A 288,358-nucleotide genomic window follows, 5' to 3' on the forward strand; every position below is an offset into this window, starting at 1 on the left:
TAGAAAAATGCAAAATTATCTTCCATATGGCAATTGCTTCTCAGTTTACTGTTTTCTAATCTATATAATTCCTCAGGACATAACTAGTATAAAGAACTCCATTTGATGTCATGTAATACGAGTATAGTAAACAGGGCAAGAAGCAAATGAACTTGAATAATTATGGATGCCATATGGCAAACTCAGTTTCATTTTAATAAGTACAAGGAAACAAGTAAAATATTCAATCTAATAATGAACAGCTTTCTAAGCAACGCACACTCATCGTTGACAAATGCCGCTTAAAAAGTTAATGTCTAACAATTATGGTGAAAAGCTAAAGTGCTCTAATTCTGTTCCACTTTACTTTTCTGAAAATGTTTTGAGCAGGTTTGGTGAGCATGTGCCAGGAGAAAAAAAAACAGGATTAACACCATAATTACAGTGGTATTTCAGGGCTGCTGTAGTTTGTGTCAGATTATTAGAAATAACCTTTTCTGAAAGTTTATAACTCAGCTATCACTTGCCTTGAACAGAGTTTTGGCATATGAAATCTGTCCAGAACTAACTATCACACTTTTTTTTTTTTTTTTTTAAATTGCAAGATACTCCCTGAAAACCATTGTGGCTTCCATTCTGGACATGGTGCTTCATACATGATTTGCACTTGGGCAAATTCAGGAGAACACAATCAAAACCTATGTGTAGTTTTTGTCAATCTTACTAATGCCTTTGATTTTGTAAATCAAGATGGCCTGTGACAGTCCTCTGCAAGTTTGGTTGTCCCGATAAGTTTGTGAACATTATTAAATCTTTTCAGGCAAGAATGGAGGTTCATGTCCTTGACCAAGGCTGCTTCTCAAGTCCCTTTGTCACCAGTGGAGTAAAACAAGGCTGAGTTTTTGCTCCAACATTATTTAGCATCATGTTTGCAGCTGTTCTAATAGATGCATTCAGAGGTATGGTTTATGCCATTTATATTCAGTACTGTATGGATAGTGGTGTGTTGAATCAACATTGTGTGAGAAGACAAAAGTATTATAAACAATTCATGAATTACTTTTCATTGATGATGATACTTCTTTGACCTATATACTCAGGGACATTCACCTTGACATTGCTTATAGATTGTTTTGCAGGTTAAGCCAAAACATTTTGGTGCATGATCAGCTTAAAGAAGACAGAAGTCATGGTGCATCCTCAATCAGGAAGTGGTGCAATTCTCTAGTTTTGTCCATCCACAATGTACCACTCAAGGTAGTGACAAATTGTGCTATGTAGGCAGTGTCATTTCATGAGATGCATGGTTTGATGCCAACATTACGAAGCACATTGGTGCAGCCAGTGATGTCTTTGGAAAACTTCAGCATCATCTCTGGGACAAATATACTATCGGTCTGCAAACAAACGGATGTTTACTGTGATGTCAACAGCATCATGCTCCTCTACAGCTGCAAATCATGAATTACTTATTAATGCCACCTAAAATTCTTAGACCAGTTCCACTATGATGTCTATAGTGGATAAGGAGAATTAAATGACCATATTTGATTCCAAATACCAAGGTTCTCAAGTGCTGCAGTACCACAGACATTGAATCTTTTACAGTGAAAGTGCAGCTCAGATGGTGTGGTAGTGTGGTCTGTATGTCTGATGATAGAATACTGAAAGCTGTCTTCTACAGAGAATTGCAGGCTGGAACTTGTTTTAGGGACAGACTAAGGAAACATTCCAAAGACTCAAAGCTAACCTCCAGTCTTGCAAAGTTGATGTCAACACCTAGGAGTCTAAGACCATGACAAGATACGATGGCGGCAACTCTGCCATCTCTAACTGAAAGACTTTGAGAGCTCATGGATTGCTGCAATCAAGGAGAGTTGTGCAGGGCACAAAACTAAAAGCAGCGCACACTTATCTGCAATTATTTGTTTTTACCTGAGGCACTTGTGGATAGGGCTGAAATTGGTCTTGGGTCTCATCTCATGACCCACAATAGGGATTGACTAGCTCATCCATTGAACTCAATAGGAAACTCCATCATCATCATTAATTGTGTACTGGCTTCATCCTTATTCACGCTTCTATAACTCAGAAGCTGCTTTAAGTGAAATCAATTGTATTTAATCATATGCAAGTGTGAATGCTTTGAGTCTCTTAAAAAAGCACAAACATTCACATTAAATATCTAAAGACGGATTAAATATGCAAGAGCTAAAGCAAAGAAATAATTTTAGGTACGGTTTATTTTGTCCGGCAAGTTGGCAATATATATGGCGTTAGTCCTTTTTTCTTCTAGAAGAGTGTTGGAAAATATTTTCCACTAAAATTTTAAATTTTTTTTTCTAAAGCCTGATTTTTTTTTTTTTAACACTAAAGTTTCACCAAGCTAAGAGAAGAACATCAGCCACAGCCTCAACAAATGTCTCTAGTTGGGAAATGAGACACCAGGACCTTGGAAATACTAAAGTTAAAAGTGTAGGTCTGATGTAAGACTAGATTACTTCCAGGAATCTATTATGGCAGCGGTTCTCAAACTGGGGTCTGCAAGGGTACTCCAGGGGGTCCGTGAGTCATGTCTGGCTCCAGGGGGTCCATGAGTCATGTCCGGGGCTGCTAGCCCCTCTGATCAACTCCTCTCCCACCCTCCCAGTGCCTCCTGCATGTCACGGAACAGCTGTTCCACTGTGTGCAGGAGGCACTGGAAGGGAAGGGGAGAGCAGGGACGGGGCATGCTTGGGGGAGGAGATGGAAAGAGGCAAGGAAGAGGAGGAGCAGGTAGAGGGCAGGAAGGGGTGGGGCCTTGAGGGGAAAGGGTGGAGTCGGGGCGGTCCTGGGGCCGAGCAGGGGTTGAGCACCCCTTGGGAAAATTAAAGTTGGTTTAGGGGTCCATGAAAAATTTTAAATCAAAATGGGGATTCTAGGGTTGCTAAAGTTTGAAAACTGCTGTATTCTGGCACTTAACAATGGAATCATTCCTGAAGCTCAAGATGCTGGCTACCTGTATTACTAAAGAAATTCTCCAATCTCCACTTTGCTTTTCTAATCTCTATTCTAAATAAGCAAAAGTCACTCCACCTTGAGTTAAACGCTGTGGACCCTGAGCATGCTCAGGGAGAACCCAGGATTTCTAAAATGGTGCCGCGGCAAAGAGCCAAGTATGTGTGGATCAGCAGAATCATAGCTCTGAGGCAAATGACAACAGTGAGCATGTGAAAATAAAAACATGTATTAGAAGGGAGCGACAATGTAGCTTAAAAGGCCAGCTGCCAACAGGCAGTTTCTGAGTATGACCCTGAGTCAGCAAGAGAAAGAGCGTTGAATGATTGGGAGAAGATTGAAAACCAACAAGAGGAGCCAAAGAAAGCTGGTGGAAAGAAGTCAGAAAAGCTGTGCCAGAGAGCTAGAAAGAAGACCAAAGCTGACGAAACTGAACAGCAACAGGGACTAGAGAAAAAATTCTAAAGAATTTATAAAGCAATACCAACAGATTTATAAAGTAAACCTGTTCTTTTAATTATATCATATATCGCGTTAGCGTGTGTGTGTATTTATAAAAATGCATAAAATTCAGCTTTTAATTGCAACAATCTATGTAAACTTTAAAGCAATTTTAGAACTGCTGTCAGCAATTTGTTACAAACTGACAACTTGTAACAAATCCCTTTGCTTAGAATCATTTGAATGATATGCTATTGTAGTTTTGAATGCTCTTTAACTTGCAATAAGGGATTGTGTCTCCAGGGCTTTGGGGTTTTTTGGGGTTTTTTTTTAAAGGCTGTCAAGCTATTAAAAAAATTATTCATACTGTTAATACCTTTTTAAATATTTTTTGATTTCTACATTTTAAAATACATTGAACACATTCAATTACAACACAATACAAAGTGTACAGTGCTCACTTTATATTTTTGATTACAAGTATTTACACTGTAAAAAAAAAAACCCAAAAGAAATAGTATTTTTCCATTCACTTAATACAAGTACTGTAGTGAAATTTTTATCATGAAAGTTGAACTTACAAAGGTAGAATTATGGAAAAAAAACAAACCAATCCCTGCATTCAAAAATAAAACAATGTAAAATTTTAGAGCTTGCAAGTCCACTCCGTCTACTTCTTGTTCAGACAAACAAGCTTGTTTACATTTGCAGGAGATAATGCTGCCCACTTCCTGTTTACAATGCCACTTGAAAGTGAGAACAGGCATTCTCATGGCACTGTTGTAGCTGGCGTCACAAGATATTTACGTGCCAGATGCACTAAAGATTCATATGTCCCTTCAGGCTTCAATCACCATTCCAGGGTACGCACGTCCATGCTGATGACAGGTTCTGCTCGATCACTATAGAAAGCGGTGTGGACCGATGCATGTTCATTTTCGTTATCTGAGTCAGATGCCATCAGCAGAAGGCTGATTTTCTTTTTTGGTGGTTTGGGTTCTGTAGTTTCCACATCACAGGATTGCTCTTCTAAGACTTCTGAAAGCATGCTCCACACCTTGTCCCTCTCAGATTTTGGAAGGCACTTCAGATTCTTAAACCTTGGGTCGAGTGATGTAGCTCTCTTTAGAAATTTCACATTGGTACATTCTTTGCATTTTATCAAATCTGCAGTGAAAGTGTTCTTAAAATGAACAACGTGTGCTGGGTCATCAGAATAGGTAATCATCAAGTGATCTGTTCCCTGGTCTGGCACCCCCAACCCTTAGAAAGTGAAGAGAACTATACCAGGTTACCACAATTCGCAGAAACAAGAAGATACAAATGTGGGTTCCCATTTAGACTGTCCTTTAAAGCAGTGGTTTTCAACCTGTGGTTTGTGGACCCCTTATCAGCAGACTACATCTAAGGGGTCCACAAAAGATTTTTGTTATCATAGAACAGTGGTTTTCAACCTGTGGTCTGTAGACTTGGGTGGGTCCTGTAGACTATGTCTAAGATTTCCAAAGGGGACTGCACCGCCCATTTGAAATATTTTAGGGGTCCATAAATGAAAAAAGGTTGAAAAATCACTGCTTTAACTGGAAGGGCAGATAGATATCTATCTTAAACAAAAAGAAGTGAAATGGGTACTTGTGGACATGTGAACAGGCAAAACAGGTCAAGAACAATCTGAATGGGATCAAAGGCATTGGTCCTATAAGTCATCAACAAATCAGTGAGATCAAAGAGCCAGAACAGCACAAAAAGATGCAACATCAAGGCAACAGGACAAATAGGAGAGCAGAAGAAACAGTCCAGGTCCAGGAAAAACAAGACATTACAATAAATGGATAATAAATCCATGTGATTATAATGATAAAAGAATATAGTTAAATGGAAGCTGGGCTGTATACCATCCAGGATATTTCACTCTATGTGGATACAGTATACTTAGACTTGAAAGAATTTTTTTTGTATAATTTTGACATACTATCAATCTTTATTTTTAAGCATTGTTTTCAATTTTTATCAATTTTCAATTGCACAAAATTATGGGTGATTAATCATTTTGATTTTTAAATATTGAAAAAATGCACGAGTTTCAGGAAATTATGAGGAAAGGTCTCAGTAATTTAATAACAGTAGGTTATGAAATTCAAGAAGTTAAACTTTATAAACTGTTAAAGCTCAAATTGTCAGCATTGCATGTCAAAATATACAGAGTAAAGGTATGTCTACACTGCCCATGTTACAGTGCTGTGATGTGGGCAGTGTAATCACACTGTGGGGGTGGGGGAGAGCTCTCATAGATACTAAGGTCAGAAGGGACCATTCTGATCATCTAGTCCGACCTCCTGCACAATGCAGGCCACAGAATCTCACCCACCCACTCCTATGAAAAATCTCACCTATGTCTGAGCTATTGAAGTCCTCAGATCATGGTTTAAAGACTTCAAGGAGCAGAGAATCCTTCTTCAAGTGACCGTGCTCCATGCTACAGAGGAAGGCGAAAAACCTCCAGGGCCTCTTCCAATCTGCCTTGGAGGAAAATTCCTTCCCAACCCCAAATATGGCAATCGGCTAAACCCTGAGCATATGGGCAAGATTCACCAGCCAGATAGTACAGAAAATTCTTTCCTGGGTAACTCAGATCCCAACCATCTAATATCCCATCTCAGGGGATTAGGCCTATTTACCCTGAATATTTAAAGATCAATTAATTACCAAAATCACATTATCCCATCATACCATCTCCTCCATAAACTTATCGAGTAGAATCTCTTCTGGGGATTTAAAAAAAAAAAAAACCACCCTGACTGAGGGGTGGTAGCTTTATCACCAAGGATAAAGTGCTGTCTATACTGGCGTTTTCAGTACTAAAGTTTTGTTGCTCAGGGTTGTGGTTTTTTCACACCCCTGAACAACTAAAGTGTTAGCACTGAAGTGGCAGTATAGACACAGCCTAAGTATCCTTAAATCAAATTCTAATAAGTTCTCAAGCAGCATTTTTCTTACTTTGCCTATCTGGCAATTTCAATTATTTATGATGGAAATATTTTTTGTCAGTTTGTGTACTGTGAAATCAACATTTATCAACATTTACCAATCAAAAACCTAATCCTTCCAAGTCTAAGTATACTTAATAGGTATAACATTACATTTAATTTATTGTGATTTGTATTATAAACATAAACAAAGTTAATAGCAAGAGACCTAGGTCTCCCCTATTGAGGTAAATTTGATTTTAGAATTATAACAAATATTCCAAAATTTATATTAAATGAAGAAAGGTCACCTATCATGGAAAATTTTAAGAATAAGTGAACTCAGATATGGTATAATAGTCTCATAATTTCCAATGTAATGAAGATGTTTGATAAGATGAGGTAAGGTTTAGTTCTTAAGAATATATACATATTACAAACAAACAAACAAAAACAAAACCCACCAACAGGGAACTAACATGCCCATGGGGGAAGTAAGGAGAGTCTGGGCTCCCACAGCTAGAGGGGATCAAGTGTCAATGGGGGAATGCACAAGGAAGGAGGGAAATAGGGATCAGAGAACAGTATTGACAAATAGAAAATAAATGTATTGCTTGATCTTATCAATGATGAGCAATTAGACAAATGGTATTGTCCTCGGTGCATAATATAAGTTACGGTTGTGAATTGGCAATGCATTAAATGTTGTAGATAAATTCCACTTTAGTACCATTTGTAATCTGGGGTCAGTGACATTGCATTCTAGTTGAGGCACATGTTGTTCAAAATAATCTTGCTCTGCATCTGGTTCTATGTAGATTTCTTTTATGGTACTGTTACCAATATTGGAACCTCACACAGCGATATTTAATACATTAACTACAGTCCATTCAGTAGGTTACCAGGAAAGTGGCATCTAACAGTAATGACTGAATCTATCTCAACTACAGGTGTATAACACAGCAACAAAAACACTATAAAAATGCTTATCCCAGATTTTCTAAATGAATCTATGATTCAAAGTGAACCCCAGTATCAGAGATAAGGTCGAAAAGTATCTACCACTTTTTAATGTGCACATTGACCCACTTCCTTTAAATTTAGTAACATTATCAGATCAAAAAGACACACACATGATTCAGATTAGCAATGACATGCACAAGGCAAAGCAAGCCTCAAAAGACCTTATCTGTGATGGGAATCTTAAAATGCTGATTTCCCACACTTGGATAAAAGTTGCATTTAAAGCTTTGCTTGTATTACAAGTATTAGTTTTAGTTGTGTGAATTATGTATTGCCGCTTATGCAGTTTGTTGAGATGGTATAAATCACATATAAATGCCTTCATCACTGCTTCATATATTAATTTGACAAAACAGTTGCCTTGTTAATAACAATTGTCAAAGCAACAAGCAGGGGACCTGTGGACCAATATATATGCTGGGCTAACATATATATAGCACATTATCAATATGTATTATTTATACCCATATATTAATATATATTCAGCACACTATCAATATACCATTATTTATTTCTAGCAGTTATAAGCCAGTTCAGGCCATATGTCTTTTCATAATCCTGTTCTCTTATGCTAAGTATCCCACAACAGTTTTAAAAGCTGAAATTAGCATTGGCATTAGAAAATAGAAAATTTGTCAAAGGATAAATTAATGTTTTGCCCTGGTACAAGCTAGGGAGATACCTTAACAGATCAGTACATGGAATGCTAGAATCCAATCCAAAGCTAAGGAAAGTACAGAACAACAAGATAAGGCCTGGGAGAAACTGAAGGGTTGGATTTTAGTGATATGCAAAAAGTTTTGTAGCTTGTAAAATTATCCTATAAATACTCTTAGCTGAAATGTGTAACTCTGGAAGAATGCCTTCTGTGTAAGTGTATTGAACAATGCTCCATGAGATGGTTTCCTGAACACTGGTATGGTACAGAACCTTTTCCCTTGTACTATAATATTATAGACTTTTAGCAATAAAGGTGATTGTTATTGGTTATTTGGTTTCTTGAGTATATTTCATAATGAACCAAAGTGTGGTCAAACAATTGACTGTACAAATTTACCAACACCAAAAACAGATGTTAAATATCCTTTTATGTTTTAATAGAATGATTATATTAATAAAAATGAATTAAAATATATGGCAAATCAGACTCAGGATGAGGGTACAATAATATAGGTGTTAAAAAAGAAAAGCAATATATGTGGGAGTTTTAAAATTACTGTGTGTATGATGGGAACTCTACCAAAAAAGTCTTATTTAAAGAAGGGGGTGCAAATGAAATGGGGACCTTTTTAACAAAGGGTGTTATACTGGGCCAGAGTAGCCTTGGTACTCAAGGATGAGTTTAATAATATCATGATTGATTATGTTAAGGGAATGAACAATCCAACAAAATAGAGAAGGGTATTCTGCTCACTGAAAGAATATAATCTTAGTATAATCTATTTAGAGTAAATACACCGGGAGAAAAATGTTGATAAATACCGGAATGCTTCTTGGATACAGCTACCATATGTCTCTCCAGGGCAATATAATAGAAGAGGGATGGCAGTACTCTTTGTTAAACACTTCCCTTTTCTTGTTTCAGCACAATTTACAGTTACAGAGGGCAGATATATTTTAGTTCAGGGTTCCTTGAAAGGTAAATTTCTCATCATAGCTAATTATATACTCTCAATCAAGGGCAAACTTCCTTTTTTAAAAGCAGTTTCTAGTTTAGGAAATTTTAGGGAAGGTGATATTACTCCGGGGTGGGGGGAAGTGGCAGGTGTTAATGAGGTGCTTAATCCCCTTTTGAATTCATTGACTGTGCCCAGAGGGCATCCAGGGGTAGCAAGTGCAAATGTGTTGCATCACTTAGAAAATGATGATCTGGCAGATGTCTAGCTGGAGATAAATCTGGATGTCATGGATTATACCTGTTATTCTGCTACTAATAAATCTTATTCCAGTGTTGACATGATTTTCTTTTCTAGGCTAATTTGGTCAAAAAAAGCTGATCTGGGAATCATAACTTGGTCTGATCATGCCCCTGAATATATTATGTTAAAAATTGGGATTCAGTGGAAAAACAAAGTGCCTGGTCGTTGAATAGAGCTTTGCTGTATGACACTATCTTAGAATTCAAGAGCTGGAAGAAAATTTTCAGAAACACATAGAAGAAAATGATAAGGAAGGGATCAATAACTGTTCTCTGGGACACTGGAAAGGCAGTAATGAGGGGATCCTTATAAAGCATCATACCTAATAAGATGAGAGCTCTTGAAGAAGAGTGTTTGGTTAAAGAACTTTCTAATTTGGAAAAAAGAAAAGGAGTACTGGTGGCACCTTAGAGACTAACAAATTTATTAGAGCATAAGCTTTCGTGAGCTACAGCTCACTTCGATGCATCCGATGAAGTGAGCTGTAGCTCACGAAAGCTTATGCTCTAATAAATTTGTTAGTCTCTAAGGTGCCACCAGTACTCCTTTTCTTTTTGCGAATACAGACTAACACGGCTGCTACTCTGAAACCTCTAATTTGGAAGGTAGACATAAATCTCCAGGATCTAAAAGGGTGTATAAGAAAAAAATCAGATAAGAAGGAAGATTAACTTATTACAAACAAGAAAGGCTGAGCAAACACTTAGATATATTAAACAAAAATATTATGAAAAGGGTAATTAAGTTGATAGGTTTTTAGCCAGAAAGTTAAAAAAAAATAGAAACAGGATAAATCTCTCATCTCTCTGAATAGAAATAAAAAGGGAGATTTATTCATTGGCATCAAACAAATCTCTGAAGCATTTGCTAACTTTTTCTATATTTTGTATGCTTTACAACACCCCAATCTTTTATTTATTTTATTTAATTTATTAATTGATATTTTAGAAGTGTGAGACTACCTTACCTTTCAGAGGATGATGTGGCAGCTCTAGATAGGCAAATTGCTGCAGAGGAAATTGAAGGTGTAATTAAGAATTTAAAATCCAGTAAAGCTCCAGGTCCCGATGGGTTTTCTGGGAGTATTATAGAACTCTAAAGCAGGAGTTGGACCTTTTTTTAACTGAATTGTTTAATGCTATATTGCAGGGGAATGAGATTCCAAATTCCTAAAGTGACAACAATTTTTGCCTCTATCTAAAAAAGGAAAAGATCTTAGCAATTGTACATCATGTGGACCTATTTCTTTAATTAATGTGGACGCTAAAATTTATGCTAACATGCTGGCAAACAGATTGAGTGTCAACTTGTCCAAATATGTTCACACTGACCAATCTGGGTTTGTTGCTGGCAAGGATCTATCTGATAATATAAAAAAAAATTCTGAATTTGATATATAATGTTAATTCTAGTAATTCTTCTTGTGTGCTACTTTCTTTGGATGCCAAGAAAGCTTTGAGTGGCTGGAGTGGGAGAACTTCAGACTGATTTTGATAAGGTTTGGTTTTGGAAATCAGTTTTATAGGGGCATATCCGCCCTATATACTCATCCTTGGGAATGTACTTTGGTAATCAAATTCCCTCCTTTTAATTCATCTAGGTGGTATGAGACAGGTTTTCCTGTCATTCCCCCTGTTGTTCACTCTGGCAATAAAGCCATTTGCAATAAATGTGTTTGTGACAGAGTGCTATCGGCAGCACCCTGATCACTGATGTTGCGGCAGCATAAAGAAGACTGCAGGCTCAGCTGTGACCAATAAACACATGATTTTGGGTATCGTGCACCTGTGTGGTAATTACTGGGATAATGATATAATTGGAGGATATAAGTAGAAGGAACAGGAAGCAAGCAGAGGCACCAAAGGTAAGATGTGTTGAGGAGGAAAGCTGTATGGAAAGTGCCTTTCATAAGGTGTGTGTTATGTTCTGTGAATAGATGAGAAGAGGAATAAAAGGTACATGTGATGAAAGGAAAACAGTCCAGCATATTTGCAACCATGAGGTGGCAGAAACAGGCTAGACAGTGCAGCACACTGAGTAGCTGAAAGAATACCCTGAGTCATGTGGGGGCTTGTCTGTCAGTTTAACACACTTGATTGAGAGAAGGTGACTGAAGAGGTAACCGGTGTGAGGACAGAGGGATCTGGACTCAATGAAGGAGATGCAGGGCTGCCTAGTGAGCAACAGACAGAAATACAGAAAACCCAGCAGGCAGAGTGGCAAGTGCTCTTGGGCTGGCTGGCAGGCAGAGCAGGGGAGGATGCTATAGAAGTTTATTAAGAAACAGTCCCAAATAAAGCAACAGCTCCTACAGGGGTTAGTAAATTCCAGTGAGGGAACTGGAAATCTGGTGGCAGGCTTGGAACTATGTAGGATGCCTTGAAGCCTTTTTGGTGATGTTTGAGTGCGTGGCTACCAGTGCCAGAGGGGACAAGGATACTTGGGCATTGTGGCTGTCTCCCTATCTCATGGCCACGCCATTCCCTGGATGAGCATAGATGAGTGGGGGCATGCTAGTAAATAAAGGAAACACTGAATCTGGAACAGAAACTTGTTTCTCTTTTGTTAAATGTGGACAAACTTTGTCAGGGTATAAAACTACTCATTAAAGTGAAATTAAACAGCTACTATTTTTTTTTTCTTTTTAAGTGTAGTCATCACCTCTGCCCCCAATACCAAAAAAAAAAGTGGTCTGCTTGGGTGTGCAAGTTTTTAGCCTTGAGGCTGTAAGCGCTTCAGGACCTGGGTGCTGTTGATGTGTAACTGTGCAGTGCCCCGGCTGTTTGTGGTTGTGACCTATTGTAACCCACATATTCACCACTGTTATGATAAGTTTTGTACAAAGTATGCCTTGTGAGATAGTTTGAAAAGTCAGGCTGTTGCGGATTAATATCCTGTTGAAAGGTATGTATAGCTTCACTGTAGATGAAGTTATGAGAGTTTTGCTACGTGTTTGTGAGTCTGGCGATGCGCCACAGCCCAGCTCCTCAGAGATAACAAAAGAGCGACCAACACCCAGCCAGGTGTTAACTGACCAGCAGGGGAGTACGGCCCGCCGACCGCAATTGCGGGCCCAGGGGCTAATGGGGCACTGCGGGTTGCAGCCCGGGGCATGACCGAGGGGTGGGCTGCTGTTGCCAGCAGGGCCGGGTGGATTTCGCACGGGTGGCTCCCGAGGCCCGGGCTCGAACACGTGGGGCTGTGCAGGGAGTAGGGGCTGAGGGCTCAGGCTGGTTCTTTGGCGTTCACCAGCGCGGGGGCGCTGAGGGACACGGAGCGCGGACGCCGGAGCGCGCAAACCCCAGCCCCGGGCTCCCGGCTGCTTCGGCCCTCGCCGCCGCCCCGCATCTCGAGCCCGGAGGGGCGTGGCCATGGGAGGGGGGAGAGAGACAAACACCTACAAGATCTCTATCATGCATTCCTACAACTACAATACCCACCTGCTGAAGTGAAGAAACAGATTGACAGAGCCAGAAGAGTACCCAGAAGTCACCTACTACAGGACAGGCCCAACAAAGAAAACAACAGAACGCCACTAGCCATCACCTTCAGCCCCCAACTAAAACCTCTCCAACGCATCATCAAGGATCTACAACCTGTCCTGAAGGACGAGCCATCGCTCTCTCAGATCTTGGGAGACAGGCCAGTCCTTGCTTACAGACAGCCCCCCAATCTGAAGCAAATACTCACCAGCAACCACACCCCACCCAACAGAACCACTAACCCAGGAACCTATCCTTGCAACAAAGCCCGTTGCCAACTCTGTCCACATATCTATTCAGGGGATACCATCATAGGGCCTAATCACATCAGCCACACTATCAGAGGCTCGTTCACCTGCGCATCTACCAATGTGATATATGCCATCATGTGCCAGCAATGCCCCTCTGCCATGTACATTGGCCAAACTGGACAGTCTCTATGTAAAAGAATGAATGGACACAAATCAGACGTCAAGAATTAGAACATTCAAAAACCAGTTGGAGAACACTTCAATCTCTCTGGTCACTCGATCACAGACCTAAGAGTGGCTATACTTCAACAAAAAAGCTTCAAAAACAGACTCCAAGGAGAGACTGCTGAATTGGAATTAATTTGCAAACTGGATACAATTAACTTAGGCTTGAATAGAGACTGGGAATGGATGAGTCATTACACAAAGTAAAACTATTTCCCCATGGTATTTCTCCCTCCCACCCCACCCCCCACTGTTCCTCTGATATTCTTGTTAACTGCTGGAATTAGCCTACCTGCTTGTCACCATGAAAGGTTTTCCTCCTTCCCCCCCCTGCTGTTGGTGATGGCTTATCTTAAGTGATCACTCTCCTTACAGTGTGTATGATAAACCCATTGTTTCATGTTCTCTGTGTGTGTATATAAATCTCTCCTCTGTTTTTTCCACCAAATGCATCCGATGAAGTGAGCTGTAGCTCACGAAAGCTTATGCTCTAATAAATGTGTTAGTCTCTAAGGTGCCACAAGTCCTCCTTTTCTTTTTGCGAAGACAGACTAACGCGGCTGCTCCTCTGGAAACAGGGTGGGAGGAGCCTGACTGGGCCGGGCGAAGGAGCGCGGACGCCCCCACGCCGGCGCGCGTCCCCGCCCCTCGAGTGCACGCGCAGCAGAGCCGGCGGGTGCGCGCACAGGGACGCTGCAAGAGTTGGGAAAAGGGGCGGCGGCCGCAGAGGTGAGCGGGTGGCGAGTGCGCGCCTGGGGAGGGGGCGAGGGGCTCCGGGGCCTTCAGGGCCGGGGGCAGCCGCCGGCCCCCCCTAGCCCGAGAGCGGGGGGCGCTCGGCGGCCCGCCGCGTCCGGGCTTGTTTACGGGAAACCTAGGCAACGGGCGGGACAAGGCGCGCCCTCGTGCGCGCGGCGCTGCCCCTTCAGGAGGCCCCGGAGGCCCAATTGCGGGGTCCCCTTTCCCCGGCTGCGGGCATCGCCGGGAGAGACACCCCGCTGCCGAGCCCAGCGGCTGCCGGCGGGCCCGGGCTTAGCCAGGACAGTCCTCACCCCCCCCTTTCCCTGCCCCAAAACTCGGGAGTGGAACACAACACGGGTGTGTGTTGTGTTTCCGTCTGCTGTCTGAGCCGGTAGGGCGCTCTTGCTTCAGGTGTCCGAGCGTTTCTCTGCGGCCACAGGGGTTAGAAACGTATAAAACAAAACCAAAAATGGAGCTGCTCATGTAATTGCTTGGCTGCCGGAGCTTTAAGAAAAAAACACCGCACCCTGAGATTTGTGATGAAACCACACTCGCTGGCAGTCCTGCGAACAGTATGGATCACTGGAGAGGGCTGTCCCATGAAGTCCACAGCCAGAGAGCTTCAATATCCCTTTTATAATGACAGGTTTCAGAGTAGCAGCCGTGTTAGTCTGTATTCGCAAAAAGAAAAGGAGGACTTGTGGCACCTTAGAGACGAACAAATTTATTAGAGCATAAGCTTTCGTGAGCTACATCCGATGAAGTGAGCTGCAGCTCACGAAAGCTTATGCTCTAATAAATTTGTTCGTCTCTAAGGTGCCACAAGTACTCCTTTTCTTTTTGCGAATATCCCTTTTGCACTTCTAACAACCTGTTCCAGAGAGATCTAAACTAAGGGTGAGAGGATTTCAGTCCCTAACCCTATTTATCCTGTTACCTTTCATTTAAGACTACTGACAAAGTGGGCAAGGTAATATCTTTTATTGGACCAGCTTCTGTTCGTGAGGGAGACAAGCTTTGGAGCCACACCAGAGCTTTTCTTCAGGTCTGGGAAAGGTACCCTGAGCATCAAATGCAAGGTGGATCAGATTATGTAGCATAAGTACAGGTTTCAGAGTAGCAGCCGTGTTAGTCTGTATTCGCAAAAAGAAAAGGAGTACTTGTGGCACCTTAGAGACTAACAAATTTATTAGAGCATAAGCTTTCGTGAGCTACAGCTCACTTCATCGGATGCATTTGGTGGAAAAAACAGAGGAGAGATTTATATACACACACACAGAGAACATGAAACAATGGGTTTATCATACACACTGTAAGGAGAGTGATCACTTAAGATAAGCCATCACCAACAGCAGGGGGGGGGGAAAGGAGGAAAACCTTTCATGGTGACAAGCAAGGTAAGCTAATTCCAGCAGTTAACAAGAATATCAGAGGGACAGTGGGGGGTGGGGTGGGAGGGAGAAATACCATGGGGAAATAGTTTTACTTTGTGTAATGACTCATCCATTCCCAGTCTCTATTCAAGCCTAAGTTAATTGTATCCAGTTTGCAAATTAATTCCAATTCAGCAGTCTCTCGTTGGAGTCTGTTTTTGAAGCTTTTTTGTTGAAGTATAGCCACTCTTAGGTCTGTGATCGAGTGACCAGAGAGATTGAAGTGTTCTCCAACTGGTTTTTGAATGTTATAATTCTTGACGTCTGATTTGTGTCCATTCATTCTTTTACGTAGAGACTGTCCAGTTTGGCCAATGTACATGGCAGAGGGGCATTGCTGGCACATGATGGCATATATCACATTGGTAGATGCGCAGGTGAACGAGCCTCTGATCGTGTGGCTGATGTGATTAGGCCCTATGATGGTATCCCCTGAATAGATATGTGGACAGAGTTGGCAACGGGCTTTGTTGCAAGGATAGGTTCCTGGGTTAGTGGTTCTGTTGTGTGGTGTGTGGTTGCTGGTGAGTATTTGCTTCAGATTGGGGGGCTGTCTGTAAGCAAGGACTGGCCTGTCTCCCAAGATCTGAGAGAGCGATGGCTCGTCCTTCAGAATAGGTTGTAGATCCTTGATGATGCGTTGGAGGGGTTTTAGTTGGGGGCTGAAGGTGATGGCTAGTGGCGTTCTGTTGTTTTCTTTGTTGGGCCTGTCCTGTAGTAGGTGACTTCTGGGTACTCTTCTGGCTCTGTCAATCTGTTTCTTCACTTCAGCAGGTGGGTATTGTAGTTGTAGGAATGCATAATAGAGATCTTGTAGGTGTTTGTCTCTGTCTGAGGGGTTGGAGCAAATGCGGTTATATCGTAGCGCTTGGCTGTAGACAATGGATCGAGTGGTATGATCTGGATGAAAGCTAGAGGCATGTAGGTAGGAATAGCGGTCAGTAGGTTTCCGATATAGGGTGGTGTTTATGTGACCATCGCTTATTAGCACCGTAGTGTCCAGGAAGTGGATCTCTTGTGTGGACTGGTCCAGGCTGAGGTTGATGGTGGGATGGAAATTGTTGAAATCGTGGTGGAATTCCTCAAGAGCTTCTTTTCCATGGGTCCAGATGATGAAGATGTCATCAATGTAGCGCAAGTAGAGTAGGGGCATTAGGGGACGAGAGCTGAGGAAGCGTTGTTCTAAGTCAGCCATAAAAATGTTGGCATACTGTGGGGCCATGCGGGTACCCATCGCAGTGCCGCTGATTTGAAGGTATACATTGTCACCAAATGTGAAATAGTTATGGGTCAGGACAAAGTCACAAAGTTCTGCCACCAGGTTAGCCGTGACAGTATCGGGGATACTGTTCCTGACAGCTTGTAGTCCATCTTTGCTGAAGCAAATACTCACCAGCAACCACACACCACATAACAGAACCACTAACCCAGGAATCTATCTTTGCAACAAAGCCCGTTGCTAACTCTGTCCACATATCTATCTATTCAGGGGATACCATCATAGGGCCTAATCACATCAGCCACACTATCAGAGGCTCGTTCACCTGCGCATCTACCAATGTGATATATGCCATCATGTGCCAGCAATGCCCCTCTGCCATGTACATTGGCCAAACTGGACAGTCTCTACGCAAAAGAATGAATGGACACAAATCAGACGTCAAGAATTATAACATTCAAAAACCAGTTGGAGAACACTTCAATCTCTCTGGTCACTCGATCACAGACCTAAGAGTGGCTATACTTCAACAAAAAAGCTTCAAAAACAGACTCCAACGAGAGACTGCTGAATTGGAATTAATTTGAAAACTGGATACAATTAACTTAGGCTTGAATAGAGACTGGGAATGGATGAGTCATTACACAAAGTAAAACTATTTCCCCATGGTATTTCTCCCTCACCCCCCACCCCCCACTGTTCCTCTGATATTCTTGTTAACTGCTGGAATTAGCCTACCTTGCTTGTCACCATGAAAGGTTTTCCTCCTTTCCCCCCCACTGCTGCTGGTGATGGCTTATCTTAAGTGATCACTCTCCTTACAGTGTGTATGATAAACCCATTGTTTCATGTTCTCTGTCTGTGTATATAAATCTCTCCTCTGTTTTTTCCACCAAATGCATCCGATGAAGTGAGCTGTAGCTCACGAAAGCTTATGCTCTAATAAATTTGTTAGTCTCTAAGGTGCCACAAGTACTCCTTTTCTTGTAGCATAAGTAGTTAGCACGTATTCTAAGGGACCACTAATGGACCACTCTTCCTTGAATGGTCCCTTAGAATATGTGCTAACTACTTATGCTAAACAGTTTGTTCTACCTTGTGGTGGTATTTCTGTGATGTGGACGCTTGTCCACAAGGAAGTGGGGATGGTAAACTTGTGAGCTTTCTACTTCCCAAGATTTTTTTTTCCTACTGTAAAAGTTTCTCTTATCTTTTCTGTGTGGTGGTTAAATCGTTGTAAACACATAGTATTTTTATATTGAGTCAAAATATTTAATACTATTTTAAAAATCTGATTACATTAATTTGTGAATCCTGATAATGAATATGCACTAGTTTTTCCCTGTTATGATCATGAAAATCTCCTTACATTTTAAATGAAATGTTTGAGGTTATGTGAAGATAGATGCATTTTCACTTTAAATAACAAATAGGCCCATCACCTCTGCTGGGGAGCAGCGAATGCTTGAAACTATCATCTGTAAGTAACTGAATATGAGGCTAACTTTTACCCCTGCATAATTTAGAACATACATCATGAGGCGTCAGGTTTCTGGGAATCTTGAAATTGGGAGGGAGCCTGCCTGTAGGTGCAGAACTATCCAGGGTAGGAGAGGAGACTTTGCAGAGGGGATGGTGTGTGGCATGAAGGGAGGGTTTGGAGCTATTAGGGATACCATAGCTGGGATCCAGAAGGATTCTTAGGGTATGGCAAAAGTTCTGGTCTGGCTAAAAATATGTAGGATGTAAGTCAGGAATCGGGAGGGTTGACGCATCTAGTACGAATTGGAAATGCTAGAGTTAAGAGGGGACAAACGGGAGCCTGAGGGGAAAAGAAAATCAGTGTTTCCAGGGAGTGAAGTTTGAAGCTAAGACAGAAGCCTGGAACTGCTTCCAGCAAAAGATAACACTGGCAAGGGAAGACTGAAGTCAGGAGTTACTGTGGAGATGGGCATCCAGTGCAACCTTGCCATAGATCATTGATAGGGCCCTACCAAATTCATGGTCCATTTTGATCAATTTCATGGCCAGATGGTTTTAAAATTGGTCAGTTTAACCTTTTCCAGTGTTTACATCTGAGATTTCACAGTGTTGGAAGGGACCTCAGGAAGTCATCTACTCCAACCCCCTGCTCAAAGGAGGACCAATCCCCAATTTTTGCCCCAGATCCCTAAATGGGCCCCCTCAAGGATTGAACTCAAAACCCTGGGTTTAGCAGGCCAATGCTCAAACCACCGAGCTATCCCTCCTCACAGGGCTGGGAAGGGACAGCACTCAGAACTTCCTCTTCACCAGCGCGTCTGGGGAGATGGAGGTGTGTGTGGATCAGACTCACCTCCAGGTACTTTTTGGGTTGGGATCCCCGTGGTCACAAATCATTGAATAAATACTCCCAAGTTGTAATTTAATTATTTTCTACATAAGTACTATTATAAATAAAAATATATGGTTTTCATATAGTCTCTCTTATTTACAGTTTATTGTGAAGTCCATCGTCAAATTTGCATGGATTTGGAGGTTAAAGGAGTTGCTGCATCTCCTAGAGGGCAAGCTGAGCGGTCATCAAGGGGGAAGAAACTTAGTCAGGTATGTTTAATGGAAAGATTAATGTTTCTGTTTTGATTTACAAATGTGTTTTTTATTTCACAGACCATTTAGTACCATCTTATGTTCAGGATTTTAAAATATTGTAGTTTATGAAACCCTATTAAGATTACTGCAATATAAAAGAAAACAAGTTGAACTTGCAGCGTAATTATTGAAAGTAAATAAATTATTGTCTTGGTGAGTATGAATACAGTCTTGGATAATGGTAACCATTAGTTTGACTGCGACTGACCTGAACATTAATACTTTCTGAAGTATGGACTGTAGATATTTTCTTTTTTGTTTTCATAAATATTGTGCTCTTTAGGTTTATAGATTTAAAAATAGTTAACCGATTATTGATTAGCATTTGCTTTTCTTCAGGCCCACATACTTCCATTTACCTTCCTTCTTGTTGCTAGGTGACCACATTAGGGGGTCCAGGACTTAGACCTGTCAACTATGGCAGACTGCCTTTCTCCTACCTGACAAGATGTCTTTCTCTATTCCACTATCAGATGTGTTCTGTAATAGCATCCTCCAGCCAGTACTCTTGTGAGAATGCTGTTTTGTACCCCAATCATTCAGTAGGGGCCTCTGTGGTGTATTGGAGAAAGGAGCATTCCTATTCTTTCCTGATCTCCCCCTGAGTTCAGAATGTAGCCATTATTGTAATACTTCTGCCTTCTGTAACAGAAAACAGTCATAAAACAAGATTCAAATTCTGTTCTCCAAGTCTACAGTGCAGTTAAGCACCTGTGGCTGGCCCATGTCAGCTGACTTGGGCTGTGGGGCTGTACAGTTGCAGTGCAGACATTCAGGCTCTCTGGGAATTTGTGAGGGAGGAATATCCCAGAGCTCAGGCTCCAGCCCAAGACCAAACGTCTATACCAGAATTTTACAACCCTCAAAAAACAGAACTGTGTCTTTAAATCATGACTTAATTATTATGCTGACATTTTTGTAGGGATGGAAACCAAATATACAAGCAACTCATGGCCTTCGTCCAGCTGAGTAAGTCTATTCTTCCTACTTATGAACTGTCTGTTTCATTCTGCATTAAGTAACTTTGGTAAATTTCCTTATTTCATTGTCTTTATGCTGATATAAAAATCAAGGAGTTAGGTGAAATTTATCACCATAGACTTGTTGGCTATGCTTTATACTTGAAGAAGAGTTTAATTGTTTTCTTTAAAATGATACTTTTAAAAGTCACACTTATTTTTTTAAATTTCATAAAGTAGGTTTTTTCTAAATGTACATTGACATAAATTGGAATCTGGTGGCATTATTAGTGATTACTCATTTAATATTTTTGCTTTCTTTCAAATATTTAAAAGTTGGATGGTTGAGCTTTACTTTTTTAGTTACTATCTAAGCTCATGGCAGTTATTTCTAATTGTAAACAAGCTATCTTTTATACTTTTTACCATTATGAAAGGGGATAGGAGAGAAGAATTGCTGTTCCTTAAAGATATTTCATTATAAAGACAGAGTTTTAAAAAGTGATTTGAAATCTGTTTTGTATAGTACTTCCAAAATGGGGGATTCTGAGACCTGGGAATAGGTATATTAATTACCTATTAAGTCATCTATTATCAATGCCATATTTGAGACTGAACTGCCTTATTTTAAATAATCTTTATGGTCATTTTAGCTCTCCGTACCATTCTACCAGGATGTATCAAACATGACCTTGGAATGTCTATGGCTGGATAAAGGGATAGTTCAATCTCTGTGTGTATTCAGTCATTCTCCACTGACTGAATGGGCCTGGAGGGTCAGCATGTCTTCCAGTCCTAGAAGGGACTCTGTAAGAACAGAGTTTGAAAAATGTTGGTAGCAAAGTGAGAGAAAGTATGTACTATTGATGCTCAGACTATACTTGGGTGGTTGCTGTTCGAAGGTTTACAGTGCTTGAAACTGAAATCTGGCATTTTTCACAAGTACTGTTTTTAAGTACACATTCCAAGTCTCGGTATGACTGGTAGTTTTGTAATGTATTGATTTAATAAAGGCTTGAGTAAATTGTCTATCTTTAGCCAACACTCATCTGTTTTGCTAAAATAGAGTTAAATACCAGCAGCCGTACACAGCGGAATTTAGGGTACGTCTAAGCTGCTCACTCTTTACGGTGGCCTGTAGGGTACATACATTGGCATGTCTTGCTAGTATGGGTGTAAATAGCAGTGTATGTGGTGAGGCACTACTTAGTTGAGTAAAGATACCCATGAACCCTTGGAGTATGTACTCTACACAGCTCAGAACATGACCCTCCCCCTCCCACTGTTTTTGACAGTGTAGTGTCTTGCTGCCTCCCTACTGCCAGTCTTTCCCTGCTGCAGGGACCTGTGGGGAAAGGCTCTGGCAGGGTGTGACAGCGGGAGCCTTTCCCCACTGATGCATGTGGCTATGCACCACAGTGTGAATGCAGCTCACTTTTTTCTGTGGCATTTAACTATCCATACTCTGAATGCCACCACCAATGGTGTGCAATATAGACATAGCCTTACGGTCTGATCCAGCTCCCACTGAAAGTTAGCAGGCATTGGATTGAACCCAAAGGGCACAATCCAGAAAGATGCTGAATGCATCTTCAATAGTGCTGGGTATCTTCAACTTCAGTTTATTTTAGAGGATGGTAAGGACACTCATTATCTAGTGGGATTAGGGCTAAAATGAAGTAAAAGTACAGAATTGCTTAATGCATTTCAATTGACTCTTTAATTTCTTTAAGCTGAATGAAGAGTCACTATTGGTATTTAATTGCAGTATAGTTGGGTTCCACTGTGCTAATTCCCTTCCAATTAGTTTTGAAGAGCTGCATTCAAAAAGGATTACTTCCCCATTGCCTCTCTTCTGGCTGATTATGGAGAAGAGAGAATTTGCCACAATACTATTGTGGCAGAGGCATAATGAGAAATCCCTGGCTTCTGATCTTGCTGCAGCTGCTCCTAGTGGGGAGTGAAGAGGAGCCAGGATGGCCTTGATAGAACTATTTGAGGCTGGAAGTGAAGATAGGGCCTTCCAGGGGCCCTTCACAGCTGCCAGTGTTCTCTGTAACTGGTGATGAAGAAAGGCTCTGTTGCCACTTCTGAGGTGAAGCGAAGGGGGTTGGTAGGGACTTTTGCCAGGTAGGCCCTCTCCAATTATAGTGAAACTGTTTATAGCGAAGATATTTTTGTGAATGGGAAAAGCACTTCATTATCAGAGTGTTCCCTTTACTACAATTGAAATCATGTATTGAGAATGTATTGAAGCATTACTAAGGCCATTTTTTAACTTCCTGCAGGGTGCCATGCCTTGATTTGGGCAAGCTGGGGTCTTCAGATGAAGAGGTTAGTGTTATCAGAAAAGTTTGCAGGAGTTGGTCAAAACCATTTATTTTGACTATGAAATAAGTACAAATAATCTTGTTCTCTTTGTATTTTAGGATGGAGATTCTTACATACCATACAGTAAGAGGTTTCCTTGCATTGGCCCTCCAGATTCATCTTCAACTGTTAGTTGGGGTACACCATTACAGACTCCTTATGCACAGCATCATCAGACACAACAGGTCAATTTGCCACTACTGATATCTTTAAAAATTCTGTCTTTCATGAGAATTGAAACAAATAAAGCACGTCTAATTTTATTACACAATTTAGTTCTTTCCATTTGTGTGATTAAATTAAAAGATAGGAGAGTATTATTGGTTGAAGTGCTTTCTAATAAGGGTTTTTGTTTTTTTTTTTCTTGGAAGCTCTTCAGAAATTTCAAACTCCATTTCTTCATCACAGTAACTATTTATTGTACACTATTGATTTATACTCTAATTCTTTTAATTTTGCCTACTAACAGTTTGTACACTAGTGGTCGCTATTGTTAGTAACAATTTGTGAAAGCATCTGAAAATTGTGGATTGAGGTAGAATATAACTTTGATTTCTACTTCTAAACAAATCTTAAGAAAATTGTGTAAATCAGAAAATAATAAAATAATTAACCAAAATAAGAAATAGTTCTTAAACATAAGGTATGAAAAATAACTTTTTGTTTACAAATAGAAAATATTTATTTTGTGGAAGAATGAGTTGATTTTGGCCACTCATAGACTATCGTAGCCGAGTGCAATAACTTCATTATTAGTGTTTTTCTTCCTTTCAAAGAGAATTTCAGAGTAATATCTAGTTTGGTTGACAACATAATAGTATATATTTTTAAATAAATCTAAATAGAACATCAGTATTTAATCTTCTCTTTCTGTGCTGAGTAAGAACCTAAAATTATAAAAAAGACCAGCTAAACCCAGTTGTCAGAGAAGGAAAATCAGTTATTCAGTTTTAATATACTGCTTTCTGGAAAATTACAGAGCTGTCCAAATTACTGAAATTAAGAATTCATTTGATAATGACTCTGCTGAACGTTTTTTCAGTTAGTCATTGTTACTTGAGAGTGAGGTGTCCTTTGAATTTTTCTGTTTTGTTTAACTTTGGAAAAATGTATTTGACAAATTTTCTTATGATTCATGCAGCATGGATGGTGTTAATTACTATTTAAAATAACATTTATTTTTCCTTTCTATTAAACAGCTGGCTAGAAAACATTGTTGGAAGAAAATGGAGGTAAAATAACTGGAAAAATACATCCTGACAAAATAATATTAGTAACTGAATAGCAGAGGATTGTGATGTATGATCTGAAAATTAAACAGGTTTTAATTTCTTTGGTATGATAATTAAATGGCTTAGTTGAGAGACTTTTAATCTCCTATTATTTTATATAGTTAGCTTTTGCATTTTGAAACTGTATCGGTTGTGATGATTTTTTGTCATTAGAAGAAGGAAAAGGTTCAGGGGTTGCAAAGGTTAATCTTCTGAGATTGATTTGTGCTCAAGAAGTGGTTTCCCAAAGTTCAAACCAATTCAGGCGCCTGTACAAATCTACAGGATTATTTTCTGTGGTAAGGGTGAGAGGTATATGCCAAATTTTAGTAAATTGCATTATATTTCTGTAGTTAAGGAATGGAAGGCATCCTAACCTCCCTATGTGTGTGTGTTCTGATGGAAAATTGGAAAACATCCTTTGGTAGTTCTTTTAAAAAAAAATAATTTTCTTTAACCCCAAAAACAATTAATAGAAAAAGTGAGTCCATAACAGCAGTCATACCATGTGAGGGCCTGATCATGAGAATATCTATGCACATATGCAGTCCTTAAGCAAATAATCCCTTGAAGTCAAATGGGACACTTCCATGAGTAGTGGTTTGCAGGACTGGATCCTTAGAAAGCAGCACTGTGCTGCCAGTGTAGGTTGGAACATTGTTTGGAACAATGTAAAACCTTTTATTACCTCTCAGCAATTGTTGTTAATACAGCAACTCACATTGATTAACTTAAAACATGGTCATTCTCTGTATGAAATGATCACCTATTAGGTCACTTTTTCCCCAATTAGGATACTGCAGACCACATTCTCTCTCCCTTTGTGTGTATGTCTGTGTCTGTCTCTCTCTCTCTCTCTCTCTCTCTCTCTCTGTGTGTGTCTTTCTTGGTTTGTTTACGCTACACTACGTGTTTTTTGCCTGTGTAGTTATGTTAGCAGAGCCTCCTGGTGCAGATACAGCAGGAGCCAACAGAATAAGTTCCGCTGGCATAGCTAAATCACTTCCCTGTTCGACATTAGCTAAGCCTACAGAAGCACTCTTCCTTTGTCATAGTGGCATTTACAACAGGTTTTGCTGTCATAGCTATGTCAGTTAGAGGGTGTGATATTTCCCCCGCCCCCCACTCCAAATCCTGTCCAACATAGCTATACCAACAAAACTTTGTAGTGTGGACTAAGCTTGTATATGTGTGTGTCTTTGTCTTGTACTCTCTAATAACATGCATATGGTCTTAAGTTAGTCAATGTGCGTTGCTGTGTTCTTATTAGCTGAATATTGATATATACTCTTTTGCTAGAAGGCATTTTTCAAATTGATAATCAGTGAACATAAATCTGTTTTACTACTGTAAAGTTGAAATAGCTTTGACTACCTCCCAGTTTCTTCTTTCACTTTATTTTACCTTCCCTCTCCCTCTTTATCCTCTTCATTGTTTCCCAGATACCACAGGGATGGATGTGATATAAGAACCTAAATAGAATAGATCTCCTGCTCATTCTCCCTCTTAGTTTCTATTCCATCTGAATCTACCTTGAGGAGAAAAGATAGTCAAGTGCCACTGATATATTTTAACATATTTTTCTGTGTGGCCATGATTTCTGCATTGCTTGCTTCAGATGCCTGATTGTAGCAATACTTCCACATGAAATAAAAAAAAATCATGCTTCCTCTGTAGGAAACTTCATAGGTGAATCTTCCCTAAGAGACTAGGTGGTAAAATAATTTAAATATAGATTTTTTTTTTCTTTATTTCTTGGTCATTCCCACTCAGTTCTACTGTCACTCCATGGCCTGGTCTACAATGAGATTGACCAAGCTACGTCACTGAGAGCTGTGAAAAATTTCATGCCTTGAGTGCCATAGTTAGGTTGACCTAGTTCCCACTGTAGGTGTGGCTAGGTCAGTGGGAGAATTCTTTCATTGACCTAGCTATCGCATCCCAGAGTTATGGATTTAACTACAGTGACAGAAAAACCTGTTTTGTTGATCTAGGAAGCAGTGCTATAGTGACTGTAGGGTAGGCATGCTCCAAGTCCTGTCTGTAGAACACTCATAAAATCATCAAGTGAGAGGGAAATAATTCCTCACTTTTGCATTTTGTATAGACTTTTCTTGAAAGAGATTCACATCTTCCAATGGAGGCTAGTTTCACAGTGTGAGAAACACTGTTCTAGAACAGGGCTTGGTCTACACTTGAAAGTTATATTGGCATAACTGTGTCAGTCGGGGAGAAAAAAACCACACCCCAAATGATGCAACTTTGCTGACACAATGCTCAGTGTGTTGGACGTATATAGACGGAAGAGTGTTCCGTCGACATGCTAATGTTGTTGTTCAGACAGGTAGTGTTCTCCCACCACCAGAAAAAGCCCTTCTGTCAATGTAGGCTGTGTCTACACTATAGGGCTATGCCAACATGGTACAGTCTCTGTGGTGTAGACATACCCCAGGATTGCTGAACTACTGGTGCAGGGCCCGCACATGGTTCATAAGGTGGCACTGCTGGATCCATTACTGATTGGAAGGTGGTGTTGAAAAATCAGCAGAATCCCATAGGTGTTAGGACCCAGTGAGAGACAGAGGAGAGGAGGAAAAAAAGCATTTTGGTTCCTCCCCCAACCCTGCTCTTACTGCTACTGTTTCTACGCAACCCAGCACAGCGCTTGACTTTAGGAGAAGGGAACTGGGATCTCAAGAAACTAGGTAGCTGGGTTCAACACCTTTTCAACTGATGTTGTCCTTGGAGTTGAGCAATGTATAGGGGAAGGTGTGGGAGCACTACCCCAACAATTAGTCAGTACCACTACAACCTCTGATCTAGATAACTGTTGGCCCCTTCATTCAGCATTCCAAACCAAATATGGGTTTCTGCTGTTGCTCCAGTCTCACAGTCCTTTGCATCTGCAAAGGCTGGCAAGAGACCACCGGTGGATTTTGGTTTCTGGTTATGACCGAGAGTCGCTTCATTCACAGAAAAAAAAATTCTCTAAGCAAAACAAGAAGAGTTTCACGAGAACAACCTAATGTTGTTATACAACAATATTTATGTTCTTCTAAATGTTAAGTGTGGTGTCAAGGAACATCAGTCCTTTAACTGCAAAAATGTACTGGAGGAGTATAATAATCCTGCTGTTGACATTGTGTATCACAGTAGGAGGCTGTTGTTTCTGATTATTCTTTGCTTTTTAGCTTTCTTTGGAGCAAAAGACAATACCAGAAAATCTGCCATCCCCAACAGACAAATACAAACTAAAATACCAGCAGTATGAAGCAGAAATGAAAGAGGGATATAAACAGTATTCTCAGAGAACTGCAGAAAAGAAAAAAAACAATGCCCAGTCTCAGGAATCTTCAAGAAAAACAGCACATAAAAAGGTAACCTCTTTTAAATTTGCAGATGTACTTTGGAACTCATCTTCATTAGTATCTGAGCATCTCTAATGTTGAATAGGCATTAAAATAGAGGAAGTCTATTTGAACTCTTTCCTCTTATGAACACTAGAAGCATAAGTCTCCAGTGGGAGAGCAAGAATATGCCCTGGGAAGGCACTTCTCCCAGCCAGATGAGCAAGATTTGCATGAGCTACAGATGAGATTTCTTGTTTGCACTTTTATTAGAAGGAAAATGCATAATTGGTGACTCCAAAAGAGGAAGGATGATTGTAAAAATGTTACATTAGAATGGTGAAGTGCTTTCAGTCCTTATTGAAATATGTATATAGAGCCATAACTTTGCATAGTTTACAAAGAACAGAAAAAAATATATTACTACTGCCCTATAGAACTTAGATAAATTGAAAATGAAAATTAGCAGAAAAAAGATGTTGTGGGGAAAAGAGGGAAAGGGGTTAAAATAAATAAAGATAATGTGAACTATTTAGGTTGTAAGTCCTTTGGGGGCAGGGATAGCTTATTCCATGTGTGTATGGTGCCCAGTACAAGAGAGTCCCAAATCCTGATTGGGACTTCTTGGTGCTACCACAATACAAATAATAAATAATAATTGTATTATATTACTAATGAATCTTATAAATTCTGCTACTTGTTAAAATAAGACTGGTGATGGTATAAAAGATGAGGAGTGGAGATCAACAACAGAAAAACAAAATAAAAAAAGTTACCTTTCATTTTGTTTTGAAGAAGAGGGAGAGGGTGAAGATGCTCAGAACACCGGAAGAGTTAGCATTCCAGGTATGAGGAGAAGCATGAAAAAGACATGGAGGTGGGAGTAGGAGGTGAGCAAGAGGTGTGAGAAGGGGAATGGTCATTGAAGAGAGAGAAACTGGATGAAGCCTTGATCAAAGATGATGAGTTTGAATACTATGGAAAGAAAGAGGAAGCCAATGAATGGACTAAAAAGCAGTGAAATGACAATGGTGAAGGATAATTTTAGCTGCTGAATATTAATAGAATGGAAAGGAAAAAGTTATGGAGGAGGGAGATTAGTATCCCAGGCAGAGATGGCTACTGTGTATATTGCTTGATTGTCTAAAAAGGACAATTTTAAATTTAACTTTAAATTTGCAAATGTACTTAGCCGTGTTCCAAGTAAAACCTAAGACAAACTATAACTGAAAGAATTGAGACAGGAAAAATTATCCTTTTTTTTTTTTCTAATTGTGTTTATTTTGTTCATGTTATAGCACTTGTTAGTGATAGTGTTTTGTTGATGGTGAGTTTCATTTCCTCTCTCCTGCACAAGCATAACACCACACTGTCCTGCATCTGGCTAAGAGTAACTCACTTGCATGCTCTACTTCTCCAGGCTCTGCAAGAGAGCATTTATGGGAGCAGCACAACTGAAATTGAAACTGAAAGGACACCAGATGGATGTTTTCAAAGAGGAGGGCAGAACAGAATTGGAGCCAAGTGTGTTTGGTGGAGTTGCTTTTGGGCCCACTCAAAAGATATTTCTAAACATGAGACGAGTAAAAAATTCTAATTTTTTTTAAAGTAAAATAAAAAATCAGGCTATACTATTTTTAATACCTTGATTTTATCCTCAAGTGTTTAATTACTTTTTTCTTCAATCTTCACTAAATTGTTAATTGTATTCAGATGTTTAACACAGTGAATATTAACAAGGGAGAAGGATCTCTTGTCAGAATAGGAAAAGAACAGGTTAAAGAAATATTAAATAAGCTAGATATATTCAAGTTGGCAAAGTCTGATGAAATTCACTGTAGAATACTTGAGCTATCAAAGCAATTTCTGAACGATTAATAATTATCTTCAACAATTATGGAGAGCAGCTGAGGTCCCAGAGGACTGGTGATGGACAAACTTAGTACATATTTTCCAAAAGGGGAAAAAGGAGGTTTTAGGGAATTACGATCTTCAACCTAGAAAGATAATGGAACAAATGATTAAACAATCAATTTGTTGAAACCTGAGGGATAACAAGGTGAGAAGTAATAGCCAACATGGATTTGTCAAGAACAAATCGTGTCAAACCACTCTAATTTCCTTCTTTGACAGGGTTACAGGCTTAGTGGAGGGAGGAAGCAGTACATGTGGTATCTTTGGATTTTAGTAAGGCTTTTGACACTCTCTCCCACATAAGTCTCATAAGTAAATCAGGGAAATATGGTCTAGATGAAATTACTATAAGGTGGTTGTATAGCTGATAACTAGTCTTTTAGTACAGTCTATTAGTGATTCATTGTGAAACTGAGAGGGCATATCAAGTCCTCCAGGGATAAGTCCTGAATTTGGTACTAATCACAATTTTAATTAACGACAGATAATGCAGAGTATGTTTATAAAATTTTGTGGATGACATCAAACTGGGAGGGGTTGCAAGTACTTTGGAAGACAGGATTAGAATTCAGAATGATCTCAATATATTGGAGATTTGATCTGAAATCAATCAGATGAAATTCAAGAAAGACAAGTGCAAAGTACTACACTTAAGAAGGAAAAATCAAATGCAAAATGGATAATATTTGGTGCTGCGGTAGTACTGTAGACACCGATCTTGTGGTTGCAGTTGATCACAAATTGAATATGAGCCAATGAGATGCAGTTGCAAAAAAGGCTAATATTCTGCCGTGTATTAATAGGATTATTGTATGTAAGATATGGGAAATAATTGTTCGGCTCTACCGGCCTCTGGCGAGGCCTCAGGTGGAGTACTGTTTCCAGTCCTGGGTGCCACACATTAAGAAAGATGTGGCCAAATTGGAGAGGGTGTAGTGCAAAGCAACAAACATGATAAAAGGTTTAGAAAACCTGACCGGTAGGGAAAGGGCATATTTAGTCTTGAGAAAAGAAGACTGAAGAGGATCTGATAACAACCTTAAGTTAAGGGTTGCTATAGAAGACTATGATCAATTGTTCTCTGTGTCCACTGAAGGTAGGACAAACAGTAATTGTCTTATTCTGCAGCAAGTGAGATTTAGGTTGGATACTAAGAAGATTTTTCTCACTAAAAGGAAAGGTAAACTCTGGAATGGTCTTCCAAGGGAGGTTGTGAAATCCCATCTTTTGGAGGTTTTTAAGGACAGAATGGACAAACACCTCTCAGGGATGGTAGGTATACTTGATCCTACCTCAGCACAGTGGGATGGACTGTATGACCTCTCTGAATCCCTTCCAGCCCTACATTTCTATGATTCAGTGAAATACAATATGTAAAATAGCTGGTGAGTCAGTATTACTCAGAAAAGGATTTAAGGGTTATAGTGGATCATAAACTGAATGAGTCAATGTAATACCATGGCAAAAACGGCAAATGTTGTGGGATATATTAACAAGAGGGTCTTATATAAGATATGGAAGATAATTGTTCCTTTCTACTCTGCACTGGTAAAGCCTCAGACGGATACTGTGTCCAGTTTTGGGCACCACATGTCAAGAAAGATGTGAACAAACTGGAGAGAGTCCAGAAGAGAGAACAAAACTGATAAGAGGTTTGGAAAACATAATATATGAGGAAAGGTTGAAAGAATTGGACGTTTTTAGTCCAAAGAAGAGAAGGCTGAGGAGGAGCATGATAACGGTTCTCAAATATGTAAAGAGGACAGTGATCAATTGTTCTCCACGTCCAACAAGGGTGGGACAAGAAGTAATTGGCTTAGTTTGTAGTAAGTGAGATTCAGGTTAGGTATTAGAAAAAACCTTTCTAACTGTAAGGATAATTGAGCACTAGATTAGGTTGTGGAATCCGCATTGTTGGAGGTTTTAAGAACAAGTTAGTCAACACCTGTCAGGGATGGTCTAAGCATACTTGGTCCTGTCTCAGTGCAGGGGGACGGACTAGATGACCTCTTAAGGTCCCTCCCAACCTTACATTTCTATTATTCTTTTTATAGAATTTATAAAACACTCAATTAGCTTTTTTTTATTCAGTCCCTGAGAACATAAATAATTGTTTTATGAGAACGTGATCTTTGCATTCAGCATAATTAATTAAAAAAACAAACAACAAACCCCGCTTCCAGTGAATTTTTCTGAAAAAAGTCTATTTCTTCCCCTTCATTTCTAAATATATTACATTTACCCTGTCCATCCATCTCCTCTTAAGAGCACTGTTAACTTCCGTAAAACTGCAGGAGGTGTCTGTTACAAGAGAAATCTAAACCAGCAGTTCTCAAACTGTGGGTCAGCACCCCAAGTGGGTCATGACATCATTTTAATGGGGTTGTCAGGGCTGGTGTTAGACTTGCTGGGGCTGAAGCCAAAGCCTGAGCCCCCACTGCCCAGGGCTGAAGCCAAAGCCTGAGGGCTTCAGTGCTGGGTAGTGAGGCTCAGGTTACAGGCCCCCCACCTGGGGCTTAAGCCCTTGGGCTTTGGCTTTGGTCCCCCTGCCTGGGTAGTGGGACTTGGGCTTTGGCAGAGCGTGGCTGGGCTCAGGCTTCGGTCCCCCCTCCTGGGGTCACGTAGTAACTTTTGTTGTCAGAAGGAGATTGTGGTGCAATGAAGTTTGAGAACCCCTGGTCTAAACCAAAGAAAAATATTTTTGTTTGCTACAACTGGTTGTCCATGATGATGTAAGTAAAATTCAGTGTATTTCTTTGTAGGATCCACAGCCTGAAGACAGGACTGATCATGATCTTACGGCTCTTGATGAGAGAGCCCTCTTGCAGCAATGCTATACAAGCAAGCCCTACACAATGCAGCACAGCATAAGGAAGTTAGAACCTGTAAGTTTCCTGGATGGTATTAAATTGTTATATAAATATCCCTATATATCAGTTCTTGTAGGTATAAATTTTGATATGCTGTGGAAATACAGAATGGGGTTTTCAAAAGCAGTCAGTGCCCAACTTCTTCCATTGAAGTAAAAAGAAATTTAACCATTGTTTTCAATGGGAACAGAGTTAGGCTAAGTGCTGAGCACTTTTGAAAATCTCACTGATAGCAGTTTGTATATATGTGTATTTTTACATAACATATTTATATTGATTAAATCATACATGTTCTAGCATTGACAAGAAATTAACTGCGTGACCTAATAGATCTCTCCTATTTCTTCTGTGATGTTTTGTCAGAACTGTACAGAAAAAGCACAAGAACTCTAAACACTGAGTTTAGGATTATTTTATAATGAAATTGAACTTTGGTGAGATCTGGTTTTGCGTGCTTTACTACTGAACATGAATGGTGGTTTTTTTTCATATTTGCTTTTTTAGGGACACAACTGTCTATTGAAATGGGTTAGTATAGTGACATTCTCACACAATATGTTAAGCCATTCAAATTTTTGTGAGACTATAAATGCAAGTAGAATAAATGGAAAGTATTAGTTGCCCATCTGTTTGAATTGAAGTTTGCATTATCATAAACACTTAAATTATTGTAATTTCCATTGAAATGAATGTAGATGGGGCACTACTGATAGCAGTAGTTCCTTGCATGATAAGAAAACTCTCATATTCATTACTATCATTAGATACTTTATCTGTTTGCTTCTTTAATTAAAAAAACAAAACAACAACCCTTAATATTAAGGGCTCAGTACTGCAGGGATGAGGATTGTGCAAGGGCAGTTCAGAGCCACCATTTTAAAATTGCTGAATGTCACCTTTTGTTAGTCACAGTCAGCTAAGGTGCAGAAAATGGAAAGGAGTGGGTGCTGCTGGCTGACTGGGCTGTCAAGAACACTGTAACCAACATACTTTGAGTCATTAAGTAGCTGTTTGAAAGATGTCAAGGGAACCTTTAGAAGCATTTCTGTCGGTGTTCGGCACTCATACCTATGCCCTCTCTCTTTCTAAGTGTCTCTTAAGCACAACTCCTGGTTGACAGTAGGAGTAATTGTTAGCGACTACATGTGCCATTTACATTCACTGGATTGCATTTAAGCACATATGCATTGGCCATGCTCAGTACCCACCCATTCCCTTACCAAGACTATGTAATTTCTCCACAGTATGAAAGGCTCTGCACAGTTGCTGAGCAAATGCTGAATGTTAAGAGGTAGTGCTTTGGCTCTCAGCACTACTTTCAGCAATGCTCAGCAGCCTCCTGGACTTGCCTTTTTGCTGGACTACACCAATAAAACAAAACAAAAAGACTTGATTTATGGATCATCTGATGTATTGAACTCACTGTATTGTGATTAAGGACTGTAGCACATTAGAATATTCTTTCAGAGGGTCTTGAAATAGTTGTTGAACTTGGATATCTCGTATACAAAAGTACATAGGCACAACGAGTGAAAGCTGCCAAGGCATCCTTAACTTAGAATTTCAATTTTGAGTTGATTTATGTCATATCCTTAGTGCTTTGAGAGAGATTTAATATGTTATATATATAATTTGAGTTGTCATCCATATGTTTTTTCTTTTCTGAAAATATCAGCCCTATTGTCAGTTGTGCATAGTTACTTTTAAAAAGCCTTAAAGATGGTCTTAAATATAATATATGTTAAGATTTCCTTTTAGTGTAACTATTATTAATACTACTTTTAAAGTGTAGTTTTTCTGTAATTTCCTTCTGTTCATTGTTTTGCAGTATCAAAAATAGTTTAGAGGTAAGCCGTTATATTTTGTATTTGTATTGAAGAGTATTTTGAGGCGATAGCAACCATGATGCAGACTTCTTTGATTGAAGGTTTGCATCCACAACTGGTCAGTTCAGTCTGTAGTCTAGGAGTACTCTTGGATTCCTTGCTGATGCTGAGCTCTCACATCACAATGGCTGTGAGATTCTGTCCCATCCTGGCAGGTGAAGGCCTGGCCTCAGTTGTATTGCATCCATTACCTCTCGGCTGGGCTACAGCAATGCAATATGCCTGGGCATGAAACCGTCAACACTTGGGAAATGCCAACAAGTACAAAACATTGCATCATGTCTCCTCAGCAACACAGGCAACTTTGAGCACATTGCACCTGCCCTATGCTTTCTACACTGACTTCCCATAGAATTTTGAATCAAGGACAAAGTCTTGGTCCTTATCTTCAAAGCTCTCCATGGCCGGGGCCCAGGAAACCTAAAAGACTGTTTAAAGCTCCTGGATGAAAACAACTTTGCTCCTCTGACACAGTGGAACTCTCAACAGTAGGAGTAAAGCTCATCTGTGTGGGAATCAGGACCTTCTCTGGGGGTTGTCACAGACTCTGGAAATAACTCCCCCAGTAACTAAGGACTATCACAAACCTCACCAGCTTCCACTCCAAGTGCAATGTGCGTTTCTTTGACCTTGCCTTCTCTAACATAAACACAGGTAGCAACAGGTATGTCTAAGAAAACAATAATATCCTACAAAATCAGGGCACACCATTCCACACTCTTCTTCCTCTGGGAAGTGAACGAGAGAGCAAACAATACATAACAGATGTATGGTCACCTGGCTTAACACACTGCTGGAAGGCACTTAGATACTATGGTCACAAGTGCAGTATGAAGGCTTGTATATATTTACTATGCAGAATATCTAAATGATCTATAAGAAGGAGTGAAATGAGAATTCTCCTGTTTTAGGAAGACCATGGTGACATCCTGGAGCAAATCACACAAACTGTACCAACTATTGTTAGAATTTTGCAGAACAAGCTGTATTCCTTTTAAATAAAAAGGCTATTTTGTTCACAGTAGAGTTCTTTCTTTTGTCCTATGTCCTCTATTGAAATCAAATACTTTGTCTCAATAGCTTTGTAACAACCCTACCATGAATTTTTCTAACAGCTGAATGAAGGATGCACTAAAAAAAAAAGTCTTCTGGCATTGAATTGAAATTCAGATGTTGAAGTTTCACTCTCTAAAATGGGATTCTCTCTTCTCAACATGCACACTGCTTGAGTCTTAGTGTGGAAATCTATGGGCATTTAGGAAATACTCCATAGACTACAGCTTACAGTGATTATCACTTTGTCCTCTAGTATATAATTACTTTTAACCTATCCCTTGGATCAAGTAATGGGAAAGGATGTATATGTTCAATAACTTAATATAATGCACTGATGATTGTGACTGCATCACGGATAAAAACCAAACATTTGTAATTCAGAAAGGAAAAAAGCCTGCTCAGAATTAACAGTTTGTGATGAATTTGAGTTAGTTATTTTGGCAAGCGGTAATTCATACTTACTGGATAGTGTTGGCATCCTTTCGTTTGCAAGAGATAGTGGGAATTGCAGTCTATGATGTAGATGGTTTGCAATGTCTCAGGTGACTGAATAATCCAATCTGAGATTTGCACGATCTTTGCCAGTTATTGGAAATATATGTATCTTGGTTGGGAGCTGCTTGCTTCCTACGAGCTCTTTTATCTTCCAGCTGTAGGAGCCAGCTTCTGTCATGGACTTCGATGCTCTGGTGGAGATGATGGCGCCTCTTGTTACGATCACTTGCCAGGATTTCCCATTGGTCAGAATCAATTCCAAATTCCTTCATATCTCACTTGCATGTGTCTTTATAGTGAAGCTTGGGAAATCCTGCTGTTGTTTCCTCTGATACCCAAGGACATGCTATACGGGGAGCTATCTGTCCATCTTCCAACCTACTCAGATGGACCAGCCAGCGCAGTCGTCTTTGCTTGAGCAGGGCTGTCACACTTGTTAAATTTGCCCTTTGAATAACCTCTGCGTTGGTGACTGTATTTTGCCATTTGGTATTGAGTATGCGGTGTAAACAATGTAGGTGGAAACTGTTTAATCTTTTCTCCTGATGAGCATATGTTGTCCGTGTTTCCCCACCATACATGAGAGTGCTGAGTACGCAAGCTTGGTACACTAGCATTTTGGTCTTGATGGTAAGCTTTGAGTTGTTCCATGCTCTTTTAGTTAGTCTGCTAAATGTGGTGGTAGCCTTTCCAATGCAAACATTTAGTTCTTCATCTAGTGAGAAGTTGGTGAGAACATTTAGTTCTTCATCCAGTGAGAAGTTGGTGTTAGGACAGAGGGTTCCACAAGATCCTTCAATTACCGTAGGTTTTACAGTAAAACCTACATAGCTGAACTTTTGGACTACTTCTAGCTGGTTTGCATTTAAGGTAATTGAAGGATCTTGTGGAACCCTCTGTCCTAACACAATCGTTATATTGATGCTGATGGTCAGAGCAAATGCCTGACAAGCAATTGAAAGGCGGTTCATGAGTTCTTGTAGTAGATTTCTATTATGGGCTATGAGAGCAGCATCATCAGCCAATAGAAGTTCCCTGGTTAGCACCTTTTTAACTTTGGTCTTTGACTTAAGTCGGGAGAGGTTGAAGAGTTTCCGATCTGATGTTGTGTGGAGATACACTCCATCTTTCATGTCCTTAAACGCACAATTCAAGAAGATTCGAAAGAGTGTAGGAGTAAGAACACATCCTTGCTTCACTCTCTGCTTTACATCTCAAAGCTGTCCAAAGTGGACTTGCCAAACTGTTGTGGAATGAATGTATAAGACTTAACAGGGTTGATGGGCATCCTATCTTTTCTAGTAATGCAAATAGACCGGCTCTGTTGACTGTGTCAAATGCTTTGATTAGGTCCACAAAGGTGATGTACAATGCTCTCTATGCAGAGAGCAAAACTGACTTACTAGGAGACTTGTGAATTATACCCTTTACAACTTAACCCTATAACAACTTTGGTAAAGTTAGTGATTATCCTTTAAAGTTATCTGGTGTTTGATTGGCAACCAGTTTTTCATCCTCTTCAACTATAGTAGGACTTGGTCTATATAGAATTTGGTTTGCCCAGGTAAAAATGCCTACCCGGGAAAGCTGCTCTCAGGCACAGATTGTCTCTGTATTTAGCACATTAGTGAAATAGAGTTGCACTAAGATAGAGGGAGCGACAGCAAAGACGGAGGTAGATAACTAATCACAGGTATACAGATTGGGTTGGGAACTTGCATTAAAAAACACTGAACAGTGTCTTAGTTTGTTTTATTGGGAAGACAACGTAAATAAGGGAAAACCTAAATTCAGTAGAGAAGTTCAGAAATCTGATATATTTTAAATGATAGGGTTTTGCCAGAGAGTAAAACCCACTGCCAGCAAGGAAGAATAGTTGGGATAATCTCTCCAATGAATAGGGTGAATCCTGTAAGACTCTTCCAGTTGTCATATATCCGAGAAGGAGAATATTCCAGCACATAGCTGACATGCTTTCAAATAAATAATTGAGTGAACAATCCATAAAAGAATCTTTCACAACACAAAATCAAATTGGTAGAGGTAAATCTTCATTGCTTCAAATCATAATTTGTATCTGCACTGATTCCTGTGATACATTGGATGGGGAGGGAAGTTTCTCTTATGCTTTGTCCCACTTAAATAATACACTGAAAGTAATGTGGGAGCAAATATAAAGAAATCTGGCCCTCCGCATAAATGTTAGAGAAAAAATCTGAAAATCATCTTATTTTCTGAAGTGTTTGTTGCATCTCATAGGCTCTTAATGGATTTTTCATTTCAGGAGGATGTAGCTGCAGAGAGGAGAAAGCAAACTGTAGTAGAGCAAGTGATGGTGGATCAGTTATCTAGGTAAGAGAATATACAAAGTATAATTAACACTGTAGAAGAATCAACTCTCTGAAAGTGTGCCCTACCTTGTGAAGGAAGTATTGTTTTGTTTTATTTTTTTTAAATTTGTGAACATTCTTTAAATTCTTTGATATTTTTGTAAAACTTGTGATGAAAATTATCAGCCTTCTAATTTTAAATGCCCGTCAGTATGATGTAAGTATCTCTCAGAAGAATTAAAATTTGTTAACACTTGCACCCTAATTTTAAGTAAAAAAAAAACAAAAAACAAAAAAACAAAAACAAAAACAAAACAAGGAGTCCTTATGGCACCTTAGAGACTAACCGATTTATTTGGGCATAAGCTTTTGTGGGCTAGAACCCATTTCATTGGATGCATGGAGTGAAATACAGGAGCAGGTATAAATACATGAAAGGTTGGAGGGTAGCTTTACCAAATGTGAGGTCAGTCTAACAAGTTAAATCAATTAACAGCAGGATACCAAGGGAGGAAAAATAACGTTTGAAGTGGTAAGAGTGTGGCCCATTACAGACAATTGACAAGAAGGTGTGACCGGTTTCAGAGTAGCAGCCGTGTTAGTCTGTATCCACAAAAAGAATGAATGAATTAATCAGCACAACACTCCTTTGAAGTAAGACAATATTGTTCCAGTTTTACAGAGTTGGCTCTGAGAGATTGAGTTGGCCAATGTCACACAACTAGGCAGTTAACACCCATGAGTTGGTAGGTCTTTGGAGCACTTTCGACAGCATTTTAGTGCCTTGAAGGAGGAAGGGTCTTGTGCTTTTGTTTGGTGACCCTCACCCAGCAGTATAAGTAACTGCACTGACTGTCTCTAGAAAGAACCAGAGGAAAGTGATAGAGCCTTTGCAAGGGGACAGAGGGAATGAAAATAACTTTGTGCTGCTTCAGATTGCAAAATACATTCTAATTTTTTTCTTATTTAAAAGTATATGTGATGAAATACAATAAGATGTGTACTAATGGACCATTCTTGCATTTCTTTGTGCTTGAAGTAACTGATTATCAGGCTTATTTTCCTTAATATACCTTAGGTAAGCACAAATAATGCCAGCCTGTGAAGTATGATTATATTACTCTAGCATTTACAAGAGTAAGAACAAAAGTGATCTACAAATTTATAAAAAGAAAAGGATACTTATGGCATCTTAGAGACTAACAAATTTATTTGAGCATAAGCTTTCATGAGCTACAGCTCACTTCATCGGGTGCATTCAGTGGAAAATACAGTGGGGAGATTTATATACACAGAGAATATGAAAAAATGGGTGTTATCATACACACTGTAAGGAGAGTGATCGGGTAAGGTGAGCTATTACCAGCATGAGAGCGGGGAGGGGGGCGGGAAACCTTTTGTAGTGATGATCAAGATGGGTCATTTCCAGCAGTTGACGAGAATGTCTGAGGAACGGGGGGGGGCGGGGGAGGGAATAGTTTTACTTTGTGTAATGACTCATCCATTCCCAGTCTCTATTCAAGCCTAAGTTAATTGTATCCAGTTTGCAAATTAATTCCAATTCAGCAGTCTCTCATTGGAGTCTGTTTTTGAAGTTTTTTTTGTTGAAGAATTGCCACTTTTAGGTCTGTAATCGAGTGACCAGAGAGATTGAAGTGTTCTCCAACTGGTTTTTGAATATTATAATTCTTGACGTCTGATTTGTGTCCATTTATTTATTTGTGTCGTCCCCCCCCACTCTCCTGCTGGTAATAGCTCACCTTACCTGATCACTCTCCTTACAGTGTGTATGATAACACCCATTGTTTCATATTGTCTGTGTATATAAATCTCCCCACGGTATTTTCCACAGAATGCATCCAATGAAGTGAGCTGTAGCTCACAAAAGCTTATGCTCAAATAAATTTGTTAGTCTCTAAGGTGCCACAAGTCCTCCTTTTCTTTTTGCGAATACAGACCAACACGGCTGCTACTCTGAAACCTACACATTTATATTTACCACAGAGCAATGGTTCTCAAACTTATGTGATTGTGCCCCATGTCTTTGTGTCTATAGTAGTTTACAGCCCCCTCCCCCACCCAAACACATACACCGACAAAAAATAATCAACATGCAACTCTCACTAAACATTTAAAACAGTAAGGTATTTAGTCAAACAGAGCCAGTGATCCATTGTAATAAGAGCAAAAGCAAAACTGTGATTGTGGTCGATGCTTATAATTAAATGTGCACACCGTGTTGTAGCAAACCGATTAATGTACAGATGGCAATGACTTTGTATAATACTATGCAAATTTAACAGAAATCTGTCAAAATGCACAGAACCATCTAGAGTCAAATGCACAGCACCACCTGAGGACCTGATATGTCTGGAGGAATCAGCTTTGCTAACTATTAATTGCTGTGGGTAAAATGTGCTCAGTAGCTTCCCCACCCTCCTAAAGCTTCTCATGCCCCCCAGAATACATTCTGCATACACACACCTGGGAGAGGTGCCCCTGAGTTTGAGAACCTCTGCCATAGAGTAATGTTGTTTTGTTTTTTTTTCGGTGAGGGCTGTAATAAGTGACCCAGAGCAAAGTACAAATATCAGTACTTACCAGAGAGATTGGACCTTTCCAGATCTTGGAACAGCACCGTTGCGCTTTAGAAAAAGAACGTTACATGAAACAAAGTAAGGGTTTTTTTGTTTTTTTTTGTGGTGGTGGTTTGGGATTTTTTGAGCTACAGGCTTATAGCCCTAATTTCAAGCCGTTGTAACTTTAACAAAACCTATTCCTTTCAGGCTGAAACTTTTCGTGCTTGGTCTTGTTTTCTTTCTCTTTTTTATTTCTTTTTCTTTTGCAGAATGTAGTAAAGTTTGTTCCATCCAGTTTTAGAGGTGCAAAAACAAGATCAGTGAGTTCTTTGAGTACTGCCTGTATGATCTTCATTATGGGCACTTTGTGTGCCTGGGATAAAACAGGTTGGAACTTTCTAGATAGCAGTGTCTGTGTTTCACATACATCTTGCATGTGTCCTTATGCTCCAAAGGGTGCACAGCTCCAACTTTTCATTTACTTCTGACTGCTGTAGGAAGTGAGCAGGAGCTCAATGCTAGCCCCATCAGCCCCACTTCATGAAAAAGTTGGGATTTTTACTTATATATGTAGTCTTGGAGGTATGATATTTAGTATTAGTTATTGCTACACTTTGCCAGTTTTTTTTTCTTTTTGGGTCTCTTTAGTTGTTTTTGGTTTTAGGCCTCCATTAAGCCTTCCTCATGCCATTTTATGTATTTTATCCATTACTATGGCTGAATCTAACAGCTTCAAGCCATGCCTTCCTGCAGTGGCACTATGGCTGTCTTAGATAAATGTGCTTTTTCTGCCTCAGGGAACGTTGTTTTCCTGATGATTCTTTGAGTGTAATGATTTACCAAAAGCACATGTAGAATGTGGAAGAACCATTTTAAACTTATGTGGGTATTGTCCCACAGTACAGATCTTCTAGAGCAGAGTTTCCAAAGCTTTTAAAAGCTTGTCAGCTGCCCTCTTGTCCTCCCAGGCAACTGTGCAGGCTTTTAAGAATCCATTGCACCTCTTAACTTACACATCTTTGTGTGTCCCCTCTCCCCTACACCCAACACACTTCAGCACTTCAGGAAATGCTGATGTACATCTTAATGTAATAGTTTCTCTCTATTCTTACATGTTTTGATGACCAGTGAAATAGTTGACATTTAAAATATTGTCACTACTATCTGAGTTAACACCAATTGAAATGGATGGGGCAGTCCACATTGCAGAGCTATTGTTTTTGCCTCTCTGCAAATGTAAGGCAGATATCTCTGCATCAGTTGCATTCAGGTACTCAATATAATTAAATTATAAGAGACTTACTTTCTTTTGAAAAAATGAAAGCTGTGATTTGGGGAGCAATTTTAAAGTTTTGCTCCAGTCCCCCTCGGAAAGTCTCTGTGCTCCCCACGGGGTATGCCTCTACTTTAGTAAAATTGATCTAGAGAAATGGAAACTGATGTTGACTGGACATTCTGCTACTGTGGTGATGAGAACCAAATAAGTTCCTAACTATATAGAGAGGTTCTGGAGTTGTTCTAAGTCAGGAATCAGCAGCCAAATGATTTCCATGCTGAAGAGTAGTTCAATAGTAAGGACTGATTAAGTCACTCTTTCTGATTCAGAGGCTGAGTGTTAAGCCATTCCCCAGGGGCTCTTCAATCTTACACTTGCATATCCTGAAATCCAGCATTGTAAATCCACATTCAGCTCCACTATTGAATGCCACTTCAGTGTTGAGATAAAGTAGAAGGTTTGTTAAGTTCTTAAGGGACTATTTTTCTGAGTATTGCTTTTCCAGCATTGGTTTTCCTCGAGAGAGCCAAGGAAAATGAATATAAAGAGTCAACAGATTTGTAACTCTTCTTAGCACATCTAAATAACCGTGATGGGATGTCTACCCACGTAGGTCTGACTGGGGTTAAGGTGGCCAGTTAACTGCCCAGGCTGCACCTTGAGGAGGAGCCAGGGTGCAGAGAATTAAGTAACTGCAAGCAGGCCCACTTGTGCAGGAACAGGTGGGCCTGTAAAGCCAGGTAGGGGGGGCTACAGATGACAGCTGCTGAGAAAGGGCAGTCACTCCATGGGAAGAGGGAGGAATGCTTGGGAGCTGCTGGGAAAGGCTTCAGGAAGACAGGCAGCAGTCACTTTCTGGGAAGGAGGAGGAAGCTTTTGAGCTGGTACACCCAGAGAAAGAAGGGGAACCAGGGTGTAGTAAGCAGTCCAGGAGCAGTGAGGCCAGAGAGAGGGAGCCAGAACTGCTGAGCTGACTGTCCCCAGATTGAAACCCGGAGAAGAGGGCAGACAGTGTGCAAATTGTGGACTGTGGTGTTGTCCTCCAGAGCTAATCACCAGAGTGACCAGGAGGAGGTGCCAGAACTGCAGTGAGTGAAGCACCCCGTGACAATAACATTGATCCCAAAGATATCCGAACTTGCTCTCCCTGCATTCCAGCTCTTTCATCTGCTTTGACTCAACTGGGAAGGGTAACCTGGATCAACTCATAACTAGGTTACAACAATCCAGGTTTATTGTTAGTTCTAGAAATGATTGATATTTAATGCAAAATTTTACATTTTTGGAATATATTTGTTGATAAATGTCTTGAATTCTTATAACAGAATAAGGACCAGATCAGCATTAACTGAAAATGTGCTTTCTAATAAGTTACGCTTTGATGGCAGAATTCTATCAAGGTAATCATAAATGTAATAGAACTCCTTTTTAAATCTGTGAGTAATGAATTATTTTCTTTTGCATATTGGAATAATTGCAATACATTACACATCTGTTTAGAAGTATGTGCTTATAATATGAACATTAGAGCCCTGCATGGGTCTAGTGTAGAGACTTGCAGTGAGACTGGGATCTCGCAGGTCCCAGAGGACCCGCTGCCATAATAGCAGCAGTGGGTGGGAGCGAGATTAAAAATAGTCCCATGCAGGGTTCTATTGTACATTACATAGATATGTGTAATTTTAATTTTCTTAAGGGGCTGCTATATGCTGACATAGTTTAGAACAGTCTTGAGGCTTATTTGACCCAAGAATCAGGGTTATATAAAGGTCCTTTCAGATGTCTTTTACTGCAGCCAGTGCTTTCTGGATGCAGCTGAGCATTCAGCCATTTGCTTCAGAGATCATGATGAACATAGCTGGTCCTAATATATGTAATCTGTCGGTTGAGTTGTGAAAATGCTTTCTGCATGTGCTGCACACCTGATTATGGAAGGCATTTTAAACAAATAGGCTAAAATTAAATTTAGATACGTGGCTGGAACCACACGCTAGATTGAACAATATTTCAAATTAAGCTAAAGCAATCAAAACCAGTAATAATCTTAAAATGATTATAATAATATTGCAGGGCATTTGCTATTGGACTGCTACTGAGGATGTATATTTCAAAATAGTGATATAGTCATCCCATTTCAGTTTGAAATAGATTACATTAAACACAAAACTCTAATGCTGCTTTTCAATTACCATTGTAGGAACGGGCGTGATGCTTGCAGAGAGCTGATTGGATTCTTTTTTATGTATGACAGATCTCTTACTGTATATGAGTATCGACAATTTGGAAAAAATAGGTAGGTTAAATAACTGTTAAAAATTCTCAAGAAAAAATTCTCCAGAATATATCCAGAAGAATTTACTTTCAAGTTTAATTATTTAAACTTATTTTAAATAATCTCACAGAACAAATGCCCTACCTTTCATTCAGAAAGGAGTTTATAGTCATCAGCATGGACAAAGAAAAGGACAACAATATGATCTTAGTGACTTTTATGTTGTAAGTATTTTTCTATTGAAAATATATCCACTCTGCTGCTGATTTGGAAATGCCACTTGAGTTGTTTGAATTCTGGCCTGAAGCAAAGACTCTAATCTAGCATTCAAGGGATTGATCCAAAGTATGCTGCAGTCAATTGAAGTCTTTCGGCTTGCTATGGTTGAGGCCCTAAGTCTTAAGGAGTCTGCACTAGAGGTGGTTGGGAATTTTCGACTAACTCATTTTTCGTTGGAAAATGCCAATTTGTCACAACCAAAACTTTTTGTGGAAACGTCAATTTCAATGAAAGTTTATTTGAAACTGATTTCTCAAGTTAGGATGGAATGTTCAGGGAGATTGAATCCCAGAATAGCCAGTAGCCCAATGGTTAGGGCACTCAGCTATGATGTGGGAGACTCAGGTTTAGGTCCCTGCTCCAAATCAGGCAGAGCAGGGACTTGAACCGGGGTTTCACATATCCCAGATGAGTGCTCTAACCATTTGAGCTACTATTCTGGGGTGGATGGTTTTTTTTTTTTTTTTGTTTTTTCTAAAATTGTGAAAGATTTTTGTTTTTCGTATTGTGAAATAGCAAATGCATTGAAATCTTTAGATTTTTAGAGGATGGGAAAACCCTTTCCTGCCCAGCTCTGGTTTGGACCATTGTGCTATATAAAAGCACCCACTCTCTGCCAAATACTAGAGATGTCAGTGGTAGTCTCAAAACACTACTGCGTGTTCTACTTTTTTCCACCAGCGGGCACAAAGCTGCAGCTGGGAAGGGGTTTGTAAACATATACTGTTGTTACAAAAGTGCGTAACTGTGAAAGGGGAGAGGGCCTGATGGCCAAGTAGAACAAAGTTGTGAGTTAGATCATTAGGTATGTGGCAGACATGCAGATTCTGATGGGAATTCATGTTCCTTCCATACAAGTACAGCTGCTAGCATAGAATTTGACTTACTGATTCTCTAACTTTTAAAATCTCATGTTTTGTGTTTTCAGTACTGAACTAGAAATGTGCCATATTCTAATTGTGTCCTAAAATAGCATTTTTTTCCTGTTAAAATTTTAAAAATTCTAGTTCTTCATGAATGTCTGGTGTAGTATGTTTTATAGAATATACAACTTGTTTATATATCATTCATTTGTTATCCCGTACAGGGTGCTAACCTGACTTTTCTGAGTTGCAATCTTAGCCTTCCAGAAAGTATTAAACAGAACCCAATACTTACCCTTCGTGTCACAAATATTGATGAAGCTGCAATGGATATTCTAAAGTAAGTGCAAAAGACTAGCTTTTCTGATTAATTTTTCTTTTTTGCAAATATCTTCCCAAATGAAGAATTTATATACAAGCTTTAAACAAATACATTTTATTGACTCTGCTAAAAGTTTCTGCATTTAGGCTCTTATTAGGAAGAACTAGACAGCTGAATGAAATGGTTTTGAAGTAATGTACAAAGGAGTCTTTAACTGTTGTAAAATAAAAGATTTACACTCCTTAAAGGTCTTATTCTTTGCATTTTGGTGCTGAACTTGAACTTAAAGACAAACTATCTAGATAGAAATCATATTTAAACCTTTCTGATGGTAACAGCTTAGATTACTTAATTTGAAAGAATAAGCCTTCTGCTTGGAACACATCCCTCGGCCCACACCGCTTCCCACAGCCCCCATTGGCCTGGAGTGGCGAACCGGGACCAGTGGGAGCTGCAATCGGCCGAATCTCCAGATGCGGCGGGTAAACAAACCAGCCCGGCCTGCCAGGGGGCTTACCCTGGTGGGCCGCATCCCAAAAGTTGCCGATCCCTGGAATAAATTGTAACTGGTGCACTTCCCTAACGATAAGACACCTCTTACAGTGCCAAGTTGAGAAACCTGAAAGCCAGAGAATGTAACCATGTAATCTCTCTCTAGTCCTTGCATCCGACGAAGTGGGTATTCACCCACGAAAGCTTATGCTCCAATACATCTGTTAGTCTATAAGGTGCCACAGGACTCTTTGCCGCTTTTACAGATCCAGAATAACACGGCTACCCCTCTGATACTCTCTAGTCCTTGTCATCTTAGTCAATGCAGACTAATAAAGGTTTGATTATCTTGGCTAGATTTGGCCCTTCGCTGACTTCACCAGCATGGCTGAATGTGGCAAAGAATGACTAAGAATATCACTTAGAGTATTTTATTTTTTTTTTTTGTCACTGACTTTGGAGTGTACCTAATGAGCGAGTGACTTTTCTGGTTTGGAAGATAACTTGAATAAACATCTGTAACTTTTTCATAATGAAATGTGAGTAGTCTTAATGCATTTCGCTAAGAACGTAGAGCCTGGTTGTGTCCCTAAGAGAAACTCTGTACATGGATCTTTCCCCTTCCGCACAGAAAGGAGATTCAGCCACCTGGGCAGCAGCATTTTCTCATCCCAAGGAGGTGCTGCTGCAGGAGGGCTGGCTGTGGATGTGTGGTAGGACTCCTCTTTTCTGTATTTGTTTCCTCTCTTCCCTATGCCCAGTGAAATCCAGGATGGAAGTGTGATATACTATATTTCTACAGTGGAAAACTTCTCTTGAAGGGGAATTCCTAAATTTATTGTTTCAAAATAGGCTTTGATAAATTCAATTGTTTCATGCATTAAAATAAGGGAACTTTTAAAAAAACTTATGTCACCTTTGTAACCACTAGATGAATGGCTAATCATTGAATGTACATTATTTTGTAAAGCAGACTCTCAGCTGAATCTCTCTGCAAAAGTAAACTGTCATGTATATTTAATGTCTTCCTCTGGATTTCTGGATTTCATTGTCAATACAGTAGTTCTTGCTACAAATAATTTTGTTTGAAGATTGATTCCATTACTGTGTGGTCTGAACCATTCTAATTCTATTAAGTGATTTTAAGATGTACTTTCATGGAATTTGTTGACTCAAATTATGGTGAGGAGTCGATGTTAGCTTATAATATATATTTAAAGATTTAAATCATCCTGTCCTATAAAAGCAATAACGATGCCACAATTAAGACAGTCATTCGGTATCTAAATACTTTATTAGAACAACTTAATTGACTATTGCTACAAATTTCATGTTGTCTATCGAAATGCCTAGCTATATAAAACCTGTTTTCAATTACAGTAATACACACTTTATGGCCCCATTGCTCTGCCATGGTGTAAAGGGGCCATACCATAAATGAGAAGCAGGCCCCTAAAATTTATAACTTATCTGCATATTGTAGTGTCCAGTAATATGTATCAATATGATATTTACAGCTATTTTTCCCTTCTAATTATGGCAAGGTTTTCACAAAATGCAGGACAAGAGTTTAATTGTTGATGATTCATGTAAGGCATTTTGCCCCTCATGAATATATTCTTTCTGCTGACAGCTTCTCTCCTCATTCATCACTAATAGTAATACTTCCCATCTTTTGGAATTCAGAAATGGTCTAGTGTTGTCCTGAAGACTTCAGGACTGAGTCTTGCCCTTCAGCTCAGGCCACTGAATTTTCTGCCTCAAGTGTCAAAGCAAGTTGGTGGTTCAGTTTCTCTCAACTGTTTTTGTTTTATAACTTTAAATTTTATTTGATTTTTGTGCAGTTACTTCATTTCAGTTTCTTTTTTTCCCTTCTCTGAGGTGAGGAATTACTGGAGTATTGAGGTTTTAACCCCCTTGACTTCTCTGGTACAACACCTCTTAAATGGTTTCCCTGTCTCTTCCATTGTGGCAGCAGAGTGCAAGCATTAAGCCAAGACCAAGAGGCGCTATAGGCAGTTTTTTAGGGGAGATATACCCTGCTGCCATAAGTCACTGATCCTGATACTGCCAGGACATGGGGGGGCTTTTTTGTTGGATAGATATGTAGGGCCTTGACTTCTGCCCAAAACGGTGAGGCCTTGTCTACACTACCAAGTTTTGTCACCAAAAGTGCCGTTTGTCGACCCAAACAGTGAGTGAGTACACACTGTGAGGTGACTTTTGTCGGGGAGAATGCCTGGTTTTGGTGACAGAATACAGCCATCCCCACAAGAGATTTACATCTTTCTGTCCACATTTTTGTCGAGAAAGTGCAAGTGTAGATACCACGCTTCATTGCATCGCTTTAATTGGCCTCGAAGAGATGACCCACAACGCCCATCCTGACCGCTCTGGTCAGCAATTTGAACTCCACTGCTCTGCAGCCAAATAAATAACCATCCTCCCCTCCCCCTTAAAAGCCCCAGGAATTTTTGAAATTCCATTTCCTGTTTGCTCGGTGTGGAGAGGTCTCATCACACATTCCCAGGTGACCATGGTGGGTTATTGCAGCAAATGCTCTCCCGCTTGGACCACTGCAGAGCTGTTGGATCTGATCAGTATATGGGGAGAGGAGGCTGTGCAGTCCCAGCTGTACCTGAGCTGCAGGAATTGGGATATCTACGGGCAGATTTCTTGAGGATTGTGTGAAAACGGCTATGATGGGGACACGCTGCAGTGCAGAGTGAAGATAAAGGGGCTGAGGCAGGCATACCATAAGGCAAGGGAGGCAAACCATTGCTCAGGTGTGTCACCTAAGATCTGGCGGTCCTATAAGGAATTGAATGCTATCCTCGGTGGCGACCCCACCTCCATTGCCAAGAGCCCCATGGATACTTCGGAGGGCATGGAGGCGGCAGAAAGAGGACCAAACCTGAAGGACGCAGTTATTGATGAAGAGGCGGCGTTAGATGAGGATGTGCAGCTCCCGGCAGGGTCGCCCAGTGGGGCAGGCAGCCAGGAACTGTTCTCCACTCCCGAGGTGTCTAGCTTGTCTCAGCAGTCACTCTCCAATTAGCAAGAAGCAGGAGATGAGACTCCTGGTAAGTGTCTGTGACTTGTGTAGTGCGGAGGTGGGTTCAGGGCATAGAAATGTGTGAGGCTGCCTGTGTTTCTATGAGCTGGACATTTCCCTGTATAGCTAATCAATGTGGCAGAACTGGTGTTGATGCACGCCAAGATCTCACAGGAATCCTCCAGAGAGATCTCCGGGAAACTTTCCTGGTGGTACTCAGCAATCCTCTGCCGAAGGTTCCATGGCAGAGCAGCTTTGTTCCTTCCCCCATTGAAGGAAACTTTCCCGTGCCATTCAGCAATCGCGTGTGGGGGACCAAAGCAGCACATAGGCAAGCAGCACAGGGAGCAGGGCGGAAGCCACAAGCGTGGAGTAGACATACCTTCGTTTCCCTGCTTACCCTTAACAGTGAGATTTCTGCTGGATTACCCCGCCTGTGGAAAAGTGTGGGAGAATTTTTAGAATTTGTTCCCTAGACCCTTGCAAAGAGTGTGCTCTTTTCCCCAGGTTGAGCGCCCTCCACTCCACCCCCCTCCCCCCCACCAAAACTCACTATGCTTTGGGTGTTCGCAGAGATGTGTGCCTGGCTAGGGTCAGTGAGAAAGTGATGGCAGTGTTGCAAAAGGTGTATTTAACTGAAATGTTTCAATGCTGAATTTAACAATCCCGCTTCTGTTCTTCACCAGATGTGGCCTTCAGAAACCCCCCACACACCCCGGCTGAGCATCTCTGCCAGATAAGAAAACCATCCAAGATGCAGCAAAGAAGACATGTTCTGGGAGGTCCTGCAGTGCTCCAACAGCTATGTCCTAAGCACCTTCAGAGCGGGTTATGCCATCCAGCTGCTCTCCAGCCTCCCTCTCCGTCCCTCTTCAATGACCCCTCACATGAGATACTGCTCCTCAAGCAGGTCTGCTCTGTGCTGGCAGTGGATGAGGGTCCGCCAGAATACCTGGTACTTCCCAATACCCAAATCCAAGGGAGGAGTAAGATCCATCTTCGGCCTTAGTGGAGTCAACAAATATATCCAGTACATGAGGTTCTGAATGGTCATTCCATCAATTATCCTCTCTGCGTTGTCTCAGAATGACTTGTTTGCTGCTGTGAACCTTCAGGACACCTACTTTCACCTGGTGATTTTACCAAGGCACAGAAAGTTCCTTTGGTTTGTCATGGCGGAATGCCACTTTTAGTACACAGTGCTTCTGTGATAAATAAAGTGTGTGTGTGGGAGGGGGATAGCTCCCTTTGATGGACACCCAGCCAGCCAGTTATCTGTAAAATCCCTCTTGGTAGCTGTTCTTTACTTGCTTTACCTGTAAAGGGTTAAAAAGACCCCCAGGAAAAGAAGGAAAAAAAAAAAGGCACCTGACCAAAAAAGCCAACGGGATGGTAGAATTTTTTAGAATTGGGAAAGAAACTTTCCCATTGTCTGTTCTCTGGGCTGGAGGGACAGAGCAGCCATGCTAAAAGCATCTTAAGCCAGGTATTTTCATAAATCATCCGATCATGTCTAGAACTATTTATCTGAACTCCAAATATGTAAGTAGATCAGAATGTTTAGCTAGATGCGATTAGGGTTATTTCTTTTATTTCTTATTGGCTTGTGGACTCTTCTGTGCTAATTCCAGATGCTTTTGTTTGCTTGTAACCTTTAAGCTAACCCCCCAAGAAAGCTATTTTTGGTGCTTGATTTTTGGAATTGCTCTTTTAAAATCTAACAAAAGCATAAGTTCCAGATGTATTTTCTTCCCATTTGTTTTTAATAAAATTTACCTTTTTTTAAGAACAGGATTGGATTTTTGATGTCCTAAGAGATTTGTGCATGTTGTTTGATTAGCTGGTAGCCACAGTTAATTTCCTTTGTTTTCTTTTTCAGCCCTTCCCCAGAGGGGTGGTGGTGAAAGGACTTGAGAGTACCCCACAGGGAGGAATTCCCAAGTGCTCCTTCCTGGTTTTAAAGGTGTTTTTTTGCATTTGGGTGGTGTCAGCGTTTACCAAGCCAAGGTCAGAGAAAAGCTGTAACCTTGGGAGTTTAATACAAGCCTGGATTGGCACGTATTAGTTTTTAAAATCCTTGTGGCCCCACTTCTGCACTCGGAGTGACAGAGTTGGGATTCAACCTTGAGAGCTTCCATTCGACCCCCTCTTCTAACCCTATGTTTTTACCAAATGCATAGTCATTGGTACAGCTTATCTCGGGAAGAAGGGGCTTTACATTTTCCTGTATCTGGCTGACTGGTTACTGAGAGGCAGATCCAGAGAGCAAGTTCTTGCTCAAATTAGCACCACACTGCACTTACTCGACCGTCTGGGTCTCATCTAAACACCGGAAAGTCAATCTTGGCTTCCACTCAAAAAATAGAGTTCATTGGGACTCTGTTAGATTCCATGCTGTCAAGAACATTCCTGCTGACTGACCATTTTCAGACAATTAGCCATCTTTGCCTTAGTCTGCAACTTCAGCCTTCCACGACAGTTTGAATGTGTCTGCAACTCTTGGGCCACATACAGGTGGTCCAGTTTGCAAAGTTGTGCCTTCATCCCCTTCCATTGCACCTGCAGAAAACACAGGTTTCTTGAAGCAAGGACTTCTCCTTCATATGGACCTGGACAACCTACATTAACAGCTTGGGCATCAGAAAAGATGTGTAGTTCAGTGGGATTTCTCGCATTAGTCTAATCAGTACTTTTTAGTATCCAGACAGAACTCAACCAGGAAATTTCATTAATTGATCTGGTCAAATTATGTTTCTGGTGTGAGGGGAAACAGAAAACTCTTTGGGGCAGGGATTGGCTCTTTATTTGTACAATGCCCAACACAATGGGGCCCTGGTGTCCTTATACTACCATAATATAAGTTATAATGATAATCACAAAATTCTGGTGATCTCAGCAACACTAGTCCTTCAACCATAGAAAAGAAGGTAACAGTTCTAGCATCATTCTTCAGGTGGGCTCCCCATTTGAGTATCATCAGGTGTTTAATCTGTCATTCTGACTAATCTTGACAAGTCTGTGGCAGGATTTTCTAGTTGCCATTAGGTCCAAAAGACTGAGTTTGGAATTGGTTTCTCTGTCCATTCAAGAACAACTCGACTATTGTTGTAGGAAAAAGTTGTTCTTTTAGCTCCGGAAGCCTTTCTGTTCAGAGTGAATTCTTCTTTCTACAATTTCTGTGAAATGATTCCTCCATCATTTTGTTGCAGTGCTTAGCACCTCTGAATGTTGAAGCCATAAATGGGCATTAGGGTTACAGGGCTAACTGCACTTCTGGTCCCTTGATTGTCTTCGTGAGCTCATCCTCTAGAGCCTTTACCCACCTCAGGGTGGAATTTTGCAATTCTCTTACTTTTAGTCAGGTTTGGGCTATGGTACCCTGTGTATCAACTGTTGTTACCCTGCAACTCTGACTGAGTTGGGAGACTGCAGCCAGAAATAAATAGTGACCACACAGACTTCTTAAAATAAATGTATTGTTTATTTAGCAGTAGAAACAAAGCACTGAAGGAAAAAAAGGTTTTAAAGCAGCGTACACACATCAATCTTGCCATTTGCTGATGGTAACCAAGGGAGACACAACTTTCAGACACCCCTGGCAGGTTCCTGTGTCTGCTAGATTCCCCTGAACAGCTGCCAGCTTTTTCTTGAGAGGCTGCTCCTTTAAATCCTGTCGGAGTTTTTTATTCTTCTGTGTTAGATGAGTCCTTTGGTTGTTCCTAGTCAGAACCAGTTTTGTAGGTTATCTGGAGACAGAGAGAATCAATTCTAATATAATCAAAACGAACAGTTCTGGCATTGGCCCTTAATGACTCTAACCTATCAGTTGATGGGTCAATTGCTGTCAGGAGCCATCTCCTCGTTCTAGACTGACCCCCAAATGCATTAAACCCATGTAGTCATACAGAAAACATATTTCAGTAACCAGGCCAACATATAGTATCAATAAGTTATTACAGGGCACTTCCAAATCAGTCAGATTACAGATCCCAGTTATTCCTTGTTCATTTCATTCTATCTAAGATAGAGGCCTAGGTCCTCAAAGTTGTTGCAGGCAAGATGTTAAAATCCTGCACCTGGGAAACTATGAAGGGGAGTCAGGACTCCCTCAACAAGGTCTATTGTGGCATTATGGAGAAAAGTGTATGAGAGTTGTCAGAGGAAAAATTGCAAAGTAGGATTCCATTCCGCTGCAGAATGGTAGGAAAATGTTGCTGGGTTTATTCCCAAATAATTCCTTAAATGACAAAACTCTTGCTCTGTTTGGAGGGTCTTCTATTTCTGCTAATTATTTGACTCTGATAATTAAAATTCTGCTTATCCTGTGGCTCCCTATTTCTGTGATTCATTGCTCACTGCTTCCCATTAGTGGTGAATGAGGAGAGAAGCTGTTCGGCAGAGTGAGAAATTTCTTGCCTGATAATTTTCTTTCTGTTAGCAGCTTCTCTTCTTATTCAATCCGCCCTACCAGTCTGGCAAATGACTGTAACACAATTTGTTGTAACAAATAGAAAATTTTCTCTAAATGGAGACCTAGATGTATAATTACCTTAAGGTTATTTATATATTCTATCAGTTTGTCATCTTAATGCTAATAATTGGTTGCTGGAGTATTTCTGCAGCTTTGGAAAAACTCATCTGGTGGCCTAAACTAAAGAGAGGGGCTTAGTACTGGAGCCTCCAGCAACACCATGGTTGCTGAATTCCACAGGTTAGAAGTGTTTCTTATTAGTGATGAATGAGAGAAACTGCTAACAGAAGATTATCAGGTAAGAAATTTCTCATTCCTACTGCTATCACACAAGAACATTTTGTATGCCAGTATATATTAAAGTTAAGGTACTCAGTGTGCTGATGAGTGATATAAGAATAATGGTATTTTTTTCTGTTCAGAATATTTTTGGTCACAATCTTTTTGTTAACTTTATTATTATGAACTGATTAATTTTAGAACTACTTCTGTGGGAATCAAGCAAGACATTACCCAGCAAGAGATTGATGAGAGCAGAGTTTTCAAGGTTGTTCAAGGTTTGTATACTTAACACAATTATGTTTAATTTTTTGTTAGTGTCATAGATTCATAGATAGTAAGGTCAGAAGGGACCATTCTGATCATCTAGTCCGACCTCCTGCACAGCGCAGGCCACAGAATCTCACCCACCCACTCCTATGAAAAACCTCACCCATGTCTGAGCTATTGAAGTCCTTAAATCATGGTTCAAAGACTTCAAGGAGCAGAGAAGCCTCCCTCAAGTCAACCATGCCCCATGCTACAGAGGAAGGCGAAAAACCTCCAGGACCTCTCCAATCTGCCCTGGAGGAAAATTCCTTCCCGACCCCAAATATGGCAATCGGCTAAACCCTGAGCATATGGGCAAGATTCACCAGCCACATACTACAGAAAATTCTTTCCTGGGTAACTCAGATCCCATCCATCTAATATCCCATCTCAGGGGATTTGGCCTATTTACCCTGAATATTTAAAGATCAATTACTTACCAAAATCCCATTATCCCATCATACCATCTCCTCCATAAACTTATCAAGTAGAATCTTAAAACCAGATAGATCTTTTGCCTCCACTGCTTCCCTTGGAAGGCTATTCCAAAACTTCACTCCTCTGATGGTTAAAAACCTTCGTCTGATTTCAAGTCTAAACTTCCTGGTGGCCAGTTTATACCCATTTGTTCTTGTATCCACATTGGTGCTGAGCTGAAATAATTCCTCTCCCTCTCCTGTATTTATCCCTCTGATATATTTATAGAGAGCAATCATATCTCCCCTCAACCTTCTTTTAGTTAGGCTAAACAAGCCAAGCTCCTTAAGTCTCCTTTCATAAGACAAGTTTTCCATTCCTCGGATCATCCTAGTAGCCCTTCTCTGTACCTGCTCCAGTTTGAATTCATCCTTTTTAAACATGGGAGACCAGAACTGCACACAGTATTCTAGGTGAGGTCTCACCAGTGCCTTGTATAACAGTACTAAAACCTCCTTATCCCTACTGGAAATGCCTCTCCTGATGCATCCCAAAACTGCATTAGTTTTTTTCACAGCCATATCACATTGGCAGTTCATAGTCATCCTATGATCAACCAATACTCCAAGGTCCTTCTCCTCTTCTGTTACTTCTAATTGATGCGTCTCCAACTTATAACTAAAATCTAAATGAGCACTAACAAAGTTTTAAATAATTTCTTTTTTAAAGGAAATAAACACATGCAAGATATTTGTTAGTACAATAATTATTACTACTGGCATTAGACAACATAGAAAAGGAATATATGTCTTTCACTTTCTGCTCTAATGTATATGTTCTTTGAGAATTTTCATTTTTTTGACAAAAGAAAAGCCCAGCACAAGCTATGTGTAGATTAGTTACAAATGTAATGTGTAAAATGTTGCTTTCAGTCATGACATTGCGTACGAAATAAAAGTTAAGAACCCCATTCATGTGACACTGAATTTTAATATATTTTGCCCATTTGTCACTGATACAGTATTGAGAAAATAGCTTTATGTTGGATAGCTCTTTTGGTAATTCTTAATACACTGAATGTGTTCTAGATTTCCATACATGATAAATATTTTGCTTACAAATAAAGATGTCAGTGCACATTTATTTGTGTTCACTGGAAGATTTAATTCATCTGTACACTGCAATTGATAGATTTTTGGAGAGAAGACTTTGCTGTTTCAAATTAACATAATTCTCTTCAAGCAGGACTACATTAATGCAAAGTAGGAACCTTTAAGTTCACGCTGATAGGGTCCACATGGGGGATTCACAGTGCAGCATTTTGGTGTATACTGCTATTCACATCTCGCATTCCAAACTGCAGGGCAGTGTTGAGAGCCCTTATACTTCAAAAACAAGAGAACTTGGATGCATGGATGTGCTGTTTAACAAGCAGTGTGGTAAGCGGGAGTTTTTTGGAAAAAGACCTTCAAAACATCTTCATGTAAACATTGTTTCCTTTATTTCTCCTGATGCTTAGGTATACTTAAAGACAAGCTAAGTAAAAGGGGAGTTCGTGTTGTAACAGGATTAGGAAAATACTTCCGAGAACTGGATCGGAAGAGAGATGGCGCTTTCTCTAAGGCAGTCTTTAAACAAGCTCTAACAGTATTTCATTTAGAAGTGCCTGAAAAGGTAAGTCTTGATGCAACTGTAATCAAGAGTGTGATCCCAAAGCGATTGTCTTCTAAAAGTTTATGGAGTTGCTACTTGCCTTCATTTAAATGTGCAGTTTGATAACTATATTTGCTGCTTTTTTGTGGTTTTCAGGACTTCTATTTCCAGTCCCATATGAAACCCTTTTTTTAAAAGGAACAGTCAGGCCTTCTTTAAATATCTTAAAGAAGCAGAAAGTGCACAACCCAATTTTTTTTCTTTTGCGGGTCTCCTTTAAAATACTAACAATAAAAAAAATTCCTGGGGCCTAATTGAGAGAGAGCTAATATACGTCCAGTTGATAGGTAGGGTGGGAGAAACTTGCTTAAAAAAAGGTTAGTGACTGATTGGTAGCTTACGATTTCTGTATCCTTAATTGATAGTCTAGACTGCAATAAAGAAACTATTCCATGTATTAGATTGGGTGGTAGAGTCCCATTGCCAAAATAGATTACTCCTGAGGGAATTCTGAGCTACTGTGCCTGTGCATAATTAATGAGTCCCACATATTTTTAATTGTGCAGAAAAAGGTCTGTGAAAATGTTGTTGCAGTTCTGCCTTTTGCCCACCAAAGGGAGATGTGGTGTAAGAATAGCAGCAGCTCCCAGCAGAAATAACTTCTGCAGTTCCGCCTTTTGTCCACAAGAGGGCCCTGTGGTGACAGAACAAAGCAGCAGCTCCTCACCAGTGAGAGATGAGAGTCCCACCTTCGTTGCAGCGGGCCAGGTCAGGAGACCGGCTATGGGGAGACAGACTGTGGGGTACTGCGGGGGTCAGACAGATGCTTATAAGGGATAGTGAGGGAGGACAGACTGAGGCAGGGGCTGAATGGAAGTGGAGGCACAGTAGGGAGAGAGGTGCAGGGGCCACATGGTGATAGGGGAGGGGTGCAGAGCTACATAGGGACAAGGTTTCAGAATAGCAGCCTTGTTAGACTGTATTTGCAAAAAAAAAAAAAAAAAGTACTTGTGACACCTTAGAGACTAACAAATTTATTTGAGCATAAGCTTTCGTGAGCTACAGCTCACTTCATCGGAATGCATCTGATGAATGAGCTATAGCTCACGAAAGCTTATGCTCAAATAAATTTTAGTCTCTAAGGTGCCACAAGTACTCCTTTTCTTTTTATAGGGACAAGGGGTGACTGGGTGGGGGACAGAGACACATGGGGACGGGGAAGGCAGACAGGGACACATAGGGACAGGGTGGCTGGGTGGGGGCACAGAGCTACATGGGGTTGGGGAGGGTGTGCAGGGCCACATGGGGATGGGCGGAGTTGGTGTCTGAGGGGGATGAGGGACACATGGACAGGGGGTGCATGGACACATGGGGACAAAGGCAGATGTACCTGACTGAATGGGAGAGGCTGGTGTCAGCCAGGGTCTTCATGGGGGAAACTCCCTAAGAATCCCTCCCATGCCCCTCCAACTTGTTCCATACTTTTTCCTACCCACACCCAACAACCCTTCAAGTTCACACCAAGGCTCCTTCCCAGCAATTTACTTCCCTCTCCCTCAGCTCCTCCATTACCCCGGACTCCCCCAAGCTTTGCACTGCTTCTGAGGGGTGCGGGAAATACAGTTTTGTATTATAGTTTAAATGAATTATTATTCAGAGTTCTGTATTAATATGCCCAGTAAGGAGTCTATTTGTCAAAAAAAACATTTTGTGAATCTTTTTTGTTGTCTGCATTGTTACAGATGTACTTGCTGACAGGTATTTTGAAATAAATGACCAAAAATAATTGAAACTGGTGCGATTATATTGTGTTGTTTTGACAAAATATGCAAATTTTTACAGAATTTTAAAATATTGTGCAGAGAATTTTTAATTTTTGTTGCATAATTTTTTTGGGGGGGAGCACAGAATTCCCCTGGGAGTAATAGATGTTGACAAGCTGTTAGTTAAGGATCTCAGGAATTCTCTACTCTCTTACCATCCAGGAAGGGCAGGGGTCAGTCATATGTGGTGTCTCCGATTGCCATTAGTGCTCCCATGACTGTTGCTTGTGTTACTGTCCTGAGTTCTTGGAAAGAGGTTTGCTTCAATTGCTGCTCTTGGCTGGTTTTGTTGATGTTGAGGGGAGATGGATTTAAATGATCTTCTCTGTCAAATAAGATAATTTCTTGCAGCAGGAGGTCCTGGGTTCTGAGATTGAGTAAAGACAGGCTGAGTTTATCAAGTGGTTATTTAGTCCTGAAAAATTCTGTGGGGTATGATTTTGCTGCATCTCTGCTACAGGAGAAGTGGGATTTATTTGCCTCCTAAATAGCAGTAGCATAGGTTTTAAAGCTTTTATTGGTTCTCAGTAAACTTTGGGAATTTCAGAGGGTTTCAGAGGGTATCCTCCTAGAGCAGGAGTGGGCAAACTTTTTGGCCCAAGGGCCACATCTGGGTGGGGAAATTGTACATGGGGCCATGAATGTAGGCAGGGCCAGTGCAAGGATACTTTGCTCCCTAGGTGAAACTTACACTGTGCACCTTCCCCCACCCCGCACATGGGATTTGCTTCTCAATGAACCAAAGGAGCCTTTATAGACCCCAGGGGCCAGCTGTGCCCAGCAGCAGCTCCCCAAACCAGGTTCCCCCACCACACCTCCTCAACTCCCCTGGAGGGTGCACAGCTCCCCCACGAGCCCACCCCACCCCGGTGGCCCCCTCCCCGAGTCCACTCATTGGCTTTGCCAGGCTTGGGCCACTGCAGCAGCTCGGCAGGGAGGAGCAGCCTTCCAGAGGCACCAGAGAGCCAGAGCGTCCCGCTTGCGGTGGTGGCGAGCCCCAGCCATGGAGGAGCTGGTGCGTCGCAGGGGGGCAGCAGCTCTGGAAAGGTGGCAGCACCACTAGTGGGGAGCAGCCGCGCCCCCCCACCTCTCCTGCCCAGGCTGCGGCCTAGCGGATGCATGCGCCCCCCTCATCTAGGATTACCATATTTCAACAATCCAAAAAAGAGGACGGGGGAGAGCCCTGCCCTCATCCACTCCCCCCCCCCATCCCCGCTCCTTGTCCCCTGACTGCCCCCTCCTGGGACCCCCAACCCTAACCCTAACCCTGCCCCCTAGGTCCCTAACCCCTACCTGTCCCCGACTGTCCCAACCCCATCCCCACCCCCAGACAGACCCCTGGGACTCCCACGCCCCTTCCAACCACTCCCCGTCCCCTGACAGGATCCCCAGAACTCCTGACCCATCCAATCCTCCCCCTGCTCCCTGACTGCCCCCCGGCCATGGGACTCCCCTTACCATGCCCATGCCGGTCAGACGCTGGCTCCACATGGAGGCAAAACACGCTGCTGGGCTGCCACACGCACAGCCCGTCCCCCGCAGAGTGCTGAGGCTCACACGCCTGGGAGCCGCAGAACCCAAGTGCGGAGAAGGGGGGAGGCAGGGGGCGCATGGGGCCAGTGCCCGCATGCATCCGCTGCAGGAGCTCCTGGGGGTGGGGGGATGCCAGGCTGTAGCCTGGGCAGGACGGGCCGGGGGGCGCGGCTGCACCCCGCTAGTGGCACGGCTGCACCCCGGTAGTGGCGCGGCTGCCTTTGCAGGGCTGCTGCCCTCCTGCGCCGCACTGGCTCCTCCATGGCTGGGGCTTGCCACACCTGCAAGCCAAAGCTCTAGCTCTCCGGTGCCTCTGGAAGGCGGCTTCTCCTTGCTGAGCCAGGGCACCGCTTTTTGGAGCCCCCAGCCACTTGGCGCCCTAGGCAACTGCCTAGTTCGCCTAGTGGTTGCACCAGCCCTGAATGTAGGGCTGGGGCAGGGGGTTGGGGTATGGGAGGTGGTGCGGTGTGCAGGAAGGGGCTCAGGGCAAGGGGTGCGGAGCGGGAGGGGGTTCGGGGCGGGGGTTGGGGTCCAGGGTGCAGGAGGGATTCAGGGGGCAGGCTCCAGCCCGGCGCTGCTTACTTTGAGTGGCTTTGGGGTGGTAGCAGTACACAGTGGGGCTAAGGCAGGCTCCCTGACTGCCCTGTCCCCGTGCCGCTCCCAGAAGTGGCCAGCACGTCTGGCAGTGGCTCCTGGGGTGGGGCAGGTGGCTCTGCTGCGCACGGCCCTCGCCTGCGGGTACCACCCCCGAAGCTCCCATTGGCCGCGGTTACCCATTCCCGGCCAATGGGAGCTGCGGGGAGCAGTGCCTGCAGGTGAGGGCAGCACACAAAGCCCTCTGCTTCTCCCTCCCTCAGGAGCTGCAGGGACGTGGGGCCAGGGCAGGCAGGGAGCCTGCGTTGGCCTCGCTGCGCCATGGGACTGGCAATCCCACAGGGTGGGATAGTTTGCCCTCCCTGTCCTAGAGGGTGGGATCAAGCCCTTAGTTCTTGCTTTAACTACCGGTGGTCAGTCTGTCTTACATAATTGTTTGTATTTTGGTGAATGCAATTGCAGTCTTTCCTTAATAATGTGATTCTCTTACTAATTTGTAATATAGTCTATTGTATATGGAGCTGACTAGCTTATGTTCAGACAGCTCTTGTAAGATGTAACTCTGGAAAGTCACTCTTTTCTTTAAATTGCAGGATTTTGAGTCTTTGTGGCTTATTCTTGATGACAACTGTAATGATAAAGTCGATTATGGGGAGTTCACTCGCGCCATTATTGGGGAAATGAATGAGTATCGAAAAGCATTTGTTAGAAAAGTAAGTTCATTTTAATTATTCTAAATATGGATATAACAATATAAATTAGAAAAATCTGAAATTGTTGAATGCCTGTTTTTGATCAATAATATATTAGTTTTTGATATTTTTTTTTTTTTGGTTAAGTTGTGTATCTGAAATTTAGGCATCTAAGAATGTCGTGCTGGTTTGTTAAACTAATCTAAATTTAGATTTAAAGGGCTGCGTCTGCTTTGCTTGTGTGGAACTACTCAGTTTTGATTTCTGCAACTGGCATCAAAAAATTTCCATTATTTCATGAGTTTAGTGTGCTGTCTATACTTACCCATTCTTACAGTGTGGTCTAGTGGATAGGTCACTAGACTGGGACGCAGAAGAGCTACCTTCCATTCCCGGTTCTGCCATAATCCTGTTGGTTGATTTTGGGCAAGTCACGTCAGCTGTGTGCCTCAATTTCCCCTTCCGTCTACATTTTAAGAAGGGGATAATGACACTGACCTCTTCTATAAACCATTTGAGATCTACAATTGAAAAGCACAGTGTGAGCGCAAGATATCACTTTTATTTATTTAAAGTACCATTTTGTGAGATGGTGCATGTATGAAAACTGGATAGATGAAGGGATTGGTAATGTAATTTGTGGAGCCTTTCATTTTCTAGGACCATTGTTAGAATCCACCCCATATTGTAGTGACTGGAAGTTGTTAAATACTGAGAACAGTGCCCTGCTTTTTGGTATCTTTATTCCTAGAGGACCTGGTTTTCCCAGTCTTGAGTCCCACACTCTGTGAGTAATACCACTGAAATAAAGATTATATTACTAGTGCTAGTAGTCAAGTATCAAGGGGTAGCCATGTTAGTCTGTATCCACAAAAACAACAAGGAGTCTGGTGGTACCTTAAAGACTAACAGATTTAGTTGGGCTTAAGCTTTCGTGGATAAAACACCACTTCTTCAGATGCTAGTAGTGTCAATGCAATACGGTTACTGGAAATTTAACTGAGTTCTTTTTCTGCCCCATATAACTAGTTGTCAATTAGTAAAAGATTCTGTAATCTGTTCTTGTTGTTGCAAAAGGCAGAGACAATACAGCTTGATTTCAGATCCTAGGTTGAATCTGTAGTATTAGTGGGGAAAAAAAGGTGTTTAAATTTTTATATAGAAGTCACCTGAGAAAAAATAACTATGGAATCCCACAATGTTTTGAGTCAGTTTTCTGACTAAATTGCAGGCTGAGATTGCTCATGTAAAATATGTAAGTATTTCAGTAAAAGTGCAAATCTATTATATTGGACCTAAAAATATCTGATGTAATTAAATACATTCATGTAATAATTTCTGCTAACTTCTGTACCGTATTTCCTTTTTATCTTTGCTTAGGCTTATATGAAACTTGATTTCAACAAAACTGGCAGTGTACCTATGGTAGATATCAGAAAGTGTTATTGTGCCAAGAAACACTCTCGAGTGTTGTCAGGTAATTCATGTAAAAAAGAAATATTTTAATTAGTAAACTGATTTTACTTGTTAGCAGAAATACAGTACCTGTGAATTGTTGCTGTTATTATAAACTAGTGGCTTGGACTTGAGGTTGTTAATTAGAATTATTTTGTCATCTGGTCAAAACACCTAGACAAACACCAGTTAGGAAAGCTCTAGTTACTACTTAGTCCTGCCTTGAATGCAGGGGAGGGGATTAGATAATCTATTGAGGTCCCTATCAGTCCTATGCTTCTATGATCCTGTGGTCACCTGTAATTTGTCTGTCTTATTAGATCTGACCAGGGAGTTATAGCCTAACTTCAATACCTGGATAGATACTGGACCAAATTGTTAAACAATCAGAGTATAAGCACCCACCAGGTTATAAGAAATAGCATGGATTTGTAAAAAATATCATGCCAAACCAACCTAATTTCCTTCTTTGACAGGATTATTGGCACAGGAGATAAGGAGGAAGTAGTAGGCGAAGTGTATCTTGATTTTAGTAAAGTTTTGATACAGTCCCACATGAATTCTCATAAGCAAACTAGGGAAATGTGGTCTATATGAAATTACTAAAAGTAGGTGCACAACTAGTTGAAAGACCGTACTCAAAGAATAGTTATCAATGGTTTACTGTCGAAAGGGGAAAGGTGTATCTAGTGGGATCCTGCAAGGGTCAGTCTTGGTTCCGATACTATTTGATATTTCCATTAATGACTTGGATAATGGAGTGGAGAGTATGCTTATAAAGTTTGTGGGTGACACTAAGCTGGGAGGTGTTGCAAGCACTTTGGAGAACAGAATTAGAATTCAAAATGACCTTGACAAATTGAAGAATTAGTCTGAAATCAGTAAGGTGAAATTCAGTACATTCAAGAAGGGAAAAATCAAATGCACAACTACAAAATGGGGAATAACTGGTAGGTGCTAATACTGCTGAAAATGATCTAATGGTTATAGTGGATCATAAATTAAGTGTTCATCAATGTGATGCAGTTGTGCAAAAGGCTTTTACATTCTGTGGTGTATTAACAGGAGTGTCCTATTGAGTTATGGGAGGTAATTGTCCTACTCTGCTTGGTACTAATGAGACCTCAACGGGAGTACTGTGTCCAGTTCTGGGTGTTGCAATTTAAGAAAGATGTGGACACATTGGAGAGAGTTTGAAGCCACGATAGATCAAAATGCACTATGGATAGTGCAAAGCAGCAGGGTCTACACGGGCACTTAGTGCATGGCAGGCTTGTGGGCAGTAGATTTATACCCTGGATTGCTGTGCACTGAATTGCCGCAGAGACCAGCTCTAAACGTATTCAGGATTGAAGCTACCTTCTGAATAAACAATTAATAATTTTCTGGGATATGGAGTTCACTAATCCCTTTATAATTTGAAGTATTTTTACAGTGTGTAGCCGATTTTCTTTTCAGGGCTATAAAACAGAATTTACAAGGTTTAAATCTCGTGTTGAAGAAAAAGGACTTTAAATCATAGAAAAAATCCAATTGCAAGAACACACTTCCATAGAACAAATTAATATTGGATTATTTTTATCAGTAATATTTCCTAATTCCTTGAAATATTTTGTGTAGTTTATAAGACTAGCATAGTCCATCTATCTCTAGATTGTATCTAAAAACTCAGAATAAACTCCAGCTCTTGCAAAAATCAGTGGGTTTTCTATTTGTTTTTTTAAATACCTGAGTTGTTTCCAAAATGCATAAAGCCTGAAGCATTCCCATATATTAAAGTTATTCTGTTGCCCTATCATAGCACTGTTGAGTAGAATCACTCTGTCCCCTTCATGGAAGAGACAGGAAATTTTCCAAGGGATTGCTTTAGGACTTCATAGAATAGAATACATTCAAGCTGCATGAAAAAAATATTTCAGCATTTGAGAAACTTCAAGCCTGTTATTTCCAAACAAAGTGTTCAAACAAGTTTGTTCAAATTACTTCATAGTTCTAAAAAACTGGATGTATTAAAAAGGGGACTATCTAATAGCAGTCAGGAAGTACACAGCATTGGTAAGATTGCTGCTGGGAAACTGTCCAGTTCAGATGTCCACACTTCAAGAAAGATGTAAAGATTCTGGAAAGAGTTCAAAAGAGGGCCACAAAAATGGACTGGAAAACAAGCTTTACAATGAAAGGCTTAAGGAGCTCAACATATTTATCTTATTGAGAAGACTGAGAAGTGACTTAATCACTGTGTATAAGAGAGACTATATGATAGTGGGGGCTTTTCAACCTTGCTGACAAAGGCATAGCAAGATCCAGTGTTTTGGAAGCTGAAGTTAAAAACCTTGACATATGAGGCAGTTTACTAGCAGTGAGGGTATTTATACATTGGAAGAGCTTACTTGGGTGGAAGGGTGAGTGATGGAATTCACTTGTTGGTGGAATTGTTTAAAACAAGTTTAGAGATCTTTCTAAAACTTATGCCTTAATCCATCTTTTGGGACAAATTCTGTGGCCTGTGTATGCACAGTTTGGATGATCATGTGGTGGTCCCTTCTGCCTCTGAAATCTGTGAATTTTCCTCTTTATCCACTTCCTTTATGGGCTGTGGGGAGAACAAGATTGCCTGCATTGCCCTCATCATGCTCATAACAGTGGCAGCTCTGCACTAAGATAATGACTAATCAAATCTTATGCTTCAGGGCTTCAGCTGGTGGCCGGCAGGGGTTCGGAAGCAATGCTTTTTTCTGAAGCACAATTGGCCAGATGTATTCTGGGTTTTTCTTTCACCTTCCTCTGAAGCAGTAGAGATTGGCCGCAGCTGGAGATGGGACAGCAGATGTGGTGGAACAGTGCTCTGAGGTGGCAGAAAGAATCCTCTTTCTTAAATGCCTGGCTGGTGTGTCTTGCTCGCATGCTCAGGATGAAACTCCTAACCAGATTTGGAAGTAATTTTCCTCCAAGTCAGATTGGCAGTGACCTTGGGTTTATTTTTTGTCTTCCTCTACATCAGTGGTTTTCAAAGCCGGTCCACCGCTTGTTCAGGGAAAGCCCCTGGCAGGCCGGACCAGTTTGTTTACTTGCCGTGTCTGCAGGTTCGGCCGATCGTGGCTCCCACTGGCCGTGGGTCGCTGCTCCAGGCCAATGGAGGCTGCGGGAAGTGTCGCGGGCCAAGGGACATGCTGGCTGCCCTTCCCGCAGCCCCCATTGGCCTGGAGCAGCGACCCACGGCCAGTGGGAGCCGCGATCGGCCGAACCTGCAGACGCGGCAGGTAAACAAACTGGTCCGGCCCGCCAGGGGCTTTCCCTGAAAAAGCGGTGGACCGGCTTTGAGAACCTCTACAGCAAGGGATGTGAATTGCCTAATAGGGTCATCTAGGCCTATCTCACCTAAGCAGTTCCTTTCCATTGCAGAAACCTTGGGTGGCTGCAGATTTGGGGATGGAAATAAATTTTTTTCTGCAGAAGCCTGTCGGTGGCTCCCTATGGGGAGGTTGTTAGGAACAGATCCTGCAAGGGGCTCTCCTAAGTTAGAAAGTGTCCTTGGGGAAAGTGAAGCATGCCAGAGTTTACAGTAATGGGGACAGATTCTGCACAAGTTAGGGGTCCAGGAGCCTGAAGTAGAAGGAGGGCCTGAGCCTCTCATATACATTCAGTTCGCCACCTGGTGTGGCAGGTTGATACACCTAAAACTAAGAGGAAAAGAACCACTCTGAAACACCTGCTGGAAGAGAAGGTGAGCCCCGCGTGAAGGCTAAAGGAATAACTGTCCAAGGAAGGAGGTGACATCTTTGGAGAGAGGACTATTACTTAAGTATAATTCTTAGTTTTTGAGATACACTTCAGTGGGCTGCCACCCATTTGCTCTCCTACAGAGTATTTTCTACTATTCAGCTTGCATACTGGAGTATTTTTCCATTTAACATGATTTATTGTTGGAGTATTTTTCCTTCCTGCTCCTAAAAGGAACTAACCAAGGAAAGCTATGGGACAGTATTGGCATTGAACAGGTATCATGGTAGATGTCTTATAAGATTCTCTAACTGCTAAGAACTCTGTAGTTAGGGGAATTACTGACTGGCCTCATGCTTAGACCAGGGACTCTCAGGGTGAAATTCTGGCTCCATTGAAACTTCACTTCGGAGGTGGTAATCCATTCAGACTGTATCTTCAGAATTACAAATATGTTACTTCTTTTCTATGCTAAAAGTAATTTGGGATGTAATCTTGATCAAGAAGAAATCACTTTGTGTGTTATAATCCAAAAACTCATTTAGAATGCAAACTTTATTTCCTAAGATGTTTCTAGAGCTCTGAATTTGTATTGCACTAAAACACATTCACTTAATCACAAAGATTAACCTTTCAGTAATTTAAAAGTGTGCTACATACTGCAGTCCTTTGAAGAAGCCTCTGATCTCTCTCCATTTAAATCTATTTTGGACTGATGTACTGAGGAGGTGGTGGTGGTGGTGGTGATGATAAATGTGATGAGATGTCCTATGTTATGAAGATGAGACAGTTCTAGTAGCCTAAATCAAGTGAAAACAAATCTCCACTATTCAGATTGCATTACCCATGTATAGTAAACTAAATTCTGGTTAAAAGTAAAGACAGCAGTCATTTCTTTTGACAAATACATTTTAAAATCAAAATTTTGTAGTTTGCTAAAGGAAAAAATCTACACAATTTAAAAAGTTTTTTTCTGTAACTATATCATATGCTTCATATTGAGTGTTCCTGAGAATGTGTTTAATGGCAAGTAATATTTTAACAGGTGATGCCACAGAGGAAGAAATTAAATCTTCATTTCTAGAAACACTAGAGGATGCCTGCAGCAATTCCGGTGAAGTGTCATATTATGAGTTTGAAGATTACTATGAAGGATTAAGTATTGGAATCATGAATGATGAAGATTTTGTTAATATTTTAAAGAATGCTTGGGGAATTTAGAACTGAAGAATATATAGAATGTCATAAAACCCCCACTCCAAAAGAGGAGTAAATTAAGTGAGGATTTATTTTTGATATGAGTTACTTTTTGAATGAATGTTTCAAATTTGTTTTAATAATCTGAAAATATTTGAGTAAATTTTCAGAATGATATACAAGTTGTACATAAATCTCCCTTTGAATATTTTTATGTACATTTTGTGTTTTATTAAACTGTAAAATTTATAATGGCTTTGTGCACTTCCATCTGGCAGCAAGATCACTTGTCTCATTAAATTTACTGTAGTTTATTTTAAAAACAGTAATCTAGAATATAAACATAGGTGAAAGGATACATGCAAGAGAAAACTTACTATGCATCATAAGTACCTGTTGTATGATGTATTGTTGAGAAGCTTTAGATTTGACTATCTATGTTATATATGAACACTGTGGGTTTTTTTTCTCTAAAATGTGTTGCTCATAAAAGAGGACATTTGTTTTATGAAATGCGTAGGGCCAGATTCTGCTTGGCTCTTACGTTGATGAGAAGGATGCAAGTCATCCCTCCCTCCAAGTTGGGGAGAGATGCACAATACTAAAAATGCATAGAAAATTAAGAACAGTGCATACCTTCTTTTAATGTTCTAATTTTCAGAGCAAAATAGAGCTTGTTCTGAATATATTTACTGATCTTCATCAGACATAGTAGATTGAACCACAGGTTCTCCAAAGATGTTAAAGAGATGCTTTTGACTAGAGTTTGGATATATTGTGCATATAGGTTGGAGAAATGTGTTCCAGGGCCTGTCATGTACTTCAGGCCTTACAACGTTTTGCTGAATTGTTTTTTCAAACAAATAATAGATTTACTCTTTCTAGATTGTGACTTGCATACAGTCTGCTGCTATGATAGTTATTTTTGGTGGAACCTTAATGGTAAACTCCTTAATTCAAACTGATAGGTTTTTCTTTTTTTAACCTTTCTAAGAAAGCAGCAATTACAACTAAAAAATTAAATTTCAAGTCCACACCCCGCTCAAATTTTTCTTACTACTGTAAATATTTAATCAGTTGTGCCTTTTAATAAAATATATCTTGTAAATCCTGAAAGATTCATTGTATTAAGAAATGGAAAATGCCTTATTGATTTTTTTTCTAATTATATTTCATAATAGTCTTGGTGAAATATCTTTAACACTAGGGCCAATTTGGAATCAGACTATATATGTTCAGTCTTGTGCTGTTAAAATGTAGTTTGCTTTGTACTTGTCTGATTGCATTTTGATTTATGATCTGTCATGTGTTCTGTGGACAACACAAGTTTCTTCTGTCAGACAAAACTTGTTGCTCACAGGAATTTGAGGACAACCTTGAGATTTGTTGGACTTTGGTCAATCTCTTTGTCAGGCTGGTTTATTCTATCTATGTAACCTTTTCCTTTGCTTATTTTTTTAACTCATGCCCACTTATTGTCTGATTGTTAGTTTCTTGTAGCCCCTGCTCATTTTGAATCCTTGCTCATTTTTAACATCTCTTCCTGCTGTATTTACTAGTTTTATGTTTAACTTTCCGTTTTTATATTTTTAATGTTCTGTTTCTGATTTTTGTTTGTTGTAACCATTTCCTATTTAACCATGTCTTACGTAGCTTATGTTTACCTCTTAACTCTTATGTAATTGTCCCTCACTCCCTTTATTTCCCCTCCCTAATAAAGATGTCCCTTTTCCTTTCACATTACCCATTGTCATTCTGTGATAATTTACCCATTAATTCAGCTCCAAGTGAAGGTTTATCTCTGTTCTTTTGGTCCACCATAAACCTGTATCCATGTCTGCTGTTAAAGAAAGAAAAGTTCCATGAATGCTTACCCTGGTGTAATTCCTCTGGGGGTTGATAAAATGTACACTTCTCCACTCCTGCTGGAATCTACCCTCCCTGGAGAGATTCTGTAGACAACGTGGGATGAAATTGTTGGTGCTGGGGAGAAGAGATGGACCTGATTCTCCTGCTGGGTGTCACGTATATCTGTCCTAGAGATTTTACAGGAAAGCACTTGTTTATGTGCTAAAAAACACATACATCAAAATGCCATTTTTACTGATCTTTTAAACGCATCATCAGTCCCACTAAACTCATTGACTTAATTAGAGTTAACAGCAGAGATGTGTTCAACCCACTGCTTATGTGTGTCAGTGATTTGGGAATTAAATATGGGTCTACAGCTTTAAGGTAGTAAGCTCAAAATGTTCTTCCTGGTAAACAGCAAAATGCTAGAAGGAAATATGGAAATTTAATATCAGCTAGCTCATAGAAGAAAGAAACTTTTTCTCGGACCGTGATTCCTATTTACCTAATTTCACCAAATTGCTAAAACATGTTTGGCCAGCCTTTGCATGTAGATTACAAAATACATTGGCAAAATTGTCTTCTCACGTTAAAAATATGGGGGAATATTTTGCGAGGAAATCTCCATGATGATGGCTTCTCTCATCATCCTGTGCCCACATGGGAAGGGCAGGAATAGCCCCCAGAAAGCTGCCCCGCTGCTTGGTGAATTTCTGGCATGACAACTATCTGTACAGAAGCCCTATGGCTCGTGTCCCTTGCAATTTATGTCTTTGTCTTGCTCTTGTCAGTGTCTGTTCTTTGTCACATAAATCTGACACTTTAAAGTTGAACATAAGTCCATAGTTATTTTGATCACTTTTTTTCTTTAGATTCTGAAGGTACATTCTCCTCGACCATCATCCACAATAAATACTAAGGGCTAGATTTTTAAAAAGTATTTAGGCATCTAAATATCCCAATAGGCACCTAGTAGAATTTTCAAAAGTGCCAAGGTCCTTGGGAGTTAGGTACTTTGGCACTTTTGAAAATCTCATTTGGTGTCAATTTGAATTTTTAGGTGCCTAAATACTTCTAAAATGTGGCTCCAAGACACTGGAGATTGACACTCCAATCAAATGATTAAGTTCTGAGGCTGAAAGACTCAAGTGTCTAATGTTTCATGCTAATGTGGTGTTTTCCAAAAATTCTATTTTGTACAACAAAGTTGGTATCCTCCAATTAAATGAGAACTCCAACTTGTGAATCTTTTTGTCCTTTTGCTTTTTTTAGTCTCTTCTCAAATGTCCCAATGTTTTACTTGGGTGTATCCTGACTTCTTCCGTTATTATTTACTTGAAAGGTAATGTGGTTAAACTGCATCTCTTGTTGCTACCAAAGTTTTGTACCATTAAAACGTCTTGGTGGTATACTTGTGAGAAATCTGGGATTCCCAATGTCTGCCTCAAAATACATTTCAAACATATCTAGTAGATCTATGTTTGACGTTCTTGGCATTGCCTAAATGTTCAAAAATAGCCAGTGCCCTCAGTACTGGTATTCCCATTCGGTAAAGCTATTTAGCTGTATCTGTAAGGCAAGTTCTTTGCTGCAACAAAGAGCTCAACAAAACAAATAATCTTCAAGGCTGTTCTTTATGCTGATTGCTAAAGGCCCTAGGAGCTGTTTATAGCTGAGGATATCCAGAGTGCAGTATGCTATGGACATGTCCTGTCTCTCTTCTTGCACTTGCCACCAGGAGGATGGTGTAGAGATAAGTGAATGAATCTGTTTGACTCAAATGACTATTTCACTTGTGGTGACTCTGAGCACTTGAATGAATGAATGTGCATTGATGAGTATGTTTCCCTCTAGTCTAAGGGCTGCACTGGTAACTGGAATCTTGTGTGGTATCTAATAAAAAACACACAAACACACGCAATATCCTCTCCTCCACCTCTGTCATTAAATGGAATGGTGGCATCCTGAACTGGAAATGAGAGCTCTGATAATGAAACCTTAGGGAGCACCAGTGGGATAGCTGTATCCATCTGTCAGATGCACAGATATGAAATAGCCCTTGTAAGAATTGATGCCAGGGATTCCATGTCAAAGCTTGATCGTGTCCTGAATTCTTTTTGTAGTTCAGGTCCAGGCCTATTCTTTTGGGACAAGAAAATGGGATAAGTGAAAATACACGTTTAAAAGAATTGTGCACCTTCAAACTCCCCCCCCCCAGTCTAAAGGAGGGGCACAGGACTGTTTACTATGCCATCATGTTTTAAGTTCCTGGGCAGAGGTGATAAACTTGGGGATGAGGGGTTGTACAAGAGGAGAGAACAGGAGGCCAAATCCTCTCCCAAGTGTATCCCTTCTTGAAGAGCTCAGTATCCAGCGATCTTTCTTCCAGGAAAAAATAAAGCCTGCCCTCAGTCTTGTTAACATGAATGCAGGCATGGGATTTTGTAGCTATGTGTTGGATGTTATGGAGGAGAAGGATTGGTTGGATTTTCTAATTCTATTTAAGTTCTTATGCCAGGCCAGTCACTGTGGTATCTGAATGTCCTGTTGTCAGCCTTTTTTTCCCTCTCTGTCTCGGCCAGAGCCCCTACCCATGGTAGAGGATGAATCTCTTTCCCTGTCTTTGGCTATAGGCTTGAAAGGAAAGTCTTGGCTTGTACATTTTTTTTTTCCTGTCCTTTCTGAGGTGGCAAGGACTTGTTACTTAATCTAATGAAAGGACAAACTTTGTCCAAAGGCTCAACAAGGTTTGTACCCCCATCACCCATTTTGCAACTTTAGAGATAGAGATAACTACCAGCTTTCCAAATTCTCAGAGTGAGAGACTGAATTCATAGGAATGATGTTGCTGTATCAAATGAGGCATGTGCCCTGAACAAAAAGGCCAGGAATCTTTTCCTCGGGCCTAGTTTGAATTGTTTATCCCTTGAATTTTCCAGACCATTTGCTCAGGTGGTGACTGCTTCAGAAGAAAGTGTGGCGAAAAGGTGCCTACATGTGTGGAGTGGTTATAGAGTTCCTGGTCCTCCACACTGAGAGGAGAGCTGTGAAAGCTGCAACAGAAACGTGCCAGAGCCCTGTCTCAGTGCAGTAATGGACCCCATAGCACAAATGGCTATGTTACAGAAGTTTAATTTTGGCACTTAGGAGCTGGCCTTAGTGGATCCATAAATTCAAGCAATTCTGGATTGCTTCCTCTTAAACAGAGAAAGCAGAAAAATAGCAGGGAAATGTCCTCATATTTGCCATGGCTGATGCTGATATCCTGTACCCTACCTGTCACTGATGAGGAAAAGAAAAAATACTCCAAAGTGAAAGAGGCTTTTAATGCCCCCATTTCAAAAGCAGACAATATTATATACGAAAGGGCCAAATTTAATAGGCAGTGCCAGGAACAAGGGGAAAATATCTGAGACTTTCATTACTGCACTTCATAGTCTTAATAAACATTGCAAATAAGAATGTTAAAAGAAGAAATAAAGATACCAGCACCTCTCCTATCTGAGACACAAGTTTATCAGCACAGTTTCGGTTAGACCCAGATCTCACACTAGCAAAAGCTATAGCTGAAGTGAGAATGCAAGAAACCATAAAGGAACAGCAATCTGACTATTTCACATTTGGGACAATGTATACCTTCAAATCAGTGCCACTGCGATGGGTACCCGCATGGCCCCACGGTATGCCAACATTTTTATGCCTGACTTAGAACAACGCTTCCTCAGCTCTCGTCTCCTAATGCCCTTACTCTACTTGCGCTACATTGATGACATCTTCATCATCTGGACCCATGGAAAAGAAGCCCTTGAGGAATTCCACCATGATTTCAACAATTTCCATGCCACCATCAACCTCAGCCTGGACCAGTCCACACAAGAGATCCACTTCCTGGACACTATGGTGCTAATAAGCGATGGTCACATAAACACCACCCTATATCGGAAACCTACTGACCGCTATTCCTACCTACATGCCTCTAGCTTTCATCCAGATCATACCACACGATCCATTGTCTACAGCCAAGCTCTGCGATATAACTGCATTTGCTCCAACCCCTCAGACAGAGACAAACACCTACAAGATCTCTATCATGCATTCCTACAACTACAATACCCACCTGCTGAAGTGAAGAAACAGATTGACAGAGCCAGAAGAGTACCCAGAAGTCACCTACTACAGGACAGGCCCAACAAAGAAAACAACAGAACGCCACTAGCCATCACCTTCAGCCCCCAACTAAAACCTCTCCAACGCATCATCAAGGATCTACAACCTATCCTGAAGGATGACCCATCACTCTCACAGATCTTGGGAGACAGGCCAGTCCTTGCTTACAGACAGCCCCCCAGTCTGAAGCAAATACTCACCAGCAACCACACCCCACACAACAGAACCACTAACCCAGGAACCTATCCTTGCAACAAAGCCCGTTGCCAACTCTGTCCACATATCTATTCAGGGGACACCATCATAGGGCCTAATCACATCAGCCACACTATCAGAGGCTTGTTCACCTGCGCATCTACCAATGTGATATATGCCATCATGTGCCAGCAATGCCCCTCTGCCATGTACATTGGTCAAACTGGACAGTCTCTACGTAAAAGAATAAATGGACACAAATCAGACGTCAAGAATTATAACATTCAAAAACCAGTCGGAGAACACTTCAATCTCTCCTGTCACTCGATTACAGACCTGAGGGTGGCTATCCTTCAACAAAAAAGCTTCAAAAACAGAACGAGAGACTGCTGAATTGGAATTAATTTGCAAACTGGATACAATTAACTTAGGCTTGAATAGAGACTGGGAATGGATGAGTCATTACACAAAGTAAAACTATTTCCCCATGTTATTTCTCTCCCCCACCCCACCCCCCACTGTTCCTCAGATATGCTTGTTAACTGCTGGAAATAGCCTACCTTGCTTGTCACCATGAAAGGTTTTCCTCCTTTCCCCCCCCTGCTGCTGGTGATGGCTTATCTTAAGTGATCACTCTCCTTACAGTGTGTATGATAAAACCCATTGTTTCATGTTCTCTGTGTGTATATATCAATCTCCCCTCTGTATTTTCCACCAAATGCATCCGATGAAGTGAGCTGTAGCTCACGAAAGCTTATGCTCTAATAAATTTGTTAGTCTCTAAGGTGCCACAAGTACTCCTTTTCTTTTTGCGAATACAGACTAACACAGCTGCTACTCTGAAACCAATCTGACTCGCATGCTAGCAGCATAGGGAAGACTGCATCAGACAATATTGATACAGTAAAGAGAAAAGACACAAATGTGAAAAGACCAGTGAGGCCAAATTTACAACATAAGAACAGTGCACAACTAGAGAATGGGAGAGCAAAGAACCTTAATAGGAGAGAAAAGCTCTGGAAAATATGGCAAGACACCACCACCACTGGCAACAATGCAAAAAGAGACCAGATGTAGAAGATGCCACAAAATGGGATATTTTGCAGCAGCATGCAGGTCAGCAAGAGAAGTTGAAACAATCCAAGAGGGAGTGTTATCCTATGACAGTGAGTCCCTAGGGACTATGTCCTCAATAGAACAGATAACACCTTGGTACACAAGCATGAATCTCAACAATTGAAATTGTAAATTTTAAATTGACATTGAGGCATCAGAACATTTCCAAAAGAGAATCTCTCAGATTGTGTCAGATTTGGCTAGCAGATTTGGTATATGGCAGAGAGAAAAATGAACATGATGAGAGACTACATGCAGTTTTAAGATGTTTTCAACAACCAGCCTCAACTCATTTTGGGAAATTCTTACCAAATTTAGCTCATGTAACAAAACGCTTAAGATATCTCCTTTAATGGTCAAAATATGTGCATCTGGGGTAGCCTGCAACAGAACACTTTTAATAAAATAAAAGAACTACTGACATCTCTACTGACCTCCACCTGTTTTGACACAAATATTTGGCACAATATTTGGTAAACCATTCAACCACAGTAACAACAGACGCATCTTCCTGTGAGTTAAGAGCAGTTCACACACAAGACTGGACAGAAGGCAACCACCGACCTATTGAATTCACACCAAGAAGCCTCACAGAATCCAAACAGCAGTCTGCTCAAGTGGAACAGGAAACTCTAGCAGTCACTTAAGCACAGATGAGCCATTCACAGGCCCATCTGTTTGGCTTGAATTTTAACATAGACAGACCACCTTAATGGCATTATTGAGTTAAAAACCACTGGATGACTTTCCACCTACGATGCAAAGATTTCAGCTGTGACTGATTCAGTTTACTTTCAATTTTGAACACATCCCAGGGAAAGCACTCATAGCCGCAGACATCCTATCTAAAGTCCCAGTTGAGCAGCCGCCAATGGAAGAAGAAAAGGCTTTAGAGACAAAGTCTATGTTGACCTTGTTCTGGTGGCAATTCGTATCTGCCAGCTAACTTCAGCAAGTTAGAGATAAACACTTTTGATGGGAGCTTATGCACCTGCTGCCTGATGGAGGCAGAACTCCTAAAGCCTTCCTCAGCCTGGTATTTCTCTGACTTCACCAGCTCTACATCTCTATAACTGTCCCCATTTTGGCACAGGGGACATGTTAGGATTGGCAGATACACTGAAAAGAGCTAACAGCAGTTTCACTTTTCAGGGGTTTGAGAGACTTGCTCCTCAACTTTTTCCCTCCAGTCTTGTTCAGTGATGTTTCTCACCTCTGTAGTTGGGCTTTGAGTTGGACTGAAACTGGTTAATTTAGGTTCAAAACCCGGGACATTTCCATTCTTCCCTGAAAAAGCTTGGGTTCACTCTCCTTACCTTTTTGCTGTTCTCTGTTTGGGGGAAAAACGCTAGCCAATCCCTCCATTCCCCTCAACCTCTGATATCCTTTTTGGGAGGAGAGGGGATTTGGCCTGTTCCCCATGTCCTCTGCCTTTGAGAATGTTGGCTAAGAGGCCAATTCCTCATAGGAAACTGACACTTCACTGTGATACCACAGACTGCACCACACACAGGCTATGGAAAGCCTAGGCCATTACAGAAGAATATGGATTAAAACAAGTGGAAGCAAGAAAAGCTGGCTGAGACACATATACAGTAGCAATATATCCTTTTGTTATGACCTCTGTTAATTACGTGAATTTTAATGCTTTCTATAACTCACTCTAATTTTGGGATCATATTATTTTTCTTGACACGAATTAAATCCTGCAATTAAGCTGATAAAATGATTTTTTTTTGCTTATAAAGTCATTTCCTTTGACAGTGTTTGCACTGGTGGTGACATTGACTGCAGGTGGCATTCATGAATTCTGCAATTGTTTCTGCTTTTTAGGCTAGTTAGAAATTACTGGATCCCACCTCTTCCTCCTCAGTCTTTCAGGACCAAATGGAATAGCAACTGAGATTTTGAAGCCTGAAGCTTAAAGTGCTGACCTAGCATTGCAAGACTTCATCCAGTGTTCTCAGGATAAGAGGATTTAAGGTACTTGAATGTCAAGCCAATGCTCCTATTTCACTCTTTTTATAATAGCATATTGGAAAGGGCTGATGAAGCAAGACAGTTTATACCAAATTATATTATGATACTGTGCTTTTCATGGGTTTAATAGACTTAAGGGACAGGGGACTATTAGTGTTACATAGTTTCAAAGTGACCTTAATGAAATAAGCACAGAGTGAAGTTTTGAATTTTAAAAGTAAAATAAAAACCACTGGAAACAGATCTTCCTATGCTGGCAATTGGCTTTCCACCCCTTTAGTGGATTCCACTTTCATCTCTCTGCCTTTTTTTTCATACTGCCTGTATTCCCAGTGACACCTCTTGGCCCATTCTGCTGTGCTTCCTCCCTCTCCTTCTCCAAAGCTAACTTCTTCCAAAAAAACTAGGAAGTCTAGGCCTTTCCTCAGAAAATGTTATCAATCATAAAAACACAGAACAAACAAAAATAACTTGTAGGGATGAGTGGGTGGGAGGCCTGATAACATCACTGCTCATTCACTTACTGATTGTTGCTTCCCATCGCTTGCCTCTGATCCATGTCCCATTGAAGTCAGTAGACTCATTGACTTCAGTGGGAGATGAATCAGGCCCTTTGTCTCTGTGCTTTGGGTTAGATTGGCCCCGGTAGTGCACAGGTTTACTGAGTGATGATAGAGGGAGATTGCAAAGAGTGCCCCATTGCACACACTTCACAAGGGTCAGGGACAACCCAAGACCTTGTGTTCCAGTTGCTTCTTGCTGTACCCTCTAGGAGCCAAAATCTCCCCTAATGGGGCAGGGAGGAAGTGTGAGAGAGCTTTATTCTTCTCCCGCTCAATAGCCAGTAGATCTGATCAGCGACGATGAAGGGAATACATAGCAGCAACGGTGCAGCATGCACACTCCCTGCACATCAGTTGGCACAGTTTCGCTCTCTTGGATGGTGTGGCTCTGCATTGCCACACAACACAGGGTAGTTTTCAAAGTACAAGTTTTGGCCTTTTGTGTTCAGGTTATAGGCTTTCTACTTGTTTGTAAAATACCTAGCACACTTTTAGAACTATATGAATGAATAATAATCTGGTTTTGGAAACCCCAAAAGAAGGCCCAGGAATACTCTACTCTAATCCACTTTAACTGTGATCAGGCATATTTTATTTATAGGGCAAAATATGGGACAGTAAGTTCAAAGAAACCCATATTGTTAATTTATTGTACTTTGTGTTATGGTAAAGTAGACCTAATTAAAAAAAAAGTGTTTAAAAAAGCTGCACCAAAATATAATTAACAGGCAGGTTGTTTTATGGGGAATTATATTTGAACATGTCTGTTTTCATGGAAGAAGTTAATTTGGTATATAATATATTTGTTTAACAGACTGGTTTTATCAGATTGATTTTTTTTTTATCATATTTTGGTACATTTGATGGCATATGAATGATATTTTCTCCTTCCCTCACTGAATCATATTTCTATGGAATTTTAAGGTGAGTATTATGTCCTATTACTCCATGATATGGTAAAAAGGCACAAAAGCTACCTCTACTTAAAAGTTACCTATAGTTCTCAAAGTATGGGGCATTCCATACTGTTGCAGAATCATGTCATTCTAATAAAAAAAAAAAACCCACCAAACATTGAGAAATCTGACTTCTCCTACTCTGCTTTCAAGATGTAGGATTTTTATTAATTCTTGCTGCTCTATTTTTTTCCTGCTTTGACTTTAATGAGGCTCTCTCTGTAGGATGGAGAGCTTCAAGAGTTCTTACTCAATAAGAGACAGCGAGAAAGCACTTGTTACAAGATGGAGATTTTCTTCCAACTCTTTGTTATACTTAAATCACTGATGGTTCCCATCCCCTACATATTTTTCCCCACAATGAATTAATATCCTATAATAATGCTCCAAATTACATAGCACCTTTCATCTAGTAGGAGCAGCATACAAAGTGCTTTACACACTAGTAAGGTTCATTAACTCATTAATATTTCTTTTTGGTTTAATTCCATTTCTCTCATCAAAATAAAAGGAATTTTAAAACAGGTCGTCTCATTCATTCCTAATAATTATGAACATGAACATTTCTGCATTCCTTTTTACTTTACAGTCTTTTGATAACTTATACTGACTTTCACTCTTAGATTGTACAGAATATTTGATTGCAATAGGTAATCTAGACCATGCATTCATAAGGCATACCTATGAACAGCTGACACATGAAAGTAAAAAGTTCAAAAAACAAACAAACCCCACAACTAATAACAGCATTGCCACTGACAGTTGATTCTAGGATTTCTAACCACCTAGAAGTATATAAATATAATGAGGGGGAAATATTGGGAATAATCTTGGCAGTAGAACAAAAAATTGACATGATAGGAAATAACTTATTCATCTAAAACCATAAAGACTCTGGTAAGGATGACGATAAAGTCTTTTTCTATTTTAATGGAAGCTGTATTATATTAACACCGTATTGTGAAATTGAACTCATTGCTGACAATGCAGGACACAGTTATGCTTTCCATCTAAGACAAGATTGTCATAAAGGACAAAAAACATTTCCCTGTGTATTTCAGAATATATTGGAGCTAGGGAAAGAACTTAAGTATTGAGTGTCCTAAACAATTTTTGAAAAGCCATATTAAGAGCCTAAATCAGTACATTTTAAAATTTGTTCATTAATGAGCTTGATAAATGGTTGCATTTTTTCAGAGTTTAATGTAGTATTACAATTCATTGTGGTAATGCTAAATTTTAAACTGAAGCTCTTTTCTGGGGGAGGGTCAATCATTTTTTGATAGCCTTTGCAGTAGTGAAAGCGATTGTTCAGGTTGCAACTCCACTTTCATGTAATCCCAGTTTTCACTCTGTCTTCCACAAATTTTCTTCTTTTAGTCACAACCCAATTATTTTTTTTATTTTCTTATGTCTTCTTGTAGGATCTAGGAACCTCAGTCAAAAATCAGGGTCCAGTTGTGCTAGGCCAGGGGTGGGCAATAACTTTTGCGGGGGGGGGGGCAACTCTACGAATTTTGGTAAATTGTCATGGGCTGCACATTTCTACTATATTAATGGAGCGGGTGTGAGGTCTGGGAGGGAATTTGGATGCAGGAGGGAGCTCTGGGCCTGTGCAGAGTGTTGGGGTGCAGGAGAGGGTGAGGGGTGTGGACTTTGGGAGGGAGTCTGGTGCAGGAGGGGGCTCCAGCCTGGGGCAAGAGATCGGAGTGCAGGAGGGGATGCAGGGGTCTGGGAGGGAATTGGGGTGCAGGAGGGAGCTCCGGCCTGGGGCAGGAGATCGGAGTGCAGGAGAGGATGCAGGGGCCTGGGAGGGAATTGGGGTGCAGGAGGGAGCTCCGGCCTGGGGCAGGAGATCGGAGTGCAGGAGAGGATGCAGGGGCCTGGGAGGGAATTGGGGTGCAGGAGGGAGCTCCGGCCTGGGGCAGGAGATCGGAGTGCAGGAGGGGATGCAGGGGCCTGGGAGGGAATTGGGGTGCAGGAGGGAGCTCCGGCCTGGGGCAGGAGATCGGAGTGCAGGAGGGGATGCAGGGGCCTGGGAGGGAATTGGGGTGCAGGAGGGAGCTCCGGCCTGGGGCAGGAGATCGGAGTGCAGGAGGGGATGCAGGGGCCTGGGAGGGAATTGGGGTGCAGGAGGGAGCTCCGGGCTGGTGCAGAGTGTTGGGGTGCAGGAGAGGGAGAGGGGTGTGGGCTCCGGCAGGGAATCTGGTGCAGGAGGGGGCTCCGGACAGAGGCAGGGGATTGGGGCACAGGAGGAGATGCAGGGTCTGGGAGGGAGTTTGAGTGCAGGAGTGGGTTTTGAGCTGGGGTAGGGGGCTGGGGTGCGGGAGGGGTGCAAGGTGCAGGCTGTGCCTCTGAGGCGCTTACCACAGGCGGGCTGGCCGGCTGTGCACCAGCACCCCGGGCCCCGGGCCCCTCCTGGAAGCGGCTGCGGCCGGCTGCTGCTGTCGCGTCTCTGCGCGCCCCTTGCGGGGGGGGGGCGGGGTCTCCGTGCGCCGCCAGCGCCCACAAGCTCCGCCTGCGCAGCTCCCATTGGCCGGTTTCTGGCCAATGAGAGCTGTGAGAATGGTGCTGGGGTTGGGGGCGGTGTGCGGAGCCGCTTCTTCTTCCCCCCGACCCCCTGCAGGGGGCGCACAGGGACATGCCAGGAGCGGCCTGGGGCCACGGCCGGCGGCCTGTGCGCTCCGCTGTGCCACGGGACGTTTAGCGGAGACCCTGAGTTGGTAACCAAAGAGCCCGGCTGGCCGGACAGACACGTTAGACGAGCCAGATCCAGCCCACAGGCCGTGTTTTGCCCACCCCTGTGCTAGGCATTCGACCAGCTGGTCCCGGGAGATAGTCCTTGCTTCAGAAGACTGCAAGCCCTGGCAAGCAGGGGTGGATCCCAGCGGAGGGGCTGGGAAAGGCACGCGGCTGCAGGCTGGGGGCAGCACGGTTTACCCCGGGCAGCAGCCGCCCCGGTGGCCGGGGCTCCCTGAGCAGCGGGCATTGTGGCCTTTAGGAAGTGCCTTCAGCCCCCTCCCTACCCATCCTGCTGCTCCCCGGCTGGCAGGAGCAGAGAGAGGAGCCGGCCCGGCTCCCCGGGGGCTGCATGCAGCCGGTGGAAGGGGAGGGGGACAGAGCGAGCCGCCACCGCCGGCTCCGGGGCATAGTAGCCTGTTGCACGGGGGCTGCTGCATCAGGTTCATCTCAGAACCATGTGACCAGCCCGTAAGGGGCTGTGGGCTGGTTAGTCTCCTCTCAGGGATGAATGGGCTGCACGGAAGCATGGGGCTAAAGTTGGGCTGCTCTCCCTGGGAACGGGTCCGAGCAGAGTCGGGCAGCAGCTGGGCGTGGAGGTTCCAGCCAGTGGCTAGCCTGGGGGGGATGAAGGAGAGGGGCCGGAGCGGGGGGGCGTGTCACTGCAAAAGGTGGGGAGAGAAGAAGGGGGCCTGCAGCAGTGCTCTCCCTACAACTGCTATGATTTGGGCTATGCTGGGGGTGCAGTGAGCTAGGGGCAGCAGTGGGGGTGGGTGTCACGGGGAATTCTCTTCTCTCCCTATTCCTTCCCGCATTCCAGAGAGCAGGAAAAACTTTTGTCCTCCGTGGGCTGGCCAAGCCATGTGTCCAGGATTCATGGCAGATAGAGCAGCCTCTGAAGCCCAGAAAATGCCAGGGCAGCACTGCTATTTAAGGGGCTGCCTGACTTCAGTACTTCCTGGAGCCCCTACAAACCGCCAGAGCCACCCGGAGCCTGCACTCCAAACCCCCTCCCGTGCCCCTGCCCCAGCTCAGAACCCCTCTCTTGCACCCCAATCCCCTCATCCCTGGCCTCACCCCAAAGCCCACACCCCCAGCCAGAGCCCTTACCCCCTCTTGCAACCCAACCCCCTGTCCCAACCCAGCAAGGGTGGGGGAGAGCAAGCGACAGAGGAACAGGGAATGGAATGAGTGAGGGCGGGGCGTTGGGGAAAGGGTGGATGAGGGTCTTTGGTTTTCTGAAATTAGAAAGTTGGGAACCCTTGTGAGAACACCCAGGGAATCATTTACTAACAATAGACAAGATACATTAGGAATGGGTAAAGAGTGCGTTGAGCATGGACAATGCATGGATGAAACATGCTGCACAGGGATTGGTTCCTGCAAAGTAACCAAGCCAATTCCAAAATGTGTGATGCAATGTATAGTGAATGCAATGAAATGAGTAAATATATATAAAGGAAGAGCTTTTCTATGTAATTTTGGATGTGTGGTATGCCCGGCCTAAACCCACCTGCTACTCTTGAGTCTGATCAACTTAGCATAGCTTTGCTGTATGCCAAATAAAGGAACCTGAGTGATGAAATCAGGAGTAGAACTGAGTTTTTTGGATCCCAGAGAATTGGATGAAATTTCTCCCAGCACTGGACAAGGTGTTCTGGATAGTGGAAGAGGTGGAAGAGGTCTCAGGTGGAATCCCAACATTTTGAAAATGTCAATTTGAAATGTTTTGACCTTTCTGACATTTTTTGTTTTTCAGCGAAAACTATTTGCCAGATTTGACTCCAAATCACAAATAGCTTCAGTGCCCTTGAAAAATGAATTTTTTAGCAAATGTACTATTCACTGAAAAAATTTCACCCAGCTCTAGTTGCAACCCATACTCCTCATTAGCCATCCCAGTGGCCTCCTAAATACATTGAACAGGTGACAGCATAGACCCCTATGACACCTTGCAGAAGAGAACTCTTGGGTCAGAAGAACAATTGCCCACAACTACCCCTCTGGGTTCTCTCAAAAAAGAAATGAAGTAACTCTATCCATCACTGCTAGGATTCACAAGCAAGTCAACAACAACAACAAATTTGACAGTATTGTCAAATGCTTCTGAAAGTTCTAAAAGAATTAGCATGGATATGATATTTTCATCCACTGCTAGGTGGAGATCAATTAATGCAACCAGTACAGTTTCAATCCTATACCCAAACCTATAATCTGATTTGACCAGAATCAAGGAAATCTGAGGACTCAAGAAAATAACTTGCCATGCCATAGCCATCGTGGGTCCTTTCTCCATAATTAGAGATGGGATACCAGTCAGTAGTTAGCCAGACTGTCAGGGTCAAGAGTTGGTTTCATGAACAGTGGCCTCATAACAGCTTCTTTAAGAATCATCGGAATCCTGCAATCACATGAGGAAATAGACAATTCCAACCAACAATGGAACCAGTACTTCCCCACTATCTTTCACCAGTCAGGAAGGACAAGGGTCCATGTTACAAGTTATTGTAGGAAGCCACCCTAGCATCTCTATCCCCTCATTGAGCAATACTGAAACGTAAGCAAAGACTCAGTATTTGTCTTCTTGAGAACATTGCTCTGTTTCCATGGCAGTAGACAGCTCAGTCAGAACTTGGGCAACTTTGCAAAGTAATGTGAAAAAGAAATCTGAAAAAAACACTTGACAGTAACTGAATGGAAGCAGCCAAGATTGATCAAGCTTAAATATACTCAGAACAATTCCATAATTTGAGACTTTAAAGACCCTATAAAGAAATTTTTCTTTGCTTCCTGCACTGCCTTGGCATGTGATCTTAAATCTGCATGTCTCAGTCAGTGAGGTTCTGCATGAGATTTCTGCCACCATACTCCATGTCTCCCCTTTTGCTTCATCTGTTGGAGGTCATCTGTAAACCATAGTTAATTGTGAGGTTGAGAGCAAAACTGGCATGAAGGTTGTTTAGTAGCCATTATATCAGTAGTAGAGAACAAAAGATTAGCGTAAAGTCTTACCTAAACATTGGTAGATTGCTCAATTCCCTCAGAGGGTGTTTGGAAGATCATTGACACAATCAACCTCAAAAGCCAGACCATTAAAGCAGATGCCTTACCCTGTTGGGATAGATGTACCCAATCCGCAAACCAATAGAGCCAATAGATGAAAAATCTATTGGAGGCCCGTAGAACTTCCTGAATCACAAAGAAGAGACAAGAAAGAGCCTGTCCTAATTATTTGCACCTGTCTTTATGAATTTTCACAACATATTTTTGTGGATTTATGGGGGGTTATAAATATGGTACAAATTGATCTTTATCCTGGAGATCCCACACCTCCTGTATTTGCCCCCTGATTCATGAGGACCGGAGAAAGTGGTCTAGCTCTTATGGTCTCATTGACTACCATTTCAACTTACAGTCTCTGTTTTTTGCAGTGGAATGGCCCTAGGATAGTGGGTAGCCTTAGGATAGTGAGTGGCATAATCTAGTAAAACGAAAATGTAATGGTGTCCCCATTGTGCTCTTCTCAAAGGACCAAATTATGTCTAACTCAGTTTATTCAAACGGGTGTTAACCTGGTCCTGGGAAACTAAAGGTTCCTTTAAGTTTCTTTTCAGGGCCAATCATTGACACTCCATGCAGAGGGCACAGAAATTGGCTGTCTCCTTCTACACCTCTTGCTAATAAAATGAAAATAGCAGATGGTGTAGGGTGTTGTTCATCCCCAGATATCCAGCATAGGACAATTCAGGAGTTAGTCTTAATATCTCTTTTTGAGGAGATCATGGTACTAGTAACTAATAATGGACCTCCACAGCTTGGATAATTTGATCCACCCAATAGAACACATCTTTTTGTAGCTCAAAATGATATGATGTGGCCTGACCATCTTGGGTAACAGTTGTATTTATTATGCTTTACATTGCAGTAGTGCTTAGAGGACCTACATGAGATGAAGTCCTTATTATGCTGGATGCTATACAAACACATAATAAAAGACAGTTCACACCCCAAAGAGCGTCAGCTAAAATGGACAAGAATGGACATGATGTGGAGGGGAAACATAGGCACAGGGAGAGTGCTGCTATTTGTAAATAGAGTTTCTTATATTTTCCATCCCCTTATTGTTCATGTGCCAGCTCCTGGCATCTGAGCAGGGCTGAGGGTTAGTGGAGTCTTGCTAGATTTCGGGCTAGCTAGACTTACAAGATTGTTCAGAGGTCATCTCTCAGGACATGACTGTCTGGTCCAGACCTTCCCTGCTTTCCATCTCTGATCTTCACATTTTCTGACTGTGAGAAGGTGAGTCAAATAATCAGTTTACATTAGGAGTTATGGAAGTCTGGCACACAAGTGCTGACTCTGTGTTGGAGACACTAATTAGCTGATTCTAAGTCCCTCAGGGTATCTCAGCATATTTGATTAGATCTAAGGCATATTTTTTTATAATTCCTGCTGTGGAAATATGTGGAGCTGATGCCAAGAACTGAGTCCATACATTTATAGAACAGTACTCTTGACCTGGCCTCAGGATTAGATACCTAATTCAGGAAACCAGTACTGTATTCATTGTTTAATTAGTCTTCACCTCCTTAGAGTTGTGATTGCTTGTCAGTGCCCCAGAAGTGGCACTCTGTACTGACATCACTTGAAGGAGAAAGAAATTACTGACCTTTAACTGGAGTTCAAGTAGATTGTCAGGACAGATCAAAGCTTCATTGCTACTTTTCAGAATCGGTATGGGATACTAAAAAGTGCCCAGTACTGAGGAAGCCTGGGGCTATGCCACCTTGAAATACTTATATATAATATTCCATAGCTCTAGACAAAGTCTGCATCCCACAGATGTAGATCTTTACTGATGAAACTACTTGAAAAGTTGCAGTTACAGGTGAGTAAACTTTCTTTCCCCCATCTTGGATTACTAATGCCCCTAGCATGGGTAATGTATGCAGGGGGCTACAAGGGGGTTCAATAGAGGTGCACGGCCATTCAGAGCATCGGTTCAGTTCAATGCTGCTTTTGAAGCATTAGTTAGCATCAATTAGGGTTTTTTGGGGGGTGGGGGTCAAAAGGTATAACAGGTGATCTGTCCCCTTTAAAGGCTAGTTTGTTCCAAGGAATAGCCTCTTTAAGAACATGCATTCTGGGACTGGTAGTTATGGTAAGGATCACCAGAGCAAGCTGGCAATGGGAGACAGGTGACTGAATGATATGACTACCTGCTGGGGTTTATACAGGAGTGCTCTTAGCTTGGTCAAAGGGAACCTGGAGAGAGACCTGGAGGGATGCTCCTCTGTGGTTGATACTGGATGGTGGGTTGGGAAGCCTGCCAGGATTCAAGCACAGTTTTAAGGAGGGGTGTGGAGACTGTCTAGTAAGGAGCTTGATCCCAAGAACATAGGCTACGAAAGAGTTTAGGGAGATATTTTCAGTAGCGCCCAAGATCTGGAGTGGGACTGAGCCCTCCCCTACTCAAAGGGAACTGGTGAGCCAAGAGAGCTGAAGCCCTAAATCAAGGGTAATTGGTAACCCCCAAGAAAGGAATGCCTTGAGCCTGAAATAACCAAAGGATGTATGTATTTATTCTGTGAAGGTTTAATAAATCAGTCTCCAAGAGGGGTAATAATTTAAATTTCCTTGGTGACTTGACTGGAGAGCCAAGTGGGAAAATGGGACGGGGTTGCTCTGGGCCTGCATCCTGAAACAGAGAGCTAGAATTTGACTGGTGGAGTTCTGGAAAAATACCAATGTGCAGCTCAGGAATCAAAGTTCAATAATCAGGCATTCTGTGCAAGTAAGTGCTGCATTTCAGAGTTTATGCAAAGCAAAACCGTACACCATACTGCTGAAGCTGTCATTTCTCACTCCCAACCTCCCAGCACATCTTTTTCTTCTGAAAAGATGAGAATTTAAATACAAAAACCTGCATTAATTTTACATAACACTATTAATTTTTAAAAAGGAAATGCAAAATGTAAGGTTTAACTAACCCATGTAGTGGAGTATTGTGGATGATTAGTTAGGTTAGTGTGAGTAGCAGGATGAGAACTAAGGGTTTCTGTATTCATTCTTCTGTGTCACATTACTTCTAACAAATATCTACCTTTGCTTCTTGAATTTTCCTTCTGAAAAAGTGTGTATTAATCTTTCTGGTCAAAATTTAATGTGAAAAGAGTTTCTACATAATTCACTGACAGAAATTTTACAATGAATTAAAAATTTAAGTTGGGGGGGAGGGAAATCAGATCCGATGAAGTGAGCTGTAGCTCATGAAAGCTTATGCTCTAATAAATTTGTTAGTCTCTAAGGTGCCACAAGTACTTCTTTTCTTTTTGCGAATACAGACTAACACGGCTGCTACTCTGAAACATGAATTGTAAAGTAATTTGTGCATTAATCAAACCCATTTTGCATTTGTCTTATTTTTAAAGTCCAAAAATATCCACTTTTTTATTTAATCATCAGAATTCCCTATTGTTTTCCCCTGTAACTTTGCACAATTAAATCACTTTATGACTCCTAGCAGTGCAATTTTGTACCTATTTGCTTAATTTTATTCTTCCTCTACTTTCTGTACATCAGTCACTCTAAGGAATGATTTTGGTCCTAAAGTTTAGCTCAAAATACCTTCTGATATAATGTTAATTGTTGTGAATCTCAGTCTACAATAATAACAATATTGATTTATGGTCTAATGAATTCTGCAAAATCTGTAAAAGATCAAAATCTGTAATTGTATATAGTTCACATATATTTTCACAGAAATGATCATGAGACTTATGGAGAGGAAGAAACATTTCAAAACTTGATTGAAACTCAATGATTAAACTTGTATTTAAAATCATTAATGGTATTCACTGCACTCTAGTTTAAATTGATTTAAGATTACATTTTTGATCACGTCATGCTGTTTTCAACTATTACTGTATTTTCTGTCATTCTTCCTGTTTGCTATAGCATCTGTGAAATTGGGCAAATGCTGCTTTGCATTAGAAAATTTAGTAAAAATAAGGGTTTGTGCCTCCATGTGAAACCTTTTCTTCTTTCCATAGATCATAATTTCAGATAAGGATACTTTTTTCTTTTCTCCTGTTTGCCCTTTCTTGTATTGATTTACAGTTGGTAGTTCTACTGAGTCTGCATCATGATACCTAAGTTTGCAATAGGAATCCTTTTCTGTTAAGTGGAACTCTCATTTGGCTTCCAATTTCCAGAAAGCAATCTCTTCAAGTACAGTTCTATGACTTTGTCAACTTTCTGTTTGATAATACACTATCTGCTTTCCTTTCAAAATATCTGTCCTAAGGGGAGGTTTTTTGTACTTTGCTGAGATTCATTCAGTTCCTGCAAGCTATCCTGAATTTTCAAATCTTCAACTACAGGAACGCCTTTCCAATGAATATTTAACATGAATCCATATTGCTGTTGGTATGAGTGGAAATATTTTTCTATTTTGACTATATTTTTGTTAAATGTAGGGAGCCAGAGTGGCTTCCCTCTGAATCAGAGGATAAAGAGCCACTCTCTCAGCCTAAGTAGGCAGGGCCAGACCAAGCTTACTCCAACCCCTGAAGGGGAGGGGTGGAACAGGAAGTACAAAGGGCCAGGCCCTTATCCCAGTCAGGGCAGCACCAGGGAGAGAGACAGACACAGACTGCTGGCTGTTCCCTTCAGACCTTGCTGCCGAGCCAGGGGAGGCCCTGGACCAGGAGAAACCTGACCTGGAAGAAGGACTGGGACTACCAGGAGTGCCAGCTGCCAAGGAGCCAGGCAGTAACCCAGGCCAACGTGAGCCTGATGCAGAGTGGGAGCTGGAGCTGCCAGCAGCTGAGTATCCTGATGAGCTGGAGGGACTGGAGGGACCTGCTCAAAAGACCGGGTAGGAGGTAGCCCAGTGGCAGATCTGCACAGTGCAGTGGGTCTATTTGATCAGTGTGGTGCGGACGAGAGGGACCCTCTCCTCCCGCCACTGTCAGGGCCCTGGGCTGGAACGCAGTGGAGTTGGGTGGGCCTGTGTTCCCCTACCCTGGCCAACCCGCCTTGGGTAGCAGAATCCCGACAGTGCTACAGATTCTGGCTGGCGCTCCTCCTGCCTGAGGGATGCACCACTGACTCCGGCTGGCGCACCTCCCTTCCCTAATTCCCTGACAGAAAGGTGTGTGACCCAGGCCTGCCAGTGAGGCAGTAGTTCCCCACCTTCCCCCAGCAGTTCAGTGGACCAACTGAAACCTGTCACATTAAGAATCACTTTGGTCCCAAACTTGAAGCTGTTGTATGCCTACTCCTTAAACCCTCCCACTTCCATGGGAATTTTAAGGGTACAAAAATGCAGGATTGGGCCTCTTTCACATTCTACAGAAGAAAGTAAAATGTGATCATTTGTGGGGAAGATTAAAATAGTGTTGCCAGTCAGGAAGAAGCTGATGGTAGAATATTGCTATATTTATTCCATTATTTTGTTAAAGTGTTCCCTTCTGGGCTTTGAAATCAAATCTCTGTTATGATTTCTTTCTGTATTTTGTTGTGAAATCTATCACTTGCTAAAAGTACAAGGAATGATACCAAAAGAAATTAATTGTATTATATTTAGTAACTGGTGCACTGTGCAATTTTTTTTTTAGACTTGACTAAAGCTTTACATTATAATGTAGACTGATCTTTTCACACTGTAAAATATTTTCTATTTCCCCCAAGCAATAAAACCAGTTTTTTTTTTAATAGACATATTACCCTATCTGGCAGCAAAGCCAATGGGAATGGACTTTAGGATTAGAAATCACCAGTTTGACTTGTTGGATACTGTCTCTGGTTTCTATTGGAGAGATGGTTGCCTCATGAATAGACCCTGCATATGAGATTGCACACATCCTAGTGGATCAGTAGAAGCCCTGTGACTCCATGCCTGGCTCCATCTTTGGTGCCCTAGCAGTTGGTCCCAGCTCAGTTTCCCACTATGAGAGAGGGGGGCCGGGAGCTGCAGAAATGTATTACATCTGCAAGCTGCATCCAGCAGATTAATGCAGTCTTTCTCATCTCTATTTACCATTTCAAACAAGAAAGGCTTTTTGCACTGCACTTGAGTCAATGTTTGTACATTCTACCACCTGCAGGTCTGTTTTCATATGCTGTGTTCAAGAAGCCATGCCTCTGAAAGGTCTACAATGTAAATCTCCACCCAAAAAAGATCAAGTATAAAACATATGGGGCTAAATTCTGTTTTGGGTTGCAACAACTAGTTTCCAGTAGCCTCACATCAGATTTACAACTATGTACAGAATGCAGATTTTGCCTTTTAGGAGTTGCAATCTCGTAGTTGTATCTGCTGTTGGCAAGGATGTGTGGGGTCTCAGTTACCGCTCCTCCAGTAGAGCCTTGATGGGGTGCCCAGGTGACGACCCCCAGGCCTCTGCTGAGGTGGAAGGGAAACCCTCTATTGAGGAGGCCTCACAAGCGACTTTTCTCACAATCCTCCGCTGGGGGCTGAGGTATCTCTGCCCTTTGGCCAGCCCCCAGCATGCTTGAAAACAAGAAGCACCAGTGGGCTAGGGAGGGAGGCAGGCCGTCGAAACCTGATGCCCTGTCACAGGGCTCTGCTGGGGTTGCCTGGCGGCGTTGGCGGGGGTGATCACTTTGCTGGGATGATTTGTGGGGCCTCTCCCTAGGCTCCCTGCTCCAAATCCTCCCTTCACCAGCCGCCTGAAAACAAGGCGCGGCTCTCCTTCCCCGGCTGCCCGAAGAGATGCAGCCGCCGCCTGCGCGCCTGAAGGGAAGCGGAGACGGCGGGCTCCGACAGCCACACGTGTCTGCTTGGGCCGATCTGGGAGGGCCTCCAGTGACGCGGACTGATCCAGCCCTGCTGCCGCCACTGCGCACCATGTGCCTGCCTCCTGCCGCCCATGGGGACAGGCTGCTGGCGCCCTGGGCCCAGTTGTGCCTGCTGGGTACCGCGGCCCCGCGAACTCCTCTCTGCTGTCACCTGTAGCTTGGTGCCGCTTTCCCCGGCCCATAAACCACCACTGCCAGCCCCGCTTCCTCCCTGCCGCTGTCCTTAAGGGAGCGATTAAGTGTCACCGGAGCGGGGGCGGGGTTGCCTTTTTCGGCCAAAGGCGGCGATTGTATTTGCGGCCGTCTCCCCCAGCCCCGCACCCGCGGAGAGGGCGGTGCGCGACGGAGTTTGCCGGAGAGGGGTGCTGAAGGGGCAGCTCCCACGCCACCCTCCTGCGGGGAGCGGCTGCGCTTGCCAGGCGAACCTGAGTTGCCTTTGCGCCTTCAGATGAGAGAGTCTCCCCAAGCAGCCGCTCGGATTACAGCAGCCCGCACCCAGTCCCTTAGGTGCTCTGACCAGCCACCCATGGTTTTGCTGTCTCTCTGTGGCGGTTGCTCTTCATTCCGATGTTGAAAGGTTGCGGGGATCGTGCAAAATGAGGGAAGCGAGAGCTACTAACAGGCGGTCGGGGCTGCTTTTATTCCTTTCGCAGTTCAGCACCAAGGGTGGTGGAATAGCCACCTGAACATGCGGAGAACAAGAAGAAGCAGTTCTCGCCTGACACATACACACGCAGGTCGGCGGAGGATCCGCCAACAGCGGCGAAGAAAACAGCGTCTGGCATATGAAGAGGAGCCTCTCTCTCTCTTCTCATTAAGGTATCTGAGAAGCCGGGGCTGGGGGGGGGGGGGACCGTGGAAAAATCCACGCCAGCCTGGCTGTGATGCCGTCTGGTCTTCCTAAATATGAATGTATAGGTAAAATCCGCGGGGAGGTTAGTGATTTGAGAAAGTAGCAGCCAGAGCTACACGCTAACAACTCCTATAAGGGTGTGCCTGCTGCCTGAGCTGTTTCGAGGTTTGGTTTTTCCGCCTAGAGACCAAACCTTCTCTCCTAAGCACCTAATACCATAAAAGATGGACAAATAGCAAATAATTGAACTGCTTGCTTTTATTCAGAGAGCTTGATCCAAAAAGCCCAGAAACAGAGAGGACAAAGGGGTGGCGAAGGTGACTGATCCGTATCCAGGAGAAGCAGGGCTGTTCGGTTTCTCTCTGTCTCTGTTGGGGGAAGGAAGAGGAGCAGGGGAAGAGTGCAGATCACCGAGGGGGGAAAAAGCCATCTGAAAGCAGGGGAGGCAAAGACTGGTTTGTAGAAGGGGGTGTGGGAGCGACAGTGCTTTGAATTCGTCAAGGATACAGCGAAAGGTCTACGAGGTTTGCTTCAGTGTCGCTTGCAAACCAACTTTCCAGCCGCTGGTGCGAAGAGAAGCTCCGGCAGCTACTGTTGTAGGAAAGCGAGGAGGGGCTAGTGGAAAACCCAGGCGGAGACCCTGGGATGCCAGCGGAAGGCAGGTCCTATTGGAGGGGGATTTTGGAAGCTAGAAAAGGCAGTCCTGGAGATCTGGCTCATAGTGGGGGAGGCAAAGGCGGCAAGTTGGGGAAGAGAGGAAGGGTCGACCCAGGTGGTGGGCGCAGGAGATGGGAGGAGGGGAAAGAGCAGGGAAGGTGTGGGCTGCAGTGGGGCATTTTCGTGGAAGGGGGTAGGAGGCAGAAAGTGATTTCGAGAGAATCAGGCTCCCGAGCCCCCCTCCCATTTCCCATCTTTCCTCCAGTCCCTGCTGGTCTCACGCTGACGGCTCTGCCTGTCTGTCCCCGCAGTCATGTCTGACCCAGAGAGATGGGAAAGCTCGAGGATAACGAGAGGGTGATCCTCAACGTGGGGGGCACCCGGCACGAGACCTACCGGAGCACGCTGAAGACCCTGCCGGGGACCCGGCTGGCCCTGCTCGCCTGCGAGCTCCAGAGCGAGCCCTCGGGCGGGGAAGAGCCGCCGCCGCCGCCGCCGCCGGCTCCCCGGCCCCCGCCTCCCCCCACCCCCGGCGGCCCCAGCGAGTTCTTCTTCGACCGGCACCCGGGGGTCTTCGCCTACGTGCTCAACTACTACCGCACGGGCAAGCTGCACTGCCCGGCCGACGTGTGCGGGCCGCTCTTCGAGGAGGAGCTCGCCTTCTGGGGCATCGACGAGACCGACGTGGAGCCCTGCTGCTGGATGACCTACCGCCAGCACCGCGACGCCGAGGAGGCGCTCGACATCTTCGAGAGCCCCGAGCTGCTCAGCGCGGAGCCGCCGCTCCACGGCGACGACGACGACCTGGCCGCCAAGAGGCTGGGCATCGAGGACGTGGGGGCGGCGGCGGCGGCGGCCGGGCCCCCCGACGGCGTGGGCGGCCGCTGGAGACGGCTGCGGCCCCGGGTGTGGGCGCTCTTCGAGGACCCCTACTCGTCCCGCGCCGCCAGGGTGAGAGAGCGAGCGCGGCGCCTGCCGCAGCCCCTGAGCCCGGGGGGGTGTGGGGGGGGCGTGACCCTTCCCCAGCCCCTGAGCCCGGGGGTGTGGGGGGGTGACCCTGTCCCAGGGCCTGAGCCCGGGGGTGTGGGGGGGCGTGACCCTTCCCCAGCCCCTGAGCCCGGGGGCGTGTGTGGGGGGCGTGACCCTTCCCCAGCCCCTGAGCCTGGGGGTGTGGGGGGGCGTGACCCTTCCCCAGCCCCTGAGCCCGGGGGCGTGTGTGGGGGGCGTGACCCTTCCCCAGCCCCTGAGCCTGGGGGTGTGGGGGGGCGTGACCCTTCCCCAGCCCCTGAGCCCGGGGGTGTGTGTGGGGGGCGTGACCCTGCCCCAGCCCCTGAGCCCGGGGGTGTGTGTGGGGGGGGGCGTGACCCTGCCCCAGCCCCTGAGCCCAGGGGTGTGTGTGGGGGGGGCGTGACCCTGCCCCAGCCCCTGAGCCCAGGGGTGTGTGTGGGGGGGCGTGACCCTGCCCCAGCCCCTGAGCCCGGGGGTGTGTGTGTGTGTGGGGGGTGTTACCCTGCTCCAGCCCCTGAGCCCGGAGGTGTGGGGGGGAGCGTGACCCTGCCCCAGCTCCTGAGCCCGGGGGTGCGTGTGTGTGGGGGGGGTGTGACCCTGCCCCAGCCCCTGAGTCCGGGGGTGTGTGTGTGGGGGGGCGTGACCCTGCCCCAGCCCCTGAGCCCGGGTGTGTGTGTGTGGGGGGGCGTGACCTGCCCCAGCCCCTGAGCCCGGGGGTGTGTGTGGGGGGGGGCGTGACCCTGCCCCAGCCCCTGAGCCCGGGGATATGTGTGGGGGGGGCGTGACCCAGCCCCAGCCCCAGATCCAGCCCCTGAGCCCTGAGGGGCATAACCCTGCCCAGCCCCTGAGCCCGGGTGTGTGTATGGGGGGGGCGTGACCCTGCCCCAGCCCCTGAGCCCTGGGAGTGTGTGTGTGGAGGGGTGCCCCTGCCCCAGCCCCTGAGCCCGGGTGTGTGTGGGGGGGCATGACCCTGCCCTAGCCCCTGAGCCCGGGTGTGTGTGTGGGGGGGGGGGGCGTGACCCTGCCCCCGCCCCAGCTCCAGCCCCTGAGCCCTGGGGGGCGTGATCCTGCCCCAGCCCCTGAGCCCCGGGAGTGTGTGTGTGGGGGGGTGACCCTGCCCCAGCCCCTGAGCCCGGGTGTGTGGGGGGCGGGCCTGACCCTGCCTTAGCCCTGAGCCCTGGGGGAGTGACCCTGCTTCAGCTCCTTCCCCCGTGGCGGTGACCTGACTTAGCCCTCCCCCCCCACTTGTGTATGTTGGGGAGGGTTGTCAATTTTGGTGGGATGGATTCCTGGAGGTTTCATCACATGACATAATCTTTAATTCAAGATTAATCTCTCATTCCTGGACACTGCGAGCCAATCCTGGAGGGTTGGCAACTCAGCCCTGGGTCCCCCAGGGTGTTTGTGTATGTGGAGGAAAGGTGACCCTTGCTCAGCTTCTGGCCGCCCTGTGTGTGTGGGGGGGGACTCTGGTTCAGGCCCTGGTCCCCTGGGGTGGGGTGTGAGTGTGTGGACCCTAACTCAGGGCCTGGTCCTCTGAGATGAAGGGGGCACCCTGCCTCAGTCGCTGGATTGCTGAGGTGTGTGTGTATGTGTGTGTGTGTGAGGGGTACTCCTGCCTCAGTTACTGGACCCCTGAGGGGTTTTGTGCAAGGGGGTACCACTGACTCCTGGTGCGTGTGTGTTGGGGTGTATGTGACCCTAAATCTGTCCCTGGTCCCCTGGAGAGATTGATGTGGGGATGAATTGACTAAAGGCTGTCTATAGATACTCACAAGAGTAGCAGGATCTGGACCCTGCTAGGGAGTGACTCTGACTCATTCTCCTCCACCCTGCTCAGGCTTTGATTTTGGGGGTGACATTGTGTTAATAGGGAAGTGAGGGTGACTTGATCCCTGTGATTTGTGAGGGTGTCCTTAGTTCTCTCCTTGCTTTGGTGCCTGGATTTGAGGGTGATCATAGTTTAACATGTGTGTGACAGAGGGGGATCCTGATTCACCCTAGTCTTTGGATTAGTCCGTGATTTCTGAGGGTGACCCTTATTTATTCTGTGATCCAGGACACAATTCTGAGGCAGTAAGTGATTTTACTAAGTTATCTTGATTTAGACTGGAGGTTAGGATTTTGCCACAGATTATTTTCTGTTTTTAAGTGAGACCCTGATTTTAGTCTCATATTTTTGTTTCTTATTCAATCACCATGTGGATTCACTGTCTGACCTGTGGCTGTGGGCCTAATTAAGCCTCTGGAGTTCCTTCTGGTAAAGAAATCTGGTGCAGTTTTTGAAGAAAAAGAAATGGAGGTTTTTCCAGGTTTAAACTTTTTAACCCCCACTTCCACAACATTCTCCCCCAAACAATTTCTTCATTTTGAGTTTGTTATAACTACAAGTGGTTTTGTTTTATGCAAGTGGAATAAGTGTTTTGCAACACATGTATCAGGATTTCTTCTGAAGGGTTCAAACTTGGGCCTCATTCTGCAAATACTTACAACTATGTTTAACTTAACTGTGGGAGTAGTCCCATTGACTTCAATAGGATTACTCACCTTTGTAAAATTAAGCATGTAGTTAAGTATGTTGCGGAATCATATTTTAGGGCCTGATTCAGCTCCCATTGAAGTTAATGGGTTAATGCCTACTGACTCAAATGCAGGTAGGATTGGGTCTTTAGTGAGAGGAGAAACTAACTAGGCAGGAGGTGCATTTCTCCCAGCTGCTCCGAGGCTCCCCAGTCACTCCTGTTCTTCACTGATTGGTAGCATTCTCCAAGGAATCAAAGCTTGTGTAGCAGCTCGCTTTTCCTGTGCCACTGGCTTTAGATAATACTGAAATAAAATATAATAGAGAATTAATGATAATGGAATAAATTTCTATTATTGCTTACTAATGGGACATACCCACACACATTTATAACATTTCAGCAATATTATTTTAAAAGTAGAATGTGTTCTAGATGTCAGACTAATACCCGTCTTCATCAAAATGCCATTGGAAAACATCTTCGAATATTCATTACCTACATTTTCCTTTTAACTATGTATTGATTCTGTAGTGGGGTTGTTTGGTTTTTTTGGAGACTTTCCAACATTCTTTGCCAGAGAACTTACAAATATGGAGTAAAGGTTAAATGTAAGACACCAAGAGAAACGTGGAAAGAGAAATGCTGGCTATAATTGAGCCATAGTACCAAGGTTCCTTCACATGTTTTTGATCTGCTTGCATTCCTCAATCCTATCTTTCAATGCTATGGACCAGAACACTTTATCATTAGTTGTTTGGTTGATATTAGTGGATTTGTTGAGTCTTAAAAATGAACTGTGCATTTATATTGTAACATAACATTGTAATCTGCTAATATGAATGTTATAGAAGAGACTGCATTTACTTTAGACTTAAAAACTAGTTTTGAATTTGATTTCTGACTGGCTGCTTAATACTGAAGTGAATAAGCCCATAGCTAGAGCTATAACTACATTCAAGGCTGCAACTGTTTATGGTAAACTTTCTGCTAAGAAGCTCACTCTGTGATTTGCTAGTGGCTTTCAGAGAAGAAAATAATTTTGTGTCTAAGTGCTAGTGAACACCTAATAAACACTTTCACTTAACCATCCCCCTGCCACTTTGGGCAACTCAGGCACTGGTACACCTCAGCCCTGTATATTCTCTGCCTGTGGTTCGTAATAGCCTGGTCTCCTGTGGGCTATAATATTTTGATCTCATTTCTGTTGCTGGGTTTAGTATGTGGGTGCTGAGTGGTATTGATGGCCTGTGATATACAGGAGGTCAGACGATGATCTATTGGTTCCTTCTGGTCTTAAATTATGATTCTCTAGGTACATCAAGATTGAAAACAAAACAACAACAAAACCCACAACACTCGTGGCAGTGAGTCTCAGAGCCTTGGTGAATTAAAGCTATTGTTCACAGGGCTAATGCTATGGGCTAAAAATAGTAATGTAGAGGTTCCCACTTGGGCTGGAGCCTGGGCTTTGAAACTCACTGAGGGGAGAAGGTATCAGAGTCCAAGCAGGATCATCTACCCTGCTATTTTTAGCCCCCATAATGTGAGTCCTATGAGCCTGAGTCAGTTGATCTGGGCTCAGAGATTGGCTGATGCATTTTTTTTGTGGCAATGTAGACATAGTGTAAGACTCTAGTGATGGCAATCTTATTGTGGAACTGAAATGCTATTGCCAATTTAGACGCTGTCTTTCCAGAAACAAAGATAGCTTTCTGATGCTTCTGATAAATGCAATAATAGTTTGTGTAAATTCAAATAAATGATGTATAAATCTATAAACATTTGGGGTGCAATCTTGGCTCCACTGAAGTCGGTTGCAAAACTCCCATTGACTTCAGTGGGGCCAGGATTTCATACTTTGCATTGTAGTCTATCTTATTGACTCATGAACCACTTATCTCAGATTATAGATAAACTTAGTGTTAAACGTTCATAATCACTAGTATTTTTTAGGATTATTGTCCTATTTAATTTGAGCAATTTCAATTTTCTGAAATATGACAAAGCTGGCATTTTCTTTATTTTGATTAACAGGATAGCACTTAATATTTATGATTTGTGATTTCTAAACTGTGATCTCTAAAAATAGAAATTTATAGAAATTCAAATATAAGTTGTCATGGTAACCTGTTGTGTGTGTGTGTGTGTGTGTGTGTGTGTGTGTGTGTGTGTGTGTGTGAGAGAGAGAGAGCGAGAGATATTCTAGCAAGACCATCAAATGATGTTATATAAATAGTGGAAGTAACTAGTTTGTTGATGAAAGATGCATTTGTTTCTATTTATGATTCTAAAAATCTTCAACTTTAATCATATTCAGATGGTAACTGAGATTTATTATCTATTTTTTCAATATTCTGTTAAATGGCGTAAGAATGAGAAACTATTGATATATTAGCTGATGTTCCTTAAGAACTCACGTGTCCAAAATGGTGGCGGTGGTGAGGTTTTGATTTTGTTTTGTTTTTTTAAAGAGATCCAGATATGTTGCAAGGTAGAGAATGATCAGTATCATTCCTGCCACTCTACAGATATAAAATGTGATAAACATGTGATATCTTTTAAATGGGCTACATAGAGTAACTTTTTTCAAAATTTCCATATCTGTGCAACATTTCCTATTGTGGTTCTCTTTTCGAACATTTTTCTTTCACTCCAGACAAAAGTAATAGAGAAATCATTCACAAAACAGCATTTTGCAAAATACTGTCATGTACATATAAGAAGACGCTATGCTAAGACACTAGCATAGAAGGGACTAGTCATTTAACACATCTGTGCCTTGGTTTCCCCGAGATAGTGGGGATAGGTATTATCCCTATCATGTGTATTATGAGGCCTAATTAATTCATGTTTGTAAATCACTTTATACTAATTCACATTTGTAAATAGGAGGCAATTGCTATAAAAGCTAAAGTATCAATTGCAGTCAAGAAGAGCAAATTGTAAAGATAAATCTGAAAAATTTATAAGGAAATATTTGAGTCAAAAATAAATGCTGGGTTTGAAGGAGTTCAAACAGAACCAGCCTTTGGGACCCAGGAAGCTTTTAGTTATCAGACACTCCCAGCTCCAACAGGGACTTACAAATGCCAGGTTTACTTTCAGATTTCATGTTTAAAACCAAGTAAATTTTCAAGTCCATTTTCTTTTGAAATATAATCTTGAATATGTGGTGCTATGTAAACAGATCATTAGGGTTTTTTACTTATTTTTCAGAAACATCCTGGTTATTCACAGTCCCCACTATGGGAATTTTCAAATCTGGCCTTAGGGTCTATAAAAACTGTGGCCACATACCCCTCATTTTTTGAGAAGACCATAAATTCATTCACAGTTGTGGGGAGAGTAGCTGCAAAATGGGGTAGTTGAATAATGCCTCAATCAGCATGGCCTATTTCACTAAATATGGTACTACATGTAAGGCCCTTTACATTCTAATCCTAACCTTCTGTAGCTGTAGTCAAGTCAGATAACCCTTAGTTTCCTTATCTCTAAAATAGAGACAATAATATTTGCCTGCTTCACAGTGGGGAGAGTTATGACAGCTATTTAGGTAACATTTATGAAGTGCTAATATTCACTGGTATGCAAAAACTTCTGAGGGTCCTTGCAACCTGTAAGTCCATCTGGACAACTACCCCTTGCAGAACTTTAGAAAAAAAATGGATATATCTGCTAGCACTCTTGCTGAAGTGGGATGGGAGTTGTGAAGATCCCACACTTTAATATAAAATTAGTCAGTTAAACTTCAAAGACTTATCTCACTAATCCTCAAGCATTGTGATGTGACTGTACTGGGTAGGAATTAGTTACATTGAGCAAGATGGGAGAGGAGACACGTTCAGGGGCAGCAGGTTTGTATAATTTTTGGTGGGGCCCAGAATGGGTCTAAGTCCCGCCTCCCCCACTGCCATGTAAGCTGATATATATATATATATAAAATAATGTAAAAATGGACTGGAAATAGTACAGTTTCCCTACATTGCACAATGTGTGGGGCATAAGGGGATGAGGGCTCTGGCTGGGGGTAAGGGCTCTGGGGTGGTGGTGGGGATGAGGGGTTTGGGGTGTGGGGGGATGAGGGCTCTGGCTGGGGATGAGTGGGTTTGGGGTGTGGAAGGGGCTCAGGGCTAAGGCAGAGGGTTGAGGTGCAGTGGTGAGGGCTGCAGAGTGGGGCCAGGGATGAGGGATTCATGGTGCGGGGGGGGGCTCAGGACTGGAGTAGAGGGTTGAGGTGCAGGGGGTGAGGGCTCTGGCTGAGAGTGCAGGCTCTGGGGTGAAGCGGGGCTGGGGATGAGGAGTTTGAGGTGCAGACAGGCTGCCCCAAGGATGGGGCCAGAGAGGACTCCACAGTCCCTCCAGCCCTCTCCCTGCTGGGAGCACACTCACCTGGCACCGTTGCTGCACGTGCTCCTAGGGGCTGGGCCCCTCTCAGGTCCAGGAAGCCTCCTCACTTCCCCCGTGGTCGGTACCAGAGGGTGGGGAGGGCTGCCATTATGCGTGTGTGCCTCCTGCTTCCACAAGTGGTGCCACTCCCTTTTGTAGCTGGCAGCGGCCGGCGAGGGAGTGCAGCGCGGAGTGGCAGAGCAGCCACCCGCTGCCCAGGGCGCAGGCAGGGACACTCCGGGGGAGGTGTATGGGGGCGGCAGGCGGGGCTGGGCGATGCTCCAGGGGAGGCACGCGGGGTGGCAGGCAGGGCAGGGGAGAGACCTGGCCCCAAACATTGGTGGAGCTGGGCGTCCGTGCCCTGAATTTGCTGGAGCACGGGCACCACGGGCCCATATAACTCGCTGCCCCTGGACACGTATTGTTTTGTAGACTCACTTCAAAATGCTAAAGTCCACTGGCTGTAAGGTATACGAGGGAGCCCTGTTATTGATGGCATCGCTGTAGGAGTATCTTGAATCTTTATTTGATGAATTGGTCTCACTTTTGCGAGGTGTCTAATCTATAATAAGGCAACTGAATACCCTTGGAAATTGTGCTAGTTATATCCTTAGGTTAGGCTGTTAATGATGTATGAAGCTTTTACAAATGTTGATTCTGGAAGTAAAATTGCTGGCCTAATCGGATTGAAACATGGTGAGAGGAGGAGTAAGGAAATATGATGGAGTAAAGAAGAAAATGTTCGACTCAGAATATTTACTCGGAAGGTCACAAAGGTTGAGGACTTATCTGTGTTCTTAAAAAGGCAGAAAAACCTTTCTAATCTCAAATTATTGATTTCTTCTGCAACTGAAACAAATATATTTTCAGACGTTACCTTCTGAGCTCTTATGTGTCATATAGCCCTCTTCCATCTGGAAATGATTACAGAAGAATTCTACGGAAATAAAAAGGATCATACAGAAATTGAGAGGGGTTTTTTTTGTCATTCTGGTAAGGAAAATGCTAGTTCTATTTGTTTAGTGGGAAACAATGCATTAGATTAAATTAGCTAGCTCTAACCATTCTATTTGAAATATTTAGTCTGTAGGGACAGTTGTTGCTTTTAAAGCAACAGGAAGAATTGTACTTTATGCAGCAGTATTATAGCAATTCATATCCAGCCAACAGATTACTGTACCCCCAAGGGCTGATTAAATCATGTTGTAGATGACTCTTACTAGTTATCTTCTGCAATACTATTAGAACACTACGGCAATAGCTTGAGAATGTCTGTTAGAACGCTTGGCTGACAATTGTTGCTTAATAAATGACCTAGCAACAGCTGATTTGGCCTACCCTAAATTTGGATGGTATCTGTTTGTTTGTACCATTATATCAATAAGGTAAAATAAGAGAGATTTCTGCCTGCCTAACTTCTGCCTTCTTTCTACAGCTGTTCTGCCTGCTGCTGCTCTTGTTGCCATGGAAACAAGCCAGCTCCTGACTTCCTGTTTCCACTGCAAATATTGTCTCTCTCCAACTTATTCATCTTAGAAAAGCATTTTGCCTTGGTTCTGACATAAATGCCACACAGATGACCTGTCCTGTCATTTCAGAAACAGAAGATTTTATATCTGCATGCATGTGGCCAAATTCAAGTCTCAGTTACTCTGGAATAATCTGAAGAAAATCCAGTGAGATCAATGGATTTGTGAATTTACATTGGTGTAACTGAAAGCAGAAGTTAGCTCAAAATATGTGCACTCACATACACAACTGATGATAGTACAGTGTGAGATTTATTTTCACTTGGGTAATTTATTAGACAAAATTGTGTTCTGTTTGGGTTTTTTTTTAGTTAATACATAATAGGCAATCTCTTGTATTTTGACCTTGGAAAATATTTAAATCACAGAATAATAGTTACTTTGAAGAAGAGGAATCATTTAGATGGAATGGTTGAAGTAGATTAAGACAGGAAGAAGACCTCCCCAGTTGTGGTGCCTGTTGTGATAGGTCTCAATACTATGTGCTGGCACAGTGTTGCATCTTCATATGGTCACAGGATGCAGCCAGGAAAAAAGAATGGGAACACAAGAAGAAATGTATCTGACAGGTGTTTGTGCCCTTAAGCTGCCCCATAGCCAGCTGAAAAGAAGGTTGTGTGAGTATGTGCGGGTGCAGAATGAGGAACTCAGCAGAGGCACCTCTCTGGTGCTACCTTTTCCAATTTCTACCAGCATGGAAAATCTGTATTGATGCATGACACAGAAAAGTGAGAGGTCAGACAATTCTGAAATCCCTAATGCAGTTTCCTGCATTTAGAATATCTTAAGATATTTTGCATAACATTTCTCTGTCCAGGGCTGCCTGTAAATTAAAACTTCTGGCGGGTGACTTTCAAGACCCACCCAGCCCTTGTACCTCTTTGTATTACTGAAACACACATGCAAAATTAAGGACCAACTCACCTCCTAATGTGTTATATAATTTATGGACAGCCCCAGATTCCCTTCCTCGCCCACTAAAGAGAGGAGAGGGAGCACGTGTGTGTGACCTCTTCTTCCTGCAACGTATTCCCAGTTACATTTTTACACCAGGAAAGGGGGTGGGGAGGAGGAGCGAGAGGTCTTTTAATAATAGATCTTTCTATATTCAAAGCACTGTACAGACATTTTAGAGAAGAGCGTTACACCAGTTCTTCCTAGCTATCAAGCACTGTTGCTGCTCTATCATTGGTGAAGTCGGTTGGGAGTCCCAGAGACACCAGGTCTTGCTGTTGCTCACACTTCACATTTCTCACCTCATGGAGTGGAGAAAAGGGAAAGCCCTGGGGCCAGGTCATCTTGAGGGAGGAGAGGGAACGCGCTCTCTCTCTGTTTAATAGATGATGGGGAGATGTGTTCCCTTGTCCTCCTCTGTATTTAACTCCTCTTCATAGCACGTGTCTGACAAGGAGATTTATATATGTGCTTTTATAGCCAATGCAGAAACTTGTTTTTTTTTCTTTCTGGCAATTTACTTTTCATTGGTAATGAAGATAGAAATAAACATGTATTTAGGTTATAATCTTTCATCTAATATAGAATTACAGTATACAATTCCAGTGTTGGGGATTTATATGGTAGCATAACTCCCCCACAAAATAGTGATCAAACAGGTACAAAAATGTTTTAAAAACAATGTTAAGTGGTTCTGTTAAGTGATTTTTATCCTAATAGCTTACAGCTCAACATACCATCCTTATTTGTATACAACACCTGTTGTCTTCAGTCAGAGTTTGACACGAGTAAGGACTGTAGCACTAAGTCCTTTCATATAGCAGATACAATTCTGAGTGATGAAAAAATAAAGCTGTGAAATATGTACAAATATGTTAATAATAATAAACTTAGTATCATGAATGTCAACAAAATAAAACAGAAATTTAAGTACAAAGGTGACTTGGGCTATTTACTTCATTACCATGAAATATGCCATAGAAGGTTGTAATAACTACATGCTAATTCTGTTGGAAATACCTATACAAAAAGGATAACATGAAGTCACTTTTGTTTCTTACCACCAATTTGTTTAATTTAAATGTATTGCTAGTACTTGATAACTAAAAACAATTTTAAAAGCAATATAGTACTTCACTTTGTTTCCTTCAGTTAAACTTCTGTAACAATGAAAATACATAAAACCAGTTTCTGCTATTTGCATCTTGTTTTGGAGAACCTTTGACCAAAAAGATGACATTATAAGTGATAATCAAATTATCCAGCTATATACCATTACTGCATGTTGTTTTCTTTTCTGCCTTTTAAGATGTCGGAATGCTCTGGGATGTCTCTGTGCATTTGGTTTTCATGCTGGCAGTTTAATTCAGTGTCTGTTCTTATCACAGCCTTCTACAGCCAGTAGGGATTCCAGTTCAATCATACATACACTCTACTTTGTTTCTGAGAATTTAACACTGGGATGTTTCTTATTTTCTAATTCTTTTTTTATGAAACCGTGTTCCCTGACAGAGGTAAGTTTTTCTTTCTGGGGGTGGGGGTGGGATATGCACATGTCACATATATAAATGTGTGAAGGGGTCAGTTTACCACTGGCACCTCCTTATGGCCAAGCGTGGCAGCTCTCTCTCTACTGAAGCCTTTCAGGGTGTATCAGGATCTGTCCCTCCTTTCCCTCGGGAGGGGCCTTCAGTCTGGTTGTCTGGGAAACTCGTGCCTTCAGTCATCCCTTTTCTCAGGTTCTCCTCCCTGGTCTGCCCACAAGGGAGCTGTTCTGCTCCATTTCTAAACTCCTCCTCCAGCCTGTGCATGTCTAGTAGGTGTTGCAGGGGAGTCCTGTCTGAGTCCAGAGCAGCTCCTTAACCTCTTGTTGTCCAGTGTGGGGTTTGTATACCCCAACACGTGTGTGTATATATGTATATGGCAAAATTGTTTTTTTTTAATTTAATGAGATCATGAGATTTGTTGCCTAATTTATAAGAGGTGATCTGAACAACCAGGGGTCAGACATTAAGTTTAAGCTCATTTGGAATTTTTTCTACATTTAGTTTAATAGAGCTGAGACTGTTGTCATTTTAGAGCATGGCATCATTAGTACAGGTCCTTCAGTACTGCTAGATGGATTGTACATAGTAGCATCTTGGCAGAGGGTTAGACTAGATGACCCTTGCGGTCTCTTCTAATCATATGGCTCTAGCTCATTGATATGCTACTGGAAAAGTTCTGTAGTCAGATGATTAGTCTCTCTTAGTATGGTGATGAATACTGTGTACTGAATAATAACGTGGTAATATACTTAATATTGTGTACATAACATATTTCACAATATAATTTTGCTTTAAATGAATGTAGTTTCTAAAGGGTATATTTGTGTAATTAGAGTAGTCTACAGCATATTATTTGGTGTGTCTGCTTGTTGAATGAGCTGTGGAGTGTGTCCCTTACACTTTGTGCTGCTGGTTCAGAACAGCACGAATATAACGAGGTACAGCATACTCACTGTATAAGAAATAACCTTTTCTTTTGCTATTTAGTTCATATCCTAAGGAAATAATTGTACTACAGAAACAAAATGGAATGATTGCACTGAACAATAGTACAAGGATACGCTAAGCCTGTGAACTGGAATAAGGTGTGGGATTTAAAAAAAACAGTAATGAGATACTGGGACTCAATGTACTGCTAAGAAAATTGTCCTTCAGAGAATTACTTTTGGGAATGTCTGATGTGGAAGTTAAGCATAGTGAGAAAAAAGAGGGTGAGAGAAACTCTAATCAGGCATGTGTTGTTACAATAGAAGAGGCATTGACAGGGCTCCTAATAGTTTTGTAACAGAGTCTCCATCTGTGGCCATCATTGCACTGATACAGAATTTGGAGACTGGAGAAAGCATCAGGGCAATAGGTGATCTAAAATAGATGGAAGAACAATTTCCTCTAATCACACTTTGATTAGGCTGTTTAATTTCTCGGAATATAAATGTCTACAAAATATATTAATCTCTTATGGGCTGTCTTGTGTAAGTTTAAGTGAAATCAAGTGTGCAATAACTAGTATTTAATATGTTTAATATAAACACCTGTTAATCACAAATTTCGCCTTTAAGGAGCGACGAAAATTCTTAAGGAATATATAAAGTGCATTGTTAAGTAAACAGGCATATTAGTATGAATTAGCTTAAACTTTGATTACTGCACAATTTAGGATAGAAGTAATTTTGAGCTTCTAGAGATTGCAAATAAAAGGCTGTGAGAAGACTTCACCATTAGACATTCTGAAGTAACATAAAAACACAATTATTTTTTTCAGAGTAGTCTTATATTTTTTGCAGAGAGATTGTGAAAGAGGTTTAGAGAGAGAGGTGCCGATACACTGGGACACTGGGAGAAAGATTTGGGAAAGACCCAGGACAGAGCAAGATAGGAAGTGGTGCAGGGAGGTAGCGAGAAGTCTGTGCAGTGAGGCTGGGGCTGCTGATTCAGGGTCCCTGGACCAGAACCCAGAGGAGAGGGAGGGTCTGGGTTCCCCTACCAGTCCACTGAGGGAGGTGAACTGGAAACTCCTTTGCAAGGGGTAAAGACTATTGAAACCCTCTGATAGGTTTAGGGATTAGTGAGTCTGGAGTTGGATTGAAGGCCAAATCTGAAGTTGATAGACTATTATTTGGTGGACTATTGGTTTACCCTGGAAGGGGTGGGGCTACATGTGACCCAGCTGGAGGGCCAAGTCACAAGATGCAGCAGACCACAGGCAGAGCAGCAGTCAGCAGGGAATGTAAAAAGAGAAGAGTCTGGTACACCACAAGCAGCCACAAGGGGGTGCACCAGCTAGTGAGTCATGCTCCAACAGGAGAGGCAAGGGTTTCTGTTTGATCTGCTATGCATATTTGGGAGGTGGATTTTCCCTTTGTTTTAAGTTCAAGGGAAAAGGTTGCCTTTTGATTTTCCATCCAAATTTCATGGCATGATAAATTTCAAAGGGAATTGGGGGTTCAATCCTGAGCACCCTGGCTCTGATCCGGAAAAACACTTATGCATGTGAGTAATTCCTTTGACTTCAACGGGGCTTCTCTTGTGCTTGAAATTAAACATATGCTTAAGTGCTTTGGTGGATCAGGGTCTGAATGTTCAGCTCCTTGCAAGAGCAAGTCCTGTAATTCCAACTAACTTTTTTCTTTTTTTAAAGTGGGAAGCTCAGTCCTCTCCTTAATGTTATGATAATCCTTCCCTATGTTTCACGCTGGACTTTTCAACTGAAGAGTGTGTATATAACAGATATATAACAGTATATAGCACGAAAGCTTATGCTCAAATAAATTTGTTAGTCTCTAAGGTGCCACAAATACTCCTTTTCTTTTTGCGAATACAGGCTAACACGGCTGCTACTCTGAAACATATATAACAGATGGACTTCAAAAGCTCTCAGTGGTGAAATCCTGACTTCAGTGGGGCCAGTATTTCATCCCTGGTCTTTAGATGCATATTCTACTAGGCACAAGCAAATGCTTAGGTTAAGTAGCTGACATTTCTGAGTGTATACATTTCAGACATCTCTCACCCTACATCAGTAAATTGATGGAGATCAGGCTTTGGGGAAACGCTATATATGTTGTGGATTTGTACTGGTCTTTTGACAGCAGGAAAAAAGGTTTTTTTCATATCAGCTTCTAAGGTGGCCACACATCTGTCCTGCTTGCAGAAGAAGAGATGCTGTTTAGCATTCATTTCAGGAAAAAGCAAATGAAGCTAAGGTTGTAGTGACCAACAAATATTCAACAAAGTAGGTTTGACGCATTGCAGCTACAGGACCTATTTGAGAAGTCATTGCATTTCTGTGTTGATGCCTATGTGATGGAACAAAGGTGGGGGAGAATGAGGAAAAAAATGATAAATGAGAAAATTATGCCTCAGATAGAAAATGGACAAGTCTGTGGCTTTATGGCTCTAGAATGAAGAGAAAACTATGGTCTAATAACTTTGGTTTGTCAAAATAAAGCTAAATCTAAAACCATTAAAAATAATGACAAGAGAAATCTTGTATTGTATTGTATGAGCCTTTATCTGGTGACATTCATAGCTTTAGGGAAGATGATGCATGCACTTTTTCAAATTTGCAGGCTCATCTCTATGGGGCTATAGCTTTTATCATGCTCAACCTCACTTCCCTGACTTCTAAGTGAGAAGGGGGGTCTTTATAAAAGTACCCCTTTCTTTGTTGAATGAACTCATTGGATTTTGGAAGCAGCTAATCCAGCCTATATTCTACAGATAACAAGCTGCAGATCCCCCCCAACATGGTCTGAGTTCTAATGTCTCATTGAACATTGTAAGTTTTGCTTACAAATTGCTTCCACTGAGACACAAAAGCCCAGCCGTCCTTCCTGAATCACCCCTCCCCTGCATATCAGCATCTGGCCCAACTGCTGAGCTGTTAAGGCCAACGGACTATATTTAATTTTTAACCATTCTGAATCACTGGTATAAAGCAAATCATTTTGTTACTGTTCAATAAGCAATAGCTATTATAAATGTCTGTGTATTGTTAATGCTACCTTTTAATTTATTAGCACTGCATTAGCAGCTTTTCTTTGTAAAGCTAATAGCACACACCAGTTATTGATAAGAAAAGCCAGTAAAATTTCAATGGCTTTGTAAACTCAAACTATTTAAAACTTGCAGGCATTCATTAGAAGAAATGTTTCCATTAGTCTCTAGAGAATATGTGGCTTTAGTGAACTTTAGCTTTGTATTTTATGAGAATTGTTCATCACTACACTAGAATCCTGACAAATTCATATGAGAGAGAATGCTACTCTTTGAAGCAACTTCTGCTTTCCCTAAAATATGAAGGGCTAACTTTTAAGAACAGTGTGAGAGAGTATTTATCTCCTGGCTTGTGTAGATACTGATTGTACATGAACTGTATTTTGAATTAGCAATTATTGTAGGTCAACAAATATTGAAGGTTTTCTTCACATTTACTAATAATTTTATTCTAAAACACAAGGTAATTGTGGTAGTTTCCTCATCATCCCATGCCAAAAACCTCCAAAGCAAACCCCAACCCTTTTGTGTGACAGTGAATGTCTTGGCTATAGTGACAGGTTTCAGAGTAGCAGCCGTGTTAGTCTGTATTCACAAAAAGAAAAGGAGTACTTGTGGCACTTTAGAGAAATTTAGCAAATTTATTTGAGCATAAGCTTTCGTGAGCTACAGCTCACTTCATCGGATGCATTCAGTAGAAATGAGTGGCTATAGTGGATGGTGAAATAAAATGAATCAGAAATTTTTCACTGTAATTCTCTGACTGTTTAGTCAAGTATGTTGTTAACATGACAAGTGTGTACACTATATGAACAGGTATGAAATGTGACAGGGTGAAACTCTGAGCCTCATTCAATTCCTAGCTGCAGTTGTGTATTTATACCTTTTTCTTAATCTATAGATTAAGATGTTAAAGCAGGTTTCCTCTTTATCATTCTTGCTTCTGGTGGTCTGTGCTACAAGCCATTAACACAAGATGCTGTGTCCAGGACCTTAGGACTACTTGTCAGCAGAATGTACTTGTGCTTGTGTGTCTTGAGTCAAAACCCAAACATTATTTTAAGATAGAACTTTTGTGGTTCATGTGAACACTTTGCTTTATCACTTTAATATCAGGATATTTTTCACCCAGCTGGATTAAAGTAATTTTTGTTAGACAACACTTGTTAATAAATGCAGCATTTCTTTCTTCCATGTATTGTATCTTAATAAAAATTGAAAGGAAAAATTATATGCAATTTTAAGCCCTGATTGAGGAAAGCATCTCTCTTAAGGAAAGTGTTTAAGTTCATGCTTAAGTCCAATTGAAGTAAATGGTATGGGCACGTGTTTAAACCTAAGCAAGTACTTAAATGCTGTCCTAAATAGGAATGGACTCAAGCATGTGCTGAAGGGCTTTCCTGAATCAGGGATTCAAATAAAAGCCCTGCAAAGCTCTTAAAAGTCTTTTGTGTCCATATCCTCATCCCCAATACAAGAAATGGGTAAGTGAGATTTGTCCAGCGTCATTTGTGGCTGAAGAAAGGAACTCTTTCCATCATCCACAGGTCTTTGATGTGTCAGTGGAGCTGCTTCACCATGCTAGTTTAGCCTCAGAGCTATAATTGTGTAGTAGTCCCGCTGATCTCCTTTTCATATGGCCTGTAGTTTTGACAGTGGACACCCTCCCATCTCCAAACCTCCTCCATGTTACTAGGAAGCACTTGTCTGTGGCACCCAGAGTGAGCTGAGACCCCGTGTGGCTTCTCAGCCTCCCCAACTCCTGAATACTGAAACCACAGCAGCTCTGCTGTATTAAAGCCTTTCATTGCTTGCAAAGGTGAGGCAGGATTTTGTCCTTGGTATGATGAAAAATGCCATTAATTTAGTATAAATTTGAGAATTATATGGTCAATTACTATCTTCATTTGAGTTTTCAGAAAATTTGACCCTGTGACATGCACCCTCGGGGAGCCCAGCAGAGAATATAATCAATTGCTGCCATACTTTCTGTTAGCTCAACAATCAGAAAACGAATCCTGATTTTTTTTTAAAAGTACAGTATACAAAGACCAGGGCTACCGTTTTCTGGCTGGGATGCCTTTAACTGGGCTCTTAAATAAGTGACGCTGAGCAACTTCAATTCCTGTTAAATTCAATGGGAGCCACAGGTGGTCAGTACATTGATTAAAGTGCCTAACTAGGCATCTTCAATGCATATGCAGACCTTGTGTCCATGGGAGTCTCATTGACTTCAGTAGGGTCTATACAGAACAGGAGGTTGTAAATTGCAGGATCAGGACCTACATTAGAAAACTTGGGTCAAGATTTGCTTTCTGATAAACCAGTATTAAATCAGGATAGAAACAATTTACCTGTTTGATAATACACTCCCATAGTTATCACTGCTGAAGTCACAACTGATGTCACTTCTGAGAGTATATTCTTATTAAACTATTCCATAACAAACTAGTGCTTTTTGGTATCCACCCTTATGGAAAAGCCCTATAAAATTTAATACTGAACAATATCCTTTCTATAGGTTTATTTCAAACCATCCTATACATTTTAATAGAGAATTATATCCCTGCTTAGAATGCTATAGCGTGATTTGAAATAAACCTATAGAAAGGTTATATTTCTCTGTAGTTTATTAAGAGTAATTTCTCTAGAACCCTATGAGACCCTATATCTTATTTATTTTCATTTATAATAGATACTGAAAAAGCACCTGTCCCAGGGATGCAGCTCCCACTGTTGTAACTGGTGATACAGAGCAAGCACGTTCACTGGATGAAGTTCCAGCATAGAGGCCTTGCTCATAAAGTTGAGTTCTAATAAAATGAAAACTCATTGTACATACTTAAGGTGTTATAACATGCCATGTCCAGGTTGCAAAACAAAGAAAGGAACAGCTCAAACCTGGCATATACACATTTGTCTTTTGTTGTGGGAATATAGAACAGAGAAAACCACAAACACCTGAAAACCAACATTTAAACAGTACACAAAAAGGCAGAATGCAGGCATTACTTTTTGCAGTGATTTTACCACCTATCGGCAGGGGAAGGTGTCTGGAGGCTGTGTTGGATGTAACAATGCCACTTTTCAGAAAGCTGGAGAGGCTGAAATGATATGTATGTGTGAAGCTACAGGATATTTTTAAAATACACTTTCCTAGGGTAGAAATTTTGTCAGATTATTTTTTTTAGGGGGAAAAAAATTGAAAATATCTATTCTGTTGTTAACATTTAATTCACAGTGATTTCCCCCCTTCTTCCTCCTTCTCCCCTCATGATAGGCTTGTCTGGTCCAGGATAGGAAATGAGATTGGAACAGGGTGCTTGCCAGAGAGGAAGAATGGTTCAGAGGTAGGTGTTAGTGTGGGAGTCCAGAGAACAAGTTTAATTCCTTGCTCTGCCACAAAATTCATAATGCCTCAGTTCCTTATCTGTAAAATGGGGAAACTGTAATAGTACTTCCCTATATTGCTGGGGAGTTGTGAGGATAAAAAAAATTAAAAATGATACCCACAGTAATGGAGGATATATAAGTACCTGAGATAAGGGAGCATGTGGGTTCAGTAGCAGACTCTAGATCAGGGCATTTGTCAAATGAGGTACAACATAGAATTTCTGCCTCTGGGGGAAGGATCATGCATTTTCATGGGAGGCTGGGGGTAATATATTCATCTGTGCCTTAAAGTTTAAGAATATAAACATGAGATGCACAGAAACTGCATCAAAAGAACATTATTATTATTGCAAAGTCAAACACTCAAAAGGTAGGAAATGATCTACCCTGACTCCTCATTCCAGTCCCATTCTCCTTACCTTCAGATGCATCTGAAGAAGTGGTTTTTTTATCCGTGAAAGCTTATGCCCAAATAAATCTGTTAGTCTTTAAGGTGCCACCGGACTCCTCGTTGTTTTTGTGAATACAGACTAACATGGCTACCACTCTGATACTTGTCTCCTAACCTAGCCTCTTCCAGTTGCCACTCCTCAGGTTTCTAGTCCCAGTCTTTTTACTCAAAAAGTCCTAGTTTTACATTTCCCCATTCCCTGTCCCACTCTTCCCCTGCCCTCCTTTTCATTCCGTCTGCTTTCCAAACCATTCCTAGTTCTCCCTGCCCCACAGTTCCTTGTTCCCAGTCTCTTTCCAAGCCAGTTCCAGGACCCCTCCTAGCTCCTCATCTGAATATCTCTCTGCTCCATACTGTCCTCCAGTCACTTCTTCCCCGCCCCCCCCCCAAATTTCTCATCTCCAGACTCTCAGTCCATGTTTCCCTCCTTGGGTTTCTCATTCAGTCTGTATCCCCACCCTCCAATTAAACCAGTATATTTGTCCAGCCAATCCCAGTTCTCTCCACCACATCCTGGTTCCTTGTCAGATCTATCTGCCCTTCCTCCTCCCCATCCCATTCTCCCATTGCCAATCACAATATCCTTGTCCAGCCAGCCCCAGTTTTTTCCCCAGATCCTCATCCAATCTCAATCCCGCCCCACTGGTTCCCTTTCTCATCCCCTGAATTTTCCTTTCTGGGTCCCAATTCCCTTGCTCAGCCAGTCCCAGTTTTCCTTTGATTCCCCCCGCCAGACTCCAGTTCCAGTCTCCCCTCCAGGCTCCTTGATCCAAACTACTCCTCCTGCCCTACCCCTCCCACAGGTCCAACTGCATTTGGATCAGGCAGCTTCCTCTTCCATGCACCCTGGTCTCAGTGTGTGGCAGTGGGAGAGACATTGAGAGCATAGTAGAGACAGCCTTCCCACTTTCCATTTAAACATAGGACCAGGCATAGCCCACAGCAGCCCAGAGCTGCAGTTGCAGGAAAAGTCCTGCTGAGTCCTGGGAATCATCAGGGAATCTAGCTGGGAAAGCTGTAGCAAGTCTCTACTAAGCATGTATAAACTGGAGTTTTTCAAAGGCTTATAGCTTGGCCAAAGTTAGGAGGATATTCATGTGGACTGCAAAAGGAAAATCTCTGATACAGAGGTCACCCCCTGCTCCAAAGCAGAGACGGCATGAGAGCTGTTCTAAGAAAAGGTCACAGGATTTCTTAACATAGGCAAGAAATTGTATTTTACTTTAGTCTCTTACTTGGAAATGTATGAATCGTTGCAGCTGAAATTTTCCAGAAAATCTCTCAGTGAGGCAGACACCCAACATGGAAAAATTCAGGCCAAATGGTTAAAATTTGGCAGTTACAAGCAACTGAAAATTGGGTCTTATAATGTTAAAGTTGCCCAACACTTCCCAATAGGCAGTGCTACTAGCTCCACCTATAATTGATTAAGAAGATCTATATTTTCAAAAATCTCTTGTTGTTGTTAGTTTGTCTTTCTGAAATCACTTTTCAGCTACAGATTCATTCTGACACTCAGTCATAGGTCACATGTGGGAAAGCCATCCTTGTAATCATCTTAGAGCTTGAACGTTATATTGGTTGTTATGACTTGTAATCTTTAAGTCATGATTTTAAGTCTTCGGTAACTCAGCCAGAGGTTAGGGGTCTATTACAGGAGTGGGTGGGTGAGGTTCTGTGGCCTGCAATGTACAGGAGATCAGACTGGATGATCATGATGGTCCCTTCTGACCTTAAAGTCTATGAGTCTATGAGACTTGGTACTTATACACATGCTGTTTGACTTCTCAGCTAGCCTTGAAGCTGAGATGCAGCTAATTTGAAAAAGGCACAGAGCTAGCAAGGGCTGTCCCAGGTGAAAAAAAAAAGGCAGCAGATGACTCTATACATCAGGAGAGTTCTGATCAATTACTGAAGGTCAGGTTGGTGACCAGACTGTGTACAGTTGTGTACTACTTTATAATATGTCTGTTAACTATTTTATTAGAGTATTAGAAAATTGATTTTGGTTAACTAGGTAAGAGCAACTGATCTAAAATTGGGTAAGAAGCTTTTTCAAGGAGTAGGTGTCACTTACACTGCAGTTCTCAAATAATAAATATTTCACATAACAGGAAAGTAACACTCTGTGAATTGCTTAGGGATGCAAGACTGATGCAAGCCCAGTTAAAACGCTGTTTCTGTGCTGGAAAAATATCAAACAACATTTGGCAAATATCAAATGCTTCAACTATATAAAGCACACAGCTTGTCACAACTGAGTTCGTTCCAAAAGCTGAGCAAGAGAAAGATGTTAATTAACTGAGTCTTCACTAGTCCTGTATAGGCAAAAGACTACTTCACTCGGCTCATTCCTTTGGACTCACTTAAATCCAGTTTCTGTGCCTATCTGAAAAGGACGGTACCTGTAGCCCTGCTAGAAATAAATGATAGCTTTTGAGAATTTGTTCTCATGCTTTTAAAGTTTGGACAGTTTTATCTTTAGTCTGTTTTCAGCACTTTACTGGAGGCAGCATATTGGATATATTTTGTAGACTCCATATATGTAAACTTTCTCACAATGTGAATGAAGCATGATCAAGTAATCTTGTATTTCTCTAGGTTATGCATTCAGTAATGCGGACGGTATAACCTAGATCAGTTTCAAAAGTATCAATTTAGATTGTCACTCTGTTCTTTCCAAAGGTTACAATCTCAGCAGTCTTATGAGTTTGAAGTGTCTCTTTGGAAAATCTCTTGTGTAGTTCTTTCAGCACTTCCTATTTGTTATGACATCCTCTAAAGCAGCAAAGAATTTCCCAGAGCATATAGGGAATCCTGACAGGCTGAACCACAGTGATGAATTGACAAACTAGCACATTAGAGATGTCTAGATCTTCTGTAAATAGCTTTAATTAGGAAACCAATCTGAAAAATATATTAGGACCTAGAGGTAAGACATTGTTTGAGGGAAAACCTAATCAGGAACTGCTGAACAAGACTGATGCCTTTGAAATGACACCTAATTAAGAAGAAAGGCGAGGGGAGAGAAATGAAAAGGTGACAGGGGAGGATGAGAAGAATTTTGAAGACCAAAAAGAGGTTCCAAGGATTAGAGAATAGCATTGCCTTGAAATGTAGGTTGTGTTGATTATAGCTACTTCCTGATTTGTTTTACTCTGCTGCCTAGGGAAGAGAAAAATACATGTTAATATTTTTCTAGGGTAAAATATTTGCATTTATCATAGACCCTGGGAATTCTTGAGCTGATTAGTATAAAGCATTTAGGGGGAGAAAAAACTTTAATGCCTGTTTAATGTAGAGTTGTAAAGTCTTTTTGGACAGAATTATACGCACAGAGATTATTGAACATTGAGAAAGCATTTTTTTCTGAAAAACATCTTTGTTCAATGCACTGTGGGCCTGATCCAAAAACATACAGAAGTCAACTAAAAGACTCCCATTGACTTCAGTAGGCTTTATATCATTGTCCTGTATGTGTGTTTTTTCTATCCTGGCCTCTAGTCATCCTCCCTCCTCAGTATCCTCATTAGCTCTCAGTCAGAGTTTCCTTCCTTTGGTTCCTTAGCTAATCTCAATGCCTGCCCTCCCTTGGCTCCTTGCCCACCCTTTTGGCCTAGCCAGTACCAGTTCTCCTCCTGCACAGTAGCTCCTCATCAAAACTGTTTCCCCTGCTCTCACATCTCCTTCCTGATTGTCTGTCCTATTCTCCTTGTCCCACCAGCTCAATCCTGCACCCCAGCTCCTCATCTGGTCTCAGTCTTCCCTGCACCTACTGGCTCCCAATCTCCTTTCCTAGCCAGTCTCAGTCTCTGCTCTGGTTGTCAGTCTCCTCCCACTGCAAAGCCCAGACCCAATTTCCCACTCCTCCCCCAGCTAGTTTCCAGTCCCAGGTTCCACCCTTCCTCCCCGCAGTGTCCTTTTCCAAATCTACTCCCTTCACACTGCCTGCAAGTCCAGCTCTTGTTGCTTCTCCTTTTGAATCAGGCAACTTTCTCCTCCGTGCTGCTTGGCCTCACCAGTAGCAGTTACTGAGAGCATAGGAGAGACAGTTTGCTTTCAGGTCAGGTGCCTGGACCTAGCATGGTCTGCTGCAGTCCAGAGTTGCAATTGCCAAGAGATTTTTGCTCAGAGCTGTAATGGAGGATATTAAATAGAAGCTATTAAAATTAGACATTTTAAAATCAGCAGTTCCAGATGACTTGCACCCAAGAGTTTAAAAAGAACTGGCTGAGAAGCTCACTGGAACTTTAATGTTGATATTCAAGAAGTCTTGGAATACTGGGGAATTTCCAGATAACTGGAAGAAAGCTAATGTGCCAATTTTTAAAAAGGGTAACTGGGATAAACTGAGTAATTATTGGCCTGTCAGCCTCCCATCAATCCTAGGCAAAATAATGGAGTGCGTGATACAGGACTTGATTAAAGGATGATGATGTAATTAATGCAAATCTACATGGGTTCATGGAAAATAGATCCTGCCAAACTAACCTGATTTTTTAAACGAGATTACAAGATTTAAATGAGATTACAATGAATTTGGTTGATAAAGGTTAGTTTACAGGTACCGCACAACATTTTGATAATTTTATATTTTTCTAGGTTTTTTAAACATGGCATACATTAAATAGATTAAAAGCTGGCTAACTGGTAGCTTTTAAAATATAATTGTAAATGGGGAATCGTCATTAGGCAGATGTGTTTTCAGTGGGGTCCTGCAGGGATCAGTTCTTGGCCCTATGCTATTTGCTATTTTTATAAATGACCTGGAAGAAAACATAAAATCATCACTGATGAAGTTTTCCAATGACACAAAAATGGGGGAGAGGTAAATAATGAAGAGGGCAGGTCACTGATTCAGAGCAATCTGTATTGCTTGGTAAACTGGGTGCAAGCAAACAGTATATGTTTTAATACAGGTAAATGTATACATAAGGGAGCAAAGAATGTAGGCCATACTTACAGGATGGGGGACTCTATCCTGGGCAGCAGTGACTCTGATAAAGATTTGGGGGTTGTGGTGGATAATCAACTGAACATGAGCTTCGAGTGGGATGCTATGGCCAAAGAGCTAATGCAATCGTGGTATGCATAAACAGAGAAATCTCGAATAAGAGTAAAGTATTTATTTTATCTCTGTATTGGGCATTGGTGCAACCATTGCTGGAATACTGTGACCAGTTCTAGTGCCCATAATTCAAGAAGGATAGTGATAAATTGGAGAGGTTCAGAGAAGAGCCATGAGAATGATTAAAGGATTAGCAAATCAGTTTATGGTGATAGACTCAAGGAGCTTAATGTATTTAGCTTAACAATGAGAAGGTTAAGGGGTGACTTGATCACAGTCTGTAGGTATCTACATGGGGAATAGATATTTAATAATGGACACTTCAATCTAGCAGAGAAACGTAGAGCATGATCCAGTGGCTACAAACTGAAACTAGACAAAATCAGATTGGAAATAAGACCTACATTTTTAACAGTGAAAATAATTAACCATTGGAACAATTTACCAATGGTCGTGGTGGATTCTCCATCACTGGCAATTGTAAAATCAAGATTGGATCTTTTTCTAAAAGATCTGCTCTAGGCATTATTTTGGGGGAAGTTCTGTGCTATACAGGTGGTAATACTAGATGATCACAATTATCCCATTTGGCCTTGGAATCTATGAATATATGCTCAGTGTGGACAGAATCTTCAAGGAATTTAGCTGGGAAAGATCTAACAAGTCTCTCCTGAGCACATGCAAACTATATATCTTCAAAGGCTTATAACTTGGCCAAATTTGGATTGATGGTAACGGAAATGGCAAAAGGCACATGGCTGACACAAAGGCTACCCCCTGCCAAAGTTCAAGTCCCTGCTCCAAATTGTGCGTGGGTGTGGGGCACGGGGGTAGAAGGGGTAGCACTAAAAAAACGGTTACCAGAATTTTTTATCGGGGCAAAAATAACTCTTTCTTGAAAACACAGAATCTCTTTGGCTGAAATTTTCCTGAAAAAATCACCTGGAAGCAGACATCCAACATGAAAATTTCAGGTCAAGTTGTTAACATTTGACAGCGTTATAAGCAACTGAAAATAGCATCATGTAATAGGAATTGTTGGGCAACTTTAACAATAGGTGGTGCTAATAATAGATAAGCATAATTTTTATATAATTTTTATAATTATTTCTCCTACTTTCTGCTTACTCTTGTAAAGTTACAGGGCTCTAGGGACAGCAGCAGTGCATACTGATGATATCTTGCATTCTAAAAAGCTGGCTGAAGAGAAAAGAGACTTTGAAATCTTTTTAAACGTGGAGAGGTTTTTTTTCTTGCATACCAAGTGGGACTCTAGATGAATCTGTCTTCAACAGAGAACAAGGTGGAGTCAAGATCTGATTCAGGAGTTGTTAAAACAGGCCAGGTGGAATCTGCATTTAAATAAATAAAGCAAACTTCAAAAAGGGATGTCTAGACTTAAATGTTTCACTTCAGAGATGGCTACCTTTCAGTGGTGAATAAACTGTTATCTCTGAATAGTTTGTGTCAATTAGGGTATGTCTACACTAGAAATGAAAGTTGACCAATATTAGGTCGACTTACAGCCACAGCAGTAATTACTGCAGCGGTGTATGTCCACACTATCCTCCTTGGCTTGGTGGTGCCTGTCTGCACCAGAAGTGCTTCCATTGATCTAATAAAGGCAGCGTGGGGAGCTGAGAGCCTGGTCTCTCAGCTCCGCAGGCTGCTGGGCTCCTGGTGGACTGCCCTCTGGGCCCATTCTCCCCCTGTTTTCCAGCCTGGAGTGGTGTCTAGGCCCCCTCAGCTCTCCAGGGAAGTGGGGGCAGCTGGGCTCTAGCTGTCCAGCTTTCTTGTCAATTTCATGGCTCCTGATGTGAAAGCGACAAGACGGCTAAGGGCAGCAGATGTAAGGGACGCAGTGTCTACACAGACTTGCCTTGCCATAACTACACTGACATAAGCTTTATGCCTCTCATGGAGGTGTTGTTATTATGTTGGTGTAGTAGGGCACTTACATCGATGGGACCAAAGCTGTAGTGTAGACACTGACATAATTAGGTTGACATAAGCTGCCTTATGTCCAGCTAACTGCGTAGTGTAGACTAGCCCCACATTAAACACTTTTGGTTGAAAAGTAATATGTGTTATATTTTCTATGTACTGTTATACCTGGAAAGAGCTGGAAACTTATTGTTAATGACCTGTTGATAGTCAGTTCAGTTCAGCTGATAGTCAGTTTGGTTCTCAAGTTTATCTTTCTAGGGTTCACTAGCCTGTCTGGACTTGACTTTGGGCTAAGTAGGTATGTCAACCATGGCACAGTGGTTGAGATTTCAAAGCTGATCAGGGGATTTGCCCCACTGTTCCTATTAAAATTAAGAGGAGTTCTGAAGTGGGATCCTCTATTTGGCTTTGAAAATCTTAGCCAATCTACAACTTGTGTTTGCTACCCATATCCTTTTCAGTCTTTAAAAACAGGTTTCAGAGTAGCAGCCGTGTTAGTCTGTATTCGCAAAAAGAAAAGGAGTACTGGTGGCACCTTAGAGACTAACAAATTTATTAGAGCATAAGCTTTCGTGAGCTACAGCTCACTTCATCGGATGCATCCGATGAAGTGAGCTGTAGCTCACGAAAGCTTATGCTCTAATAAATTTGTTAGTCTCTAAGGTGCCACCAGTACTCCTAGTCTTTAAAAACTATCAGTTTGTCATTTATACTTCTGTACCTGATGTCTCTTTTAGAGTGTTCCAGTGAATGACATTTCTAGTTCTTCTTAAGGGTCTGAACTCCTTAGCAGAACAGACACAGTTGAGTTAAGCCAAAGCCAAAGAATCCCTGATGCTCTGCAGATTACTTCCATTTTTGTCATGCTTTCCTTTATTTTGGTGAGCTTCCCCAAAGTTAGCTGTATCCTCTTTTTTTTTGCAGGGAAATAAAATATTCCAGTAGGTCCTATGGTTATTGCCAGAGTTCCAAAGGCTATCAACAGAGGAGTTATTTTTGTAAATCTACTAACTTGAAGTAGAGTTGTGAAGAAATGGGGTTTTTCCAGTGCACAGATTAAATGGACAATAATATGATGCTGAGAAGCCTTTCTTGCTTTAATCATCTTGTGCTGCACTGTCTTCTCTACACTGCTGCTGGCTTCAAGGCAAGCTTTAGTTGCACTGGTTACCTTTTACATCTGCAGCGTGATTCCAAGGCCAGAAGGAACCATTATAATCATCTAGTCTGACTTTCTGTATCGCATAGGCCTTAGAATATGACTAACATATGCATCAATTTGAATGAACAATTTACTGCAATTTACCATACAGTATTGACAAAGTTACCAATGAGTATAAACTAAATTTATTTCAAAGGCTAATCACACTCTTACTATAAAGAAACAAAGTGATAGGAAAAAATACCTCTGCCTCTTGAGACTGAGGGTTCATTTTCACTTTGTTTTCCTAAAGACCATCTCTGAAGCTGGAAGACGACTCTGTTTGCTTGACTGAATTTAATGGCTTCCCCATTTGAGAGGAAACAATTTTCAGAGTATCGGCGCTTGCTTGATTGGTTGACTAAATGTCATAAACATGAAAACAACTTGCTTTAAATTTCAAAGCAACAGGTCATGCCAGTGGGGATCTAATCAAGGCCATGCAGTAGAAGGCTGTTTGATATAATTTCAATTTATTTGATTTGATACTAACATAATATTTTCCATCAAATAAGGACGGATGTGAGAGGTGAAACTTCCTGCCCTGCTAGCCTGTGATTCAAATGGGGCAAGTTACCTTATGTGCAGAGGCTTCTTTAATTAAATTTGTTCCTAAATCTGTAGCATTATTGCATTTTCAATATCTGTTATTATTTAGAATTCAATTTAGCAAATAAATTAATGTTCCATGGTTTTGGCCTCTGAGGACACACAGACTTTCATGGTTTGCCTGTTGCAGAGCCTGAGTTGATTCTGGAACTAAAATAATCTGCAGCCAGCCAGCCAGAAACACTAGCATCAAGAGGCATGAACTTCCTCATTCTTCTTCATTGACCAATATCTCTGAAACCCAGTTATGACCATGTCTATGCAACATCTTTAACCACTGAACTGATGATCAAAAATTTATTGATTATTGTTAGATATTTGTTATTTTATCATATCGGAAACCTTGAGGTTCCATTCATTTGAAGGGCATGGTAATTAAGGCTAAAATTAAATATACAAAGAGAATAATATCCTAACAGATCCTCTTTTGATTAATCAGATACTTGAGATGTTTACTAGTGCCCTTAAGAATAAAGTGGTGTTTACGATGCTGCCAACTAAACCCCAAAGGATTCCGGTGTTGGAGCTTGCAGGATTTTGTGAGATTTCTATAAAACATGATCTCAGAGCAGCAGCAAAGGCAGTTCAATTTAATATCCTAATCCAGGGATTGGCAACCTTTGGCATGTGGCCCATCAGGGGAATCCGCTGGCGGGCCAGGATGGTTTGTTTACCCGCAGCATCTGCGGGTTCGGCCAATCGCAGCTCCCACTGGCTGTGGTTCACCGTTCCAGGCTGCATGCCAAAGGTTGCTGATCCCTGTCCTAATAAATAAATATTTCTGAATGACTCCCCTTGTGCCATATAATGATATCTGGCATCCCCCACTACTCTACTAAAAGTATGGATTAAGGCAATCCAGAGCTTTAGGCATACTATAGCATTAGGCCTTGTCATAAATATAAAGGGAAGGGTAAACACCTTTAAAATCCCTCCTGGCCAGAGGAAAAACCCTTTCACCTGTAAAGGGTTAAGAAGCTAGGATAACCTTGCTGGCACCTGACCAAAATGACCAATGAGGAGACAAGATATTTTCAAAAGCTGGGGAGGGGGGAGAAACAAAGCCTCTCTCTCTGTCTGTGTGATGCTTTTGCCGGGGACAGAACAGGAATGGAGTCTTAGAACTTAGTAAGTAATCTAGCTAGATATGCGTTAGATTCTGTTTGTTTAAATGGCTGAGAAAATAAGCTGTGCTGAATGGAATGGATATTCCTGATTTTGTGTCTTTTTGTAACTTAAGGTTTTGCCTAGAGGGATTCTCTATGTTTTGAATCAAATTACCTTGTAAGGTATTTACCATCCTGATTTTACAGAGGTGATTCTTTTTACTTTTTCTTCTATTAAAATTCTTCTTTTAAGAAACTGAATGCTTTTTCATTGTTCTTAAGATCCAAGAGTTCGGGTCTGTGGTCACCTATGCAAATTGGTGAGGATTTTTATCAAACCTTCCCCAGAAAGGGGCTGGGGTAACATTTGGGAGGATTTTTTGGGGGAAGACATTTTCAAACGGACTCTATCCTAATAATAATAATACTGGTTAGACGTTTGGTGGTGGCAGGGAAAGTCCAAGGGCAAAAGGTAAAATAATTTGTACCTTGGGGAAGTTTTAACCTAAGCTGGTAAAAGTAAGCTTAGGAGGTTTTCATGCAGGTCCCCACATCTGTACCCTGGCATTCAGAGTGGGGATGGAACCTTGACAGGCCTCCATGACTCTATCCCCACAACGTCACCTCAACCCCACTTGGATTGGTGATGACAGAGAGCTTTTGATCTCAGCAGAGTTTCCTTCTTTCCCCTAAGGGTAGCAGCAAAGTTCCTCCCACTCAGAACAAACATACATGCCAACAAAAATCTTCTCTACCCTCCAGAGAAGCATCAGTGGCAGCAGGAGAGGCTCCCAATCTTTACCCCAGTAGTCAGGCTGTATCTTCTTGGGTGAGCAGGCTATGCCTGTTGCACTGTTCTTCTCCAGCCACACAGTGTTCTGCTGGGGTGGTGTTGGAAGAGCTTTCAGATCAACAGGTCTTGGAGTTAACTCTGCCTTGAGATGCATGGGGAAATGCATGCCTTTCTGAGATATAATTTCTAACTGTCTTCAGACACAGGCAGACATCTCTGCATTGGTTACACTTCGGTCATGTTTCCAAGCTTTTCTCCACAACCATGAGAGAGAAAAGTCTTTAAACTAAAACCAAAGCCAAAAAAAAAACCACAACAAAAACCAATCCCAAAAAACAGTGTTGCCAATTCTCTTGATAAAATCAAGAGTCTTGTGATATGTGACTTTTTTTGATGGCTCCGGCTTCTGGAGTCATGTGAATAAGTGTGAGTCTCAGCTTTCATTTGCAAAGAAAAGCTGGAAAGGTGAACTCTCAGGCTCAAACACCAGGAAAAAAAATCTATTGATTTGTAAAATCTTATAATTTTTAAACCAATCTCATGATTTCTGAGTGCTTGGATTTGCAACACTGGTCTGATATAGTCACATGGAACTGGGGCTCTAGGCACAGACCTATATCTCCTGTGCCTTAATCTGGCCATGTCGCCCTGTGTTTTTGCCTAAATCCCCTGCAGAAACTTGACAGCCTTTGGGAGTTCAAGATTAAGTTGTAAGGTTTACTTTTGTAGTAGGTGAGTTATAAATTAATGAGCGCACATTTTATGGATCACCTAATCTGAGAACTTCTATCTTTTTGTTTTTTGGTTTTAACGGTAATATTCTTTTACAGCTGTTTTGTAAATTGGAAATAACTTAATGATGTACAGGAAATAATAAAACAGCTTTTTAGTTACAGAAATTTGAGAACAGTACATGTACAGATGTAATATAAAAATATACTTACAGAAGCAGAGTGGGATATCTGGATTATAGATTAAGGATTCTCTACACATTGTCCATGTGTGGATGCTCTTATTCTAGAATAAGAGTACCTTGTTCCTGTAGCATGTAGATACTAAGAAATACCAATTAACATAAATGATTCCATAATATATCAATTTTCTTCAGCTAAGAAAAACTGTTATAGATTGTAACTATATTGAAGTTATTTTTCATTCACATTGGTGCTGCTGTAGAACCATGTTGGGTCAGATGAATTTCAGTTGATATAACAAGGTGCAATACGATAGATGAGCAAGACCCACTGTTCCAAAGAAGTATGCATCTCTGGGGAAGGCAGAGAGTTTTTCCACCACCATATCATGGTAGATCCCAGAAACAGTGGCTCTTGATTGTAATATGAGTCAACTCCCTGACTGCTTTAGTGTGGCAAATACCTGCAGAATGCCCATATTTTGTGCATTTATTACATATTTCATCTTTAGCTGGACACACATCTTGAGCTATGAAATTTTCTGCATCTTGTGCATTTAGTCTGAAATGCCTTGTAGTTAGTCTGGGATTCCTGCATGGAAATTACTTTTAGCACTCATGCTGTGTCTGTTTACAGCTTCTAAGCTAGTTTCAAGATTGTCTGGTTTGGAAAGTTTGGTTTTGTGCTTTGCTATTTGGGTAGTAGCATGTAGATTTAAAGCTGTCTTTGATTGTCGTTCCTATGAAATACTTTTATCTCTAAGTCCAATGATTAGCCTGTCTCTGACATTTTTATGTTTTGCAGTTCCAAAATCACAGTTTTCAGCCAATGCATGTAGAGCTCCTATGCAAGATCCAGCATTTTCTCCTGGTTCTTGAATTCTTTGATGAAAAGATGCTCTTTCATAAACCATGTTTCTCTGTGATATAAAGTATGCATCAAATATAGCCGGAACCTTTTCATAGTCAACTTTGTGATTATCTTCATTAAAAGCAAAAGACATAAAGATATCCTCTGTCTGCTTCCCCATAGCATAAATTAAAGATGATACCTGGATAACTCCATTTTCCTGGTGGAGCTTTGTAGCAATCATGCAAAATATTTCTTGGAGTCTGTCCATTGTGAAGGTTTATCAATGCTGACGTTCTCTGTAGCATTGAGAGTGGCATGTTGCTGGGACTGATACTGCAGGCTTTGTTCCTTCTGTTTGGAACCTTTGTTCCTGTTTTGCTTCTGTTTCTGTTCTCCTCTTGCACTATTTTACTTCTGAGACCATGTTATGTACACCTTGAACATAGTAGGTTGGAAGGCTGCTATTAGTAGGCCAGGTTGTTATATCACATATGGACTTGCTACAGAACATCCTTCCCAGAGAGATACACCAGATGTGTTCCCTAGAAGATCCTTTAATGCACTGCCAGGTATATCTGTATGCACAGGTGAGGTATGTTGCACATGTCACCTAGTGGTTAAATAGTATAAGATAGTTTAACATTCTATTATACGCTGAAAATATGGAAGGAATCCAAAAGTAAAAGAATTATGTTGCTTTAAGATCTGGCCTGTAACCATGCTTTAAAGATGTAGCATGGAGGAGTGCTGGTAAAGCTGATTTTTATATCCTGGAACCAGTCACACAACGTAGGTCAGGTTTACTCTGTCACATTGCAGGATCCGTTTTAACTGACGACTGTAGCTATTGCTGCAGTCTGCATTGTAGTGAGAAGAGGAATGGACACCTAAGCAGGGTTTTGCACAAACTAGCCTTGCACTTTGACCTTTTGACCTTGAGTAGAAGTTCCAGTTATAGCTGATAGAAATTTTTCATTTGAAATATTTTTCCAACAAAATGGCTTTTTCATGAAAACTCACTGTCCTGTTCTGAGAATTTTTTTTGTGCCCTTGTGAAACCCAAAAGCCCAAAATCTTTTTACTGATGACAAAAAACCTCAAGCTTCTGAAGAAAATTTTTGTTCAAGAGCATAAACACTTATTTATTAAATATACTCAGAATATGGGTGTAGAGTCTCTGCTGTAATCCTCTGCCCTCAACACCGTCTGCTAAGAACTAGAGCAAAGAGTTTGATCCCATTCAGCTGTCTGTTTAGTGTTGTAAAGCATAAACACAAATGAATATGGAAGAAGTTTGAGTTGAGAGCCCATTGTTGGACAAGAATGTCAGTGGATCCATGTGCCCATCACAGAGATTGTTTGGTTTTATCATTGGTATTGGTATTGTTTGGTATTAATGTCACTACTCAAAGGACTGTCAAGGTTAACTGTCTTTAACAGCTGTTCTAGTAGGAGTGTTAAATTCCTGATGGCTGAATGTTTGATCTGACAATTGCAGTGGTGTATATTTTCCTGGCATTCAAAATGTTATGGAACTCTTCCTCTGAAAAGCAAAAATCTGACCTTGCTAAAAGGACAGAGAAATGATGAAATAATGCAGACATGTAACCTGGCTGTGTGAGGTTTTTAAAAAAAAAAAAAAAAAGTTCCCGCATTGAAGCGGCCTATACTGAAAAGCAAAAAACATAAACCATTTTCATCTGTAAAGGGGATATAGTCTCGTGAGCAGAGTGACCAGGTGTGATTTCTCACAATGTCCCAGTGTTTCGGAGGTGCCAGGTTTATCCTGGCAATTTCTACTGAAAGAGGTGTTTTAGCTTCAGTGTGTGTAATCATTCAGCTGGCTGACTTCCCCCTGGCTGGCTGTTCCTGACCTGGCCCCTGCTACACCCTCTTTCCCCCACAGCACCCTTTCTACCTTCCAAATGAACTTAAGGCCAAGTTGGATCTGTGTATCACTTCCGTGTAGTATCTATAATGGAGTAGAACGTAGGATGCTCCAATTTTTGACAGATTGATCTTTCTAACACTTCCAATATCATGGCATTCCAGAGCATGCACCATTCATTAGGTAGATGCTATGTCAGGGAAGTTGAACCCCAAGTTATCTTTTAAGGTATGGAGAGTACTAGTCTTTCTGCAGAGGAAGAGAGGTAATGCCACTTGTGGTGGGAAGAAGACACAAAGGTCCACACACTAGAAGGCAAATGGTAAGTCAGGAAGTGTGCATGGGTGGTTGAAAAGTCATGATCAGATACCTCAGCTAAGATGTCTTCAACACAATCCCTTACTATGGATATCTTTCTTTTCACTCCAACAGTGACAAGCACTTTCAACGCTTCCCGCTGAGCTGCCAAACACTCTTGCTTGCAATAGAAACCCCCTTATAACTGTCAAACGCGCTCACAGCATCCAATGACAAGCTCACCCATGAAACCCCAACAGCTGCTAGCCTACCCCCACCTAAATATAGTGTGCTAGTTTTCTGTTTAAAATATCTGGTCATGTACCAGTGAGTAACTGATAGGGATATAGCCAAAATCAATTTAAATTATAGGCTTTATTTAGATCATAGAATCATAGAATCATAGAATATCAGGGTTGGAAGGGACCCCAGAAGGTCATCTAGTCCAACCCCCTGCTCAAAGCAGGACCAAGTCCCAGTTAAATCATCCCAGCCAGGGCTTTGTCAAGCCTGACCTTAAAAACCTCTAAGGAAGGAGATTCTACCACCTCCCTAGGTAACGCATTCCAGTGTTTCACCACCCTCTTAGTGAAAAAGTTTTTCCTAATATCCAATCTAAACCTCCCCCATTGCAACTTGAGACCATTACTCCTCGTTCTGTCATCTGCTACCATTGAGAACAGTCTAGAGCCATCCTCTTTGAAACCCCCTTTCAGGTAGTTGAAAGCAGCTATCAAATCCCCCCTCATTCTTCTCTTCTGCAGACTAAACAATCCCAGCTCCCTCAGCCTCTCCTCATAAGTCATGTGCTCTAGACCCCTAATCATTTTTGTTGCCCTTCGTTGTACTCTTTCCAATTTATCCACATCCTTCCTGTAGTGTGGGGCCCAAAACTGGACACAGTACTCCAGATGAGGCCTCACCAGTGTCGAATAGAGGGGAACGATCACGTCCCTCGATCTGCTCGCTATGCCCCTACTTATACATCCCAAAATGCCATTGGCCTTCTTGGCAACAAGGGCACACTGCTGACTCATATCCAGCTTCTCGTCCACTGTCACCCCTAGGTCCTTTTCCGCAGAACTGCTGCCGAGCCATTCGGTCCCTAGTCTGTAGCGGTGCATTGGATTCTTCCATCCTAAGTGCAGGACCCTGCACTTATCCTTATTGAACCTCATTAGATTTCTTTTGGCCCAATCCTCCAATTTGTCTAGGTCCTTCTGTATCCTATCCCTCCCCTCCAGCGTATCTACCACTCCTCCCAGTTTAGTATCATCCGCAAATTTGCTGAGAGTGCAATCCACACCATCCTCCAGATCATTTATGAAGATATTGAACAAAACGGGCCCCAGGACCGACCCCTGGGGCACTCCACTTGACACCGGCTGCCAACTAGACATGGAGCCATTGATCACTACCCGTTGAGCCCGACAATCTAGCCAGCTTTCTACCCACCTTATAGTGCATTCATCCAGCCCATACTTCCTTAACTTGCTGACAAGAATGCTGTGGGAGACCGTGTCAAAAGCTTTGCTAAAGTCAAGAAACAATACATCCACTGCTTTCCCTTCATCCACAGAACCAGTAATGTCATCATAAAAGGCGATTAGATTAGTCAGGCATGACCTTCCCTTGGTGAATCCATGCTGACTGTTCCTGATCACTTTCCTCTCCTCTAAGTGCTTCAGGATTGATTCTTTGAGGACCTGCTCCATGATTTTTCCAGGGACTGAGGTGAGGCTGACCGGCCTGTAGTTCCCAGGATCCTCCTTCTTCCCTTTTTTAAAGATGGGCACTACATTAGCCTTTTTCCAGTCATCCGGGACTTCCCCCGTTCGCCACGAGTTTTCAAAGATAATGGCCAAGGGCTCTGCAATCACAGCCGCCAATTCCTTCAGCACTCTCGGATGCAATTCGTCCGGCCCCATGGACTTGTGCACGTCCAGCTTTTCTAAATAGTCCCTAACCACCTCTATCTCTACAGAGGGCTGGCCATCTCTTCCCCATTTTGTGTTGCCCAGCACAGCAGTCTGGGAGCTGACCTTGTTAGTGAAAACAGAGGCAAAAAAAGCATTGAGTACATTAGCTTTTTCCACATCCTCTGTCACTAGCTTGCCTCCCTCATTCAGTAAGGGGCCCACACTTTCCTTGGCTTTCTTCTTGTTGCCAACATACCTGAAGAAACCCTTCTTGTTACTCTTGACATCTCTTGCTAGCTGCAGCTCCAGGTGCGATTTGGCCCTCCTGATATCTTTCCTACATGCCCGAGCAATATTTTTATACTCTTCCCTGGTCATATGTCCAACCTTCCACTTCTTGTAAGCTTCTTTTTTATGTTTAAGATCCGCTAGGATTTCACCATTAAGCCAAGCTGGTCGCCTGCCCTATTTACTATTCTTTCGACTCATCGGGATGGTTTGTCCCTGTAACCTCAACAGGGATTCCTTGAAATACAGCCAGCTCTCCTGGACTCCCTTCCCTTTCATGTTAGTCCCCCAGGGGATCCTGGCCATCTGTTCCCTGAGGGAGTCAAAGTCTGCTTTCCTGAAGTCCAGGGTCCGTATCCTGCTGCTTACCTTTCTTCCCTGCGTCAGGATCCTGAACTCAACCAACTCATGGTCACTGCCTCCCAGATTCCCATCCACTTTTGCTTCCCCCACTAATTCTACCCGGTTTGTGAGCAGCAGGTCAAGAAAAGCGCTCCCCCTAGTTGGCTCCCCTAGCACTTGCACCAGGAAATTGTCCCCTACGCTTTCCAAAAACTTCCTGGATTGTCTATGCACCGCTGTATTGCTCTCCCAGCAGATATCAGGAAAATTAAAGTCACCCATGAGAATCAGGGCATGCGATCTAGTAGCTTCCGTGAGTTGCCGGAAGAAAGCCTCATCCACCTCATCCCCCTGGTCCGGTGGTCTGTAGCAGACTCCCACCATGACATCACTCTTGTTGCACACACTTCTAAACTTAATCCAGAGACACTCAGGTTTTTCCACAGTTTCGTACCGGAGCTCTGAGCAGTCATACTGCTCCCTTACATACAGTGCTACTCCCCCACCTTTTCTGCCCTGCCTGTCCTTCCTGAACAGTTTAAAATAAGATGATAATAAAATATGATAAAAAATGATAAAATAAGATGATAAGCTCTCTATAGTAAGGACTGTCTCTTACTATGTGTACATATACAGTCTACACAATGAGGTTCTATTTTTGGGTGTGGCCTCTAGGAACCACTTTAATATGAATAACAGTCTGTGCTATGGAAAAGTGGGGGAGAGGATGTGTTATGGAAGTTCTCCAATCCAAAGGAAAACTAGGACTATCACAGCTGGAAAGTCGTAAGTAAAGCGGTTGATAACAGTGTATCAGGCAGGTTAGGTAGTTCCCTAGAATAACTGACTTTTTGACACTGAAAGGAGAACTTGAGCTGGATTTTGAACATTCACTTCTCCGCAAACATAGACTCTTGCTTATTGGGTATGGAAAGCATTCTGCCACAAAGTAAGCTTTTCATTTTGTTTGGTTTAGTAACATGTTTGAGGGGTGTAAAGGGTGTGTATTACGGGGGGGGGGGGAGGGAAGAAAGCAAAGAAGAACAGAAAACATACACTAGTTCTATATTCACTGACTCTCTTTCTCTCTGTGTGCTTATATCTGTCAGTCCTTCCTATCTATAATGTATGTGTGTATGTATAACAATTTTCTTACCCAGGTATTCAGTTACCTACTTTAAATACAAATTGGTGACTTTAAAGGAAACAGGAATTGGCAAATGACTATTCTAATCAGGCAACAGCATTTGTTAATTCCATCATATTTTTTTCTTTTGCTATAATACAATAAAGCTAGTAATCTGAATATATTTTCTATTCAATGTAGTGTGATAACTATTATAATTATCAATGCAGTACCAGTTACTTAAGGATGGGGTATACAATCTGAATAGTAGTCTTTCTTCTAAAACAATTTTCACTCCCACTGTGATAACTTCTTTTAATAACCATATGACATGAAATTATACCTAAATGCAAATATTGCGGACACTTTCAAATGAGTTTTATGTCTAATTAAATGTCTGTCATAACAGATCAGACATGTGGGGATGTCCAACTGGATTTGTCTGTTGTATTAATTTAGATGGAATATGTGGGACTAGAGGTGTTAACATAACTCACTGTCCAACAATTAACAGTGTTAAACAAGGTCTGGGGTTTATACCGAGGACCTCAGCCTGCTTAGTACACTGACAAATGCACTATCAAAAATCTTTTAAACATTTTATTAAAGATACAGAAAAGAGGGGAAAACAGTTACAGCATTTGAAATGTAAAGCATTAAATAAGGTTTTCATTTTAATAACACTCCTTGTTCCCATTCCCTTTCCCTGTAGCTGGAGAGTTTTTTAGAAGGAACCCCCCCCTTTCTATGACAATCTTAGATGACATCAAAGATGGTAATAACTTCGGAGAAAGAAAAGAAGTTAGCTGAGGTGAGCTGGAGCTCTTGTTGCTGCCTTTAAAGTCCAATTCCATATCATCTCAGGAGGTGTTTGGGATTCATCTGGAGCTGGTACAGGTGGTGTTTTTTTATCAAGGGCCCTTTCTCTGGCCTAGCCTGGTCAGGATATCTTTCAAGGCCTGAGTGACGAAGGCCTGGCGTCCGAGGAAATGGTAGGAGTGGCAGTCGTGATGGTGAATCTTGCTTTCTGTATTCTTTCTCTGAAGTCTCCTTCTTTAAGGACAAATAAAGGGACTGATGGATGGAATAGCCCATCCACAAATTATTTTGTGCACTAATTATGCCTAGTACCTGACATATTGATTTTGGTTCATTAATTTCTGGTTGCACATCTTCTGTTTTTATCATGCATGATTTCTGCATAGTCCTGAATTATATCAATGTGGCCTTTTTTTGTTTGGACTAATTTAGTTTCCTGTCTGGTTCTCTTGCATCTGTTTAACATTCATTATAGGAAGCAACTTGACTTATTTTCCATCAACATTTGTTGTTATAGGTTATTGTATCATTTTATAAACTTTTACATAATTTTTACAATCGGTCTCACAATTAGGGCAAATTTTTAGGCCCAGTTGTCACAATGTGTCTTAAAGAGCAGGTGAACTGCCATTGGGGCAGAGAGACATCATAAAGTAAATTATTGCATCCATCAGTGTGATATGTTTAATGTATCACATTGAATCTTCCTTCCTGGCTGAAATGCTAAATACAGAGTTGCAATTCAGGTCAAGATTGAACATTAATAATATGACATTTTAACGTGACACTGATCAGACAGGATGCCTTGGAACTAGATGTGTTAAAGTAGGAATATTGGGTGTGTAAGTACTGTAGGTATGGGAGAAGCTCTACATCTAAGTTCATAATAATGATAATCATTGAGACCTCAGCCTGCAGGCTTCCACTCGGCTAGCAGGAAAATTTGATTGCCTAGATTTTGAGTAGGGATTAAGTGTAGATCCCCCTGATGCACATTTTAAAATAACTGGCCCAGGCCTGTGAAGCTCACCATATCCAGACCGTGTGGTTTTTTGGCTAGATTGAAGTTTTTTGAGTGAACAATTCAGTGCTTTGGGCTAAAGGCTGGGGTTTTTGTTGTTTTGCTTTTTGAATTAAAAATGATTTTTCTGTCTGGGTTGTGTTTAATTTCATATAGGCATTACATTTTCTTTTAGGACTGAATTAGGAATTGATATAATACACCTTTTTTGAACACTTGGGGTTGGGGAGGGAACATTTTTGGGGTGAAATTTTATGTGAGCCTTACTATATAGATATGACCTTGAGTCAATAGTGACACTGACTGTCTTTACAAACCTCTCTAATGAATAAAACTACCTATACGTGAGACTTTCTTTATATTAGCACTAAAGTTCATCTGTTCTTGAGGGGAAAAAAATGGCAAATGCACCAATCAGAATCCATCTCCCTGGTGCCAATATTTTGTTAGATTCATAGTTGTGATTTTCAAAGCAGCTTGAAGGAGTTAAGTGCCAAAATCCTGTTGAACATCTATGGGGTTTAGATACCAAACACCTCTGTTAGGCTTTTTTTTGACAACTCCAGCTGCTTAGTCTAAATTTAATTAAATGTATGGGCTGTGGTGTAAATTGGCACAGCTCCTTTGACATTAATGGTGCTACACTGATTTACAACAGCTGAGAACCTGGCCTTTAGTTTATAATAGCTGGTTTATTTTAACTATTTTTCTCACTATCAGTAGCATGTATTAAGTAAGAAAAACTTCCATTTTGTGAATGTAAAACACCTTATCTTTTACTTTTATTATATGCCCACACACACTCAAGGAAGCTAAGAAAGTATCAGGTATTTACAGGTAGTTGCTTCCTTCAGCCTTTCATTGGAAAATTTCCATTCCTGCTTTGTTGTACTTGGGTATGGAGAACATTTTAATTCTTTGACAGAAGTTGTGTACTACTTGGCACACTCTGGATGTGTCTTTTTTATGCTATTTTGTACTATATCGACACAAGTCTATCATTATCAGTTATACGCAGGTGCTTAAGATGTTGACAATTGGTGTGGATTAATAGGTCAGTAAATCATCCCGAATTAATTTAATTTGAAATGGAAGCTGATATTTAATCATGTTTAATATGACTGTGACTAACACTAAGTTTAATGTCAACCTCCCATTAAAAGTCATTGTCACAACTCATGAAGGCATCTCCTAGGCCAGTTTAGATTGCCAATTACATGTGCTTGCCTCTTAGCTTGAAACTTCCTTTTACAATTCTGGTGTTAGAATAAATCATTTTCAAGTTTATTTTGGTCATATTATTTATTCTCAAGCCATGTTTCATTTTACTCCCTTCACACACTACAGTCCTATTTTTAGATCAGACCTAGTCAAAAAGCTTGAAGGTACTTCTGACTAAGACAGAGTGAAGCCAAAAGGACTGATTTAGTTATTCAGGCTATAAAAGGAGCTGAGCTGCTCAAACTGATGATACACATACTGAAAATAAATAACATGATATATTAGGTCATGACTGCCTCCAGGGATTACTGACAAAGTCTTTCTGGCATGACTTTTCCATTTTCATGGGCACACAGCTGAGCCAGATCAGGCCTGAACTCAGTTTGAGCCCTCATTGACTTGCCTGTATCAGCTTGTTTCGTAATTAAGACAACACAGAAAAGCATAACAATCTATTTTAAAAATATTTTTTGAGGATCCATTTGCCCTGTTTATTAATATTGGTTTTAGACCAGCTTTCAGCAACTAAAATCAACTACAATACATATATGGTGCCATATTGGGCTATTTTTTTTTTTTAAAGCAGAACCTCTCTTTGATTACAATGTGGGGAGGGAAGAGTTTGCTTAAAGTGCTGTTCTACTCTGAAAAATGGCTTGTCATCTTACTGTACAGATCAGCTCCCTGTGCTCCTGAGAATCCTAGCTGCTTGCTTCGGTGACTAAAATTAACACGGAACCCCACAATGCACTTTTAGAGAGTCACCTTTCTTGGCAGTAAAACTGGTGCACAATATGGCCCCTTGATAATGAGGGTCTGAACAGTTGTACGCTCATGCTAGTGAATTTAATTTCTGAGCCTTCTGAGACTACCAGATGGTTCTAGTTTTCAGTCTGTGGGAGGTTATTTTTGTTTGTGGGGGGGTTATTACTATTATTTTCAGGAAGGAAGAAATGCCAGCATGTAAAACATCCAGATGTTTGCTTCATATTATAAGGAAGAATCGTATTAAACTAACTGACAATGCCAAACTTCAAAGTATAATTTTTCTTGGTTACTATTTGTGTAGTCCTCACTGATGCATAATTACATTATTTCTTTCTAAAAAAGTGAACTTGAAATCTCTGTTCCTTATCACAGAAGCAGATATTTGAATAAATCTATTTGTATACAGGCAGTAAAATCCCAGCTTGGATAAATCAGGAGTATTTGTGTGTACAGTTCTTGAATCCTAAGGCATTTTTATTAACATACAGAAAACATAAACAGCATTCCAAAATGTACAGAGAGAAGGAGATCGCAACCTGGCATTGCCGTTAAGGAAATTTTCCTGCTTTCTTATTCCCCAATATATTCTGTCTGCTTTGAAAGTCATATTGTCCGTACGGCTTTCTCCATATGGCAACATTAATAAGTCATAACCACCAAAATATGTCCATGTTACCCAGGTATGTATATAAAGAATGTTTCAGGGCAAACATTAATTATTGTGGTGCTATTTGGATCTCCATATCATCCTGGATGCATCCGCACTTCTTTCCTGTTTTACAGGATTTAACTCATCTCCATAAATTCATCCTGATTTGAAATATGACAGACAAGATCTTGGTATGTGAGCATATTAATTTTGTTTAATTGATTTATTTAAATCAGTTGCTCATGAAAATGAGAGATGATGGCTTTGGCTTGCACAACATATACATGCTCCCCATGTGTGGTTGTGTCACCATATCTCAATCCAGTGCCCTTACGCTATCATTTGTGGGTCTTTCCTGAACAAACATTCTCTATTTTGCTGAAAGGAATGATGGACAAAACTCCTTTGAGTGTTAATTTGAGAACAACAAACTTAGTTTCAGCTGCATCATAAGCCAAATTTTATTCCAACTCTACAGAAAAGAAAGGCTTATAAGGACACTGAACCATTAGGCCTGCCAATTTGGCCATTATATTTGCTTTTTGTAAATCACAATATTTATGATTTAAGGTCCTTCCTGCACTCATCTAGTTCAAAACCACATTATGGAAAATAGGTCTTGTAAAATTTTTGTTGAAAAAATCAGGTAGATTGGTGTCTTGAATATTACTTTGAGGGGAAAATGAGAATAAGATGTTTAATGGAATTTTCAACAAATGTGTTCTTATCATTTGAAGTATCCAAATTCATCTGGGAGTGGGAAGATTTATCAATAACTTCTACTAACCCTAAAAGTTTGGAACAATTCACCAAGGGTCATGGTAGATTCTCCATCACTGACAATATTTAAACATCAAGATGGGATGTTTTTCTGAAAGATATGCTTTAAAAATTATTTTGGTTCAAGTTCTATGGCCTGTGTTACATAGGAGATCAGACTACATGATCACAGTGGTCCCTTCTGGCCTTGGAATCAATGAATGAATCTAATAGGATTCGGAGACTGAGATATATGTGCCTTGAGATGACTACTGTATAGTGTACATGAATGCAGTCAGATTGTGATGACTGCAGCCATTACTGTCTGAGTTCAGCCTGTATGAAATTAACTTCTGTGGCTGCTGGCTGACAAAAAGTCTGCAGGTGGAGGATGATTACAATTTTTCTGGCGGGGAGGGAAATCCGCTTATTCAGCAGCCATGAATATATGATTAGATATTAGAGGGCAGATTCTCGGCTTCCAACCAGTCCAGTTACCAGGACTGACAGTCAGGCTTTTAAAGTGCTTGCTTTTCAATTATGCCTCTCTGTCAGGACTAGAGATGGAGGCATATGGCTTTCAAGAGCAGAGCTATAAGCAGAAAATAAGTCAAAAGTAGTTGAAAAATTTTACAAAATACTCCCCCTGTGGCCAATGTAGACAGCCTCTGTGCATGTGAATTTCTGTGTGGTGGGGAAAGGAAGAGAATCTACACTTTATAAAAAAATGTAAACCAAACTAAACACTCACTGAGTCCGTCTGCTGGAATAACTTCCATTTATTGTACAGCTGCATGCAGGGATGCTAAAGGAAACAAGAATCAGAAGTTGTGGATGCCAGAAGGAGATGAGTCCATGTCTGATGGGTCCATAGCTTGTAGTATTTTTGTGGACTCTGGTGACTGAGCAATGTTGCTGCTGAATAGCATGGCCTTCACTGAAGCCAGAAAAGCTCATGACTTTGACACTGAAGAGTTGACATCCATGATATGAGGATATTGTACCAATTTTGGAAGTTTGTTTCAGGGCAATTTAATGTCTAGCAACTGTAGGGGTATAATCTACTAGAATTCTTTGAGGGGGGTCAACAAACATGTGGACCAAGGGGATCCAGTGGATATAATGTATTTAGACTTTCAGAAAGCCTTTGACAAGGTCCCTCACCAAAAGCTCTTATGCAAAGTAAGCTGCCACAGGATAAGAGGGAAGGTGCTCTTATTGATTGATAACTGGTTAAAAGATAGGAAACAAAGGGTAGGTATAAATGGTCAGTTTTCAGAATGGAGAGAGATAAATAGTGATGTCCCGCAGGGGTCTGTTCTGGGACCGGTCCTATTCAACATATTCATAAATGATCTGGAAAAAGGGGTAAACAGTGAGATGGCAAAATTTGCAGATGATACAAAATTACTAAAGATAGTTAAGACCCAGGCAGACTGTGAAGAGCTACAAAAGGATCTCTCAAAACTGGGTGACTGGGCAACAAAATGGCAGATGAAATTTAATGTTGATAAATGCAAAGTAATGCACATTGGAAAGAATATCCCAACTATACATATACAATGATGGGGTCTAAATTTGCTGTTACCACTCAAGAAAGAGATCTTGGAGTCATTGTGGATAGTTCTCTGAAAACATCCACTCAGCGTGCATTGGCAGACAAAAAAGCAAACAGAATGCTGGGAATAATTAAGAAAGGGATAGATAATAGGACAGAAAATATCATGTTGCCTCTATATGAATCCATGGTACGCCCACATCTTGAATACTGTGTGCAGATGTGGTCACCCCATCTCAAAAAAGATATATTGGAATTGGAAAAGGTTCAGAAAAGGGCAACAAAATGATTAGGGGTATGGAACGGCTTCCATATGAGGAGAGATTAATAAGACTGGGACTTTTCAGCTTGGAAAAGAGACTGCTAAGGGGAGATATGATTGAGTCTATAAAATCATGACTGGTGTAGAGAAAGTAGATAAGGAAGTGTTGTTTACTACTTCTCATAACACAAGAACTAGGGGTCACCAAATTAAATTAATAGGGAGCAGGTTTAAAACAAATAAAAGGAAGTATTTCTTCACACAACGCACAGTCAACCTGTGGAACTCCTTGCCAGAGGATGTTGTGAAGGCCAAAACCATGATAGGTCTCAAAAAAGAACTAGATAAATTCATGGAGGATAGATCCATCAATGGCTGTTAGCCAGGATGGGCAGAGATGATGTCCCTAGCCTCTGTTTGCCAGAAGCTGGGAATGAGTGACAGTGGATGGATCACTTGATGATTACCTATTCAGTTCACTTCCTCTGGGGCACCTGGCACTGGCCACTGTTGGAAGACAGGATACAGAGCTAGATGGACCTTTGGTCTGACCCAGTAAGGCCATTCTTATGTTCTTCTGTAGTTGTAGAAAGGAGACCATAAGTGCATGTGTGGGGATTGGGGGTGGAGGATTATAGTAAAGGAATAGTAAGGAAAGTGTAGAGGGGCACCCAGCTGCCCATTCAGTGCATGGGATGGATGCACAAAGGGGTGGGATTAAGGTTGCACTGCAACTGCAAATATGACAATTCCTAACTTTTGAGTGCTTGATTTTGCAATCTAAATAATGTTCTTTTATGTATTTTTTGTATGGCATATAGAATATTCTGTGCAAAATGGTATTGGAAAGAACTGGTTATATAAGGAAAATATCTCAGAATTTCTCAATTATGACAAAAACCCTCTTACATGTGAGAAATAGTAGCAAAGATGACTCTATCTATCGATCTATCTATCTATCTATCTATCTATCTATCTATCTATCTATCTATCTATCTATCTATCTATCTATCTAGTGAAGAACCTTCTATTTTTGTCCCTTTGGGTAAAATACCAAAATAATACAAGTCTTACTGTTCAAAAACTAAGCTTTCTGTGTCCAAATCTTTTAGGCCTTCTCCAGATTAAACAAACAAAGCAATACAAACAAAACAAAAACATGAGAGGATACTATCAGTTAATATAGGAAATCAGCTTGACACAGCTTTAAAGTCTATCATAGGGAATATTTTTCTTAGTTCAACCTTTAGTGTTTTTGCATCAATCTTTTCAGCAATAAGTATTATCTTTTGAAAAATGTAGCATTTACACTAGGTCCTATACATACACAAAATAGTTATTCAGTCAGTTGTATTCCTATCAGTTTTATCTATATCAAAAGCCTTTTGCAGCTTTGAGAGGGATAATTCCCCGAAGAGCTGCTGGTCTTTTTTGTAAATTCTTTCACTTGTCTGAAACTAACTAATCAATTGAACATACAATCCTTTATTTAAACTTTGGGATTATCTTTCTGCCAAATATTCCTGTTTAAAGCATAGTTTCACTCTAAACCTGACCATGTAAAATGGAACCTTCTTACTCAACAGATCTGTTCTTCATGCATATTAAGAGACATATCTGTTTAAGTTGGTGACAAAAATATTTTTTCTAACTTTCATTCACTGCACAGCTCTGAAAGTCCCTTCTTTTTGGTGCATCATCAGCAGAATTGTTTATTTATATAACCTATAAATGGGGCTTACCATTTGTTGGTGATACTAGTCAGCCTTGCCCAGCACAGCCGTGGAGGCTCATGTAAACACAGTCCCCTTTGCAGCAGTGACCTCAGGACAAAAACTGCCCCAAAGTCTTGTGATTGAATCATTAGTCTGGGCTCTCTTTGCCATAGCAAAGAAAACCCTCTTCTTCAGACTGTAGCTAATGGAAGCTGGCAAAATTCTTAGAATACTACCTAATTTCCAATTATTTTACTCCTGGAAACTGGGAGCTTTCAAGTTGCCAGAGGAATAGAAGGCAAAGTGGGACTAGAATGTTTGGAGTACTTCTCTTGAACACCTGTGTAAGTTTTCCCAGGATCATCCCTATTTTTAGGTAGCTGTACTAGGAAATCTGTAAGGGTGCTTCTCAGTACACATTGCCTGCTGTCCAGTTTTATGAGCTCAGGGTCATCCTGGATGTCCTGTTTATTTGTGCCTCATAGGTGACAACCTTACCTTGAGGAGAGCAGGGGGGTTTGGGTGGTTGGCAATGAGGCTGTGTCAAGTGCTTATCTGGAGGCTAATGGAAACTGGGAGAGTTTGTGTTGTGCACAGAAATGTCCAGGGAGGTGGCTTGAGGCTATTATTCATTCATAGATTCATAGATACTAAGGTCAGAAGGGACCATTCTGATCATCCGACCTCCTGCACAGTGCAGGCCACAGAATCTCACCCACCCACTCCTACGAAAAACCTCACCTATGTCTGAGCTATTGAAGTCCTCAAATCATGGTTTAAAGACTTAAAGAAGCAGAGAAGCCTCCCTCAAGTCACCCATGCCCCATGCTACAGAGGAAGGCGAAAAACCTCCAGGGCCTCTCCAATCTGCCCTGGAGGAAAATTCCTTCCCGACCCCAAATATGGCGATCAGCCCCTGAGCATGTGGGCAAGATTCACCAAATACTACAGAAAATTCTTCCCTGGGTAACTCAGATCCTATCCCTCTAATATCCCATCTCAGGGGATTAGTCCTATTTACCCTGAATATTTAAAGATCAATTACTTACCAAAATCCCATTATCCCATCATACCATCTCCTCCATAAACTTATCGAGTAGAATCTTAAAACCAGATAGATCTTTTGCCCCCACTGCTTCCCTTGGAAGGCTATTCCAAAACTTCACTCCTCTGATGGTTAGAAACCTTCGTCTAATTTCAAGTCTAAACTTCCTGGTGGCCAGTTTATAACCATTTGTTCTTGTGTCCACATTGGTGCTGAGCTGAAATAATTCCTCTCCCTCTCCTATATTTATCCCTCTGATATATTTATAGAGAGCAATCATATCTCCCCTCAACCTTCTTTTAGTTAGGCTAAACAAGCCAAGCTCCTTAAGTCTCCTTTCATAAGACAAGTTTTCCATTCCTCGGATCATCCTAGTAGCCCTTCTCTGTACCTGCTCCAGTTTGAATTCATCCTTTTTAGACATGGGAGACCAGAACTGCACACAGTATTCTAGGTGAGGTCTCACCAGTGCCTTGTATAACGGTACTAAAACCTCCTTATCCCTACTGGAAATGCCTCTCCTGATGCATCCCAAAACCGCATTAGCTTTTTTCACAGCCATATCACATTGGCAGCTCATAGTCATCCTATGATCAACCAATACTCCAAGGTCCTTCTCCTCTTCTGTTACTTCTAATTGATGCGTCCCGAATTTATAACTAAAATTCTTGTTATTAATCCCTAAATGCATAACCTTACACTTCTCACTATTAAATTTCATCCTATTACTATTACTCCAGTTTACAAGGTCATCCAGATCCTCCTGTATAATATCCCGATCCTTCTCTGAATTGGCATTACCTCCCAGCTTTGTATCATCTGCAAACTTTATTAGCACACTCCCACTTTTTGTGCCAAGGTCAGTAATAAAAAGATTAAATAAGATTGGTCCCAAAACCGATCCCTGAGGAACTCCACTGGTAACCTCCCTCCAACCTGACAGTTCGCCTTTCAGTAGGACCCGTTGCAGTCTCCCCTTTAACCAATTCCTTATCCACCTTTTGATGTTCATATTGATCCCCATCTTCTCCAATTTAACTAATAATTCCCCATGTGGCACGGTATCAAATGCCTTACTGAAATCTAGGTAAATTAGATCCACTGCGTTTCCTTTATCTAAAAGATCTGTTACTTTTTCAAAAAAGGAGATTAGGTTGGTTTGGCACGATCTATCTTTTGTAAAACCATGTTGTATTTTGTCCCATTTACCATTGACTTCAATGTCCTTAACTAATTTCTCCTTCAAATTTTTTTCCAGGACCTTGCATACTACAGATGTCAAACTAACTGGCCTGTAGTTACCTGGATCACTTTTTTTCCCTTTCTTAAAAATAGGAACTATATTAGCTATTCTCCAATCATTCGGTACTACTCCTGAGTTTACAGATTCATTAATAATTCTTGCTAATGGGCTTGCAATTTCAGGTACCAGTTCCTTTAATATTCTTGGATGAATATTATCTGGGTCCCCTGATTTAGTCCCATTAAGCTGTTTCAGTTTTGCTTCTACCTCAGATATGGTAATATCTACCTCCATATCCTCATTCCCATTTGTCATGCTACCATTATCCCTAAGATCCTCTTTAGCCTTATTAAAGACTGAGGCAAAGTATTTGTTTAGATACTGGGCCATGCCTAGATTATCTTTAACCTCCACTCCATCCTCAGTGTTTAGCGGCCCCACTTCTTTCTTAGTTTTCTTCTTATTTATATGGCTATAGAACCTTTTACTATTGGTTTTAATTCCCTTTGCAAGGTCCAACTCTACTCGACTTTTAGCCTGTCTCACTTTATCCCTACATGTTCTGACCTTAATTAGGTAGCTTTCCTTGCTGATCCCTCCCGTCTTCCACTCCCTGTATGCTTTCTGCTTCTTCTTAATCATCTCTCTAAGATGCTTGCTCATCCAGCTTGGTCTACAACTCCTTCCTATGAATTTTTTCCCCTTTCTTGGGATACAGGCTTCCGATAGCTTCTGCAGCTTTGATTTAAAGTAATCCCAGGCCTCCTCTACCTTTAGATCCAGAAGTTCTTCAGTCCAATCCACTTCCCTAACTAATTTCCTTAATTTTTGAAAGTCAGCCCTTTTGAAATCAAAAACCTTAGTTGCAGATTTATTATAGTTAATCCTTCCATTTAGTTTGAACTGAATTAGCTGAATTGAGCCAAGATTGTCCCCTACAACCATTTCTTCTATGAGGTCCTCGCTACTCACCAGAATTAAATCTAAAATGGCATCCCCTCTAGTGGGTTCAGCAACTACTTGATGAAGGAATCCATCAGCTATCGCATCTAGGAAAATCTGAGCCCTATTATTATTACTAGCACTGGTCCTCCAGTCTATATCTGGGAAGTTAAAGTCTCCCATGATCACGCAGTTTCTATTAGTATTTACTTTATTAAAAACATTAAAAAGGGCTCTATCCATATCCAAATTAGATCCCGGAGGTCTATAGCACACCCCAAGCACTATCGTAGGAGAGGCTCTACTAGTTATCTTCCCCAATGTAATTTTTGCCCAGACGGACTCTGTCTTATCCATTGCATTGCTTCTTATTTCTTTACATTCTACCCATCATTGATATACAATGCTACTCCACCACCTTTACCTTTGTTTCTGTCTTTCCTAAACAGCACATACCCTTCAATAGCTGTAGTCCAGTCATGACTACTATTCCACCATGTTTCTGTTATCCCTATAATATCTGGTTTCACTTCCTGCACCAGTAGCTCTAGTTCCTCCATTTTGTTACTTAGGCTCCTCGCATTGGTGTACAAACATCTTAATTTTTGCTGTTTGGCCTCGCTCACATTTTGTACCCTATTAGGCACAGTCATTCTACAGCCAGTATAACCTATTAGACTAGTATCCACACCGCCCTCGCTCCTTATATACATTCTCCTACCCACGGCTGTATCCTTTCTTACTTCGTCTTCCCTCTCAATGCTAAAATCTGGCGTGGAGATTACCTGGACATCTCCTAACCATCTCCCCCAAATTCCTAGTTTAAAGCTCTCTTTATCAGTTGTGCCAGCCTTGATCCTAGAAGTCTATTTCTTTCCCTACTCAGATGAAGTCCATCCCGAGAGAACTGTCCTCTGTCTGTGAATGCCTCCCAGTGGCCATACATCCCAAAGCCCTCCTTATAGCACCACTGCCTAAGCCATCTGTTGACAGTCATAATCTTGTCACACCTTTGTTGCCCTTCTCTAGGAACAGGAAGGATCCCACTAAAGATCACCTGAGCCTCAATTTCCTTAAGCGTCTTCCCCAGCCTAGCATAGTCTCCCTTAATACTTCCAGTGAGAATCTAGCCGTATCATTTGTTCCCACATGAAGGATAATTAGGGGATTCTTTCCCGCTCCCTTTAGGATCCTTTTCAACCTCAGGTCTACATCCCGTATCTTAGCACCCGGAAGACAGCACACTCTTCTATTCTCTGGATCAGCTCTAGTTACAGGCCTGTCTCTCTGGATCAGCTCTAGTTACAGGCCTGTCTATTCTTCTCAATAAAGAGTCCCCTATCACATAGACCTGCCTTTTCCTGGTGACAGTGCTATTCTCCAGTCTCTCCCCTGTTCCCTCTGGCTGCAAGTTCTTTCCATTCCTGTTTTCCCTTATAATCCTCTTCAACCCATCCTGTATCCTCCTGGGGCTCATATTTGGTGTAGTATCCCTTGACTCTTCCGCTTTTCCTATAGGACTAGCCTCTCTTCTCTTCTTCCTTACCCTTCCACCTTCAACAAGTACCTGCTGAGCCCCTTCTTCATTTTCTAACTCTGCAAACCTGTTCCTAAGCTCAATTTCTCCTTCACTAGCCCGTCTTTTCCTCTGCCTGGTCCTTTTAGTCACATGCTTCCACTGACCACTTTCCTCACCCAGGCTCCCCTCAAAATTCCCCAGTCCTGCTTCCATCTGTGAGTCTGAGCTTTTCCCTTCAGATACCTCATATCTTTGCTCCATCATCTGCTCAAACCCCTCCCTAAACTCAACTAGACTTTCCACCTGCATCTCCAAACCTCGGATCTTTTCCTCCATCAGCTCTATCAGACGGCATTTCATGAAGACAAAACTCTTACCAGATCCCCCCTCCAGGATCATGTACATACCGCAGCTTCCACATCCAGTCATCCTCAATGTGTCTTCCACTACAGGAGTCACTCCCACAGCTGCCTCCGTATTTGTCATAGCCTTCCCACCTAAGTCCTGTTAATCTGGGAAACACAAGTCACACCAAAAAGACCACCCCCCTCCAGCAAAAGCAAACCCCAAACAAGCACCACAATAGAAACTTCCCTTTCAAACTTCCCTGTTTACAGCTCTGTTTGCTAGCTCCTGTGCCGCTGCCGCTATTATGTAGTTGGCGTGGGAATCAATTTGAATACCATTAGGGTGATCAAATTATGGACAATTATACATATTCAATGTTTTCTTAAGATAAAGACAGTAAACTGAGAAAAATACATTGGGCTTAATCCTATACTTCTTGCACACTCAAAACCCCATTGAAGACAAGATCAAGTTTTTATAATTGTAAGCATTGCATGAAAAAAGTACTGACAGCTTTTTCTTCTGAACTTAAAATTCACTTAAAATTCACTTTAAACTCTGTATAAGTTTTACCTTTGTTAAGGTAATATCTTCTTAATTATATTTTAGTCTAGTCTGTAATCTGAGTGCTGCTTTTTTAGTAGTGTTGCTATATGGACTGAAAAATGAGAATATTCCCCAAATCCCTTTAGTCTGTTTCCATGTGAAATTATATATTTTGTGAGTCTTTGGCAATAAAGCATTAGATGCATAAAACTGTGAAATACATGAAAAACCTAAAAGCATCATATAAAAAATTGAATCTCTAAATGTATAAAACTCACATTGCACATCATCCAGCTACACATTTAACAGTTTTCCCTGAGCATTAGGCAGCTAGAGCTAGAAAGATCATGAATATTTTATCCTGGGAGAAGAAAAGTAACCATGTCGCAAACAGAGGACCTTCTGCATTTTTTATTTTGTTTGTTCTCTTTTTCGTTTTTGTTTTTTGTTTGGATGAATTAGCCTTTTATCTCCCCAAAACTATCTCAATGGGAATCATTTTAGATGGTAAGGCTCATTGCTGAGGACAGAGCTCATCTGCAGCGGGTTCCCTCAGTGGTGAACTGTGCTAAGGTGCAGCTCATGACTGTCCCTAGCAGATGTTTGTGTCTTCAGTCAGTGGGGTTCTGTGAAAAAATGCCAGGAAAAGAGAGGACTGAAAATGTAGTGCTGAATGTCAGAAAGAAAACATTGTCTAAACCCTTAGTGCTCTCTTTAGTTTTAATGATGATCTGCAACCTTCTGACTTAGGTAAAACTACAGGAACTAGAGAGGGTCATAAATCTTGGCTTTTTGTTATTTATTATTTTGTATTACCATAGTGCCTAAGAGCTCCAGTGGTGGACCAGGACCCCATTGTGCTAGGTACTAAAAGTAAAGATGGTCCCTTCCCCAAAGACATTACAGTCTGAGTATAAAACAAGAGACACAGGAATACAAGGAAACAATGAAACAATATTGGTCAGTACAATAGTGAGCTAACTGCTGTCAAATTTTTTGTAGGCAAGGAGAGTTTTAGGAACAGATTTGAAGGAGAACAGTGCAGTGGCTTTGCAGATATTTATGGGGAATGCCTCCCAAGTGTAAGAGGCAACATGGGAGAAAGCATGAAGGTGCTTGTTTGAAAATTTATTAAGTGGGCGATGGAGGCTGGCATCATGGTGAGGCAGAAGCTGACCTTTCAATACTGAGTGAGAGATAATAGGTAGCATGGGGATAAGCTTTGAAAGGGAAGACAAGTAGCTTAAGTTTGATACAATGGAGAAGGGGGAACCAGTGAAAGCATATGATGAGGACTAACTAGTCAAAGCTAAGAGAATGGTCTTTGAAGCAGCATTCTGAATGGATATGAGCTGGCCAAGATTACATGTGTGAAGGCCAGAGAAAAGGATTTTGTAGTAATTGAAACTCAAGATGAGGTGTGCCTGGATGAGCATTTTTGCTATGTGGATAGATTGGAAATTTTAGAGATGTAATACAGAAAAAATCTGCAAGACTTAGACATAGACCTCTTTCTAAGTCCTCACATTCATTCCGAGTCAAAGATGACAACCAAATAATGGGTCTGAGTGACAGCCAGGATCATGGTGGTGTCCACAGTGATTGTGAAACTCTTTGACAGGCCAACATATTGAAGAGAAATTGGCCAGCCCATTGAAGATTCCTTTCTAGTATTGTGATGGTATTTCTAGATTGTTTTGAGGAGAAATCATGCTGGTAAACTCTCAGATCAACATATTTTTGTCTGATTCAGTAGGTAGACTATGGTGTGGTGCACCTTGATAATGCATTATTTTTGTCTGCAAAATTATTTCAGTACCAAACTGGAATTTCTTACACAGCTCAACCACAGACAGAGATAACTCTGTTGCCTCAGTTTATATTATTTAAATTTATTTTTTAAAACAATATTTTGTGGTTTTTCTTCCTTGAGGGCTTCTTGCCCACTATCCTCTGTCCTTTTTCTGTCCTTTAAAATAAAGTTCATTTTAGCTGTTTTTCACTTTGTAAGTCTGTTTAACTTACAGCCTACTCTCATTTTTCCTATTAATCAAAGAGTTCTCTCTTTGGGGCTAGATGTCAGGGAAGTTAACTGAGCATGCCAGCACAGTCTTCCAAGATGTTATTTCACATACACAGTTGCTACAATAGGAATAAAGAAATGATCTCTCCATGTTGTAGCTTGAAGCAGTGAGGAGGAGAGCCTTCAGCAGGTAACAATATTTATTTATTATGGATGCTGAAATCAGTCAATCATGCTGAAACTGTAGTTCTAAGAAGACCATCTGATTTTCTGGGGATAGAGCAGATGCATATATTTTTAGTGCATTGAACTATTAATAACTAAACTTGAAAAATGGTTCTTTCAAACAAAGTATTAATGCCTCAAGATAGTGGAGAGTACCTGGGAGTAGTCATAATTGGTACTCCATTCTCTAGGGGGCAGATCTTCAGCTGGTGTAAATTAAGAACACAAGAATATAACAGCTACCATACGAGGTCAGATCAATAGTCCATCTAGCCCAGTATCCTGTGTCCGAGAGTGGCCAGTACCAGAACTTCAAGGAGAGTGTACAGAACAGGGCAATTCTGGAGTAATCCTCCCATCTTCTACTCCAGGCTTCTGGCAATCAGAGGTAGGGTCTCCTCAAGCATGGGATTACATCTCTGACCATTTTAGCTAATAGTCATTGATGGATCGATCCTCCATGAACTTATCTAGTTTTATCATGTTTTAAGCCAGTTAAATTTTTGGCCATCACAACATCCCATGATAATGAGTTCCACAGGTTGTGTATTGTGTGAAAAAAGTATTTCTTCTTGTTTGTATTAAACCTTATTGCTTATTAATTTCATCAACAGACCCCCAGGTTTTTGTATTGTGGTGAAGGATACATAATACTTGTCCATTCACTTTTTCCACACCATTTATTATTTGATAGACCTCATATCCCCCCTTCTTCATCTCTCTTTTTTAAGGTGAACAGCCCTAATCCTTTTAGTCTCTCTTTGTATGGAAGCTCTTCCATCACCTTGATCATCTTTGTTGCCCTTTTTCAGTTCCCCTACATCCAGGATTCAGGGTGTGGATACACCATGGATTTATACAGTGGCATTCTGAAAATTTCTATCTTATTTTCTATCCCTATCATAATAGGTCTGAACATTCCGTCAGCCTTTTTGTCTGCTGTTGTGCACTGAGCAAAAGTTTTCTGGAGAACTATGCAGTAACTCCAAGATCTCTTTCTTGAGTGATAACAGATAATTTAGAACATATCATTAGATATGTATAGTTGAGATTATTTTTTTCAGGGCGCATTACTTTGATGAATGTTGAATTTCATCTGCCATTTTATTGTACACTCACCCATTTTGTGTGATCCCCCTGTAACTCTTTGCAGTCAGCTTTGGATTTAACTATCTTGAATAATTTTGTATAATCTGCAAACTTTGCCACTTCACTGTTCACTCCCTTTTTCAGATCATTTATGGATGTGTTGAACAGCACAGGCCCCAGTACAGATTCTTGGGGGACTCCAAATTGTTATGGTTCCATTGACTTCAATGACAGGTTTCACCACCTGAGGATTTTTCCCTAGCTCTTGTTCTCCATTGCTCGAGAGTGCACATTAAATTGTACAGTTACAATTTTGTTCTAAATATATCTTCCCTACCTGTCAGTACAAGGGACGAGCCATGGAACTTCAAACCACATCCACAACTTCTCATTTGAAACTTGGAAACTCAGATAATGCCTCTCCCCCCAACCCCCCACTGCTGTGTGCTTAAAACATCCAGGATAGATGTTTTGAATTCCAAGTTTAATACAAATTACAATACTTTAGATACATGGCAGCTCAAAAATTTGATCATATTTATAAGGGAGAAGATTAAGATGCCAAGTCTCAACCGGAGTATAAGGAAGTCCACAGCAGGCCCACGCTAGGGAATTAATTGTGATTCATATCTCAACAGGCTATCAGTCACATAATCCCTGTCCCCCAAGTCACATGATTTATAAGGAAAATCAGACATAGGTAGAGCTGAGCCTGAACTCACCTTACAGGGCCAGCTCACCTTGTGGAGGTACCAAAGGAAGTAAATAGTTCACTTTCAAAGATTTAAACATGAAATCAAAATGAATACACATTATTGCTTACACCTTTTTTTTTGGACTTTTCATTTATACTGAATACCTCACTTTAAAGGAATAGATCTGAAGAGGGAGCTCTCCAATATAGCATTGCACAGAATCATTACGCGATACTCTTCACATCTCTTTCAGAATTTATACAAACTAATCCCATTTCTCTTGGTGCATAAACTTTAGAATATTGCAAATGTTCACAAGCCTTTAGGCTTTTCTCTTATAAACATATGTTTATGCCAATAGAATATCACGAGTATTCTCCACATTATTACATTCATGCCCCCAATCAACACTGAATCAGAATGTAAAACAGATGGAATTTATTTGCTCATGAATTATGCAAAATTGTAGTTCCCGCATTTTCATTGGCAAATGAGCTAATGGCTATGTGGGTGGGCTGTGTACTAATGCTGGACTATGATTGCTTTGATTCACTATCTTTGCTTTCAAGTACACCTGTTCTCCATTGTGATTTTCAGTTGGAAAATCTGCCATCTGGATTGAGATCAGTTTTTTGAATAAAAAATGAATGGATATAAATTTAGGTCAGAACAATTTTCTCAGCCAAAAAAAAACCCAAATACTTTTTCTGTATGGACCTTAGTGACAATTAAAAAAATTGCATAGAAAGACAATTTACTGATATAGAGTAAATAATTTCATATTGCATGCTAATGGACCATGGAAGCTGAAAATAAAGGGTATATGCAAAGTGTGAACAAACTGCTTTAAATTTTGCAGATTGTATTTGATCAAAACACCGGGCTTGGCTCAAAGTTACCGTTCATTAAATCCTACTTTCTTCCAACTGAATGGCTAACAGAAAATTATAATGTTACTACTGTAATTGTATTTGATGCAAAGAAACTATGGAAATAAATAGGGAATGATGTGAACCAGTAGATGATAGGGCATACCACCTGATCTTTATCTAACTTTGCTCACACACACATTTGCTGCTTCACTTACTTTATGTAACCTATCAAGGCTTGGGGAAGGCCTCTTTTGACTTAAAAAAATCTTCCTTTTTTTGATTTGGAAAATTTCTCCACAACCTAGTACAGTAGCAGAACAAATACAGGAATTTGTAGTCGTCTGATTTACGTAAAATGGAATAGTATAAGTAATTGGACAGTACATTTTATAGCTGGAAGAATAATCTTTTATCTTGTTTTGTCTCCTCTTGTGAGCAAAAACAGTTCTTGGTTCTAAATATGATTTACTGAAAGCAATCAGTAATGTTTACAGAGTAATATGAATATCCAGTATTAGGAAAATTAATGACTCTAGCTCTTCTAGGCTCTGAGGAGTGAGACTATAAAAATGAAGATCTGAACCAAATTAGGCCTATGTTTACACTTGTGCAACCCATTGCCTTTAGTGGGGTTGTAGGTGTGTAACTGACACTGCAATATGGCCCATGATTTAGCACTTAACAAGCAAACTGTGTGATTAAAAATGTTTCCCTGTGTGTTAATGCTTCATTCTACTCACTGTTCAGCGATGGTCAATATTTCATGTCATTCTTTTATTTTGCTGGGTGGTTGTATTTAGAAGTTGATTTAAATGGTTTTAAAGGAAACAAAGTGTCTTCAAGGGGGAGTGTGTTGCTGCCAATATGGAATCATGCATTAATGATGAGCCCTGCTGACAGCTGCTCATTCATATTTGTCTTCATTATGTAAAGCACCATCTGTCAGGAATGAACACTGTCTGATTTACAGTAGAATAGTTTATTAAGTATCAACCATTGGATCTAAACTATTAATAAGTGAAAAGATTATCTGGTCACACACACACACACACACACACACACACACACAAATTAGAAAACTCTTGGGTTTCCCACTGATGTGAAATAAAGAAGCATCAGCACCTACCTAGGGTGTTTACTGCAGTTGACTACTTTCATATGAAATCTGGTATGACCCCACTTTAGCAAAGTACATCTGTTGCTTCACTGAACTACACATACAGGTTTTGTCTATTCAGCAAGCTAGTGGGTGACAAGCCGAGCTGTGACTCTCCAGCATACTAGCTTGTCATGCTAATGTCCCATGTGGTCACTACTACAGTACAGTGAACCTCTTGCCACACTCTGGACTTTCACTGAACAGTAGTGATCACATGGGACATTATTGCTCAGCAAGTAAGTGCACTGTAGAGTCAAACACCCTGTCTTGCTGCGGACTAACCCACAGTATGGACAAGCCTTAGATAAACATTCAGCATCAAAGCACTAGATTACTGATACAAGTCAATAGAAAGACGCTTAGGGTATGTCTACACGGTATTTTGGAGCTTGCAGGAGCGAGCCTCCCAGCCCAAGTTGATCGACTCAGGCTAGCGGGACTTGTGCTAGCCCTCTAAAAATGGCTGTGTAGACAGTGCTTTGAAGTATTGACTTGGGCTGAAGCTTTGGCTCTGAAGCCCTCTCCCTTCCTTAGGTTTCAGAGCCTGAGCTCCAGACTCAGCTGCAACTTCAAAGCGCAGCCCTCACAGCCATTTTCAGAGGTCTAGCATGAGCCCTGCTAGCCTGAGTTGAGTGGCTTGGGCTAGGAGGCTCACTCCCACAGGTTCCAAAATGCTGTGTAGACATACCCTCATTAACTCCAATAGGCGTAGGATCATGTTCATTCTGAGCTATTGTATTGGTTTTGGAAACAGAGTGAAGATACCCAGACTCTTTTTTCCCAGGAATTCAGGTTGAAATTATTCACTTCCATCATTTTGGAACCAACAAGCTCTGAAAGTAAATAATAAAAGATTAGGAAGACCAGAATAGAAAAGAAAGATAATGGCTAATTTGAAATGGAGTAATTATACTGCTTATTGCTTTATACTAGGTATGTAATGTGGAAATATTTTCAACTAAGGAATGCAAAGTAAGTATCTTTGGCCTGAATCTGAGAGATTAATTTGGAGACAATTCCATGGAGAAATAAAATACATGGAGAAAACTAAATGCAGTGATACACTAGGGTGTTTACAACCTCAGTGTTGGCTCATATGTAACAAGAAAAAAAATTGACAAATTTGCAATAGGGACTTGAATACCAGTCTTGATCCAGAAGGTTGGGATTCCATATGTGCCAACATACACTTTTACAGTGACCTTTAATGGATACAAAAGAATGTTATTCAAATTGATACTTGGTAAAATGAAGTAAAGAATCAAGACAATTGTGGTTGTAGGAATTGTAAAGCAGGTTCATTTTATTCACTAGTTGTGAGAGTTGCTATAATGTTAAGGATTGAAAGTCTGTACAATTCTTGATACAAAAATATGTGAAAATCCCAAATTATGCTCATGGGGATGCTCAGATAATTTACCTAATCCCAAACTAAAGTGTTACTAAGAACTATAGTATAATAACTAAGAAATAAAGACTGCATAATTGAAAATCTTTCTCATGCCTAAATATAGCTATGGATGTCTAAAAGAAGTGCTATATGCACCTAGAAAAAGTATCCTTTCAGCTATCTGATAGAAATAACGTATTTCAGGATATGTTGTCTGAGCTATGCTTCTAGATATATATATAGTGTCACTAATAGTTCAATGTATAAATAGAGATGATAGAATGTATGTACTGTTAGTGTTTCTATGTTGACATCTACATAATTCTACACAACCTGTTCTCTGTCACATTTAGCCATTCTAAACATAATTAATGTATTTAGTTAAAACTTAAAAATATAAAAAGAAAATCATCACATATACTGGAATTATTTTTGTGTGTGAATTTGGCCCCTGGATTATTAAATTAGCCCATAGAAAGCATTCACTCAGTTTTCCTACTATATGTTAGCTAGTGTGTCAGTAAACAAAAAAAAAAAATTTTTAGAACAGGTTCATTCCTTGAAATTTTAAGAAGCAATAAAAACTTTATCTAATCAATTTGTGTCCAGTTGTCTCAGATTGTAGGTCCACGAAGAAGTCATGTTGGTTTTAATGTGTTGTTCAATTTTACCTCCTCAAATATTCAGTATGTCAAAATGAGCAATAAGTGGAGTTGTGTTTTTTTTTTTTACTGCACTTTCCTCCAGCACTAGGCACAATGTTCAGGATTGTCTAAGTTGTCTGAATGCTGCAGATTTTGAACAAAGGAACATTGTAGTGCTGTCTTCCTCTTTCCCCCTGTAACCGAGCTCTGCAAACCTTTCATAATGGAACACACCACCAGGTAATACCTAATTTTGTTAATAGCTAGCACTTTGAGATTTGTAAAACTGGGTCATGTTTCATTTTCCCCCTTCCCACTCCAGCAGATACCACCAACTCCTCCAACAGGCCTGGGCTCACTCTTAATCTTTTGCTGTTGATAAAGTGACTTGCTTCCCTCCTGTTGTCTCCAGAGCACATGTTGCTGACATCTTCATTTTTCCTTGGCTTTTCAGAGGCTGGCTGCGTGCTCTGCTTTACCCATCTAATCTGTTTCCTGAATGACAGAGAACACATTTAAGGGTTAAGGCTGCCTATATTCCCGTTCATTGGCAACAAGGATTCTATGCACTTATTGATCCTTGTGTTGGTGATGCTCACATTCCTCTCAACCTAGGGTCTAATATGGGGTGGCCAACCTGTGGCTCCGGAGCCACATGCGGCTCTTCAGAAGTTGATATGTGGCTCCTTGTATAGGCACTGACTCTGGGGCTGGAGCTACAGACATCAACTTTCCAATGTGTTGGGGGGTGCTCACTGCTCAACCCCTGGCTCTGCCACAGGCCCTGCCCCCACTCCATCCCTTCTTGCCCCCTTCCCCGAGCCTGCCATGCCCTCGCTCCTACCCCCGCCCCGAGCCTCCTGCACACCACAAAACAGCTGATCAGGAGGTGCGGGGAGAGAGGGGAGGTGCTGATTGGTGGGGCTGCTGGTGCGTGGGAGGCGCTGGGAGTTGGGGGGAACAGGGGGCTGATTGGGGGCTGCTGACTTATTATTGTGGCTCTTTGGTACATTGGTAAATTCTGGCTTCTTCTCAGGCTCAGGTTGGCCACCCCGGTCTAATACATCTTGTAGTAGTCTACAGTGCTAGGGTCCCCGTTTATAGAATAGAGCTACAGCAGAACCTCAGTTACGAACACCTCAGGAATGGAGGTTGTTCATAACTCTGAAATATTCCTAACTCTCAAGAAAATGTTATGGTGGTTCTTTCAAAAGTTTACATCTGAACATTGACTTAATACAGCTTTGAAACAACTATGCAGAAGAAAAATGCTGCCTTCCTTTTATTTTTTTAGTGGTTTACGTTTACCACTGTATTTGCTATTTTTTTTTTTTTTGTTTCTGAGGCTACCTGATTGTGTACCAAGTGAGGGGTGTGGATGACTGGTCAGTTTGTAACTCTGGTGTTCATAACTCTAAGGTCCTACTGTATGCGAATCTCTAGAATTGGAATTTCTAGTACCTCTCCTTCCTTGGTGAATTTTCCAGGTACTTGATGAGATGCGTCGGTGCTCACTTTTTCTTTGACATAGTCTGAGTCAAGAACCAGGATAATGATACTTTTTCTAGTGAGAGGAATGAAAAGCAGAACCCTTTTGTTAGATCATTTTTATCCTGGCAATGTGCTACCAACAGTTCTGGTGGTGGCCACATGGTAAACTGTGTCCTGGAGCAACCTTAAACCAAAACAGGAACAAGATGACTCAGCGAGTGAATATGCTAGTCATAAAGCATTCAGTGTTTCTAGTCCTTTCAGAGTCATCAGTTACTGTTCACAGGGGATTTAGGATAAAAAGGTGGAAGAACAGGATGACTGAGGCAGAAATCAGAGTAGCAGCCGTGTTAGTCTGTATTCGCAAAATGCATCCGATGAAGTGAGCTGTAGCTCACGAAAGCTTATGCTGAAATAAATTTGTTAGTCTCTAAGGTGCCACAAGTACTCCTTTTCTTTTTGAGGTAGAAATGTGAGTTGTTTGTGAACTACTATTGTTGCTGGTTGCCTTCATATAAGGAATGTACAAAATACCAATCTCCCTTCACAACAAGTGATTCTATCACATTAGTAGTTACTAAAGCTATTCTAGCAGCACTTTTCCATTATTCAAGATGGACTAATATGCTGTTTGTTCTCTTATAATACATTTAAAATATGAAGTTTTTTCTTTGTGATGATTTCATTTTTTTCACATTTGTGTTCAGTCTCCTTTGCTTAATTTAGTGTTGCCTGACAGTTTTCATCTCCAGATGCAGATACATAAAATTAGTTTAGTGTATGGACACAAATCAGCCATGGTATTCAGCGCACAAATCCTCTGGGCACATAGCTATTTCCCATGTTGCTTTTGCTGCTGAGTTAAATAAACAAGTGAAAAAATGGAAGAACTGCTCTGCAGAAATGAACTCTGTTGTAGCTTTGAGGTAGCGACTTAAAGGCATTCCATTGAAATCTCCTCTTTTCAATTGTTCATACTTTCTCAGAAATTTTTTTGGGGGCTGCAATTTTTGATATTTGAGCTCATCCAACAGATTAATTTTTTTGAGGAAATTTGAATCGAATTGTGAGCAGGGGTGGGGGGTGGGAATGCACATTTCTGTGTAGACTTTTTGTGTGTTTATTTTTGCATTCAGCTAACTGAAAACTACTTTTTAACACTCAACTTCAAATGTTGGTTCGCATTCCACTTATATTACTCACATGAGTAGCCCATTGAATTGTGTCAACCTTAATTCTGGAATTGTGTAATTGTAAGGTTCCAAAGTCAAGCACTCTGAAGTTCTTTTAACATAGTTTTGCTGGATGTATTTTAATATAAAATACTGGTGTCTGTTAAAAATTTCCATGCCCCCTCACTTCATTTCTTTCTGGTATGTTGTGAAACTTGTTTACCAAGCTGCTTCTCTTCCCAGTGGTGGCTACACTTCACTGGTGAAGGGTATGTCTACACAGCAAAGACAAAGCCGTGGCTAGCCCATGCCAATTGACTCAAGCTCATGGGGCTTGGGCTGAGGGACTGATTCATTGCGGTGTAGACTGGGTCCGGAAGTCTATGCAACAATGAAACAGCCCTGCAGCCCAAGCCCCGTGAGCCCGAGTCAGCTGGCATAGACCAGCCAAGGGTTTTTCTTTTCTGTGTAGACATAAACATACCGGCCTTGATCTTGTAATGATCTCTGTGCCAGTAGATCCCTGCACCCATGCTGAGACCCATTGACTTCAACTGAAGTCAGCAAGGCTCTGAATGGGAACATTGAACTTGTTGCAGATTCATGTACTTAAAATTAATTATTACATGTGTAAGACTTTTGAAGAATGAGGTCCCTAGTGTGTGTGAGAAGTTTTAGAATCCTTTGAAGTGAAATACTATATAAATATAAAGGCATTATTCTGAGAAAGGGAAAATGACAAATACTGTATCCATTGTTTTTAAGGATGTAAACTGTGTAGACTGCAATAAAATCCATTTGGGGGAAAAATCTTTACAAAGTTTTCTGAAACCATAAAAAGAGTTATACAGTGAGCCTTTGTCTTTGACAATTCTTAGTACATCCCATGACTTAGTAACTAAATTAGTGTTCTTTGATTTTGTTTGTTTATTTTTAAGCAAAAGAAAGCCCAGTAAAAGTTATAACAAGGTAGAGAGAAAGAACTTTCAGGAGAAGAGAAAAAATTGTCGCCAGATTACCAAAGCTATTAATATAATGATGAGAAGTTGCAGCTTGAATAAAGAATAGGTTTGGGTTGTAACTAACTGCTTTCAGGACAGTGTTTGTTCGTCTGCTGATCTAGAGCTAGAGGAATGATGTACTTTGCTCAACCTTTATTTCTTCTCCCAGTACCTAATTTTATTCCATATTTTAAATGTTTTCTTCTATTAAAATATTTTATTTGTCTCCTTTTCCTTTCAGAACATTATTTTTAGCTTGAAATCAACAGGAAAAATGAAAACAGAGACTACTACAAAATCTTGAATAGCTCAAAAGAGCAGTTATGAAGAAATTTCATTAACAAGTCTGTTCCTTACTTATGCTTTAGATACATATTGTAAGAATATTCTCACCAATGCTCATCAAAGAAGATCCTTCCCACTGTGGGTGCTATGTTGCAGGGGATGGTTTGTTTTTGTTGTCCTACTGAAATGCCACTGCTGAAGCGTTTGTCTTGTGGGGAGGATATTTATCTATTTATCCCACTGGTCTATTCCAGCATCTAGGTGAGAAACACTCACACAGAAAATGTTATAAAAATGTCAGCATTTGAAAATGGATACCACAATTAGTTCTTATGCTCTGTTTAACAGAACATTAGGATTTCAGATACTGCTGCATGGTAACTGTTAATAGCTCCTACACAAGGTACAGTTGGGCTATGCTTGTATTTGAGCTAGGGGTGTGATTCCCTGCTTCCTTAGACATATCTGCCCTAACTCTGCTCAAGCTAGTGCACTAAGAATAGTATGGTAGTTGTGATGAGCAGCAGCCTGGGCTAACTGCTCCAAGTACATATTCACAGGTCCAGGTGGGTTTGTACTTGGGGCAACTCATGCCACTGCTTGCCTGCTGTGATACTGTAGCTACTCTACTATTTTTAGCACATTGGCTTGAACAGAGCTAGTATGGCTATGTGTACGTGAGCTGGGAATCACACCCCTCAGGTGTCATGTAGTTGTAGTCTAAAAGAGAGGCCGTGGCCCTGCAAAAGGGATCCACCAAGCCCAGAGCTCTGCCTGATTAAGTGTAAAGGTTTGATGTTTCAGAGTGAATGAAGAAGGTGTATAGGATTTATTTTCAAGTAGCTATTTAGCTAAATTTCATATGTTTTATTATTCCTCATTCTGTGGGCCACCGCCATCTTTTTGTCTACCTGTTGCATCCTGTTTGTCATACAAGTGGTGAGATCTCTGGAGCAGAGACTGTCTTTTTTGTTACATGTTTGCTCAGTGCCTCACAAAACAGTGCACTCATCCTTGTTTGGGTTCCTAGGTGTTAGTGTAATAGTAGGTGAAAGGGAGACTGCACACAGTCTATACTCTGTCTTCCAGCACTTGAACAATAATTTATTTAAAATATTATTTGAAAATAAGTGTTTTATTTCCACAGAAAAAAATTGCTTATTTTCAAATAGAGGGCTAAACTGTGGTCAATCTAGGAGAGTGGTGCAAGGCGTGGGCCAGCTGCCTGCATCACAGATAACAGTGTGAGAGGGTGTGACAAACTGTTGGGAATCAGCAACTGAACCAGCACTCTGGTCAGCGCTTAATCAGGTAGGCTGCCCACACCCCTGGGAGGGCCTGATTAAGGAGATAAGCTGCTGATTGCCAGATCAGATTGGGGCTGGGAAGGTAATGAGCTGATAAGTCTATTAATAAGAAGACTGAATAAAAGAGTGCAGGAAGGAAGTAGAAGGAGGAGGGTGGTGGGAGGGAGAGCGTGAGCAGATAGGGCCTGACAAAGATACCTTCCCCCAGGGTGACTAGATGTCCTGATTTTATAGGGACAGCCCTGATATTTGGGGCTTTGTTTTCTATAGGTGCTGAATACCCCCCCGGTCCTGATTTTTCACACTTGCTGTCTGGTCACCCTACTTCCCTCTGCCCCTTCCCCCATATTTTTGGGGGAGAAGGGGTAGAAAAGCTGGACAACCTTGTAAATACTGTGACTGCACTAATATGTAAAAAGTGGTGTAGTGAAACACTGTAAATATACTGCACAGTGGTGTCTACAAGGTCTCTGAGAAGTCTGTGCAAAGCAGAAAGGATGGGAGCAGAGGGACCCCATCACTGGTGGGTACTTATTTGGATCCTGCCTTTATCCGTGTAGACAGAGACCCTGATGGGAGGAGCTGGTGTAATGGTTCGACAGGCTGGGAGATGGAGGAGATATTGCAATGGCTGGTGGAATCACAGAAGGAAATGCAGAAAACTGTGCAGACCTTCCTGTAGTCCCACCATTTGGAGGGACTGTCCGTGCTTGCATAGCAGGTGAGCAGCAAAAAAGCCTGCATGAATTTATAAGGGAGTTAGACCAGGTGCAGCAACAACTACTATAAAGTGCAGTGAGTCCTGCAGCTGGGATCGGCAATCAAACACACGGGGTAGGCCTCTGCAAATGACCCCAACATCGTTTTGGTCATATTTGAGAGAATGGCTATTGGGGCAGGATGGAATAAGAGAATCTGGGCCCTGTGGCAAGCATTCTATTTAACAAGGGAAGCTCAGGTGGCCTACATTACTTTCAGTGATGAGCAGGCAAGGGATAACAAAGTGGTAAAAGTGGCCATCCTTGATTTAGTGGGCCTTTCCACCAAGAAGTATCAGTAAGAATTATGAACCATCAGTTAGACTGGGGGATTATGACCCTGGGCATTTGCCAAAAAATTGACAGACTGGGCCAAGTGTTGATTGAGACTGGAGACCCAAAGTGTGGGCGATATTATGAATGCTGTCATTCTTGAACAGTTCATTCAGTCTCCTGGAGAATACCCAGGTATGTGTCAGGTGGCATCAATCCATTACCCTAGATGCAGCAGTTAAATTAACAGAAGAGTTCATAGAGGTGGACGTTCCCAGTGTGGGACAGCAGTTTAAGGGACCAGATGTAGGGAGCAAGACCAGAGAACTTGCATTCAGAAAGGGTGCCAAGACAAACAGGGAGGGGCCCAGGGAAGACTAACTGGATTGAGGGCTGTCGTGTGTTAGCGGTGTGGGTGGCAGGAACATATACAAAGAGATTGCTGTTTATGGAGTGTGGGTTTACAGAATTCTGTGGTTGGGTTGGGACTTCCAAGCAGGGAGAAAGAAGGAAGTTACCAACCATTTCTGTAATGTTGGGGAGAGGGTATTAAGGAGGTGTGGTGGACACAGCCTCACACTGTTCACTAATAAGGGGGAAGTTGGTGAAACCCCATTGGATACTTCCTGGAGCAAAAGTGAGGCTTGAGTGGATACATGGGGATCAGAAACTCTGCCCCATGGCATAGGTGCCCCTTGAAGTTTGGGAGAAGATTAAAAGGAAGTGAGTTGCTTAGTGGATGGGTTGCCAATTTAAGCACAGGCTGTAAACTCTTCCCATTAGGGAATTAAAGGGGTTTCCAGGATCCCCAAAGGAGATCCCATCGCAAAGGAAACCCATAGCAAAGGATATAGAAGGGTTGAAAAATATTAGACAGGAGAACACAAGCCAAAGAGAAAATAAAGGGGAGTACCCCTAGAGATGAAGGGGAAGGGAAAAAAAGACAAGGAAATAGTCTTGGGGGTAAAGCTAACTTGAGCTCATTAACAGCAGTAAAGTGGCTGAGTGAACTCCCACCTCCAGAATGCCAGGAGGAGGGTGTCCAAAGAGGAGTTTGGAGGATTTGCAGAACAAGCAACCATGGGTAACCAGGAGGAGAAGGGTCACCAGCCGACCCCTGCACAAAACAGAGGGTGAGAATGAGGGGAGGGGACTCCAAGTTGCCCCTGGTGTGAGGACCTGTTGACCAAAGTGAAATTACGAGGGTGATCTTCACCCATGAAATGTGTGGGGTTTTTTTTGCGAGTGGAGAATAGGTGGATCTGAAAAGGGAATCTTAGATCATCACCCTGGGGGCAAAGAAAAGCTGAAGCTGAATAGCACCTCTGATAAGGGCAGGAGAGCCTAGGAAAAGAAACACCTTTCTGGCAGGCAAGGGGAAGAGGTGTGTGATAACTGAATCAGCTCGCTGGTCACTGTTTAACCAGTAGGTCCCTGGGGAGGGCTAGATTAAAGAGAGAAGTTCCTGATTACCAATCAGATGGGGCTGGGAAGGTAATGTGCTAGTTAATAATGTGCTAATGGATAAAAGAACACAGGAAGGAAGTTTAAGGAGAGGAGCAAGAGGGTGTGGTTGTGAGCTGACTGACTGGCTGGGCCTTACAAAAGGGAGCTTTGTGGGTAGACACACCTTTCCTGTCTCTCTTGTTTTTTGAGAAGGGGTAGAAAAACTGGATAACATTGTAAATACTGTGACTGCACTAGTATGTTAAAGGTGGTGGAGTGAAATGCTGTAAATAAACTGCATGGTGGTATCTATGAGAGAGAAGGTCACTCAGTGGTCTGTGTGAGGCAAAGAGGAGGGGAGCAGAGGGACCCCATCATAGAAGGGTTTGAAGAAAACTCCAAAGAGCCTCTCCACTGTTGTGCAGGTAGGTGGGAGGGGGTGGAGCTACCCCAACTCACCAGCCAGTATAGCTGCCCCAGTGCATGTATGTTGTGGTGGGCATAGACTCAGCACAATTAACTCCCTTTCTAGAGCAGTGGGGGAACTAGGAGGGAGATTCTAAGGTCCAGAAGTTATGTGCATGTTACAAGAATGACTAGGTGAAAATTCGTGGTCTGTGTTATGCAGGTGGTCAGACTAGATGATCATAAAAGTTGTTTTTCTGGCATTAAACTCAAGGAATTGTGACTCTTCGGTCATAATCTTTCTCCCAAACTGCTCTTGGGGCTATGCAATAATATACTACCTCTTACTCTGGGCTCATCCAAAGGTCTGACTGAGCCCTTAGTTTTTAAAATACATTATTTTTCTCTTCCCTATTCAGTGAGTATACCACTGCCTCACTCACTACACATCATCCAATTGGTGTGCCAAGAGCCAAATTTTCCTTTTGGTTACAATGATGTAAATCCAGGTGTTGAATTGCTCTGAATTTACTGTACTGTAATTGTGAAGAGAATTTGGTCCAGAGTCGGACAGAGAATCTCAGTATTCCTGCTTCATGCTTCAACCTGTTCACAGAAGGATAAGGGTCCTGGAAATAGTAGTGTGTGATCTTGAAATGAAAAATTACATTATAATGCCTACACATACTAATCTCTAGAGAAACCCAATACAGCTACCATGGCACTTAAAGTGGGAGTAACACAGTACAATCCCAGAGTGGTGTGGGGGCCTTAGTGCAACTGAAAAAGCAGCCTACACTGATGGTACGCTGCTGCTTAGTCTTTGAGGCATTGCAGCAGGCATGGAGTGTTTCTCCACTCTGCTGGATGTAAATGAGAGGCAGGTACTTTCTGACTCCCTTTAGATCATTAATTGAAGAGGAGCGGGGAGGTCCTTTCCTGGCATCTTCACCTTCACAGACAGAAGGTATAAGAGCAGTCTTCCTGACCCACAGTAGTACATGGGGACAGGTCACGGCCAAGACACGAAGAGGTTGGAAGTGGGAAAGGAGCAGACCTTAGGGAATTTGGGTGCAACAGAGGCGGCACTTGAAAGGGTGGAAGTTCTTTGATGATTGGACTTCAATGGAACTTGAACCTGGAATGTAATGTGCATTAGGTGGCCTGCTTCCAGTCTCTGTTAATGAAGTGTGCAAGGTCAGATTAATGGATTATGTGAGCTAAACCCTTCAGGGTCCATTCAATTCTAATTGCTCCCACCCAATGTAGAGTGTTGACTTTTATGCTTGTCCCCATGAAATCAAATAGACCCAAATGAATGGCTTACAATGAATACTCAGAGTGGCTGTAGCATGCAAGTTTCCTATGAAGAGGTTTAGAGTGAAGCAAAAAAGGAACAAAGGAGAAAGAAAAGCCCTATTGCAATGGATTTATATGATCTAAACAGCATTATAATATCTGAATGGTTTTAGGCAGAAGTGGCAGTTGGAATTTGAGAGATTTGCATAAGTACTAACTTGCCTCCAGTGTTAGCTACAGCTGACTAAAGAATTAGTATGGAAATAGTGTAATGTCAAATCTATGGCCACAAACTGTATGAAAATGTTTGCATATAAGTTCATGAACTGTTCTTTTTGCCCTCCTTCTGAGGCTGTTTTTCTTCCATCCTCCTTGTCTCTGCAATGCCTTGCATTGATGGGATCATTGCACGTTGAGGCTGGATTCTTTAAATAAAATCTTTCAGTCCGGAATCACTTTACATCTGAAACAGAGAAACTTTAATGTTGGCAGTGGAAGAAAACGAGGGCAAAACATTTAGGGCTTTCCCAGTCTAGAGAGAAGCCTTATCCTCTCTGAATAACTGTATATATGTTGATACATCTGAAAGCCTATTTTAGAGAAAAAAGGAAGTGGCTTCTTGTTACAGTGAAGAAATGGGAGTCAGATCTTTCTTTACTCCCAGCTGTGCCATAAGCTTCACCCTCAGCCTTAATCTCTTTGTGTCTGTTTCCACATCTGTAAAAATGGGATGATAACACCACAGAGTGCGGTTGTGAGGCTAAATTCATTTATGTGTATGAAGTTCTTTGAGAATGTTGGATGGTATTGGGTGGGCATAACCTGTAATTTAGTTCAGTGTAAGAGACTACCTTATTAAAACTAGAGTGTCTGACTAGCATGATATAGTTACTGAAGTTTTACCAACAGCACTATGTATGTCATAATAAAGGTCCTTTTATATATAAAATGGAGAAGAGTAAGAAATAAACGTCAATCCAATCTCACCCAGCAGAAGCCAGTTTTTATAGGAAGGACAGCCCCTTTTCTATGTTGGAAGCCTGCTAATGGTGGAATCCTGTAGTGCAACTGTATAATGAATGTCCCAATATTAGTAAGAGAGACAAGGTGAGAGAGGTAATCTCTTTTACTGGACCAAGTTCTGTTGGGGTGAGACAAACTTTTGAGCTTGTCTCTCTCACGGACAGAACTTGGTCCAATAAAAGAAATTACCCGATCCACTTTGTCTCTCTAATATCCTGGGACTGATACTGCTACAACACTGCATCCAATAACAGTAACAAATAACAGACATTGTCTAATGAATTTTAGTACATTTAGATGCATAACTGTTAAAATGCTTTTTCCTGTTAAATCGCTAAGGATGCTTGTCAAAGTTCCTTCCTCACTCTGAACTCTAGGGTACAGATGTGGGGACTTGCATGAAAGACCCCCTAAGCTTATTCTTACCAGCTTGGGTTAAAAACATCCTCAAGGTACAAACTTTTCCTTGTCCTTGAACTCTATGCTGCCACCACCAAGCGTGTTAAACAAAGAACAGGGAAAGAGCCCACTTGGAGACATCTTTCCCCCAAAATATCCCCCCAAGACCTACACCCCCTTTCCTGGGGAAGGGTTGATAAAAATCCTCACCAATTTGTACAGGTGAACACAGACCCAAACCCTTGGATCTTAAGAACAATGAAAAAACAATCAGGTTCTTAAAAGAAGAATTTTAATGAAAGAAAAAGTAAAAGAATCACCTCTGTAAAATCAGGATGGTAAATACCTTACCTGATGATCAGATTCAAAACATAGAGAATCCCTCTAGGCAAAACCTTACAAAAAGACACAAAAACAAGAATATCCATTCCATTCAGCACAGCTATTTTACCAACTACTAAACAAAAGAAATCTAACGCATTTCTAGCTAGATTACTTACTAACTTTTTACAGGAGTTTTGAGCTGCATTCCTGATCTGTTCCTGGCAAAAGCATCCCACAGACAGACAGACCCTTTGTCCCCCTCCCCAGCTTTGAAAGTATCTTGAAAGTATTGGTCATTGTGGTCAGGTGCCAGCGAGGTTACCTTAGCTTCTTAACCCTTTATAGGTGCAAGGGGTTTGCCTCTGGCCAGGAGGGATTTTATAGTGCTGTATACAGAAAGGTGGTTACCCTTCCCTTTATATTTATGACAATGCTGTTGTCTACGGAGACATGCAGCCATTTTGTGTTCAATTCATTGCAGACTGTAGGAGTGGAGAATCACCCCAAGCTCTCACTTATGGAGGCTTGACTTTTGTTTTTTCTTTCTTTGGTCCTCTGAATCTGACAAATTATCTGCTTGCTCTTTGTGATATGAAAAAAAAATAACATTATGGATAAGATAAATTCTTCTTGTTCCTCATAACAAACACATAGCTGCTATCTAAAACTGGTCTAAAATGTTCCAGTTACATATATTTCTGTGTGAAAATGCCATTTCATTATAATCAAAACTTTCTCTGGGAATGTGTTGAATTTGATGAAATCTTGTTTTGGAACAAAAATAGGGAAAAAATTATTTTGATAAGATCAAAATGTTGAAACTTACCAGAATGGAACATTTCAATTTTTCATTTTGAAACAACTTTTTGAAAAATTTTTTTTAGACTTTTAAAAAAATCTAAATCAAAATGAAAGGTTTCAAATTCATCAAAATGTTTAGCTTGACTCAATTTTTTAAAATATTATGTGGGAAATTTCAAGGGTTTTTTTGGGTCTTTATTCCAGTTTGGACAAAAACATTTCAAAATGTTGGAATTTCCCATGGAACAGAAATTAAATTTTGACCAACGCTGCTGCTGACCCTTGGTGGTACCTGATTTGTCAACACAAAGGGTATATATGTTTATAAAGTTATATGCTGCCTACTGAACTTCAGCTGAAGCCTCCCTAAGTTTAACCCTGTATTTGAATATAGCTGTTCTCTTCATGTCCACTCAGGTATACCACTTGGTTTCTCCATAGCTGCATTTATGCTGGGTATTAATTACAGATTAAACAATAGATTTTGTTTTTCCATGCAAAACTTGGACTTTTTGGCAAAAAACAAACAAAAACAAAACATAAAAAACCAAACACTGAAATATTTTGGCCAAAACCAAATATTTCAATTTGGAAATGCTGCCACGATTTATAGATTCCAAGGCCAGAAGGGACCATTGTAATCATATAGGCTTATCTCCCATATAATACAGGGCAAAGAACTTCCCCTAAATAATTCCTATTTTAGACAAACATCCGGTCATGATTTTAAAAATTGCCAGTGACAGAGAATCCACCACAACCCTTGATAAACTGTTCCAGTGGTTAATTACTCGCACTGTTACATTTTTTTTACTTTTGTTTCCAGTCTGAATTTGTTTAGCTTCAACTTTCAGCCATTGGATCATGCTATACCTTTGTCTGCTAGACTGAAGAGCCCAGTATCAAATATTTGTTCCCATGTAAGTGCTTATAGACTGTAATCAAGTCACCTCTTAACCTTTTCTTTGATAAGCTAAATAGATCGAGCTCCTGGAGTCTATAACTCTATAAGGTATTTTTAATGTTTTAATCATTCTCATGGCTCTTCTCTGAACCCTCTCCAATTATCAACATCATTTTATCATTGTGGGCACCAGAACTGGATATTATTCCAGCAGCGGTTGCACCAGTTCCAAATACAATGCCTCATAGGAGTTGGTTTTGGATGTCTTATGCTCCCATTCTTTTCTGTACGCTGGTCTCCGTAGGTGGTTTGTATCTCCCATGAAGCACCATAGTCTCCATTCATGGTGAGGAGAGGTGCTTGCATCCTGGGTGTCCCTAGCCATGGTGTGATATGCAAGATGTAGTCCAGCTGTGCCCATACAGGAGAATGGGGACATGAGGAAATTGAACTAAATTTCTCATGCCACATCATAGTGGGATTTCTGAAATGAAATATTTTGGGTTTGGGGCATTTGGTTTTTCAATGAAAAATTTAAAATTTCCAGGGAAAGCAGATACTCTTCACACATTAGCATGCACACACAAACACCCAGAAAAAGTTTACCTGAAAACTCAGTTTTCCATTGAAAAACCATTTCAGAGAAAAATCTTCAACCAGCCCTAGTATTAAGATTAAATACACCAGTGGCTGAAATTTTGTTTTGAATTAGCACATTTGTTAAATGTATCGTCTACATTAGCCCAAGTCCAAGTGAAATGGTTAATAGCAAGTTTATGCAAATGAAACTAACAACTACAAAATATTAGGTTAGCTGTAAATTAATGGAGGGCATATTAGTTGTTAAACCTCTGGGAGGTTATTACCTTAGGAAAAGAAGGATGGAATGCTATATATATATTATCCTGTGGGAAATCTACTTCATGTCTGACCTTGCAGAAGAACAAATACAGAGGGGAAAAAAAATCTGAAGGAAAGTCTGTTTCTACACCTAGGGAGGGATTTTCAAAAACACTCAGCATTAGTCTAGCTTTACTCCCTTTTAATTCAATGGAAAAGCTCCTCTTCAGCTGAAGGTGGAGTTAGGCCACTGCTTTGTGTCTTCAAAAATTCTGCTCCAAATGCATGACTTATTGTAGGTGTTTGCTAATATTGTTGCACCCCAAAAGTTGGAAATATAGAGTGGGTGTAAGGAGGAAGATGTTCTGGGTGGGGAGGGAGACTCTTAATTTTTTTTTTAAATTGTGCAAGTGCCTAAAGAGCTTGATATGTGTGCAGGATAATACTGTAAGTCAAAATAAATAAAGGGGTAAATAACCTGAGAGTATAGGCTTTTTGAATGCAAAATAATTGTATTGATTTCAAGGAGAGCCAGTAACCATATTTATTATAATCAGCTGCTATAAAAAGCCCTGCATGCATTTGGTAGATGAGTCTGCTCTGCAAGTTCTAAGAGGTATGAAACGAATTCATACAGATAACTGACTCAGCCTCACATTGATTGGCATGGCAAGCTGTGCCAATCATTCTATTCTTTAGGAATTAAATGAAGACATGATTTTAGATGTCATGCTTTGGGTGTATAACCAATGTTCGTATTATCAATCATCCACAAATGATATTCAGATAGGTATTATTATGTCTCTGAGTATGATATGTGAGTTGTTGGAGGACAAATAAGCTAAAAACATGCCAAACACTTCTGGGACATTTTCCTAAAACCATTTTATTAATAAAATATATTATGTTGCTTGTTGATTCATATTATGGCTGATGTTATAGACTTTAAAATCATTTCAGTATATCGACCATGTATTATAAATGAACAGTAAAAGGGATTTTGTAATATATGAAGATAACTGCTATATCAGGAGCCTAAAGCTTAAGAGCTGAGTAGAACCACAACTAAAATAATCTTTTGAAGATTCACAGAGTAACCAGTAGCCTAAAAATGGGTGATTGCATATCTACTTGGCTTCATAAACGTACAAGAGATAAATACAACTTCTAGAACCTTGGCTATTTGCTTTGGTTGTGTGAAGGGACACATACTAATTGGACTACAGGACTTGCCCTCCTCCTTTTAGTTCTCTAAATGTACAAAATAGGGAAATTATTTTAGGAAAAGCTTAACCTGTATTTTAATATCTTTAAAGCTAAGGACAAGAGAATGAATTTTGCCTTTTTTAGAATCAATTTGAAAATCATGGGTTCTAAATTTAGATCAGACCTCAAAACAGCTGAGGTTCAAGTAGGTTCTAACAAAATGGGAGTCTGAAGCATCTGTATGGATTTTAAATTGCATTCACCTGGTGGTCCTAGAAGCAAGGCAAGCATTACTTTTTTTGAGCAGGGTCAGCTTCTGTTAGTTAGAACTCCATGTTTTCCTAGATTGATTTTCCTCTAAACAACAATGGGGAAAATGTTTCACAAAAACTTATTTCCATGAAATCCCCAACTAAAAATAAAGTTCTAGAGGTTACATAAAATCTCCCTTGGTTTGCCTTTCCCTGTTTAGAACAGTTGATCAGCTTCCAAAAAAGGAAGGTTAGAAATAGCAAAAGTATCTGCTAGGAGCACTACAACAGGACAAAGATGCATGTGAGCATTAGCTGAAAGACAGTTTTAAATAAGCTGAACTCATAAAAGCTGCCTTGAATTTGAGAACCTTAGAAAACTTGGAGACATTGCAAGGAATCCAATAGTACTGAAAGATATGAGAGGAGATACTGATTTTCAGCCTTCCCACAAAGAAAAAAGAAAATCTGTTACTATTATAAGACAGAAAAAGAGGAGGGGAAAGTCAACCTAACAGCCAAATATTGGAAAAAGAGTGCAAGAAATCCTTATGGATGCCAGGGGAGCTGATCTTAGTAGTTTTTGCCAGGCCTGCAAAACATTTTTCTACTACCCCCATACCCCACCTTTCCCTATGCAGAAACAAAATAACTAATGCCTAGCACCCAAATAAGGATAACTGACTTTTTTCTACCATGCTCCTACCTCCTTGCTCCTACCTCCCTGTGCATTAATGTGAATGAACAACACAATAAACAGAGTAACCCTGTGTGCCAGAGAACCAGGAATGTCCCTGTTTATGGCCAACTCCTGTTGGCTTTACAGAAAACAGTATTTTGTCTTGTGGTGACCAGCAGACTGGTCACTGGACAGAGCTACTAGCTAGTTGAGCTTGGGTGAGGAGAGATGTACCATTTCTCTCTTTTCTGTCCCCTTCCTCTCATAACCCCCATCCCAAACCACCAAGTCTTCCTGTATGCACCTCTCTGACAACCACAACAACCACACGGTAGGAACCCTCTGTCCCCAAGACAAGGGTTTTCATCTTGAAAATCTTATTGCCCTATAAATAAAGTCTGGTGGTTTTTTAAAAATATGCACACTGTCTCAAACTATTAACTACTGTAAATGGTTGGGGCATCTTAAATGCAGGCAGCTTTGAGTTTCAGAGGAACATTTCTGATTTTTTTTTAATAAAAATTCAGTTAGCAGACTGCTGTATTTAAGGCTTTTTGACAGTTAATGTTTCTACTTTTATCACAAATCCTGAGAGCCATCCCAACTCACTGAAGCCTTCAAATAGTTCTTGAACAGTTTACGTTTCAAACAGTTTTATTCTTCAGGAGCCAGATATGTTCAAGAAAATATGCAGCATGACAGTGCCGTGTGGGTTAATCTGAACTACTGGTGCAGTCTGTTCTTAATAACTAGTAGTCATAAAGTCAATAACACTTCAGTAGGATTCTTTTGCTTCTTTATCAGTTCCTAATCATGAAAGTCACAATGACTATTTGTTTGGTTTGTTAGTAATTCTTTGCAAGCTCCACACTATAGCCAGACTTAATATTTTTGGCTGGACCTGTGAAAGAAATTTTTTGTCCTTTTCCTCCAATTGTAAAAAGCTCCTGCTCATCATAATAACATGGCTAAGAGTAGGTGTTGGTGGGTTAGCAAGATGATCCTTTGGCATATTCCCAAACGTAACTGGCTTTCCATAACTCTGCTGTTCCCTATCAACCTGCTTTTATCTCTTCTTTCATTGTCCTCTGTGCAGTCAGTTATGCCACCAGCTTTACCAAAAGAGGGAAACTATGGCTGTTTTCCTTAAGCCTAGCACTGATAGATAATGAAGGAACTGTGGATCATGTGCAATGTTTAAAAAAAAAAATACTGACCAGCTTTCACATCTAGTGATTGGTTTACACTGTCTACATTTCCAAGGTGATCTACATAAGGAAAAGGGTTAGAAACTTACTTTTTAAACAATGAGAGCTGTAATTTATCCTTTGTTTGTAGCTCTCTGAAGTGTCGATGGCCCATAGTTGTAGGACCACAAAGGTCTACTGCGTAGGGCAGTATAATTTATATTACATGGGAACAAGAGGGGAGAATTGGAGACAATATGATTAGACTGGATGAAGTGTAAGTGCTGATTTCAGCATACAATATATAGCATACCTTGGATCCAGATGACAGTACAGAATCAAAGAACTTGAAGATAGAAAACAGATATTAGATCATCTAATGTTAATCATCCTGCTAATGGCTTGATTTCCATTTCTATGTACAAGGGGCCTGATTGCTTGTTATGCTATGGATCCTTTACATCGCTCTGCTGGTGCAAAGGGGTCATAAATCAAACTACTAGTCTTCCAGTAACATAAGATGAATCGCAGGTGGTGCAGTGCCAGCATATTGGCGCTAAAAGAAAAGGAGTACTTGTGGCACCTTAGAGACTAACAAATTTATTAGAGCATAAGCTTTCGTGAGCTACAGCTCACTTCATCGGATGCATTTGGTGGAAAAAACAGAGGGGAGATTTATATACACACACAGAGAACATGAAACAATGGGTTTATCATACACACTGTAAGGAGAGTGATCACTTATGATAAGCCATCACCAGCAGCTGGGGGGGGGGGAAAGGAGGAAAACCTTTCATGGTGACAAGCAAGGTAGGCTATTTCCAGCAGTTAACAAGAATATCTGAGGAACAGTGGGGGGTGGGGTGGGGGGGGAGAAATAACATGGGGAAATAGTTTAATTTGTGTAATGACTCATCCATTCCCAGTCTCTATTCAAGCCTAAGTTAATTGTATCCAGTTTGCAAATTAATTCCAATTCAGCAGTCTCTCGTTGGAGTCTGTTTTTGAAGCTTTTTTGTTGAAGGATAGCCACTCTTAGGTCTGTAATCGAGTGACCAGAGAGATTGAAGTGTTCTCCGACTGGTTTTTGAATGTTATAATTCTTGACATCTGATTTGTGTCCATTCATTCTTTTATGTAGAGACTGTCCAGTTTGGCCAATGTACATGGCAGAGGGGCATTGCTGGCACATGATGGCATATATCACATTGGTAGATGCGCAGGTGAATGAGCCTCTGATAGTGTGGCTGATGTGATTAGGCCCTATGATGGTATCCCCTGAATAGATATGTGGACAGATTTGGCAATGGGCTTTGTTGCAAGGATAGGTTCCTGGGTTAGTGGTTCTGTTGTGTGGTGTGTGGTTGCTGGTGAGTATTTGCTTCATATTGGGGGGCTGTCTGTAAGCAAGGACTGGCCTGTCTCCCAAGATCTGTGAGAGTGATGGGTCGTCCTTCAGGATAGGCTGTAGATCCTTGATGATGCGTTGGAGAGGTTTTAGTTGGGGGCTGAAGGTGATGGCTAGTGGTGTTCTGTTATTTTCTTTGTTGGGCCTGTCCTGTAGTAGGTGACTTCTGGGTACTCTTCTGGCTCTGTCAATCTGTTTCTTCACTTCAGCAGGTGGGTATTGTAGTTGTAGGAATGCATGATAGAGATCTTGTAGGTGTTTGTCTCTGAGGGGTTGGAGCAAATGCGGTTATATCATAGAGCTTGGCTGTAGACAATGGATCGTGTGGTATGATCTGGATGAAAGCTAGAGGCATGTAGGTAGGAATAGCGGTCAGTAGGTTTCCGATATAGGGTGGTGTTTATGTGACCATCGCTTATTAGCATTGTAGTGTCCAGGAAGTGGATCTCTTGTGTGGACTGGTCCAGGCTGAGGTTGATGGTGGGATGGAAATTGTTGAAATCCTGGTGGAATTCCTCAAGGGCTTCTTTTCCATGGGTCCAGATGATGAAGATGTCATCAATGTAGCGCAAGTAGAGTAGGGGCATTAGGGGACGAGAGCTGAGGAAGCGTTGTTCTAAGTCAGCCATAAAAATGTTGGCATACTGTGGGGCCATGCGGGTACCCATCGCAGTGCCGCTGATTTGAAGGTATACATTGTCCCCAAATGTGAAATAGTTATGGGTGAGGACAAAGTCACAAAGTTCAGCCACCAGGTTAGCCGTGACATTATCGGGGATACTGTTCCTGACGGCTTGTAGTCCATCTTTGTGTGGAATGTTGGTTTAGAGGGCTTCTACATCCATAGTGGCTAGGATGGTGTTTTTAGGAAGATAACCAATGGACTGTAGTTTCCTCAGGAAGTCAGTGGTGTCTCGAAGATAGCTGGGAGTGCTGGTAACGTAGGGCCTGAGGAGGGAGTCTACATAGCCAGACAATGCTGCTGTCAGGGTGCCAATGCCTGAGATGATGGGGCGTCCAGGATTTCCAGGTTTATGGATCTTGGGTAGCAGATAGAATACCCCAGGTTGGGGTTCTAGGGGTGTGTCTGTGCGGATTTGTTCTTGTGCTTTTTCAAGGAGTTTCTTGAGCAAATGCTGTAGTTTCTTTTGGTAATGCTCAGTGGGATCAGAGGGTAATGGCTTGTAGAAAGTGGTGTTGGAGAGCTGCCTAGTAGCCTCTTGTTCATACTCCGACCTATTCATGATGACGACAGCACCCCCTTTGTCAGCCTTTTTGATTATGATGTCAGAGTTGTTTCTGAGGCTGTGGATGGCACTGTGTTCTGCATGGCTGAGGTTATGGGGTAAGCGATGCTGCTTTTCCACAATTTCAGCTCGTGCACGTTGGCGGAAGCACTCTATGTAGAAGTCCAGGCTGCTGTTTCGACCTTCAGGAGGAGTCCAGCCAGAATCCTTGTTTTTGTAGTGTTGGTAGGAAGGTCTCTGTGGGTTAATATGTTGGTCAGAGGTGTGTTGGAAATATTCCTTGAGTCGGAGATGTCGAAAATAGGATTCTAGGTCACCACAGAACTGTATCATGTTCGTGGGGGTGGAGGGGCAAAAGAAGAGGCCCCGAGATAGGACAGATTCTTCTGCTGGGCTAACAGTATAGTTGGATAGATTGACAATATTGCTGGGTGGGTTACGGGAACCATTGTTGTGGCCCCTTGTGGCATGTAGTAGTTTAGATAGCTTAGTGTCCTTTTTCTTTTGTAGAGAAGCAAAGTGTGTGTTGTAAATGGCTTGTCTAGTTTTTGTAAAGTCCAGCCACGAGGAAGTTTGTGTGGAAGGTTGGTTATTTATGACAGTATCCAGTTTTGAGAGCTCATTCTTAATCTTTCCCTGTTTGCTGTAGAGGATGTTGATCAAGGGGTTCCGCAGTTTCTTTGAGAGTCTGTGGCACAAGCTGTCAGCATAGTCTGTGTGGTATGTATGTATGGATGGTATGTATGTAGGTATGTGGTATGTAATGGATTTTTTACCTTCAGTCCTTTCGGTATGATGTCCATCTGTTTGCATTTGGAGAGGAAGATGATGTCTGTCTGTATCTGTACGAGTTTTTTCATGAAGTTGACAGATGCTCTGTTAGCTTCCTGGAGGTGTTCTTGGTTTTAAAAGGGTGTGTGGCCAGAGTAATTGCAGTATGGGTATTCCCAGCTTCTGGAATTGCCCCCTTATACCATATGTACCAAGGCATAACACAGAGCAGCCGAGGAGCTAAACAGACCCCAGCTGGCTCCAGAACAAGGGAAATAAAAAGGTAGCAATATTTGCCTCCCACTTCTCTCCTCTCTCTCTGTCTGTGCTGAACAGAGCTCAGCTGGAACAGACCAGTCAGACCCTTAGTGAAGTCAGTTATAGCTCTGCAAAGTTAATGTAAATTTCTACCACGTTGATTTTTAGAGTGTCTTAGACCAGGTGTACACTTCACACTTACTTTGGTATAGCTATGTTGCGCCGGGATGTGAAAAATCCACACCCCTGAGCCACGTGGTTATACCAACCCCCCATGTAGAAGCTCTCCCGCCAACAAAGCTACCACCACTCATGGAGGTGGAGTTATTAAGACATGGGAGAGCTATCTCCAGTCAGCTTAGATCATCTTCACCAGATGCAAGCTGCACCACTGCAAGTTTCTAGTGTAGTCTCGACCTTCCATTAACTTTGCATAGGTGTAAATGCCTACAAAGGTGCAAGGCAGAGGAGATTCACTCTCATTCACACACACCCTTTCCTGCTTTCAAACTCCATATCTATTTCTCATTCACCAGCCACTCAACTTCCCCACTTAGTTGTTCACACTCCAACTCGCCTCCAGTTATTCCCTAACCCGTTCAATGACTGCTCACCTCTTGATTCAGTCACCCACTATTCACTCTTGACAATCAATTTCCTTCCACCCCAAATTAATCAGTTCTCTCATCTCTTCTCCTCTTCCCACCAAATTAATCTATTTTCTGACATTTCCCTTAAATATCTTTCACATCCTCCCCAGTTTATCAGTTCTGTTCCCACTTCTAGCATATCTATTGCCTCTCAGAAGCATCTCTTGAAAGCCATAACAGCTACAGGTTTCAGAGTAGCAGCCGTGTTAGTCTGTATTCGCAAAAAGAAAAGGAGTACTTGTGGCACCTTAGAGACTAACAAATTTATTTGAGCATAAGCTTTTGTGAGCTGCAGCTCACTTCATTGGATGCCTACAACAGCTACAGCAACCCCTTTATGCCAATCTTCTTACAGGAATTCTCCCAAGCTAGCCCCACTCCAGTTCTCTCCTGGTGCCTCACCTCTTCTCCTGGCTGCTTCTCCAGTCCCTACAAAGGGGCTAGAGATCCTGCTCTACCTTTTCCTGTGCTTAGGGTGGGATGCCTAAATCTTTTAGACTCATCTCTGAAAGGAGATAAGGAGCTGAGTTTCCTGTATTCCAGTGCCTATGCTTGGAGAGGGACCATTAGAACTGGAGGCTACAGGGCTTTAGATTTGGTCTTACCTGGTTGGGGCTGAGACCAGTGGACAAAGATCAGGCTCAGGGGGGAGTCCAGAGGAACCACTGACCTCCACTTTCATGTGGAGGCAAGGTCGGGAGTCTGGATGATTCATCAGGCAATGCTGATCTGCTATTGGATTAAGAAGGAGTGTACCAATAAGGTAACTCCACCTCCTGTTCTCATGGTGTGGCATTGGTTTACACTGAGTTCTTTTTCTACATATTTTTCTTGGTAACAATAAAGGCTAGAAAGGCTTAAAATAAAGGCTTAAAATGAATGCTTAGATTCTGCAGAAGTAAAAGACAGTAGTTCGAGGCAAGTTGGATTTTGTCTGGTTGAATAATTATTATAATAATAATTGTCAGCAAGACTGTTCTGTTGTTTTAAATCACCCTTTATAAGAAGCTGGGCTGGTATCTCAGTGTATCTAATCAAATGTACACACAGTGAAAGAATTCCTCACTTACATTATTTTAGTTGTTTGATATTATTTTATTTTATTGCTGCTCCTACCTCAAAGGTTTTGTCAGTCTTTAGTTCTGTTTTTATAATACTTACTCAGGGTCTGATATTTAGCTGTATTGCAGTCACTTAAGAGATGAGACCACAGAGTGCTCTCTTAGTGGATTCCCTGAAGCAAATGCTAGTTGCCTACAGTTGATGAGGATAACAAGTCCTTTAGGGCAGTAGATGATTGCAACCTCTGTTGTAATAAACCTAAGATAAGGTAGACCACAAGGAAGGTAATCCTTGGCTAAAGTTATAGTGAGACATTACATGTGAAAGTCTGAGCTTAAACAAAAAACACATGAAGTAATGGTTGTGGGTTTCAGCTAGCTAAACAATCTTTCTGATAAGAAAACAAGGATTGTCAGGATAATGCTACTTACATCAGGTATTCTGTCCTGATGCTGAGACTTGGGGTAATCATGGAAGCTGTGACTTTCATTCTCTTCCATGGACCTTAGAATCATAGGGTTAGAAAGGACTGCAAGGATCATCTAACCCCTGCCAAGATGCAGGATTTGTTGTGAGACAGATGGCTATTCAGCCTCTGTTTGAAAATCTCCAATGAAGAATGTTCCACAACCTCCCTAGGCAAGTCTGTTCCATTGTCCTACTGTTCTTATGGTTAGGAATTTTTTTTCTGAGATTTAATCTAAGTATGCTGTGCTGTAGTTTGAACCCATTGCCTTTTTTTTCTGCCCTCTGTGGCAAGAGAGAACAATTTTTCTCCATTTTTTTTTAATGGCAGCCTTTCAAATATCTGAAGACCACTGTCATATCCTCTCTTAATCTCCTCTTTTCCAAACTAAACATACCCAGTTCCTTCAGCCTTTGCTCATATGGCTTGCATTCCATCCCTTTGATCATCTTTGTCATTCACTCTGAATTCTTTCCAGTTTCTCTACATACTTTCTATACATTGGTGACCAAAACTGGACACAGTACTCCAGACAAGGCCTCACCAGTGCCAAGAAGAGCGGTACTATCACCTCCTGAGACTTACATGCTATGACTCTGTTAATGCAACCTAAAATTGCATTTGCAAACAGCATTGCATTGCTGACTCATGTGAGGTTGTGACCACAACTCCCAGATCTATCTCAGTAGTGCTGCTGCCAAGCCAGTTTTCCTCCATTTTGTATTTGTGCATTTGTTTTTTTCCCCTAAGTGTAGCACCTTACATTTGTCTTTGTTGAATTTAATTTTGTTGTCTATAGCCCAGTTCTCCAATTTATCAAGATCCCTTTGAATGTTAGCTCTATCCTCCAAATTATTGGCAATTCTCCCCAGCTTTCTGTCATATGCAAACTTGATCAGTGTGCTCTCTATACCTACATCTCGGTCATTAATAAACATGTTAAACAACACCAGGCCCAGAACAGATCCCTGTTGAACCCACATGAGACCTCCCTCCAATCCAACATCATTCCACTAATAATTACTTTTTGTTTGCTGTTGTTTAACCAATTATGTATCCACTTAATGGTAGTTCTGCTGAGCCCACATTTCTTCAGCTGACTTATTCGAATGCATGTGGAACTGTGTCAAAAGCCTTGCTGTAGTTCAGGTATATTATGTCCTCTGCATTCCTCCTATCCACCAAATCAATTACCCTGTTAAAGAAGGAAATCAAGATGGTTTGGCATGATTTGTTCTTAGTAAATCCATGGTGGCTGCTAGTGATCACCCTTTCATCCTCCAGGTATACGCAAATTGAACGTTTTATACATTGCTCAAGTAGCTTCCCAGGTATCGAAGTCAGGCTGACTTTTATTAAACTAGAAATGTTTAATAAAACATTTAATAAATGGCTTAAGGTTTTTAATTTAAATGTGATGATACAGTCATGAGGCTATATATAGTATACAAGAGTTTAGTTCATCACAAGGTAATCCCATAAACTGGTTAAGATCCAGGGCAAATGTTTGTTTTTCACACGTTTTATACTTTGCTGTGGTGTTTAAAGGACCTGGTTAAAATATGTGAATATCAACTTTTATACTTGATTACTTTGCTGTTTCTGCAACCCAAGAAGATGCTTTTAGGCTTGAGTTGTATTCCTAAACTTTATTTGATTTGGGATTTATTAATATCCAGATCTCTACAAAAGCTCATACTCACAGAACTTTCTGAAAGGTACTAGTGGATTTAGAGTGGAAGGCTAATGCTAACACCCAAGCTCTGGGATAATGCAGGAATATACACAACCAACATGGGAAGAATACGTGATGGTGAATTTTGGTAGTTAGAATCTTTGAGTGACAGTCTGACCTATGTGTCAGGTTAAGCTAAGCAATATTTTTGGTAAGAAGCATTAATGGTTGTGGCATAGGATTTCTGTGTCAAAAGTGTGTGATCTATTACGGGTCAGAAACAAAGATGACTCATGAACAGAGAATAAATGTGGTTTGACTAATTCTGAAATATTCTAATTTGTGTTCAGTTTAGTGGGAGTGTCTCCTAACATTAGACAAAATACCATCTGTTTGGCACAAGGATGCCAAAGGCAGTGGGCATAAAGAGCCACTTTCTAATCCAGCACATCCATACAGTAACAGAACAGGCATCAAGAGGGGTCGTAATTAACATGCTTGCTACAATCCCAAGTGATTTGCCAACTTCAGGATAATGCAAGGCACCCAGCTACTCATCAAGCATGCTATGATCAGCTCCATGTGTTAGTAGTAAGTGTGTGTTACTCTTCCTTAGAACAGCAGTAGAGTGTGTCTGAACACTAATAATCCTTCATCCCCTAAACTCTAAGGTATACCACATGGTCAACCCTGCTCTCTTTCCCTTTTACTTCATCATGCACAAGAAAGCAAAAGTTGGCCTGGAATTAATTTTTTACAGAACAATAGATAAGAAAATTAACCCTGCATTTGCACAGTGAACTACTAATATTGAATTTAGAGTAGCAGCCGTGTTAGTCTGAATTCGCAAAAAAGAAAAGGAGTACTTGTGGCATCTTAGAGACTAACAAATTTATTAGAGCATACGCTTTCGTGAGCTACAGCTCACTTCATCGAATGCATCTGTTGAAGTGAGCTGTAGCTCACGAAAGCTTATGCTCAAATAAATTTGTTAGTCTCTAAGGTGCCACAAGTACTCTTTTTCTAATATTGAATTGCAACACCTGATGTCTAATGCATGTCATTTTGAATAAAGTTAAATGTTTGTTTAAATTTTAAAAAATGCTGATTTTATTAAATTGCTGAAGTACTTAGAGATGTTCTCAAACAAAATCAATAGAGGCAAACACTTTGTGGGCTCTGGCCTTGCAATGTGGGTTTATCACTAGTTAAAATTTTCTCAAATATGCAGAAATTACACCCTCCTTCCCCTATAAAAGCTTTTAACTTAGTGTAAAAACTGCACAAGTGCATTTCCTATGAGGACAATCCATATGAATAAGGAAATCAGCAGTTAATGCTAACCATTAATTTCCACAGCAACTTCAGTTCACATGTCTAATCATGCAAATATCTTGATACCTATAAGCACACAGAGTCTTCATCTTCACAGCAGACTTGCTTTTACTTCCCATGTTCCCACATATCCAGTTCCTTCAGTACACAAGATTAATTGAATGTTATTTTCTGAAGTAGTGATAGCACAGTACATGCTTTTTCAAAGAAATCATGTCTCTTGGTAAAATACCTTAAACTGCCCAAGGCTGCAGGTAAGCTTATGCATTTGCTTGGGGTTTGGAGGAACTGAATGGATATGTACGTTGTGGCTGGATGTATGTTGGAGGGAAAGACATTTCTGTTGTGCAGGTGAAGAGTCTGTGAATGTGTAGGGTGCTGTAATGTTTGGCAATATGGGGCATACACAGGTATGTAGATGCAAGGGGGAGTGTGTGGGGCCATAGGGGTAAGCAAGATATAGTATGGTGAAGCAAGCAGGACTATGGGGACAGCATGGGGCTGGGGGTGAGTAGAGCTACGATGTAGGGAGGGAATAGGTTAGCGAGTGAGATTGTAATAGAATTGGGAGAGTAAACAGACCTTAACTGGAAGCAAAGAGATTCCTTTCCCTAGTGAACCATAGCATCAAGTGAAAAACTACTTCTCTCTGGCTTCTTCTTCATCTACTCCCTGTGTTCCCGTTCCGCAGACCCGCTCATTCCCCCTGCCCTCATATTCCTGTTCATTCCCCCTCCAAGGCTTCTGGCAAGCAATAGGTTTGCCAGCAGCAGAGCTGTCTTGATGACCATCCTAAGGATTGTGAAAGTGGCTCTCCTGCTGACAAACCACAGGAAATTTCTTGTTCCCAGATTGTGCCTCTTCCATTGTGGAGATGCAAACTAGCTTTGTCAGCCCAATTTGGCTGCTACTTTACTCTCTCTTTGTTCCTTCCCACCATTTCTTGGCATCTAATAACAAGGGAGATCAGGAAGAGGGGCGCTTGTTGCTGAATTTTACTAACAAACCAAGCTTGAACCTCCCCTGTGCATCCCTCACAGGCACTGTGTGGATCTAATGAACCTCATGCTCTTCACTGTGCAGAACAGCTGCTTCACTAGTCTGTGGAGAGAGAGAGGTGTTGTAGCACACTTGATATTTCTCTCGGAGCACAGAGAATCCCCTCTCCTGTAAGCTAGAGCAGGTGCATCAGGTGGAAAAAGCAGGGCAGCACTGGTGTTTCCTGATGCCACCACCTTTTTCATGTGCATACCCTCCCTCAATGCCACCCACATCAAGAATGAGAGAAAATTGCATTCTTTGCCACAGATACACTACTCCCCCATCACTTGAGCAGTAAAATCAAAGGGCAGAAAGGAAGTGACTGTTTGACAAGGCCCCCTTATTGAAATGCTGTGTTTAGACATCTTCCATCTGACTGCAGACACAGCTGAGTTTATATAAATGTTAATTATAATTACAATTATACATACATAACATGATGCATTTTAGCTTGAGAAAAGTATAGATAATTTTGACACAAATCTATTTGTAGAGTAGAGTAGAGTATTTACCAAGAAGCAAACAAAATTAAATTAGTAATGTCAGTATTTTATTAGATTATCATTCCTATAATGATACACGGGGCCTGTTCCTGATCACATCTTGATTGTCTGGAGTTTATATGTGCCCCAGAAGGTTGTATAAATCAGCTTTACACCCGGAAGGTTGGTCAGGTATACAAGTAGGAGAGCTGTACTGATTAGCTAGATGCATAAGGAGGGTTGGATATTGTAGGGCTGCTTAGGAGCCAGGAAACTTATAAAAATGAAATCCCCACTAGCCTAAGCAGCACTGCACACTTGAAAGGTCTGTAGCAAATTGCTCCTCCATCCTCCCAGCACAACTGGGGAGCTCTGGGGCCAACTGTCTCCTGATGCTCCCCCCTCCCCCCCCCCGCTGGTGTGATTCTGCACCATCCCCAGTGCTGGTCTGTGACTAAGCACAACTGAGCTCAGAATGTATAATTTTCCAGCTTTGCCTAGCTTATATAAAACAGGAGGAAAATCACTGAGATTGTAAAATCTCTTTCAGGAGAAACTTGTGGCTGCAAAATCTTGATAAGAAAAAAAATTGTTGATTGTTTGTCATTCTTCCCCATCTTTATGTAAATTGACTGATATTGTAAGTGTGTTGTGATTTTTTCTTCAGGTACCATGTGTGCTGTATGTTTGGCAAAAACTACCCAAACATTCCAATGGGTCCACGCCAGCATATTGGCAGAGTTTAGGGGCATATACATAAGGGCACGCTTCTCTTTTCAGGAGAATGTGAGGAAGCAAAAATCCTTCTGGGATTCCCACTATTCTTCCTGCCCATATTAATCTGCTTTAACAGTAAAGCTAAGTGAATGTTTATGAGTCAGGGTGATTTCTGTGGAGTAGCATAGAAATGACACTCCAATTATTACTGCTGACATAAAGCTATCACTGCCTAATAACACTATGTCAAATGCATTGTTAAAGTAATATTTGAATTACCTTTGCCATTTGGGTAGAGTTTGGATTTGTCTGAGCTCATGCATAGTTTAAATGAAAAATCCTTTGCAGAGCCTGAAAAGACATCTCTTGTGATGAGCTTTATTTATTCTGGAACATTCTTGGCAAAATTTTATTGGAGGCATTCTTTTATTCTGCTTTCTCTTATCAGCAGTTAAATAGGAGGGAGAGCAGAACCCTGCTGCTCCTTTTATAATAATGTTGCCCCTTTGGCCCTAGCAGTTAGCCGCTATTTGGGGCCTTGCCAGGTTGTTTCCATTAGGAGGTGAAATTGATGGTACAAATCAGGTATTTCTTTGGTGCAATCTTATTTATTTACAAAGAATGTACACACAGCCCTGTTTCCCTGAACAGAATCATACAACGGCAGGCAGTTTCCTTTCTGAGAGCCTGCCTTTCCAGCACATTTTGTGTCCAAGGAGCTCTGTCTCTCTTCTTTCTATAAGGGTCACATGTGCAATTGCTTCTCTCACTATCTGCTGGCTTTATTCTGTAGCACACACCCACAGCTTGCTGAACCACCCCCTAATCCCCTTGCATTTACAATCAGATAACCTCTTGGCCCACATGCTTAGCTCCTGGTCAGGCCTTGTTATGCAGCCCCAGTGACTTAGGCAGTGGCTTCTATTATTTCCAGTTGTCTCACTTTATAAAAAGGCTTAATTGCTTCTTGCATTTAGCCTGAAAGAAGAGTATTTAGCACTCCTATCAGCTTTAACTGGATCAGTGATTGTCTATAGATCAAGGACCTGCTTGATGGCAGCTGTTAGCACCTTCCAGTATAACAATATCATTGCATTTTAAAATGTGTGGTGTCTTCATGAGAATGTAAGATGATCATCTGCAGGAGTCAGGAAGGAATCCTATTTCTCCCTTTTCCCCAGTGTACAGTGTCTCACAGCTGTGTAAATGTATTCTGTTTTTTTTACCTGCCTCTGAAATATCATGTATTGATCTCTGCTACAGAAAGAGTTTAGAGTCAAACTGACTAATGCCCTGACCGTGCATTCTTTTACGAGATTGTGCTAGCTTCTTAAGTCCTCATACATACATTTCTCTTGGTAGTAAAAGGGAAATCGGTAATGGTAAATCGCTTTCTAGTTCATATTTGCGACTGGCATCTTTCCCGGCTTTGCTCCTGATGGATGTAAGTTTCAGAAAGCCTCACGTTAACTGAGTATTTTAGAATCTACTTCATCTTGTCACAGACCATTCTCTGAAGAGTATATGATTGTAGTGATAGTGTCTTCCCTTTCATCTCATCATGCTCATGTTGTAGCTCAGTGGTTCTCAGGCTTTTGTACTGGTGACCCCTTTCACACAGAAAGCCTCTGAGTGAGACCCTCCCCTTATACATTGAAAACACTTTTTTATATATTTAACACCATTTAAAATGCTGCAGGCAAAGCGCGGTTTGGGGTGGAGGCTGACAGCTCGCGACCCTGCTGAAATAACCTCGCCACCTCCTGAGGGGTCCCGATCCCCAGTTTGAGAACACCTGTTGTAGCTGAAACAGGGTAAATTTCAAAATGTTTGAAGTTTTGGTTAAGTTTTTCTTAGCTTATCCAACGCTTATCTGAAGTTTTCTGGTCTATCAAATTCATATGGAAATTTACCAAGATTTACATTAATTCAAGTTTCAAATCAGGCTGAAAATAACAAACATTTTTAACAGTATTTCAGGATTTCTGGTCCCATTTGTAAACAGAAATGCAGAGAATAGACAATATTCTATTCTATTCTCCAGGGCTTTGGAGGGAGTGCGAAAAGTCTCCCAAAGGAGAAGGTGGGGACAGACTGACCAGTGAACTTAAACATTAGGCACAATAAGTGGAGTGGTAAAGTTCTTGATGCATTTTGACTGGAGTTTTAAAAATATTGCTCATTTCCACTTTCACTGGAATTGTTCGGCATTAACACTACTGAAGATTTCAAACACAAAAGCTGTTAACCTATGAGGCTGGTGCATGGAATCCAGTGTTTTTTTCACATTTTGCCAACCTATTAATGACAATACACTTAGTTAAATTTTGGGTTGTAATACTTTTGAAAACATTCCAATTAGCCCACAGAGCTACAACCCGTCCGCTATTAGCAAGTTTGGTAGGTTGAGCCATATAATAATGGTGCTACCTTGTCCCTAATGAATGGGTCCCTAATGAATACTAGTTCCATTTCAAGGTCCTTGTATTAATCTTGGAGACTTTCACTGACTTGGACACCACACCTTATGGACTTCATCTCTATGACCAGAAAATTCCATGACAGCTACCATCAGGAATGATGGGGTTGTCCATGGCAAGAGTTATCTGTGTGAGTTCTTGAGTCAGGACTTTCTCAGTGGCTAGCCTGTAGCTATGTAACTCATTTCCTTAAGATATTAAAGTGACTCCTAATCTTCCTGTCTTCAGGTTGAAATTCAAGACCAGTCTCCTCACCTTTTACTTTCCAATAATAACAATAAATCACTAGTAACCAGTGCCAAACCCCTTTCTATACCTTTTAATTGGAGGAAGCGTTTCTTTCTTGTAAATTGCTGAGATATCATAGTGATGAGTGCAGTATAAATACGTAGACAGACATAAATATGGGCCAAATCCCTAGCCTTGCAGTTAAACCCATATTCGTATTCATTATAAAAATATGTAGGACTAATTGTCATGCACTCCTTATGGAAAAGTCTTATAGAATTGAATAGCAGTCCATAGAATTTAGTTAAACATCATATGGGCCTTCATTTCAAGTGCCTACTAAATTTTGGTACCCAGCATGAGAAATGGGCTTTTACCAGAGGTGCAGAACACCCAGTGCTCCCATTCACTGCAGTCACAGCTATGGGTGCTCAGCATTTCAAAATACAGGTTCTAGATGTCTCAAGTTTGGCATCCAAAATAGTGGATACTTTTGAAAATATAGACCATGGGTTTTAATAGTAATATATTGTCTATAGATTTAATGAACGTGTGTGTGTGTGTGTATATGTATGTATATATAAAAACCAAGATCCTCTGAATGTTCGTCCAGTGCCTTAGCTCCAGCATTGACTCTTATGGAAAAGTCCTACACAATTTAAAAGAAAATAGTAGCCTTACTATAACATATGCTAGCTATATATAGTAATGCTACTATTTTCTTTCTATGTATAGCTAGAATATGTTATAGTACTATTTTCTTTTAAATTGTATAGGACTTTTCCATAAGAGTCAATGCTGGAGCTAAGGTGCTGGACGAGCACTCAGAGGATCTGGGTTTAATTCCCAGCCCTGCCATTGCCATACTCTGTAATCTTAAGCAAGTCACTTCCTTATTGTTTGTGCCTCAGTTCCCCATCTGACCAATGGAGATAATACTTCACAAGGATTGCACAAAGATACATTCTTTAAAGTTTGGGAGTTCCATCAGGTATGGGAGACCAAATCAGTACTTGGACGGAAAGAAAAAAATGCTTGCAGCGTAAAGTGCTTCTGCCCTTTTTAGTTGAAGTGTGAATACAATTTTCTACATTTTCGGAGAGTAAATGGTGATACTTTAAAATATACATTGTTATCATTTGTGTGATGCAGTATATTTTCTTGAACTTGCCAAAACCGCATAGAAGGAATAACTGTCATAGCACTAGGGCAGTGGTTCTCAACCTGTAGTCTGTGGACCCCATGAAAGACTTAGATTGAAAACTTACTGAACAGAATTAAACTATATATACAAACAATAGAAAAAGGATCTGCATCTCCATTTGAAATTTCCAAAGGGGTCTGCACCTCCAGTTGAAAATGTTTTGGGGTCCACACTTGAAAAAAGGTTGAGAACCACTGCATTAGAGTACAGGAAGCAATAACTGCTTTGTGGTGTAAATATCAAAATGAAGCTGAGGCACTGGATAGCCACAAAAGCCAAACAGACCTGTGGTAATCCAAAGCCTCTGGCTTGCTTTGGCCATCACTACAAAAGCCATTTATTGCTTTGAATATCCCAGTGCTATGAATAGAATTCCTGTTAGACCACAAGATTTAAAAAGGATGGAGACAGTAAACCATAGTGTAAAATAATTGGTATATTCTTCTCTAATGGTGGAATGAAAGAGTTTGTTTTTTAAGATTTCCAGACAATTTGTATTGGAGGATGTGGGAAATGTGTGTATGTGCAGGAGTAAATGAGGGGACAGAGAAAACCATAAAAAGGAGCGAGAATAACACTACCCCAGGAAGTAGAAAGGGAAAAACAGGTAGGATGATAAAATAAGTGATGAGAAAAAGACAAGGAAGTAAAATGGGAGGCAGAGAGATAAAAGGAATTAAGGAATGTAAAGACATTACAAAAACATGCACACAGTTCAAGTTAGAAAATAGTGCTCATATCATCTACTATACAGCACATTTTATTTCTAAAACAGAGACTGGAGAAGAGAATCCAGTTTAAGCCCATTGTGGTGTGGAAGAAATTCTTGACAGAGTTGGATCCAGGAATGAGAGACAGATTCCTTGACCACAAATGGCCAGCAATAGGACATATCAGCACCTCATCCACACTCCAATTAAAAAATGTTCCAATTAATTTTTCTGTGACTTTCAATCCCCCTGGAATTTTGTTTTTCACATATTTTGAGGGCCCCAAAAGCATTCGCAGATTGGTTTGTGAAATCTACTTCTAGCTCAAAATGTCTTAATTTTGCCATTTGGGCAATTTGAAATTTGGCACAAAAGTATTCGCAGAGTAGTAGCCATCTTTCACAGCTTAGGCTTGTGGACAGTAGGTGAGATTCCACAGTATTCTTTACAGACGAAAGAATTTCAAATGTTTGCACAATTGCTTTCTATTTCACAAATGTTTTTTAAATTCACAAACAGGCACATTTTGAGTACCCTCCCCACTCTTTTGTTATGAATATTCATCTTTGCATAGTTGTAACGTGCTTAAAATATACCGCAATATAAAATGAGCCTAATACCAATATTATTTGAAACACTATCTTTGCTACTTGTTTTAATCCCTCATATTGGGGCATGTAATTTTAAATGTAAAGCCTTTTTTTAGACATAGATATGAATATATACCTAGCTTTCAGGCTTAAATGTATTTCTGGTGTGTGTGTGTGCATGCATGCATGCATGCATATATATATATATATATATATATATATATAAACAATTCAGTAAGACAAGATGGGAGGAAATGTCAATATAAGATCATACATCAATAGAAGTGTACCTGTTATAGTTCAAAAGACCACTGAATGTCCCTGGATTTGATAAACAGAGATCAATCACATATTTAAACCATTTTCAAGGGGGGGGGAGAAATCTATTGCATTGCAACAAAGTGGGCAGTATTCAGTCAATAAATTCTGTGAGTGAATGTTCCTGATTTTGGGCTTTTTAATATCTATAAATCTAGACATTTTCAGATTGCTATAATTGTCTAGATTTTTGATCTGTTGATAACAGGTAAAAAGTGAGAATCTGGCATACAGTTGTACTGATCTAGAAAATGACAAGACAGCCTGTCATTCAGTCTCAGTTTGAATTAGTAAAGCACACGTCAAATCAAAATATTTAGCATATTTTCAGGATATCTTGCTACCTAAATATTTGGCTTGTTTATGTGAGTGTAAATGTGAGATGTGGGGTCCTGAGAATTTTGAAACATATGCCACCCCCCCTAATTTTTCAAAATTACCATTGAAAAAAAAAGTCTCTCCTTCTTTCAAAAGGACAGTCTATTGAATGTATTGTCAAATGCCAAGGGAAAAGATAGGGGACAGGTGCGGGTGTTATCTAGTTGTGTTTTCAGCAGAGAATGTAGTGATTCCCATTGATGAAACCAGGCAGTGACACACAGGGAGAACGCACTGTATACAAGTAAATCATTCTCGACATATCCCTTGGGCACTTGGCTTTCTCGTGTTATTCAGTGCATTGGAATGTGCTATTATTATTTCCCACGTGATGATGTGTGTGCCTATGCTGTCACTTTCCATTGCTGAAATAAGCAGTTTGAGCTGAATTATTTGTGTTTAAATATTCCTTCTTTTCTTCCTCAATGAAAAGTTGTTTTTTTGCAATTTTAGGACTTACTGAATTTGATCAGCAAATTAAAAACTTGATTCTCCCTTCTCTTCCCCCATCTCCTACTCTAAAATTAAGAAGAGCCAATTACATTGTGGACTGTTTCTAACATGTATTGGGCCCTTGTAGTTAAGTATAAACTAAGGTGGAGAAAATGCAGCTCTGCCTTGCAGTCCTGTTAATTTCCAAATGTAGGGCTTGCTCCGGAAGATACTGAATGTGGGCAACTACCACTGATGTCCAAAGCAATTCTGCGTGCTCATCCTCTGTCCAGATCAGACCTAAAGAAAGGTGTTGTACATGAGGCAGTCCTAACAAACATATTTTTGTTTTAAAGTAATCATGTGGCACTTTTCCTTGTGTTTTTCAAGGACGTTCTATCTGTGGTACACACATTTCTTTTACCTATTCATGAACATAGTAGTGTAATGCTGTTTGTCACCATTTTAAATCAGGACTTAGACCTCAAAATCCTGATCACAATCTCAACTGGCTGGTCCTGAACGAAAAAGGTTCTTGTGGTGTTCCCCCTCCACTCCCATATTTTTTTTTGCCACTCCTATTATTCAGTACTGGCTGTGGGTTTTTTAAAGATGGTAGGGAGGCAAAAGCACACTGTTTAGCATCCCTGTCAGTATAAATAATGTAATCAGATGCTGAATTGTTTAAAACAAATAACAGAAGTAATTAGAGCTGGAAGGGAAACTGTTTTCCTATCCCATGAAAATGTTCAAGATTCTGAAACTATTTCCTGTTCTGCTTTAGGATGAAACTGCAACCTTTCAAAACATTTTGTGAAAAACGTGTATTAGAGAGTATGCAAGAGAGTGTGATCAACAGTCAAGTTTTTATGGCACTCACCTTGGATATAGAAGACCCCAGTTGAAGCCCCTATTCTGCCTGACCTGGAATTCATAGATTTCCCCTCCGCCCCTGCCTTGTTTTGTTTTTTTTCCTGATTTATTCAACTCACAGTCAAGGATCAGATCTGTGACAACTGTCCTTTGACTGAGAGAAGTTAGATAAAGCCCCCTTCAGGGTCCCCCAACAGAGCTCTTGATCTGTGCCTGAGAATGTTGCCCTCATACTGTTCCCAACTCTGAGCGTTATTTTAATCGTTTATTTAAAACGTCCTTGACTTTAACAAGTTGCACATATATATTTGGCTATTAGTCAGTGAGATGCAATCACTGGTCCCAGACCTGAAAAGCTTATTTCACTGTTTTATTATCAGATTACACATATTCAGGACTATGCTGTGGCTTTGAGCCACTGTCCAAGGCTGGCAGATTGTCAGTAGGTAGTTCCCTAGCAGGAGCACAGTGCCTCAGAGCCAGAGAATGCAGCTCTTCCAACGTCCTCTGAAAGGATGTGGAGGTGTAATTCTTATTCTTTTGTATTATTAGTGCTTGTCTGATGTCCCCTCTTTTCCATCATGCAACAGAAAATCAATACTAACTGACTACATTAAAATTGTATGATCCCATCTCTGAGGAAGAAAGACAATAATCATTTGCACGAGTAGCAGATGGAACATAACAGTACCTAACAGCTACCGGGGGAGAATGTAGATCCATTCAAATCAATGGCAAAGCTCCCAGTGATTTCAATTGGCCCTGGATTTTATCCAATTTTCTTTGGCTCCTCTTGTAAGCATGGACAATCCTGGGGGATCTGAAGAAGGAAGTTGTATGATGCACAGAAAGAGGAAACTGTTCCAGGCTCAGTGATGACCTTATGTCAACAGCACTGGCTAGACTGGTCATATTTGCATGCTTACCTCCATTCATATGTTTGAAATTAAAACAATTAAACTTTTACTTCAAAATGTAAACTTTCCTCTACAAAGCTTTCTACACAGAGAGGTCCACTCCAGATGTGTGTCTTGAGTCACTGTAGCAGAGGTGTACATGGTCTGTCCAGCTCAGAAAATTAAACGAGGCAATTGTAGCATTATGCAAAGTGACAATTTCAACACCAAACATAAAATATATGAACAGTTGTATCCAAGCTTCTGCTTTAGTTCTCTATTTGTGTGGGGAATAGAGCAAAAGTTAAATAAGTGATATATCCATAAAAGAGTCAAGCAGGGTTGAAGCAATGTAAACATGATCTGTTGTCATGAGAGACTATCTCTAGAAGAAATTTCATATGTAACCTGTGTAGTCAAAGTCAGAAAAATTTCCATATGACCTTCTGAGGCACAAAATATGGAATCTTGCCATTGGCCAGCTGTAAGTCAAATAGCCATCTCAAAGACTCATTGATAAAACTGTCCTCTAGAATAATTTGTACAGTGTCTTACTGTGAAATAGCATCATAGTGAAAAATATCCTGCAAATGTGCAAGAATAAATGTGCATATAATTAATCATTACAACCTTTGAATTGTACAATGCTGATTTTTAAGTCTTTTGTTACTTGCCACTCTTTTAGTAGGTGATATAAAAATAAAATATCAGCTCAGCTAATTAACAGTAAATTACACTCAACTAATTAACCAGAGAAAATGTCACATAAGCATATGGTATTGTTGTCTGTTTAAAAGTTTCTTTAGTTTGTTTTCACTGTGACAAATCAGGTCAGTTGCTCCCTGCTGGCCATCCACCAGATTTCTGTGAGGGGGCTCCAAGCCTATGGATTCCCCAGGTGTGTTAAGCCTCTGCAGACTAAGTGGAGTCCAACTACTGTGCCAATCTTGGTGTCTGTAGGCATACCCTTGGGGTTCAGATCTGCTGAATAGCACCCCATCCTGAGAGCTGGAACCTGCTGCAATGGTTACCCTTCAGCCTTGTACTTAAACACACCCTCTCCTTGGACTCCACTCCAAGGAGTGAACTTTGTAGTTTCTCTCTCTCTCTCAGGAAACTGATGGTAGTTGTGAAGCAGATAATAAACAAACACACACACACATACTGCAATGAATTTAACACCTGAATGCTCTTATTTAATCAAATAAAGCACAAGAGAGTACAGATCATTTAGAAAACAATAAGCATTTTAGCTGCAATCCCCTCACTAGCTCACCCATCCCTTGGGAGTCCTTGTAGCTCAGAAAAGCAGGCAGGGCCTCATGAAGACCCCTACATACTGGGCTGCTGCTCTCTTCTTTTGAGCTAGAGACAAAATGTCCACAATCCCTAGATACATCTGCTCTTCCCTCTTTGCTTTTAGCCCCCTCTCTCAGGTGATACCCTTGCCAGCTTCTCCTCATCAGCACAAACCCCTGCCAGGTGACTTCATTGCCAAGGCAACCTCTCCCTTGCTAAACCATTTCTGCTGCTTATAAGACAGTCTGCTGTGCAGAGCTATTACATTTCAATGGCAGAACATTTTAAATCAATGGCCCTCTTTCGTTGTTCTTTTGCCACCAACCTTTGGAATTTCAGCCCAACAATGAGGCAAACGGATAACAGAAGAGGTAAAAGGCTGCACATTCAAAATGGAGTTTGCAGGTTGGCAAAGATGCATAGAGTTCATAATCTCACACAGGATCCATAATTTATAAAGATAGATTCCCAAAATGTAACAATGACACATTGTTTCTTTTCTTTTCAGATTCAGAATATTACCCAGTTACATAGCTGGAGAATTTTGCAATTGTTCTCACTCAACATGCTTCACAGCCCAATTTCTTGCATTTTAGAATTCTTCCAATGATGATTGCAAAGAAAGGATTGATTTTTCCTTATAAGAAGAATTCCAGAGAAAGAATATAGTCTGATGGTCTAGAATACTTGAAAAACAACTCTATACAAATAAAACTCAACTAGCCTTGTCATGATAAATATCCTTTATAATCAGCAGCAGATTGTAGTTGTAATCCAACAGTGGAACTTTTGGTCCCACTCCATCCAGTCCCAGTTTTACCTCTGCAACTCTTCAGGTGTCTAACCTTATGCTCCCTGCCCATGATGCTCTTCATTTTCCTCCTGTCCTTTCCCTTTTCACCCTGTTTCCCTTTCCCTTTGCCCATTTCCTTCTCACTGCAATGATCCCTTCCTCTCCTCCACTTTAATCCTAAATGTGTCACCAAAATAACCCCAAACTAAGTTGTTGTAACATAAATGAAACAAATTAAAAGAGATTTTCAAACTAATGTGAGCTGTGCTTGCCATCACCCTGTTTGTATGCTGTAACCTTTTCTCCCATGGCTTATATGTGACATTTTTTTTGTCGTCTTAGTTTGTCAACTCCTTTGAGCAAAGAACAGCACTTTACAAATAAAGAGTAAGAAACAAATTTTTTTCTAGCTAATATTTTAAATGGAAATTGAACTTCTAGAAAAGCAATAACACACACAATTTTCACATAGACATTTTTTAGTAATGATTCCACACTCAGCTATATTCAAAAACAAAACATTGGCAGGACATTTACATGGATTTCAAACATATTCACAATTAGGACACAATCTGCACAAGCCAGTGGAACCTGTAAGTTCTTTGACCCAATGAGATTCACTAACAGACTCTTGAGAACCTGTTTATAAAAACACCTCAACAATGCCAGTCCAGATAAAATCATGTAAAATCACAATTTTATTTGGCACAATAAGAAATAAATGAGAGATGAAGGCTCTCTGAAAGCAGGGTGGGAAACAAAGAAAAAAATTAAAATACCAGAGGTAAGATTAATTAATTAATATTAATAGAATTTTTAAATCCTAGCACAGAGATTTCACTGCTCTATAATTCCAAAAAATTATTTTCCCTAATATTTCACTGCCATCGATGCTATCTCATGTGTGTTTTCCTTTATATATGTAAGTGTTGTAAATATTCTTGTGGCCTTCTCATATACTTCTGGATGCTACTTGAAAAGAGGACAACTGTCTTTCAAACCAATTAAAACCTCTGACAGCTCTAAAACGCTACAACACTGCAATTGATTGTGCATCATTCCCATTATACAATACAAACACAAGGATCATTTGGAAAGACTCAGCTAATTCTGAAGCTGTCTAAATCAAAATTGCCATTTGTAACTTGGATGGAAAATCTATCGCACAGCATTACAGAAAGGCACACTCTCTTTGCCTTTCTCTTAGTCTTCTTTTGGGGCTACTCATGTGAGTAAGGATTAGGGGTAATGTCTAGCATGCTTGGCTATATATTACGTCATTCAAAAAATTCCAATTTGTATTCCAGGTTGTATGTAAAGCACAAGCTAGCAGAGGTAAGGTTGAGTGGTAAAGCTTAACTTCTGGAATTGCCTCACTTTGTAGTATTTTATTTCCCCTTTATTAGGGTCAGATTGTAGCCTGTCCTGTTCAATTATAAGTAAAGATGTAAGGCATCCCTTACTTTTCTGACCTCTTATCACTCTACCCTTCACAGACCACCTTTTCACTCTGGACACCTCCACAGTGCTCACTTTCTGCATTCTCCACATACACTCATTACTGTCCACGCTTCTGAAATTCACTTACCACTAACTCTGCTCTTCTTGAACAATATACTCTGTTGCATTTTTTTTCGATCCCTGCTATCTCAGCCCCTCTACTCTTTGCTGCATTTCAAATTTCTACTCTCTGCTGAGTCCCCTGGTCTAGCAAACACTGTTGCATGGTTGAAAAGACCTGCCTGGGGAGATGATTAGGAAAGGGGCTGTATGGTGTGCAGGAGTTGGGGACCAGAGAAAGGCATTATGGTAAAATCCTAGATTGTGTCCCTGGAGTCTTTTTCTCCTCCTCTCCCTGGATTTGAGAGAAGACGTGCCTGAAGATGAAGATCATAAGAGAGGTAGCAGGGCCAACAATGGATAGATCTTCTTCTCCCTCTCCTCAGGGGGGAAAAGGACAGGGGAGGTTCAATATGGCCTCTCTTCTGAGCCCTTCATTGCTTTGCACAGTGAAGTGTAGAGTCCCTTCTGCTCCCCTGAAGGAGCTGTGAGCTGGCAGGAGAGGTGAAGCAGGAGGCTGTTTAAGTGCCATGTGGTTTGTGAGAGAGGTATTTGCTGTCAGAGATTATTCCTTTTGCTACCTTCTGACAACATGTGGCTAGTCAAGGGATGCCACATTCAACCACACAGGTCCCAGGAAAGACTAGATTGGGCAAATTAGGTTTGTTTATAAATGTGTTAGCCAGTCATGGACAATCCCAGTGTTAACAAACCTAATTTTCCTAGGTTAGAAGAGGCATAGTTAGCATGACCCAAGAACCCAACTGTAGCTGCATCTATGGCAAGGAGCAACAGAAGGCTTCATCTTTTCTCTTCTGAAGGAGGGGCAGGTACGAGTCTCCTCAGTAGGTGGAAAAGAGAAATTTGCCTGGGATGCTTCAAACATCATTTTTTAAAGAAGATGTGCCATGAATCAGTAAAGTTTTTTCATCCCGGGCAAATTTATCTTTTTATGCACATTTATTTTAGGCTTTAACAGAGTTAAGATAAATATTTCCTAACTCACTAGTCAAATAAATGCCTAAGGAAGATTAAAACGTGTGCATATAACCAGGCCGGGCTGGAAAACAAGAATTTTCTTTCACAAAAGTTTCTGAGGTTTCTGCATTTTGTTTTTGTTCCACTGTGGAATGAAACCAAGAGAGAGGTAGACTAGGGCTGTCAAGTGATTAAAAAAATAATCGCAATAAATCGTGCAATTAATCGTTCTGTTAAACAGTAATAGAATACAATTTATTTAAATATTTTTGGATGTTTTCTACATTTTCAAATATATTGATTTCAATTACAATACAGAATACAAAATGTACAGTGCTCACTTTATTTTTGATTACAAATGTTTGCACTGTAAAAAACAAAAGAAATAGTATTTTTCAGTTCACCTCATGCAAGTACTGTAGTGCAATATCTTTATCATGAAAGTTGAACTTACAATGTAGAATTATGTACAAAAAATAACTGCATTCAAAAATAAAACAATGTAAATCTTTAGAGCCTATAAGTCCACTCAGACCTAATTCAGCCAATTGCTTAGACAATTGGTTACAATTTGCAGGAGATAATGCTACCTGCTTCTTGTTTACAAAGTCACCTGAAAGTGAAAACAAGTGTTCGCATGGCACTGTTTCAGCTGGCATTGCAAGATATTTATGTGCCAGATGCACTAAAGATTCATATGTCCTTCATGCTTCAACCACCATTCTGGAGGACATGCATCCATGCTGATGACTGGTTCTGCTCGATAATGATCCAAAGCAGAGCGGATCAACACATGTTCATTTTCATCATCTGAGTCAGATGCCACCAGCAGAAGGTTGATTTTCTTTTTTGGTGGTTTGGGTTCTGTAGTTTCTGCATGGGAATGTTGCTCTTTTAAGACTTCTGAAAGCATGCTCCACACCTTGTCCCTCTCAGGTTTTGGATGGCACTTCAGCTTCTTAAACTTTGGGTCAAGTGCTGTAGCTGTTTTTAGAAATCTCACATTGGTACCTTCTTTGTGTTTTGTCAAATCTGCTGTGAAAGTGTTGTTAAAAAGAACATGTGGTGGGTCATTTTCCAAGACTGCTATAACATGAAATATATGGCAGAATGCAGGTAAAATAGAACAGGAGACATACAATTCTCCCCCAGGGAGTTCAGTCACAAATTTAATTAATGCATTATTTTTTTAATGAGCAACACCAGCATGGAAGCATGTCCTCTGGAATGGTGGCCGACCCATGAAGGGATATACGAATGTTTAGCATATCTGGCACGTAAATACCTTGCAACGCCGGCTACAAAAGTGCCATGTGAATGCCTGTTCTCCTTTCAGGTGACATTGTAAATAAGAAGCATGCAGCAGTATCTCCTGTAAATGTAAACAAACTTGTTTGTCTTAGGGATTGGCTGAACAAAAGTAGGACTGAGTAGACTTGTAGGCTCTAAAGTTTTACATTATTTTGTTTTTGAGTGAAGTTATGTAACAAAAAAAATCTACATTTGCAAGTTACACTTTTACCATAAAGAGATTGCACCACAGTACTTGTATGAGGTGAATTGAAAAATACTATTTCTTTTATCATTTTTACAGTGCAAATATTTGTAATCAAAAATAAAATGAGCACTGTATATTTTGTATTCTGTGTTGTAATAAAAATCAATATTTGAAAACAGAAAACATGCAAAAATATGTAATACATTTTAATTGCTATTGTATTGTTTAACAGTGCAATTAATTGCAATTAATTTTTTAAGTCATGATAATTTTTTTTGAGTTAATCGTGTGAGTTAACTGCTATTAATCGACAGCCCTAAGGCAGACCCTAGAATAGCCAATAGCACTCACTTAGGACACAGGAGACTCCTTGGTCTGGAAGTAGGAGAGTTTTACCTAGACAGGCCGCTTCTTCTCAAGGAGGTCTCTTGCTCCTCAGCAATGCAAGCCCACTCCCTGTCAGGTTCCCTGGATTCCTGGGCAAACCGCACAGCTGCTTTTCTTGCTGTGTATAGGCTCAAATCGTAGCCCGCCAGCTGCTCTGTAGCTGCAGAGTTAGGCAGCTTTTCTTAGTCCTGTCCCCAGACTTTTATCTGCTGCACATGATCAACAACCCCCATGCCCAATTTCCCTGCGGAGACTGAAGGAAATTCCGCAAGTGCCCTCTGTTGCAGCCCTGCAGGACAGGGATGGCGGTGGGAGTTCCTGCTCTGCAGCAGCATTTTGTGTGGCGGCGCCTTGATTTTTGGGCTCCTTTTGGCTGCAGGTTTTGCGGGAGAGTGCACCAAACCTTTATTGCTGGTGTTGTCTTCTGCCAGATCTTTCAGTTATTATTCTTCAACCCAGATTGTCACTATGAAAGATGCAGACAATGAATCCCCATTAGCCCTGATAAATCCAAGGGATGAAAGCCTATTGTACCCTCAAAACGTCTGTTTGAGTAACTTTCATAGAAACCTGCCTGTCATGACTCTCAAGCTGCTTTCTAACCTTATTGCATGGCGCTTGGAGATGAAAGACAAGAAAACTAAAGTAACTAAGTGCTGTAAGAATCCTGAGAATTCCCGAGGCTGTACTTCATAAGTCAGACATCATTTTCCCTTGGGAGGCTCACCAGCTGAATGAAATGAGAAAACAAAGCGCTATCTTCAATGGGGACTCTCTTACTTTTGAAATGATCAGTAAAGCAGTTTATCAAGAAAGTGCTGAATTTTGCTTTGGTTTTGTTTTTTCAAGGCAAGAGGGCTTTTTTGCTTTTTGCTTTGTCCTGCTGTGTGTGCCTGATAAGTCAATGGACAGGTTCAGTGAACATTTTAAATGAGGAAGAAAGCAACTTAGGAGCCTTTTGTTGTTTACTTGATAAATTCTTGAAGGAGGAAGTTGCCTAATGTCTTTAAAGACTTTGGTAAAATGAATGCTTTTTACTAGTATTTTGTTGGTTAAATGGTGCTATGATTGTCCTTAATTACTAAGCAATTTATGTGACATTTTACATCTTCAAAGCACAATAAGCATCCTTAGTATTTTTAAAAAGCGTTCAAACAGGAAAAATAGTCTGAAAGATGCAAGAGCCAACTGAAAAGCAGAAAGCATTGGGGCATGTATGCTTTAAACCACACACATAACTAAATTAATAATCATTAATTCAGAAGGTCATAAGGGGGAACAAAAACTCCACGTTTTAGCATATGCTGCTCTATTATTCCTCACAGAAAGTTTTTTCCATTCACACAATAATCAATCATCTGTTCTGTGTGCATTGAAAGGTAGAGCTTTTCTATTAATAGAATTATTTTGCTACTGTTAGTGCTACATAAAGACCCACTTAAATGCAGACAAGAAAGACTAAGAGAGTCCACAAAGCTAAAGGCACATAACTTCATTTTAGGCATCAATGACAGCACATCTAGGAAATATGATTATTGTGATACATTAATAAAATATTACTAAGGGAAATGTGAATACTGCTAGAGAATCTGTGTGTGTGTGTGTGTGTGTGGTAACTATTTATGTGTTCTCTGGCCTCAGTTCAGCAAACCATGTCAGCATGTGCCTAATTTTAAACATTGACTTCAGTGGGATGTAAGCATATGCTTATGCACTTTGCTGAACTGGGGCTCCTTTGAGCATCCATATAAACAGCCTGGGGTTAAATATAATAATAATACTTAGAACCTATACAGCACTTTATATCTTCAAAGCACTGTATGATCATTAATAATACAATGGAAGAGGCACAAATAAATTTAATGAAAAAGTCTTAAAAGGTGACAGGTATTATGTAACCTGCATTTATCCCTGACTTCAATGGAGTTTTGCCTGGGTGCAGGTTGCAAGATTGGGCCTTGTGTTAATAGCACTAAGGAGTCAGCCAAATCCTGAATTAATGTAAGTGAACTGGTTTTAGGTTATCCAGAAGGTTTGATGACAGAGCCAGGTCTTTAATTGAGCTCTTAAGAAAAATAAAATAAATGACTCAAGCAGAGATACTGGTGCTGATTACATACCTATGAAAGGGAAAATGGACACAGCTATCATCAGTAAGGCATTGTGCTCTTCTGGAAGTAAAGCCATTTGCCCTCTCTGTCTTTCTTTACTCATCTGTAAAACATGTATAACAATGAACAGCTGTGTTGTGAGGATTCACTAATGTTTATAAAGAGCTTTGATACCCTTGGAAGAAAGTTGCTGTATGAAAGCCTGATCCAAGTCTATTTAAGTTGGTGGGATTCTTTCACAAGTGCAAGGCATTGTTTTTATTTGCATTTAGTGGCTTGTCTCGGCATGGATAGAGATAAAACTAGATCCACATTCAGAGATTCATGGACTTATCCATTTCTACACTGAACTTCAATAGAGAGACAATCACTTGGAAAAAGGAAACTGTCTGCATCATAATCCAGAATTTAAAAAAAAAATACAAACAGGTTGCAAGTCAAATACAGCATTTAAAATCTTTGGGTGGAATTTTCAAAAGTACTTAATTGATTTATGATCACAAATCCCATTAGTGTTTGTTCCTAAGTCACATAGGCTATTTTGATGATCCCACCCTCAATGCCCAGATTTTCCAGTGTGCCTTAATTTGTGGGTGCCCAACTTGAGACTTCTTTCAGGTTTTAGAGGGAAAATTTTTCAGCACTTCTGGAAAATCAGGCTCCTTTAAGGTGTCTCAAGTCGGGCATCCAGAATCACTAGTTACTTTCGAAAATTTAGGCCTTACCTCTTTCCATATGTGTGGCTAGAGCAGTAGCGAGCAAACCCAAGTGCTATGTCTTGGTGCAGTGGGAAATACTATTTGTCCTTGAAGTTAAAACTACATTTTAAATCAAATTATATAAAGACTATTTGTGTGAAACCTTTTCCTGAATATTAGTCTATAAAACAGTATATTTCATATCTAATATGAAAATTAGGAGTCCTTGGTCACTAATATGATAATTATTACTATAGTGTAGATGTTTCACTTTGGGACTTCTATTTTGTTTCTCATTTTCTAACCCAGGTTCTGTTTCTATGTTTTAAACAGAACAGTGAATGGCTTGTTCAACCAAATATAACACATTTAAAGGTCAGATAACTACTGCACAATTGTTTCATGACCTAATAAAATTGCAGTGTTTTTCTTTTGATAAAATTTTGTTATGATTTGAGTTATAGTCTATTGAAGAATAAATTCTGCTTAAACCTGCCCTGCTTTTATAATTCCCTTTACTGCCTGAGTTAGTGGAACTGCAACTTTTGCTCATTGAAGGCATAATTCTTCCCCCTTTTCTGCAGCAATGTAGGACCCAAGACACAACAGAGCTGAAGCAATGCCACTGTGCCAGGGCGGCCAGGAATATTTTTCTGCAGCCCTGTGAGCAATTCATATTTTTTACAAGCCATGAAGCCCAGATGGAAATTAGGAGGGTTTAGAAGAAATTTGAAAAGCAAGTAACCAAATGCATTTTTAAAAAGTCTTTGCTATTTGTTCAAGACTGTCAGAACCAGGAAGTTCACAAGAGGAATAGCAGGTCTGCTGGACTACAAGGCAGTAAACTGAGCAGTTAAGAAGAATATTATAAGGATAATGCAGAGAAACTAATGATCACTAATCTAAATGTGGTATAACATTCATCAAATGTTATTTACCTGATTTTTCAGTTGATCACTCGGGTTCTTAGTTAAAGAGTAGCCAGTTTTGTATTTTAAACACAACTAGATTTAATGTGCTTGTAGGGATGGAGGTAATGCGTTTATGCTCCACATCAACTCTAAAATATTTAGAGTGGGTTTTTGTTTTTTGAGTTTGTAAAGAATTAATCTGAGATGTTCAGTTTCAATGCTTGGGAGAGGCTTCAGGTTTTTAAGAAAGACAAAATTATAACAGATCAGTTTTTCTGTTGGAAAATGCTTTTTGACAAAACTGAAACATTCCATGGGATCATTACTTTTATAAATTTTTTTGATTAAATTAGTATCAAAATAATTCATTTCTATAAGGTCTAAATATTTTATTATTGAAACATTTAGTCTTTTGTTATCTAAAATAATTAAAGTCAAAGCATTTTGACTATTGTGTTATGTCACGTAATATTACAGTCAAAGTGTTTTGACTACTGTATCTAGGGCTCTTTTTTGTAGGTTTAGTTATTAAAAACAAAACCCCTCAAATGAGATGAATAGTTATGTAATTTGCCCTTCAAACATCCATTTTTTGGACTTTTCCTTTGTAAATACTGTAGTGAGTAATGTATATTATATACATTACAGTAACTTTTTGATGAAATCAGTATCAAAATAATTCATTTCTATAAGGTCTAAATATTCCACTCAGCTCCTTGAACTGTGGGATAGCTACCCACAGTAGAGTAGTGTAGTGTAGTGTAATGTAGTGTGGATATGCTCTTCGTCTCTGTCCAGGAAGTTTTATTTCTCAAAGCATAACCAAACACAAAAAAACAGTTCCTTACTCTGGGCTACCACTCCTAGGGGATTTCCCCTTCCCCTCTCAATGCTTCCTGCAGGAATCTTCCATGCTCTTCCCCACCCCGCCACAGGTTTCCACTGCCTCCCCTCCTAGAGGACTCTGGCAGCCTCTCCCCTGGAGTTTCTTGGAGCTATCTGGCTCTGACTCCCCCTCCAGATCCAGGTGCCCTCTTTTAAATCAAATTGGGGTCAACTGACCAGGCACAGGTGCTTTGGCCTTGCTCTTTCTAAAGTGACGCTTCCCCCTTATAAAAGCTTTTTGAATCAAGTTCTATCTTGCATAAGTATGGAAAAATTCCCAATCAGAAAAATTTTGTGTGCATGACATTTACATTGACCGGTAAATTGGCATAGCACTGTGTGTGTGCTGTTTCAGCTGCCCTGGCTCAGCTCCTTAAAAATGTACCTCAGAACATTTTAAATCCAACCAAAGCTCTGTTTCTCTCCCCGCCCACCATTCCCCATTTGGACCATAATTAAGTTAATTGTTCAAGGCAGAGTTGACACATGTAGTGATTGGTCACAGGGTTTTTATGGTCATATTTCATATTCTTCTAAAAGGATGGTAACCATGCTGCAGTTTTACTTGGTGAATGTGCTGAGTGCAGTGACAGTACCTTATTATTCAGCATAAAATGTTTATGCACTGATTGACTGCTGATTAAATCCATTCCATGTGGAACACTACAGCTGAATTATGCAGACACTTTCTTTCCCAGCAGAATATTAAGAGAGGGAATATTTCAATGTGGTGCCTAAATTCCTTTCAAGGATATAGTGACTTGAATATTAATATCCCCAGGTTTGCAGATGTTGACACTATATACCACAATAAAAAGTAGTTATGTTCCAGTTTGGTGTAGTTTTTGTTCACATTTTTAATACTTTTGGACCATTATGAGTTCAGCTCCAAGAGATGCAGGCATCATGAATACCTGAGAACTTCTTAGCACAGTGTGGGAAACCTGTTTTTAGTGACCATTCTGATGTCATGTTGACTGATGTGTTGCTGTGCTAAAAAAAAAAAGTGACAGATAAGTAAACACGTTTACTGATGAGAGGAGAATCTGTAATTGGGAGTTTGGCCAACGTCAACTGGACATTAAGCAAAAAGTCATATGCAGCAAATTGGTTCAGTGATGAATGGTATAATCATCTGCAGAATGCAATCACGGACTTGAAATGAGTAATTGCTAGAAGTGAGAATGCATGAGAGTTTGTAGAAAGACCATAAGAGATTTAATAACAGTGTAGTGGAAAGATATTGGGTCAAATTCTGCTCTTAGCTATAGCAGTGTAAATACAGAGTAAGCGACAGCCAGATCCCTGGCTTCCCACTCTATCCATTTGTACCATGGACAGCTACTGTAACAGGACAGCTGGGAATTCTCTTTTGATGGGGAATCTCTAAGAGGCAGAAAGCCGATGTCACTTGCTCTACTCTATCTGTTTCTGAACCCCAACGTTAGAAGCATTCTCCTTAGGTGTGCCTGGAGGAAGAGAGGGGTGGTGGCCAGAAATCCTTTGTTTTGGTGATTCTGGGCTGGCAGAATGACCTCCAGAGGGTCATTCCAGCTGGTGCAAATTGGAGCAGAACTGAGAAATTGGATCATTGTCTTCAGTGGAGTTACTCCAGATTTATGCTGATGTAAGTAGGAACATATTTGGATCATTGTGTAGGTCATCCTGATAAGAGTAAAAGAAGATATAAACATTTAAGTTGAAGATTATTTACCTTTTGTTTAGGAAAGCTAGGAAATTAAGTATGGTGTTATAGGGGATCTGATAAAACAATATATTTAAGTGTTCTTGATAATATCTAACTCTCTATGAACTTCCAAATCATCCTTATCTGAGGAACTGACATGGCCTGTAGATAGATCAGTAGCACTGACATACTTGCATTGTAGATATTTAGCCAATAGGGATTCTATTGTGAAAACAGCATCTCTTTATCTCCTTTGTTTTCTCTTTTGTGGGAAGGAGTTGCACTGATAGGGTGAGTAGTTCACTAATTTTGTGTTCTTCCAGAGATGTTAGGCTGAGGTCTGATTCCGGAGTCCTCTTTCAGGTATTTTCAGTATTCCAGTTAATTAGGACAACACCAATGAGCGTGTGAAAAGCTTCTGACACAGAGTGTGCACAGAGTGTCATCACACTTAACTTCACACCTTGGGCCAGTTCCTCAGTTCTGGTCATTCTGAGCAAGGAGCAGATCAGGGTGGGTGGTGGTGACAGGTCATGGCAAAGCATCTACTTGATCCTTGCATTATGGAATGCTAAGGCAGTTTCAGGGGCCCATTGTATTAACTTGGGATTGCTGAGCACAGCAGTGCTCTGAATCATAGAATCATAGAATATCAGGGTTGGAAGGGACCTCAGGATGTCATCTAGTCCAACTCCCTGCTCAAAGCAGGACCAATCCCCAACTAAATCATCCCAGCTAGGGCTTTGTCAAGCCTGACCTTAAAAACCTCAAAGGAAGGAGATTCCACCATCTCCCTAGGTAACCCATTCAAGTGCTTCACCACCCTCCTAGTGAAAAAGTTTTTCCCAATAGCCAACCTAGACCTTCCCAACTGCAACTTGAGATCATTAAGTTGCCCAAGTTCCCTATCTTCCTGGGAGTGAGGAGGTAGCATAGGAACCATTCTACTTTCTATTGCCAGGGAAATCCCCATGTAGACAACTGCCTCCGAGATCAGGGACTGTAAAAGTGGCTCAGTCACTTTTGCCTCCTCCTGTCTTGCACTGAGTACAACTCAGTTTGATTTGAGAGTGTGAGCTATGGAATCCAGTCTGTTGAGATTTTGGGAAATCAAGGGCATGCATGGGGCGGGGGGGGGGGGGGGAAGCAGGGGCACACCCCCAGTAATCAGCTAGGGCACAAAGCTCCTACAGACTTGTTTAAACATTTAGTAAGATATTGAGCTGAAGAACATTATTTCAAATCAAGTGACAATCTGTGGACATCCAAACGTGCAAAGACATCCCAATCAAATCTGCAGTAAAAGGACAGGTAAACTGGTTTTGAAGCTATTCATTTTTCAGGCTTTGAAATTGGGTAAGTGTCTTTGTCATGTACACCATTCTAACCATGGGGATTCCTCCAGCCTCCTTGCTCTGATTTACTCAATGCACATGCTGTAAGTAGCCTGTCACAGAACTTTTGTTCTTGAATACAGCCAGAGGCTGTGAGTAAACTCCAGCCAAAAATCAAATTGTGGCTTCGAATGAAATGGATGCCACTAATTCAGAAGCATCGGTACTGTCAGTTAATCCACTTGGTTACTTTCAGGATAAGAACATCAAGGGATTGAAAATGAATACATTTACTTTCTCCGTTGCATTTAGCTACCTCATTTGACCTGGTTATTATTGCTCTTCCTAGAATTTCAGTAATCAGATTAGAGAACAAGGTGTTTTTCATGTGAAATGAGGAAAGCATTTTATGAAATATCATATTTTCATGAACTGTAGGTTGGAAATGGAATCTGATTTGTACAGTCTGCAATAAAATATTCCATCTAGTTATCTTACAAATGACAATGTAAAAGCTTAGTTGGAACTGCTTTCCATTTGTGACACAGATGGGTAAATTCTGTTATAATGGATCTTCTAAATTACCCAAGGGCCTTACCAAGCTAGCCAGTGTAACTAGTAATTTGACCCACCTAACACCCGAATAAGTGCAGTTTGGTACCTGAAGTTAATTTAAAGTAATTTTTTTCATGTGGTTACACCAATTAAGAGTGAAGATTTTCTCAGATGTGCTGTGGACTCAGTGATCTTTGTTTCAAACCATCTTTAGGCTAAGCCAGTACTGGGGTGTCAGTGGATGGCCCAGAAACAGCACCATATTGTGGGTCTGCATACCTGACAAGCATTTTGTTTGATTTTATTTTTTCCAGTTAACCAACTTTACACCTATTTATTTATTGTGGAGGAAGAGAAGGCAAGAAGCTCTGCTCCTTTGTTAAGCTGAACAAATTCTTAGAACAGATCTATAATATGTGAACCTTTGCACATTCATTCTTAAACAAGCCAAGGTGCTTAAGGTTTTTTTACAACAAGCCCGATCTTTTAGCATGTAACAATGGACTTTGGGTGTTTGTTTTACTTGATTTATTAGTTTTTTAAAAAAATCAGGCATCAGGTAGCTGCTGCCAATGACTGTAGAAGTGTATCAGCAACTGCATGTGTATGTGTCTGTGTTTTGTAACCATGCACATGCTACACAGATTCAGTGTCACATTATCAAAATCAAACTCTTTGTCCCTGACTCTGCCCAGCTGTAAGCATGTGACTGGTCCCATTGGCTCTAAAAAAGTGTTCTACAAGGGCATGTTCAAAGTTGTATAGCCGTAAACTTGGACACAGTAATTTTGTAATACAAAGTTTGAGTCTACTTTTCTTGGTTGCCCCTCTGATTCTTTCAGCTTAACACCTCCAAATTTGATTCTGATCTTAATTACACAAGCATTTCCATTGCACATGGATTTCCATAGAGTTAGTCTGGACTTACAAGCGCATAACTGTGATCAAATTGGATCGTCTACAGCTCTACTCTGTTGCTGAAACAAACTATGTCTCAGCTAGCTTAGGTTTTGGTGATGTGTCTTTGATATGTATTTATCTCCAACACCCTTTGCTGCAGACTGCTGCCTGCCTCATTGTCCTTGATTTTAATTTAGAGGTCAAATTTTCAAGTGGGCCTCAGCACGTGCAACTCTGTATATGCAAACCATAAGCATCCAAATCTTGCATGTGCCATTTTTATGCAGTATCGCTTCAGCACACAATTGTAGAATATGAACAGACCCACTTACATTTAATTTGTGTTTGCTTTACTCTCATAAACAGGAGGTATTTGCACACACTGTACATTCTTTCATTTGTGAGGAAAAACCATTGTATGTACAAATGAATGAGCTGCAAAGCTTTAAGTATAAAAATAGAAATAATGTTCTGAAAATTTGGCCCTACAAATTGCTTTGAATTTGAGTGTTCCAGAGTACCCTAGAACCCAAAAAACAAATAGTATCAGAATCTGAATATTTCACTGTTTATCTTCCCAATAGAGGTCTCTTCTCAGTGAGCTAAAAGAGTGGCTCCTAAGTCAGTCTGGGTAGGGAACTGAGCTGGCATGACAGATACTGCATTCTGTAAAGGACAGTGTTATAGATTCACATAAACCTTTTCTTTACAGAAGCACTCTCAAAACCTATTACATATTGGTAGATAGTGTGCTAAAATAGTACTGATGTTTAGCTGCAGAAAACATGCTTGTAGCAACCAATGTTCTTAGCACTTGCCCTTTACGGTCTGTTTCAAAAGTTTGATGCAACGCTTTAGCCCAAGACACTCATTAAATATTAATTGGAGTTTTATGGCTAAAATCAGATGCCACTTAAAATTTATTAGTAATATACTAATAAATATTTTGCACTTCAAGAACCTTCCATCCTAGGATATCAGAGTGCTAATAGATAATTTTGATTATCAGTAGTGAAGATATTTTCTCTCATCAACTATATGGTTATATGAAGAAATGATAAAGAATATATAAAAAGGGATGGTCCCCGGGTAGGGAGACACATCATAGTAACTGTTCTAGGAGTCCTTCGTATTTGGTAACCCAGAGTAAGAGATGTTCCTAAAAACAACGAGGAGTCTTTGTGGTACTTTAGAGACTAACAAATAATTTGTTAGTCTCTAAGGTGCCACAAGGACTCCTCATTGTTTTTCTTGATACAGACTGGATCCCAGGCAACAGATAAAGATTGGGCCAGGAAAAGAAAGCTATCACTGGCACAGTGTTAATGTAGGAAATGCAGTAAGATATCATCTAATCAAAAATACACTGAATTAAAATACAGCAAAAGGAAGATTATGCAAGAAGCTATGAAAGCAAAACATGATCTGTGTAAACACAAATGTAAAGTTTCTGCAGAATATTTGGTAGATGAAATTCTGAGAGCATCCTAGGGTACTGTGCGTGCATACTGGCACTTCTACGATTTTAAATTTCCATAAAGTAAAATAGCATTATCAGACTCCTACATCCATATTCTGCTTATTGGGCTCCTCAGCAAACGACCCTCATTTAGAGTTTAATTCTGTAACATACTTTGCACTTTCTGCAGTGTAATGAATACCCTATGTTCCCATATCAGGAGGTGCTCAGCACTTCACAGGATTGAGCTCTAACCCCCCAAATAGTAGGCTCTGATTGAGCCTAGAATATTATTATTTTTTGGTAGATGCAACATTGGTGCCAGCTTTTCTAAACTGAAAAACAAGCCCCATCCTCATTTTGTATTTAATTTATTTTGGAGATGGAACCCTCGTGTTCATTTTATGCATGGCCACTCAATTTATCTTAGGGCCAGTTTTTGTGCTGGATTGGCACAGGAGTATTTCCTAAACTTTCCCCCTTACTATCACAGCAGCTGCACCTGGCAAGGGGAAACCACCCACAATCTGAAAAGCTCATCAGAACAATACTGTCTGCTTCTCTCTTGACAGGTTAATTAGCATGACATTCTATTTTGTGTGATTTTTGGATGGTTTTGATACTTTTATTTTAAGTGTGGTTCCTAGCAGAGTTTAAAAAGGCTGATACATTGTCTGCCTGTCTGTCAGTTTAGCTGGTGCTTGATAAAGGAAAAAGAAAGAGAGAGCACAAAGGAGATTCTGCCATTTGAAGTTTCAAACTAGGAACCATCCAAAATAACCCTGTGTTATGAAGCCTGAGAAATATCAGTTGGAAACTGAACAAGAGGAAAATTTAATTACATGACAGCTAAATAATAGACTGTATTCCAGTAGCTGCATTAGTTATAATCAACTGTATATCTTGTTTGATAGTGGTAAGGGGATAATGTATTGGTTCCATTGCTTTAAGCATGTAAATAGTTCCCCTGAAACCAAGTGTGTAAGTAGAGGTGGGTGGAGAGGGGCAATTCACTTTCATGGCAGATATTGATATTTTGAAATTTTGGTTTTGTTCTGATTTGTAAAATTTTCTGTGAAAGGGCATTAAACCCAGCCTTGGGGCCGTCCATCTGTCGGGCTGTCATGGTGCCTGCTCCCCAGAAGCCAGACAGGGGAGCTGGCAGAGAAACTTTGTTGAAATTGAATTGTCTCCGCAAAGTGGTTTACATTTTGATGAATCAGTAAATTCCAATGGAAAAGTATTTGTTGGAATTTCTGTGACCAGCTGTCAGGGTTCCTTCCCCACTCTGAACTCCTGGGTACAGATGTGGGGACCCGCATGAAAGACCCCCTAAGCTTATTTCGACCAGCTTAGGTTAAAAACTTCTCCAAAGCACAAATCCTTCCTTGTCCTTGGATGGGTACTGCTGCCACTACCAAGTGAGTTAGACAAAGATTCAGGAAAAGGACCACTTGGAGTTCCTGTTTCCCTAAAATATCCCCCCAAGCCTCTTCACCCACTTTCCTGGGGAGGCTTGAGAATAATCTACCAACCAAATAGGTAAACCAGGTGAGCACAGACCAGACCCTTGGGGTTTTAGGACACTAAAAACCAATCAGATTCTTAAAAAAACAGAACTTTATTATAAAGAAAAAAAGTAAGGAAGCACCTCTGTAAAATCAGGATGGAAGGTAATTTTAATGGGTAATAAGATTTAAAACACTTAGGATTCCCCTCTAGGCAAAACTTCAAAGTTACAAAAAACAGGGATAAATCTCCCTCTTAGCACAGGGAAAATTCACAAGCTAAAACAAAAGATATTCTAATGCATTTCCTTGCTATTACTTACTATTTCTGTAAGTTTAGATGTATCACTCAGTAGGAGCTGGATTGCTTGCTTGGTCTCTCTCTTTGTCTCCAGAAAGAACACAAAAGCCCAAAACAAAAATCTTCCCCCACAGATCTGAAAGTATCTTCTCCCCTTATTGGTCCTTTTGGTCAGGTGCCAACCAGATTATCGAAGCTTCTTAACCCTTTACAGGTAAAGGAGGGATTTTATGTTGCCCTTAGCTGTATGTTTATGACACCAGCTCTAAATATAAGTCTTTGCAAGTCTGTGACTTGGCTGCTAATGGATGGGAGTCTGAAAATGAGACTGATTTGTTTGATTATTAGTGTTGTTTTGCTATTTTCACTTGAAATTGAGGCATTTCCTTAAGAAATCCCTAAAGATAAACCTTAGAACAGAGAAGGAACAAAATGGATTATGTTCACATTCAATAAAACAGTATCAGCTCTCCTACATGTTTTTTCATGTAGTCAGTGATTGTGAAAGTTTTGGGTTAACAATGCAAGTTCTTTAAAGCCCTCTGAGTGACCATGCAAATCTCTTCACACTACACCATGGAGTCTGAATAGCTCAGACTCCATTCCCATTCAAGTTTTAGCCTGTCTTCTGTGACTGCCAGGGCACTACTCTGTGCCACTTTTTATGTTAGCTTAATTGATGTGGTCACTTGTCCACTAGGAACTAGATTTGGAACAGTGTTTCATAAAGGATCAACCACAAACTAAAACTTTGGGCCAGCTGAAACTGTTGAACTAGGGTACCCCACCCTGCCTCCATATCCCATTCCCAATCTCTTGAGACACTCAGCACTCCCATTAAATTGCATTACTATAGAAATTTAAGAATTAGCATGTGAATAATGGAGTGGGTTAAATGAATTGACCAGATATTATAATTTTCAAATTGAGACAATTCCAGAAGTTTCATAACGCTCCCCACCTTCTTGTGCCTAAATATTTGTTTATATTTTTGGGATGAAGAGGATTTTGTAGTTTTCAGTGCATGCCAAGGCTCTGAAAAGCCATTGCTGAAGAAGATTTTAAAAGACAAAATTCCCTCATTCATTTATGGGGACTGACCCAGACAAACCAGGATGGCATATTACTTTGTGTCGGGCAACTACAACTAAAGAGATGTCTAAACTCTTCACAAGTGAAGATGTTCACTGAAATATGTTGTTGACCTGGAAGTGTGTGGTTTAGAAGAGCCAAGAATGGCCTGGCTAGACACAGAAGCATTGTCTGCACTTGAGCAGTTTGCTATTGTAATCCCCTCATGTCTGTAGCACACCGTGTCCCCACAAACATGCACAGTACTGTTGTAATTGGTAAGCACTGTGGCATCCACCACCATGGCATTCTGCACCATTGTATTACCAGTGTAGACAGCAAGCTCTGGCACAGAAGGTTCAATTGATCTTCCCAGCACCATTCCATACTGATCAAAAAACCCTTTCAGTGGCAACTCTGGTTGAGTTTCTGTGCTTTCATGCCCCAAGAACAAGTCTTTCAGAAGTCACTCAACTATTCAAAATTCCTCACAAACCTCAATTTCATAACACAAACTCTTCCACCAGCATCTACTTTTGAGATTGTTGAGTTCCAGTGCAAGCTTCTGAAGCCTTTTGTGCAGCACAGTTCTCTTCTTTGTCTCAAAAGGGCATCCTGTGATCATGCAGCCACATGAACGAAGCAGATGCTGGAGGGCATGTATCAATCTGGGGCAATTAGGAGATCTGAGTGTAGTTGAACTTGATTCTGGAGAGCACTCTCATTTCTGACTGGGTATCAGAGCATTTGGATTAGTATACAGGTGTTGTGCACTGAGAACAGTAATGTGAGGAAATCAGTGGCCTGAAGGACCGGGATACAAATGTCCTCTCTGGGGCAAGGTGGGAAACCAGCCCTTTCTATTGAGAGTTCAAGGAAATTTTCAGATCTTGGGGAGCCAGCAATAATACTTGACATCACAAGACACCTGAAACTGTGCTGTTGTGGACCTAGAAGGAATTGGGTGCTCTTGTCATTCTAAACCCAGACTGATACCAGGATCAGGGAGCACATGAGCCTTTGCCAGGGTCCCAAGATCAGATTTCTACCAAAAACTGTACAGCTGGTTCCTGAGCTAGTTCTGGAAGAAAAGGAGTCAGTAGATTGTGGGATTTTTTATATAAGGTAGGTTGCTTTTTATTGAATTTTTATTAATTTGTGCCTTTTCTGTATGTTTGGGGCTGGAAAATATGTTTTCTTGATCTGCACATGCACTATAATTCTTGTGAAATGGAGGTGTTTAGCCTTGTGTGAGGACAGAAATCCCCCTAGCTGCAGATGCTATCACTGTAGCTGATTGGGCAGCTCCTCCCCACCCAGTTCAGTGGCCAGGATGCTGCCAACTTTGACAACCTCTTCTGTGACTCCTGTGACATCCTTACCCTGCAGTAATCAGTCCCCTTGGCCATTCTTCCCTAGGAACACCCAGGAAGGTGAAACCACCCTGTTAGCCTTGCGCAGAGATTGATTGAAGCATGTCATGTGACTGTTCTCAGCTAGAGCCCATATACTGAAAAGTTTAAGAAGTCACATACTCAGTAGTACTGGAAATTGCAAAGCTGGATATGGCCAGATATAGCTTACACCGTAGACCTAGTTTGTAAATTATGTTGTTTGGTCAGTTCATGTGCTGTGGCTGGACAAAGGCAGCTATCTAGTTGGGATTCTGCAAGAAGGAACTTTATGATAGACTATGTGTATTGAATATCACCCTCCTACTCATCCCAACTCCAAAAAACAATAGGTGAATATTTAGTTAAGGGGTGCTATTTTTGTGCTGCTACTTCCCATTTTGAAACTGGAATCATACCTAACTATCCTCTGAGACAGAAGAATTTGAAAGTTAAGATTCCTTTCAGAGGAACAGATACAATAGTTGTTATTAAGAAGTTGCTGCAAAGCAATGCAGTGTTCATTAACATCCCTGCTAAACCTTTGTTTTTCCCTTTTCCACTATCACTAGGGCAGATCCCATTGCAGGACAAGGTAGTGAGCTCTCATCCAGACTCTGAAGGGACAGAGCACTTTGCAAATCTATTGTTAAAATGGAGAATCAGGGTCTACCTTGTCTAGAGTTTCAGAACAAAATCAGAAGACAGACTGGCAGATCAGATGAGAGGGAGCTGAAGAGACAGAATTTCAAGGAAGAAAAAAAATCAAGATGCTTCCAAATCACCAGGACAGATACAGAGATGAATATCCCAAACTGCTGAGGGAACACGTGATAGATTGAGAAGGCAGCAGGACTAGGCATTCCATAGGGAAGTCATAAGATAATTCAGGTTGACTGTGCTATCCATAAGTGCCTCAGCATGTCTCCACTCACACCTCTCACCCTGTATGTAGCAGGAATCTGCACCTCCCTCAGGACCATGTCACATAACAGCAGCACCACATTTTGGACTGCCCTGTTTTTTTCCTGTCTTCTTGCAGCTTTACCTAGTACAATCTAGTCCTGAAGATATCCATGATCTGGAGAACATTAATCTCAAACGAACCTCATTTCCACTCCATGGAGTGCCTGTCAATGGACTATCTTATGTGTTTTGATTGCAGTCTGATATTGGTGCTGTCAGTGTGACTATTGCAGCTGTACCCCTTTTTTTGTTGTTAAATAATTTTTTTTTCCAGCATGTAGCTTTCTCTCAAGATATTCTGACACTGGAAGCTGTTATACTGTCAATGATGTATAAACAAAGGAATTTATGCAAAATCATGAAGCACCAAATAAAGTCTAGAATTCCCCAAGGCATAGTTCACTTTTCCATCACCACCATCTTTTATTGCTCTGCCACATGAGTATTTCAGCAATTACAATGCTCCTACATTTATGTATAAGTAGATTAGTCTGTATCTAAGTAAAAATAGGTATGCATAACCATTCTTGAAAATAACATCCACCACCAGTAAATATACCATGCAGACATAAAATCTGACATGGAAACAACAAATCGTGCTTTGTTCAGTCCTCTGCTCACATTACATAATCCTCCTTTTGCTGAGTAAGTATGTGAAGCAACTCTAATGAGCATAGCATGCTTGATACTGACAGCAGTGGCAGTATCATTCTCCAAAGGTTCTCTGGCTGCATGATCAGGAGCAAGATTTTCAGTCATGTCAATGAACACATTTATTGAACAATTTTATGACTATGCAATTTGCTACAGACATTACCCCTGAAGAACTGTGCTCTATTTGACCTCAATTTACATTTTAAATAAATATTTGTGACCTGCATTACTGTGAGGATAACTTTGAAAATATGAACTGAGCATATTACAATGCAGTGTTGTGTTTCTGAGTCCGCAGACAGCCTGAAATGATTGTTCTGAGAGATATGAACTGCCCCAGGCATCTCAATGACATGTTAACCCTGCAACATAAAGATGGTAATTTAAATGTTAATTCTATATCACTACTGTTCATTTTAGCAAGAAGTGACCAGCAAATCCAAATGTTTATACCAACCCTAAATTAACTCCCATACCTCTTCATGTAGGGAACTTAAATATACTACTTTCCCTCCCCACAAAAGCGAGCAAACAAACAAAACAAAAATGTGAAAGGAGCTACTGTACTGATTCCATTATTCATAACCACATTTAATTTATTTAGGTTCAATTTTCCAAAATAAATAAATAATATAGGAAATAAAAGGAAACCAGAAAGTTGATGAAGATGTTTATTTCCCCATTGCCAGGTGGCTTAAGTGAGATGTAGACACTGTGCTAACCATCGATACTGCTGGGAGACAATACCTTTCTCAAATAATTTTAATGTTCATCTTAAATATGCTGAAATGGGAAGATCATTCTTGTTTGTCTCGGGAGATGTATGAAGACTGAAGAATGCACAAATAAATTATGTAATGGACTGACTGATTTGATACAGGAAGTCGTTCCTTGTCTCTCCTGAGAATACCATCGGGGTAATGTATTGGTTCCCTCCAATTGTTTGCAGGCTCTTGCCCAGCAGCAACGTGCTCCTTGGACAAAGAAAGATTCAGCAAAATGATGTCTTGTGCATGACAGTACTGATATCTGTCATTACATTAATTAGTCCAATCTTGAGTATAAGGATTAGTGTCAGACCCTTGTGCAAACTTGTGAAAAAGCCTTAAGAGAAGGGCTAAGCTAAACCATGTTTTGCAATGCAGACACCTTGAAATAATGGGAATATATTTGAAGTGATACTGTATGGGGCTTCTTAGCTAACACTTGTAATGGTGATAGCTTAGAACATAATTTATACAGCAAATATAATGTCTAATTTGAATTTTGGAGTATGAAGTTGTTTGCCTTTCTCTGTGTAATTACATTGCCAATTCAGCAAGAACAAGAGTATTTTATCTGAGGAAAGGGTGGGGATTAGTGGATAGTATCAAGCAGTGGGGGCAAAAGATCTATCTGGTTTTTAGATTCTACTTGATAAGTTTATGGAGGAGATGGTATGATGGGATAATAGGATTTTGGTAAGTAATTGATCTTTAAATATTCAAGGTAAATAGGACTAATCCCCTGAGATGGGATATTAGATGGATGGGATCTGAGTTACCCAGGAAAGAATTTTCTGTAGTATCTGGCTGGTGAATCTTGCCCATATGCTCATGAATCTTGCCCATATGCCATATTTGGGGTCGGGAAGGAATTTTCCTCCAGGGCAGATTGGAGAGGCCCTGAAGGTTTTTCGCCTTCCTCTGTAGCATGGGGCATGGTTGACTTGAGGCTTCTCTGCTCCTTGAAGTCTTTAAACCATGATTTAAGGACTTCATTAGCTCAGACATAGGTGAGGTTTTTCATAGGAGTGGGTGGGTGAGATTCTGTGGCCTGCGCTGTGCAGGAGGTTGGACTTAGATGATCAGAATGGTCCCTTCTGACCTTAGTATCTATGAATCTATATTAGGATTTAAAAGTTGCCTATTGTCAAGGTTCCTTCCCCACTTTGAACTGTAGGCTATAGATGTGGGGACCTGCATGAAAAACCCCCTAAGCTTATTTTTACCAGCTTAGGTTAAAACTTCCCCAAGGTACAAACTATTTTACCTTTTGTCCCTGGACTTTATTGCTGCCACGACCAAGCGTCTAACAAGTATAACAGGGAAAGAGCCCACTTTGAAACGTCTTTCCCCCCAAAATCCCCCCAAGCCCTACACCTCCTTTCCTGGGGAAGGCTTGATAAAAAGCCTCACCAATTTGCACAGGTGAACACAGACCCATACCCTTGGATCTTAAGAACAATGAAAAAGCAATCAGGTTCTTAAAAGAATAATTTTAATTAAAGAAAAATTAAAAGAATCACCTCTGCCAAATCAGGATGGTAAATACCTTACAGGGTAATCAGATTCAAAACATAGAGAATCCCTCTAGGCTAAACTTTAAGTTACAAAAAGACACAAAAACAGGAATATACATTCCATTCAGCACAATTTGTTTTATTAGCCATTTAAACAAAACAGAATCTAACACATATCTAATGAGATTACTTACTGACTTTTTACAGGAGTTCTGACCTGCATTCCTGCTCTGGTCCTAGCAAAAACAACACACAGACTGAGAGAACCCTTTGTTTCCCCCCCCCCAGCTTTGAAAGTATCTTATCTTCTCATTGGTCATTTTGGTTAGGTGCCAGCGAGGTTGTCTTAGCTTCTTAATCCTTTACAGGTGAAAGGGTATTTTCTCTGGCCAGGAGGGATTTAAAGGTGTTTACCCTTCCCTTTATATTTATGACACCTATTATAGATTTTAACCTTCTCTTTAAAGGAAAGTATGAGAACATAAGAACGGCCATACTGGGTCAGACCAATGGTCCATCTAGTCCAGTATCCTGTCTTCTGACAATGACCAATGCCAGGTGCTCTGTACTATGAACAGCTGGTCAATCAATGAGTGCTATAAAGTAAAAAGGTATACTCGGCGCCTGACCCACCCACCACTGGGCACTAGGCAAAACCCCCTTGAGTCTGTCCCCAAGGCTCCCTGCCACCCTTCTCCTGGCTGGCTCCCCCATGTGGGCACTCACTTCACCTCCCTGCACTTGTAGCAGGTCTATGAGACTGTCCCTGAGATGAGTCCTGCGGGCAGAGCAGAGGGAATGGGCTGCTGGAAGCAGGACAAGTCCAGACAGGCACCCGGGGAGGGAACCCTGGTGCAGCAAGGAGGAGCAGCACTGGCCACCCCACTGCTCACTCAGGTTTGTCCCTGCAGCCCCTCTGTCATGAAGTGGGAGCGGGATAATTGGAGTGAGTAACATTGCAATCCAATGGATAGGGTCATAGAGCCACTCATGTTGGGACCCCCTCATGAACTGGGGCCTAGGCACACCTAAATCCTCAGCTGAAGAGGAGCTACTTTAATATTAATTAGGCAGTGGATTTGTTTAATTAAGTATTGCATTCCCCCTATGAGCCAGACTCTGTACATTGGAAAAAATCTGAGTCTTATAGGGGTGGTGCTAATGCTTCATAGAACAGCAGAGAAGGAAAGGTGCTTACCTGTCCTGTGGATGGCATCTGAGTGGAATGTGTCCAATCTGTGTAAGTACCAATTTAATAGGTTTACATGAATATCTTGACAAATTTATGTTGCAATACCACATCACATCAATGCTGGTCTGAAGTATTATTGGGAGTGGGGGCTGAACCTCTGCCTCATTCAGTGCACAGGATGGATCTGCTCTGGGAATAAATTAGGGTTGTATAGAGGAGAGTGTTGTATGTAGGACTCATGCCTCATTTGTTGCAGAAGTTGGAAGCTGTGTAGTAAATGAATCAGCAGATGTCAGAAGAGAAAGGGTGGGCTCATGGTTAAGGCACTTGAATGTTACCCTGGAGAACTGGATTCTATCCCTACCATGGGTTTCCTATTTGATGCTAAGCAAGTCACTTTTCACAGAAGGACACTAACTGTTTGTGCCTCTTTTTCTGGGTATCTGACTTGAGAACATGGGTATGATTTGTAGAAGTGCTGAGGACTCGCAGCTACAAGTGAAGTTAATGGGAGCTTTGCTTTGAACATATAAAGTGTTAATAAGAATTCGGAAAGATAGGGTTCTAGCTATCTCAAATTAGGTACCAAAAATTAGTGGACATTGTTGACCTTAATTTCTTTGTGCCTCAATTCCCCATCTGTAAAATGGGTATAATACTGTGAGTTCATCTCACATAATAATGGGGACAATACCATGCCCTTACCTCATATATAAAAATAAATGAATGTTTGTGAAGCACTCAGATACTATAGTGATGAGCACCACAGAAAATAAACTTGACCAAATGAATAATTCTGACTTCAGAGCAGGGTTTGAGTAGTGTACACTAAATAAGACATGGGGTCACACATTGAACAATGAGGAGAAAACAAAATATTGAATGGCTTTTCAGTTAGTGAGCACCATCCCTTCTGGGCACGAATGAGGCAGGGGTCCTGTGGAAAATATGTGATAATGTAATTAAAGATATCATCATAATACATGTACAGAAGAGGGCTGAATTATGGTTGTACATGCAACTTTAATTCCTGCACTTTCTCGCTTTGGATTGCTTCCCTTTGCAACCTTAATTATGTTCTTGTAATGTAGGGTTTCTTGTGTGTAATTAAATATAAATTACAAAAGCTTGTGCTGAAATAATACTATTTGAAGTGAGCTGTAGTTCACGAAAGCTTATGCTCTAATAAATTTGTTAGTCTCTAAGGTGCCACAAGTACTCCTTTTCTTCTTGGTATTTGAGAGTGCCAATATTAAAATCCCACTTTCATGCATCCAGACTGGTCTTTCTAGGTGGGAAAGCATGGTCCAGTCTCCATGTCTGTTCAGTCCTTGTATCTCTGCTAACTGCCAGAAAGGTGCCAATTAATGTAAACTCTGGTATATCTCTGTGATGTGGACACTAAGAACTAACTGAAGGCACTAGACTATTGTTGGAGGGTGATTACTTCCAGTCAGACTTATGCTTTATTTGATCTAGAAACATACAGGTTGAAGGCTCTATACAAATCCCTTGATTTTGTCTTATCTAAAATGGTGGCCTTTGTATCAATACTTACAGTGTGAATGTCACCATGTTGAGTGTGATTGGGGTGGGGAGTAATGAGATGCAGATGAGCAACCATCCTCACAAATGTAACAAAAGTCTAAGAAAGTCTTGTAACAAAGTCTAAGAAACATTTGGTAACTAATCCCATTGTATTACGATTACATGAGGTTAACAGAGAGAAGGAAGGTTTCCACTGCAACCAGAGAGGGTGCCATTAAAATTCTTATCTGATAGAAAATGCCCAAGTCCCAAATGCTTTTCTTAACAAAGCCCTATATTTACTTGTCAGATTCAAAACCAGGTTTTCAGTCTCAGAGCTAGAGAGAAAGAAGATACAAGTGAACTTGAGTAGCTCAAATGGTGTAGAGATGGTATGATTCAAATTATGTTTGTAACTTTCCTTTTAATGACCATAAGACTTATGTACTAGGCAAATAGAAATGTAATAGAAGCCTTCTTCTCCATAAGTATTTCTCTCTTTACACCATGTATGCACCTGGTTGTGAAAGTTTATGAGAAATAAACTTTATGCTGAACATTTGCTCCAGTTTTGATCCATTTATCCAAATAAAGTGTTGCCATAATCCATCATGTGGAGAACAATATTGTGTGTAAAATATCATAGGTTGTCAGGTCTCAGAGCCTAAACTCTGGCATACTGATCAGAAGAGAGTGTAGTTTAGGACAAGGAAATTAAGCATGCAAAAAAGCTAACAATACAGCATGTAGATTTGGGATTGGCTGAAATGGGTGGCTTCAAGTTGCAAGATAAATAGTAATTAGCTTTCTTCCTCAGCCCTGCAGTGGGTTCTGTCTGACATACTCTTCCTCAGGAGTAAGAAACCTTTGAGGCTCTAATATCAGAACTTGAAACTGGTGCCTTTTACAAAAATCGGTGTTACATTAGCTTTCCTCCAGTCACCTGCTACAGAGTCTGATTGAAGTGATAGATCACATACCACAGATAGTAATTCTGCAGTTTCATATTTGAGTTTCTTCAGAACTCTTGGGTGAATGCCATCTAGTCCTGATGATGATTTATTACTGTTTGAGGTATTCAGAACAAACTGATAAATTAATCTGGGACAGTTCCCCAGATTTGTCACCTAAAAAGAATGGCTCAGGTTTGGGAATCTCTCTCACATCCTCTGCAGTGAAGACTGATGCAAAGAATTCATTTAGCTTCTCTGCAATGGCCTTGTCTTCCTTGAGTGCTCCTTTAGCATCTTGATCATCCAGTGGCCCCACTAATTGTTTGGCAGGCTTCCTGGTTCTGATGTACTTAAAAATGTTTTGCTGTCGGTTTTTGTGTCTTTAGGTAGTTGCTCCTCAAATTCTTTCTTGTCCTGTCTGCCTTATACTTTTATTTTTGACTTTTTCCAGAGTTTATGCTCCTTCCTATTTTCCTCAGTTGGATTTGACTTCAAATATTTTAAAGATGTCTTTTTGTCTCTAACTGCTACTTTTACTCTGTTGTTTAGCCATGGTGACATTTTTTTTTTGTTCCTCTTACTGTTTTGTTTGTTTGTTTTTTAATTTAGGATATACGTTTATTTGAGCCTCTATTATGTTGTTTTAAAATATTCTCCGTGAAGTTTGCAGGCATTTAACCTGTGTGAGTGTTCCTTTTAATTTCTATTTAACTAGTTTCCACATTTTTGTATAGTTCCTCTTTTTGAAGTAAAATGCTACTGTGGCAGGTTTCTTTGTCATGTTTCCCCCCCCAATGATGTTACATTTAATTACATTATGGTCATTATTATTGAGTGGTTCAGATGTGACCTGTCTCAGCTCAGTCTGGTGTATGATCCCACTCTTCCCTTGAGGGGTGGCCAAATAGTATTCTCTCTTCTGGTTGAAGTCTAAGTTATATGTGTCTTTCGTAGTCTTTGTTTATGTTGGCCCTTTTGGTTTTCTATATTCAGCATTTAATAAAACATGTATATATGATCTGGCATGATTTTCCTACAGTCACCACTCATTCTCCCCTTTCTGTCCTCTTTACCCCCCTCACTTTTCTCTGTATTTTGGTTCTAAAGATTCCCCTATCTGAGCTTGTCAAGCCCAGTCAGAGCTATAATTTGAATGAGACAGCCAGCCTGAGCAGCTATTGTTGCTAAAAGTTCTGTGAAAATCTCTGTAGAAATCTCTATAAGCACAAAATAAGGCATGCTTCAGAATAGATTGTAAACTGATTTTTTTTCTTCTGATCATTCTAAACTACTGGAAAAGATTGATCCCCATCTACTCACTCCTCTTTTGGTTTTAGAGTAGATAGCAAGCATAATTTCTCTTTAAAGATAATATTGGGTCCTTGGCATTTGAAATGAATGGAAATATATACTTTTAAAAATGTAACCTACAATAGAATGCACAGCCATCCCCCCTCCCATTTTAAAAGAATGTTAAGGTTTTACAAAGTCAAACACTCAAGGGTTAGGGAATGTCCGAGTTAAGGCTGCCTGGGCAATTAATTTGCCTTTCTTGTGCATGTGTATTACAATACCATGTTTAATGTTTAATCGGCGGCACTGCGATGGGTACCCGCATGGCCCCACAGTATGCCAACATTTTTATGGCTGACTTAGAACAACACTTCCTCAGCTCTCGTCTTCTAATGCCCCTACTCTACTTGCGCTACATTGATGACATCTTCATCATCTGGACCCCTGGAAAAGAAGCCCTTGAGGAATTCCACCATGATTTCAACAATTTCCATCCCACCATCAACCTCAGCCTGGACCAGTCCACACAAGAGATCCACTTCCTGGACACTACAGTGCTAATAAGCGATGGTCACATAAACACCACCCTATATCGGAATCCTACTGACCGCTATTCCTACCTACATGCCTCTAGCTTTCATCCAGATCATACCACACGATCCATTGTCTATAGCCAAGCTCTACGATATAACCGCATTTGCTCCAACCCCTCAAACACCTACAAGATCTCTATCATGCATTCTTACAACTACAATACCTACGTGCTGAAGTGAAGAGACAGATTGACAGAGCCAGAAGAGTACCCAGAAGTCACCTACTACAGGACAGGCCCTATAAAGAAAATAACAGAACGCCACTAGCCATCACCTTCAGCCCCCAGCTAAAACCTCTCCAACGCATCATGAAGGGTCTACAACCTATCCTGAAGGATGACCCATCACTCTCACAGATCTTGGGAGACAGGCCAGTCCTTGCTTACAGACAGCCCCCCAATCTGAAGCAAATACTCACCAGCAACCACACACCACACAACAGAACCACTAACCCAGGAACCTATCCTTGCAACAAAGCCCGTTGCCAACTCTGTCCACATATCTATTCAGGGGACACCATCATAGGGCCTAATCACATCAGCCACACTATCAGAGGCTCGTTCACCTGCGCATCTACCAATGTGATATATGCCATCATGTGCCAGCAATGCCCCTCTGTCATGTACATTGGTCAAACTGGACAGTCTCTACGTAAAAGAATGAATGGACACAAATCAGACGTCAAGAATTATAAAATTCAAAAACCAGTCGGAGAACACTTCAATCTCTCCAGTCACTCGATTACAGACCTGAGGGTGGCTATACTTCAACAAAAAAACTTCAAAAACAGACTCCAACGAGAGACTGCTGAATTGGAATTAATTTGCAAACTGGATACAATCAACTTAGGCTTGAATAGAGACTGGGAATGGATGAGTCATTACACAAAGTAAAACTATTTCCCCATGTTACTGCTCCCCCCCAGCCCACCCCACCCCCCACTGTTCCTCAGATGTTCTTATTAACTGCTGGAAATAGCCTACCTTGCTTGTCACCTTGAAAGGTTTTCCTCCTTCCCCCCCCCTGCTGCCGGTGATGGCTCATCTTAAGTGACCACTCTCCTTACAGTGTGTATGATAAAACCCATTGTTTCATGTTCTCTGTGTGTGTATATAAATCTCACCTCTGTATTTTCCAGCAAATGCATCCAATGAAGTGAGCTGTAGCTCACGAAAGCTTATGCTCAAATAAATTTGTTAGTCTCTAAGGTGCCACAAGTACTCCTTTTCTTTTTGCGAATACAGACTGACACAGCTGCTACTCTGAAACATGTTTAATTACATGATCACATAATATTTTTTCCACAGGTCCATTCTCCCCAACTCCCCTGGCTCTTCATCTGATCTCAATTTCTTTTACAGTTCCCATTCCCATGTCCCAACCTCCTCAGTTTCCCCACCCTACTCCCCATCTCCTTGCCTAATCTATCCCCCAGCTTCCAATCCTACTTTCTCCTCCAAGCTTCTTGTTCCAGTCTACTCCCTCAGCCCTCTTTCCCCTATTGTCTCCATTGCATTCAAGTCAGGGTGTTTTCTCCTCCTCGTGGCCTGGGGGCCAGAAAAGGCCATATTGAGAGTACAGGAGAGATAGCTTCTGTGCTTTCAGTTTCTGGTGCCACAGTGGTCCACAGCAGCCAGGAGAAGCAATTGTAGGAACAGCCCTGCTCAGGCACTACAGCCTGAGGCTGGAGCATACTCAGTACAGAGGGAATTTTTGGAAAATTCTCTGTCAAATGCAACCAAATCTTTACTGAGCCTGTGAGAATTGACATTTTCAGAGGCTTATAACTTGGTCAAATTTGGGCAGTTTTTCACAGGAACAGCAAAAGGAACATCCCTGACACCAGGGCAATTCTCTTGCCAATTTCAAGTTTCCATTCCAAAGAATGGAGGTACTAGAGGTTTTCAATGAAAAGGATGTATGGATTTTTGTAACATGGTCTAAACAACATATTTTCTCATAATCTTGCTTTTGGAAATGGCTGAATATTTTTTGGTGAAACTTTCCAAAAATATTCAACCCAAGGCAGATAATCAGGATGGGAAATTTCAGCCTGAATGGTTAAAATTTGGCAAAGTTACAGACAAGTGAAAATAGAGTCTAACAATGGGAAGTACTGGGCAATCATATCTAGAGAGAGCTATCAGCTCTCTGTATAACACATCAGAACATTTTCTCTAACGGATGACCTGCATTGATGAATTGACTGTTTACATCTAATATTTTTGGTACAAGAAATGTTGATGACTTCTTCAGAGGACATAGCCAATATTCTTAGTAGCATGTATGAATTTCGTGAACCACAGTCTCAAACCCCATTAGGATCAGCTCAACTTGTCAGACCTCTTTCAGAAATTGAGAACCGTGGGGGTGGAGGTATCTTTGACATTGGAACTTTGATATTCACACTCAGCAGGCAGGACTCTAGTTTTCAAGGCATAATGTAACTTTTTTTTATGAGTCATGATTATCCTGATGAACAGGTCCCCCGCCACCATATTTTTGTTCATCATGCAGTGTAAGGGTTGGCTATCACTCTCCACCTTGGGGATTGCGTCAGTTTAATGTTTCATGTATAATTGTATGTGAATCACTTTGGGGGGCCTTTGTAATTAATTATGCTATACAGTGTAAAAGTACAACGTAAAATGTATGATTGATGATTGTTTATTAGTAGAGCCCTACCAAATTCATGGTCCATTTTGGTCAATTTCACGGTCACAGTAAATTTCATGATTTCAGCTATTTAAATCTGAAATTTCATGATGTTGTAATTGTAGGGGTCCTGACCCAAAAAGGAATGTTGTGTGTGGGGGGTGGGGTGGGGTGGGGGGAAGGGTGTCGCAAGGTTATTGTAGGGGGGTTGTGGTACTGCTACCCTTACTTTTGTGCTGCTGCTAGTAGTGACGCTGCCTTCAAAGCTGGGCAGCTGGAGAGCCCAGCTCTGAAGGCAGAGCCACCACCAACAGCAGTACAGAAGTAGGGTGGCAATACACCATACTTCCTGCAGAGCTGGGCCTTCAGTCAGCAGCTGCCATTCTCCGGCCGCCCAGATCTGAAGACAGAAACGCAACGTAAAGGTGGCATGATATGGCATTGCCACCCTTACTTTTGCACTGCTGTGTGCAGGGCGCTGCCTTCAGAGCTGGGCACCTGGCCAACAGCTGCTGCTCTCTGGCCACTCAGCTCTGAAGGCAGCACACAAGTAAGGCTGGCAATACTGTGACCCTCCTAAAATAACCTTGCGACACCCCCCCGCCCCCCGCAACTCCCTAATGGGTCAGGACTCCCAGTTTGAGAAACTCTGGTCTCCCCTGTGAAATTTGTATAGTATAGGCTAAAAGCACTCAAAAGATGAGATTTCACAGTCCATGATGCATTTTTAATGGCTATGAATTTGGTAGGGCCCTACTTATTAATGTAAAGTACTTTATGGTTCTGATTTCCTTTTTCTTTCCTTTTCTTTGCAGTTCATTGCTTTTGCCTCTTTATTCTTCATCCTAGTTTCAATCACAACCTTTTGTTTGGAAACCCATGAGGCTTTCAATACTATTATAAACAAAACCGAGCATGCCATCAATGGCACAGAGGTGGTTCTACAGTATGAAATTGAGACTGATCCTGCTCTGACGTATGTGGAAGGAGTCTGCGTGGTGTGGTTTACATTTGAATTTTTAGTCCGTGTTGTTTTTTCACCCAGTAAACTTGAATTCATCAAAAACCTCTTGAATATCATTGACTTTGTGGCCATCCTGCCATTTTACCTAGAGGTGGGCCTGAGTGGGCTCTCCTCCAAAGCTGCTAAGGATGTGCTTGGCTTCCTCAGGGTGGTGAGGTTTGTGAGAATCCTGCGAATCTTCAAGCTCACCCGGCACTTTGTAGGCCTCAGAGTGCTGGGCCACACACTCCGAGCTAGCACCAATGAGTTTTTGCTGCTGATAATATTCCTGGCACTAGGTGTGTTGATATTTGCCACCATGATCTACTATGCTGAGCGAGTAGGGGCCCAGCCCAATGACCCATCTGCTAGTGAGCACACACAGTTCAAAAATATCCCCATTGGCTTCTGGTGGGCTGTGGTCACCATGACTACCCTTGGGTATGGGGACATGTATCCTCGGACTTGGTCAGGCATGTTAGTGGGGGCTCTGTGTGCTCTCGCTGGGGTGCTGACCATAGCCATGCCCGTGCCTGTCATTGTCAACAATTTCGGAATGTACTACTCCCTGGCAATGGCGAAGCAGAAACTTCCAAGAAAGAGGAAGAAGCACATCCCTCCTGCTCCGCAGGTGAGCTCCCCTACCTTTTGCAAGACAGACTTGAATATGGCCTGCAATAGCACACAGGGAGATGTCTGCCTGGGCAAAGACAACCGGCTGATGGAACACAACAGATCAGGTAGGACACAATCTCAAATGCATGTCTTCTAAATACTTTATAGACCACTATGTTTGGTAGATGTCAGAAAGCATTAAATCTTTCTGCAACTAAAAGATGTAGTTCCCTCCCCTCTCCCTTCACTCCAGTGTTTGCGTGTGTCAGTCTTGTAGATGGCAAAATAGTTACAATGACATTCCCAGGTCTGTGCATAGCTGGTCTATACAGTTTGCTTGCTATGTTGTGAATGCTTTTTCTGCTGATGACATCCACCATTTATTTTGCCTGTTGTTTGTTTCATTGTACTGATGTTCTTTTGTTTTCCTGCATGATTGTGACTATCTGAACAGCTACCATGTTCCACACCATTGAACTTCATGCTGTTCTGCTTAGTGTTTGTCTCTTGTGTCAGCTTTGCCTATGGCACATAGTGGCATATTATATAAGAAGCAATACAAGAGGAAGTAATTTAAAAGAAACAGGTCCTTCACCTTGTAAAGGACAGCACTCATCGGAAGAATATAGAAAGCTGGCTTCTAGCTTTTAGATTTCTTCCCATTCAGCACTCCAATTCCCTGCCAAGAAGTACTTCCCACATCTGTGTTATATGGGACATCACACTGTGTTTTTACTGTTGTGCTGATAATATGACAGATATTAAGTTGAAGTAAAGCTTCTTGGTAAAAAACTGAAAATGGCAATCATCAGCACCACTCAAGATGTCATTTCCCAGCACACACTGAATATCTTTTGAGATTAAAGAACAAAGTTAAGTAGCATTTAGTTTAATTACTATAGATTTGCAGTCACAAGTAGGACTGGTCAGAAAGCAAGAATTCCATTTTGCACAAAAGTTTGAACCCTAACCACTGGGTTTTAGAATTAGTCTGTCTCTCTCTCAATCTCTCTTGTTGGAACTGTTCCACTTTGTACAAATAATTAAATATTTATTGGGAAAAAGAGAGAGCCTTGTGGTTAAAGCACTCACATGCCATGCAGGAGACCCAGCTTCAAGTTCCTGATCTAAATTAGGCAGAGCAGGGTCTTAAACCAAGATCACCTGTATTCCCTGTGAGTGCCCTAACTATGTGGCTATTGAGTCTTCTGGAGTTGGGCTCTGTTCAGAAATTCCATCATGGACCTGAAAAACATTCCAGATGAAAGTTTAGTTGAAACCAACAAGTTTCTGAAAAAGTTTAGTTTTCAATGAATCAGCATTTTCTGGCAGGAAAAAAAAATCTCAAAAAAATCCTGACCAGTTCTAGTCACAAGGCATTTTTTTTTCAAATCTGTTAACTCTTATGCTGAACACAGTTGTATTGCAAAGCTCTCATATAAATCATTAGTCTCCTTTTGTAAAGTCAATAAGTAATAATAATGCAAAAACATGCCTTTCAGTGTTGCAGTACTGGATCTTGATCTTTAGAGGGAAGAAGCTGAAAATTGTGTCTGTGAAAAGTATCTTAATTCTGTTCTGACATTATACCACTGCTTAGTCTTAGGTTAAAAGAAGATCAATTAAAGAGAGAGTTCTCTCTTTGAGAGAGAACTCTGCGAAAGTTCTCAAGCAAAGGTAACACAGATTTTTTTTTAAATTCTAAAGATATCAAAAAAGGGAGATAAACTTTCAGATGACTGTGTGTCGTGGGTGGAATATGGTTAGTTTTACAGTGCTTGACTGATACACATTCTCAGACAGTATCTTCAAAGTGTTAATGACAGCAGCTTTTCTGTGTCATTGAGTCCTGCTAAAGGCATTCCAGAAGGGAGGAGGCTCTGTGTGACAGCACAAAGAGATAGTTTTAGCGAGTCTGCAGATTTATTTACAAGGTGTTATAATCCTTGAGGTTAGAGAAAAAAATCTTAGTGATCTATTTCTGGGTTTTTTTTCTGTCTCTCTCTCTCGGATAGCACCACCATTTGTGCTCCATATCTAGCTTCATTTCTTGTGTAGTTATTGGGATTATTGTGCATAACTTCAAAGTAGAATATTGCCATGTGTTGCCCCAATTCAGGAAAACACTTAAGCACATGGTTAAGTGCTTTCCTTAATAGGGATGGTTTCTTGAATTGGGTCCTGAAATGCTACATATTTCTTGTTTTAAAAAAGGGAAAGCAAAAGTGGGTGATGTAGAGAGTCTATTGCATGCTGAATCTTAACCACACTGACTAAGGACCACATTTAGCCCTGAGCTATATATGATTAAATGTAACTCCCATCAAAATCAATGTTAATTGTGCGTTTCAGGGCAGGCTTTGGCCCTAAACATTTCTCACTTAATTCCTGTCTCGAAAGTTCTTTTAAAAACTATTCAACAGCAAAATGGTCAACATGACTTCTTTTTTAATAAAGAAGATAGTCAAAGAGATGAACACAATATTAAAACAATTATGGCAGACTACTGTTGGAAAGGTTAGAGTCTATAAAGACATGTAATTCAGTAGAATAGCCTTTTATCTGATGGCATTTTATTTTATGTTAAGCTAGTCGAGCCTTAGGAGATATCTCAAATAGGGCTGAGACATTCAAAAGATGATTTGTTCTTGAATAAAATATTTACTTTTGCTCTTTTGCTGCATTTTGTAGTGATTAATGATGAACTGCAATTTTTTTCTTTATTCTTATCATGACATTATTACTGTTTTTTGTACTTGAGTGATGGGAATATCTGGCATTCAACATAAGCTCTTTGTGATGTCTCATTTCCTCATTCATTAATGTCTGTAAATGGGCATGGTGCTTTAACCAGTGTTATCAGGTGAAGACAGTGCAGGAAGTGAGCAGCCACTCTCACCTGGGGAAAGGCACCCACCAATCAGACGTTCTAGTACCAGAGACAAAAACAGAAGAGGGGGAACATGTTTCCTACTGACAACAGGTGATTACACGTGTGCTACTGATGGAGGGATCAGGAAAGGTATGGACTTCTTTCATTAGATCATAAAAGGTCACTCAGCAATGTACTTGTGAAAAGCAAGCTTCAAGTAAAATAAGATGTGAACAACTGTGCTATTAGGAAAGATTGTAAATCAGTTCAATGCTTTTTCTTTCTTTCTTTCTTTCTTTCTTTCTTTCTTTCTTTCTTTCTTTCTTTCTTTCTTTCTTTCTTTCTTTCTTTCTTTCTTTCAGTTTATCCTTTTCTGGTCCTTCCTTTTAGAAAACATTCTTTATTTTCCTCACTCCCCTACCCAAAAGTGCTTTGTGGTATATCTGACAGTCATTCTTCTTGTGTCTTCATTTGTCTGTACTCTACAAAAAAGACTGCAATGTAGCTCTTTCTCATTAAATCACTCATGTGCTTCTTTAAAAATCCCCTAAATCCTCCTGAAAGACAAGTGAATGATCCACTAACAATAGTTCACATTTAATACTTTTTTTAAAAGATAGCTACATTAATGCCATTTAAAGGGGTTGAAAAATTGAACAAGCCCAAAGGGTTTTGTATTGAGCACAGCAAAACCTATTCAATAAAGTTCTACTCAGCCATTTTGGAAGGTATTTGATTTGAAAGCCAAGTTTATGAATTCCCAAGGCAGTTTATCAGCATAGCAATATCATTAAAGACTGGAAGGTTATTCAGAAATGGAATGGTCTCCACCAGCCAGAATTGTGGTGCAGTGCAGTTAGGGTCTGATCCTGCGGGGTACTAAACACCTCCTATGTCTGATGTCTGATTGCTCAGCATTTTGTAGGCTCTTGCGTGGGATTTTCAAAAGTGTTCCACATTGGCCTCTTTCTACTGCCATTGACTTCATAGGAAGCAGAGTTAGGCCAAAGTTGGTCACTGCTGAAAATCTTGCCCTTAGGCCACATTCCAAAGCTCATATAAGTCAATTTGATTCTTTCGATTGACTTCACTAGGAACTGGATTGGGCCATTAGTGAATTGCAATAATGTGATGGTTTTCAATAACTACACAGGATGCAAATCTCTGAACTGTTATGTGCTACTGCTATCAGAATTCACCATCGGTATGTTTGCAACTGGATCTGATTAAAAAAAAAAAGATTTTTGAAACTTAGAAAATTCTTTTGCTGCAAGTTTTCTACGAGCTCTTTCCACAACAAACGTATCTGTCCCAACTGCTTGTTTCATCCAGCCAACTGATGAAAAGAGTTTAGCTCTAACTTCTGTTGGTCATTCTACTAGCCACAATGGGACACTTTTTAAAAAAATCAAAAGATCTGAGATCTGTACGCAGAAATGTGAATGTAAGTGTGCACAGCTGCATTTCTGTGCATAACTACAATTGGAGAATAATATGATTATTCATTAATGCGTGGTAATAACACAAGCAATTGCAGTGATATCATATGCAGGTGTAGGTATTTAACTGTATATTTTTTGCTCACAGATCCTAGGCCTCTGCCCATTGAGAATTAGAATCTGTAATATGTACTAGATATTTACAATTCTTCAAGAAATTCCTATTTAAGCCCAGTCTGGCGAGGTACAGAGGAACTCATGCAAAGTGCTTATTACCCTTAACTCCTAATTAGTCTGCACCTAGCAAGATCAAGTGTATAATTTCAATTAGACATTTCAGTGCAACAACATGACATTGGTTACTGTTAACTTGGTAAAAAACACAACTAGAACAGGTCAGAAAAACCAAACTTTTCTCTGCAATAAATTTCAAATGAAAATTCTTGGTTCAAAAATTTTCATCTGAAAAATGTGGGGTTTTCTTTGGGAAGTTTCAAGCTGATACCAACAAAAAAAAATTGTTTTGATATAGCTTAAAATATTTTCTTTCAATTTTTTTTGAAACAAAAAAATTTTAAATTTGAAAATTAGATATAAAAATGTTTCAGAATTTCCCCAGGAAATCTGAATTATGTTATTGATATTGACATTTTCTCATGGAAAATAATTGGTTCCAATGTTTCCACCATATTCTTTGGTAGGAATATTTTCTATCTGTAAAATTTTGACTGTCTCTAGCCATAAGAAGAAAAGGAGGACTTGTGGCACCTTAGAGTCTAACAAATTTATTTGAGCATAAGCTTTCCTGAGCTCATGAGCTGTAGCTTACGAAAGCTTATACTCAGATACATTTGTTAGTCTTAAGGTTCCACAAGTCCTCCTTTTCTTTTTGCAGATACAGACTAACACAGCCGCTACTCTGAAATCTAGCCATAAGCTTCACTATAAGCAAAATACTTTGACCATTGGGACTGAAGTTTATTCAACACAGATTGTTACTTCATAATCTGAAAGCACTCTCAGGATATCATCAAAATAATTTGAATATTTGAAATTTAATTCACACATTAAATGCCAAAGTTTTGCATTTTTTTATTTTGAGTTTTAATGCTTTTTCCTTTCATTGAAGACTCTCACTGACTTCAATGGGTTTTGGATCAAACTCTTAGCCCCTGCTTCCACCCATCCTGTGTATTTTTTCCCCACTCTTCAGATCTCATTCTTTTTGTCATAGTATCCTTGCGTTCCCCCAACTATCAGCTCTCCTTTGCTTTTGCCATTTAAAAAAGGGGAAAGAAAACATAACAAAATATTGTCTTTTTAAGTTGAGTAAAAGACATCAACTAATTTCCTTTGAACCTCTCCATCTTCCCATATTGCCAAGAATATGTTTCCAAGGGATTTGGACAAATATGAAGAAAAATAGATTTTTTTCTCAAGCTATCTCTTTCTAATCTGTGCAAATATCAATAGAAGCCCCTAAAATGAATTTGAAATAAACTGGAGGTTTGTGAAGCATCTCAATCCAACCTGCCCTTGCAGTCTGGATATAACACTATACAATGTATTAGCAGACTTTGGATTATAGATTTGCTTATAGCAAATGTTCTCAGTAAAACAGTCAAGAAATTTTGAGATTGGGAAAATATTAATTATAATTTTTATTATGTATTATTTGTTTGTGTCCAATATGGTTCACAATGTGCTAGGCCCTGTGCAAACACAAAAGAAGACAGTTTCTGCCTTAAAGAACATGTATTTTGGAGATACCCTAGCACATAAGACCAGATTTTCCTAAAACTGCTCATCATCTCTTCCCAAATATGATATAAATACCACCAAACTTATCCTATATAGATGATGAACAAGTAACTGCTCATCTGTATTTTCATCTACACATTTAATATTCTTCAGCAAGAATCTCATGATTTCATTGCATGTACCTTATATGCAAATGCCCCATCTTGCAAACTGCTTAGATATCTGCTTAGCTTTAAGACAATAAGTAGCATCACTGAGGACAATAGGACTATTTGTGTTTACAGTGAACATGCACATAAGTATTCTCAGGTTTAGGGCTCACATCTTTTAGTATAAGGCAAAATTTGAAGTAGAATGTGGGAGGAATCATCCTGAAGTGTTTGCACTTTGTGGTATTCTTCTGGATCCTATCCCTGAGTGTTTCTATACAAACCAATGGGGTTAACCCATTGCTTCATGGGTAGGATTATTCGGGTTTTATTGTGTAACATTAGTAATGTGGACTCCCTCTATTTGAGTTCTAAGACAGTGAGACAATGATGAGCAATGTTTTCTGGTGATTTAAAAGCACAGACTCTACTAAATTCAGACATATCTATACGCAGCATGAAGTGGGTAGATTGAGTTGACAGTACATGTGAACAGAAATGTTTGCAAGTGCAATGTTCCATCCAAATTGTGAGAGTTTTTAGACGTGACTACCCGATTTCAGAATTAATTTTTCATCACGTTAGGCTTATGAGCAGTCATGTTGTGCTTTTCATTAGAATCAGTTAAATAAGGACTGCAAATATTGTGATTTAACTTTGCAAATGAGAAAGAAATTGCAAATTTGCAAATATAGCTATCTTATTATACTTTTATATTCGATGCAAAATCTGAGCCTTAACATTCCTGGAGATAGAGCTTCTTTACAACCACCTCATTTCATCCTCTACATCAATAACTATAAAATTACTTTATATAACTATATAATTTTCTGTAATTTTAAGGAAAATCTGCTCATATTAGAAAATGGATTTAACATGGATTATATCTTTCTAACACTTTTTTACAATCTGTTCTTTTAAAGATCTTGAGTATATTACCCAGATGATACAATCTACAGCAATCGGTCAATAGTACTCTGTGAATGACCAGATCATTACTTGATTTGCACTCAGTTGAACCCTACTAAAACCAATGGAGATGTGCTGAAAAATAGGTCTAAAAGTATGTAGCACATATGATTTGTGATGGCTTTGTTTAATCTCACTGGAAAGGACAGCTACATTAAGATCCCTTTTTTCTTTTCTTTTTTTCCCCTTTTGTCTCAGCATTGAGCTCTTTGAAGACAAAGTCCCTTGAACCCAAAATAGTACATTTGATTACATTGCATTGTATTGTTTGTCTTTGTCTATTTTCTGGCTGAATTCAACTGATGTCTGTGCATTTTCTCATAAAAGGATATGAAAAATCCCGAAGCTTAAACAACATAGCTGGCTTGGCAGGCAATGCTCTGAGACTGTCTCCAGTAACATCACCCTACAGCTCACCTTGTCCTCTAAGACGCTCTCGATCTCCCATCCCATCTATCTTGTAAACCAGATGGCATCAATCGGCTACATAGCATTAATTCAAATACTGTTTACCACATTGTGGAAATAAATGTAGCATTAACTGTAGGCTCCATAAAGACAGTATAAATTCTGCATGATATAAATGTCAGTAGTAAGAAATGCCACTTGGGTACCTGACGATTCTTATCTTGGCTTTTAAGATTGTCTAAAGTAGTGCTTCTCCTTTTATCTACTATATTGTCCTACTTTACCATAGCAATAAAAGGACAGCTAGTAGACTCCATTGGCCAGTATATTCAATAAATAAGTGTATTTTCAGGGAGATATATTAAAAACAATGTGCTTCCAAATGATAATCAATCACACCATTGGACCTTCATTACTTGTGACTCTAACCCATTCTGAAGATGTCTGGAATCTTGTCTTTGTCACACACAATGTGATTTTGGGCTGTTCATTTGCATGGACCATACTGTCTCCATCACCTGACAGCAGTGTTGCAGATTACTGGGACCATAGATGGCTCTGGATGTGTGTTCTTGCATTGTACCATCCTGCTGAAATGAAAGCACTGATGAAACGGTCTGTATGTGGGATTGTTTTTTGTTGTTTAACCTTTTTAATTTATTTAAATTATTTGTTTTTAAATGGTTTGATTTCTTGATTAACTTTGGTACTAGATTGTTGTATCAGAGTTCTGAATGTTTCCGGTTGTTTGCACACAGATAACTACAAAGAGGTTGTCATTACTGGTTACACGCAAGCTGAGGCCAGATCTCTTTCTTAATGGCTTGGGGAAGGCACAAAACATGAAAGAAAGGTAAACACCATCCAGGCTTGCAGTCTTAAGCTAGCAAGTGCTGCTTGGTACTGTAGTCATTTTTCTACTCCAGGGTTCTTCAACATTTTCAGAGGCAGAGTGCCATGTAAAAGCAAGGAGATTATTACTTTTATCTGTACAAATAGGAGGGCAATAGTTCTCAAAAGGGGTTTGACCAGCCTTAAATATGATTCATGAGCTTCATAAATTTCTTCAGTCAGTGTTTTTTTTTTGAGGTGCTTTGTTCTATATGTTGTTTCGTCTGTCTGTTTTGCTACGTGTCTGCTGTATTCTTCATCTGTCTCCATAAAGCACAGAAGTACCTTTAAAATGTCCCTGTCTTTTAAGATAAACTGTTGAGTACATTTTCTCCTTTCCCCCCTTATTGGTACAGACTATACATTTCAAGTGTAAGTTAATATTCTTTAGCCTACCTAATGTGGAAACTTTGAAGATATTTGAAACGTGGGATTTAGCAATGATTTTGCCATTCTAACTGGTTGTCTATTGCAGCCACATCAATCCCACCACCTAGCAACCAACATTCATTACTGTATTCAAACTGTATCCCCTCCAGTGGCTTTTTCTTTCAATTTAAAAAGCAAGAACCTGTTTATGCAACAGTACAAGTTCAATAGTAGATTTGATGTTTTTGGCTGGTGAGGAAAAAAACACCCAGCAACATAGTCTTATGGAAGAAGGGGGGAAAAAAAGCTAAACCAAGTCTTAAGAGATCCTTGAGATTGTTGAATAATCCCTGACTGTCATATGTTTTATTTTTCTTGTTAGGATGAGAAATAACTTTTATTGTTGACCATGTAACATGTTCTTCTGTATATAGCCTAGCCCTACAGCATGACCTGCATGTCAAACTTCTTGTACTATAATATCTTTATCAAAGTATACATTTCTGATATTTAGAGATGTACATTGATTTAATTTTGATAAAACATTGCCAATAGAGAAAGATAATTGCAAACAGCTTTTTAGCGAAGAAATTAATATAATATCTGGTGCTGCTGTTATATTGACTACAGTGTTGTACAGAATTTATCATGGATTTTTGACTGCTGAAAAAGGGACAATGGAATTTAGCCATACCAAGGACTGTACTGGAAAGAGACTACTGCTGCTGAATGGGCCATGATAAACAACTCATGCATTGAACAGGTCATTGCGCTGTCACACGGGAAGTAGAGATTATTATGAAGATGAAGGACTGATTTCAATTGCTGCTGCCAGTGGAAGAGGTGACTAGTCACTGTTGATGAGTCAGCTGTAAATACAATGTGTGTGCATGGAATATCAGCTTTTGCCATCTATGTCAGAGGAAGCTAAATTCAAAGTCATCAGATCTCAGATTCTGTGCAAAGGACCACATGCCTCTCTCTGTGAATTCTTCCTGGTTCCTGCAGTATGGTCGTGCAGTGGCTCATGCAAAGGCACACACTTATAACGATAAACGATAGTGATGTAAACTACATCTGTCTTCACTTCCCTCATAAAAAAGGTATTTTTTTTTGCAAAGGTCATGACCGCGGACAGAGTGGGTTTTGCTACAAGTCCTTGCTTTCTCAGTTTGCCATATCTATATTTTTATGAATTCCAGTGTACATGCCAATTTTTGTTTACTTTTCACTTTGATAAGAGAAATGTGACTGCAGACAAACATCACAGACTTTGTTCACAGTACACAGTCTTTTTTCATTGTTACCTCGGACTATAAGTATTATGAAAAATAAAATTCTGGCAGCAAGAATATTTGTTTTTTTTTTAATTCAAACTATCACAGAAGGAACATCAGTAAATATAAAATATGTATTAAAATTATATCCTAAAATGTATATTTTGCATAAGAGAGATATTCTTTGATCAATTACTTTTTGTGAGTTTTGTGGTAAATTGATCTAGTCTATTTTATGTCTTTGATGCATTGTAGTTGGTACAGTGTGTTAATTATGTTCTCCCCATCCTATTTAATGAGAATTTCTCCAGAATCTGTTTGTCATCCTGGTATCCTGAATGTAGGGACTATCCCAGTTGTGAAACTCTGTATCGTGGAACTTTTGTGAACATGTCAAGGTGCATGCACAATCCTGGTGGAAACTAATAGAAATGTAACTAACTGAAATGGAGAATAAAAGGCAAATGATTTGGGGAGGAGCTTGGAACATACCTTATAATGTGGCTCATGCGCTTTCTTTAGGTTAATGGCCTTTGAGCATTCTTATGATTCACATAATTCCCCAGACCAGTCCCCTGGGGCACATACGAAGAGCTCATTCAAAGGACTTTTGAGAACAGGGTTTGAATCAGTCTAAAAATATTTCTCTAGGAATCTTGTTTCTTTCCTGTTTGTGATCCCAAGGTTTGTATGGAAATAAGCACTGGGCTAGATAATTATAGATTAAATAATAGATCACTGTACCCTGGAGTGCAGTGGCACTAAAATAATTTAGGGGTCATGGTTGGTAACCAACTGAACACGAGCTTCCAGTGGCATGCTGTAGATATGAGGCCAAATGTGATCTTTGGATATCAACACGGGAATATCAAGTAGGAGCAGAGAGGTGTTATTACCTCTGTATGATGTATTAGAGAGTCCTTTACTGGAATACTTTGCCCAGATCTGGTTCCCTACTTCAAAGGGATGTTGAAAAAGTAGAAAGGTTTCAGAAAAGATCTACAAGAATGATTCAAAGTCTAGAAATTTGCCTTATAATGAGAGACTAAAGAAGCTCAATCTATTTAGTTTTTCCAAAGGCTAAGAGGCGACTTGGTCTACAGGTAACAACACAAAGAGATTTTTGACAGCAGAGGTCTGTTTAAACTAGCAGAAAAAGGCATAATGAAAGTCAATGGTTGGAAGCAGAAGTTCAACAAATTCAGATCTCAAGTAAAGTGCAAAATTTTAACAGAAAGGGTAATTAACCATCAGAACAATTTACCTAGGGATATGCGTACTCCATTGCTTGAAGTCTTTAAAACAAGAATGGATGTCTTTCTAAAAGCTGCAGCTCAAACAGAAATTATGGGTTTGATGCAGAAATTGCTGGGTGAGGTTCTGTGACCAGTGTTATGCAGGGAGTCAGTGTACATGACCATAATGATCCATTCTGGCCTTAAAATCTATGATATTATGAACAAATTTCTCCATATTTTTATAAGGTTGCATTCAGCATCAGATTAACTGTGTTACTTATAAATATTACCATTGAAATATCCCTGTACCACAAGTGCACTATGCAGACTGGAGTTAGAATTCTTAAGGATCACAGTATAAAAAGCCATGGAGCTTTTTCTATAAGTGAAAAGGATTATTACTGATAAAGATGGCATTAGGACCCTCAGAAGGAGAAACGGTGTAAATGAAATTAAACTATGAAAAGAATTGGGATCAGAGTGATAGCATCATGCTATATGGTTACTGAAAAAGAAAAGAGGGAGGGAGAATAAATTTGACATGAACATAAAGAGCATCATATTTTAATATGAAGATATGAATTAAAAAGTCATGAATGAACTAAATTATCTGAAAAGGAAAGACATTGATTTATCATCGGAGTAAATCAGGCAGAAAGTGAGATAAGGGAAATGGGAATGGAAAACTAATACTAGAAAGAGAAAATGAATATATTAATAGGCCTTATTACAAGTCAGTGATAGGAGGGAATACATAATAGATATCTTGAAGACTAATAGAATTAGAAGAAATTCTGAAAAAGCAGAGGTTACTATTAAGTGAAAGTTATCAAAAATATTAGCATTATTCTGCAATCCATTCTTTTGGCTTTCTAATGATTTTTTAAAACTTTTAAATCTAGGAACAGACCAGTTATTTGAAATTATTATCTTTTAATTCAGAGATGATTCATGACTGAATAATACTGAAAACTTGGTATATGCTCTTCTGCTTTGCGTTTGTGTCCATTATGTCATGATCAACATTTTTGACCACAGGCACCTGTGTGCAGAATTGACAGGTGCACAGTTGACAGATTCACAGATGGGGAGATTCCAGCATTCAAAAAAATTGAGAATACTTTTTGAAAATTTGGTACGTAACCACAATAACCGGTTTAAGCATATTTAAAAAGAAGGGAGAATGAATTTAAAAACTGGGCCCTAAATGGATTGCATCTAATTTTACAGGGGCTGGCCACATTACAATATGTTATTGTGTGAGGGAACCCAACAAGGCTGGATTAAGGCAGGGGCTTTAGAGGCTGCATCCCAGGGCCTCAGCTCAAGGGGGACCCTGCAAAAATAAATCACAGGCAACTCCAGGCCACTAAAAGTCCTGTGGTGCAGCAGGGCTCAGGCAGGCTGTCTGCATGCCATGGCCCCACATTGCTCCCTGAAGCGGCCGGCTGCTAGCACGTCTCTGTGGCCCCTGGAGTGGGGGTGGTGGGAGGTGGCTCTGTGTGCTGCCCTCTTCCCCCCCAGCACCATCCCCACAGCTCCCATTGGCCAGGAACCAGCCAATGGGAGCTACGGAGGTGGCGCTTGTGGGTGCAGGCAGCGAACGGAGACACGCTGTCCTGCTCCTCCCAGGGGCCACAGAGATGTGCTAGCAGCCAGTTGCTTCTGGGAGCGGCATGGGGCCATGACATGCAGGCAGCCTGCCTGAGCCCTGCTGCGCCGCTGACTGGGAGCCACCTGTGGTAAGCAGCTCCTGGCCGGAGCCTGCACCTCCCACCCCATCCTTCACCCCTGCCCCAGATCACAAACTCCCTCCCAGACCCCGCATCTCCTCCTGCACCCCAAACCCCTTCCCCAGCCTCCTCCTGCACCAAAGTCCCTCCCAGGAAAAAGATTTGTATACAAGGGCCCCACAAAACTAATAGCCCTGGGCCCACAGGAGAGTTAATCTGGCCATGGAATCCAGGTATAACATATCCCAACCTGGTTATAACCTAGTTGCATTTTTGTAAGTGTTCACAAGACCTCAGTCTTCTCTCCAACCTGAATTCTTTAAACATCTAGCACAGTTTGGAGAATGTTAAGTCCCAGCTACTTTACAAAATGGAGATGTATTATAAGATTATCTCTGATATGCCCGGCTGCTACTCTGAAATATGATATGATTGTAGCTGTAGGGCGGACGGACTTTAAAAACAAAAAGTTCTTGTTTGGGAAATGTTTTGAGTACACAAAGGAAAAACCTGTCTCTGTGCTGCAGGATAGTATAGGCACTCTTTCTTAGAGAATAAAAAGTAGAGCATTTCCTGCCAGCCAGTTCAGAGGTGCACCAGGCTACAGATGTCAGGGACTGTTAAAATAATAATGTGGAAGTTGTTTCTTGCCCATAGACTGCTTATTTGCAAAACCAGCAAGCTCAGATTTTTTTTGTTAAGCTTCTTCTTTAAAATGAAGCAGTACAAATTTCCATCTGTCTGAATAATAATAGACATGCCATATTATCCTATTAGGCTGATTCTAAATATAGCTGGATTCTGTTTCTTATAAGGATTTTTTTTCTTTGTGAAAAAATACAGCACCAAGGTTGTATGAAGATTTTAACAATTTCTTTTCATGGACATACATGTTTTGAGATAATGTAATGCAGCATTTTGCAGTTTGAAGGTGAACATAAACTAGTGAGTTGGCAACTCTCATTTTTCTATATTCTGCTTGCATGAACAGAGATCAGGCAAGGCTGCTCATGAACTGAATCATTCATGGGCGGTGGAGCAGATGGGAAAGACTTGAAATCATAGCTCTCTAACTCTTGGCAAATCTGCTGTTCGCTTACCAGTAAACTCTTAAATTGTGGATCATCCAGTCAGGTGGAAAATGTAATAATCCTGTGATTCCAATGGTGGAAAGGTTAAATTGTACAACTTTTATTTAAGCAATGCCTTTTCATTATCTTGCTCTATTCTGTTTAGAAACTGTCCCAAACAATTTTGATTGGAGTTCATAGGCAACAGAAGGAGTTTAGTAAATACTCTTTTGAACCATTACTTAACACTTAGCAATTTTGCTTTTGATTTGTGAGGATTGGGGAGATACAGATGTTAACAATCTTAAACCCAGCAAAGCATTTAAACACATGCTTTAACTTTAAGAGTATGGGTTATCTCTGCAGTCCGTTATTGGATCGAGGTGTTAGTGAATGACTGTCCCAGGGTGAAACCCTGGCCCTACTGAAAGCAAAACTCTATTTACTTCAATAAAAGAGAGGATTTCACCCCCACACCCAGTCTTGAGAAACAACTTTCATCTAATTCAGGCTTTTCTAAAACATTTCACCATGGCTCACAAGTACTTAAACAAATGCAAAGTGAAATCAAACAGAATGAGGCCTGATCACAGATGCTAAAATTTGAGAGAACTGGTTGTACATAAAAAAAACTAGAAGGGAAACATCGTTTTTGCTATTTTAAAGCTTTAAGTTAATACAGCTTGGTGAAGAGTTAACAAATAAACAGTGACTAAGGGCAAGACCATTACTTGGGAGATATAGAAATAGTAGGCAAGTCTAAATTTCAAAGAGAAGCATCACAATCTTATTGCGTTTGTCAATGTTTGTATATAAATGTTGTCCGTGATACAATTGTTTTTCCTGTTAGAAAAGAAGGAGGCAGTGTACTAAGTACTCACACTGACAAAATGACCTGATTCAGGGACCTTAACAGATCTGTTTTGTAAAATATGAAAGAAAAAAGGAAAACATTATAGTACACAAAAAATTAGGCCTTTCGCAGGGGGAGAACTTTCAATACTAAAGCCTTTACATCAGCTGCTATAAAACTGTTGAATAGCCTGTGTGAGCAAAGTATTTTTGCAAATGTTTAGCTGTTAAGATCTTTTCTGACTTAGTTGTTTTGACCAGAACAGGACAGTGCAAACTTTTTTTTTGGACAGGTCCCCTGGCCTCTTTAGTTTTAGTAGGGAAAACCATAAAGCAGGAATACAAGAAGAACAGTGCCCTTTAGAGTGCCTTTGGGAGAAGGCTTTTTTAAGTGAAGTGAACATGAATATATAAATAAATATATATTTGTATATATAATATTGTGAATAAAAATAAAACTCATTACTTCTAGCTTTTTGTGTGTTTTGATATGTGATACTTGTTTCCTAAATTTTTAATCCCACTGGTCTTCACTTACCCCTCCCACAGAAATGCCAGATTGATCTCTTGGCATTTTCACTGCATTCTTAAATGTAGAGGGGACTTCTCCTAACCCCACAGGGAAGAACAGAGCCTGATCCCCCAAACCCTTCAGATGCCCCAAGATCCATTGGAGGCATAAAGCCATTTACAAGAAAGCACAGTATTGCTGTACTGGCTCCTGGACCTCCTATTCCTTTCCTGGATTCCCTGGTAGTGAAATTCTATTGAAACCTGACTGTTATGGCTTCTTGGCTGATGGCTGCTTCTGAAACACTCCTTGGAGTAGCTTTATTCACTTGGAAAACTTTTCACACTCTGACTTCCCTTGCTTTCCTCTATGGATATGTTTACACTGCAGTAAGAAGTGTGGATGCAGCATGTGTAGACATATCCAAGATAGCTTTGATCTAGCTAGCTTGAGTAACAGCAGCAAATTTGGCATGCCCTGTATAAGCCCACCCAGGACCCTGGGTGCATATTCAAGCAGCTAGCCCATGCCTCCATGGCTTCACTGCTACTGTAACTAGAGCTAGCTAAATCAAACTAGCTCAGCTAGGTCTACACATGCAGCAATCATACCTCTGATTGCAGTGTAGACATATGCTATGTCTTCTCAGGTCTCCTGTACACACACACACACACACACACACAATCCCAGAACCCATCTTCCATGCTCCCATTCCATGCCACCTCCATGGACCCTCCTCTATGCTCCTGAGGTCTGCTGCACTCATTAATCCCCCCCAACATGTCCTGCCCATGTCTATCAATGTACCTCCTATTGCTGCCATCTCCCAGAGTACCTATATTGTGTGTATGTGCCTGGGTGAAGGAGTTATTGATAGAGAGCCAAATTGAATACATGAATTTTGAATTTAGTTCTAAAAGTGGTGGAGTGCAAGGTCACCTTTTGTGGGAATGAGTTTCCTAGTCCGGGTCTAGGACTGGAAAAAATTCTGTCTTCCACTCTGACAAACCTTCCACTTGATAGTTTCATTGTGTCATTGCCTGTAGCTGTTGTGGGAGGTCATGGTTTTGGAGGGAGAAACACAAGGCAGCTGGATCTAGCTGCCTGGAGGACTTTGAATATCAGGACAGAAATTTGAACAGGACGCTGTTCAGTGGGAAGCCAGTGAGGACAGCAGAGCACTAAGGTGATGTGTTTGCAGAGCCGATGGCCTGCTGCTTTTGTTTTTGTACTAACTAGAATTTTTTCAGGGTTTGAGGCTTCATTCTGAGAAAATGAATTACAAAAGCGCTGGAGGTTACAAATGCATAGGGCACTGTGGCCCGGTCTGTGTCCAATAGCAGGGGGTGTTTTGTTTAAAATATATATATCCTATATAACACTTCTTTCACACCTGGATTCATTCTTCAGCCTTGCTGAGGGGCAGATTTCAACAGCATCTTTCTTATGGCAATGGAAATGAGGAGCATTAAACTATTCTTCATTTAATTTTTGTAAGAAAACAATGAAAGTTAAGAGTAGCACAGCTGTGGGTAGAGGGTGACTGGAACCTACTATCACGTTAGCAGAGGCATAGAAGAGCATCAAAAAGCCTAAAAAGGTAACACAGAAATTTAATTCAGAAATCAATTCCCAAAACATATACGTGGATGTATTAATATATCAGATATAATGATACTGCGGAGAGAGGGTTGAGTCCCAAAAGTAACGGAGTGTGACAAAAAGAATGGAAAAAAGGGCATAGGTTTTGCCTATATTATTTTTGACCAGATTGCAATATTGCGCTAACTTTGCAATTCTAAAATAAATACAACAAATTAGGTATTAGAACATTAACTAAATGTGAAGGGGAAATCATTCCCCCTGGGTAACCATAATAATTTAATGTTAAGAAACATTCTGAGATGTGGATCTTGGACAAAAATAGTTTATCAACAGTTAAATCTAGTTTGTTATTACTTGCAGAAGGTATTGTGATCTTCTGAACTACATTCTACTGTGTATTTTACTGGAAGATCATAGATTGTATACAATTCACTCTCTTACTTTAATTCAAAACTCCAGCGCAATATTTGGCTATTTTTTATTTAAATAATAAATGTCTCTTATAAAAGACTGTGTCACCTATTGGGAGATGCATGATTCCTACTTGTATATCCCTAGGAGCATATCACTTGCCCTGCGACTCTCTTTGAGGCCCAGAGCTGGTGTGTGTAACAAGTGTGACAGCCCTTACAATTGAATGTTGATTTGTGTGATACCTAAAAAAGGTTTCAGTAAACCAGGTGACTCTTTTGTTGTCCATACAAGAAACAATGTTATGTGATAAGCTCATCTACCACAAAGTTAGGAGGACATTTCTGCTATAGGAATTATTTGTTTTCTCCTTTAATTAAGAATTAAACATATAATTTTGCTGCTATGCAGTGAATTTTACTTATATTTCTACTTTTATGTAAACCGAGCTCTTTGTTACATGTATCAGGACTCTATCTCTCCCCCCACCCCCCAATGTCTTGCATAATGGATTGTACCCTCACAGAAGTATTCATTTTAGAATTATATTACTTCTCTGCTTTTGCAAGGTCAGGTACACTGAATACCATAAATTGTACGCTGTCCATCAGAACACAAAGTATGTGTATGGGAGAAAGGCTGGAGTACGTCTCATTGATGGTACTGAACTTGCGGGAGGTGGGCTGCTACTCTAAGGAAACTGTTTAGACACATGGACCTTGAAGGGACTGCATGAGGGAACATAAAGGACAGAAAATCCTCTTATTCCTGCACCCCAGCACTCTCACAAGCTCATACGATGGCTAGGCTGACTTGAGGGATGGAACATAGTTACAGCAGGCAACAAACAAATGCTTACTGAGGCCTACATTCACATGCTGTTGCTGCCTCTTGCTCACAACTGAGGAACCAGTGAGCTCTGAAGGAGAGGATAGCAAGAACCAAGAGCAGTTTAACAAAGGTAAGTCTACATTTTAAAAAATGTGTTATCCCTCATCTATCTGGGCTTTGGAGAAGGAAGGAAATTCTGCGCCAGGGACAGAACTCTGGTGTGCAAAGGGGAAGCCCATGACAGAAGTGATAGTTTGGGAAGGAGAGTTTGGATCAGAAATGTGGCTTTAAAGGAGGAAGAAGATACTTAGACGTGGGCACACAAAGGAGCTCCTGGAGTGGAAGGGGACTGTGAAAGAAGGGGGATTGGGCTCAAAAGAGTACATCAGAGAAGGGAGAGTGGAGAGAAGGAAGTTGAATTCATCATGACTATGGAGGGAGAAAGAATCTCAGGATTAGGGGTCAGGACTCTAGCTCTCAGGCTGGAGAAAGAGGTTGGTAGAATAAAGTTTCTATGTTGGAGGAAATGTCCGGAAGGGTCTTGGGGGATAGGGGCCAATATTTTGGCATTTCTGGCCCTTGGTCAGCGTTAAGATACTCCTGTCACCAACACAGTTCAGACCTGCAGAAGCCCATCACCTCCTTGGCATATATAAGCCCATGTAGTGTCATAGGGTAAGCCCTGTTGTCCCATACAAGGGTTGATAAATGTTAAGTTCATTTTGTTTTAAATTAGAAAAGGCAAAAGTTAAAATAATGACCCCCCACAAAAATAGACAAGGGCTAAAATATGAATAATAATAAATAAAAAATAAATGGGCCAGACTCTGATACCATCCATCCTATCGAGTAGCTCATTACTCTGTGAGTCATCCCATTGATTTCGCTGAGAGCAAGGGAATCAGAATCTGGCCTTGAAGAAACGAGTGAATGAGAAAGAGAGGCCAGGGTTAAAATGCCAAACAAGGCACACTAGGTTAGGATTAATAACCAACAAAAATCAAGAGTGGTAGCCGCTATAGGGTCAAGGTATAAAAAGGGGGAATACGTACAGTTTATTATATTAAAAAATGGAACTAACAAGACTTATGGCCTATCTGTTTGGGCCTGATTCTGTGTCCAATGCCCTTGGATTTCAGAATCACACCCTTTGCTTGTGTGTCGTAGTTTTTTCCCTCAGTCTGTTTTCATCCTTTTAGAGCAGCGGTGTCCAATACGTTCGCCACTAGCCACATTTGGCTAATAGGCTACTGAATTGTGGCTAATGCATGTGGCTTTTTTATAATGTAGCTTAATGTGGCTTTTTTGTAATGTGGCTAATAAAAAAAATTCAAAACCACAAGTGTGGCTAGCAGTGTGGCTAGCATTGAATTTCTATTGGACACCACTGTTTTAGAGTTTGATTGTACCAGGTATGCACAGTCAACAATAAGGGGGAATGTAGAACTGAACCACCACTGGGAGCCTGAGGGGACATTTTGCTGGTTTCTGGAATTCCTGGGTGTGGAAAGATTGCATACCCACTACTCAAGGCCATGCAGCTGACCTCCTCCTTGCCCTTTTTGGGGCACCATGTCCCCACAAGGGAGTAAATACAGTAAATAATCCCTGTGCTCCTCCAAGTGCAGAGGATGCAATTCTGGCCCTCATGCACTCTTCTTATCCCATTCCTACCATTGCACACCTAAGTAACAGCTAGGCAGAAGCTGGCCCTTTCAGTACATCTACACTGCGCAAGAGGTATGTTTTGCAGCTTGAGTATCCGTGTTAGCTTTAATCTAGCTAGCTCACTAAAAACAGCAATGAAGACACAGAGATAGGAGCTTCGGCATGGACTGCACAAGCCTGCCTGCCTTTCCCCAGGGTACGTACTCCTTTGTGCAGCCTGCCCTGTCTTTGTTGCTATTTTTAGCACTCTAGTTAGATTAAAGCTGGCATGGGTAAATCTACACAAGCTGTAAATCACACCACCAGCTGCCAGTGTTGACGTGCACTTATTAGACTGCATGCTCTTCAGAGCAGATACTGCCATGCCTTCTATGTATGTACAGCATTTAGCACACTTTGGAAATAGTTTATAAAAATAAAATACATAATAGATTATTTACGGTAAATATAAAAACTAGATGGGGTCTCAAGACCCTGAAGATCCTAAAGCCTGGAACAGTTAGACTGCTTTTTGGCTCATGTGCGTCAGCCTGAGACTTTGAGGTTACTGTGGAATGAATGGGCGTGTGCAGAAACCACTCTTGGGGAAAAAACTATGGTTTCAGATGATAGCAGGCCCTCTCCCACCCTGATCCCCATTATTCAGTCAAGTTTAAACATCTTAATTTGGTTCTACATAGAGAAAATGTATGTTTTCTTTTGAAATGCTGTTTTCTTTCAAGATCAACTCCAGCCCAAGTTGCGGCAGTTTCAAAGAGACATCAAAAGCAGCAGTAGCTAAGGTTGAAGCACAAGTGCTGGTATACAGTCTAACTGGTGCATGTTGGCTGGAGAATTAACAAGATTCCAAGGCCCTCCAAATTCATTTTATATAACTTCAAATGACCATGCATTTCTGTTAAAAAAATAACTAGGCTATTTTAAATAACACATTAATTCCCGCCCCCAAAATAGAAATAAAAAGAAAACAATTGAGCACTAAATTCCATCATCACATCCATGCAGTTGATCTCAGATCAGGGGATTCACTGACAAAGGGTGGGTTGTTTCGTCACACATTTACATAGAGATCCAAGGGATTGCCTCTTCCTCCAAATAGTGTTTGAGGCTGACTCCACATTTCTTCTGTTTCAAGAATAATAGATCCACAGAGCAGGATGTGCTTTGGCAAAAACAAGACACTTTTAGTGTTAGGCACTATTACACCAGAGGCTTCTGCTCTGAAACTGGCTTAAACAAAAGACTAGTTCAGGTGGAAACATTAGAACATCCTTTAGGTGGCATAAAGGAAGCAGCACAATGTAGTGGCTAAAAGCCCATCCTTTAGAGCTAGAAGCCCTGGGCTCTGTTTCAGCCTCTGCCATTGCTATTGTATGACCTTGGGGAAGTCACTTCTCTGTGCCTCAGTTTTCCCATCTGTGGAAAGGGGATAATGTCACTTGTCTGCTTTTGAAAAGTATTGTGTGAAATTCACTTCTGCACAGAGATTCCACCCCTGTGCACTATTTAAGTCTTCAAAATAGGACATAAGTGGTGCTTAGATCTTGCTTGGACTTTTGAGCAGTGATGAATTTCCCCTCTCAAGATCTACATTTGAAAAGTGCTATAGATGTGCCACATATGAGTACTATAACAGATGTGCTTCACGCTCTTCAGAAGTAGATTCAAGGGGGAGACGGGTTAATATAGCCACCATATTTTTCACACACAGATCTGCTAATGAAAAGGTCCCAGTGGAAACATCAGCACTCAAGGAGATTATCAGTAGTTGGTACGCTGAGGAGAATTTTAGTCCAATGAAAATGTTGAGAGCCTGGCACAGAACTTAATCCTGCTTCCTAAGTGATCCATACCTTTTGAAAGGAAATTATATCCATTTCCTTCAGACCAGCATATACTGACATTTCAATAAATAGAAAGCACTTTCCAGTGTGTATGAACTGAGGAATACATATGCAAATTAACTGGCCATTTGAGACTTCTGTATTGAAAAAATGGTGCAGTTTTCCTTTGCTTTTCCGTAAAATGTATGTGTGAGAGGGAGAACAGAAACTGGTTATCCACAGTGAGACAGGAATTTGTGTTATATTATATACAGCTGCATAGAAATGAGAGGAATCTCACAACACATGTTTTTTCCCAGTAACAAACAAACTAGGCTTCACTACTGCGTAAGCTAGTAATGGTGTGGGGAATGTCATCACACTTATTCTTGAAAAGCAGATATGTATGTTCTTTCAACTTAATGACATGCCTGTCATCAAATATTGCAATTGCTTCTCTTTTTGGAACCTCACTGCTTGGTGATCAAAAACATGATTTGTTGAATGGAAGGTATTGCACAGGCGTTACTCTAATAACCTTTTTGACCCTTTTGGGAAATTGTGCAGAATAATCCAGTAGTATAGAATCTTTTTTGATTTTTGTGTTGGGCATCTGACCCTTTTCTCAATCCCACAGAAATACAATTTAGATAGTTGTTGCCCGGTAGGACGATATCCTCCGCATATTTAGATTAGAAATGAACTAAGAAGCCTCTTCTGTTTCTGTTTGTAGCTGGGAAAAAAAGCAGCTTGAAGCAATACACATACCTCTAGTTCCATAGCAACATTTTGCAGCCTTGCTCAGTGCAGACTTGCAAAATTGAGAAACTGTTATATTATACTAGTGACGATATGTGAATGTATTGTCATAGCGCACGTCTAAAAATCCCAGAAAAAGTAAAATAATAATATATGGGAACAACATTCATCTAATCTAATGAATATATAATAGCAAGTTTTCTTCACTACTTTTTATAAATTTAACCATAACATTACCAACAATAACCTTTTTATATGTATTCCCAGGTGACACAGCTGGTACTTCTATCACTATCAAAATGGGTTAAATGTTTTGGGTTTATTTGCTTTTTAAACTTTTCCCTTCTTAAGGAGAAGAAAGAGCTTCTGATTTCATTTTCTCTTTCCATACTGGCATCAGCCCTACAAGGGATTACCCTATTGTATTATTCTTCCTTCTACTACACAGCTCAGAGATTTTTATGCAATGGATACTAAAATTTAGCCCTTAATGTTCAATAAGAAGATATTAATACAATATGTTGTCAAGTAGTAGTAACACTTTTTATGATGGGTGGCCATATTGTTTTCAAGTACTTTTCCAGTGCGGAGGGAATTTACCAATATTGTGGTTGCCCCTGTCATATTTATGCACACATCTCATGCCATTAAATTAATTAAAAATCTGTTATATCAGTTTTATAAATTATAAATTTACATGGCAACCATAAGCACAATGGGTACTCCAGCTGCTTAAATAGTATTCACTGAACTTAAGTTTCAACAAATTATTTTGGACTAGTCCCTTTAGCCAAGAATTTGTACATTTGTAAGTACTTGTTGAATATTTTGAACAAATAATTGTTTCATGTTGGGTGAGCTGGTCATTTTGAGTATTCATTGGAGGGGGACATATTCACCCCTATGCAGATGACCTGCTCAAGGGCCGTGCAACTCTTAATTATTGGGTACATAACATTAGTATTTGCTCTCTTCTCAGGGTTAATTTCATTATATAGTGAATGATTAATAGCAAATACACCAAATGATGCACATCTGTTACAAATCTATGAAATGTGCAAATATTTCCACAGAAATCCAGTAGTCATTCAAATATTTGCAAATAAAAAATAGGATGCCCTCTTCCCCACAACAAAATCACTATTCAGCTAGCTCTAATAGGCATACACACCTGTCTCATCTATTACTTTATTCACAGCATGCCCATGCTCTTTCAAGAACTGCATGCCTTTATACCAAATCTGATCACTAATATGGTGCATACTGTTACATTTGAGTGTTCACAGTGTGTTGCTAAAAAGTCTCTTTAACATTATATGTTGTTGTGTGCATGACGTCTGCCCCCATGAAATGGGGGTACAAAAATAAATAACTGTCTAGATGTTTATTCTGCATGATGGAACAAAGATAAATAGCCAGCAGCTACACTAGTGCAGGTACATTTTCAACAAGCCCATCCTTATGAGCTGAAAAAGTGTAATTGGGAGGACCATGATAAAGTTTTGCTATTCCTAACAACCACACCGCAATGTGACCTTAATGTTAGGGAGTGCAGTGCTTCTGAACCATTTCAATACCTTAATCCCCTTGCCTTATTGGCACCACCCCGGAATCCCCCAGGCCTTTAACTAAGATCCCTCCTGCCATTTAGAAATATGGGAACGGCAGGATAGTCGCAACTCCCCAATATCTGTTCACAACCCTCCTGAGGGTCATGATGCCCAAGCGGAGCACCACTTAGCGAGTATTAATTAGTATTCCCCAAGATTTCTAACCTTTACTTATTATATTATGGTAGTGTCCATGGGCCGCAGTGAGAATAGGACCGCTATTGTTCTGGATGCTGTTCAAACAGTTAAATGAGTTCCTTGCTGAAGACAGCTTTCATGGTATATTTATCCTAAGGTGTATTTGTGACTCTGTTATATATTTCACTTTTTTCTTCTCTAGGGATGCTGTATGCTGAAGGGGAGCATCTAGACTTAAAAGCAGGAGTGTTAAAAAGGGGCCGTTAGACGGAGTGAGGAGTCAAACACATCACCGGATTGATTTAAGATAAAAGTAAAGCAAGTTTGTTTAATAAAAAAAAGTGAGTTCAAGTATAAGAGATAAAGTTAGAAATGGTTACCAACCAATTTAAAGTGAAAAATGCTTTATACGTGACTAAGATTTAACAAAATTTCAGTCTTGGTTCAAGGTTAGATTCTTAACCAATCTTTTGCTTTCCAGTCATGGCTTTCTCTCAGGACCTTCCACAAAAGTACAAGGTTCTGATTTCCTTTGTCCTCCTAGATGAAAGATTTTTACCCAAGCTGATTTCTCTCCTATATTCAGTTCCCAGAAACTTCAACCCCTTGGCTGAAGGGTCCATCTTTCTCAGCTTGCAAGAGCTCTGGCTCCAGGTCTGTCCAGTGATGGATGTCAAAATGGACTCTTTTCATGCATTATTTCTTCCCAAACTTGCTGTTTTGTCCCTAGCCTCAGGAGGACCCCTTTCTGTTCTTCCCTTTCTGTGGACTTCCGCTACCCCTGCTCATTCATATGTAAATAGGGATTTCCATTGTTTTTAGCCACATCTTCATTGGAGACAGGTACATAGCTTCCTTCATGTCTGTCTGGTAGAAAACCTTTTGAAATAAAGCATTTTTTAGAATGTCAGTAGAATTATTCACCTTGGTCTCAGAAGTTCTGACTGCAGCCTAGTCATTCAAAGTCTGACTATGAAAAGACAAAAGATAAATGGTTTCCTTAATGTATTTGTTTTTGAAACAAATCAACAACATTTATTTCAAGAAAGAAAAGAATCCATGGTTTAATCATGAATGGATCACCACAAGTATTTGATGTTAACTTTGAACTGAATTCAGCCCTCGATAATGGCCTTAGAACCCCTACTGACAGTCACATACAGATATTAGGCCAAATTCTGATCCCCTTACTCATTTTAGGTAGCATGTTGCTGCGCAAGTAGTCCCAATGTCTTTAACTGGACTCTCTGTGGAGTGAGGCCTAGACTCACAAGGGTATTTAGGCTCTGAACTTTCCATTGAAATACCTTTGTGGATCTATGTCAAGGTACTATTCAATATGAGCAAGGGATATCTGGCCTATTCTGATGACGTTGATGTTAGTGAGATTCCATGGGAGAAATGGAAGACATTTGGCCCTATTTCAGCTGTGTTTGGTTACTTGTGATGGATCAGGCAATTCACATAGCTTTGTATCTGTTCCCTGATTGGATAAATGCACAAGGATTTCTGGAATAAATATTGCCTTGTGCAGGTTTAAAATTCCATTTCTAGAAAGGCAACTTTCAAATTTGCTTTCTGGGTGAAATACATTTCTCTTTAGAGGGCCAGCACAACATCTCTCCATCACCTAAGTCCCAGGTGAATTTTGAAGACTTCAGTGGTGCATAGGCCCTGTGTTGGTGTTCTCAACAGGGGGGGAATTTCACCCAAATTAAACTGAGGTGTCAGTAAAATGCAATTCCATAGGTATTTACCTAAAGCAAAACACAAGAAGAGTGTGAACATGGCTGGAGTGCATGTATTTAAAAATAAGTGATTATTTATGTCAAATGTTTTACAGCTTACACCCAGCTCTAAAGAGCAGACTCTTCTGTGTTATAAAATGGATCTAATGAAGAAGCATTTTATAGAACCAAACTCACACTTTTGAAAAGAGAAGAGGCAAGTATCTGAGTGCCCACATGTATTCCCTCAACCCTAACCTCCCCACTGAAGGGATAGGATGTGTAATTACATTACTGCAAGACTCTGTGTCACAAAGACTCCATTTGGAGCTTAATTCAATTCCCATCCCAGTCCCTGGAAATCTTTATACTGACTTAACTGGGAGTTGGCTTGTGCCTTAGTTACACACACAGGATTTCCAGGAGTTGTTAAACCCAGGACAGCTGTAAGTGTAGGCCCTTAAAGGTGATATTTCATTGAGTGACAGTGTCTGTCAATCAGCGTTAGAGGGACATGCTCTGTGATGTCATTCCTGGAAATATTAGCAGGAGCAGCATGTCCATGAGAGAGGCCATTCAATGTTAGTCCTATAGCACAAGGATGCAGGATACTGGATAAATACCCATGGTATCAGAGTTATGCCTGGAACTGTCCATCATTAGGACTAACCCTGCTTGCTTCACTCATACAAGTAGCCCCACTGAAGTCAGGGATATTGCTTGCCTGATTCAAGACTGCCAGGTCTAGCCTTTAGTCTATGTACATATACTTTCCCCATAGTCAATAAACACATATACTTTCCACAGTGTCATTGGTGTACTATGTCAAATTCTATGCACCTTTTAAAATTCCTTACAGCTAATAAAATCAATTAACATTTATTTCTGATAAACATTTTGCTGATCATTCCCTCTCATACTAAACTATATTTGAAAGGTAATATACTGAAATGATTGATAACAGAACTATAGGAACACAAAGAGGAATAAAAAGACTTGTATGGCTTCAGGCTGTTTAGTTACATTTAGGATTTTTTTTTTAATCAGAGCTATTTTATAGCCTATCTTACTACTGCATCATGATTTAAAGCCTTCCTTTTTCCTTAAAGAGCTGGATTCCAAGTGAGATCGGAAAAGGAGGATTGTGTGCTCAAGGAATTCCAAATTCTGTGACCTTTAAAAAGGAAAGATGGAGGAATCAGGGCCTCTATAGTTTTTTTCCTGTTTCTGTCTGGGTCCATTCTTGTTTCAATACCAAGATGATAAGTACCTATATACCAATGTGATAGATGCCTTTTACATATAAAATGAAGTAATACAGTAATGTTCAAAAACACCAGCCTACTGTAGCATTCCTCCAGGGGTTTGGCCAAATATAAAAAAATAATGTAGATTTTTGTCTTGTCTGCAGCCCCTAGAATGGCGGGGAACAGCTAGAGTTTTGTTTCCTGGGCATTTCCAGGATTATCGCTCAGGATGTCCTTCATACTGGGGATTAGATTTCTTTATTACCATAGCGTACATCAATGGTTAAACTGGAAAAAAAAAGGGAGGTGGGGGGAAATCTCACCCCCCCCCAAAATGGAAACATTTGAAAATTTCTCATGAACAAGTGAGAAAACAAAATTTTCAATATTTTTGCAAATACTATTTTTCAGCCAGCTGTGTTTTAAAGTTAACTATGTCACACCAAGAATTTATTTCTTAAAATGCCTAACGATTGAGTTCTAGTTGCCTTTATGCAGTACATTTTTGTAGCCAGACGCTCCCTAGGCATGATCACTGATGTCCTTCAAAGGGATGGCAGAGCTCTGATACCTAGATGATAAATACTATACACCCTGATTCAGAAAACCACTCCTATCCAGTAAAGCATTTAAGCACATGCTGAAGTTCCACTGACTTTAAATGGATTTAAGATCTGTTGTGACTATTGGGCCTACAGCTTCCCTGTTGGAAGCTCAAATGTAAGAAGCAAATGAAAGTTCATAAAATGTTACAATAACCCTTGAATTTTTGCTTCCGTGGAAATTATTCATTAAAAAGAGTGTGAGCGGTTTTCAATAAATGAATATGAAAAACAAATGCAAGAGAACCCGAGAAAGAAGATGGATTAGTCCAAACAAACAGGACCTGCTGATATGATTTAAGGATTGTTGAAATCATGCCTGGTAAAAACAGAAGATGTGGAATCAGAGGCTAATAGACCAAAATTAGTGTGATGGATATCAGACCTCATTGGTGGACAATATAATGAGGGGGATGAACTATGCTGCCCACTTTCCCCCTTTTTGGATTATTTAAAAAAGACTTTAAAGACAACATTTTTGCTCAGTCTCTCTTTCTCTCTCTTGCCACCATTCCCACCTTGCATCCCACCTAGTTTTGTCTCATTTCATTTCCCTAGACCCAAGACAGAAGGAGCAAACCAGACTGAAAGACCAACTTCCAGGAGGAAAGCTGTCTGGCCTACCTCTTGTTCAAAGAACTGTTTTTTTTCCACTTGTGTGTTCTGAAAATCACCACATCATTGTGACATCCAATTCTCAGCCTCTCAATGGGATACCTAATTATTTGCATCACAGAGACATCTAAGATCCTGTTTTGTTTTCCTTCCCTGTTGTGTTATTTTCTACCCCTCTGTTTCTTTCCTCCTATCCTACCTCTCATTCACTCTCTGTGCTTTTCATCAAACTATGAAATCAGCTGGGTTGCATCATCATAGCAAGATGTGATGATCACAATCTTGTCTTGTCTATGGGAAAAAAGACCCAACCAGATGACATCCCTGACCAGAAAGTGAACTAGGGTTCAAGCAACAGGTGCGTGATCAACTTACCTGCCAAAGCATCCATTAGTTATTGACCAGCTGTCCAGTGTTCCAAAGTCATCAACAGTCCTATTTCCCCCAACTTTTCTATCTGATCTGTCCTCCACCTTGTATTTGTCTGTTTGTTAGATACAGAAGAAGTAAATACTCTTTAGGCATCAGGACTGAAAGTAAAATTAACCCTTTCCTTTTCATTCAAGAAAGTTTTTTTTAAAAGCATGAGTCATATTTTGTCTCCAAAAAGAGAGAAACTTTAAAAGTTTTGATAGTTTGTTTTGCATAACTACTCAATTTCAGTTTCAATATAAATGCTTGTTTTAATTTCTTGTTCTTTCTTATGTTTGATCAATAACCTTTTAATTTTAGAAAGAGTACATCTGGATGTTCGCCAAGAAATCAAGTAATCTAACATCTCAGTAGAAAAAATAAAATAAAGCCCAGACCTCTTCATATTACTGTTTTTATGTTGAACAATGAAATAATTTATTACACTTTTAACTCATTGGACCCTTGACATTAATATAACAGCACTTAATGCTTATGTGCTTTGCTGAAGCAGGATTATAATCTGCCCTACAACGCAAAGCAATGCCCTTTGAAAAGGTAAAGACCTTGTAACTGTTCTTTAACATTTCTAAAATGTTGTTTAACACTCTCTTCCTCTCCTGTCTACGTTCTTGAGGTCAGATTTATCATCTGTTCACCAGATTTAAGTCTATCTGCTGGAAACATTTTTCACTGAGGATAGGATAGTTCTGGTTCCAACTTCAGTTTGAATCTGACTTGCAAAGGTGACTGAAATTCACCAGCTATAAAGTTAAATCTGAAAACAACAACAGTTAAAGTTGAAATGCTCTGGAAACTGTACATCATTTGGTTATTCAATAGCATAATTACATTTATCCTTCTCTGTCCAACAGCTTTTTCCCTTAAGAGATCTCAAACCTCTATGCTTCTTAATGGCAAAATCTGTCAAAATTGACATATAAAGACTTGAACATTATTCTCTGTCACAGATAGTTTATGAGAAGCTGGATCTCAGGTGTGCCTTTCTGAAGTTTCTAATAAATCAATATTGTTAAGTACATTAATATAGTTGTAAGTTTCTTTCTGAAAAGGAATATCATTTCAATAGAAAATATTTATAAAGTAACTAAAAAAAGTAGGCCCAATTCTCAGCTGCTCTGCACTTTGTGTTGCTGCTTATCCCAGGGCAAAGTGGGTACCAAAAACTGTCATTCTGATCTGGTGCAGTGTTTTATACCCCGTTTGCACTCACTTTGAATGCAATGAGTGGACAGTGATGAATTGGACGGTAGTATTACAGCTGGAAAATTTAGAAATGAGGACATTAATTTAGGATGTTGATACAAGAAGAAGAAGAACTGACAATGTTATTTCATCAAATGAAATTTATGGTATACTTACAGTCTACAATAGCATTTCTCAAAAATTTCAAGGAGAGTGACCTTATTTGATCTCAACAACTGAAGTTTGGTGAGGTTGCAAAACTCTTAGAATTGCAAATTTAATAAGAACACCTGAGTGATGAATAGGTTTCCAGGAACAAAAAGTTTAAATGTGGAAAGGAAGGTAAAGGCTAAGATGGCTGGACCATATTGGGGAATGACAAGCACCCTGTGTGGATCACAGAGTGGATACACAGTCATCTGGAAAATGTGTGACTCATTTTTTGAAGGAGTAGGATCTGTCCATTGTCACACAAAAAACTCATGCTCCTGCCCTTTCTGTTTCCCACCTTGATTACTGCAAACTCCTTCTTGCTGGCCTCGCTTACTATTTGTCTGATTCTTCTAGAGCTATTCTTGTGTTTTCTTCACATTGACCCCCACGTACAGAGCTCCCTTGCTCTTCTCATTCATGTATCTCCTTAAGGCCTACTCTTGCTGCAATATTTATAAAATATTAGTTGACTAAGATTTCTATTTCCAGAAGGCATAATAATAATCTCCCTCCCTTAGTCCATCATGCTGAAGACTAGCTCTCACTGCATAGACTCATAATCTTATTTATAGTACTGCTGTCCTCTCTGCCTTGCTCCTTCCTCTCGGTCTGGTTACTCACTCAGTCATATCTAATGTGGGGCCTTGATCCTGGGAACTTGCCTCTGAGATTCAGAGCAGGTGGAGGTGTCTGCCTATGCAGATCAGCTTCCAGAACTGCATCCTTAAGGCCGCAATAGAAGACATGATCTCAGTGATAGTCAGTGGGCTGATTCACAGATGTAAATTAAGCACATGTATAAGTTTTTTGCAGGATCAGGGCATTAATTTGCAAGCTCCTTGGGGCAGTGATCATGTCTTCTGTTTTTATTTTTTATTTTGGGGGGCGGGGAGTTCATAGCATGACTTTGGGCACCATTGGAAAAAAAGAATAAGGAGAGAAAAATGTATGTGGAGGGAGAAAGCGTGGTTGGGTATAAAGGGAATTAGGAATCAGGACACTCGAGATCTCTTCCCAGGTCTGTTAATCACTTGCTGTGAGATGTGGTCACCTAACCTCAGATTATCCATCTGGAAGATGAATATAATACTAGCCTGCTTCATAAGAGGGGTGGAAGGTCTGAGAATTAATTAATGTTTTCAAAGTACTTTGAGATTTTTAGATGAAAGCACTTTGTAAGTGCAAAGATGATGATTGTTATTATTTAGCCCAGTCATTTCTTAATCACCACTTCCTCCCACGCAAAATAAACAAGAAAAAAATCAAAAATAAAAAAAAATCCAACCAACCAGATTAAAGCAGAACAAAACAAAAACACACAACAAAAAAGGAAGATTACTTTCTCTTCAATGATTTAAAAGGTTGTTTGGCTTGCCTGTTTCTTTTGTGTAAAGCAAGCTTAAGTTTACAGTAATGGACTATGTAATTATTCAACAATTCTATTACAGTACTATCCTGAGATTTCTGTTTTCAAAGCACGTTGAGAGAGAAGCTTTTAAATATTTACGGGTTTCTTCGAAGTGATGTGTAACAAGTAATGCTGGAGTTTTTGTTGCAAATCATAACTCTGTATTTAAAAAAAAAATGGGCTTTTTACTATTCCCCGCTGCCCAAGGGAATAACCTAAAAAGGTGTTCCCTTCCAACAAATTTCCCTCTACAGATCTGGACAAAAGTACAATTGCCTTATATCAAGTATGCATGTCAATAGCAAAATGCTGTGCACTATATGAGAAAACTAATCACATGTAAAATCTAAACCTTCTGTACTGCTCTCCTTGCTTTTATTAGTAGAACTGTGTAGCAGCTGAGTTCCCTCTGGCTTTATACTTGTTTCCTCTCAGCCTCTAGGAGAAGGTTAGAGAAATCCCAGATGTTTCCTGTAACAGTGGGATGCAGAACTTATCTGTTGAGCAGGAGCTAGAATCCTGCTTATGGGTACAAAATTTTGATGACTCCTTGTGGCTAGTGCAGTTTGTTAACTTCACCAGGGTATAAGAGGTGGATTTCTGCCCAGAGGATACTATGGGTAGAGACTGAGATGGCCTGAGGGAAGCCACAATTGGTGACAAAGCTTAGCACTTTCCCAAGAACCATCTAGTATGGCCCACTACTAGGAGAAGGTGACTAGACTTGATGAACCACTGCTCTGATCCAGTATGGCAATTCCTATGTTTCTAAGATTAAAAGGCCAATACAATGTCATACATCATACTGAATTTGCTAATCAGACTGAAATGTATTAATAAAATATCTGACGCATGTATTATAGATGGAGGAACCTATTTAAACATTTTGTGAGGGCAACCTTATTTTAAAGCTTTAAAGAAATAATAGTTTTATAGAAATGTGGAGAACAATTTCTCATTTCAACTATGTTGAACAGTAGTTCTGCCGATTGTGAAGTTCAGAAAATACATAGTGTATACATCTAAGCTTATTTTAAAAATTTGCATTTTTCCCTCATAAGGTAAAGGTGCTTAAAGGTCTTTTCATGTGTGGTGATCTTGGGGTTACAAGTCAAAATTCATAGGGAAGACATCTGTTGGATTTAAGGGTGGTGTGACAGGTATGGGAATTTCCTGCAATATCATTTTGAGAGCTTACTATATTATGTTTATATATAATTGTGGGCCAGGTATTGTATGTAATTCCGTTGAGGGGAGGAGGACCACAGTCCTGCAGGAACCAAAAATAGCGGGGATGATTAGTGAAATTCTCTCACGTTGTAAAAATCTCCAGAGAGCTATCATTACCTAGAAAGACTTGTGTATGCTGGTTCAAACTGGATTCTCTGGAGAAGCAGTAGACAAAGAAAAGCCTTTTGAATAAATAGCCTGAGTTTAAACTGATTCATGATCTGCTTGATGATCGAGCCTATGGACAGAGTTTTTCTTGGAAGTGTTGGAAGGACTTGACCTATGCCTGGGCATGCTTCTTCTGAGCTAACAACCATTATGAACTTGTCACCAAAGAAACCCTCCCCCCCCGCCCCCTGTTGGTGAGGTTTAAAAGACTGTTCATTTGCTGGAACCCTCGCTGGAGCTGGGTTCACCTTTGGTAAGCTTAATAGCATGTGTGTAGGTCCTTTTATAGTTTTAATACGTTTTCTCAGTAATGCTTTCACTTTAAGAATAAATGTTCTTGCTTAGACAGAGCTGTGTGGTGACATAGCTGTGAGTAGTTGAGCTGTTCATAGCCTCTGAGGACAAAGCAAAGCAGTTCTGCGTAGGCAGTCTGACTTGCTGGGGAAATTCACAGTGTATGCAGGGAACTGTGCAGCCTGGAAATTTGCTGGTCAGAAAGGAGAGAGACCGGGGTTGCTTCTCAAGAGAAGTGATGGCTGAGGAACTGGGACCCTAGAGTGGGTGCCCTTGCTGGACCATGGAGGGGGAATACAGATGCAGTTGGCCTGAACTGTCACAGATGGATTTGATGAGTGCTAGAATTGGAGACTTATAACACAGCACTTAAAAAAAAATCAGTTGCCTGATTAAAAAATAAATTAAATAGTTGATAGAAACTTTGTGCACACTATACGTCTACGTTACCTGCTGGAGCGGCGGGTAATGATCAACCTATCGCGGATCGATTTATCGCATCTAGTGTAGATGCGATAAATCAATCCCCTATCACTCTGCTGTCGACTCCTGTACTCCACCGTGGTGAGAGGCGGAAGCGGAGTCGATGGGGGAGCAGTGGCAGTCAACCCTGCGCCATGAGGACTCAAGGTAAGTCGACCTAAGATACGTTGACTTCAGCTATGCTATTCTTGTAGCTGAAGTTGCGTATCTTAGGTTGATCCCCCCCAGTGTAGACCAGGGCTTAGTACATGAATTCAGAGCTGATGGGCTGTAGTCCACACTCATCGTGGTGTCCTTAATGAACAATGATTGTTGATGTTCTCCACTGTTCACTCTTCCATACAGAGCCCAGTTAAGGTAATCCTGTGCTCTATACACAACATGACCCTGCCACCATGCCATGGCCTCACCACTGCACAGTGTTAGGGTTCCCCTTCCCACCCAGAGTGCCAGCGTGGTTTCAAGTTGATCTCCTTCTTCCCCAGTAGCAAAGATGATAGTACAGAGGGGGTAGGGCAGTAGTAGGAGGGCCTCCTTCTCTTCCCAGAGATTCAAGAATGATCATTTTTCCCTCAAGAGTGGCAGTAGGCAGGGCAGCAGTCGGGGGGCCTCCCAATACTTAACCAGTTTTGGGCTCTATCTTTTTGGGTGGGTGTGCTCGGAATGTTACAATTGTCTCCTCCCATGACACACAAAATTGTCTATTGAGGGTGGTGCTAGTGGGGTCCCCAGAGCAGTGGGTCTTGAAGTAAACATCTCCAGTGATCTGAGCGGGGCAATTCACACCTCCCAGACAGTTTCAGACTGTCTGCAAACTCAGGCAGATGTCTCCTCATCGGTTACATTTGGGTCATGTTTTCAAGCTATTCTCACAACTATGAGGACTAAGAAACTTACTTTTTTTGTTTCTTGCTTTTAAAATGAAAGTAGGTTTCTTCTATAATTACATGACTTCAGGAACCAGAGCTCTAGGGTTGGGCCTATAGTGCCTATACTGTAATCTGGCCTGGCTTCCATGACAATCTGTTTCCAACCGTTCTCTATCTAACAGATACACAAGGAGCTTGTGGGAGAAAAAAATGTCCACAAACAGAACCAGAACCAGGGGGAGGGATAGCTTAGTGGTTTGAGCATTGGCCTGCTAAACCCAGGGTTGTGAGTTCAATCCTTGAGGGGGCCATTTAGAGAACTGGGGCAAAAAAAAAATTGAGGATTGTGCCTGCTTTGAGTAGGGAGTTGGACTAGATGATCTCCTGAGGTCCCTTCCAACTCTGATATTCTATGATTCTATGAAATAAAGGAAAAAATAAATGACTCAACTGAAAAGCAAACAATTTGCTGAACTCTTGCACAGTTTGTCAAAAGACAGCCACTCAATCTAAGGGGAGCCATTTAACTTGTCAGCTAACTATAAAAACCTCTTTACATACTCTTGGGCCTTATAGTAAACTGTATGACCCAGGAAATCAAGTGGAACTTTATGTCTACACTGCAATCAAAGGTGTAATTGCAGCTCTAATAGGCACATCTGTGCTAGCTTTAATTTAGCTAGCAGAGCTAAAAATAGTAGTAGGCTTTAGTGTGGGCTGTACAAACCTGCCCAAAACCCCAGGTATATACTTAAGTTTACATAGAAATCACTGCCAGCCCTGGGGCATCCGGGGTCCCGCTGTCAGCCTCCCCTGTCCCCTCCTTGCAGGGCTGAGAGCTAGAGCCTGACTGTCCAGGGCTGACAGCGGGATTCCAGCTGCCTGGGCTGATAGTCGGAGGTGGCTGCTCCACTACCAGCCTAGGAAGTGGGAGAGGTGATTCCACTGCAGCCCCTGCAAGCCTGGGGAGGGTAAAGCAGAGGTGAGGCTGGGAGGGCTGAACTACGGCCTGGGGGCTGAAGTGAGGAGAGTAGGGGCTGATGGTGGCAAGGGGGCTATATTGATGGTGGGTTCTGAGAAGATGGGGTGGACTGGAAAGGTGAACTGAAGGCAGTGGAGGACTGAACTGTTAGGGTTGTGATCATGCCTGACTAATCTAATTACCTTCTATGGTGAGATAACTGGCTCTGTGGATGAGGGGAAAGCAGTGGACGTGTTATTCCTTGATTTTAGCAAAGCTTTTGATACGGTCACCCACAGTATTCTTGCCAGCAAGTTAAAGAAATATGGGCTGTATGAATGGACTATAAGGTAGATAGAAAGCTGGCTAGATCGTCGGGCTCAACGGGTAGTGATCAATGACTCCATATCTAGTTGGCAGCCGGTATCAAGCGGAGTGCCCCAAGGGTCGGTCCTGGGGCTGGTTTGGTTCAATATCTTCATTAATGATCTGGAAGATGGTGTGGGCTGCACCCTCATCAAGTTTGCAGATGACACTAAATTGGGAGGAGTGGTGGATACACTGGAGGGTAGGGATATGATACAGAAGGATCTAGACAAATTAGAGGATTGGACCAAAAGAAATCTGATGAGGTTCAACAACGACAAGTGCAGAGTCCTGGACTTAGGACGGATGAATCCCATGCACTGCTACAGACTAGGGACCGAATGGCTAGGCAGCAGTTCTGCAGAAAAGGACCTAGGGGTTACAGTGGACAAGAAGCTGTATATGAGTCACAGTGTGCCCTTGTTGCCAAGAAGGCTAACAGCATTTTGGGCTATATAAGTAGGGGCATTGCCAGCAGATCGAGGGATGTGATCTTTCCTCTCTATTCGACATTGGTGAGACCTCATCTGAAGTACTGTGTCCAGTTTTTGGCCCCCACACTACAAGAAGAATGTGGAAAAATTGGAAAGTGTCTAGCGGAGGACAAAAAAAATAATTAGGGGACTGGAACACATGATTTATGAGGAGAGGCTGAGGGAACTGGGATTGTTTAGTCTGCAGAAGAGAAGAATGAGGGGGGATTTGATAGCTGCTTTCAACTACCTGAAAGGGGGTTCCAAAGAGAATGGATCTAGACTGTTCTCAGTGGTAGCAGATGACAGAACAAGGAGTAATGGCCTCAAGTTATAGTGGGGGAGGTTTAGGTTGAATATTAGGAAAAACGTTTTCACTAGGAGGGTGCTGAAGTACTGGAATGGGTTACCTAGGGATGTTGTGAAATCTCCTTCCTTAGAAGTTTTTAAGATCAGGCTTGACAAAGCCCTGGCTGGGATGATTTAATTGGGGATTGGTCCTGCTTTGAGTAGGGGGTTGGACTAGATGACCTCCTGAGGTCCCTTCCAACCCTGATATTCTATGATTCTATGGGGGCTGTGGGATGAACTGAGGGGGGAACTGAATTGAGGGGTGTTGGGCAGGAACAGAACTGATGTGGGATTGGGGGACAGGATTAATTGCTGGAAGAAGATGGGAAGATGGGGAGGTGAGACCTGCTGCAGCAGAGGCCAAAATCACCTTATCCAGTACAGGTGGGAGAGTGGGCAACACTAATTGGCAGATGCACACACCCAGGGGGTGGGCAGGGGCAGTTCAAAAATCAAGAGACTGACCTAACAAACACAATATAATCTTTTAAAAAACATCTCAGGATTTTTTGGGCCAATCTCATGATTTTTGGGGGGGGTTGGCTCATGATTTCTGATGTCTTGAAGTTGGCAATATGGCCCTTTGTGCACATGCAATTCCTTCAGTGCTTAAAACAAAAGACACAACAGTTGGCAATTGAGACTGGAGTCCTAATCCAGGAATATAGTGAGACAAAGATTGACTACAAAGGACTAGTGAAAGTGAAACTAACAAGGAAACTGCAGTCTGCAGCCTGTGGAACAGGAAGCTAAGTGCTCATTTTGTGGGGGGAAAAAGAGGGGGAAGCAATAGACATGGTATATCTTGACTTAAGTAAGGCTTTTGATACTGTCTTGCATGACCTACTCATAAATAAACTAGGGAAACACAACCTAGATGAAGCTACCATAAGGTGCGTGCATAACTGGTTTGGAAAAATGGTCCCAGAGAGTAGTTATCAGTGGTTCACAGTCAAGCTGGAAAGGCTTATCAAGTAGGGTCCCACAGGGATCAGTTCTGGGTCTGGTTCTGTTCAATATCATCATGATTTAGATAATGGCATACAGAGTACACTTATAAAGTTTGCGGATGATACCAAGCTGGGAGTGGTTGCAAGTGCTTTGGAGATTAGGATTAAAATTCAAAATGATCTGGACAAACTGTAAAAATGGTCTGAAGTAAATAGGATGAAATTCAATAAGGACAAATGCAAAGTACTCCATTTGTGAAGGGACAATCAGTTGTACACATACAAAATGGGAAATGACTGCCTAAGAAGGACAATTGTGGAAAGAGATCTGGGAGTCATAGAGGATCTCAAGCTAAATATGAGTCAACAAAAAGAAAAGGAGTACTTGTGGCACCTTAGAGACTAACAAAGAGTCAACAGTGTAACACTATTGCACAAAAAACTAATATCATTCTGGGATGTATCAACAGGAGTGTTGTAAGCAAGACACGAGAAGTAATTCTTCCACTCTACTCTGCACTGATTAGGCCTCAGCTGGAGTATTGCATCCAGTTCTGGGTGCCACATTTCAGGAAAGATGTGGACAAATTGTAGAAAGTCCAGAGAAGAGCAACAAAAATGATTAAAGGTCTAGAAAACATGACCTGTAAGGGAAGATTGAAAAAATTGGGTTTGTTTAGTCTGGACAAGAAAAGATTGAGAGGGGACATGATAACAGTTTTCAAGTACATAAAAGATTGTTACAAGGAGGAGGGAGTTAAATTGTTCTCCTTAACCTCTGATGGTAAGACAAGAAGCAATAGGTTTAAGTTGCAGCAAGAGCAGTTTAGGTTGGATATTAGCAAAAAATTCCTGTCAGGGTAGTTAAGCAGTGGAATAAATTGCCTAGGAAGCTTGTGGAATCTCCGTCATTGGAGAATCTTAAGAGCAGGTTAGACAAATACCTGTCAGGAGTGGTCTAGATCATACTTAGTCCTGCCATGAGCACACGGGACTTGACTACATGACCTCTCAAGGTCCCTTCCAGTCCTATGATTCTATGTAGCTCAGTAGAGGACGGGGCCACCTATAAGAAAAGACTGGAACAATATATAGTAGCTAATGATTAACTGATGAGTAAAAGATGGCAGCTTTACTGAATATAATAGGGACTAAAATGTATAACCTGCTGGGTAGCTTAGTATCTCCTGTTAAACCTGCACATAAAACTTTTCCTGAAATAGTGGAAATCCTACAAATCACCTATCCCCAAAGCTACTGCTCATTGAAGAGTGCTTTCACTTTTGTAAACAGAAAAAAAAAAAGGAAAAAGGAGCACAAACTCTTGCAAGTCAAATGGAAAAGTATAATTAGGCAGGCAAAAAAGAATTTGATGAGCAACTAGCAACCCCCCCTCCAACAGTGATTTAAAAAAAACGCAAACATCAGAAACAGGAAGCCTGCCAAACAATCGGAGGAGGCAAGTGGATGATCAGGATGCTAAAGGAGCACTCAAGGAAGAAAAGGCGGTTGTGGAGAAACTGAATGAATTATTTGCATTGGTTTTCACTGCAGAGGATATGAGGGGGATACCCATTCTTTTTAGGTGACAAATCTGAGAAACTGTTCCAGACTCAGGAAATTTTAGAACAAACTGATAAATTAAACAGTGTGCAGCAAAGCATGGGATGGACTAAGATCTAAGGCAGAGGTGGGCAAACTACGGCCCACGGGCCACATCCAGCCCGTGGGACCGTTCTGCCTGGCCTCTGAGCTCCTGGCCTGGGAGGCTAGCCCATGGCCCCTCCCGCACTGTTCCCCCTTCCGCTCAGCCTCAGCTCACTGCACCGCTGGCTCAATGCTCTGGGCAGCAGGGCTGTGAGCTTTTGGGGCAGAGCAGCTGCAGAGCCCAGCCTGACCAGTGCTTTGTGCTGCACAGTGCGTGGCTGGCTCCAGCTGGATGGCACGGCTGCCTGTCTTGGTGCAGCTGCACCGCCAGCCACCGATACTCCAGGCAGCGAGGTAAGGGGGCAGGGAGTGGGGGAGGGAGGTTGGATAGAGGGCAGGGGAGTTCAGGGGTGGTCAGGGGTTGGGGGTGTGGATAAGGGTTGGGGCGGTCAAAGGGCAGGGAACAGGGGGGTTGAATGGAAGCAGGGGTTCTGGGAGTGGTCAGGGAGAAGGGGTGGTTGGATGGGGCAGGGGTCCCGGGGGGCGGTCAAGACAGAGAGGAGGGGTTGGATGGGGTGGCGGGGGGCAGTCAGGGGTGGGGGTTCTGGGGGCAGTCCAGGAGCAGGGGGGGTGGATGGGGCAGGGGTCCTGGGGGGGCAGTCAGGAATGAGAGGAGGGGTTGGATGGGGCAGCAGGGGGCAGTCAGGGGTGGGAGTTCAGGGGATGGTCAGGGGAGAGGGAGAAGGGGTGGTTGCATGGGGCAGGGGTCCTGGGGGGTCAGTCAGGAAGGAAAGGGAGGTTGGATAGGGTGGCAGGGGGCAGTTGGGGTGGGGGGGTCCACTGGTGGTCAGGGGGCAGAGAGTGGGGGGTTGGATGGGGCAGAGGTCCTGGGGGGCATCAGGGAACGGGGGGATTGGATGGGGCAGGAGTCCCGGTAGGGTTGTCAGGGGGCAAGAAGCAGGGGGTGGTTGGATAGTGGGCAGGGGCTGGGCCATGCCTGGCTGTTTGGGGAGGCACAGCCTCTCCTAACCGGCCCTTCATACAATTTGTGAAACCTGATGCGGCCCTCAGGCCAAAAAGTTTGCCTGCCCTTGGTCTAAGGTAAGGTAATATCACATATGGTGTTCACACAATCTGATAACTCCATGGATAACTCATGGATGAGAGCTCCATGGTTTCAGCTCTATATTTAAACACGACAAAAAGACTTTAAACAGATGTCACAGTGTCTAGTCTTTTGACGAATGTGTCTCAGGATTCTCCATGGCCTGTTACTGAATGGGACAGTGAGCAACATGGTAGACAGCAGCAGCCTATAGTTGAAGTCTTGCACTTCATGGTTGTTTGAGAATTCAGACAGTAGATCGGCAGTGGTGACTCCAAATTTCTTCAGCTTTAAGAGTGATGACACTCTTTAAGAGGACTTTCCTACAACACTGGAAAGATCAAGATTTTCCCTGCTGTTGCAGGCAGGAGTTACCTACAGCATGCCTGGGAAAAGCATGCTTAAACAACAATAAGCTGGATAAATTCTTCTTCTAGTAGTTTCTGCAACTTATAACTTAGGGATGCACTCCTTACCACAAAGCCCCTCCCCGTCTCCTCAGGTCAGTCCACTACTCCACCAGTTCAGAGTTCTGTTGCATCCACAGCATGTCACTTGGAGGATTTTTGAGATGAAAGCTTAAGAAAATGAAGCTCTCTATAGCCATACTTTCTCCTGTTCACCAGTAGAGGATGGTAGAGTGCTCCTTCCCCTATGGGGCTTCTCTTTTTGTTCACCAACAAATGGTAATAGTGACCTTCCTATCCTCTAAAACATCAGGTCACAGGGTTTATATACATCTAGATACCTTTACTTCTATTCATTTTTCTCTTTTCTTCCAGCCTCATTTTATTTCTCAATTTTTTCTTTTTATCTCTACCTCTTTTACCTTGTTTCTCCTTCTGATCAGTCCTTGAGTATATCTCAATGAAGAATACACAATCCCATCTGTATTTGGGTTCCATTTCTAAATGAAGACTTTGTTGTTTGGGAGGTGGCAGGAATGACACTGACTTGCATCAAGAGTAAGAGAATTCCCTCTTCTTGCTATACTATGTGTATCATGATCTGTGCAAACTAGAGTCAGGGCCCATGTTCCCTGGAGGAACTGTTATTGATGGAGCACCAGTGAATGTGGGGAATGAGGCTGGAAGCAGCTTAGCCACCTGGACAGAGCAGTGCACAGGGTTTAATAATAAGAAAAGGAGTACTTGTGGCACCTTAGAGACTAACAAATTTATTAGAGCATAAGCTTTCGTGAGCTACAGCTCACTTGAGCTGTAGCTCACGAAAGCTTATGCTCTAATAAATTTGTTAGTCTCTAAGGTGCCACAAGTACTCCTTTTCTTTTTGCGAATACAGACTAACACGGCTGCTACTATGAAACCTAGGGTTTAATAATGTCCCACTTGTTCAACTTAATCTGCATTCAGCTTCACTCTTTGCAAGTGAAACACTACTGGTGAGTTAGGTATTCTCCTTCCAGAAGGTTTGTTAAGGAGTGAAGGAGGCAGCATCACATTTTGGATTCCCTTCCCATTAACCCCAGAGGAAAGCAGCCACTTTGGACCAGATCCTCAAAAGTATTGAAATCGGAGAGTTTCCAGGTAGATTGAATAAAAAGACTCGAAATCAAAATGTTCAGGTTTACCACCTTCACCATACAGACAATAGTTAAATGTCACACAGAATACTTGACATTTTCCCATCATTTACTCACAGGCTAATTTTTCCACTGAAATCAATGAGAGTTACATGTCCATATACTTTTGAGGACCAGGGCCTTGGTTTCTTAAGAGCCAAGCATACTTAGAAAGAGAAGTTGAGCTGGCCACCCAGGTCACAGAAGGAAAGTGTGGGAGTAAGTCATGGCCTACCAGGTCCTCACTTCAGCCATCTAAAGAAAAAGTGGGAGGGGATATTCCCATGTTTGATGGGGTAAAATGAAGCTGCCTGTGAGGATAGTGATGGAGGATGGCTGGGAAGAATATTCATGGGTTTTGTGTCTGTATGAACAACTGTAGTGCATATTCCTAAACTATTGTAAGCATGGGCTGAGGTTTGAGAATGTACTAAGCTGCAGTATCAAGATTCAGATGGCTAGGTTAGAGGCAAATATTTTCCTTATTTATTGTTCAGACATTCACAGCGCTTATAAAATTCCTGGGCAATATTTATATATCTGGTGGAAATGTGACAGATCACTCCTGTAGTTTACTGAATGTCACAGTGCAATGTTACAATCATACACCACATGTTAAACTTGTGCTAGACCTTTCTGTGATTTCTGTGGATGATGTCCTGTTCATGAAGCACTGTCTGAAATGTTTATGACAATGGCAGAATGTATAAGAGGTATGAGTTCTAACACAGTTTTCTTACTGTAACTTTTTTCTGCTGGTATTCAGTTTTTCTTTTCAAATGACTTGCACAGACTCTCCTCATACCTGCTTTATTATTCCCTTATACATTCTTAGCATAGTCTTGATTTGTAACTAAAAAGAATAATGAAAGGTTAATGTATAATATCCACACAACAGTGATGTTGTTCAAGTAATTGCAACCATATTTTTAGTCTCTAGTATTTCAGCAGCAACTTTTAGCCACGTTAGGTTATGCTTCACAGCTATCTATTATAGTAAGTGCTTCCTATTATTGAAGAGCATCATCATATTAAGTCCTAATTATTATTACTTTGAAACTCTGAAGTGTACAGAGAAGTGAAAGCAACCATAACTATGTTTCTTTAAAAAGACAAGTAGCCAAGCTTGTACATTTGAACCCCCCAAGTTATTAATAATAAATTAAATAATATTACTAAAGAACAAGAGAAAAATATAAAGCTGTTTCAGGCTATTGAGAGTCTATTGTTTTACAAGCCTTTTTTTAACCCCATCTAAAAACTGGACACACACATCCTTTTTCTGTTTATACAGGACTCTAAAATATCCTTGAAGAGAAGTGCCAATTGAAGCTTATGTTAATCACTTTGGAGATCCTTTTATGTTGGCAAAAAGCTTGTAAATTCTGTACATAATTATGGTAGCCTATGCAACTATGTGATTGTGACATTACCAAGGGTACAATCTGGACTGATGGACAGCTGTATCCCCTCAATTCTCCAATCTGGGGTGCCTTTTACCCTGCTTCGCTGTGAAAGCAACCATTTCTGGCCTGCTGAGACACAGCCTCCAGCATGTAAATCACTCCCAGCTAAACTGTATGAGTGCTATAGCCAGCCACTCATAAATTACACTGCAGAGCAATACCAGTAAATGCCCAATCCTAGACTTTCCTCCAAAACTGTGCATCTTGTACTGCCCAATCCTCTTGGACAATACAAGCTCATATAAAACTCTGTCATTTATTAATAGAAAATAATATGCACAACTCTTGTTATCCCTAATGGAGTTTCCCAAACACTTCAATCCAAACACCTGGCTCAGATAAAACCATGAAACAAATGTATTAGCTACTGAAAGATAGATTTTAAGTGACTACAAAAAATGAGGACTATAAATCAGAATTGGTTACAAAGAAATGAAAGATAAAACACAACTAACACCTAACTTAACAAGCTAAATGAATACAAAGCAAAGATTTCTCTTACCACATGTTCCAGCAGTCTTACTGGCTGAACTGCATTCAGTCAGGATCTTCTCTCTCCCAGATCCATTGCTGCTTCCTTTGTTCTTCAGGTGTTGATGATGCTGTGGGTAGAGAGCAAGGGAGAGAGATTTGGGGCATCTGCCCTCTCTTCTTATAGTCCTTTCTTTTGCGCAAGAATCATCTCCAGCTGATGTTCAGGAGACAGAAAGTCTGTGTTGTCAGGAACCTTAAACTGTTTCTTTGTCAAAATAAAGATCTTTTGCCCACACCCTCTGACCTGCTGAAGAGTGGCCACTTAATCAGGTCCCTTTGATCTCATTGACCCCTGTCTGAGGCATTGGCTAGCCTTTTGTCTCTGGGGAACTTATTTGTGACTGGACTCCAGAAAATGTTGAAACATGCCCCAGAAATATCACAGACTGGAATCTTATATCTTTACAAACAATGTTGCCACACATATTTTACCAGGACAATAACAATCAGCAAATCATGAGTTTTCAAATGATATCTTACACAGTATGCTTTGTACAAACTTTAACATAATCTTGTAAAAGGGGTGAACATGGGGGTACAGACTGTCACAGTGATGCTGTCACTGTTGTTGCACTGTAACTCCCTTCATTTGTTTGTTATACCCACTGACATGTCTTGTCTTAACTTAGAGAGCAAACTCTTTGAGGCTGGAATGGTCTCTCACGAGGTGTTTGTACAGTGCCTACTCCCCTGAAACCCTATTGGAACCCTCTCCATTGCTGGGTAGATCTGGCTCTTCACATTAGTCATCCAAGTCTCTAAAACTTCTCCTTGACCCTTTCTCTTCTTCCCATTTTTCCTCCACCAATTTCCCCCCAAGATCTTTGAAGGTATATTGGATTTTGGTACTTTAACTTTCATAGGGGTGATTTTCATACAAGGCTAATCTGGCATGGTCACTTTATGCTCATCTTGTATTTCCATTATACACAGGGCAACACAATTTGATAGAAATTCTGCAAATAAAGAAATAAAAATCAACTAAATATAATCATTCTGCAATATATGCAAAATATTTTATTGATTTTGGCTGCTTCTTTCACTCCAACCATTAGAACTGTTTAAGGACATTTCAACAGCATAAGCTGAAATTTTGACCTGTAGCATGCTCATCAAAGAATTAGTCTTTAAAGTATTGGAAATACAAACTGATAGCTGTCTTTTTTTAAGCCTTTCCTTCTAGTTACAAGCTGTACCCTCCAATTTCTTCCTTCTGACAAAGACTGTTCTCTGCTACCTCTGAGACTGATTTACAACACTTCTGTTGCAAACTCTAGCAATCTCTTCTAAATATCATATTTCAACAGCCTTTAATGTGCAGAAATTTTGCTTAAATTGTTCAGTCCATCATCCCCAGTTCCTGAACTAATTAACTCCTTACAGAGTTTACTGGAACCAATTTGTGCCCTTTATTTTCAGGGTCATTTATACTTCTGTGAGTCTCCTATTGATTGATTTTCTTCCTAACTGACATATAGGCCACTTTGGTATTAAAGGTGCTATATGAAAGTAAAATTCAGCATTGTGTGTGATACAGAGGTGTTTTGCAATAAAGAGAAGCAGCTTCTTGTCCAGGAGTACTTTCTTTAGTTATTGCCTGGTCCTCACTAATCCATCCTGTTGCCAGTTTGCCTTTTCATAGAAACTCTTTCCAGCATCTTTTTTTTTGAGGGGGGGGGGGGTACTTGGACATCTAATTGTCACAGAGACAAACACCTGGAGCTCTAAAGTGGCCATTTTGCTGATGCATTCCAGCAGGCATGTATTACCTCCTGTTTTTCCTTTCTTATTTCTAAGAAACTTGCACATTCACTACTATAACTATACTATATTACCTATAACTATACTATAGTGACACTATGCTGTTATTTAATGGAGAGCTGCAGTTATTTGATCAAGTCACATATACTCTTGAAATACAATATGGGCCTGATTTTCCTCTCAAACAGGGGTAAATCAAAAGTAACACTATTGAAGCCAATGGAGCTATAGTGGTGTATACCTGATGTAAGAAAGAACAGAGCCCTGATAACAGTCTTCAAATCTATTAAGGGCTATTATAAAGATAACAGCAACAAATTGTTCTCTATGCCTACTGAAGGTATGATAAGAAGTAATGGGCTTAATCAGCAGCAACTGAGATTGAGGTTAGATATTAGGAAAAACTTTCTAACTTTAAGACTAGGTAAGCTCTGGAATTGGCTTTCAAGGGAGGTTATAGAATCTCTACCATTGGAGGTTTAAAAAACAGGTTGGACCAACACCTGTCAGGGATGGTCTAGGGTTACTTTGTTCTTCCACTGTGCAGAGGGCTGGACTTGATGACTTCCTGATGTCCCTTGCAGCCCTACATTTCTATGATTCTATTATCTGAATTAGAGCTGGGTGAATAACTGATTTTTTTGGTTCATTGGCAATTCTGAAATATTAAAGACAAAGATTGTCAAACTGGCAAATTCATTAATAGTTTTGGGCTGACCCAGAACTGCATTTTTTAGTGAATAAATAGTTGTCCAGTACCTTTTATTCAGCTGTGATCTGAATTCTATCTTCTTCCTCCCTTCCACTCAGGGAGAATGTCCTAGTGGAGTGATCTACAACAAGTATAGGATGACCGTAAAGTTGGATCTATCCTCTAGCGTATTTTTCACCAGGGATAGTTTTTGCTCTTGATGTGCAGTGGGGCAGGATGTGCTTTGGGTTTTCTCAATCTCCTACGGCCTGGGTGAGTACCCTAACCAGTAGGCTACTGGTATAAAACCACTATCACTTTTCATGAGGTGCCTTCCTCTGTAGCCATGTTAGGTACCTAACTGCCTGAGAGGGGCAGGGCATAGGCTTCACCCCATCCTACTGACTAACTGCATCAGCTCCCCATTCATCTTGGCTTCTGCTAATCCCATTCTTTGGTGCCCAACTCTCCCCACACATTATACAGGGAGTTTGGGTGCCTAACTCAGTACTGTGAATTCCACCAGGTGTCAGGGCACCTAAAAGTTAGACATTGCAACGCTTAAGCCCCTTTGTGGATCTCATCCTTGGAATGCAAGTTTCCATCCCTTATATAAGTGAATACGTGCTAATGAATTCAATGGGCTTACTCACTTGAGGAAAGGCTGCAGGATCATGTTCACAGCCCTTAACCTGTAGTATTGTTCACACGTTTCTCTGGATGTTTTTGGGTGAAAATGTAACACTACAATGAGTCCGTTCCATAACAACAATAACACAACACAATGTGGACTATGTTATAGGATCTACCTTAGCAGATCAGACTAGTGGTCCGCCTAGTCCAGTATCCTGTCTGTGATAGTGGCCAGCAGCAGATGATTTAGAAGATATTCCTTTCCCCTCTTACCCTCAAAAAATAAATAACCTTCCCAGTCATGGCACTGTACATAGATACTTCAATAAACTATTTTTACTGTTAATCCCAAATTAGAATGCTAAAGGAAAGAACACTGCTGGATGTACTTAAGATTTCTGTCTGTTTCCCTTGGTGAGAGTACAGATAGATGAAGTTGAGAACATTTGCATAGTACCCATACTTTGAAACACCTTGCCTTACTTTGTTACAATATTAACAATATTCAAACATGGAGTTATTTAGTACTTAGTAACAAACATAGAAGTCATCTAATATTTTTATGAATAAAAATAAAAGAAATAGAAGATATTAAATCAACATCAACAACCCACTAGACAAAGATAATTAGCTAAAACCTTTTAATGAAGCTTTGATTGAAAACCAACATTAATACAAAGTTAATGCTTAATGTGCTCATGTGGTAATTGTGTTTAGTTAATTGAAACTATTTTGAGGGGAGCTTACCATTTTGGGATGCACTTTTGACCTCTTTAAATCATGCATCATAATTTGCTCCTATAGTACTGCCAATTTTTTTACTATTGCTAAACTATGGTTCCTTTCAATCTTGAATAATTTGTATTGAAGAAGTGGAATTCTGTATTGCACAATGGATGGCAGAACTGTGCCTTTTTCAGTGAATGGAGAGTGACAAATTCTGCCACCCTTGCTCATCCTGAACAGTAGGTTACACCTCCAGTACTGATTTCAGTGGGACTACTCAAGGAGAAAGTGCTACTCAGTGTGAATAAGGGTGGCAGAATCAGGTCCTATCTGATCAAAACAAAGACTGAGGCTGAGAAACTTCTAAATGCAATTGTATATTTTGAATCACAGAAATTTGGAAATGGAAGACCTAATAGGTCATACAAGTCGTTCCCCTACAAAGGCTGTATTGTTCTCTGTTATGTTTTCTAGTGTCTTTTTTGAGGAATGAAGAAACCTAAGTTGTAAAATGGGAAGGAGATTAATACCTATGAATGAGGAAAAAGCCTGGGCATCCTTAACTATAGTCAATTTCAGGCACAGACATGTACAGTTTCATGTACAGTTTCACTAGAAAACAAAATTCAAGGAACAAGAAATGTCCCAAATAAAATGGCTGAGTGCAGGACTTGACACAAAATTTGCTAAAGAATGACAAGCTGTTGGGGGCAATTTAAATACAGAGTAAAAATGGGGAGTAAATAAATATGACAATAATGAAGATGAAAAGAAAGAAAATAAGAGACAAACAGTACAGAATAAAGGCTAGAAACAGGGTTCAAACCTGCAAGGACTGAAGCTATGGTAAAATTCCCTTTGACTTTAACGGGAGTAGGGCCTGGCCCACAGAGAAATACATGTGAAAGACACTGGACAAAAGGGCAGTCAAGTCAAAATAAATAATATCAAAGGCAGAAGAGAAAATTAAAGGAAGCAAAACTCAACTAGACAAAAAACAAAAAAAAACCAACAACCCAGATCAGACAACATATGTGATAGCATCAATTTTCTGTTTAAAGCAGTTCCTAAGTAATAAGTGATGATCTGCATTTTTAAACATACAGGGAAACTTATTATGAATTGTATGAAGGAGCTGACATTATTCAAGCCAAATGACCTCATAGTTCATAACTAATCTAAATTACTTTTAAGGACCTCATAGTTCACAATTAATCTAAATTACTTTAAACAATTATACAACTTTCTCTTCCACTATGAAAAAAAATCAGATTACTACATTTTGATTAAAGGCTTTTATGATCAGAGTTTGTGGAGAGAATAGATATGTAATGTGCAAGTAGCTAAATTCAGGTCTGAAGTTAAACCTTGAATTTCATCCAAAGATTGAAATTTAAACAGTAATTGAAGCAAACAGGCCTTTCCCTTGTTCACATGCCTTGTTCACACTTAAAACATATATAATCCTGGTTGCCATTTTCTTTTACCAGCAAAACTGAAGATAATATTTAGAAAGCTGACCTTTTGTTCTACTGTGTCTTTCAGCCAATTGATTTCATGACCTTTTCATTCCTCACAGAAAGAAAAAGAAAAAAGAAGCTACTGGAAATTCTTGAAGAATTGTTTTTTGGTAGTAGATTAATATTAGGAAAACAACTGGAATAAAAATAGTTTCATTTGTAATATTTCTCAAACACTACAGCATTGAAGTGGGTGGGAGATATAAATTATTTACTGAATAATATAACTTTGCTGTTAAGATTAATTGAGAACACATTTTATATAGTTTTTAGTATAAGCACTCCACACTGATATACATGAGAAAATGAATGTCAGATCTTTGATGTTTTGTTATAATGTCCCATACATACACAGTATGAACAGTCTATGGACTTTAGCACTGCATGTTAGCTCATTAAATGCAATCATTATGCACTTTCCTCATTGGACATCAAATGCTTTAGCTGTAATTAAAGCATGATCTGTACAGAAAAGGGCTGTGAATATTTGATTTGAATGTTATGCAGCATAGCAATGCCCAAGTCAGGAGGAATCTTTAACTAAAAGAGGAATATATATTGCATTATTCTATGACTCATTTCTGCACCAAGAAGTGTCTATTAGAGTTTGTAAATCTACACAGATTCTTCATCATCACTGAATTAACTAGTTATTTATGGTAGTTTGTCATCATGCTGATTCTCTGTGACCAGCTGGCTTCTTTACAGGAGGCAATTGATTCCTGCTACCTGAAAGTGGTGTTAGATTGTCAAAAAAAAAACCCCACCCCATCCCAGCATAGTTGTTGCCTCCTGTAGCTCCTGGCTAGTTACTATGGTAGGAAAAAGTACGAAGTATGGTAAAATGTAATCCTAGTGCTTGAGACTCTGCAATAAACAGTTGTATGTTCAGGAGCAATAGAATACTCTTCTGTAGAGGTTTGATATCCCATTTCTATAGCCCAGATCCTGCATCAGGATCTGCTAGTTGATATGAGCTCAATGAACCAGAACATTCTAATGTAGAACTGGGACCAATAACATTTCATTGGTTTTCTTGGTACTGCTAGGAAGTACCATTATAGTTTCATTGAAAGAAGATTATGGGCATTCACCTTTCTATTCTAATAAAGTCAGGTGGGCACAGCAACAACTTGTGCCAAAAAGAATGTTGCTAGGGCTTACTCTTCTCACATTTTGAACCTTGTAGGATCTAAAAGAAAATGTTACCTCTCCAGTGAGTATCTAAATTATTAAGTATTCCGCAGTACACTTAGTCAAGGTTTTCATGACCTTGGCTATGTGAGAAATATCTGGAGGCTTGCTGTGCGAAGGTTGGCATGAGGTGGCCTGAGCCTGAAGTAAAGCTCGCTCTATCAACAACATAACCAGAGAGGATAGAAATGGAAAGTTAGATGTGAACAGAGGCTTTTGTACTAGGGTTTCCAGACATCCAGTTTTCACCTGGTCAAAAAGGGACCCTGGCAGCTCCAGTCGCCGTTAAAAGTCCGGTCAGTGGTGCAGTGGGATCCCGGGGCTAAGGCAGGCTCCCTATCTGGCTCTGTGGGGCTCCTGGAAGCAGCTGCCAGGTCCCTGCAGCCCCTAGATGCATGGGCATCCTGGGAGGCTCTGTGTGCTGCCCCCACCCCAAGGGGCAGCTCTGCAGCTCCCATTGGTTGGGAACAGCAATTAATGGGAGCTGCATGGGCGGTACCTGTGGGTGTGAGGCAGTGGCAACCCATGGAACCTCCCAGGCTGCCCATACATCTAGGGGCTGCAGGGATCTGGCGGCCACTTCTTGGGAGTGTAGTAAGCACCGCCAGGATGCTGCGCCCCCAGCCCCCTGCCCCAGCCCAGAATACCCTCCTGCACTCAAACTCCCTCCTGGAGCCCGGACCCCTCCAACACCCCTGCCCCAGTCCCCTCCTGCACCCCAAACCCCTCAACTATGGCCCCACTCCAGAGCCTGCACCCCCAGCCAGAGCCCTCACCCCACCTCCCAACCCCAGCCTGAAGAAAGAGGGGGAAAGTCTCTAATTTTGGCTAAAAAGGGAAAGGGAGATTTGTGACAGGTTACTCCCCTTCTGGGGTGCCACCTGATGTAATGGGATACTACTGATCCTGCCTGTTCCACCAGCCTGAGCACCCTTACACTGTCCTGATGAGCCATGCTCCCAAGCTTCCTCCAGCACACACATGTAGGGACACAACCAGCTGCAGAAAAACACAGACACTGAAATCAGCACTGCATGGGAAGACTTCAGCTAGGGAATTTCCCAGCACTCAAGTGAACACCACCTCTGGAGTGTAAACCCAAAATTGTATCATCTTGTGCTGCACAGAGAATGGTACAGTGCAAGCTCATTGAAATTTGCCCCCTCCCTCAATGTGAAGGAAGATATGCACAGCTTTTTGCCCTCCTCCACCCACTATGAATTCCACAAACTGGTTTTAGAAAAAACAAAAACAAGTTTATTAACTACAAAAGATAGATTTTAAGTGATTATAAGGGATAGCAAACAGACCAAAGCAGATTCCCAGCACATAAAACAAAAACACAATATAAGCTAAAAAAACTAAAGAAACTGGTTACAAGTAGTAATTTCTCACCCTAAATGTTGTTCCAGTCAGGCAAGCTTGAAGGCAAGCTGCTCTTGCTTGCAGCTTAAAATGCCAGGTATTTCTTTCACAAGACAGACTCCTTTCCAGCCTGGGCTCAGTCCTTCTCTCCACCTTTGTCTTTGTTAGATGTTCACAGCAATAATCTTGGGAAGGGATTCAGTAAAGAAGGAACACTGATTATGTCACTCTGCTGCTTTAAACAGGTTTTACATATGGTGGGAATCCTTTGTTTTCCAGTGTGGTTCCCCCGCATTCCCCCCAGTGGAAAAATACTGGTGTTCTATCATGGAGTCCAGTACCAGATGACTTGATAACCTGACCCTGCAGTGTCAAAGCAGCCATGAGTCAGAGGCTGTTTGTAGCATACCAGGAAAGCTGCTCAGGAAGGCGGGAGATTAGCATCTTTAAAGACCTATTGTTCCCCAATGGTCCATTGACTTGTTCCCAACTAGCCAGCCAGACTGATTGCATTCTGGGTGTTCCCCAGGTGCAAACACTTTTGTAGTACAGAGGTATAGTCAATATTCCTAACTTTAGATATAAAAATGATAGGTGCGTACAAATAGGATAATCATATTCAGTAAATCATAACCTTTCCAGTACCTCACATGATTTATGTTGCATAAAATACATTATGATTATGACACAATCATATCATAATATTACTATTGAAAATAAGGGAAGCAATGTCACAGGATTATCTTAATTTAGTGAAGAGATACCAGTTAATTTCTTGTGACAAAGTTCCTGCTCTACCTTGGTGGCTCTTGCACTTATTTGCGGATTTGCTCGCCTGGGAGCTTCACGGCAGCCCTCGACTTGGCCATTTTTCTGAATTCACAATCCAGCTAGACTCCTCCTGTGTCTGACCAGGAGTTGGGTGGATTTGGGGGCAACCCGGGCCCACCCTCTACTTCGGGTTCCAGCCCAGGGCCCTATGCAATGCAGCTGTCTAGAGTGCCTCCTGGAACAGCTGTGCAACAGCTACAACTCCCTGGGCTACTTCCCCATCCCTCCTCCCAACACCTTCTTTATCCTCACCATAGGATCTTCCTCCGGTGTCTGGTAATGCTTGCACACCACAGTCCTCCAACAGTCCACGTTCTCACTCTCAGCTCCTAGTGCATCTTGCTCCCAGCTCCTCACACCACAAACTGAAGTGAGCTCCTTTTTAAAACCCAGGTGCCTTGATTAGCCTGCCTTAATTGATTCTAGCAGCTTCTTGATTAGCTGCAGGTGTTCTAATCATCCTCTCTTAATTGTCTCCAGAAGGTTCCTGATTATTCTGGAACCTTCCATTACCTTACCCAGGGAAAAGGGACCTACTTAGCCTGGGGCTAATATATCTGCCTTCTATTACTCTCCTATAGCCATCTGGCCCGACCCTGTCACATCCTGTATCTGGTCTTTCCCCCACATTGTCATGTTCTTCAGCATACTGAATTCTCACTGAAATAAAATGTTTCAGAGTAGCAGCCGTGTTAGTCTGTATTCGCAAAAAGAAAAGGAGTACTTGTGGCACCTTAGAGACTATTTGTTAGTCTCTAAGGTGCCACAAGTACTCCTTTTCTTTTTTGAAATAAAATGCTTTGATTTGAGATGATGGGAATAGATCTTGTCACTTTACCAAGTTTTTAAAATATAAATAAAGTAAAAAACTCATCTATAAATTTCAGCATAATAGATTTGGAAAGATTCTGTATTACTGATTAAAATTTAATTGCCTGAAATTCTGCTTCGCATGGTGTATTTTAAGTAGTTTTAAATAGTGAAACTCATTAAAAATGTTGCATCTGGTCCAAGTTGATGTTAATAAAATTCTTAGGATTTATATTTTTAGTTAAAGTTAGGAGGCGTACTCCAAGTCTGCCAACAAAGACAAATATAAAACTGCAGAATTTTGCAAGAGCAATCTTTTAGTCCAATAATGTACAAAAATTGGTTGATACTTAGTCACAAGTATTGAATGGTACCTTATTATTAATAATAATAATTATAATTATTTATATTATTGCAGTGTCTAGGAGCCCCAGTCATGGAGCAGAAGCCCACTGTGCTAGGTGCTGCACAAACACAGAACACACAGATAGTCCCTGCCCCAAAGAGCTTACAGTCTAAGGACATGACAAGAGACAACAGATGGATTAAAAACAGACCCATAGAGGAGTACAAATCATGGACTCCTTGTGGCTGACCCATCTGTGGAAATATTTGGATGAGGTGGCTAGATCCATGTTGCACACCAGAGTTTGAGTGTCATGATATGGGTTGTTGACTTAGATTCATAGATTCATAGATACTAAGGTCAGAAGGGACCATTCTGATCATCTAGTCCGACCTCCTGCACAGCGCAGGCCACAGAATCTCACCCACCCACTCCTATGAAAAACCTCAGCCATGTCTGAGCTATTGAAGTCCTTAAATCATGGTTCAAAGACTTCAAGGAGCAGAGAAGCCTCCCTCAAGTCAACCATGCCCCATGCTACAGAGGAAAACCTCCAGGGCCTCTCCAATCTGCCCTGGAGGAAAATTCCTTACCGACCCCAAATATGGCAATCAGCTAAACCCTGAGCATATGGGCAAGATTCACCAGCCAGATACCCAGGAAAGAATTTTCTATAGTAACTCAGATCCCATCCATCTAATATCCCATCTCAGGGGATTTGGCCTATTTACCCTGAATATTTAAAGATCAATTACTTAACAAAATCCCATTATCCCATCATACCATCTCCTCCATATACTTATCAAGTAGAAACTTAAAACCAGATAGATCTTTTGCCCCCACTGTTTCCCTTGGAAGGTTATTCCAAAACTTCACTCCTCTGATGGTTAAAAACCTTCGTCTGATTTCAAGTCTAAACTTCCTGGTGGCCAGTTTATACCCATTTGTTCTTGTGTCCACATTGGTGCTGAGGTTAAATAATTCCTCTCCCTCTCCTGTATTTATCCCTCTGATACATTTATAGAGAGCAATCATATCTCCCCTCAACCTTCTTTTAGTTAGGCTAAACAAGCCAAGCTCCTTAAGTCTCTTTCATAAGACAAGGTTTCCATTCCTCGGATCATCCTAGTAGCCCTTCTCTGTACCTGCTCCAGTTTGAATTCATCCTTTTTAAACATGGGAGACCAGAACTGCACACAGTATTCTAGGGGAGGTCTCACCAGTGCCTTGTATAACGGTACTAAAACCTCCTTATCCCTGCTGGAAATGCCTCTCCTGATGCATCCCAAAACCGCATTAGCTTTTTTCACAGCCATATCACATTGGCAGCTCATAGTCATCCTATGATCAACCAATACTCCAAGGTCCTTCTCCTCTTCCGTTACTTCTAATTGATGCGTCCCCAATTTATAACTAAAATTCTTGTTATTAATCCCTAAATGCATAACCTTACACTTCTCACTATTAAATTTCATCCTATTACTATTACTCCAGTTTACAAGGTCATCCAGATCCTCCTGTATAATATCCCGATCCTTCTCCGAATTGGCAATACCTCCCAGCTTTGTATCGTCTGCAAACTTTATTAGCACACTCCCACTTTTTGTGCCAAGGTCAGGAATAAAAAGATTAAATAAGATTGGTCCCAAAACCGATCCCTGAGGAACTCCACTGGTAACCTCCCTCCAACCCGACAGTTCGCCTTTCAGTAGGACCCGTTGCAGTCTCCCCTTTAACCAATTCCTTATCCACCTTTTGATGTTCATATTGATCCCCATCTTCTCCAATTTAACTAATAATTCCCCATGTGGCACGGTATCAAATGCCTTACTGAAATCTAGGTAAACTAGATCCACTGCATTTCCTTTATCTAAAAGATCTGTTACTTTTTCAAAAAAGGAGATTAGGTTGGTTTGGCACGATCTACCTTTTGTAAAACCATGTTGTATTTTGTCCCATTTACCATTGACTTCAATGTCCTTAACGAATTTCTCCTTCAAAATTTTTTCCAGGACCTTGCATAGTACAGATGTCAAACTAACTGGCCTGTAGTTACCCGGATCACTTTTTTTCCCTTTCTTAAAAATAGGAACTATATTAGCAATTCTCCAATCATTCGGTACTATTCCTGAGTTTACAGATTCATTAAAAATTCTTGCTAATGGGCTTGCAATTTCAGGTGCCAATTCCTTTAATATTCTTGGATGAAGATTATCTGGGCTCCCCGATTTAGTCCCATTAAGCTGTTTCAGTTTTGCTTCTACCTCCGATATGGTAATATCTACCTCTATATCCTCCTTCCCATTTGTCATGCTACCATTATCCCCAAGATCCTCTTTAGCCTTATTCAAGACTGAGGCAAAGTATTTGTTTAGATATTGGGCCATGCCTAGATTATCTTTAACCTCCACTCCATCCTCAGTGTTAAGCGGCCCCACTTCTTCCTTCTTAGTTTTCTTCTTATTTATATGGCTATAGAACCTTTTACTATTGGTTTTAATTCCCTTTGCAAGGTCCAACTCTACTCGACTTTTAGCCTGTCTCACTTGATCCCTACATGTTCTGAGCTCAATTAGGTAGCTTTCCTTGCTGATCCCTCCCATCTTCCACTCCCTGTATGCTTTCTGCTTCTTCTTAATCACCTCTCTAAGATGCTTGCTCATCCAGCTTGGTCTACAACTCCTTCCCATGAATTTTTTCCCCTTTCTTGGGATACAGGCTTCCGATAGCTTCTGCAGTTTTGATTTAAAGTAATCCCAGGCCTCCTCTACCTTTAGATCCAGAAGTTCTTCAGTCCAATCCACTTCTCTAACTAATTTCCTTAATTTTTGAAAGTCAGCCCTTTTGAAATCAAAAACCCTAGTTGCAGATTTATTTTTGTTAATCCTTCCATTTAGTTTGAACTGAATTAGCTCATGATCACTTGAGCCAAGATTGTCCCCTACAACCATTTCTTCTATGAGGTCCTCGCTACTCACCAAAATTAAATCTAAAATGGCATCCCCTCTAGTGGGTTCAGCAACTACTTGATGAAGGAATCCATCAGCTATCGCATCTAGGAAAATCTGAGCCCTATTATTATTACTAGCACTGGTCCTCCAGTCTATATCTGGGAAGTTAAAGTCTCCCATGATCACGCAGTTTCCATTAGTATTTACTTTATTAAAGACATTAAAAAGGGCTCTATCCATATCCAAATTAGATCCCGGAGGTCTATAGCACACCCCAAGCACTATCGTAGGAGAGGCTTTACTAGTTTTCTTCCCCAATGTAATTTTTGCCCAGACGGACTCTGTCTTATCCATTGCATCTCTTCTTATTTCTTTACATTCTACCTCATCATTGATATACAATGCTACTCCACTTGTTATATTGTCCACTTTTTTATAATATTCATCAATGGTAAATTTCTTACAATGCTCTGTTTTAAAACTACAACTAATACATATATTAATTCTTTGCAGAGATGTAATAGGACTGTGAATGTGGGAGGAAATGTATTATAAATGGTTTATTATTTCTTCTGTGAAGCTGAGCCACAATATGGTGTCAATTTTCCATAAATAAAGATGGAATTTTAATGGTATGTTAATAAATGAAGGCAGCAGTAGTCATGGCTAGTGTGAATGCAATAGTAAGAAGGAAAATTAGAATTTGAAAGGCAGCTCAATACAATATTGCATGCTTATGTACATTGCTGTTCCTTCCATTGGAAATGAAGATCACCATCTCATAAGCAGTTTGGTAATTGTCTAAAGAACTGCAGAGTGAAGTTGAGTGATTCTGCCCCTAGTCTCTACTGGTGAATGGCATCCTTCCTCCTCCCAGGAGGAGGAATGGAACAGATTACATAAATTTACTTTGATGCATGACTTTCTAGGTGTAACTGAAAACATTGCGCCTATTTTTTTTCTTTAGACAGGAATTGAGGCAGCAGCACCAGGGGAGCCAAATGTAACCATGGTTGAAGGACTCTCCTGGAACTGTTGACTCTCTGTGCTAGGGAGTACCAGTTTCTCCCCCCATTTCAAACCACCTAAGCTCTCTCTACATCCCAGCCACCCCCACTGGTTCCCTGCCCCATCCTTGCTCACCTCTCCCCCCTCCACCACTTCCCTTCACCTCTACATAAGCCATCAAGCTTTTAACTCCGATCCTGTCAAATGGGAAGGAAAGGAAATGTTCCAATTCTCCGGAATACTGCACTGAGGTTGTGTTGCAGCAGATGGTTAGAGTAGCTATTTAATTGGTGAGTCAATGAGCGTTGTTTGAATTAGTGTGTTGTCATTCTGGGAAGTGATTGTCTGTAACGTTTCTAGTAGTATCATGTAGAGGATGAGATGAAGGGAGCATGGCGTTGTGTTTTGTTTTTTACAATAGTAGCTTTCTATGGTCAGAGTTAAATTGGCACATTCTATGGGGAAGTGGAGGAGGAGGAATATGCATTGTGGGTAGTAGATGTGCATGAGGTAACCTGCAGAAGGCAAAAACCTCAATAGCCTGTGGCCAAGGTACCTAAAAGAGCACCTAAAGCTCCCGGATGAGGACCATGATTGACAATGCTGCTATTTTGTACAATGGAATTCTCCACTATGGGAGTAAACCTCATCTGTGATGGTGACAGAGCTTTCCGAGGGGCTGGTCCAAGATAAAGGAAATGAACCCCCAACAATATGTAAGAACCACTGATCTCACCACATTTCACTCCACCCCTTTGAATTTGGCTTTGCACATATACAATAAAAATGAGGGTACATATATTTCATTTGTTTTAAAAACCCATGAAATTTCACTCTTAGGAGAGCAAGAAAGCAAGCAAGCAAGCTACACATGACATATACTAGTCTTATTACCGAATGCATTTCTGAAAGGTTCTCAGTTCACCATCACCATGGTGATGAGGGCAGTATAGAAACTCAACTACAATAGAATAGAAATCATAGTTGTAGGTTGCTAGGGATGGCTTAAGACTTAACAAATGATTTACTGGCTTTGTGTGTGTGTGTGTATATTGATGGTAGATGCATTTAAGCAATTCTGGTTTTTAGCAAAATTTTGTTTGGGGAAATTTCTCAGAATTTTTAAGAAGTTGGGATTAATACTAAAAGTTATTCACCTGGGTAGCTATTCAAATTCATATGTATTCTCCTCCCTCCACCAACAGCACAGCCCTGCTCCCCTAGAAGTGCTCACCCACCGCTGCATTTCTTTCTGACATGGTGGAATGTTTCAATCAAGGTGATTAAATCATTGATTTAAATCAGATTAAGGCCTTGTAAAGCTAATTTGAAAATTTGTGCTATTGCAGCTTTAGATGAAGCGAACTACATTATAAATGATTTTTTAAACTGCTGTTACTGGTAGGAAAATGTTTTTGAATTTTACAGCAAAGCTGTAGACCAAAAATAAAATACTGAAAAATTAAGGCTCTGATGTCATAAACACTTAGGTGGGTATAGAAATGTACTCATTTCAGTGGTGCTACAGTACTTGTGCTTAAAGTTAAGAAAGTGCATACGTCCTGGTAGCATCAGGGACTTAAACTGTATTTTTTATTAAAAGCTTCAGCGGCTTAAACATTTTGTCTTTTCAGAAGAAAATTGCTTCAGTTTGACCAATTAAAAGTTATTAGACTTTCAATACAGTAAGAACACTGTTGTGAACCTTTTTTTATACACACAGATAAACGTTCAAAAACAGGGTGAAATCCTTCATCCACTGAAGTCAATGGAAGTTTTGCTGGTAACTTTAATGAAGGGAGAATTTCTCCCTCGGAACCTAAGTCTTTGTCAGGGTACCTAAGAGTGGGACTTTCAAAAGCATGTAAGTGATTTAGGAGCATAACCCCTTTGGTCTCGGACTGCAAACCCTGATGGAGGACTATAGCCTGGTAGAGGCATTCCAGCTTTCTTGACTTGGAGAAGGTCAGTATATGGGTGGAAGGTGGTGTTTCAATCAAATACATCATGGACTGTTTGTGTTCTTGGGATTTGTTGGTCTCACAGTAAGGATGTCACTGAAGTCATGGGCTTGTCTTGTTCAGTATAGATGAGCATTCTTAGTGTAGAAAAAAATCTCTATGTAAAATCTGAAATTAAGAAACAAGCACAAAATATACACCAGAAAATAAGACAATAAAATAGGAAGAAAGTAAAAAATCAGCAACATGTAAATAAGAGATCTGATTTAGATTTTTGAAAAATGATTTAAATTAAAAGTATTTAAATCAAAATAATTTTAATTAAAAATTGATATTTATCCACCCTGCTTCTCCATGCAGAGCCCCATTTCACTTGCAGACCCCTGTGCACAGCCTGGATGGGCCCCTTTATTCCTCTCACACTCACACATATGCTCCTCTTACTCCCACATTGCCAGTCTTCATCTGTGTTATAGGTTGCCGCCACCTGCCATCACCATTATTAAATACTTACGATAGCATAGGTTCTGGAAGTAGGGCTGGTGTGGGTGTTGCCTCACCCCCTAGCTTGAAGTAGTTTCCATCAAATTCAGGGTTTACAGTTTGGTTCAATGGCTCGCAGCACCTCCACTATACACATTGTTCCAGCACCTCAGTATGATGGGATCGTTTTTTCCAGAAATCCATGTAATTTTAATCTAAAACTAAATCTTGCTTAATTCTTTCACAGCACCTTACATCAGTAGTCCATACTCAACAGAGTAGTCCCATTGAAGTCAGTTATTTTCATGAGTATTGTAAGAGGATCAAGTCCATAGTCAAAATACTTTGACCCTGCTATATCCATCTTGCCTCTGTGTCAGTAACCTTGGATCCACCTGTGTCCAAGTTTATCAGTAAGTAACACCTGGCTCCTACTGAATGTAGGATGAACTCTACTCATATCTAATGCCTGTTTTATCAGTCAGTTCCTTCCTTTTCCTCCTTACCGTACTTTTTTTGTATAACCATTTTATCACACGCTATTCCGTACTCCTCTACCATTGACTATCTAGTTTCCCTCTTACTGTAGTTCATAAAAATAAATGTTCTTTTCTTCATCTGCCTACAAAGGTGATAAAAATAGCAGATGTATTTTTCAAATATAGAAATGTTGCCCATTTGTAAGATTTTCATGTTGATTATAAATCTTAATCAATCTATTCACATTAGTAGGAAACGACAGGGACATGAAGGCTTTTAGCTCTGTTGATAGTCAATCAATACATCTTCCTTGAGACTTTGCAGTGTATCCTGTCTTCTAGGTTTCTTCATTTTGTTTATTGTACAAGAGGGATAATGTATGTTGTGGGCACTTAACAAATTATAATACTTAGCACTTTTATCCTATCATAAATTTATCATAAATTTCAAATGAAGGAAAGTATCATTATCCTTGTCTTACAGTAGGGATACTGCGGAGTAGAAAAGAGGAGTGACTCCCCTGAGGTAAAGCAGGATCTTGGTGACAGAGCTGGAAATAGAACTCAGGTAGCTTGACTCCCAGGCCAGTGCCCTATGCTCCAGGCAATGCTGCCTCCCATTACTATTTTATGATGAAATAATAATCAGTGAGCGGTTTTTTGCTCATTAGTGCTAATTTCTTCCACTACAATGAAAAGTCATTCAGGGAGAATGAAAACTAGGAAAGCAAGGAAGGGAGAGCACATTGTGGACAAGAAGACAAAGATTATGTATAGGTACTAATATAATATGTTACATCTATCATAAGAAGAAAAGGAATACTTGTGGCACCTTAGAGTCTAACACATCTATTTGAGCATAAGCTTTCGTGAGCTACAGCTCACTTCATCGGATGCATTTGGTGGAAAATACTGTGGGGAGATTTATGTACACACACACTCTGCGTGTGTATATAAATCTCCCCACTGTATTTTCCACCAAATGGAAAATACTGACTCTTTACTGCAACGAAAATCAAAGGTTTAGTATATATATATAAGATGTAAAGTTGTGAACGGATATCATGCTGGTGAGTCACACCGAACCTGCAGAATTCTTTATTTAACATTAATGCCTGTCCCATGGAATGTTACTAACTTCACTGCATACCACAACATATTTGCAAAAAGAAAAGGAGTACTTGTGGCACCTTAGAGACTAACAGATTTATTTGAGCATAAACTTTCGTGATCTTATGTTAGTCTCTAAGGTGCCACAAGTACTCCTTTTCTTTTTGCGAATACAGACTAACACGGCTGCTACTCTGAAACCTATCTATCATAAGAAGCTATCATTTTTACCATCTTATTTCTATTGTATTTCAGAAGAGTTCTTGAACAAAGAGCTTTTAGTTATATGAATGGAGAATGAATATAAAGTTAGAGAATTAGAGTTAGTTTAAGTTTGGTGAAGGAAATATGTTGTAAAGAAAGGCCATGACTAGCAAGTAAAAGAAAAGCCTTGAGAATAGTAAGTTATAAGGCCAGAAGGAATGAAGTAGGGAGGATTTCTGGTTCAAAGAGTAACTAATAAGATAAAGGGAAGTTTCTAAAAAGGAGACTTCTGACCAAATGGGGTGACTGCAGATGGTTGTAAATAAGACAAGAGAGTCTGTCTTAGAAGGAGCCAGCAGGGACCTTCCTACCCCACATACCAATGTTATCTCAAAATTTGGGCCTATGTGAATTCAGGCGCAATGGAAAACTATTGGTCAGGAAGACTTACCTGGAGTAAGACTGGAAATAAGGATAAATGGTTTCAAATTGTTTTTTAGCTAAAGTCAGTGATTGGCGATGACATCATTTATTTGTTGAAGGATATAAAAAAAGTTATGAATTTGTGGGTTCTTTGTCAGAACTGACATGCTGGAGAACATGAGGAATAAGATAGTTTCTCCTAGGTTTGTTCTATTTGTAACTATACTGTTCACATACTTAGGGATATTTTGTTACTGAATTGGGTGTAGTAACTGCTTGTTTTTTATGCTGTCAGGCATGTTTAGAGCAATTGTACAAAATGCCATTTGGTCTTTGGACTTAATAAAGGAATTAATTGTTAAGGTCTCCCACATTAATAAGTCTAAATATTATTAATAATTCTAACAGTTGTGCAGACAAGAACTTTGCATATACAGAATTTGTAAGACATTTTATTCAAACAGCAATCTCAGTAGTAAATATCCTGTTGAAGGCAAAACAAACAAATATCCCATTGGAGGCAAAAATCTTGTGTCTCAAGCTGCAGCCCAAAACAAATACTTTTGCATGACTCAAACTGCTGGAGCCATTAGCCCTAATTGAAATGCACATCTAAACTGACACTTAAACCTAATTTTTTAGAGCTGCATATAAGGCTGTAGGCAATACTGTCTTAGCTGGATAGCACCTTGCAGTCCAAAAGCTTCAAAAGTGTTTTATTTATGTAATATCTTATTTATCTACGAAGACTCACATTTTGTCCACCACTGAACTACAGTCACCTCTGGCATAGAATATATCCAGCAGCTGTTTATTAGCCTAAAGAAATACTACAGAAAAAATAAAAATAAAGACTACTACATCTAACTGAAACTACAAAGTGGATTAAGTAGGTTCTTAATTAGATCAAAAAACCAACCATACACACACAATTTCTTTTTCATAATTTTGCCGTCTTAGTGGCATGCATTCACCAAACAGCAGTAGAGAGCAGAAATCTTTTGGATAAGGACACCACTGGGTGACCCCTTTTTCTTTTGAAAGGTGCCACGGAATTGTTAATACTCAGGCAGAATGGACAAGCTCATAGTCCAAGATTTTGAAGAGTGACTACTTAGTTTCGGTGCTGAATTTGAGACATACTTAAAGGACCTGGTTTTCAGAGTGACAGTCCTCGGCACTTTCTGGAAATCCAACTCACTAGTCAATTTGGAAAATCTTGGCCATAGTGATAAGAAAGGGCACAGAGTAAATTACAGGATTGGAAATGCATAAGCCAGTCGCACTCACACATGCCAAATTAGTTTTCTTTTCTTCCTTTCTTTTTGAAATTAGTTTGATTCATGTTATTGCCTGCTCAGTAGGGTCTGTTTGAAAACAGCACCAGCAGAAACATCAAAGCTACATTCATTGGAAACACTAGATACTGACATTTTATTGTAGCTTAAATGTGTTGTTGTTCCCCCCAGATATATAGTGAGATAGATCATTATATAGGAAAAGAGAGAAATATTGTTATCATCTCACACATAGTTGGATATCCACATGTACAGAAACTTAGGGTCCGATTCACAAAGGGACTTAGGAGCCCAACTGCCACTTCAAGC

The 288,358-nt window shown here is 40.8% G+C and overlaps 2 protein-coding genes and 2 long non-coding RNA genes across 23 annotated transcripts; 2 read left to right on the top strand and 2 right to left on the bottom strand.

Annotated features, from left to right (window-relative positions):
* The first annotated feature begins 13,881 nt into the window (after positions 1–13,881).
* On the top strand, positions 13,882–68,054 carry CAPS2 (calcyphosine 2). Of its 10 annotated transcripts, none has more exons than XM_038399389.2 (19): positions 13,946–14,012; positions 19,150–19,259; positions 20,227–20,273; positions 22,552–22,597; positions 22,693–22,717; positions 23,833–23,865; positions 27,096–27,281; positions 31,928–32,050; positions 37,757–37,824; positions 40,358–40,477; positions 42,983–43,057; positions 43,855–43,950; positions 44,060–44,153; positions 45,296–45,411; positions 53,892–53,968; positions 55,936–56,090; positions 60,613–60,732; positions 62,092–62,188; positions 66,932–68,054. In XM_038399389.2, the coding sequence occupies exons 3-19, from the start codon at positions 20,255–20,257 to the stop codon at positions 67,105–67,107; spliced, it is 1,626 nt and encodes a 541-aa protein (XP_038255317.1). In that variant the 5' UTR covers positions 13,946–14,012; positions 19,150–19,259; positions 20,227–20,254; the 3' UTR covers positions 67,108–68,054. The 10 variants fall into 10 exon arrangements, with proteins under 10 accessions (XP_043349106.1, XP_043349110.1, XP_043349121.1 ...); XM_043493164.1 differs by lacking the exon at positions 13,946–14,012 and adding an exon at positions 14,973–14,991 and having other exon boundaries at positions 22,693–22,818; XM_043493199.1 differs by lacking the exon at positions 13,946–14,012 and adding an exon at positions 22,208–22,358 and having other exon boundaries at positions 19,169–19,259; positions 22,693–22,818.
* On the bottom strand, positions 52,408–80,405 carry LOC119854632. Of its 2 annotated transcripts, XR_005292553.2 has the most exons (5): positions 80,279–80,405; positions 68,958–69,119; positions 61,037–61,232; positions 58,048–58,259; positions 52,408–52,686 (listed from the first exon to the last, which is right to left on the bottom strand). It is a non-coding gene; the product is annotated as an uncharacterized LOC119854632 (long non-coding RNA). The 2 variants fall into 2 exon arrangements; XR_006274519.1 differs by lacking the exon at positions 80,279–80,405 and having other exon boundaries at positions 68,958–69,900.
* Positions 80,406–90,525: 10,120 nt separating this feature from the next.
* On the top strand, positions 90,526–234,571 carry KCNC2 (potassium voltage-gated channel subfamily C member 2). 10 transcript variants are annotated; one of them, XR_005290560.2, is made up of 6 exons: positions 90,527–91,294; positions 92,297–92,936; positions 223,161–224,088; positions 226,818–226,985; positions 231,481–232,414; positions 233,452–233,504. XR_005290560.2 is itself a non-coding variant. In XM_038386906.2 (6 exons), the coding sequence occupies exons 2-5, from the start codon at positions 92,316–92,318 to the stop codon at positions 232,379–232,381; spliced, it is 1,779 nt and encodes a 592-aa protein (XP_038242834.1). In that variant the 5' UTR covers positions 90,528–91,294; positions 92,297–92,315; the 3' UTR covers positions 232,382–232,414; positions 233,452–234,571. The 10 variants fall into 10 exon arrangements, 8 of the variants coding, with proteins under 8 accessions (XP_043349154.1, XP_038242837.1, XP_043349185.1 ...); XM_038386906.2 differs by having other exon boundaries at positions 90,528–91,294; positions 232,320–232,414; positions 233,452–234,571; XR_006274529.1 differs by lacking the exons at positions 231,481–232,414; positions 233,452–233,504 and adding an exon at positions 225,564–225,640 and having other exon boundaries at positions 90,526–91,294; positions 226,818–226,990.
* Positions 234,572–252,409: 17,838 nt separating this feature from the next.
* Positions 252,410–270,546, bottom strand: LOC122457812. Its single transcript, XR_006277485.1, has 3 exons — positions 270,438–270,546; positions 258,187–258,191; positions 252,410–252,424 (listed from the first exon to the last, which is right to left on the bottom strand). It is a non-coding gene; the product is annotated as an uncharacterized LOC122457812 (long non-coding RNA).
* Between the last annotated feature and the right edge of the window lie 17,812 nt (positions 270,547–288,358).

Source organism: Dermochelys coriacea, chromosome 1 (assembly GCF_009764565.3).
Source record: "Dermochelys coriacea isolate rDerCor1 chromosome 1, rDerCor1.pri.v4, whole genome shotgun sequence".
In the NCBI taxonomy this organism is placed as follows: Eukaryota; Metazoa; Chordata; order Testudines; family Dermochelyidae; genus Dermochelys; species Dermochelys coriacea.

Coding starts and splice junctions, on each gene's coding strand:
- CAPS2 (XM_043493164.1), top strand. CDS start 19,179: ATGGATTTGGAGGTTAAAGGAGTTGCTGCATCTCCTAGAGGGCAAGCT. Junction 22,598..22,692: donor TGGGGTCTTCAGATGAAGAG/GTTAGTGTTATC, acceptor TTTGTATTTTAG/GATGGAGATTCTTACATACC. Junction 40,478..42,982: donor AGAACGTTACATGAAACAAA/GTAAGGGTTTTT, acceptor TTCTTATAACAG/AATAAGGACCAGATCAGCAT.
- KCNC2 (XM_043493219.1), top strand. CDS start 92,316: ATGGGAAAGCTCGAGGATAACGAGAGGGTGATCCTCAACGTGGGGGGC. Junction 224,089..226,817: donor GATGGAACACAACAGATCAG/GTAGGACACAAT, acceptor TGCTTTAACCAG/TGTTATCAGGTGAAGACAGT. Junction 226,986..231,480: donor TGATGGAGGGATCAGGAAAG/GTATGGACTTCT, acceptor TTCTCATAAAAG/GATATGAAAAATCCCGAAGC.